This window comes from Periplaneta americana, chromosome 2, assembly GCF_040183065.1.
Source record: "Periplaneta americana isolate PAMFEO1 chromosome 2, P.americana_PAMFEO1_priV1, whole genome shotgun sequence".
NCBI classification, from domain to species: Eukaryota; Metazoa; Arthropoda; class Insecta; order Blattodea; family Blattidae; genus Periplaneta; species Periplaneta americana.
The window spans coordinates 146525897-146796101 of record NC_091118.1 but is presented as its reverse complement, the minus strand read 5'-3'; the positions used below and the strand labels follow the sequence as shown (position 1 = coordinate 146796101).

The following is a 270205-nucleotide window of genomic DNA, read 5'->3' as shown; positions in this document are numbered from 1 at the left end:
GTTGCCTAGCTGCACAGTGTGAAATTTTTAAAACAGCACCTCACATTGCAACTAAACTGTTAAAATTAAAGCCATATAAAATTAGGAATGTGACTTACATTTTTTTCAGATGAAGCTTGGTTCACATAAAGTGGTAGTATTAATTGTCAAAATAATTAAGATATTGGAGTCAAAGAAATCCACATGATTTTCATAAAATTGCTCTGCATGACTATAAAATCAGAGTGTGGTCATTCATTCATAGTTTTATACCCAAAGGCATGTCTTTCATGCAAACCCAGAATTCTCCAATTTTTCCTAGTTTCTGCCTTCCTTTTAGTTTCCACATACAATCCATATATCTTAATGTCGTCTATCATCTGATATCTTCTTCTGCCCCGAACTTTTCTCCCATTCACCATTCCTTCCAGTGCATCCTTCAGCAGGCAGTTTCTTCTCAGCCAGTGACCCAGCCAATTCCTTTCTCTCTTCCTGATCAGTCTCAGTATTATTCTTTCTTCACCCACTCTTTCTTGCATAGCTAAATTTTCCTCCATATCCACATTTCAAATACTTCTAGTCATTTCTCTTCACTAGTCTCTTCTTTAGTTCTTTTTTCCAGAGGTTCGCAGAAGATGCTCCTCCTTCTGTTAAAAGCTTCCTTTGCCATTGCTATCCTTCTTTTGACTCTCTGGCAGCAGCCCATGTTACTGATTATAGTACACTCCAAGTAGTTTGCAGTTTTTCCTGGAAAAGATAAATGCAGTAGCTTCCCATAGATCACTTTCTGTTTTGCATCTTAAAAGATCCCAAGGTGCCCAGCGTGGAGGTTAGAAGAGTGGATTTGACTAATTAGGCCATTTGGACTTCACAGAAATTCACCACAATGGTTAAATATCAGTTCTATCAGGGTTTCGACCCGATCAGAGACCAGGAAATTCCAATTAGCCTTAACTCCCCCCACATGTGTGGTCAGTGTGAACAGAATTGTAGTGCTGATCTTTTTCGAAGAAACAATTCATTCAAACTGGTATGTACGACTAAGCCTGGCTCTGTTCTTCCAGCAATTGACTGAAAGAGAAAAGTCTCATGGGCATTTCTGCAAGATAATGCCATGGCCCAACCACCAATAATTCTAAGGATGAAATTACTAGAATTTTTGGTGAACAGATAATTAGTAGAGGGTTATGGCCTGCTTATTCATCTGATTTAAATCCGTGTGATTTTTATTTATGGGAAATGCTGAAAACAAAGGTGTAACTCGAACAACCCTCACACTTTTGATGAAATGAAAGAGAAAATCCGTGAAGAAATTAATTCCATTACTAACGAGAAACTTCAGCAAATGTCCCAACAACTTTTCCTCCAGGTGTGATGCTTATATTTGCACCCGGGGACAATACTTCGAAAACTGAGGTAAGTGATAACATTGCATGAAACATACACCGGCAAGAGAACATACCCTACTGCATAGCACTCCAGCATAGTAAGCAATGGAGAGCTGTACACATCACTGCCAGTAGATCCAACAGAGTGCCTATAATTGCGTAGAACGTGGCTGCTCAAGTTATTTATCTTGAATGTAATACATATACTATGATATTCACACTTCATTTATTTTTCCAAAGATATATTTCAGGTTGCACAGGCGCACTCTCACTAAGGAGCAAGAAGAGTGTAGAGTATTACAGAAATGGTAACAAACATTTTCCTCCAAATAGGTACGCACTTGAACATTCCACGTTAATACAGAGAACTAAAATTATATCCAAAAATTTATTACAGTATCAAAAATAACGTTCCTTATTAGGTTACTTCAATAATGCAATATAAAATCAATACATATTTAATATTTTAATTATTTCATTTTGCTTAGTTATCAAATTAGTGTACTACATGCCCAATTAATAATAAGTATATTACCAATTCTATAAAAAAAATAAGCAATTTTAATGTAGGCCAATAATGCTACTTTCAGCTTTAACTAAATTATATTAAAAAAAACTTTAAAAGTGAATTTTTGCTTTTTTGGAGCTAAGTAATAATTTATCGAATGGTTATTCAAAAGAACTACAGTTTCTTTTTCTTTCTCTACAATTAGCACAAATGTTCCACCATGCAACCACATCTTGACGATACATAGAGGTGCCATCTGTACCTCTGTGTTCAACATGCAAAGTGACACTGTGCCTGAATGATGAAAAAACTGTTTTAAACTGTATCATCAAAAATAATGAATGAATGTGTATCTGAACTATAAAAAGAACAACATTAATAAATTATACATTTGTAAAATCATTGTAAATGTGACATTAGTGGCATAGTGGTCGCTCAAAGTGAACATTTTTTTTTAATTGTGTGCGAAGTTAAAATAAAAAAATAAAAAAAATATCGAAGCTTTGTTATAATCCATGATATGAAAAACATAAAAAATTACATTTCCTTTCCAATTTTTGGCTTACTCTCACAAAGATCATGGAAGCTTTTAAAATTTGGTGTGAAGTTAACAGGCTTATAATGAATGCTGACAATACAGTTAGATTATTTTTTCACAAAAGTTGTTTTCTAATGCCAGGTGTTTGACAAAATCATTTGACCTCTTGCACTCCAATATTTTTCAAAGATATTGTCATGGTCAGCCACTGAAGCACATATTTTGAGGTTAAATGGAAAGTTGTAGCCGATTTAAGTGAACACCATATTTTAACATTTTGGTGGCTACAGGAAAAAGAAACCGTGGTTTGATGAAGATTGTTGCATGGTAGTAGAAAGAAGGAAACAGGCAAAATTGAAATTCTTACAGGATCCAGTTGAGGAGAAGAGAGATAATTATTTCAATGAAAGACGGGAAGCAAGTCGTACACTTAGGAATAAAAAGAGAGGTTACTTGAAGGAAAAACTGAATGAGGTAGAAACAAATAGTAAGAATAAAAACATTCGAGATTTATATAAGGGTATAAAGGAATTTAAGAACGGATATCAGCCAAGGGTAAACGTGATCAAGGATGAGAATGGTGACTTGCTTGCAGACTCTCCATCAATCCTAAACAGATGGAAAAACTATTTTGCGCAACTACTAAATGTACATAGGCCAAATAGAAATGATCGGGACGAAATTGAAATACAAACTGCTGAGCCATTTATACCCGAACCCACACTTTGAGAAGTCGAAATTGCGATAGAAAATCTGAAAAAGTATAAGTCTCCAGGTATCGATCAAATTCCAGCAGAATTAATACAAGAGGGTGGAAGTGCATTATATAGCGAAATTTATAAACTTGTACTTGCTATTTGGGAAAAGGAAATTGTACCAGAACAATGGAAGGAGTCCATAATTGTGCCTATTTTTAAAAAGGGGGACAAAACTAACTGTGGTAACTTTCGAGGAATATCACTTTTGTTGACGTCGTACAAAATTTTGTCCAATATTCTTTTGAGAAGATTAACTCCGTATGTAGATGAAATTATTGGGGATCATCAGTGCGGTTTTCGGCGTAATAGATCGACTATTGATCAGATTTTTTGTATTCGACAGATAATGGAGAAAAAATGGGAGTATAAGGGTACAGTACATCAGTTATTCATAGATTTCAAAAAGGCATATGACTCGGTTAAGAGGGAAGTATTATATGATATTCTTATTGAATTTGGTATTCCCAAGAAACTAGTTCGATTAATTAAAATGTGTCTCAGTGAAACATACAGCAGAGTCCGTATAGGTCAGTTTCTATCTGATGCTTTTCCAATTCACTGCGGGCTAAAGCAGGGAGATGCACTATCACCTTTACTTTTTAACTTCGCGCTTGAATATGCTATTAGGAAAGTTCAGGATAACAGGCAGGGTTTGGAATTGAACGGGTTACATCAGCTTCTTGTCTATGCGGATGACGTGAATATGTTAGGAGAAAATACACAAACGATTAGGGAAAACACGGAAATTTTACTTGAAGCAAGTAGAGCGATCGGTTTGGAAGTAAATCCCGAAAAGACAAAGTATATGATTATGTCTCGTGACCAGAATATTGTACGAAATGGAAATATAAAAATTGGAGATTTATCCTTCGAAGAGGTGGAAAAATTCAAATATCTTGGAGCAACAGTAACAAATATAAATGACACTCGGGAGGAAATCAAACGCAGAATAAATATGGGAAATGCGTGTTATTATTCGGTTGAGAAGCTCTTATCATCCAGTCTGCTGTCCAAAAATCTGAAAGTTAGAATTTATAAAACAGTTATATTACCGGTTCTTCTGTATGGTTGTGAAACTTGGACTCTCACTCTGAGAGAGGAACATAGGTTCAGGGTGTTTGAGAATAAGGTGCTTAGGAAAATATTTGGGGCTAAGCGGGATGAAGTTACAGGAGAATGGAGAAAGTTACACAACACAGAACTGCACGCATTGTATTCTTCACCTGACATAATTAGGAACATTAAATCCAGACGTTTGAGATGGGCAGGGCATGTAGCACGTATGGGCGAATCCAGAAATGCATATAGAGTGTTAGTTGGGAGACCGGAGGGAAAAAGACCTTTAGGGAGGCCGAGACGTAGATGGGAGGATAATATTAAAATGGATTTGAGGGAGGTGGGATATGATGATAGAGACTGGATTAATCTTGCACAGGATAGGGACCGCTGGCGGGCTTATGTGAGGGCGGCAATGAACCTTCGGGTTCCTTAAAAGCCATTTGTAAGTAAGTAAGTAACAGGATGTCTGGAGGACCACACCTGCTGTTGGTCGATGGATCTATTAGACCTAGTTGGGAGATCTTGTTGATCACCAGCTTTCCCTCCTTAATCCATTGGAGGACGATTTTAGTGCCATAGCAGGTCACAAAAGTAATGTTTTTTTCTAATTCTCAGTTAACTACTTTACCTATCTGTAAGTCCTTGGGCATAATTCTCGATGATAATCTCTGTTGGAATCATACTATGTCTCTAACTAAACAAAATGTATTATGCTATGACATGTTTGAAACAAACAAACTTATTAAATACTGTACATACGCGAATAATTCGCACACCCTAATTTTAGAAGAGAAAATTAAAAAAGTGTTTGAGGCGAAGCAGTACTGCGCACACCTGTTTTTCTTTGTCAAATTTCGGAAAAAATATGAGCGGACTATTCACGTACATATGATATAATATAGTTTATATATGCTCAGTCTGTCTGTTTGAGGCGAAGCAGTACTCCGCACATCCGTTTTTCTTTGTCAAATTTCGGAAAAAAATATGAGCAGAGTATTCACTTATATATAATATAATATTATATATGCTCAGTCTATCTTATCTTATATAATTTGCTGGGACAATGCAACTAGTATTCAGAGGGTTTTTATTATCCAGAAACGAATCTTATGAATTATTTTTAACTTAAAACCAAGGGAACCTCTTATAGAGATTTTTAGAAATGTTAAAATTCTAACCATTATGTCTTTATTTATTTATAGATCAACTTTATCTATAATACTCCGGACATTCAATTCATTTCTTATTTCTATACTTGGTTTATGGTCAAGCAGTGAATATCCTGTTACATATCTGAGAAATTTCATTTCAGTCATTTCTATATGTCTTAGTTGTGTTGTCCTTAGTGTCCAGTTTTCACTTCCATTTTATATGTTATATTCACATTCACATTGGCTAAATTCGTCACAAAACAATATTACCATCCATTCAGCTATAAGAAAATCATATGAAAATATTTCAATGATCAAATTATTCCAAGAAAATCTTATGAAGCAGCTATGAAAATATTTAGACTTCCTTCTCCACATGTTAGTCTTCCTGAGCATTAAAAAAAACCAACAAATCACACTTTAAGATGGATACAACATGACATGTTTTTCCTCAAAGGAGTCAGGAAAAGGCTTGCTTAATAATTTAAGAATAATTCCTTTATAAAAAATCATTTACTTTATGATTATAATTACATTATAATTTTATGCAATTCTACTTAATGGTTAACAAGCACAATTGGAATACCATTTTCAGACAATCCAGACTGTACAATAACTCATCTTGCCTTGGAAATCGTGACATCACTATTTCATAGACGAAATAAATATTTAAACATATGTTTTGTAATAATATATGCAACATAACATAAAAAAACCACTTGCCTCTACATTTAATATATTCATAATTCTTAAATCTTGTTGCATTTTATAGAAAACAAAGTTCAACAGCACACTAACAAAATATAATTATGATGGACAGGTAAATATGTATGAATGTGCATGTTATGTTTCACTGTTAAGGTTACACAATTTCGGTCACTATTATACAAGAAAAAAAAAACTAAACTATTTTCAGTTACTAGTAACCATTATGTTAATCCTTTTCAAATATTGTTCTAGTTATCAAATAGAAATAGCACGCAACAAAATAAATTGGATTGCTACTATAAATAGGTATATCCCATAATATGAAATTCAGAAAAGACTGTAACATGTACTGTAAACTGAGCTGTTATTCTTTGATTTTGTTACTGTCAAATTTGACAACTGTTACACTATAAAGATTAAAGAAATTTAAACCATCTTCTAGTTCTTGTCTTCATTACAAATAAGCCATATATTTCATACCTTACGCTCTTTTTATAATTTAATGCTTGACCAGCCTCATGGTCTAGTGGTCAGAGCTTCTGGCTATAGTTCATGAGGTCCCGGGTTCGTCCATGGTCTGGAATTTAGGTTAAGTTTAGATTTAAGACCTCTCCTGGCACCACATTATCATAATCATCCTATCACATCATCGGGGTAATGTAACTCCGCCTTCCAGGCGCCCCAACCTCAGAAGTGGGTTACAATTAAGCCACGACCAGGAGAGAAAACCAGAAATGTCGAAAAGACAACCTGGTGGCATTGGATTAAAAATAATTTAATGCTACAAAAGATAATGCAGTGAACTATTTCCTTAAAACTATGGATTAACCAAAATATTTTTAACAATGTTTTTTTTTAACACAGCTGACCATTACAAATAAAATTGATGGCAGGAACATGAAATTAATTAACTAAAATATAAAACTGCTTCTTGTATCATTGGCAAAGGTCACTACTGTCATTATTTGTAACTTAAAGTATAATTCCACAAGAGTATAATGGACAACACGATTCATTCTATGCACAAAGAAGTTTTTTATCACCTTTGATAACAGTTTACTATTTAATATGAAATACAAGCTCACTGTGATGCAGAAAACATATGATATCCAGGTTTAAACTCTTCAGCTCAGCTGGTAATTGATTCCCACAAGATTCTTAATGTATTATGGCAAAAAACTGAAACACTTGTTAGATCACCCTTGATACAGATTGATCAAAAACTTGCTGTACTAAATTCTTCAGTATCTCCTGCTCTTATCAGTTTCAAACAGTTCCGAAAAACAAAATTCCTGAAAAGGTTGATTCAAGGAAATTTTACATGATGGCTCAAGCTATGTGAGATTGTGGCTGCAGTGTTTATGAGGTCTCCGGTTTGGCCACTGACAGCAGTAGCAAATACATTAGTATCATTGTGTTCAGACTATCATGGACAGCCAGAGGAGGTGGACTCCGAGAAAAAAAGAGTATGTATGTGTCTATACTGTTTAATGTATGTTAAGATAGTATAAACGTTGTTGGGGCATAAGAAACTATACCCAAAATTTTGGTACAATTTTGGATTTCACAAGATCTATAGAAGTCAAATCTTTTAGATATTGCAATTGTGAATTTAGAAGGTGTATTTGCATCTTAAGAAACCATTTTTTGGCAGTAATTATACATTTTAATATTTTTGTGCAAAGGAAAATCACACTCTTCAATTCCTGTTACTGTAGTCGATATTTTTTATATACCTTATTTGTTGTATTTTTATATTCGACCTTTATCATGTCATAAATATTTCAGTTGTCTTTATCACTTTGTCCATGTGGCAGCCCTCTAATCAGATGAGTTTTGTAAATAAATATATATAATCTTGTAAAGCTACTTTAATATAGTATATTACAATTAACACAATTTAATAAACATAACAAAGATTGAAATTTTTAAGGTGGGAGTAAACATTGCGATTAAGGATTTTGAATTTTACAACTGTATATGCAAATTTCAAGTACTTCATCAAAACCTAATCACTTTAAAATTTGGATATTTCACGCAAGAATAAACATATTTTCGAGTAAGATACTGAGATACTGGTTTGGTGGAGAGTGATATTAATGTAGCTTCAAAATAATAATTGCTTGCAAAAATACTAACTTCTCCAAACTCACAATTAAAATTTCGGTAGTCTCACTTCATATAAATATCTGGACTTTACATTGTTTCATTTTCAGATTTTCATTTTTATTTCAAATTCTTTTTATCAGAAAAAAAGATTAAAAAATACTATTTTAAGATTCTGGTATGGATTATACTTCCTTCTTCACATTTTCTTAACTTATACTTCTTGATATGCCTAAGCTAACTACATGAAATCTGTAGTGTTGAAACACATATAGGGCAGTGAAAACATGGTATCTTACTTACTTACAAATGGCTTTTAGAGAACCTGGAGGTTCATTGCTGCCCTCACATAAGCCCACTATTGGTCCCTATCATGGGCAAGATTAATCCAGTCTCTATCATCATATCCCACCTCCCTCAAATCCATCCACGTCTCAGCCTTCCTAAAGGTCTTTCTCCCTCAGGTCTCCCAACTAACACTCAATATGCATTTTTGGATTGACCCATAGGTGCTACATGCCCTGCCATTTGAAACGTCTGGATTTGATGTTCCTGATTATGTCAGGTGAAGAATACAATGCAGGCAGTTCTGCCTTTTGTAACTTTCTCCATTCTCCTATAACTTCATCCCTCTTAGCCTCAAATATTTTCCTAAGAACCTTAGTCTCGAACATCTTTAACTTCTGTTCCTCTCTCAAAGTGAGAATCCAAGTTTCACAACCATACAGAACTGGTGATATAATTGTTTTATAAATTCTGACGTTCAGATTTTTTGAAAGCAGAGAGGATGACAAAAGTTTCTCAACCGTCTTCCGAATAGTACATGGACAACTGAAAGGCTAGCATTGTAATTTTGCTAACATATTCGATTAATGTGTTAGGTCCTTTTACATGCTGCAAATTAAACAACATGCGACGCAGAGCTTTATTTGCCTCCAGGAGGAAGTAGTACTATAGATTTTCTCACCCGAAAAATCTATCACCCTTCACCAGATTTGAACCTGCAAACTTTAGATCCAAATGTTAGTATGATAACTGTTAGACCATGACTAGTAACATTTTCTTCAAATGTAAGAAAATATCACATTGAAATGTAACATCTCTAAACATCACAAATACTTGAGATGAGGGTCAAAATTCACTTATTCCCAACAATATCAACAATCACTTCTCTAGAATTGAAAGAAAATTTTAGTATCACAACAATGTATTTTTATTATGTTTGGAACTCGAAAATTTTTGCGTAGGGTGATAGTTCTGCAATCTTGCCCAGTTATAAAACTCAACCAATTAATTGTGGCATGACATAAGACAAAGTTTTTCTTGTACATATCAAATCACATTAAGTATGTAGCCATATGACAAAAATGTTGAAAAAAAAAAATTATAAAAGGTCTGACTACTTTTCTATAGTAAAACAATTTAGATTTGTATCCCCAATAACCAACCATTCAAAGATGAAAACTATGCATCACGTTCAGCAGAAACTATTTGTGAATTTACATTTCTTACAGAAAACCTGTGTTATCAACTCTGTTTGGTAAACGTTCCCAATTAAAATAAATGTAAAAAAAAAAAAGTTTCTATTTCTGCCAGTTTTTAGCATTTACATACATAATTTATCATAAATTTATAACTAAAGTACATGGAAGTGAATTTTACTTTATATCCTGTATATGAGAATATTAATACCATACATAATGATATACAATTTATGGCTTGAGATACTATGATATTCAAAGATATTTCCTAATTTCAATTTTTTTTCTAACGACCTAAGTACACTATTTTCTAATAATCACAATTGAAAATAACATATTCAAGTAGTCCATAAATAGAACTTCGTAAAGTAAATTTTTCATTATACTTGAAATGTAAATTAAGATTCTACGGTGTGAAAAAATGAAGTTACAAGACAAGTATAATTATGTATAACATTAGAATCTCAACATAAAATTTCTAAACAGATAAGATGCAATAAGACTCCTTAAGGTTGGAGCAAATTTGTGCTAAAACCAAAAATTTGTTAAATCTTATGAGTTACAAGATATGTTCGAAAAGTTTGTGGCCTGAGACATTGATGGGATTGAAAATGTGTCAACAATGCTGCCATTGTTAGCGGCCATTTTACATTAATTCAAGTACGAAATTTTCTGTTGAATACATTTTGTGTAGTTTAATTTTGTAGTGTGCCAAGCATATTGGCAAAAATGGAAAATATCAAGCTTAATTGGCAAAAACGAAAAATATCAGGCTTCATTGGCAAAAACAGAAAATATCAGGCTTGATGCTGTCATTACATATCCTGTATAAAAAGGAAATGAATCCAACAGAAATTGAAGCAGACATGGATGCTACACTGGTGGAATCCTCTTCAGCATTTTCGACTGTGAAAAAATGGGCAGCACTATTTAAACATGGTCAAGAGAACGTGGAAGATGACTCCAACAGTGGATGTCCAGTAACAGCAACAAGTGAAGAAATTGTAGAAAAAATCCATGCTATGGTGTTAGATGACCATTAACTGAAAGTGCGAGAAATTAGCGAGGTTATGCATTTGCATATCTTAATTGAACAGGTGTGCCACATCTTAGTCAATGTCTTGGATATGTCCAAGGTCTCCACAAGGTGGGTTCCACATTTGTTAACACGGAACAAAAGCACGTCCAGTGTCAAATTTCGAGGGATTATCTGGCATGAATACAGAAAAATACGCCCGATTTTTTTAGACAATTTGTGACCACTGATGAAAACTGGATCCAATACTACATACCAGAGAAAAACAGAAATCGAAACAATGGAAGCACAGGACTCTCCGCCTTCAAAGAAAGAAAAAGCTGTTCGATTGGCTGGTAAAGTCATGGCGTCCTTGTACTGGAATTCTATGGGTATAATCATGATTGACTATCTAGCAAAGGGGAGAGCAATAACCGGATTATTCAAATCTCCTGCAGGAACTGAAAGGGAAAATTCGCGAGAAGAAGCCGGGTATGGCCAAAAATAGTTATTTCATCACGACAATACATTTTCTGGGAAGAAATTTTCATCACATGAAGAGGTTATCGCAGCAGCATAAGGCTTTTTTGCAGACCTCGAGGAATCTGTGTACTAAAAGGGTATAGATATTAGATGCATTGCAGTACCAGTGGACCAATTGTGTGAATCTCAGGGGGAATTATTTGAGAAGTAAAGATTGTTTCAGAATAATCCCGGTTTAATTTCTTTGTCAGGCTATGAACTTTTCAAACAATCCTCGTAAGACATCTTAGGAAGAGATGATAGGAGGCTTTTCTATCACAGCTTAAAAGTTGTTAGTAAATGAACTTCTATGTTCTAAACATAAATGAGCACAATATGATGAGACAACAGGCAGCAGCTACCAGCCAGATTAGGGGCTGAGAATGACAGTGAGTGAGAAAGACAGAAAACAGCCCCTAACTCACTCTTGTTCTGGTGAGAGAAACAGGTTTCCTTGGTAGCAAGCATCTTCCATCTTACTTCAAGTATTTTGTTTCTGGTTCCAATTCTGTATGATTATAACTACTGTGGTGTGAGATTCATTTGCTCGAGTATTCAATTACATTTAGCACGTGTCAATATTTAATTATATTCAATTACATTTAGCACGTGTCAATATTTAATTATATTTAATTACATTTAGCATGTGTCAATATTTAATTAGTGCTAAGTATTGTGTTATGTGAGATAAATGTTTCAAGGTGGATTTCGTATTTTAGTTAATAAAGATGAAAGGAAAAAGAAATTTAGGGAGGCCGAGATGTAGATGGGAGGATAATATAAAAATGGATTTGAGGAAGGTTGGATATGATGATACAGACTGGATTAATCTTGCACAGGATGGTGGGCTTATGTGAGTGTGGCAATGAACCTGTGGGTTCCTTAAAAGCCATTTGTAAGTAAGTAAAGATGAATAATGTAAGTATGTTTATGAGAACAGTTGAAGAAAAATATGAGATTAAGCATCTTGCCAAATCAACTCTGTTCCTTGAAATTTCACAACGTATTAAAATGAGGACTAGGTTGTTTAATAGAAATTTAATCCAGACGTGTATGAAATGTTTCAGTGGTTGTGCAGATGAGGAAAAGAAAATGCTTGTTTTGTTTCCCATGTTGTTCACAAGGAACAAGGAGAGATACGCAAATTTTCTCCACAAGTATGAGTCATTGTGCTTTGTAAAATAGATTCTAATATTTTTCTGTTACATTCTTTTAAATATGTTCTCATTTTAGGAAAGGTTTGATTTAGCATGGGTTTTATTCTTATACATAAGTCACATGCAGTAGCATCATGTCTAGGACTCGCATTAAGGAATTCACACTGGTTCAGATCCTCATGTGGGAAGAAATTTTTCATAAAATTTCGGTCAGTGTATAGAACTGGTACCCACCCAGTATCATGATGAATTTGGGGAGCTACAATATGTAGCGAAATCTGGTTATGACAACCAGCTATAATGGCTGAGAGGATGATCAGGCTAACCACACAATATCTCCATTCTCGCTGGATGATCGTTCACCTCTGCAAAAGCACGTCGATGTGAGGCCAGCAGTCAGCTGGTCGCTCCTGGTTCTTAATGGGCTGTTGTATCGCAGATTTTTTTTTTTTTAATACTATTCTTATAAAATTACATTTTTACTACTGAACTTTGTATGTTGTGTTGTGCTTCTGACATATTCATGCAATAATAGTGTAATTCTGGCCCAATGGTACCTATAATATAATTTATGATTTTATGAATGTAAACAACCAACAATAATTTCACATCATTCCGAAATATAACTGTAACATGACATATAATTACTACTGAAAATTTATTGAACTAGTGTCCAGATAATTGTTTTAATTACTCCCCCCTCCCCCTTAAAAAGCACAGTAAATTTCTAATCTTCAGTATTTAGTGAAATAAAAATGGGTTTTAAATAGGTGGCATTAGTTTCACTATTATAATTTTCAACTTTCAAAGCAAATGGCAATTTTGTTCTGAAAACGAAAACAGCATTGTAAGGGCATAATGAAATGTTTCACATTTAAGTCCTGTTCCAAAAACTACAGAACGAGCATACATAAGTAAAGATAAAAACTTTATAAAAAGTAATACCACTGACAGTTAAAACATAACAGTGCACTATATTCTGAGCAACTACTTGTAATATTGTATTTACTCGAATATAACTCGCCCTCATGTATATCTCGCATTCGTAATTTTACTTTATTAACAGAGAAATTTAAAAGGTTTGCATATACCTCATACATAAAAAATTGTACAACTGTAACGAACAGATAATCACAGTTGTTAAAGCTGTTTCAGATATTTTGGAATTCGGATGAAATAAGCATTTCAATAACTGTTGACTTGCATTTGTTATTAAGTTACATGGTCTTTTGTAAATACCGTATCAATCATGTACATATATTTCAACAATTTTCGTATGTGAAAACTGATTCTGGTAGTCTTACACCTTGTTCTTGGATGTAGCAGTCAACAAACCATTCAAGAACTATGTACAAAAATTCTACATGGAGTGGACAGTGGCCAGCAACCATGATCTAACTTAAGGTAAGAGAGCATCATTAGAACTATTGTGTAACTGAATTTTAAAAGTTACAGACATGATTTCATCATTAATATTTGTCTAGAGAGCAAAGATAATACTTGATGGCCTTGATGATGCATATGAGGAAACAGCTTTCGATATCAGAAGTAGTGATGATAAGAGATTCTTGGTAAGTCACATTCAGTATTAATTATTTTGATGTGAATACATTTTTAAGTTCGGTCCAATACTGTGGCCATCCCAGAAAGTTAAGTGACATAAAATCATTTAAGATGTGTCGCAGCTATAATTCACAGACTACAGCAGCTAGCAAAACATAACTAGTAGCAATCAACAAATGAAGGCCAAATGCTAAGTTGACTTGGAGCGAGATGTGCAGGCACCGGGTTATGCCGAGAAGAGAGAGGGAAGTGAGGGCACGAATTGAGGGCCACATGGCATTCAAGCCAGTATAATTCTGGACAGCAATCAGCTAGGACAACGGTTCTGGTGTCAAATCGTTTGTAAAGAATCAGACTACAAGGACCATTGACAATTAGTGATCAAAAGTCACGACAAGTTAGTGAAAATCAGTAGTGAAGTTCAGTGATGGCGAAAAACAGGAAAATTTTAGGAAATGTATCTCAGGTAATAAATCTCATAGAGACGAATCCAATGAGGCCAAATTCACCTATGCTGGACAATGTAGAAGATACAGAAACCAAAAGAAAAAAAATACACTGTGCAAAGTGCTGAAGCTAGCATGAGCACAGTGAGTGTCCCCAATATCAATGAGGGATTAGGAATAATCATGAAGATAGCTGACTTGCTGTTATTGTCGACTGTTGATTCCAGCTCTAAGTAATTAAGCAGTTCATTAAATTTACATTTAAATTTACAAACTATTGTTGGAAAAAAGAAGAGAATTTAATTTAGAAACCCATATAGCTTTTATTGATTTTGTGAAAGCTTTTGATAAAGTCCGAAGAGACCTTTTATTCGACATATTACAAGAAAAAAATATTCCAAATTTGCTATTCCAAAATATAATAGAAATCTACACGGACAGCAAAATAAGTGTCAAAATAAATAACTGTATATCCGAAAGAAAATTAGTTAATAATGGAGTTCGACAAGGTTGTCCACTATCACCAACTTTATTTAATATTTATATAAATGAAATTATTTTAAAATGGAACCAAATCTACACATCAGGAATCAAAATAACCAGTGCTTTAACATTAAATACCTTACTCTATGCCGATGATCAAGTCATAATTTCCAATTCAGAGGATAATTTACAAAGAGGATTGTATACATTAAATGAAATATTAAAAGATTTTGGGATGGAAATTTCAGCACAAAAATCAAAAGTAATGGCATTTTTAGGACAAGACCCAGTGAGAAGTAAGATAATACACAATAACCAATGCCTCGAACAAGTGCAAAATTTCAATTATCTGGGTTGTGAAATATCTTATCAAAATGAAAAAGATGTGAACAAGAAAATTACCAAATTTACACAAATTCTAGGAATAATAAACAATACATTAAAAGCTAAATTAGTACAAAAATCTACAAGAATAAAAATATATAATACACTAGCATTACCCACCCTTCTATACGGAAGCGAGATTTGGACATTAAAGAAAAAAGACATGAACAGAATCAAAGCAACGGAAATGAAATTTTTCAGGAGAACAGCAGGATATACTCTTTTAGACCGAAAAAGGAATGAAGAAATTTTAGAAAAATTAGAAGTAGAGTCAGTAGAAGAAAAAATCAGCAGATACAAATTCAATTGGCTAGATCATGTAAGAAGAATGGAAAATTCAAGAATCCCAAAAATTATGATGCAATATAAACCTAGAGGACATCGTCGACCAGGAAGACCGTTAAGAAGACTGCTAGATGGGGCCGAAACAGGTCTACAGAGGCCTAATTCGTGAAGGATGATGATGATGATGATTAAATTTACATTTTACTTACTGTGCCTAGATTCTTAAATGATTATGTTAATTCCTACAAAAATGAGAAATTGTCTTTCAGTTTGGTTCAGTACTGTCACATTCAAGCTAGTGTAAAATATATTAATTTCTACAAAAATGTCCAGTACTGCGGCATTCAAACAGTGTAACTCGTAACAGCATTGCACTACTCAGAGTCCATCAAGAAGATGACACCAGACATGTAACCACGCACACACATTCCAATCATCACCACTGGAAACTTTAACATACACAACTAAGAGAATGCTTGTACACTTCATACAGCATTAATTCAATCTCACTCAGGTTCAGACATTAGCTATCACACTGGACAACACCATCACTGATCTCACATGTTGTGAAACACACTTAAGCAATGTAAGCATTTTCTCAGACCACAAGCCTATCATGAATAGAATTACATTGTAACAGTCAATAAAGCCAACTTGCAACCTTACACTAGCATTCTCATTTCATGCCTAATCCTCACCACCAAGCAAGATGTATTCAAGATATAAAGCTTGCAGCTGTGTCCTCCACACAGTCTATCCTCATTTTTTTTTTAAATCATGGTTGTGTTAAGATTCTAAAATGATAAAGGATGAGAAATAATGAAACTGTTTATTTTAATATTTAATTACATAAGCATTATTGCTAAAGATTCAAATATATCACATGTGAAGGTAAATGGCCAATCATGTAAATAAGTTTAATTAAAATTTAAATGCATTAATTTCATCATTAATGCAAGCAATTGCAAAGTATAATGAATACTAAGGACTTAATTATAAACAACAATTTAATTTGTTTCCTGAAAATCCTTACATAACTTACACCATGATTTAACTTGAATTTTGGAGAAAAATTGTTATATTCGAGTAAATATGGTACTTCACCTTTAATATTCAGCATTAATACGTACATTTTACAAAAAACAGATTAAAAATAAATCACAACAAGGACATTTTAACTATACACTTTCCTTTATGCTCAAAATAGACAATATTAAACATTTACACACAAATGAAGAATAGTAATTGCAAAAATCTCACAAAACTTAGCTCAGTTTCTTTTCTAATATCATAATATTCACTGGGGAAAGAAAATGTCAATTCATAGACACAGAAACAATGACCTTTAATAAATAAACGAAGGTAAAGGATGAAGCTATTTTCTAATAACTGCACTATTTCTGCACATGATATGCATTCAAAACTGCATCACTGGCACCTACAAACACCGTAATTACAAGGCAGAAAAGTTTTGCAAACACCATAACGAAGTATCCTGCTACCTGAATTGTGATTAAATATCACACATTTTGAAGTACACGTATATTTTTTAAAATATTTTAAGAACTTTAATGAATATAAAAATCTTCAACTAATAAAACCAGTTAAAACAACAGATTGAGTTTTTGCTACTTTTCTATCTTATTATTGCAGGTGAGCACACAAATGAGTGAACAGATTTTCGTCTACATATCCTTCAATTCTGAAAGTTATATTTGTACAACACCTGCTTCCTCATTAACATAAATATTTTGAATTCTTTACAATTTTCAAGAATAACAGAATACATTCTTCAGTGTGCTAACTTATTTATTCACCATAAAATAATACAGTGATGATAATGATGATGATTATAATAATAATAAAAAATAAAAGTGAGCCACAACCAACTACTTGTTCCCTAAATTCTTGCTTTGTGTAACATGTGGTCTCATAGGTTACACAACCCATCTTAAGAAAGAAAGCATAGAACCTCTCTGTGAAATAATATGTTAGTTCTTGATAATGGATTTAACTATATTTGTATATTCACTTCAGCTAACACTCAACTGATAAAATACATTTTCTGCCCTTTACACTTAAAGAGGCTCGAGATATCAGAAGTCAGTACCACAATCAGGGACGGAATTAACCACTGCTCTTGTTAGTGGTCTTATTATCTCTGGATTGATTCTTACCCATCTGCAGAAACTGTTCGTACGCAGCCTGGATTTCTTCATCCATTTCATCATCTTGCTCCCAAACATGTAAGCCATCCTCACTGAAAGATATATATGCTCTAAAACATGCATCGAAGTTCAATAATCATAGAATTATCTATTCTATGCTCTTTTTAATTTCGAAGGTAAAATACCATCATGCCATTGACTAACTACATTTTAAAATATGAAATTACAACTCACCTATATTCATCATACTCCTCAATGTCAGGAATTCTTTCAACATTTTCCTGTAGAAATTGACTTTCCTCTGGAGTCATTATCTGTCCATCAGGTCCATAGAAAACAGGTTCGTTTTGTGGCTTTAAAAACAAATTTTCCAACTTACAACACGTTTATAGTAATAATCAATTAACAAAATAATTTTAACACACAATAAATGACCTGTTCAATTTTTCTCCAATTTATTACTTAAATTGTTAAATTCATACTGACGATCATTATAGGGTAGGTTACTGTACCATTTGTTCTTATTGTCTTCTAATGCCCAACATTTGACAACAAATCCTTTTGTCCTCTTCCATTTCAATAATTTTCAAAGACGGTTGACTTTAGTGAGATGCTCTTGAACTATTTCATTCTACAGTGTTAAATTCAATATATCCTACAATCTTTCTGTCTTTGTCACAATATTCTTTTGTCTGATGTCTGTCTCTTCTCGAAAGTATTTGAAGCATTTATTACAAAATGCAGAAGAATTTCTACAAGGAGGGGAAGAATAATTACTTTTTAAGTAAATCTCATGATCAAACATGATAAAATAGATATCTGAAAGTTTTTCTCATTCTTTCATTCTTCTCTTCTCTTTTATCATATGCAAACATATACGACACACCATGGATATATAATATACACACAACATACAACCTCAACCCTCACATCCTACACCCAGAGCTTTTCTTTGGTGGTACACACTGGTATAGCATACCAGCACTTTTTCAGGCAGAAACAAAAAATTGAATATTATATGCAAAGAGATCGTAAGTTTCCAAGACAAATTGCTTTGTCCTTATATGATTATATATGTACACAGGGTGAACAATAAGTATGGAATATTGTTAATAACTTCTTAAATTTTAATTTTACAAAAAAAGTTTTATACAAAAACTGTTGGAGATAAGCCACATAATACTATGCTAGTGTTCGAAAACAGTTATTCAGACATACAGAGTGTGACAGAAAACTTTTTTAAATGGCACTCTATATTAAAATTTACATATTACGAATTTTATGTAGGCTATGAACGCGTAGAAACGTTACGCATTCTCCCGTTTCTTGTCTCTTAACAATTTATTAAACTTGTTTCGTAAACTTCAAATTTGAGACAAATAAGTATGTAAAATCATGTTGAGTAGGTCATAAAACTAAACGAAACACTATGACTAACCAAACTTTATCACAGTTGTTCAAAATGAGAACAATTCACAGCCAAACAGTCTCCCGGTCTATCACGAAAATGGTCCACTGTAGATATTCGATGGAACAGAACAGTCATATAACTATAATATGTTTTTTATTCAGCTTAAACATGTATCGCAGCGCCTACATAGATCTATAGTAGCTTCATTACTTAATAAACAAACTAGTTCCAGTTTGATTGTTAAAGTTAATCATGGTCATGCAGTTGAACATTAAGACAAGATTTTGGGTGTTACTTCTAAATCTAGTTATTCTACTTCTAAACAATGCATAAGATTTGTAGTTATTTTAATACTGTGTCGAAGAGGAAAAACTGTGATAGTTATGAAGACGTAAATTCCGAAACTTGCAAAAATCTAAAAAAGAAACTTCTGTGGTTAAAATAAATGATAGCAGCAAAGAAACACACTCGTGTTTTAATGCTAGCGGATACTGTAACATCTTGTTGCCTTCATATTCTTATGATAAGTAGGTTGACTGCTGTACATTCAAAACAAGCATAGGTTTTGAAACATGAGTCTCCATTTAAAATAAAGAAAAAATGGGAGTATATAGTATGGAAAAATACTGGACATCTACTATAAAAAGGTATCCCCGTAACATGCCATGAAGGCATTTGGGGGGCATGGAGGTAGAGCCCCATGCTTTCCATGACCTCGGCACTAGAATGAGGTGGTGTGGTCGGCACCACGCTCTGACCGCCTTTTACCCCCAGGAAAGACCCGGTACTCAATTTTATAGGAGGCTGAGTAAACCTCGGGGCCGTTCTGAAAGTTTGGCAACGAGAAAAAATCCTGTCACCACCTGGGATCGAAGGTGTGAAAAACATTTGGGAATGAAAATGTCGAAAAAATGAGCAATTATATAATTTCTTTGATGAAACTCAAAAGCTGATGTATGGGACATGTCCGCAAAGCAAGTTTCCCTGAAGCCGTTTGGAGAAAGAAAGCACTATTTCCTGGAAAGATTTATTGGAACAGATACAGGAATTGAGTTATTTTTCAACATATTCCCTATCAGAATTGAGTCATTTTTCATACAATGGGATCAACTTTTGTGTCCCTGTGTTATAGAAGTATGCCGCTTGGGATTGGAACCAGTGTGTGACAGCCGCCTGCACCTCTCTGTCACTGTGAAAATGCTGACTGGACAGGAATTTCTTGAGGTGTAAGAAAAGATGGTAACCGCTGGGAGCGAGATCCAGGCTGTAGGGTAGATGTTGAAACACCTCTCAGTGGAACTTCCACAGAAGATCTGTTGTGCGCCAAGTCGTATGCGGTCGAATGTTATTTTGCATCAAAATAACACTAGCACTAAGAACCCTGCACTGCTTGTCATAGTGGCATAGAGATGGAGACGGTTGTCACACACTGGGTCCAATTCCAGGTGACAGACTTCTACAACACAGGGATACAAAAATTGATCCCACAATATGACGAATGTCTCAATTTCAATGGGAAATATGTTGAAAAATAACTGAACAATTGCTGTATCTGTTCCAACAAATCTTTTCATGAAATTATATTTCTTTCTCTAAACAGCCCCAGGGAAACTTACTTTCTAGACGTGTATCGTACCTGCATGAAATCACTTTAAACGTTTTAAGGAGATGCGTGAAAAACCTGACCAATATTACCAACAATCAATTGTAGATACAAAGTTTTTCAAATTTTAAGACATTTAGATTTAAAAAGAATGAAAGATGTCATTTCAATTTGTTTCAACAGTTTATTTAAAAACTTAAAAGTGACAGTGGAAAAAAAGATTACTTGAAATGGTAGATGTTAATCATATTTTTAGAAACAGTTTATGAACTTAAAAAATTCTAACTTTGTAGATTCTATCCATTGTTCTAAGAGAAATGCCCAGCTTACAGGTCAAAATAAGTATACATGTTCAATTTCCTACTAATTTCTGTCAAGTTACAAGCTTTGCATACAATAATTATAATCCATACACAAGAAATACTAGTAATAATAGCAGGTTTGCAGAACGAGCTTAATATAGAATGACTAAATGTGGAATACAGTTCAGGCAAGAGTAATTATTAGTATTATAAGTGAATAATTATATAACATATAACACAACAATATGAAATGACGGAACACTGTATCAAATTCAATGTTTATACACTTATAAAAAGAGAAATGTGAGGAACGAAAACTGTCATTCTTAGCATTTGAGAAAACACAATGGTCCCTTACACCCTACATGAATAAAATTGGATTTATGAGAATAGTTAAAGAACTCAATAAAGTCTCATTTGGACTGTATGATTTTATCCGCTGTTCTGACAGGAATATCCAGCTTACAGGCCGAAATTCTCGCAAAAGGCGTTTTCTTGTCCTTAGCAATACTTCTTCTTCTTCCCTTTTGCAGTTTTGGGTAATGTGTCCATTCTGCGACTACACAAATTGGTCCATCTGCGGTCACTGACAAATAAGATACGCATTCTTAGACACCAGATCTGCTCTACTCTGTTATTTACCATTTTACAACACATTCACCAAAGAAATATATCTCTTCGCAAATGAAAATCTTGATGTTATAATGCACCAGATTCCAAGGATATTGCACATACAATAATCCTGAAAGGTCCTTCTAATACCAAAGTAAATAATTATTACCAAGTATGGATACAGATTAAAAAATTCAGCTCACATACACCCATGCATACAGATATACAGGATGATTCACGAGGATTTATCGTCACTTACAGAGCTTATTTCTGAAGGCATTTTGAGCAAAAAACGTCATATAAACATGGGTCCTATTCTCAGTATTTTCAGAGTTACATTAATTTGAAGTTGTTTGTAAAGTACTTTTTTCTTTAGTTTGAAGGGCAAAAGAATATTACAAATAGAGAATGAACCATTCAGAATATCATTTCTGTAATTGGCAAGTATTCTGAAGCTAAAACTGTACTGTGAACTCCTTAGTTGCTTCATCAGACATCACTTCCACCAACCTGATTCTTTGCAGTTTAATTTTGCATCCTAACTTACAGTCTTGGAGAGTTTACAACACATTTTCAAAAATTCCACCATCCGCTTCAATACATTGGCTGCACGCTTGTGAACTGCACTCATCGCTCTATGTAACTGCATACAGCTATCTTTGATTTCCGAAGCAGCATGCATGATGCATGCAAGTAGCTCCTCACATGTTTGTGACTTCGTTTGGTAGACAAGATCCTTCATTCATCCCCACATCCAATAGTCCAATGGTGACAGATCTGGAGATCTAGGAGGCCAGGAGTCAAACTGCCTCGTCCTGCCCATCTCTCAAAGAAATGTACATTTAAGTGTTCCACCACTGCTCGGTTGAAGTGAGGAGGTGCTCTGTCGTGCTGGAATATCATACAAGGTCTCACCGCCAAAGAAATATCAAGTAAATGCGACAGTTCTTCTTGTAAGAAATGCAGATAAACCACACCAGTCAGTTGTCCCAGAAAAATGAATGGCCCGATCAGCTGATCATGAAGAACACCACACCACACATTGATGCTGAAACAGTGTTGAAAATTTGTTTCCATTGTTGTTGTTGTTTTCTAATGCCAGGCGTTTGACAATAAAGTCATTTGACCTCTTCCACTCCAATATTTTTCAAAGATATTATCATGACCAGCCACTGAAGCACAGATTTTGAGGTGTTCCGAATCCATTTCTTGTTTCCATTGTAGGATGGGGATTAATTTCTACCCCCATACATGTGAATTGCCGATTTTCATTCAATCAATTGCAGAACTCCAATTGACAGGCAGATTTGTAGATGTTGTATTTGTAGGAGGTGGTAAGGATACAATCCGTTTGCATTAAGTGTCCTCCACACCAACGTTCGTGTAACTCTGAGTAGTCTGGCTAGATGGCGTGTACTTGCATGTGGATTGTGCTTGACAGCATCGAGAATATTTTCCTCTTCAACTACGTGATGTTCAACATTACACACGCTCTGGATTGTAACACTCGGAAGTGAACCTGTTTCCTATTAAAGTGCTGAAAGTCCTTACAATTGTTCTAGGATTAGGAATCCTGCGGTTAGAGTACCACCTCTGATATTCAGCTGAAGCAGCATTAGAATCATCATCAAACACTCCCAAAATAAACAGCACATCGGCGTATTGCTCTGTAGAAAATGTATTCAGCATTATAGCGCAACATTCGCAACCAAAGGTAACAATATGACTGATTGAGCATGAACTCCGTCAGTGAAACAGCTGCTGACATGACAATGTCACGTGCTCGTGCAGGCTGCATGCTGGCCAAGGTCATGCACTGCTCACAGCAATGCGTTCCAATAACGAAATGTAACTCTGTAAATATTGAAAATAGGACCCATGTTTATATGACATTTTTTGCTCAAAATGTCCTCAGAAATAAGCTCTGTAAGTGACGGTAAATCCTCATGAATCATTCTGTATACATTAGGTGTTTTTTCAACAGGGTTTTTACATTGCCATTCAAAATCTATGTAATAGGGTTTTCACACTGCCATTAAAAATATATGTAATAGCGTTTTTACAATGTCATTCAAAATCTATGTACTGGGTGAGTAGACTGTAGAGAAATTGCAATACAGCAACCAGCTCTCAGCTAAATTGTTCTATTCATAGGTTGTGGTTACGCATAGAGCTCTGGTTATGCTCCAAAAGGTCAGCTCAAGTGAGTCATGTTGAGTCTGTTGAACTTGACACAGTTGTACTTGTGAAATTGTTATCAAATTTTAAATAAAATTATAGCATTGTACAGCAAGTATTGAAGTACAATAGTGAAATAAATTCGGCCTGTGTAATTAGATGCCGATTTAAGAAAGATTCCCAGGTATTAACATTCCAAGTTTAAAAATCTCTATGGCTTTGTGAAATAAATTCAGCAAAGACACGAAGTGTTACAGAAATTAAATGCAGACGACAACATACTATGCTCACACAGAAAAATTTTAATAACATTGGACATTGCTTGCAAAATTCCCCTAAAAATTTCACTAACGTAAGAAATGAGTATACCCGATAATCCTGTGAGAATTGCTACAAAGATATTGAAGTTAAAACCATGAATGAATGAGTGCATAAATGAATGGAAGGGGAAATGGGAGAAACATTATAAATTTATAGTGGTGCAAGAACTATAACCCAGTGATCCTATAATCAGGCGTGAATTCTGTCACTGAATTTTAAATAGTGCACGATGGCAAACATTATTCTAATAACTTCCTGTTTTCAGGTAAGGCTTGATTTCATCTCCATAGAACAGCTAATAGAGCTCCTTTATGAAGAGCCTCTCCTCGTCCTCCTCCTTTTTCTTCTTCCATGCCATCATCATCCATTCCAATTATGCCATTAGGCATTGGGTTCACCTCGGTTCACCCAGACACTCAGGCAACTTCTATCTCTACACATTCTCTTCAATTCAATCACTGTTTTCCCTCTTAAAGAGTTCCTTCATGATGTTCAAATAAGAGTATAGTGCACTACAAGTGTGAGAGGATAATATGGCCTAGTTGATTTAACAAACTATTAAAACAGAGATATGTGCAAATTATTCTACATCCCTTTTTAGTGAGTTAATGGAGACAAAGTATTCGTTAGCTTTTTCCAAGGATTCTGTGACAGCACATACAACTGACTATTCTATGGATGAATTTTATACGGTATTTGACGAATTTCTGGTTTGCTCGATCCCCCCGACCTTATCCCTTATGACTTTATTTCTCGAGAACTCTAATAAAAGACAAAGTGTGTAAAAATAATCTATATACCCTGGAAAAAAATTTAAAACAGCATCTAGGGAAACATCGCTTACATTTCTCAATGAGAACTGCAGTAAGTAACGTGTCACTTCTTACACAGATGCAACAAATGTTTGGAAGAAGGCAAGACAGTTCCAGCATTTTTCTTAATTTGGGAGAATAAATTATGTCTTGACTACTTATATTTAGTAAGGCCAGAACCAATCTGCAGAATCAGCAAATCAAGTGTAACAACTGCAGTAAAATCATGGGCAAGAAAAGAACAAAGAAAACAGCCGCCGCCACAGCCACCGCCACCACCGTTACCACCACCACCATTATATTTTTATATTATATTTTACATTAATACCACAGTCTAGTATATACAGTCACGAAGCTTAGTACTTACTAAATATGCAAACATAAACAGTTGAAATATGCATCCATAGATAGTTGCTCACCACCAGGATCACTACTATCACCTCATCACAGACTCTTTCTCTAGCAGACCATAAAATGTATTGTACTTTCGATATCGTGTTCTTTTGAAAAAATTAACACCTTCCTTCCACTATTGAAATATGAAATACATAAGGTTTATATATTATTTTCATAAAATATATATTATATTCTATAAACTGACCTTCCTGGATCTTTCGCAAGAAGGATCACTCTAACCTATTTTTCTTACAATTTATAGTACTGCAAACATCTTCTTGTCCCATATTATTATTCAAATTATTGTATTTTAGCCATTTACATTTATTACAACCGATAACGAACACTTCACAGTTTACATAGCTTTTCACAAAAATGCTTTTTCGATCTAGACCAGCCGTAATGTTTGTTCGGGTTTTCTATTTCAGTGTATGGAGCTCAGTGAAATATTATATTATAACCTTGTTGCTTAACATTGCTAAGCTTTATTTAGTGTAATGTGTTATAAGTTCCGTTTACTTCTTTTGCATAATATGTTGCAGAAATAATTACAAAACTGTGTTATTTTAATGTGAAGAGAATTTTACATGTTAACATAATCTATTTGCGTCAACATTTCAAGTTTAGATTGGAAGCTATTTTGAGGTTTAATAAAAAAGAATATATATTGTGATTTCAATTTAGCACATCTACCTTCCTTTATTTTAGACAAAACATTTACCATACTACTCATGAAATTAGTGTACGTACAATTGTGTTACTTCATCTCTTAAGTAGTAGATAAATACAATAATTCAGTACGCAATTTTAGTATTAAAAAACAGACAAATTGAATATCCGGGGTATCATACATGACATTATGCTTAATTATAATGTATGATTGCGAATTTAGGAATATAAGTTAAATATAGTAAACATAACCTATAATTTTCATATGAATGGCAAGGCATTGGAGATCACTAAATTTAGACAGAAAGGGGCAACTGGTACAGTAAACATAGCTTATAATTTCAACATATCTAAATATCCGTGCGGTGCAATTGAAAATTATTGAATCATGCATAAATGAATGTACAAGAATTTAACAATATTTAATCGAAATAAAGGCAGGTATTACACATACGAACAACGTAATTTTCACACCATAAATAATATTACATCTTAACTCGCAAGTAAATTATGTCTGAAGTGTCTCATAATCATTGTTTTAAATTTTATTAATGGAATTACACTACATTTTAGAAAAACATATGTTACTGTTTATGCATTCCAACTAATTTATATGGTTGAAACGCCGCCCTTCGTGATCGGGTTAAGCGAGTTACATGGTCTGCCTTATGGCCTGTATTAGATCACGATGGCTGTGGCACAGTCTATTGTTCCTAATACTCACAGCAATCCAAGTGGCTAGCAACTATCGCGAGATTTGCAAAAAATCATCCCAAGATTCGTGACTGTATATAGTAGACTGTGTTAATACTATGGTATGTCAAATTCAGGTTGCTGAATTGCGGTTCCTCTACAATCTATTCACCCAGTACAAAAACTTAAAAGGCATGGCTTATATAATGGGTCATGTTATGTATTTAGCAGGGAAAGCAAAAAACAATAGAATAACTTCCTCATTATAACCATTCTTCGAACTGCCTAATGTTCGACAGTTTTTGTTACTTTCATGCTATGTACGGTATTTCTTAAATATACAGTTTAATGTTAAAGTCAATTTTATGTTCAATTTTTTTCATGATTACTTATGTTTTTTTTTTAATTGAAATCAATATCTAACAAATAATAAGTATGAAAGTTATTTCTAAGCTTACGTAGTAATTCATATAACAAATTACGAAACAGAAGTAACAAATTGCAGACAAATCAGATTACTTCAGAAGATGCTCAAACAAGTCTCTTGCCTCTCCCAGTAAATTTCCTGCAGTGTCTCTCTGCCTCTCAAATAAATTTCCCACAGTACAGTTTGATGAAAAAACATTTTCCTTCGTGGTATAATAATCAATTACTTCCTGTTGTCTACTCAACTCTCCAAAGACAGGTTGGAACCTCATAAGTGACTAGGGTTGCCACTTCTCCCTATTTTATACAGGTTCTTCCATATTTTACCCACATTTTGTCAGTCTCCTGTCTCACGTACTTGATAATATTTTCTCCCGTAATTTATGTATTTATTTAAATGGTAAATATGAATAGTACTATGATGCTATGAAAGTTGCTCTAATTACATATTTTTAAGTGCAATCTACAATGACAAATTCTCATTAATTTCAACCTGTTTTGTTTAGAGAAATTTCAATTGTAAAAATTTCTGAATGAATACAAAGCAAGTGGTAAGTATTAATAATAATATGAGATTCATTTTAAATTACTTTTGCCCCTAAACGTAAAACATGTCGATAATATCTTGATGGTACTATTTTGGCAATTATTTCCAAAATTTCCCGTATTTTCAGTCTGAAAACTTGGCAACCCTCTAAGTGACATCAATAAGGCATCACTCATAAGGCAACTAAGCCAGGAGATAAGGAATAGCGTAGTCAGTTCTTTTCCCTCTCCCTGCTTACATCACTTACTAGTAACATACATTATTTATTCTTTAAAATAATAAAAAAATATGAGGTTTTAAATTATGTTTTACTACAATGGTAACATATATTACTTCTTATTTTTTAAAATAATAAAAAGTACGACTTCTTAAATTATGTTTTACTACAATGAAAAGATGGCTAAAATGAGATGGTCTATCGTTTTCCTAGGCCTACTGAATTCACAAACATGACACACTATATACACCTTTAAATTTTTTATACATACATTTTTAAATAGTCCTATACTGGGACAAAAAAAAATTATGTATGTTTATATTTGTGTCGGAAAAAAAGTCAAAATAATGACATCAATAGAGAGCAAGAATGCAACATTCATTGGAGCTAGATCAAGAATGGAATACATATTACTACAATATAGAGAAAGTCAAACCAAAGTTACAGGAATTCTTACTAAGCCACGAGGTTGTTTTTTGATGGTTTCCCAATAGCTAGATGTTTGCTGTAAGCAGGGCCCAGGACGCAATGCTAGTTTTCCTAGTTTGCACTAAGCTCCTGACACAATTCTGCTGGCATTTTACATTGTCAATCTACTTCAATAAGGTGACTAAACTGTATTAAGAAAGACTTATTTGTAAGCTTAATGTATTCACAAAGTACAACACATTTTCCTCACGGAAATGTATCTACTAAAGAAGACATACAGTATATTATAAGTTATGTTTATTTCATAATATGTCGAATTTCATATGTTTATGTTCAAAAGAATGCAGAAAATGAAACTTTATGCTACTGTTAAGTACTTCCACCACTCAATTTCTACCAACATAACATATCTTTAGACACCTTTTGCATGCTCTGAAAACAGTTACTCAGATACATATCAGATGGTTACACTGTATTATGTGGAGAGCCTATTATATTATCTAATTGTGTTGAGGGTTGTTTTAGTGATCTGGCTATTGACATGGCCCAGCAATGGGCATAATGCAACTTCGATGTATATTTTATATACAAAATAATACACTTATTAATATGAAATAAACTAACTTCTCTCTAATTATAATGTAAATACGATTTGTAATAATTTTAATACATAACTGCAAATAGATATGTTTAACACTTACCAAATTCAATATATAGGCTAACATAACAGTTTCATTCACAGTTATTTACGTTGTTTATTATTTTTCAAGAACAAAACTGTTCATATTCCTTTTTACATCTTAATTCTGATTTAGTAGGGATCAATTTTTCAATTGCTTCTTTCAGGAATGATGTCAACAGCTTGAATGGTGGGCCCTGAACTGAGCATAATGTCTTCATCTTAATATTATTTAAATAAAAATAACGGGATTCAACATAATATGAAATAAATTATTGTATGTTAGAAAGGCAAAAGTTTTTCACGTATTATTCATTTTGAAATTTCTGCCTCGTCTGACAGCTTGGCCATAAACATCTCAACTCATATATAAAACTTTACTTTCAGCCTGTGTAATGTAAATGACAATTACGCAAGTTTTAGCAGTGTATTCCAGAGGCTACATAATCATCGAAACAGTGTGTTGTTACCCAAGAAATTAATATATCACAACACTCTGTGGTAACAACAACATTTAACACATACTATTATCCAAAGCAGGCAACTATGAAGTAGGAAAATAACCAATATTAATTTTTAGCTTGATTTTTTTTAATGTTGCCACCCCTGGGCCTGGGCCCAGGCATAAATATCTGCCTGCCCATAATACTCACCAGTGGAATACAGAAAATCAATGTTTCTTTTCTCTCATGAAGTCCAACTACATGATCAAAAAGTGGGAGTATGGTGTGTGGTCACTGCGTGAAGAATAGTTAGGCCTATAATGTTTATGAAACAATTAATTTGGAATGTTATGTAAACAAAATTTTGCAACTGTTTTCACAACTTGTTGCATAGCAAGAAAAACATTGTTTTTTCCAGCAATATGGCACAACAGTGCTCACATAAACGCATTCAATGGAAGCCCTACACAATCTTTTAGATAACAAAGTGAATTACAGAACACCCAGTCTCGAGATTTGTTGGTGTGACTTTTACCTATGGATTATCCTTAAACAAATATTGTACAAATACAAACAGCATAATCTAGACATTCTACAGAAAGAAGTAGCACAGGTAATGCACAATAGTTCTAGAATTTCATACATTGCTGCAACATGTATAGAGAATGTAAAGGACATTTTGAACAAATGCTCTGAAATTCAAGTAACATTCCCTTCACTTCCTACTTGTCAGACTGTAATGACATGAAACAACAAAAATGTTATTTGCGAATGCTTGTGATATCCTTGTCATACTGTATTGTTGAGAAATAGCAGGAGTCCCAGTCCCTTAGGTTTGACTCACTATGTAGAATTCTATCTGAACAAATTTCACAGACTTCACACTTCAACATCTTCTAAACTAAAAATGAAACTCTCAAACAAGTACAGTATTATTACAATGTTCAATACGAAACTTTCTCACAAAAGATATAAGCCACACAATCATTGTCAATGGTTCCTGTTGATTAGTTCTATTGAAAAAATTGGTTTCGTGAAAATCTTAACCAACCCAAAAATCTAGACAAAAGTAGCAGAATTATGTAAGGAACTTAGTGAAATTTCCATGTTTGGGAGTGAGAAAAATAGCAAAAATAGTATCAATCGTGTTTCACATTCCAGTATACAATACCAGTACATTATCACGAGTATTTGTTAAAAGTAAAATTCATTTTAAATCATTGCATTGTTATTTTTCATTAACATAGAAGAAATATGAATCGTTAAAAATGAATAATTCTATAAAAATTGGGTAATAAAGACATTCAAGAAAATAATAGATATTTAAGTAAACATAAAAAACATTCATATACTTACTGGACACGAATTGTACACCTGAGTAGTGCTGGCATGGGGCATAAAGTTGGATGCATCACCCCACCGAATAGTTCTTAATTCAATTACACTATGTATCAGATGGCGAATATTAGGTTCTACATTGGAATTACTGAATAACTCTGAAAGGGAGTGCATTATCTGATTCATTGCCAATGGTTCCTGTGCATCCAAAGGTTGACCTGTCAGCTACAAACAAAATTAAATTACATTAAAAATTAATCCAATATCCATGGGAATCCAACTACATACAAGATGACTTATAAAAGTGTATCCAATATAAATATACTGGAATATAACATGCCATCGAATATAATATGCACCCCAATTTCTTTTATCCCAAAATCCAGATAAAAATACTGGCGAATATAATACGCATCTGCACTAAAACCATTCAAGATTAAAATTATATTATTAAGACAGGTTATATGAACCCTACCTCTAGCTATACAGCACATTCATCTTCACGTGCAGTATCATAACTGGAACGTCCAGTTAACAGTCTGGGTTGATGTCAGAACATTGATTGACAATAACTACAGTCTATACAAAATTAGAAAGGTATTGACAGTTCTCTCTCTCTCACACGCAGGAAGGGAGCAATGTTGTGAAGTTGCGTGGTAGTAAGGTGTGCCTGATTGTGCTGTCTGCCTGCCATGTCAAAACTGAGCAGCTGAAGTGAACTCGTAAATTTGTATCACACAAACTCTTTTATTATTATTATTATTATTATTATTATTATTATTATTATTATTATTATTTACATTCACTCACTCTGTTATTACTTTTATAATAATAACTCTATTATTATTATTATCATTATTATTATTATTATTATTATTATTAGTATTATTATTATCATCATTATTATCTTTATTACTACAAAAGTAATAAAAGAGTGAGTGAATGTGAATATGGTACAGTGTGCAAATGATATGTAGGATAAACCTTAATCAAGATTGGTTTCATGTTATAAATTTGAAGTTATAAAGAAAAGATAGTTTTTAGCTCCATGGACTATCTTACATCAGCTAATAAGTAATAATGTTTGGTAAAGAAGTGTCAGCTTACATAAATATTAGTGTCATAATGTGGTGGACAGCACAGAAAATAGTGGGGCATGTGGTTCATATAAGCCAGGTCCAGGCATTTCAGATATTAGTATCAGTAACAAAGACGAGGAATCAATTAGGCCTATTTCATTTTATCCCAATGACTTAAATAGGGCAAAAAATGATAGTGATCCTATTTCTGATGATCCTACAATTAATCCCTTTGCAGTCATATTGTTAAATGAAGTCACGTTACTCAAAATATGGACAGTGATTTTAAAAATTAATACAGGTAATATATTGACTTTCCGAGGTATACTTAAAATAGAGTTATAGACATCTTATTTTTCCCAGACATGTTCTAGTTTTTTATGCGTCTGGGGATGTCCGGGGAATTGTCTAAATTGCTGAGGTACCTACTACAATTTGCATTTATAAAATGACTCCTTGAATAGTAAGGTTGAAATATGCACTACAATTATTGGAGAGAATGAGTCACCTGATGAAGACAGCAATAATGATAGAGCTTTTGCAGCAGTGACGGGATGTCAGGAATCCATGAAAGATTGTGCATACACAGTTACAAAGAATGCTATTGCTTCAGATTCTAATATTTTTATTAATGTGCCAGGAATTAATTTAATGCAATGTACCTCGTGTAGTATAACTATTAATATTAACAGCAAGCAATTTGTAATGTTTGAATAATTTCGTAAAATTTATTGTATTAAATTGTGTGATACAGCAAGTCTGCTATTATTAGTTGAAATTTATAAGATAGTGCTGCAAAGTTACTTTGCAGAACTAATCTTCAACTGTTTTATTCCAGTGCCGCTAGACTGTTACTTTCAGTTCTACAATTAGGTATGTATTAGTTACATTACGATATGGTTGTATAAAAATCTTATTTTTTATCTTTGAAAAAGCCTCCAGTTTTGCTAAAGAAATTTTTCGAGATGAGTGAGAGATACCTGCTTCTTTTGCATTCATTAATGTCTATTTTCCACTGTCAAATTGAAGCACTTGAAAGAAAGGAAAATTCACTAATTGAAGTTATTGATATCCTTGATAACATATTATGTTTACACTTAAACAAAGATCTGAGCACCGTTTGTTTCCAATAAAGATTTAATTAAAACATGAGGGATTAGAGGAAAAGTGTAATGAGGTTTATGTTCCTGTGCAAAATCTTTATGATTCATGTATAAAATATTTGGGAGCATCCATTTAAGGAGTTTGCATATTTCAAGTGAATGAGTTTAGAGAAGTACCCTCTTGGAAAAATGCATTAGCTTCCTTGAGTTTTGTACAAAATAAGGGTGTTAAGATTGATGATGTGAAGGCTTTTGATTAATTTTGCAATCCGAAAAAGTATGTTAAAAATGAAAAGAGTAAAGTATATTGAAAACAAAGTACATACTAAAAGTATGTTGAAAATGAAAAGAGTAAAGGTATATTGAACACAAAGTACATACTATCTCAACACGTTTGGTCAAAGTAGAAGTTTGTGCAGAACTATATATATATATATATATATATATATATATATATATATATATATATATATATATATATTTATACTTAAACTGGTTCAGTTCGTCTATGCAATTCAGCTCACAATGCAAATATTGAGAGATTCTCTTTAATACAGAGCCAGTGGACAAAAGAAAGAAACTGTCTCTCAGTTAACTCCATCAGGAATATCATGTTTGTGCAGTATAACTTCCAGACTATTGAATATAAAGATTTTCATAAATATCCTCAAGGAAATGCAAAATTAATTGAAATGACAGGCAAGTCAGAAAAGTACAGCAACAATTAAAATAATGTCAAATCTAGTCTAAATCGTTCTCAATGTTGCTACAGAATGTTTGTATTATAACCATTATTACACGTGAACAATATGTCAGTAATATTAAATAGTTTTATTATGCAATATGACAATTCTTATTATTTAATCTTGGTGTCCTAGTTTGTTCTACTTTTCAAACTCAGATGTCTTCGGTTCCAGATATTCCATCTGGTAACCCTACTTAAGAAAAAGTATGTTTTACAGAACCAGGAGGAATAGGCCTAATGAGAAACAACAAAAACTGCTATGAGCAGCGTTGGCAAGGTAATTTACTTGTTACGTCTTTTATGTAAATTACACATACTTTACTTAGCAAAGAAAACTAATTTCTTATGAAGACGTAAAAAAGTGATTTTCTTTTGTGCATTAATATTATAAAAATTACTTTAATTAGCCTACATTACTTATACTATGTTACATTTTAAATTTCAATTTTCTTACATATTTCAGCATGAAATCATTATTGTCTAAAGATTGTTTATACAGTCACCTATTAACAGATATTTATAACAATTTATTTGGATTGGATTTCAAGGTTTTATTAAAAGCTTGAAATTCCTATTAGCGTATTTTTGTAATAATTATAATATACGAAGCGTCAGAGAAATATTTTGACGAGTTATAGAAAAAATGAACATGAATTGAAAATTCTGTGCAACTTTTTCCTTATTCAAATAGTCTGTCTAGCAATTAACAGTAAATGTCTAGCATGTGTTACAAACGTGTACAATATTTCAATGCTTACAAGATTAGGCTATCTCCAAAAAAGGAAAAATACACTTTGTCTTCAATAAATAAGTTTTTTATCTGTTCGTTTACCTGAAAGGTCAACCTATAATACTGTTTATACTAAAGAACACTAGATTTTTTTGCAGTGCATAAAAAGCACTATTGGATATATATTATTTATTTAATGTACCGAAGTACATATGATATTTCCATGCAGATATTCTGCGTCATCATACGAAGTTCTCCGTTCCATTACTCTTTCATCGACTATTGGATATGCCAAGATGCATACGGGTTTTTCTTTGTTACTTCATGGTTCTCTGTTTCTCAAACAAATATTAGCACTTATTTCCCTCACATCCCATATGTAATTTACTGTCCATCTGAATGGTTATCACATCTCAGTTTCCCCCACCTGTTTTTGCTGTTTCCTCTGTAAAGAATAGTGGCTGGCCAATCTTAGCTATTTCCTGGAAACATCTGCTGTTCAGAATATTGGACTTCTACATAATATTATACAAATGTGGAAAATAATCTAAAGGAAAGGGCCCCATTAAGTAATTGTCACGTGATTTCCCCCATTTTGATGAACCTGTGACATAACCACTGGGACAAACTGTATATAAGACTAGAATCACACAAACAAACAAACAAATACGAAGTTTATTCAATTGTATTTTTTTACTGACCTTGAGAACTTGACAGACACATTTGATGTTTTCAGATGAGGGTTCAGTAAGCAATGAAGAAAGAGCTTCAAGTAATGCAGTACCAAGAATTGTTATCCTATCACCATAACCTTTTGCAAGCTCGAGTTGCATAAATAACTCTGCCACAAATAAAACATAACCATGTAATCTCCTTGGATCTGAATGAATGTAAGTTGGAACACGTATATGTTCTTCTTGACACCTGTAAAATTCAAATAACGTGAAAAGACTATATATTTTAGCATGTACAAAGACAGAAACTCGTTTAAATTTCTTCTTTGAATTTCATATTACAAAGAGGAAACAACTATACTTTCATGATACAAAGATGTTAAATTTTATTGTACTATTACATTAACATTGAAGAACAAATTCAATTACCTATATCAATGCAGGCATTATACCTTTTAAATTAATTACCTTCTAGCAAAGTTGATATGGTGAGAACATGCTATGCAAATTGTGGTAAAAATGTAGTACAGTTAAATTTCTTGATTTCTTAATTTTTTCATAAACATAAAATGTTTCTAAAATATTTCCCAGCATCTAATATTAATTCATTGTATTAATTACATAAACAATGTAACATATTGTATATACAAAATGCATACAAATTCACCTCTCCATAATGCAATTCTTCTAGACATTCCTGTTTTCCAGAGACAGTCACACTTTTGTCCCCAGCAAAAATCTGTCTCGGAAATGTCCCTGGTTTTAAATAAACTTCCTAAATTGTCTGTTTTTAAACGCGATTTTATTTTTATTATTGTCCTTAAAAATAGAGATGCTAATAGTTATATTATAAAACATTGTAATGAAGGATTGGTGCCACCAGATGACAGCGACTAAAGTGTTACTATTTGACACAGTTCTCTAATGGATGGTGAGAAAATCGTGCTTGTTTTTCTACACTTTTAATACACACCTGCATTGCTTCAAGCTTGATTTCGATTTAAATGAAGAGTTTTAAATTCGAAAACGGAATTATCTGTTAAGGCAGCAGCATGTTGGGTAGCATTAGTAGCTATTAAGTATGATGAACAGGATGTGTTTTGTATAGTGTAGTCTTTATGAACGTAAGTCGCATCAGAAAGTTAATGTATTGTAAATGATAATTTGTTAAAAAAAAAAAAATCTGTTTCTTTTTTTTTTAACGTGGAATTAATGGCTATACCACCTTCTGCTCATTGTGCCAAACTTCTTTCATCATTGTCAGTGGCAGAAGAACTTTTGTTACCTCAACATGTGGCAACAAAACATAAAAGTGCTGGGGTCACTCATAGTGATTGCTCTAAAGTGTTCACTTATTTGAAAAGTGTTGTCCACAAAAATAACATGGCAACTGCATTACAAGAAGTTACTTTGGCATTCCACATCATAACACTATCAGAGATTCAAGTCCATGGACTGCACATGTGGCCTAGTGAAGAAGTTCTGTGAACCAAAGTTCGCGTGTTCCTGGACAAAAGCCCTGGTTATATGTTTCGTTATATCAGCTATGAACATGATGTGGAACTTGTCAATGTTCATAATCATTTGTAAAAATAGTCTCATCTATATTGATTGTCATCACAAACTTTCCCACGGCATGTCAAAATTTTCAACAATGCTTGGTTCCAGATAAGGATCATCAGAAAAATATATATAACAGTCATATGTTACAATCTTGTAGTATCTTAATTTAATTTAGTATTAATATTATAATAATAGAGCATACACCTCTGGGGTGATGACTAATATGTGCATCTATTATCAGCCAGTACATCTCATTTGATATGTGTCAGAGGAAGAACAATATTAGAATTCACAGTGAAGGGTTATCAATAAAAGTTCATTTGATTCAAGTTCTACTAATTAAAATCAATTAAGCTACTAGTGTAACTCGGGTGGCAGCACATTTGCTTGTTGATCTGGAGTTGAACTTGGGCAGGAGTTCGATTCCTGCTTGGGCTGATTACCTGATTGGTTTTTTCGAGGTTTTCCGAACTGTAAGGCGAATGTCCGGTAATCTATGGCGAATCCTCAGCCTCATCTCGCTATCATCAATTCCTTCAATGCTAAATGACCCAGTAATTGATACAGTAATGTTAAATAACCAAGTAGAAAAAATTCAATTAGTCATAAAAATATAAAAAATAAATCCAAAATTTTAATCAAAGGTTAATTTTAATGCTAAATGTTCAACAGCAAAAGTACTGAACAATTTGAACAGTGGGAGCCAAGTTGTACAGACCCAGAAACAAAATTTGGGTTTTACTGAGCATGCACAGTATGTTATAACTGGATCTTGGATAATTCAGGTGGCCCAAATTTTGTTTCTGGGTCTGTGCAATGCAGCTGAATGAAAAGATAGACAAATAGACCGCACGAACGCGTGCGCACACACAGATATATGTGTGCATGTGTGTGTCTATATATATATATATATATATATATATACTGTATATTATTTGCGTGAACATGCCTAAAACAATGAAATTATGTAACTTTTTCTTTTACAGTGCACAAACTGAAACGAATTTAAAAATGGATACAATATATCTAACCTATGCACAGAACTAAATGATACCACTCAATCGTGAAATTATGTACTGTAAACTAAAATCCTTACACATACCTTGATAAAAGACAACTTCTAAATGTTGATTTATCCCCAGGCGGAAATTCATTATTGAGAAAATTGCAAAGTCTTGCCCCATTGTATCGGAAATTTGGTTCTGTAATTGACTGTAAGGAGAGAAAAGTTAATGTATCTAATAACAGACATAACCAGTACCATATCTACTAGAATACCTACACCCTCAAATAAGCCGCACACCCTAACTTTTTATGAGATAAAAGTCTCTTTAAAAAAAAAAAAACATAATCACAAACATATTAATGGTAACATCACAGCATTAACAATTATTTTCCGTGTCTGTTCCATTTACAATTTCAGAAATAGAGCAGAATAAAGATAGAATTATATGTCGGATGCATGCATTGGATGTGCAGTAGTATTAAAAAAAAAAGAAAGAGGTTCAGTTCGCATAAGCTATGCACCCCACTTTTGACAAGATTTTTCTGGAGAGGAGGGGGGGAGTGTGCTGGGTATTCGAATAAATATGGTAATTATTTCTGTACTCTACGTCATCCATACATAGTTATTTTCTATACTTGTAACTGTACTTATATGTAAAGATTGTTAGTTGTAGATCTTATAGTTTCAGAACATAAACTTGATGATAATGATGATGATGTCGATGATTGTGAAGTTAATATGATGGTGGTGGTGAAGTGATAGTCGTGAAGGTAAGATTATGATAGTAGCAGTAGGATGAGGTTTCATAGATGTGGTGACGGAATTGTTGACATGATAATTGTTATTTTTTATATTTATCTCCTTCTCCTGTATTAATGTAACTATTATAACTACAACATACCTGTTCAACTATTGCATTGACTATGGAGTACACTATATTCTTGTCTCCCAGCCAGAGACTGAAGGTATGCACTAAAGGTGTGATTAAAACATCAAATTTCCCTGGATTTAGTGTCAAATGTTGCATTACTTCTATCAGGTGATTTGTTGCAACTTGTTCTGGTGTAGTCTGAGATGTTGGACTGGCTAAGTTATACCGGAGACAATCACCGCCTTCAGGAGGAGTCTGTAGAGCAAAAATTAACTCTGAGTTCGAAAGAGGAGGAAACATACCATTCTCATTACATTACACTCATTAATAAATTTCAATGATAGCATGTTTACAAACAGCAACAGTGAGCATCCATGTGCATATAAAAACAATTGTAAATGCAAGCATATTAATAGTGAAACATATGTAGACAATTTTGACTATAGAATTTAAATAATAATTGAGCAATGAGTGCAATGAAAAGTGCAATTTAAATCACAAATACTTTCTTCATTATACACTATACTAGAATTAACGAATGCTTGTACTTCTGACAGTTGTATGTGGAGCCGCAGGGAGGAGTGCACTTTTGCCGCACTGCAGTGAGAGACAGACAGGACAGCAGATTTCAAATTCAAAACTACATCTTATCTCACGTTGCATTAAATTAGGCTCCAATTCTAATTTCTAATTTAGGTATCTTGAATCTAAGATTGTTATTAGAGCTGTGTGACTAAAAGACATTGTCGCAAAATTAATAGTAGTAGAAGTTCACAGAACTACATGTAACAAATTTTGATTGATCGATACTATCACACTACTAATATCACTACTGCCACTACCATACCACCACTTTTAATAATAATAATAATAATAATAATAATAATAATAATAATAATAACCTTCTGAGGGCTGGATAAGTTACATAAACGAATTATGTGCTGTTATTCTTTGAAATAAGTATTTTTGTTCCTTTTTAAAGTACATTTATTCACAAAGGCCTAAATAATTATATACCGAAATAAATGAATTCGTAAACAAGTAATATGGATTTAAATTTGTATTTGCAGGAACGAAACCACACTTCAAATTTTGACTGTTTACGAGCAAGACTGAGAGCCTCAACAATGAACGAATAAGGTTAAAATATGCGACATATTTAATATTTCAATAATATTGTTGTAAAACCGGTACATGAACATTGATAATCTACAACATATTTCCATACTAAAAATATAAAAATAAAAAAGTGGCGCAGAAGATCTCATGTACTAATTAATTATGTATTTTCTAAGAAAATATGAATATACATGGCGGCAAATGGCATCCTTTTTAAATGAATCAAGGTCCATGACTGCATTTGACTTTTCCGGGAGTTTCCAGCAGTGCATCTGAAGACCCAGCTGGTGTGTCATCTTTCTTTTCTTTTTCGTACTTTTCCTTGCCAATATTGATGACAATATTTCTGGCAATGTTTAGAACAGCAGCAGTTCTCTCCAACACTTTAAAATCAATTAGTGGACCCTCATTCTGTCTTTCTAATATTCAAAATAAGCCCTAAGAGAGCATACTATTTCACGGGCTTGGCCACAAATTGGTGTTTCTTTGTTCAACCTTGCAGTTTTTCTTTTCGGAGAATGAAGTTGTGGCTGCCCTCTTTTACCCTTAAGGCTTGACTGTGCCATTTTAAATTTAAACTTAAAAAAAAAAAAACGCGTGCACACATACACACAAATAACTTTCTACAACAATTACTATGAAACACTGAGTTAAAAAGGCAGAATATTAAATGATAAAACTAAGAACAACGAATAGTGAAATGCCGTCACAGAAAACCAACCGACTCATAAACCACGTGGGTATATTTTGTTGAACTGGCACTGCTTCGCATACTTGTTAAAGGTTGGTTGGTGGCAGCAGGGTGAGAGGGGAAAGGACTGTGAATCTGTGATCGGGCAACACTCGTTGCTATGGCAACATGCCCCCACCTCACTCATAATATTAACTGTCCGAAGTACAAACATTCGCTAATTCTAGTATAGGTCTAAATAATGACTCTTGGAGACACTCTACATTAAAAAATATAATTTAGTGAACAGTTATTTTCACGTATATTTCCATAAGCTGTACAAATTTTTCGAGAAATACTAAGTACCTCTGCTACATACATAACTAATGCATGCAGATGTTTGCTAGAAATCAAACTGAGTGTTTGTGCTTAATTTTAAACAGCAAACTCAACATAATTTATTATGAGTAGTGCCTATTTAACTTTTTGAATCCCAAATCTTGAATCTGAAATTTTCAATGTGAGGCATGTTTCTACAGTTACCGATTGTTACTGTGACCAAATATTTTAAGATACAATCTTCAGTATTATGTATTAATTAGAAAAAAAATTAAAAATATATTTACAGCACTTTCGAGTCAACTGTCATTTTGTGCAAATTTGGCCTAACTTCCTTAAATAACATACTTTTCGAGTAAAAAAAATCATATTTCAGTTAGAAAGTTCCTTGGAGAACATATTTGTTTTCATGATATATGAAGAAAATTCGTCGAAGAATTTAGCAGAGAAACTGCACATTAATAAATAATAGCATACCAAAAGCCATTTTTTTTATCACAATAGAGATAGTAGAAACGTTTACTTCCATGAATATTTGAAAATATAGAGCCACAATTCTTGCATTCAATTATTTTTAAATCACAAACCAAAAACAATGACGTCAATCAGTAGGCCTACAGTCACTGTTTTTATATAACAACACACATTTCCAAGATTAAAATACAATATTCTAGTATTTGTGACATAACATTACAATGAAATTCATACCTCAAGTAATTACATACTCAACTTAATTCAAATATGGCTACAAAACCATAAGATATATATTATTCATCATTAAGACTGATTACAGTGTAATGCCATTCGATTTCTTGCAAACAAAGAAAAAACTTACTAGGTAAACATACAGATCTTTTACCTTCCTGTTTACAGATGCAGTTACACAGTGAATCTTACACAGTTTTCAATAAAAAAAATTAATTTATTACATAAACATCAAAAGTATTGTTAACTTAATTAAGAATACTCCTCTTACATATAGATGTTTAACTCATGCTGAAATTCAAAATGTATAATTTAGTATATATGAAGGAAAGTATTTCAGAAGATCCTAGGCTACTGTGTGGGGTAACGGTGAAAATATTTAAGGATATGGTACTGTAAAAACATCACGACAACATTGTATTTGTATAAGTAATATTCTCTCTGAAAATCTTGGAGGATCTTGTGAATGAGATTTCAAAGTATTATTAGATGTCCTGATATCAGTCATCAGAACTCTGACAGGAACGATACTTCAGTGGTAAACACAGCTAAAATATAGATGTACTATTCTTTGTATTATATTTAATTATAACTTCATAAATTACATATATATATATATATATATATATATATATATATATATATGATGATTTTCTACATGTGCAGAGAAAATTATTATTTTACTGCATATTAAGCACAAAAGATCTGAAAAAGTTAACCAATGATTACAAACATCAAATTAACTAACACTTCAAACCATGCACTAACTAGTAAGCCTGACAAACCTTGATGACTGAACAAGGGGTTATTGGTGACCAATTAGAATAAAGTCTGCCTTGAAGGTTTCCCTGTCCTAGTGACCAGTTGGGGATGACTGGCATTTGGACAGGCAGCACATTTTGATGGGGCACCTATAAATATAATATAAATATAAAGGGAGGGTTCAAAATGGTGAATTTTTCTTTTTTATGCCTTTGCTATGATTACATCGTAAACAATAATCTATATAAATATTAAAGTCCTGCATCAACTGGACCATTCTCAAATTACTGCCTATACAAAAGCAGAAAAGGGACCACTTGGCAGTGCATGATTCACTTGTCTTATCTCCTTTTCACTGAACAATTTATGGATCTGCTGCATGCTAATGTTTAAGGATGTAGACAACATAAACACAAGATGATGTTACGAGGTTCTGTCTTCTATATTCGTAATTCTATGCTTTCCTGAATATCTAAGCCAGTTTTGTTGTATTCATTATTTTGTGCAGTAGTACTCGTAAGTTCAGGTAGAAGTAGGGGTCTGTATTATTGTATTACAATTATTGCTATTTATTTATACAACACATACAATTTTATTATTTTTCATCATGAGAGAGGACAGTTCCAGACCTGAATTAATTTTCAAACCACTACAACAATATTCACATTCAGATTTACCATCTGAAATAGCCGATGTCGTGACAGAATATTTCAGTGCTCCTTTGTTTGGTGAGAGTATTTACTGTGAATATGATAGCACAACAGATACATCTGTCATAATATGATTCTCAACAAGCAGGTCGAATCTTTTTTCTTACAGGGTATAAAGTGAGACTGTTTGGTGTTGCTTATGAGCCATTAAACACATTCGTACTACATGTGATACCTGAAAAGGTGCAAATACAATTGTATCCCTGTTACGTCACTTACTTCAAAATGTTTACTTGGTGAAGAAAATATTGAGTTCCATGCACACAACTGCATAGATAAAAATAAAAACAACACTTATGAGATACCTGATGTACTGAGTGACGACAAACAAAAATAAAAACTGCAGAATTTCCTTCCTTCCTGTATAACACACAATGTTCCAACCTGAGCTTTACTTTTGAAAGAATGTGTGTTCAACCATTGATGATGTTATGAATGTGGCAAAAAAAGCTGTGCATCTACCAATTCCATCATCCCTATAGCAGTTGGAACAGAGTCAGAAACTTAGAACTGGCAGAATAAACTACAGGCAGGAGTGAGAAATATTTGCCTAATCTGACACAAATGCACCATTTTGAATTCAGAGAAGATCGTTCTGGTATGGTGTATGCTAAAAAATTCCATAATTCAAAAGAAGTAACCTACAGCATTATTAATGGTGGCTTGCCCTCTGACTTCAGAGAACTTCATGAAATAATTAAGTCTGATTAGAAATGGCAGAATAAACTATAGGCAGGAGTGAGAAATATATGCCTAATTTGACACCAATGCACCATTTTGAATTCAGAGAAGATTGTTCTGTATGGAGTATGCTAAAAAATTCCATAATTCAAAAGAAGTAACCTATAGCATTATTAATGGTGGCTTGCCCTCCAACTTCAGAGAACCTCCTGATATTATTAAGCCTGAAGGACTTACATTAGTTTGGATCGACAAAATAATGTACTTCTTCAAAAAAGAAACTAGACCTTCCTTTCATCTGTTCTAAGACGTGAAAATGACTCCCACAGAGGCAACGAAGGGGAAGAAACGAAAACCATCAACACCAAGAAAATTTACTAGATTTCGCCTCACCTGTGGCTACTGTAAGGAGTTAGAACATCGAGATCAGATTAGTTAAAGGGTATACAAAGTATCCAAAATGCAGACTTGGGCAGAAACAAAATGTGACTAGACTACCGGTTGAGTTAGCTATAGTTAGTGCAATATACCAGTAATTTGGTAAAAAGAGGTCTCCAAATGGAAAAAAACTTACACTGTGCATTTATTATTTCAAATATTTACTATATATTTAGATATTTGTGAAGGAAAAATATTAGTAAATATGAAAAAAAAAAATTGTGAACACTGTAACTTCCCAGTAGATTAGTAGTATTTACATTCAAACTTAACAGACCTTTTAAGGGATGTACTGTAAAATTGACTTTTTTACATAATGAAAGATCTTGCCCAGATCAATATAGATTGCTCATTCCTATGTTAAAATCGTTTGCACTTTGAAGATAACAACTACCAGGATCGCCACACGCCCGCTGTGAACGAACGCAAGATGGCAGTATGGTCACAAATACAATTCAAATGGGAGTTATGACGTGACTCCTTATGTAACAACTAGATGGCAGCATAGTAAACCTGACAAAAGTTGTTACCGTCAAAGTTTATAACGCAGAGCAATCTGGGTTCTTGTTACTTTTAGATCTTTAAAATGCTTTGGAAACAGATTCTTTCATTCTTATTACTTCAAATACATATCAAGGAATATTAAAATACCATTAACTCAATACCTGCCAAGTGGTTCCTTTTCATGAGCATGTACACATACACTCACCGGCAAAAAAATCAGGCCACCTACTATTTCTTTAAAATTATAGCATTTTTTAAAGAATTATAGGTGTGCTGGGGCTCATTTAGTCATTCATTTATTTTGTGATACGTAACAATATAATACTGAATACGTAATAGCCAACAATGATCTGATAAGAAGATTTGTTCTTCTTGCAATATTGTGTCTAAACTTCTCGGACTCATTTCAAGTCAAACTGAAGAAGTCTACAGATTGGTAAGCTCTTCTGAAGCAGTATTGGAGTACTTCATTGTAGACAAATGTCTTGTAAGTCCTACCGATTCAGCAAAAGTAGTTGCATTGATAGAAGATGGGAATAGTCAGTGTTATGTGGCTGCAGTTCTTGGGATTCCTCGATCGACAGTACAACAGGTGTCCATCACTTTAGAGAGACAGGAGGTTATTCCAGGAAACTCGGTTAGGGAGAAAACGAGTAATTTCGGCTCATGACGACCATTTTGTCCTAAACACATTAAGAGATCACCATTCCACAGCTTTTGAGACCAGAAGAGCCCTCCAGAAAATAAGACAAGTTAACGTGAGTGAGAGAACTGTAAGAAGATGTTTGGATGAATCTGGGCTGAAATCCAGAAGACCAGCTAAAGGCCCAGAATTGCTCCAGCAACATCGTGTTGAACGATTACTTTTTGCTCACAATCATGCTAATTGGAATCTGGGAGAGTGGCGATGAGTGCTCTTCACAGATGAATCAAGATTTAGTTTATGGTCTCTAAATGGGGTGAAAGAGTGTGGAGAAGAGAAGGAGAACGTTTTTCTCCATGTACCTTCAGTTCACATGGTGAATCAGTAATGGTGTGGGTTGGCATTTCGTATGAAGCTCACACAGAACTTGTTTTCATTAATGGATGTGCTTTGACTTCTCCAAGATACATCGAAAAGATTCTAATTGAACATGTGGTACCATATTATGCCCCACTGATTGGTGAAGAGCTCCTGTTAATTCATGACAATGCCTGCCCTCATGCTGCAAGAATCGTGAATGAGTTCTATGAGAATATCAATATCCAGAAGAATCATCACCCTGCTTCAGTCATGATTTCGTCAAGCTCTATTTCTTAGGGGGCAGGGGATCAAAATATCTACTAGAGTATACCAGGAGATGGCAATGGGACCAGTAGAAAAAAATCTTTGGGCACACCTTGCTTACAGATAAGAAATAAGCTTCCACCATGACTCAGCATTGATCTATAACATAAAAGTCAATGCAGAAGTGACTTCAGATCTGTGTACCAAACTCCATTTCTTCTGCTGATTGAACATGTAGCAGCCCCCCTTGAACTACAAGCTACAGTCTGTACTTGAAGACATGGTGTGCACCCAAACGCTGAAAGCAGCGAGAGAGCAGTGGTGAATTTTCTCATTTCGAAAACTGATAGTGATGTATGTGTAAAAAGAGTTCAGTTATCACATATTGTTAGGCAAATTAAAAATATTTCAAGAAATGCTGTATTATACTGAGTCTTGTAACAATATTTAAGTCCATATTGTGTAGTTCTTGCAAAACTTTGTAGATGACAATTAACTTGAACCAAATATTTTTGGGATATATGTTCTATACTATTTCTGAAAAATTAATTTAAAAAATAGTCAAGAAGAAACTCCTTAGAATCGATTCTGAATAAAGCAGCATTTTATGCAGTTTTGATAGCTACATAGGTTTCCAACGATCTTCATGATGATTTTGGCATATAAACTATTACATTTTATATGCAAAGTTTCCAGCTGAATTGACCTGTAAATATAAATTTATAAACAAAGCCTGAGTAATAGTTTAGGACAAAAGACTGTACACATATGCATGAACATACATAAGACAGCATTCATGCCAAAAACCATTTTTATAGTATTAGAAATGTTCACAATACGAAATTCTGATTTTTTGCAACACCACAATACTTTCCCTGTACTTCTTACACTGGGAAAGTAACAACATCCACAATGTTACATGCTTGTACTACAGTTCTATACCTAAAAGGAAAACAAAAAAAAAAAAAAATGCAGCGGGTTAAATCTGAACCCATGGCAGCAGATATGGGGTTCATAGTTACACATTTTAAGCTTCACATTAAATATACAGATATCTAATCTATATTAGATTTATAAGTTCCGTGCAAACAAGATCATATTATATGTATGCATACATTTGACTCATTTCTAGACAAGTGTAACAGGTGTTTCATACAGTTTATATTTATGTACAATAATAAGAAAAAGTGTTCAAGTTTTAAAGTTCAATTAATTATTCTTTTATCATAACATAATTCATGAGTTATGATCATCTGCACCATCGATATCAAACATCAATAATTGCCAATGGACTTCAAATTTGAAGTCCTATCATGAATTTTGATGCAAAGTAGGCAGATACATTCAATTGAGAATGCAATAAAAAAAATTTAAATCTGAAGCAATCGGTACTGCATTGTAATTAAAAATCAATCAATTATAGTTTTATCCAAAAGCAATAGTTACAACACTGTATTGTAATTAAGAACCAATCAATTATAGTTTTACGGTCTTACTAATAAAAACTCTATATACAGACATTTAACTGTCTTATACTTATACAATGAATAGCTCGTTTATAAGTCGTGTGTAAATTCCTTACTAATAATCACTACATACGCCGTATATAGCAGTATAACTGTTACACAGTTACGTCATAGTTTCGTCATTACTTCGTTACGAAAGGTAATAGAACATCTGAGGTTCTCTATTGCATCCGGTAGAACGCTCTAGTGTGGCATGTCAAGTATCGATAGTACAACTGACTCTAATCGATTACCACATTACATTTTGGTCAAAGAGTACAAGCTACAGCAATAATATTCTAATTATTGTGTGCCCTTTGGTTTGTTCTTCTGTGGTTACAACGCAACCATCATCATAAAATGACAGTCGATACGAACAGCTGTTAGAGGGGTGGCCATTTTTTCTCTATATACAACGCTTAAACAAGGGGTTTTGTGTATATAACTACTGCAAAGGAATTCCCATTGTATAGTTACAGGCTGTTTAAACATCCATTGCTTATGTATGGTTTATTAGTAAAGTTTTCTGTCTCAAGTCTGCATAAGTCTCGTATAAAAACTATACACGGTTTATTAGTAAGACTGTTATTCAAAAGTAATGATTACAAAATCAGTACTTTTCTACATGTCCTTCTAAAAGCAGTAGTCCACACCTGTGGAGTAACGGTTAGCGTGTCTAGCTGCGAAACCAGGTGGCCCAGGTTCGATTCCCAGTCAGGGTAAGTTACCTGGTTGAGGTTTTTTCCGGGGTTTTCCCTCAACCCAATATGAGCAAATGCTGGGTAACTTTCGGTGTTGGACCCAGGACTCATTTCACCGGCATTATCATCTTCATCTCATTCAGACGCTAAATAACCTTACCTGTTGATAAAGCGTCGTAAAATAACTTACTAAAATAAAATAAATAAAAGCAGTAAGAAACTTGGCGTAATATGTTTAGTAGCTGTATTGGACAGATTTCAGTGCATAGTCGAAATCAATGAAATAAAACATTTCAGCAAAAGAGTATTAAATCAGAAACTGCAACTTCACTTTCTTTGAGTATGATATTCCTTAAAGAAATAAATTTTAACACATACATACTTCTTCAAACTGATAAGAAGAATTATAACCATCTTCTACTGGATGAGTCTGATAACCTTTCGGGTAAAACTCCTTGGCAGTAGCAGACAGAGTTGAATTTCTTGATACGTCTCCTCCAGCACCTGGGTCTGGTATAGAATTACTGTTATTGGCTGCAAAACCTGTAGAAAGGAATTAAAAAAAAATACTTTCATGAGCAAACATAACAATCGCCTATCATAAAAAGTAGAATTAATGTTACTTTAAACTTCTGACAGCTTGCTAGCCGCATGGCTTATGGATGGTTGTCATGGGCAAGCAAGGTTAACCTTGCAAGTACCCGAACATCGTTTGACACTTCTGCTCTCTTTGCTCAAGTTTGAGGTCAATGCTGTCACATTATCATACATATGCACGTGACTGATAGAATTCTACTATAATAATATACAAGCTGTTCCATTCAAACCTCCCTGATTTCAATTAACCATTGCTAACAACGTACGCTGATTTATGAAATTATACTGGTACTAAATGAAAGAGAAACTCAAAGAATTTGTATTTCATTTGTTTGAAGTTGATTGTTTTGTCACTACGTTGCACTACAATCGCAACATTCGCAAAAACAAAAATGACAACTCCACAGCAATGCAGGCAAACGGTGGTGTGATATGCAGAGACGAAATCTGTGATTTCAACGCAACGAAATTACAGAGTTGTCAGAGGCACATTGAATTGCCTTGATGCTTGGCGAATGGAATTTATTCAGGCAGTATCTTATTCCAACATCTTGTTAATGTCTGAGGTGACAAGTCATCCCATATTTGTGCTAGGCCTATATTAACTTATATTTATAGCATCTTTGATTGTGTATTGCTTCCAGAAGTGTGTAGCACATTGCAGATCATGCTGTTCAAGAAATTTTCGCAGCAAAGCTTTGTGATATTTCTGCTTTAAGCTTTCGAGAATTTCCTGGTCCATGGGTTGTATGAGAGTTGTGGTGTGTGCTGGTAGGAAAAGACATTTTATTTTATCAGCACTCACTAGACTGTCAGTTGTGTGCACAGGAGCATTGTCCAACAAAAGAATAGCTTCTTCTGGAAAATTATATCTGTTTAAATGTTAACACGAGGTACAAAAACACTTTGAAACCACTCATTAAATATTGTCTTGTTCATCCAGGCATTCTTTTGGGAGTAGTATAGAATTGGCAATGACTCCCTCTTTACGTTTTTCAACACTGTGGGATTTGTAGCTTTCTCAACAACAACAAGAGGCAATCTGTGAGTTCCACTTGCATTACAGCAGGCTAGAAGTATCAGTCTGTCCTTCTGCAGTTTGAACCTGGTGCTGAGACCTCAAATGAAGATGCTAGGGTCGTATTCGGAAGAACTTTCCAATTCAGACCCGTTTCGTCACAGTTGTATATTTGTTCTATTACAAGGTGACGAGATTGTATGGCACCTTTAAGGTCTTCGATGTATCCTGGCGTTGTAGAACTATTAGCACCTAATTTTTCACCTTGTATGCTAAGTTTTCGGACGCCATGCTGGGATTTAAAAGCCTTCCACCATCCACTGCTGGCTTTGAAATTTGTATCACCTCTCATTGTTCTAATTAAGTCTAAAGCTCTTTCACATAGTAGTGGTCCACACACAGAAATTTCCCCGGCCTTTTGTGCTTTAAACCATTGGAACATTGCATTGTTAAATTCGTGGAAAGCAGTACTACTACTTTTAATTAGCCTACTTTGCGTCTTCCCGCATCACAATCATTATTCTTGACTCCTTCTGCCATTTCTAGATTTTCTGTTCGATTTTGTTTCATTCTAAATATTGTCCTTATGCCTATACTAAACCTACTCGCTATATCAAACACAATGTCATCATTTTATAATGTCACACTTTTGTTGTATGGTAAGACTGCGTTTCCTGTTCCCCATGTTCTCTACTCAACATGGGCTAGTATATTGTATTGTCAAGTGGAATGGACAGCCCTGACAGACAGTGCTCTATTGAGCGCAGGTCATCCATTTGAGCTTTCGAATGGACTGCCTAAAAGAGACACTCTACTGAATAATTTCAAGGGAAAAATTGTTCTGGGGCCAGGCACTCTACTGTACTTCGTAAACCTTGGACTTGACTAGTGGAGTGAATTATTTAAGAATATAGTCGCTAATTTTACTACCAGCATTTCGATTATCTTTTGTTTCACAAGGCTCAGTACAACCGGGTGACTAGTGGCATAACAGTTGGCATTGCTCTACAATGCGTATTATCCAGTTGTTCTTTTTCATTATTTGGACAAAACACATGAGTGAAAATATAAGTAGGCCTAAGGTACAAAATGCTTCTAAAATAAACCCTAAGTTTATCTTTATACTAATTTAGTTTTTAGTAATTATTATAAATTAACATACATTTACAAAGAACACGATTTCGCGAAAAATAGCGGTTTCACGGAACAGAGTTTGACACTGTTGCCATATGACAATGACTACTGGCAACTCAACTAAGTGTTTATCCCTTGCACGTGCCTGCAGTTAAGTGGTGTATGGTGTGAGGGAAGGCTGTCATGTTCTGGTGTAAAGTGTATATAGTAGAGTAAAAAGGTTGACAATATGTTCATCCCTATGAAGTATTTTCGCTCCAAAATTCATAATTGGCTGGTATTTAACTCTTCCTACTCATTTAGTACTCGAAGTCGACTTAAAAGTCTATGCTATATAAAATTTATATTTCCTTAGATATTAGTTCTTACTTAAAATTACGTTCCTTTAGGTAATGTTCACTATGTTTCAACGAATTTTAGCTCTTATTTTAAGTGATGTTAGACAACCATAATGTTGTTGTATATTGATGTAACGTCAACCACTGCGCTGAATATATATATATTTGTTTGACAGCTGTTTCATTATGCAATAACTTCTCGTTAGTTTCCCGGTACTCGTTACATAGACCATTTTTATGTTTACACAGTGGCTCCTTTCTGAAAAGAATTTTAATAATGTGTTACTAGAAGTGATTCTAGTCAGTTTGTAATATTTTTTGGTCCAGGGGAAATATACATATTTTATGATTATACAACAATGCCTGACTTAACAGCTTATGCAACGAGTACCGGGTACTAGGAAACTTCCAATTTCTCTTTATTATAAGTGTAAGATTCATATTTACCGAAGCCAATTACATTTTTGTATACTATGAGGAATAAACTAAACTAAATTAAACATTCATTGGATAATTATTGGACTACGCCAAATATAATGCATACCAATTCTGTTATCTGACTGTGGACGTCGAAGCTCTCTGTGCTCCTGTCCTTGTCGCCATGGTCCACGACCTCTACCTCTCGGTACAAGATGTTCTCCTGCAGGGTGCATAATTGCCTGTAATTTGCACCAGATTTAGCATGAAATCATAAGGTTAAGTTTCATCTAGGTCTAAATATGAGCAAAGAAAAGAAGACTATTGAAAGTAGTAACTTACTTAAACTCACTATCACTACAAAATCATATACAGACTATTTTAAATAAGAGTAGTAATCTTAAATACTCACGATATACTTCTATTTATACTACAATCACGATTATGTCAATCTTGTCACTATCACCACCATTTTTTAAAAAGTGCTGCCATAAGTGATAATCGGAAATTCCCTCGGCTTTTGTATATACCGTCCAAACCTCATACACAAAGAGTTTGTAATAGTCACGAAGCTTGGGATAATTTTTTGCATTTCTCACGGTAGTTGCTAACCGCTTTGAGCGCCACTGCCATAGTAATCTAATACTGGCAGTAAGGCAGACCATATGAGCAGCGAATAGGGATTATAAAGAATGGACACTGAGCGAATTTTCCTGTGTTTTGTTTCTCTGTGCTCCAGCGGCTAGTTCCACTTTCAAGCGCTACAGGTAGTGTAATCGAGTATACGCTAAGATAATAATTGAGAATAGAATTAAGGCACAGGATCCAAACATCGCCTACCTTATTGCATAATCCAGTAAACGCTTTGCTTCAAATAAATTCAAGTTAACAGCTTTTCCTTATTTCTCAGTGACAAACTAGTTGTAATAATAATATTTTATATTTCAGATATCATAAATTATATTATAAAATAATGCAATACATTATAAAATTAAGTATCGAATTCGTTTACTATTTGTATATAATATAATATAGGTGTATGGTTTTACTTCTCGTAAGAGTTTTGTTTTTTCATTTTCAGCGCTATCAAATCATTACATATTTTAATTGTTGTAGGGGTGAACGTCTGAACTCTAGAGTCTAGACATTACAGTTAATGAAGGATTTATTATTTTATGGATCCAATTTATTTTATTTGAGTACATAATGTACCTAGATGTATTAATTATATGTATTATATTTCCGCTGTGTCGACTGCTAGCTGGTGTGATGTCAGCGCCAACACTAGGGAGAAAGCAGAATCTGACGCTCTAGCTGGCTTGAAGGTCATTGAAATAGATCTGGCTACATCAAAGGTACCGACGCGAAGTGTCCATTCTTTATAATCCCTATTCGCTGATATGACTCGCGTTTCAACCATATAAATTAGTTTGAATGCATAAAGAGGAACATATATTTCTCTAAAATGTAGTGCAATTGCATTATTAAAATTTAAAAAAATGATTATGATACACTTCAGACATATTTCACTTCTGAGTAATATTATTTTTGGTGTGAAAATTACGTTGTTCGTACGTTTAATGCCTGCCTTATTTCGACTAAATATTGCAAAATTCTTGTACATTCATTTATACACGATTCAATAATTTTCAGTTACACTGCACGGATATTTTAGATATGTTGAAATTATAGGTTATGTTTACTGTACCTACCAGTTGCCTCTTTCTAATTTTAGTGGTCTCCAATGTCCTGACATTACATATGTATATTATGTCATAATTATAGGTTATGTTTACTATAATAATAATGGTTAAACGAGCGTTGAGCGGATTCCGCCGATTTTGGAATAGACACCGACGCACTTATAATAATAATAATAATAATAATAATAATAATAATCCGTGGCGCTACAGCCCGTGAAGGGCCTAGACCGACCAGCCAGCTGCTGGCCTCACGCCCACATGCCTAAGCAGAGATGGATGATCATCCAACCAGAATGGAAGTATCGTGTGATTAGCACGGTGATCCCCACAGCCGTTATAGCTGGCTTTCGCAACCGGATTTCGCTACCTATCGTAGCCTCCCAAGTGCATCACGATGCTGTGTGGGCACCGGTCCCATACACCGGCCGAAATTACGTGAGAAAATTTCTTCCCCCATGAGGGTTCGAACCAGCGCGATCTCCGGCGCCGGAGCGAATTTTTCTCCTCAAATATTAATAAAGACAAATGATTAGAAAACATAGGAAATAATTTACAATAAAAGTTTCTTGGGTACAAATGATTACTAATTATAGCTAAGGATGATTTTAACACATGAGATCCTATGGCATCAATCGTTGCATCAGGAATTTTAAATTGTTTAAGATGATTTAAAGTTTCTCGTGGGATCGTACCACGGGCACCGAACATGAGCCCAAAAACTGTCCAATGTGTGATGTGGTATTGTGCTCCCAGATGCTGGCAACAACTTAAAATGTTGATTCGAACAGATTATGTTAACTTGTAAAATTCTCTTCACATTAAAATAACACAGTTTTGTAATTATTTCTGCAACATATTATGCAACAAGAAGTAAACGGAACTTATGGACACCTTACACTAAATACAATTTAGCAATGATACGCAATAAAGTTATAATACAATATTTCACTGAGGTCAATACACAAATAGAAAACCAGAACATACATTACGGCCTTGGTCTAGATCGAAAAGGCATTGACTGTGCCGTATTTCGTATTGTGAAAAGTTGTGTAAACTGTGAAATGTTCGTTATTGGTTGTAAGAACTAGAGAGATAAGATAATAACTGCCTCCCATTGGAGGTAGCTCAGAAGGACTCAGTATACTCTCCTACATGAATTTTACAATATTAAATGTTTACGTAAATTTTGTTGAAAGAAAATTAAAATAAACATATATGAATATAAAGTGAATAACAAAAATTAAACAGAGTGAATATGATGACTCAGAATTTGGCAAGAGCGTTTCAAAACTGAAGTTATGATGTCAGCAGTAAGTGTCTGTGGTAGTTCAAAAGTCTTCCTGAAGCTTTCAAAGAACTTGGGAATCACACCACGAGCTCCAATAAGAAGACCAATCACCTCAATGTCTTCAAGCTGGTATTTTGCCTTGAAGTAATCAACTGTTGGCAGATAAATGTCGATCTTTTCTTTATTGACACATCCGGCTGGCTACTCCCCGTTTCAATCCTTATGGTAGGATCAATTATATATCCTTTCTTGATAGTCTGGGAATACGCTATGATATCAATACGTCTAGAGGAGCCATTAGTAGCAAGGCAAAAAGAACTTTCTCTTCTGCTATCTAAGACTTTTTTTCTTAAAGCAGTTGCAATTAAGGATCGAACATGATGGTGTCTGGCATTTCGGAGGAGTAAACCTCTGTTACACTGACCTTGGACGTGGGCAAGGGTTTCAGTCTCCGGGGAGCCATGTCTGCACCGGGATCCGTCCAAAGAGCGACCAGGTACTCCTCTAACTTCTGCTAAATTGGCATTCATTTTGAGGCAGGTTACCCATTCAGATGTAGATAGTCCAGACTTATTAAAAATCCAGGCGTTGGCTTTAGGTACTTGGCTGTACAATTCTACACCTCTGCCTCTACCAGGCATTACTTTCCATGATTCGAATTCTGCATTTCTTAATTCCTCTCTTAATTTCCTAGTCACAGATTTACGAAGTTCAACTGGACAAGGGAGACTTAGATGTTGACAGGAAGAATTAAGTTCAGACATCAAAAGTCGCATGTTGCAGTGTTGCAAGAACGCTTTCCATGATGCTCTGACTAGTCCCAAACCTCTGTAGTTTTTGCTTGCATATAACATACTAGTAGGTGTATCAGATGGCAACATAAGCATTTGTTTAACACAACTACGGATTAACTTGTCAATATCTTCTAAGAATGTTCCTGGTAACTGATGGATAGGAGCCATTTGTAATGGGTAGATCAATTTAGGCCATACATACTGGTTAACAATTTTGAGCTTTTGATCTGGACGGAGCATGGAGGTGGATACTAAATTTTCCAAATCATTTTTCAGACTTAACATAAATGCCTCCCGATCAAATGTTATTTCCTCATTGAATGATACACCCAAATATCTTATAGTTTCATCTTGTTTGATCCCTCTTATGGAACATTCTTCATAAAGAATCAGATCCTCTTTCACGTATCTTTCCTTTTACAATATTAATGGAAGTTGATTTATTTGGATTGATGTGTAATCCGATGCCTTCTAAAAGCTCCTTCACCATTAATACTAGGTCCTGAGCAGCTGACATATCTTTCCTTATGACTACTAAATCATCAGCAAAGGCAGCCATTGTTAGATTGCCTAAATTCTCAGAAACCTCAAAACCAAATTTATCACTGACTTATTTCTCCGTAAGTTCTTTTAGAATAAAATCTATTGACATATTAAAAATTAATGGGGATAAAGGTGATCCTTGGAAAACTCCTTTCTGCAATACAATTGGATCAGATATCTGATTGGAACTGTGAATCCGAGTAAAGTTCCCCACTACTAAAGATTGAATTAATTCTCGTAAAGATACTGGAATAGGTAGGGATTTCAGACAATTAGTTACGTGTTCTAATACAATAGAATCAAAGGCCTGTCTCACATCCAACATAACTATTGAGACTTCCTTCTTCTCCTTCTTAGCTTTCTTGAGGCACCCATTAACTAATGAAGTATTAATAAATGTTCCTGGTTGCGACACAAATACCCTTTGGTTTTCATTTAAGTTAACAAATTGCCGCAGTGTAGAATCAAGAACTCTTTCAATCAATCTTCGAATTACTGAACAGATAGAGATTGGCCTCCAGTTATTGGAATCATTCTTCTTCCCCTTGCCCTTGTAAATTAATATAGTTTTTGCTTCACGCATTTTATCTGGAACAATTTTCCATTTTAGCATTATGTCCAATATAAGAGATATTATTGGAGAGCATTCAGTTAATTTCAAAGTCCGAATTAGAACCTTATCGGGTCCAGGAGCTGAATCAGTCCTCATCTTGTTCAGACACTTTTGAATAACTTCTATACAAAATTTTAAACTCCTGTTGTAACTCATCATTAGGTAGACTAGAATCAAATGTGACATAATTGTCAAGTGTACAATTATTTGGAATTCCCCATTTGTTCTCCATAGCATTTTTTAAATCTTGTATTGGTATCTGACAGCGTTCGTTATTATTGGTATTGTTATCTTCATCTTACGATGTTTGGTGACGTATACACGTCCGTTGATGTGACATATTAATGAATTTAAATACTATTATAGTCACAATCATGCCATGGTATGATTGTGACTATAATAGTATTTAAATTCATTGGTATTGTTATTATTCAATATTGATTGAACACACCGTTTGCGTTCATTAAAATATTGATATTGCAAAAGTTCATATTTATATTTTTCGTTTCTTTTTTTCCTATCTCTTTTTGACTGTTTTTGAGGATTACTGCTATCATGATAGCTGGTATTTTTCTTTGAAGTAATCAACTGTTGGCAGATAAATGTTGATCTTTTCTTGATTGACATCCTCCGGCTGGCTACTCCCCGTTTCAATCCTTATGGTAGGATCAATTATATATCCTTTCTTGGTAGTCTGGGAATACGCTATGATGTCAATACGTCTAGAGGAGCCATTAGTAGCAAGGCAGAAAACTAAAATATAATAATTTGAATAACAATATGGGACAAGGAGACGTTTGTAGCACTATAAATTGTAAGAAAAAGAGGTCAGAGTTATCCTTCTTCAGAAAGATCCAGGAAGGTGAATTTATAAAATATAATATACACTTTATGAAATAGTATCTAAACCTTATGTATTTCATATTTCAATAGTGGAAGGAAAGTGTTAATTTTTTCAAAAGAACACGATATCGAAAGTACAATACATTTTATCGTCTGCTAGGGAAAGAAAGGGTCTGTGATGAGGCGATAGTAGTGATCCTGGTGGTTAGCAATTATCTATGAATTCATACACTATTAAGTATTGAGCTTCGTGACTGTATATACTGGACTGTGTTCATACCGTTGCTTACGAGATTATACAAACTGGCGCACAGCATGATCAAGAGTAGGTCTCTGAGCGTCTTGACAATTTCTGCCGCTAGGTTCGCCTAGCAGTTCTATTAAATGATGAATAGTTCCATTATACTGGTGACAGACTACAGTCACAGTCTTTCTTTAATAGTAGATAATGAGTTTCGATATTTTACTTCAAAGCTTCTGTTTGTTAGGAAAGAGGTTATGAGGTGAACTAAACTGGGTTCAATTCCTGCTTGATAGAGTTTATAGATGAGACCAGGATGCCATACTGTATCATTAGCTTTTTCCACGTCCAAGAGAAGCATTGTAGTGTAGTATCTGTACGGAAATGCCTTCGTGATTTCCTCTGTAATGCGCAATAACTGTAGAGTAGTGTTTCTTTCAGGGATAAATTCAAATTGAGTGCCAGGAATAACATTTAGAATCATCTGCTTGATGCGACAGAGTATTAATTTCTCGAATAATTTGCTCCTTGTGTTCAATAAACTGATGGGTCGGCGGTTGTGGGGATATCTAGAGTCTTTCCTGGTTTGGCAAACGAAATGATATATCCTTTGGCCCAACATTTGGGGAAACATTCCAATTTTATAATAGAATTAAATAATTTAGTGATATATGTAATGACATTTCGGGGTACATTTCTTAGTGCGGCATAAGGGATTCCATCAGGTCCAGGAGCTCTATTGCATTGAGATTGTTTTAGGATTTTGTAAATTTCCATAGGAGCGACGAATGTAACTTCTTGTAGTGGTCTGTATTGAAGAATGTGCTGCATTTCTCGTTGTATGTTTTCATAGTACTGACTTAATTCTCTACCTTCTGGATTGAATGTAAATTGATCTTCATATACTTTTGCTATTGCCTCTACTTTTTCTTCGGGGTTGTAAACTGGACCAGTGGAAGTGATGATCGGAGTGTTTGGTGTTGTGTTTTTTGGAGCTAATTGCTTGGATATAGACCATATTTTATTTGCTTGTTTAGCTTGGGACACAGCTTCTTCAAAATGTTTCACGTTAATATCTTGAAGGCATTTGTGAATATAATTTAAAAAAAAAATTATATTGTTGTGTATCGACTTGTCTAATGGAATTTATTCTTCAATCTTTTTGCTTTTCTCTTTCTACGCAAAAGATCTTCTAATTCTGGAAAATCTTATGGAGTTTTAATTTGTTCCTGTCTAATTTGTGAAGAGATATAAGCTTGTTTTATTGTATTAGTAATAATGTGACACGAGGTTTCGATGTCTTGAGTTGAAGTAATGGTTATACGAGCTGGTACATTTTCTTTTAGAGAATTGCGAAAGAGTTGCCAGTTTGTGTGACAGACATATAAATGGTTATGGTGTAGCTCAGTTGTTTTGATGTCGAGGATTCCAATAACAGGATTATGGTCTCAACTTAAGTCATTTAAGGTTTCTATGTACATTAAGTTTTTAGCTGTTTTCAGTAGAAATATATCCAATACATCTGGTTGGTGATTTTGGACAGAGGGAAAATGTGTTGGCGACTGTGGTCCGAATACGCAGTAGCTGCTCGCCGTAAACAAAACAGGTGAAGTGCTATTCACATATACAAATGCATGAACAGTTTTACCAATATAATGAGTAGGCCTACTATTCGTAAACTACAAACAGCTGTCAAAAAAAAGTGGCCGCACTCGTGAACAGCGAATATTTTCAAAGTCCACTTCGGGTCACGGCGATGTTACACGATGCATGTGCTTGTACAAGCAGTTCCCGAACTATGAAAGTGTTCCATGTCTGCGCCTCGTAGGCCAGCGGTAGAGTGCTTGTTTAGTGATTCAAAGGTTGTGGGTTCGGGCCTTCTTCAAGTTTTCATTTTATTTTTTAATCGTTCTTTAGCGATGTAAATGCTATTCAAATTATCATTTATATTCAGTTATCGTTCTTTATGGATATCACGTTATTTATATTTTGTTATCGTTCTTTAGAGATATGAATAAAATTCAAGTCATCATTTGTATTCTGTTATCGTTTTATAACGATATGAATAATAATTATTGTATCTCCAATGGTGGTTAGCCCTATTTTACATATGTATGTTAGGGCTATAGTTTCATACACAAAAAAGATAAGCATAAAGAGAAATGGAAAAGAAAATTAAATTAGCTTACGCGATGTAAACAAAACATAAACAATCCGTAAATTAGGCATTGCGATTGCAAAACAAATATCAGGTATCAATTTGAAACATACAAAAACATTAACAACACACATACGTAACACTTCTATAACACAAATACGCAGCCTTCCGTACCATACATCATAAATTAATACACAATAGTCACACAAACACAATCAAACTATAATTACGACATTGCGACGACATCAAGCATCCCATAACTGACTCACATACATAACAAATCAAGCATCCGTTACAACACATACACTTCAACATAGTAACCACACTTTTAAAAGTTACAAATTTGGCTCCAAGAAGAATAAATAGGACACTATTACTAATTACTATTCTTCTACAATTTCTCAAATATATTTGTAATAAATCTGTGAAATTCCGATATGAATAATATTCACGTTTTTTATATTGTTATCGTTCTTTAGCGATATAGATAATATTCAAGTTATCATTTATATTCTGTTTTCCTTCATTAGCATTATAAAATAATATTCAAGTTATTTATATTGTTATTGTTCTTTCGCAATATAAATAATCTGTATTTTATGTAAGTAATTATTATAACACAAACAACCATCCTTCTTTGTAAAATAGGTTATTTTATTTAGATAATTAAATAAGTATTATATAATATCTTATATTAATTAAACAAACCGATATTTATCATTTATATTCTGTTATCGTTCTTTAGTGATACTGTATAAATAATATTCTAGTTATTTATATTGTAATCGTTCTTTAGCGATATAAATAACATAAATTTAATATTAGGTTTGGAAAAATCCAGTTGCATAATACTGGTATTAGTTTTTCTTTTTGTATTATTACATTATACTATCTTGAACCACAATAAAATGAAAAGGAGTAACGAGGAATTGAACCTGAGACGCTGACATCTAAATTTCGACGTTCGTCCGCTGAGCTACGAGGGCAAAAGTGTGGAAACATTTTCGGAAAAATTGGCCCAATCACACTCTAAGATTTTCTGATGATTTGTAGAAGCTAGTCCAGGATGCGGGGGGCAAAGGCTAATTGAGATTTCCCGGTCTCTGATCGGGTCAAACATCCTGATAGAATTAATATTTAACCCTTGCCGTGACTTTCGGTGAAGTCCGGAGGGCCCAATTAGTCAAATCCACTCTCCTCATCTTCATGCTTGGGTCCCCTGGAATTTAATAAGATGCGAAAGAGATAGTGGTGTGCGGAAAGCAACGGGATGTTACCGCATTTAGGCCTATCCTTCACAAGAAAAACTGCAAACATGAACAAAGGAAGCTTTAAATAGAAAAAGAAGAAGGATCTTCTGCGGACCTCTGGAAAAAGAACTAAGGAAGAGACTAGTGAAGTGCTTTGTGTGGAGTGTGGCACTGTATGGGGAAGGAGCATGGACATTACGACCAAATGAAGAGAAACGAATTGAAGCATTTGAAATGTGGATGTGGTGAAAAACGGTGCGTGTGAAGTGGACAGACAGAATAAGAAATAAAATTGTGTTTGAAAAAGTGAGTGAAGAAAGAATGATGCTGAAACTGATTAGAAAGAGAAAAAGGAATTGGTTGGGTCTCTGGTTGAAAAGAATAATAGAAGACATTAGGATATGTGGATCATATGCGGAGACTAAGAGGAAGGCAGAAAATAGGAAAGATTGGAGATTGCTGTGTTTGCAATGAAAGACCTGCCCATGGACAGGACACTTATGTATGTGGGTATGTTCAGAATGCCTGGAATATCGTGTCTAAGAACAGTCGCTATTTGCAAAGACTAGTCGATTCCATGCCCACTCGACTGCAATATGATCGAGATAAGAGGAAAATAGACTAAATCACAGTCTAATAGATACAGTCACGCAACTCATACGTATAAAATATGCCAACATTTGACAGCTGGCGCGACAGTAGCCCTCTAGCGGCAGGCAAGTTAAAAGTGTGCACACGACATATGATAACACATCAGAAAACGGGTTTTGCGTAATTTATTTTATATTCTTATGCTATACAATAAGTGTATATGGTTCTTACTAATTCTACCTTAGAATCCTGGAAGAATTTCACACGCGGTTAATCTACAAGTTTCAGAAGCTAGGAATAAACGTAATTCTTTCTGCTCCTTACAACTGAATCATGGCCCTGATCACGTATCATGGTTTGAAATAATATAATTGTTTGTACATGGACGGTTAATTCAATTCATTCCTAAATATATTTATAAACCATTGGAACTCGATATTTCCTGTGAGAAGAGTCAAAATTGTAGGGCATATCTCGTAGGGTACATCGCGTGGTGAACTCCTCTCCCTATTTCCTGAGAAATTAACTATTTTCCATACCGCAAATTGGGGTAAACTCGGCCGCTGAGGTAAACTTAAAATAAAAAAGGGGAAGATTTAAACCTTAACTGGACAGACATTGATTTATGAAGTTCATTATTTTTTCATGTTTTTATTATTATTTTGAGTCGCTATTAGTGCTGATATTATGGTTTAAAATTATTATGGAAAGTTTACCGCATTTTACATTACATTTCCAGTTTTGACAAATAAGCTTAATTTTAACTTACCCTACCTATATAACGGCGGCCGGGTAGCTCAGTTGGTAGAGCAGCTGGTTACGGATTGGAAGGTCCGGGGTTCGATCCCAGGTGCTGACGGGATTTTTTCTTGTTGCCAAACTTTCAGAACGGCCCAGAGGTTCACTCAGCCTCCTATAAAATTGAGTACCGGGCCTTTTCCGGGGGTAAAAGGCGGTCAGAGCGCGGTGCCGACCACACCACCTCATTCTAGTGCAGAGGTCATGGAAAGCATGGGGCTCTACCTCCATGCCCCCCCAAGTGCCTTCATGGCATGTTACGAGGTTATCTTTACCTTTTTTTACCTATATAATACGTAATTTACATGCACTTACTGTTATTATGACTAGGTGAGAACAAATGAATACACAACTTTGTTGAAAAAAAATTGTAACTTCAATTAACTCAGAAAATGTAAGCCTAATTTTATTTTCAGAGCAGAAGTGGTGTAAGTCAAAAATGGGTCATGAGGGTTAAAGTAAACATTCTGTAAAATACAGCGCAAAGTAGCAGTTAATATTGAATTTATTTAAACTATTAGTAGTCAGTGAATAGCACGAAGGATATATTAATTACTGCTTTGCGCTGTATTTTACAGAATTTTTACTTTAAACCTCATTACCTAATTCTGCTCTGAACGGCACAAATAATCACTGGTAATGTAAAATCAACACCAATAACAGTCATGCAAGTTATTACAGAAAGATTGCTTTTTATATTAAATTTAAAAAGGCTCTTTTATTTCTTGAGAACTTAATACGTCTGCCACACGTATCTACACCAACACATCAGAAATTTATCGAGACAGTCTGGATTTATTCAAGAAGTGAATATTTTGCATAAGGATTATAATACGCCATGAATTCTTGAAAAAATTAACACCATAATCCCTACTTGAATGCAATATAATATTCAACTTTTGAAAAATATAAAGAAAAAAACACGAATACAAAAAATATGGAATTACTTGCATTAAAAACTGTAGATACATTATCCAAAATCGGAATGGTTACACATTTACACATGATCTCTGCAAAACAATAATATACTGTAACAGGTATTTACTTTGTTTTTATTTAAACTCTCCTTCCTGGCAGAAAAATAGGTAACTGATAACTAATAAATGTTTTATAGAACACAATACGTAGGCTACCTACAGCGTGGATTATAGGTTATGACTGAGTTATGATTTTCTCTTGGCCTTTAGGGAATCTGAAGAACAACAAATTCGGAGATTTAAACTTGTTATTACTGCAATTTTCGTCATTGCACACATTGCCTTTATTCCGACGCATGATTAAAACGTTATTATAACATCTCGCATACCTTTAAAGCACGTGCTGGCTGCATCAACCCTATGACCAGTGCCTTGCCTGCCGCTTGGGCGCTAGTGTCGCGAATGTTGGCAAAAAAAAAGTGTTGAAGTTGCGCAACTGTAAGTATTAGACTGTGGACTAAATATTGAATTGTGGCTTTTTGTTTTGTTTTTTGAACGCTTAATTGTTTGACTGTTTTAAGGCCGACGCCAGTAAATTTGTTTTGTTTATGCCACGAAAGATATTTTTATTGAGAATAAAATCTTTTTTCTTTCCATTTGTAGCCACAATATCATAATGATAAAGTCATGGCATAATATATTAATGAACCTGATGTTAATTACTAAAATAATCGTAAAAGAGAAAGGAGCCATTATGTATAGTTTGTCTCTCTCAAAAACATAACAAAAAAAGAACATAAAAAGCACGAGGTTGTAGTCGAACGCAGGACCTCATGAATAAGAAGCCTGAACGCTACCATTACGCTATCGAATCACAGAGAGAATACTTCAATTATAACTGTAGATATCAGGCAACGTGGTCCAACAACATGTAACATCGCCTGTCTCCGAATTATAGCGAAGATACCCGAAGGGAACTTTGTTCCAGGAGAGCGGCCACTTTTTCTTTTGACAGCTGTACAATTTTAATAGTTCTAGAACACATACAAACAGGAAAATTAATTTATTTCAGGACTCACACAATTTCTTGCATACAAAGTCAATCCTCCTGCATTTTAAAGCAGCAAACCTGTCGATGATGTCTTCATAAATTGTCTGAGTTTAACTGAGGGTGGACAGTATATCTCTATGCAAAGCTATGGGCTAATAATGAAAGTCTCTCCTGTGCAGGGGCGTATTTTGCGGGCTACCGGGGCTACAGGTGGTAGCCCAAGGAAATTACAAAAGAAAAAGTTTATAATATAACATAATGTAATAATTTTGTATTTTTAGTTTTACCATAGTAATTAAAATTAAAGTAATTGTTAGACATATTTTGTGTAATAATAGGGTCAGCGGTAGCCCAAACCCTTTAACCAGTATACGCCACTGCTCCTGTGATGTAGCATTCCAAGTGAAATTTTCAATCTTTTCAAACAGAAAAGCTTCTTTTATCGGAAGAATTTTTTTAACTTATTTTATACAACTTCTGTATTTTCTTAGCACTTTTTTAAAACAAATAACAAATGGAACTGTAAGTCGTCCAGAATTTAAAACATCTCTTTTATCCTCATATTTAAGTCTACAAAACGACATTTCTAATAAATTATAAACCGTGTCATTTTCGGCATACATATTTCGCACTCTTTAATCAACATTTTCTATGTACTGGTACCTAAGTATTTGTATAATAGCACTATAGTGATTAAGCATATAGGGCCTAATATACACTATGATGTAGGATTAATACACTATGTACACTTATCACTAATATATTCCAAATACATTAAATAATAAGTTAATATATACGTACACAATATTAAACTACATGCGTACATTTACGCGCGCGTTAAACTTTCAAATACAAGCGTTGGAACAAAGCTGGCAAGACTATGAGCTCATGAGAAAAATAATACACGCGGCGGAAAACAACTTTTAAACTTTGCGAATGTATGTGGGGTGTATTCCTGATAAAATAACATAGAACCAGTTAATTTACCACTGCAGGGGTGGATGTTTGGAAACAAGAAATGAGGATACTATTCTCGACTCAGGTAGTACATACTGTAAAATTTCACAGCCCTTAAACAATACGCCCCGACCCTTGTTATTTGTCTATGTTGGAGACTGGCTTCACCCCTTCTCTGTTATCAGTACCGCTAGATCTGCAAACTGGTCACTCCACCTACAAGTCTGACAGTTCTCCATAACTGAAAGACTCAGAAACGCACTTCACTCGTACAATCTTTCTTTAGTGCGTGACGTCACGTTACCATGGAAACCAATTGCTGTATGAGAATGGGAACCCAAATAATTTCACCTTTACAGTATCGTAAGTTCCAATAGTCACCGCCCGGCGCTCGTAACAGTTGACATTATTCTATTCAGCGGACGATTACAGGTAGTATTTATACAACTGAACACTGTTTATAACGACTGAAAAGAAAACTTTTTTATTTTAGAAATACGGTATCGGTAATAACTGGAATTAATTTTTAATATGAGACAAAATTGTGTTTTACACGTAAATACGTGAAGTGACACTTCACCTGCGAATACGTTGTAATTAAATTTATCAGAGTATTCCATTAAAATTTTTCCCCTTAAGTTAGTAATCCAACAGTTCCAGTTTGTATGTTTGCTATTAAATTCTCCACCTAGTAAGAAATTAGGAGAAATTGTAGTTATTGTATTCAAGTCTTGATTTGTTAAAGGGCGACTGGGAGGAGCATAAACTGATCCTAATAATAGTTGTTCTTTGTTACTGGGATTTGAACTACCACTATTTGAAGATGTTGTGGTTGTTGACAGGGGATTTCGTTGTGCATAATATATGACTTAATTGCTATAGCAACACCGCCCTGTCTGCCATTTGGTCCAACTTGTCTGTAGATGGAATATTTCGGCATGGAAAGCCGATAGTTTTATTGTAGGTGTGTTTCGGTTATAAGAAATATGGCTACATCATATTATTCAAGGAAGTGTTGTAAGAGATATTCATCCCTTTGAATGTCATTAGCGTTCCAAATTACAATGCGAAGAGGATGTGATCTGGAATCTTGTGTTCTATTCGTTGCTTCTGAGGAAGAAAAGAAAGAGATAATAACTTCAAATACGGCCGTGAATTTATCAATGTTCGATTTAGAAGATTTTAAAATGTTTATGATTTGTTATATTCTTTGTAAAGTATTTCGTGTCCGGAAGATTTTGAAGAAATAGATGATATCTTTAAGAAGTCCTTCAGCTTACATATCAAATGTGTTCTCTTGTGAAGCTGCAGTTCTTCTTTTGGCCCAAGATATTGTGGATTTTGTTTTAAGTGTATCCTGAAAGTCAACCGATTTGATAGGACTCGCTCTGTATATTCATATAAATTTATAAGTGATTTATAAGTACGCTTCGGCTTACAGTCAAACCACATTAAGTCAAAAATATTACTTCTGACAAGAAGGCGTGTATTATTATATACATAATGTATGTGTATAAATGTAAATTGGAAAAATAAATACAAATAACTTACAAAAAAATATTTTGAGGGTTCAAGTTTTTCATCCACGGTTCACCTCATATTACCGTTTTCCTTATGCTATTGCTGCGATAGATGTATCTGTAATTCCGAAAATTGTGTGTTTGGGAGTTCCTATTGAATTTGTATTATGGTTTTTGTAGTACGGTATAGTATAATCAGAGAGGAGGTATTAGAATTTACTTCATTAACTGAACCAAACATTTCATTCTACATAGTTTGCAATCCATAACATTGCTAGGCTTGCAGAGCACACGTTGTACACCAAGTGCCTACAAATACATCCTCAATTATCGTGTATTCCCGATAGGAGACACGAACTTAGATTCTACATACTTTGTAATCGAACGTTCACGAACTATCTTCAAATATCCATGCGTTTTTTTTAAAGCGCTTCAGTAAAGCCATGGATAAATATATAATAGGATGCGAAACTGCGGTCACCACCATCTGGATTTGAGGGTTTGAAATAAGGTGATCAGCGTCCAACGTCGTAGGTGGTGAATATTAGAACTACGTGTTGGGTACATTACCGAGAGCTCTCTATTTATCCGTTCGAGATATTGCTGTACGGGAGAGTCGAAGATGAAAATGGCGGACTGAAACTTGCTAGTAAGTGAACATCAACGAGTTAGAAAGATATCTTTCTCTTTCTAACTCGTTGGTGAACATAAAGCAACGAGTTAGATACTATAGAGAGACTAAAGACCTCTGATTAGCGCTCCCTGCGGAGGCCAATAGTACTATGGATCGTTCCCTAAAAAACATGGCCGGCCTCCGCAAGGAGTGCTTATCAAAGGTACACTGCAACGGGTTGGTACATGTATTATATTTTTCAGATACATCAATATTTAATTTTAACATTTCGCTATAGGTTTTGTAAAAAGCTGATTTATAAATGAAAAAGTAATAATTAGTACTTTAAAATTTCCATAAATGTCCCATTCTCTCGGATTTAAATGAAATGTACCGTAAATCATATTCGTTGCTGGATAATTAAACCCTCTCAAAACAGGTACCATTGCCGCAGAGAATTATAAGATTAGACGGACTGAGCATAAGCGAAATATCTGTATTAATAAGTTTGTACCATCAAGAGTTTAGTATTTATTGTGTTTGTAGGGCCTACTCCAATTTTCTTTTATTAATGCGTAGGGTTCTTTTTGTTAACAAAGAGGAAAGTTTGTACTTGCATCACACACAATTTGTCATTATTGTTCAAAATAATGTAAGAACAGTTTTATTCTGCAAAAGCCTCTGCCTAGTTGCGAGACACGTGTGAGATCAATGTTTGTTTCAAATTATATTAGACTAGATGTCTCCATCACGCGACAATATTTGTTTCAAATTATATTAGACTACATGATGTCTCCATCACGCGAAAAGAAGTGTACCTAGCTGTGGCTCCTGTTGTTTCTGATAACAATGTTAATCGTAAGTATCTTATCGTTTCAATAAATGTGGTGAGTTATGATCATGAGTAACTTTCTATTATTGTCATTCTTTAATTATTATGTTGCATGCTAAGAGGTTATTTGTAGTTTTAATAATTGCAGTTTTCAAAAAGTTCTCTGTGTTAATTCCAATTTCAAATGAATTTTTCTCAATAACTTAATTACCGCACTGGATATTTTTTTTTTAATTTTCGCCACTAACCTTTCATGTATTTTCTATTAGTTACATACGTCGTCTCTCTTGAAATCACCTGGTGAGCACTGAATTACATAATTTCATATTAGGTTAGATTAGTTGTAAGGTAATTAAATTTGTGACGAAGTCAAAAAATTATTTATTTTTCTTCTGCCGATTAAATTCATCCGTCTTTAGGTGCTTTGCTTTGGTTGCATCGAATATAGCTTGTCATTTAATATCTGGGCTATATTTAGTGAAACTAATAAAACATAGGCCTACAGCTGTTATAAAACGTAAAGTTTTGTGTGTATTTTACTTTTTACTTATTAACATAATCTTAATATGTAGCTCAATTCACAATAATACTAACTTCATCACAGTCATTTCCTACAACATCCGAGCCACGCCCCTTTGTTTTGACTAACCGAAACATGGCGGACCAATGTTCAATTGTCTTCAACTTTCTGAGATCTTTGTCCTCTCTATAGTATCTAACTCGTTGACATAAAGTGATACGTGTGTGTATAAGCAGTGTATGTTAAACAGTGATGTTTATGGACGTTGTAAAAATAGTGTTGTTGAATGTATTGTAAAGTAATAGTAATATAATAAATTGAACTATCTAAGTAGTTCTTGCAGACTTTTCCATACCCAAAGAATACAATCTCAATTATCTAACCTTTTGCTTTATTTTTTGTCTCAGTGTGATTATATTTTAATCGGGTAGTGTAAAGCACATCGTCTCTTTTATCTTCCTGTTGACTCCAGTAAGAATTTTCAGTAGAATATGCTGTGAGGAATAAAACCGTAAATGTTTTATTTTAAATTGGGTTGGTTTCGAACAACGAGTTAGAAAGAGAAAGATATAGAGTGGTCATTGCGCCGCCATGTTTGAAGAAAATTGTACGACCGTCGGTAATGAACTTATGCGCCCAAAACAAAGTGGGCGTGTTGATGACTGACATTAGAATCGTCAGCTTTCTTAATTTCGTTTGCATAAATCAGTTAAACTGAAGTGGAAAAACCTAGTATTTCGTCAAATACGTGCTAGGAATTTAATCTAAACTTATGTACGCTAAATTTAAAACACTTGAGCTATTCCAAGAAGGAATGCTTAAAAGAATAACCTAAGCAAAATTGTCATGTAGTATGACAAGAAGTCCTAGCAAATATACTGAAGAAAATGTTAATATTCCTAGGTTCTTTTAAATGCGACCTGCAAGATTGCCTATAAAATGAACGAGTATGATTCGGATGATTTTATTAAATTGTTTTCCCAGTCTCTACACGTTGCAAAACTATTTACTATACCATAAGATATAGAATGAAAGTAGGCGCTATCTGTAGTAAACAACCTTTACCTCCAAGCTTGTAACGTGGGTGAAACATGACAAAACACGCTTTCAGTTGTTTTGTTACAGTAAAATATAATTATTATCGAAATGTGAAGGTGAGGCCAACAGCTGGCTGGTCTGTCTGAGCCTTTCAAGGGCTGTGGCACCACAGATAATTATCAGTGTATAATTGAGCACCCACGTACAATAATGGGGTAAATAGTTACGAAATATATTCATACTTACCCCATTATTGCACGTGGGTGCTCAATTATGTTCTTTCACGTCCTTCCAGTTAAAATACTAACAACAATACGACCTACCCCAGAGTTTTGCGTTATTTTGGATGCGAGTGTCGAAATACAATTTTAATATTTGATTGCTATTACTAGGTTTGAATCGGAATTGTAGCGGTTTTATCCGTATTTAGTTAACTTTATTACTAGTGAACCATTTATTTCATTAATCGTTTGTCTTCGGAATAGGCCTACTTCTTATAAGCTACAGCTCATCGTCTTCTTGCATAAGCAGTAAGGACAGAAGGAGCAGAAATAAAGGATGCCGGTGTCGAAATACAGTTTTAATATTGTATTGCTATTTGTTTTTCACTGGGTCTGAAACGGAATTGTATTGGTTTTATCCGTATTTAGTTTAAGTACATTACCAGTGAACCATTTATTTTGTGTATGCCTGGCGTTGTTACACATTTATGCATGAAAAAAAAGTGTTGATAATTAACAAAACTATGGACTTAACTTCATAAAATTTACATGGAATATGATATATCAGTTGTCTTTTTCCTTTTGACATTGCAGTTATATGCAGCACACACAATAGGCACGTTTTTTCTTCGTTTTTTTTTGTACTTCTTACCTCCGTTATACAACATTGTAAGCAGAGGAATTTTTTACAAAGGTGGGCGCTTAGCTCAGATCTGCTGTGTTTCGCGGTGGCACCGCAAAGAGCGCTGTACAGGACAACATGGCCACTCTATAGTCTTCTCTTTCTAACTCGTTGGTTTCGAATATCGATGAGGGTGGGAGGGAATACTTTCTGCACAGTTTAACATTTTCGTCAGCAGGTGCGCTGCTAAATGCATGGAGTAATTACTCTTTTCGTTACTTTGTGCGCTGCTAGATGTAATAATGCCCCTCCCAGAAATAGATGGCAGCAAGATCAATTTCTACAACAGCGCCTCTAGTGTGTGTTACGGGAAACTCATTAAGTTTCGCATCCTATTATATATTTATCCATGGTAAAGCGCTTCAAGCATTTGCTGCAGCAAAATGAGGATCGAAAAAAACGTAAGTAGGTCTAATGACTGCAAAATGGTGGACAATTAATATTGGCTTCTATTTATGCCGTAATAAATTTAACCCTAAAGGACAAAACATGTTAAATAATTTCGACTTCTATGATGACATGGAATTATTATTACTAGACGATTTTGAAAATAATAAACGTTGCAAAAGACCAAACCACATATTCCGCCATGATGGATCGTGCAGCAAACTCGTAAAGCGAAGTTTTGATTTGCTGGACGCTTGCTACAGCGCTGCTGCAGCGACGGTGAAGCAAATGTAATAAAAGAACGGTCGACCCTCATTTTGCTTCAGCAAAGGCATGAAGCGCTTAAAAAAAAACGCACGGTATATCTTTTCCTAGATCTTTACTCAATCTAAGTTCATTGTAATCGATACCATTTCTAGGCATGTAGAACTAAAGTTTAGGTCAAGCTTTCCAATTAATGTCTCCAAATACATCTTCACTGATTGAGTATTCCTTCCGTTTTCTAGATTCCATGTCAGAGCGGTAGATAGAGCATCGTCCTATATACCTATTACAAACATTTTAAAATAATTTACTCTATCCCTCTTACTTTAAATGCTTATATACATTGGCGTTTCATCTAATAAGATTATCCTTGCATTTTTTAAATCTATCTTCATTCTTTAGTTCCTATGTTTAGATTATTCCTATAATTACTTATTCTCTGTGATCCTCAAGTGAGCTTCGTTCCTTTACCTATATACGTAGAAATATCTAACAAGCTATTGGTGGCTTGCGGAGGGGAGTTTTCTTTTATAATAATAATAATAATAATAATAATAATAATAATAATAATAATAATAATAATAATAATAATTAGTGAAATGAGTAGGTTTATTGTGAAGTTCTCCTTTCTCGCGGTTGGGAATAGTAACGACGAGGCAGTGCATTTAGACCGTCTTTAAAGAGAACGAAGTATTTCCGTTTCTATTTATTTGTCTATGGCTTTTAGTATAGAGCGTATTCCGAATCTCACCGGTGAGCAATCCGATGGCATCACGGTGTTCCGAATTCCACCGATGACGTCATTGATGCTCCACCAGTGTCGCACCGGTGCCATCAACTTGCAGAGGTGGTGGCAGTCTCCATCAGCCGCCATCAGCGAATCTGATTGGTTCTCGTATAGGGCGGGAATTAGCAGACGAATAACATCGTGCACTGTTGTGTCATGGCAGTGTGTTCTGCTTAAGTTCTGCTGTATTGTTTGTAATGAGCACAACGTAAAAACAATATGTTAATGGCTTATGAGCGAACATGTCAACGGACCCGTTATTACTACCGGTTCAAGAAATAAATTGTTTATGCTATCTTTTCTTTGAACGAGATGGGAGTACGAAAATTTCGCAAAATTTTGCTAGCGTAGCACAGACAACAACTTGTACAGTCGCCATGACAGCCATCGATCCTTCCAGCAGTTTTGCTCCTTATTTCGCTGCAAAGTGACGTCATTGATGCCACCGGACCGGTGAGATTCGGAATACGCTGATAGAAACAATAGACTGTGACGATACTATTTTACATTGCCAGTAATGAGGCGATATTAGCGATCCTAGAGGTGAGGAACTATATAATGTTGCGTATTTACTATATATTGAGCTTCGCGACTGTATATAGTAGACTGTGCTAATACATACATCATAGTAATCATAGACTATATATATATATATATATATATATATATATACACACACATAAGTTTTTTAATCTAGGGTAATTTAGGGTAAAATTTTTATAAAGATAGGGTAATTCCATTCGTGCTGATTGGCGACCCTGCACAAGACAGACTTTCAGAAGAAAACAATAGTGTGCCGGCAGAGTGCGCTAATTTGTGATTAGCGGAAGGTGGAAATAGTGTAATGAGTAGAAGTTAAGAAATATATTTTGAGATAGTAGAGGTAATTAGAAAACGATGTATGTGATATAAAGATGATATTATTATTTTATAGTAATCCCTCTTGACTTAGTGTTTGTTACACTGATTTGGCTAAAGAATTGTAAATAGTACCATCTACTTGACATTCAATATAACCAAACTGGCAGACTAACACTACATTGATTTGTCATTTGGTTAGTTCCACTGGTTAGATTACGTCTTACTAATATTAACGATATTTAGTAACATAAAATAATATGTGTAGAATCCGATGGCTTTACATAATTCGCGGAAGTCACAGTTCTTTCGTGATGCGTCAGGTTACGAGAATAAAGTGAAGGTTACTTATGTTCCAGCCACTATAGGAACTTAATAAAATACCTTGAAAGTACCTTGGATTTATAGTATTGAGTAGTAGAAATTGATGTGATCACTGGGAGAGCTGTAAGCCCACCCAACCCGCCCTAATGATAAAAGTGTGCAATATTCGTTCACTGGTCGGTGGAATACTCTACCTTGACTTTTATATGCGAGGTTAAATATAATTTGGTTAATAGCAAACTAATGAATTCATTTCTGTTATATAATAATGAACTTATAGCTATATTTAATGTCTGTGGAAGTTATTAAAAATGAAGTAGTTTGTAGAATGAAGTAGGTAGAGGGTGAAAGAAAGAAAAGTGGGGGTAGTGGTGTGTCGGAGGCGTGAGCCCCCGATTTATGTATATTTTCAAGTATCGTGCGTGACGTCACATGTTGCGTCACCGATCTCCAATTCGTCTGGAAGATCAGAGACTGAATCTTGGATTTTATCAAAATATGTTACGACTTAAGTTATAGTCTAGTTCATAACGTAGTTATGTTGGTATTGTTTTATGTGTGTATAATTCTAAAATCTTCATTATGTGTCAGAATTAGGTGACGTCTAAAGAGATGGAAAGAGGAAAAACATCACAGGGACGTGGTGCCAAAACTAAAACTCAGCAGTATCCAGCAGATCTTTTTGCTTTGGGTTCCAAGCAATCAAGAATAGAAGGGAGTGAAGCAAAGCGCGCTGGAGTGGTGCATGGTAAAGCAGGGGGCTCTCACTCATTTTCAAGTAGGGGTCTTACTCTTACAGGATTGTTTTTGCATATATATTTTATGTTTATTGTTTGTATGGTGCCAGTTATAATTTTAGATTTATTGTCTTGATTAGCATGCTTTTAGTTAATGTAACTTGTTGTGTATGAAACCAGAAAATATCATTCAGTCTTTTAATTTCGCATCGTGTGTAATAATTATTACATGCTATGAGTTGTTCTATAATACCTTTCTTTGTAAAATATGTAAAAATTCGTTTCCCAAACTACTGGACGTACCTAATGGAAGATACTGGTACCAAAGGAAACTGCTTTTTGTTAAACAAGTCCGGAAATGCAAACTTCAAGTGTCGTAAGCTGTTCTAGTTGCGGTAGCTCAAATAAATAAGAAACATGCTAGAACGTCTAACCAGTTTGATAGCTGTGCAGTCATTTCCTTTTTGGTATCTGTGTTTTACCTTCTCAGCTCAGCATGCATGTGTACAGTCTTAAGAAAAAGCTTTGTTACACAGATACTTTAAGTCCCAGGAAGGAGGCAATGCGCATGATCAGAGGACAAGCAACTTGGTTCACAAGAGAACAGTATCTGTGCGACAGAACTTTTTTTTTAAGACTGTACAAGGTGGTTTTGGAGAAAAGTGTTGGAACGTCTGAAAGATTTGCTGAAACAGTTAAGAGAAAAACAAATTTAATTATGTCTGAGAACTAGCACACTTTGCACAACCAAGTTGCAAGCAAGTCATCATTACTTTGGTGACTCAGATGATAATGATGATGACCTACAATTTGAGCTGTCAGACCCTCGTGCCATTGAGTCTCTTTCTGTGAAATTACATTTAAATATCGGTAAATTTGCTTATAGTGCATCTCTCTGCCGGCCATCACTATCACAGCAACTTTTCACCCTAATTTACCGTGTGGAATTGGTGTTGGCACTCTTTTTTTTTCATATGCCATATGTATGACTCAACTAGAATCTAAGGATATAAATACATTTGTACCTTAACATGGTAACATAATAGTAAAGAAATACTATACCGCTAGTGAATTCTGAGATGGATCTTATCGTCTGCATAATTGAAGTAGTTTAGTCATAAACAGTCATAAAACAGAAATGAAATAAAATTTGTTTTTGTCTATGTATTTTCAGCTTATATGAAATCTCTCAACATTCTCTCACAGATTACCTGAGCAAGTGATAGCTTTTAGAGCTTCAGTTTGCATTTCCGAAAAGTTTCTTTTGATCTTTTGTGTACGTAACACAAAGAAATTTTGACAATGGACGTTTCTGCCATTTCTGTAGATATGTATTAGTTAGAGATGCTAAAGTGTATTAAATATTTGATTATATTTCTTCTCTGAATTACCGATCAAACAAGTAACGACTATTTCCACTACCACCTCCTTCAACCAACCACAATTGATATTAATTTAAGTATGATTTTAAAATTTTGCAATGCTTAATGTGGTGCGACATTCCTCCATCTCCTCTTGTGCCTAAATGATATTACAAACCCTCGCACTACAATGTTAATGTTCATTTGAACTGTACTTGTCAAGTCCTATACATAGTAAACCAGTTAAAGTGAACTTACTGTATTATTGATTGTTTAGGCAAGTTATTTGCAACTTATAGTTCTCACAATAAATTTGATTTTGTTTCTTAGATAAAGTATAGTACATTATAGTTCCTTATTCTTAAACTTACAAAAATTTTTTTTCTTCTCCTTTCCCTCCTCTCATTTCTAAAGTATTTGCCGAATTGTGAACTTTTTAATATCTAGTGCTATATATACAGAGATTTTGTTTAATTCCTCTGAGTCAGCAGGTCGTTCTGCAAAACAGAAAACATATTACCTAATTGGAAAATCATACGTATTTATTCTATTTTTCCTGTTTCCTAACCTGCACTGCAACTTCATCTATTCATAGACTTCTAGCTCATTCTTCTCCCACATTTCCTCATCAGTTCCTTTCCTTTAGTCCTTCATGGGTCTTTCTGGTTTTCTTCTATGTTGTGGTTTCTCCATTAAAATTTATTTTGGTAGTCATTCCTCATCAATTTTTAATCTAGACAATTTCAACTCTTTAATTTCGATGTTCTATACTGCAATATCAGATGTACCCATGATTTCTGAAAAGTTACCAGTTAGCATTCGTAATTTTTCCCACTTTCAATTCTTTATGGTTTATGTCTATAATCCATCTTTATAGCTGATATTTTCCTTAGTGTATCATACTTTACTACTATAGCTGTACCACGTAGACAGTAATGCAATATACTTACTACCACACTGCATGCAGGGTTTGATGCTCATTGGGGGGGGGGGACTGGCTCCTACAAGTCCTCCATCATTCCATTAGATCTACAGTATTCCTCTTCTATTTTACTGATATGTTCGCAGTACTTTTGCCACAACGTTTATAATGTTACCCAACATTTGAAAGATATGAAGAAAAAGGATGGACTATAATTACATAATATTACTGATTCAGCTGGCATGACTCTTGGTGTATCAAAGAGTTTGGTTACAAAAATAATAAAATAAGACAAACTGCTGTGCAAGCTAGGGGACATTTGAATTTTTCAACACCTAAAGGTGCATCAGATGAAAGAAAGAAAAGAATGGAGGGTCATAATTTTATGGAAGGCCAAATAAGACGTTTAATTAATGAATTTTACACTGTTATAAAACAGTTCCTATGATCTGTAACAGACAATGGAACAGGTTAGCTGCCATATAATCATAGACAAAGCCCAAGATAACATTAGAAACAACCTGGTATTCATTAACTAAAGTCATATGTTGTGTCACACTCACATGACTTGATTAGTGAACAAGATAACATAGGCCTACCATATTCATTACTAACAAGGAATCAGCATGTAAATAAATTTATGATGTACTGTGAATTAACGCAATCATAAAATATTAGTAAATGCGACATTTCTTTCCATATAAAGTATCAGGGCCGAAATAAAAAAAATTATTTCGGCAAAGAATTACATAATCTGTTTCTGATACACATCCACACATACAGGGTGGTACACGAAATGTTATACCATTTATTTTACACGTAACACGTATTGATTTGTATTAAAGCTTTATAAAATGATATAGAATTAATAATTAGGATTTGGAATTTTATCTCTAATGCAAAACATGTTCCATATGACCGCCGTTTTGCCTCACTACCTCTTGCAAACGAACCCTTACATTCGTCACCACTTTTCGACAGAAGTCTTCAAATAGCGCACGGCACACTCCACTAGAAGGGTTCTGAGCTTCACCACATTTTCTGGCCTCCTTTGGTAGACTTTCTCTTTTTTGGAATCCCCGTAAAAAGAAATTGCACGGATGAATGTCCAGGCTATGAGGCGGCTACATTTTGCCACACCCATGTCGTTCAGGAAACCAATGTGACATCACACGAAGATCAGACATCTCATGCCGATAATCCAGAACGGTGTTTGCAGTGTGTGGACGGGCTCCATCCTGCATGAACCACTGAGTTTGCATAGGGAGACCTTTTGCCATGAGATGGGGGATAAAACTGCTTTCCAGCATGGTTTTGTATCGAACTTCTTTGACAGTTTCATCGAAGAAAATTGGACCGATGATTCCGTGGCTCGAAATTGCGGCCCATACAGAAAGTTTTGCCCCAAACATTTCTTTTTCATGCAGTATGCAAGGAGGTTCCCTCTCCCAGAATCGAACGTTTTGTTTATTCATAACACAGAACAACTTTCACCTTGTGTTCAACAGTCAATCGCCTTTGTCTGCCATTTCACAAATTGATGTTTGTGCACGTAGCTATGGTTACATCAGAATTGTGATGCTACCTATCGGATTTTCCATGAATTTCGGCATCCACTAGCGCAGTTAGAAACATCGAAACTACAATATTAAAATTTTTATGTGATAATTAAATGGTATGACATTTCGTGTGCCACCCTGTATGTGACCTCCCAACTTTCCATGTCGGGAAATTATAGGTACTATGACATCATGGGGGTGGAATCTGCATTAGAAATGTTGCACAATGGCATATTACCATGTACATGGTACAGCTATACTGTTTAGTTACAATGTTATATTATTGTATTATGGATTTAGATGTAGAAGCTGTTTCATGTAAACCTGGTCTATCTCATATGGATGTGGATGTTCATTGTTTGCACATCTCCTGCCTGAAGTGTCTGTAGTTGGTGGCAGTTACCACATCATTTCAGTCCGTGTTGTATCACATTCAGTTAGCAGTTGGTGCTCCTGTGAGTAGTTAAAAAAGTAGTGAATGCCATACTTTGTGCAGAAAAATGTTTGTGTAGAGAAAGCCTATGTACTGTATAGACTAACTCCTTAAAACACATGAATTGTTTTCTAAGACATATCCTAATGTTGGTATCCCAGCTAAGAGTAATAATCAGGGATTACTTTCAAAATGGCTGAAAGCAAGTTCTATTGTGAATGCAAAGAAAAATCTTAACCATCTCTTAGGACTCCAGAGGTAGTGTTGAACATTCGACAGAGAATTTTAACTAGCCTCAGAAAATCTGTCAGGAAACAGATTGGATTCAGATCAACTTGTTATTCCTTTGTTTGTCATTCACTGAACCTTAAACTCTGTCTGTGTTGTGTGTCAAGAAGTTACTGTCAACTGATGCAGCGAAATGTGTTGAGTGGTTCTTTAACAAGATTGCAGAAGGTGAACTTAACTCACTACTTTATTTCACAAGTAATGAGGCATGGTTTCATCTTTCTGATCAAGTGAATTCTCAGGCTACCGGAAATTCTTATAGATTACACTTCAGACTGTGGTTCTTTTAACTTTGTATTTGATATGCAAATTGAAAAGAATTATACTGTGTTCTTTCTAGACTGTATACCCGTATATGTCATTTTAGGACATACTAACTTACATTCTAATAGCAGTTTTAAAAAATGTGCAAACTGAATGTGATTTTTATTATATAGCTACCTTTAGTTTCACCTTGAAATACAAATCTCGTATGAAGTAAAGTCATGAATTCTCACACTGTGGGATTGATATCTTATATTCGCGAAGGAAGTTTGAATTAGGCTGTGGAAACTTCTACAAATGTGTTTAGTAACATAGTAGCACATAAGCAAATATAATTTTTATCATACTCAGGTGCTGACAGAAAGAGAGAAGCTGTTGGTGGACCTTTGCCTCCCATTGTTCCACCAAAGAAAACAAAGCCAAGTGGAGCTTCAACATTAGGACGTGCTGGTGGAAGTGGCAGTAGTGGAGGTGCGGAAGCATGGGAAATGGTGGCAATAGAATGTGAACCAGCAGAACTTGTACCAGCAGTACTTGAAGCTTGTAACCTTGATGAAGGTGATAGGGAGGTAAGTAATGCATCATAACTTAACATTTCTTCTTTTATTGTGAAATTTTATGAATGCAATTCTCAACAATTGCGCGTCTTTAATTACACCAAAAGAATTTACCAATAATTACTGACGAAAGAGTAGCAATGTGTTAGTCATTGTCAATCAGTGTTCTGACACCAATCCAGACCTTTTGACCTAAGTTCTAGTACAGATACTGCAAATGAGGATGAATGTGATGTATAGCTAGAGATATGGGAGTGTCTTTATAACCTGTCTTAATATCATTTTAATCTAGAGTGTTTTTAGCACAGGTGCTTATTATATTCGCCAGTTTTTTTTTTTCTGGATTTCGGGATTAAAAATGGTGTTTGTATTATATTCAGTGGCATAAATATGGTATTTTTGCATTCTTACATTTTCATGGCAAGCCTAATTTCGAGCAAAATTTAATTAGAACGTATAAATGAAATTTTGTTCCTCTCGGAGTTTAAAATGCGATCGTATAAGTGTGAAAAAGTATAACTGAAATAAATTAACATGACGGTAAGTTATAGGAATTTTTTCGGGACTTCAGAAAAAAAATATTTAAGTGTGAAAAACATATAAATGAAATATGATAATTATGTAAGACAAAATTAGAATATTTGATCCAACTGTGTTGGCTTTCAGAAGATTTCGGGAAGCTTTGGGTAATATAAAGAAGCAGATTTCAAAGTTAAAATCTTTATTTTTTTTTTCAAATCTGAAGAAGACTTCACCACATCCAGTCATTCTTTTGTCTCAAAACGTTTATTTTTCGCTATGAGGTGTCTGTGCTAGGTAAGAAAACGCTATTTATGACATAATTGTTTTTATAACACATCTGTATATTAATGTTTTGACATATGTTCAGGTTTATGTGGCAACTGTGTGTCAAAATCTGAATATGATTGAAGCTCTTCATGCTTATGTTTTGTTGATAAAGATGTAAGCAATGCATGGTTAAAGAAGTCTATAATTAACCCCAGGTGTAACACTAGTGTACTTCTTGACAAATACATTTCACAATCCAGGAGGGAGAAAATTATTTATGCTTTTTAATATAAGGAAGGTTCCACTGCTGTTTTGAAGAAATACTCTCTTTCATCCAAAATTATTTCTGAATATGTGAACAAGGAAATTGAGCATTTTATGAACAAAGATTCTCCTAATATTATTTGAAAATGTTAAATCATGTTCTCCTCAACTTTGTTGAAATTTATTCTTTAATGTGGGAGAAGGATGAATGTGTCAAGTAAGTTTGCGAGAATTTTGGAAATTATGGATAACATTTTTGTTTCAGATTGGCCTCTTGTGTGGTGCAATCAGAACTTTGAGAAGTCAGAGGTGGAAACCAGATTCTGTTCTCTATCTTGGTTTAATGTATCTTGCAAAACTTCGTCCATCTCTGTTTGCGGGGGACTGTGTAATGCATGCTTTATGCAGTTTACTTCGACGAGATACATCACATAACTTCAAAAGTAAAGGAAATCCTCTGGTTCCTGTTCTGGCAGCAAACTTGCTCCTTCGGGGTTTCCATGAAAGAAAAACTTGGCCTGATGTTTTCGTGAAGGTAAAGATACTTGAATTTAATTATTTTTCTTCTTCCATGTGTTTTCATGTAACATAAAGGAAATTCAGACAGCAAACAAACATATGGAAATTAATGCTTGCATTTTTGTTGTTTGTTTAATCTGTGTACATAAATGTACATAGCGTCACTTTAATAGATTTAAGTATTTACACTTCGCAAGTCATCAATTAATAGCAAATAAAGACAGTCGTGTTTAACTGAGCTTGGTAGAGTCCAGACGCTGACACAGCAGTGTAAAGTTATAGCTCCGAATATGAGTACATTCACCTGCAGTGAACATTATAAGTTAATTTTGAATATGACGAAAGTTAATTGTGAAAACAAGTTGGGGTTTTGAGTTGTGTGTAGGGTGGGTTTGGGGCAGGGGCGGCTTTTGGGGTAATGCCAGTGTGCCATGGCACCGCCAATGAAAGAAACAAAAAATAATATCCTAAAAAGCAGTTGTAATAGTTTATTTCTACACATTTTATTTGTATTTCATCTGAACGAGCGCACGCACAGATTGGGATGCACTCTTGCAGCGTTTCTCCGAACGTTGGAGCCACTTCAGTGTGGCACTGCTTACGTCCATATAACACTGTATAAAAGGCTACTGATTCTAGTTTATATACGTTTCTTATGGCAGACACTGAGCCGAATTCGATTTGACTCAGTAGTTAATATTCCGCCCCTCTAGAGCACAGTAATCCAGAATTTTCGCTAGATGGCAGGGTTGTTGGAGACGTTAGGCAGGAACTATCAACCGCACACTTGCACGAAAACACAAGTTCCATGCCAAATGTTAATGTAATGTTTTCATTTCAAAACTAAAGCACATAACTTGGATTTGAATGTGTAAAGTATTATCCATTTAACTATATTAAATGCAGAGATAGTCATGGTTCTTTTTAGAAAGATAAATATTTTTTAATATTATTTAAAACTGTTTGTTAATGTTGTGTAATATTTGTTTTATTTTGCAGTAACTAAATATCGCTACACTGTTGCTATAATATTGAGGCTTCTGTTAACAATACATGAGATCTGTGCAGGACATGAACATGTGTTATTCAGGCTGCTGTCTTGGATTCATCGGCCTGTTAAATAAAGTGCAAACGTGTTTGTTTATTATCTATATCACTGTTTCTCTCGTGTGTTTTTGCCAGTAATTTTACTAGTTATAGAAGTTATTTGTATTTGACTAACAATACTGTGAAAGTTTTGCATTATCTGTATCTGTAAATTTGGTTATTAGTTTCGGAAATGTTATTGTAACTGTTACTAAATGCATTAACTGTACACCTGGTAAAATAGCTGGTTTAATTAATGTTTTATTTAACATAATATAAACGTGAACTGCGATTATCAATTTCACTAGGGTAATTTGCGTACAATCTTTTTTCATTTTTGGCACCACCACCAGAATGTCTCACCGGCCGCCACTGGTTTGGGGTAATTTGGGTATAAAAATAGCCATTTTTAAGTTTAGAGACTCACAGCCAGTTACCATGATAAAATTTTCCAGTCAATTTTTTTATATGTTGGCACTATGACCTTCTAGAATGATTCTTTTGCATTTTCAGTTATTTTGGCCTCTTATCATAACTATAACTATACTCAGTTTACCCCATGGATGGGAAAATTTGGATATGTTTATTATTGAAGTTAAACATATTTTAAAGTCATTATAAAATCAAATTATCCCAACCATATGTTAGTGTGTGTATCTTAGAACAGAATGCAGAGGTTAGGTAGGCATTTAAAAATTTTAATTAGACGTAACAAGATGAAATAATTTCAGCCAATATTTAAGTTCTTGATAGGACTTATTCTGTGAACTCAAAATATCTCCCATTAAAATCAGGGACAGAAAACACTTAAGATAAATTTATTTGTTTTTCACCAATCCATAATTTATGTACGTGGCATGATCTGGAACGAAAACTAGATTAGTTATCAATTAACCTATAATTATATCCAAATTACCTCACGTTTGTAAACTGTAATTTACTAACAAACCAGTAATGATATATTAATACATTTATTAAAAACACGTTCTAAACATGTGTACACTTACATGAATTTGGTTAGTACTGCATCGCAGCTGGTTCCCCAACAATATTACTTTGAATGTGAATACACCGGTAAATAAAAAACTTTTTTTTTACCAGGGAGTATCAGTGTGATCAACACAAATTTTGGTAATCATCCATATCGTTGCCACATGTAATGGTAGATGGAAGCACACTGTGGGGGACTAAGTAGTACATAATGCGTTTTGGACCATAGTTATTGGAAATGACGGTATTAGTTTTAAATCAGTCTGGATTTAGAAAACGAAAGTCAATAGAAAATGCAGTTTTTAGGTTGATGGATGAAGTATTGAATTCTTTAAATTCGAAATTGTATGTCTGGAGGAATATTTTTTGATTAGACTAAAGGATTTGACTGTGTTGATCACAGTTTTCTAATATTAAAAATGAGACCTGAGAGTGATTCACATCTTGCTTATCAAACAAAACGTAGAAATAATGTATGAAATAGTCAGTTTGTTACTCATAACTAGGAATATTTAAACATGGAGTTCCTTAGAGATGGATTTTAAGTTCATTATTGTTTCTGGTTTCTCTCAGTTATTTAACGTTGACCATAAATAAGAACTTATGAATACTTTACTTACAAATGGCTTTTAAGGAACCCACAGGTTCATTGCCGCCCTCACATAAGCTCACCATCAGTCCCTATCCTATGCAAGATTAATCCAGTCTATCATCACATCCCACCTCCCTCAAATCCATTTTAATATTATCCTCCCATCTACGTCTCAGCCTTTTCAAAGGTCTTTTTCCCTCCGGTCTCCCAACTAACACTCTATATGCATTTCTGAATTCGCCCGTACGTGCTACATGCCCTGCCCATCTCAAACGTCTGGATTTAATGTTTCTAATTATGTCAGGTGAAGAATACAATGCGTGAGTTCTGCATTGTGTAACTTTCTCCATTCTTCTTTAACTTTATCCCTCTTATCCCCAAATATTTTCCTGAGAACCTTATTGTCAAACAACCGGTAATATAACTGTTTTATAAATTCTAACTTTCAGATTTTTTGACAGCAGACTAGATGACAAAAGCTTCTCAACCAAATAATAACTTATGAATACAGGAAATGAAATTGCAAATGTATTTATTGTAGAATAACCTTTCCTATCACAACAATAACGTGTTTTTTACTAAAATGGTGTTTTAATCAGTGTATTTCCATTATTTCTGGGGGGAAAAAAACCACTGAAATTTAATGTCAGATATTACATTCATTTTCTGTGTATCAGTAAGTCAGTTAAGTTTTTAAGTTAACTTTGCTATAAAAGTTCATCTTTTGGTAATCCAGCATATACCCAGTCGTGAGAAAGTGTTGTAATTGAAAATTATAATTTCGATGTCTTGATGGATATCTTTTCAGCATCTTTGATACGGAGGCCATCTATTTGTCTTATCTTAAGTTCTCCTGCCTTTTTTTTTTTTTTTACTTCACTAAACTATTGGCAGGTTTTTTTACATAAATTTTTGAAGTATACAAGCTTAATATGCTAAAGTTAGTAATCATTATGTGACTTTGAATGTCTTATATTGCATGTTTTCAGTTATATGTTGAAGACTCTCTTGGAGACCGAGTATGGGTGGATCATGAAGATTGTGCTGGATTTGTTAACAATATTCTCACAGCTCTCAACAGCCGAATTCCACCTCGTTCTTTGCTGCAACCAGACTTGGGTGGACTTCCTGGATCCAGGGGAGAATCATGCCCTTCTCCATCAACTGTAGGAGTTGATGAAGAGGGAGGTGAAGGATCTGTTGGAAGTGCAGAACCTGGAGGCTCTGCTGATATCAAAGAAAAGATGGACATACCTGTTTTGCCAAGGTTAATAATGAAGTGCATGACATACATCTATACTTTATTATTGTACAATATCTGTACATGCATATTAAAAGGAACCACTTCATGGCTTCTAGTTTCCGATATAATCTTGAAAAACAAAGGGAGGATTAAAACTGGCGAATTTTTCATTTCTTTAATGGCTTTGGTATGATCACATCCTATACAATATTGAAGTCCTGTGTCAACTGAATCACGCTCAAATCATTGTTTATACAAAGGCAGGAAAGGGAGCACTTGGCGGTGTGTAATGATTCACGTGTCTTATCTGTTTCTCACTGAGAAATGTATGCATGTAGACAACATAAACATAAGATGTTGTTATGAGATTCTGCCTTCTAATTCGTAATTATATGCTTACCTGGAAATCTAAGCCAGTTTGGTGTATCCATTAGTCTGTGCAGTAGAATATTGTTGAGTTCGGAAGTTAAAGTAGAAGTAGAGGCCTATATTATTGTTATAATAATTGTGATTTATTTATGCAACATGTACGATTATTTTCCATCATGACAGAGAAAATTTCACATCTGAATTTATTTTCAAATCACTAACGCAATACTCACATTCAGATTTACTGTCTGAAATGGCCGATATCATGACAGAATATTTCAGTGCTCCTTTGCTGGATGAGAGCGTTTCATGTGAATATGATAGCACAACAGATACGTCTACCACATGATTCCCAAAAAGTAGGTCCAGTCTTTTTTCTTACAGGGTACAAAATGAGTCTGTTCAGTGTTGCTTGAGAGCCATTGTACACAATATGTGATAACCGAAAAGGTGAAAATATAGTTGTATTTCTGTCACATCACTTAACAATTTTTTACTGGGTGAAATAAAGGTTGAGTTCCATGCAGACAGCTGCATGGGTCGAAATAAAAAAAAAAACACTTTAATGAGATACTTCACGTTGTGAGTGATAACAAACAAGAATAAGAGTTGCAGAATTTCCTTCCTGCCTGTACGACACAAAAAGATCAGCCTGATCTTTATTTTGACTGTTTAAAAGAAGATTTAGCAAGAATGTATGTTCAGTCTATGATGTTATGGATGTGGTAAGATAAAGCTGTCCATCTATCAATGCCATTGTTCCTACAGAAGCTCGAACAGAATCAGAAACACTTGTTGTTTCCACTTACAATTTTGGCAGAATAAACTACAGGCATGAGAGAGAAATATGCCTAATTTGACACAGATGCACCGTTTTGAATTCAGAGAGCCTTGTCCTGGTATGGTGTAGGCTGGAAGATATCCAGGATCTTTCAAAGAAGTTGCTCCAGTTTTCATTCAATATTATTTCTAAACTCTATAACAAGGTTGTTTTTGTGTGTGTGTGTGTGTGTGTGTGTGTGCGTGTGCATGTGCATGTGCGTGTTTTTTTTTTTTTATTGAGAACATCAACTGCATGCCCCATTACATAGTAATATTACATGCATTATACTAAATAATTTACATGTGTAGGCCTAATTACAATATTATGCTACAATTTGCTTTTTCATAATATGAGAGTTGAATTTACACATCACCTTAACTAAATTTAATCATATACTTATAAGATTTAAATTTCTATATACATGCCCGGGTTAATTTACATTTAAAATTACAATATTGTGTTGCTTATAATAACTATTCCTAATGATTATCTTACATGTTTCCATAATATGAAAATAAATTACATCTTATCTTAGTTAATTTTTACCATATAGCCTACCTAAAAACTTGAAATATTTATTTTATACCTAAAGTGAGCCATATGTACATTTTTATTATTTTTTCACCATTAGATTGTATTTGTTTGTAAGACCGACTACCTGAATTTTATATCTACTTAACCATTTCTTTTCTTATATTCTATATTTACAGTTTGTTTATCATATTATTTCATAATTTATTCCATTATTGTGTATCTACAAGTTAATTGAGTATATATATTTACAAAATGATCTCAAATGAAAAGTTATGAGCTGTCAGTTGGTAACTGGCCAAGTTCCTTCATTTTTTTGTATCTCCGATATTAAAACTGATCTCTGCTGTCGTATGTCTGGGCATTTATAGATTAGATGATTTACAGTTTGCCGGGTGTTATTACATGTACATGTTGGATCCTCTATGATGTGAAATCTATGTAGGTGTGTGCGTGTGTGCGTGCGTGCGTGTGCGCGCGCGCGCTTGATCTTAATCCCTGTAATTACTTTATGGGGTTTACTAAAGGGTGCCATGTATAAGGATAATCCATACACTATTGAAGAATTGTCTCTGATTCTAAAGGCATAAGGATAAAAGATAAATAAATAAAGATAGAAGAAGAAGTATTGAACAGTTGAATAGGCCTGTAGCAATTTCGACAGCATTGATCCACATCACAAGAAAAATTCTTGTTGAAGCTGTGGAGAACTTCAGAAGTCGGCTGCAGATGATCTTGCATGCTATTGGAGTGCATTATTAAAAATATATTTACATTAGTACCATTTCCCAAGTTTACTGATCATATACATACAGACTTATTGTGTCATTTTGAAATAAAATTAAATGAAACTTGGGTCATCATTTTGGAATACTCTGTACACCAAAAGTGACATTAAAACTGTTTCTCATGTATTATGTTTGTATTCACCTCGTGCCCAGTTAGCAGAGGTATTTCTAGTTAAAGTAATTTACAATATCTCTATACTAAATAGAGTTACTTTTAAATTATGTTATTAGGGTTACTGCTAAATGTGTAATGACAAACATGTGAATTTTGCATTGCAGTATTATGACATAGCAATAATTTGATAAAATGCAACAAATAATACTAGCATATGCTTCTGACAGTATGTATTTATTATGTTTTCGCAGAAAAATCTCTTTATTATCGTATTGCATTCTATTATACTAGGTATGTTGGTTCACAAGATTCTGTAGAACAGATAGTGATGGATGCAGTAAGAGAGCAACTGAACAGGAGACAACCTCCAGAGAACATAACTCGCAATTTTTTACGACTCCTGTCTGCTGCATGTGGCTTAGTTGAGGTATGTCCAGTAATGTTAAAATAACTAACAAGTTAAAAAAACATGAGGTACAGTGTAACTTAAAAAGGATAAAAACAAATACAGTACATACCTATGTATTTGCGCTTGTTATGCATGCAATATTAATATAAAATGGGAGAACCAGTGGCGAAGCTGTGAAGAGGCTTTTGAGGCTTAGCCTACCCAAAAAAATTTGAGTTATTATATCTAATAACAATATAAGTTCGTAATAATCGTAACACTTTGTTCCACTCTGATCCTTCCATATATTAAATTTACTATTGAAAGTCATTCCACTGCGAGAGGCTTGTGGCAGAAGCCTCATTGTCATCTTACTGATGCAGTGATAAATGAAAATAGAAAGAAGCTACTCTGTATCAGTTCTGTTAGTTTTAGAACCAATATCTTTACAATATTTTAATGAAATTTTGTATAAGTGACAGAGACAATAGCATTATAAATTTTGTAAAAAGAAAACCTTAGATTCCTGAATAACTTGTACAATAAATGCATTTGCACTTTGGAAGCAAAGAGTGTTTACTATGCTTGTTATTAGATCCGAAGCTTGCTAGTCCATAGCTCTGGCTAAGGATGACTAAGGACATTAAAATCTTCTGCATGAGAAGAAAATTGAAATTAAGGGTCCCTTGTCATAAATGTATGATTTATCCAAGAACTCTTTCTTTGAATGAGACAAATCCCGACAAAATTTAATTTTTTTGAATGAGAGAAATCCTGATAAAATTTTGCAATCATCTCTCTCCTCTATCAAAATTCAACAATGTTAAAAATTAATTCCACATTACATGTGTTTTTACAACAGAAGTGAAATTCATTACAATACAAGATTAGCATAATTCGGGAATGTTGTGATTTTAATGGACCATATTAGGTTGTCTTAATACTAATAAACTCTTGTATATTATTTATTGTAAAGTGGAAAGCCTTCTCTTCTTTTAATCTTTAAAGATCAAACATACATTTTATAAATGTAAGAAATTTCTGATAGTAAAGATTTTATCTGTATCAGGGCTGTTTGAAAAATTCATAGCCTGTCAGAGAAATTAGGATTATCCTGAAATAATCTTTATTGCTCAACATAATCCCCTTCGAGATTCACACACTTGGTCCACCAGTGCTGCATTGCTGCTATACCCCACTTCTATCCAAATTCCTCGAGGTCTGCAAAAAAAAAAAAACCTTTTTCTGCTGTGATAACCTCTTCATTTGGCGAAAGTTTCTTCCCAGCCAAGTGAATTTTGAGTTTTAGGAAAGAAGACCGAAGATGTGAGATCTGGTGAGTAGGAGAAGTGCAGCAACAATTCGAACCGTAGTTCATTAGTTTAGCAACCGCAATTGCAGATGTGTGAACAGGTGCAATGTTGTGATGAATCAGTGCTTTTTTCTTGGGCCTACTCTGCTTCTTCTCGCGAATTTCCCCTTCAGTTGCTGCAGTTGAATAGTATTCTCCAGTTATTGTTCTCCCCATTGCTAGATAGTCAATCATGATTGTTCCTTTAGAGTCACAGAACACTGACACCATGACTTTTCCACTGATTGAACAGCTTTTGCTTTCTTTTGAAGACGGAGAATCATTGTGCTTCCATTGTTTCGACTTTTTTTTTTGTCTCTGGTATGTAGTAGTGGATCTAGATTTCATCAGTGATTACAAACTGCCTAAAAAAATCGGGCTTATTTTTCTCAAATGGAGCCGTACAGTCCTTCGAAATTTGACATCGAAAGTGTTTTTGTTCTGTTGTTCCATTGTAAACAAACACTGAATCCATCTTGCAGAGACCTTGAACATGCCCAAGATTGAACTGACAGTTCAACTACAGCCTCTAAAATGAAAAAAAATTAAAGAAATCCATTACATGGTAAAGCAAATTCAAAATTTAAATAAGAATATAGTTTTACATTGGATCCCAGCCCACTATGAGCTGAATAGCATTGAAAAAGATATGTTAGGCAAGAAAGGAACTAATATCAATAGAAAACTACGCAAAATCTTTTTCACTTTTTGTAGCATACCTAATAGCAAATTTTTTTCTCCCTCAATTTTGCACTTTTTTTTTTTAAACTATGTAATCGATTTTCTTTTCCAGGGTGTTCACCAAAGATGAAACCATTTACTGATTAGAAGGACTGGATTGTGAATTAATTTGTCCACAGTCATCCTATAACCATGACAGACGGAAATTAAACATATTGTGTATCCACAGACTGAAGTACTGTAATATGGTCCCACACTATTTATTAGTACTGGTCTCTATTGCATTGCATTTTGAACGGATAAAATTGTTATCTCTGGGATTTTGGTTGGTCCTTTTTCTGTGTTTAAGTTACAAATCAAAAACGGTAATGGAAGAATTTTCTTGATTCTACGAACAGAAAGAAGTTAAGCATTTCAGGATCTGTGTGTATTTCATTGCTTATTATTTGCCCTTTTAAAAAGCTTATTGATTAAGAAAGTAGCATTTTGTTCTACAGTTACTAAAAGAAAGATTGTAATTATTTTAGTACATTATACATTCAAAACCTTGGTAACAGTACTTTTTCCCATTTCTATTGTGAGTACTATTCACATTTTGTGATAGTGATAAAAATTACAGTATATACCAAACTAACACGAGTGACTTCCCTCCCCACCAAGAATTTTTAGGACTTTTTTTTTTTTTTTTTTTTCAGAATTTTAATTCCTTCTCTTTAATTTCTCCCCTTACTTTAAACAAAATTGGACACTTCTTTTCCCTCCAAGAGCATTTTTCATGAAGATTCCAAGTATCGAAAAAATGAGTGTGGGAAAATCGAGGTCTTTATTCACCCTTCTATAGTGAAAAACGTCTCTATTTCTTTGACGCCAAGGAAGATAATTTGGATTTATTGTCTCTTGAAGTAGTGCAGTGTTCATTCATTCATTTATTATATTCCATAGATCTTACATGAGCAATGAAGCTTTAAGATGTGGAACAAGTCAAAATTTTACAATATTACAATTACAATTTTTACAATTTTCTGCGATTTTTTTACAAAATTTTGGCGAGATCTAGTGAGATGAGGTGAGGTCCGAGGATTCGCCAAAAGATTACCTGGCATTTGCCTAAAGTACCTGTATGTGTATCTTCTTTATGTAATCAAATTAATTTTGATGTGAATATTTTATGTGCGAAGTTTAACACTATGATATGAGATTATTCAGTCAGGCTATAGGCATTAGAACTGACATACAACAGTATAAAGAAAAGTCATAAAATTATCTATAAATTACTCACATTTGTATAATATATTTGTAGCTGTATAATATTAAACATTGATTTCATTAGTACAACAAATTTTTTGATGTTGTGACCAGATTATTCTCGATGTTTTGTAGTTCTCGCTTAATTTTCCCCTCCTCAATTTTTTGCCTGCGAATTTGAGAAACAGGGGGAAATTACGCGAGTAAATGTGGTATTCGTTGTCTAAAACATTCTCCAGGTACAAATGTAGAAGTTTCAGTGATGGAAATCTCAGAAGGTCTTTGATTGTATAGTCTGACAAAATGAAATAAGGTATATTCATTGGAATATTGTTTTTTTCTATTTTAATTGCACAATTATAGTGCTTATTTTAATAATTTTTCATTATTTGTTTTTTAGAAATATGTCCTTCTCAATGCTTGATGAATGTGCATACATCTTCTTACAGGTTCGTTTGACATCTGCTCCACGACTAGAGATGTGGTTGCAGAATCCCAAACTTATGCGTCCTGCTCAGGAACTTCTGATGTCTGTTTGTCTCAACTGCAGCACCCACACTCAGAGGGATGTAGAAGTCATCTCTCACCTTGTGAAAATTAGACTCAAAACGAAAGCCCTCATCAACCTTTATCTTTCCTGCATCAGGTAATGAAATATAAAATTTGTTGAATGTTACAAATTACAGTGTGATCTTTTAGTCCCTCCATAGTACCGCAGATAGAATAGTGATCAAGTACTCGAAAAGCAGTTGGTAATGCTCTAAGACTCGGTCAAGGTCAAGGAAGCTTATACCGTCTCAACCTCCCCATTGTGACAAGGGTTGCAGATAATGGTCAGTGTGGACTGTCTCTTATAGAGTGTAAGACGTGTGTTGTGACAGAGTTGAAATGTTCACAATAGAACATCATGTTTTTTCTAGTCGAGAATGTGTTTAGAGAAGGCGGCCAATACATGGCGAAAGTTAAATAACTTTTAGAGCAGTTTCCAAACTCCAAATTACCACATCGGGATACTATCTACGATTTGATAAATAAATTTTCTGAGACCAGTTCTGTACAAGATGCTGCGAGGAGTGGCAGGGCCCCTGTGTTAACAGAAGATAAGCTTTTAGGTATCTCTGATAGGATACTTAAAAGTCCAACAAAATTATTGAGGAAACTCACTCAACAGACAAACTTTTGTATACTGCGGCACATAAAGCAGTGAAACAAGAACTTAATTTGTATCCTTACAAAGTGGCGGTGGTGCATGAATTAAAACCTGCCGTCCACGGGAAACGTATGGTTCCAGAGGATGATTCGGCACCATGGTGTTGAAGTGTTGGCTAGGACATTTTTACAGATGAAGCCTGGTTTCATCTGTCGGGTTGCGTTAATTCCGAAAATACCAGAATTTGGTTATCTGAAAATCCGCATGCTGTGAAAGAAACCGAACTGCATCCAGAGAAAATAGGCATGTGATGTGCTATATCCCGATCAAGAATTATTGGTCCAATTTTTTTTTATGAGACTGTCAATTTTGAAGTTTGCTGTTCCGCTATTCTGTTTCCTTCTATTGGAAAATTAAACTAAGAAGCGCTGGATAACAGGATAATGCTATGGCTCACATATCCCATGTGTCGATGAATTTGTTAAGAGACATTTCCGGAGAGAGGATAATTTCGCAAGGACTGTGGCCTCCGAGGTCCCCTGATCTGACTCCTTCCTGAAACAATTGATGACTGAAATTGGCAATAAGGAATTACACAAATTCAGTAACAAAAGAAACTTTAATGGAAGTGTTTGATTATAAAATAAAACATGTGAATCTATGTCTTCAATAGAATGGAGGACATTTTCAGCATCTTATTTAAATGGGTACATCATTTATTTGTTGTTGTTGTTGTTGTTGTTATTATTGTTATTATTATTATTATTATTATTATTATTATTATTATTATTATTATTATTATTATTATTTGGTTGCTTCTCATTATTTATTAATACTGTATTTGGTTTTCTCTCTGTTTACGGTTTTCTCTACATTCATTCCCACCAGTTTGCCACTGTCCCAATACCAAGAGAGTTTTGTACTCATTTGTGAATGATTCATTCCGCTGAATGCTAACACATCTACATATAACCAGGATTACCACTACATTCCTCGTACCTAGCAAGTTCTTACTTATTCCATAAAGGTCAGACTGTAGTATACTGCATATAAGGTGTGACAAATTCTCGAAATTCACTCTTAGAAATACAAAATACCGTATATTTGATTTCTTGTAGGTAGACTAATGGCTGCCAACACTCACTTTCTAAATAAATATCCCTGTGCAGCACTACACTCTGACAGTGCTGGTATCGTTAAATATATTTCTGAACTCTCCTTGAAGGCTTTTCATTATTGTTACCATGTGACATTGGCTGGTCAGAAGATCTGCCTGCGTCTTTACTAGAAGTAGGCTTGATGGTTTCAGTATGATTCAAAAGCAGTACTGCAATAATATCTCTATATGCACAGTTAGGTCTATATGTTTAGTTCTGCTTCCTCCTTTTCCCAAACAATAGAACATACTTCTCCTCCCGTTCATCCAGTTTTCTTTCAATTTAATCTTAGTCTTCCTTGGTAGAACATTGGAATGTTACATAACAGCAACAATGTGCAAAATTTCACAAAAATTACTTATATTTAATCACAAAAGTGAAAATTTTGTGGGATATTTTTTATTTCCTTTCATGTTTTTCTGTCTTGAAATTATGGCATTTTTTGTAAGGAGACCATGATTTTTATGGCTTAATTTTTATAAGTGTGTGTGTGTCTAATGCCTACCCACTTCACTTGCGTTCCACATACTGTGGATAAATGGCAGCACTGTGACCCATTTCCATAATTTTTGCAAGTATACCATGACTTCTTCAATGAAGCAATTAAAAAAATATTACTCTCTCATCATAGTAATTACTAATATGTGATAATTTTATGAGATAATTTGTAGTATTTATGTATTTTCTTGATACCTCAAAATTATAACTTATTTATTATAAGAATAAGAAATCATATTGGCGAGGATTGTTCTTTCATAACTGTGTTATTTTAATATACTCCCTTATATTAGTATGCTTCAAGAATGAAGATTAATATGTTCTATATTCTTTTTATTGATTTCCATGGACATTATTCTATAAAATAAATGTTATAAAACCAAACCATGAAAGAAGTTTGAAACTTCCGGCACTTGAGATGTGATATATTCCTTACAATCAAATTATACTTCCTTTTTCTTGGTGCTTGTGTACAATTAATATTAACTGAGTATACATTATCCACAGAGGGATCTAAGGCTCACAGCATCTGCTGTAATTTTCTCTCGTTTCTACTGTAGATTCCAGAAAGCACTGTTATAGATTCTTTGACAATGTTACTTGAAATTGAAAGTGGGTATTGTAGGTAATAATTGGGTTCATTATTCTGCCTAGTATAAAAATCAGTCAGTTATTTAAGGTTAATTTTAAGCCTCAAAAAGTTATCGCATTTTAGATTTTTCAGTTGAAAAATTCATTGCCTTCTACCACGTTTGAACCAGGGACTTGACTCCAGAGGCAAGCATAGAAACCATTAGATCAACGACAGTTAAAAATAAAGATATTGAAAGTAAATTGAACAAATTTCAGTCAGTATGCAAAACTATCCATAGAACATGAAGAGAAAATGTATACTATAGAGATACAGAATCTATGAATTTATGGTAGCACCACTTTGCATGGTTCTGAAATTTGGATATTGAAACAATGACAAGCATCTAATGTAGCAAAGTGAAATTTTTTGATTAGGAAAGGTATGTTCAAAATAAAATTAAATTGGGAATGCATATACAGAGTGTCCTAGGAGGAAAGATCAATATTCTGGGAGATCATAGTATCGATCATTTTGAACAAAAACTTGCAAATGAATATGTGATCTATACTAAATGGTTGTTTAGATAGAACTGTCTGAATGTAAAACTTTATCTGTACAGTATTTTGAATTTGGTGCTGCCACTATAGGTACATTCTAGATGGCTGTGTATTGTATGAAAACTTGCTTATATACACAGCTGATTTGTTATTGTGGATTGTACCTTGAGTTCTGCAGTTGACTGTTGGTTGTGTTATTAGTGCTATTTATTGTGACTGTGATAGTGACATAGTAGATGTGGTTTTCAAGATGCCATACTTCTTCACAAGTATGGAATATGCTGATTTTTATTACTTCTGCAATTGTATTTCCACTGCTGCTGTGGAAGAGTACTGCTGACGCTTTCCTAGGTGCAGAATCATGCAGTTTTCACGTGGCAATCTCTGTCTTTCTTTCCCTCATTCTTCTCTGTCTTGGCACAAAAAAAGATGCTGCTTGAAGGATAACATAAACTCTGTTCAGGAGCGATGAAATAAAGCTAAGCATTAGGGGATTTACCAGTCATACAGATAAGTGGAAATGAACTCGTGAGAGAATAATAGTCGAATCAACATCTCTAGTGGTTAGTCATAAAATAGGGATGTCCAATTTTGAAAACTTACGTACGGAAAAAGAAATTGTATGGCAGAACAAGGGAAAACTTTAGACATAAATTTCTTAGTCGTCTAGTTCTGTGTATAAAAACAATAAGGCTACTAAACTTAGTGCATAGGTTTAATGAAACATTCTGTAAATAATGTGATGTGAATTATATATGACACAAGATAGTTTACTGTGAGGAGAGTGAATACGGAACATTATTAATATAACATAAGTAGTAAGTTTGTGGTTGCAAGCAGCAGTGGTAGAGGAGGAGACCTGCCATGATCGGCCTACAGAAACACCAGGAACGTTTACTGGGACTCACTATACATATAATAGGAGGTATTTAACATAAAGGATGTATGCCGAGATCATATCATATTGTTACATTACCTGAATTTATCATTATATCAGTTTTAGTTGTATGGAGATTTGATTGTAGATTTTGATTGTAAAATTATCAGTTGAAATTGTTTCTTATACCAGGTAGCAGGGCCACCCATAGGAATTGTGGGGCCCTCCACAAACATGTCAGGGCCCTCCCACTTCACCAATATTTCAAAGAATGTTGAAATTCTGTAATTTAGACACAGTACTAAGACAACATGCTAAGGAAATGTTGTTATAATGTCCCCACAAAAAACGCAATATCCTTTCAGTAGTTGCCCTTGGTAGCATAGTTGGTATAGCACTGGCTTTCTATGCTCGGAAGTTGAGGGTTCTATCCTGGCCGAGATCGATGACATTTAAGTGTATTTAAATGCGACAGACTCATGTCAGTAGATTTACTGGCATGTAAAAGAACTCGTGCGGGACAAAATTCCGGCACACCGGCGATGCTGATATAACCTCTGCAGTTGCGAGCATCATTAAATAAACCATAATTTTTTTCCCCCCCTTCAGTATAGCCCATTTCTTAAAACTTGTTGACAACGTAATTATTATTTCGATAATATCTGGTTTAACAGAATTCTTATTTCATGTGAAAAAAAAAAAAATCGTGAATATTTGTGTCTTTCTCTCCCTAAAAAATATCTAAAAATCAGGCCGGGCCCCTTGTGTCTGTCGAGCCCTACAGGGAGCCTAGTTTTGATTAGAGTGTATCTCCCATGTAACAATATATCTGTAAAGGAACACATTGTACGTATTCTGTAAGGGTGTGAGGGAACGCTTTTTTCATATTCTATTGTTACAAATTTCAAAACATGTATTGCCTTGAAATTTAATTTAATTTGTTGTTGCGCTGATGTGAAGTAAATAGAAAGAGAATCAGCTTTTCTAGGAGAAACGGGAAATTGTGTCATGGAAATGTGATATTACAGACTTGCTCCTTCCTTTCTTTCCAACATTAGGTATATAATGGTTATAATATCATTGTCCTTCTAACATCTGAATATAAGGCTGTCAAGTTATTATACAGTAGAACTTGATGAACTTGATGTGTTATATTATGCAGCTTTTTCCTTGGGAGATTATTTATTTGTCTTTGTGCATTGTCAGCAATATGACTATGTCAGTACTGTGTTAAGCTTAGATTGTTAAAAGACGACTTCTCTTACAAGCATTTCATAACTCAGCATTAGATGATAGTCTATTTTCTGACATTCTTGTCATCAGAGAAGTTATAAATGAACATAAAAACAAAGCTAAGAAAAAAAAATGGAGAGATTTTTCATGAAAGCGTTAGTGGAGGGTTTAACGTAATTGAAGTTAGATAAAGGCAGTGCTTTTTTTCTGGCAGAATGTGCAGGAACAGTATTCTGGCACCTTTTGTTGTATTTTTCATTATAGAACCGAAAGATGTGTTAATAAATTATGTTTTTTTTTTCTGAACTCTGCTTGGACGAAAAGGAGCTAAAAATGACAAACTTTCCGTCCACTGGACAGTAATCATTTCCCTGTCCACTATAATATATTCTGCATAGAGTTCCACCACCTTTCTCTCCAGAAAAAAGACACTGGGTAAAGGTACAAATAACTGACAAATATTTCCATTTTTCCAGTTGTTTATGTTATTGTTTAATTATTTTCATGAAATGTAGCATAATACAATTAGGTGATTCTTAATGTGATATGCAGAGAACATTGTTGCATTATGGAAAGAACTTCAAAAAACTGCATTGCTTAATTTATATGAAGATCTAGTATGGTATTGATTGTTTGTGTGTGTATATATATATATATATATATATATATATATATATATTTTCCCAGTTAAGTTTTCATCCCAACCTCTTCATTATAATGAGTATAATAACAGCTTGGGTTATGATTGTGATTTGAGGTTGTGAAATTTCATGTGTGTTAGTCTTTTGACTTCTTGTATACCACTGAATGCCTAACATTATTATCTCAGTTTTGTTCTTTGAACAAGTTATAAAATCCTTGTATCAGTGTTGAAATCTTTCACTTCTCCAGGAGAGTGTCTTCCTGAAGATTACCTATATTTTCTCTCAAGAGTATCATACTCCAGAAGAATATGTTCCCAAGCTCTTTACTTCTGCATGCAAATTCAGCAGGTCGAATTATCAGTAGACGACGATTTGCTTGAATAAAATAAAGGAGAAGGGTTAAGAGGAATGTGTATGTATGTTTTTCTCCCTGTTATCCTTTCCAATCCAAATACCTGTTCAGAAAATAAAATTACTTCATTTTCTATATATATATATATATATATATATATATATATATATATATATATATATATATGCTTTATTCAAAATAATTTACAAGAACATTACATACATTAGCAGTTTACAATTCTCTTAAGACATATTTTACGTTTCTGTTTTCTTTAATTGAGAGAAAATGTATTAACAGTTACAATAAATATACTGTAACATAGTTGTACATATTGTGATATCATCCAAGTCTAGGTGTAAATTGTTCGTATTTTTTTTCTGTGTTTTGTCTTCTTGGCAATGATCTAATAATCTTAGTTAGTGTAACTATTTCATCATCATATAAATCACGACCTAGTCTAGGAGTGAAGTCATATTTAGATGGTTTATCGTCTCCATTTGCGAAAAGATTCCATATATGTGTCCCATGTAGTTCATTGTCAATTTTATTTAAGAACTTTCTTTGTCTCTGGTGTGGATCTAGTTCAAGCAATGTACCACTGCTAGTTACATTCTCCTCTATAATTTTTTCCTTCTCAGCTAATTCTGAGATGAAATTTTGAGAATCAAGTCTTGTGGTGTCAGCTACTTTTGGGGCACTTTTGTTTGAAGTGTCGGGGCCTAGTCTTTGTGCATAGTTCAATGGCAGTTCATAGTATTCAGTCTCCAGAAATGTCAAAAATGGAAACTTGCCTAAGAAAGATTTTTCATTATCTCCCAGTCGGGTTTCAAACCACTTACCATTTCTTGTTGGTTGTCCATTATCATTGTTTGATTTCTTCTCTCTACGTCCTAATCGGGGTCCAAACCACATATCACTACTTGATTTCTTCTCTCTTCGTCCCAGCCGAGGTCCAAACCACATACCACTACTCTCTGGTGTTAGACTACTTGATTTCTTCTCTCTTCGTCCTAGCCGAGGCCCGAACCACATACCACTGCTCTCTGATGCTAGACTTGATTTCTTCTCTCTTCGTCCCAGCTGAGGCCCGAACCACATACCACTACTCTCTGGTGCTAAATCACTTGATTTCTTATCTCTTCTTCCTAGGCGAGGCCCGAACCACATGCCACTGCTCTCTGGTGCTAAACTACTTGATTTTTCCTCCCTTTTTCCCAGCCGAGGCCCAAACCACATACCACTACCTTCTGGTGCTAGATCACTTGATTTCTTCTCTTTTCGTCCTAGCCGAGGACCGAACCACATACCACTACTCTCTGATGCTAGATCACTTGATTTCTTCTCTCTTCGTCCTAACCGAGGTCCAAACCACATACCACTACTTTCTGGTGCTAGATGACTTGATTTCTTCTCTCTTCGTCCTAACCGAGGTCCAAACCACATACCACTACTTTCTGGTGCTAGATGACTTGATTTCTTCTCTCTTCGTCCTAACCGAGGTCCAAACCACATACCACTACTTTCTGGTGCTAGATGACTTGATTTCTTCTCTCTTCGTCCTAACCGAGGTCCAAACCACATACCACTACTTTCTGGTGCTAGATGACTTGATTTCTTCTCTCTTCGTCCTAACCGAGGTCCAAACCACATACCACTACTTTCTGGTGCTAGATGACTTGATTTCTTCTCTCTTCGTCCTAACCGAGGTCCAAACCACATACCACTACTTTCTGGTGCTAGATGACTTGATTTCTTCTCTCTTCGTCCTAACCGAGGTCCAAACCACATACCACTACTTTCTGGTGCTAGATCATTTGATTTCTTCTCTCTCCGTCCCAGTCGTGGCCCAAACCACATACCACTGCTCTCAGTTGCTGACTGCATAACTTCACTATCACTTGATTTTTTGTCTCTTTGTGCATTTGCACTTCCAAAATTGTTATTGCTGGAATTATGTTCCTTCTCTTCTGCATAATTATTTGCATTCTTTATAATGAAATTATCAATTGCTTCTTTGTCATCAAGCTCACCTCGGAATGCAGGCAGTATTTTATTGATTAATTTGTCTTCCAAATCAGTTTGGATTTCTGTTTGCTGATTAATTTGTTCTTCAGTAATAGGTTTCTTATTCTCGCAGCCTAAACATTGTTCGAGCCATGTACTGAAGTCACTGTTGATAGTATCCATTGCTGTTTTATCTGGATATAAATCTTCAGTGTCATGAACATCTTGACTTGATGCATGTACAAAAAGCCAAAGTAGAATTATATTAATGCACAACAAATGTTTGGTAGTAATCTTCATAGTTCTGCAGCACGTAGTACCATATGTAAGGAAACCAACTATTATTTAACTAACTGTAAGAGTTTGTAGTTGGTTCGGTTCTGAGCTTCTTGCGTTTCTGCTTCTAACTTTTATACTAAACATCTCGATTGAGAGGTCTCTTCATCACTGTCAGTCGAAAGTGGGCCAGTGGAAATTGATTAAAATACTGTACTGTGTGAAAACATGTTACTTGGTCTTAGAACAGAGTTCATTTTTTTAAATTAAGAAATACTGGTATACATAATAAAATGATCTTTTGATAGTTACTTTTAGAAGTATTTAAACATTTACTAGTCGCATTGTTATACATGTGATATTATTTTGTTTATAAATTAAATGAAGGTCAAATTAGAGCAACTTACTGATAATAATTGATTAATGAACAAACGGATTTTGGAATTAAACTTAGTTTGTAATAACAAGTTGGTGTGATCTAGAATGTTTTACTTATCATATTTCTGAATTCATGTGTTGGGGTAATTTTTCCGAATGTTTCTCTGTAAGATAGTACACTAATAACCGTAGGTGTAGTGAAAGATTGGATGGATTTAGTTGCACCCTACTGAGTGACTGATTGCTCTCTCGTAGAAGAAGCAGTTTCAATTTAATGAAGGATTAGACGTGAAGAAGATAAATCTAGGTTTTCAGGATCGTAACTTAATGGGATTACTTGACTGAATCAGTGGTACAGTGAGGTTATTTAAAGACTGTACAGTTAAATGAGCTTCATTTTGTGTGTGAATATAAAAAGTCATTGTCATATATTAATAACTTTGCATTGCTAATGTTTCAAAACCATGTTCCCAAATTAGTAGTTGATTTCACGAATTAATTACAAATTACTTCAGAACTTGAACACTAAATTAATCATTTTGAACTTATAATTCGCTTATGGACTGTTGTTAAACATTAACTTAAAATAACTTATTTCTTTGTAAAAATAATATTACTAATTGAAAAATAATTAAGCTTATATATGGGTTCCCATGTTTTCTTGAATCGTATAATTCATTTAATTCATAGTTTTCTGCCCAAGAGCAGATCTTTCACTGCAAATCCATTATTCTCCAACCTTCTCTATTTTTGACCTTTCTCTTAGTCTCTGCATATGATCCATATAAAATCATCTCTCTTTAAAATATTTAATTAATCATGTCCCATTTTAGAAGAGCAAATAACGTCAACTTCAGCAATGAGTTTATTTATTTTTATAAGTTATTATGTGTATGTTGTTTAATATACTAAATTCAAATAAATTGAATTATATACATCTCATTAATTTGAAGTAGTGGATAGGATGTAGTTTGTTTGATTAAAAATAATCACATCCAAATTTAAATGTGAAATGACTGCCCCACTTGGTGTCTAGGTTTGCTGCGAAATAGTACTTTGTTGTGATTACTGGTACTGTTGAAAATTTAGTAATGCACATACAGTAGTGAAGAAGGATCATTCAGGGTTACTTCTACTGTGGATTGGTATTGGAGTGTTAATTTTGAGAATTTATGTACATTTAAGTTATTAAAATGAATTGTAGAATACCGAAAGACAAACATTAGCAGTTAGTCTATTTTTTTTTTATTGGGCTATTTTACGACGCTGTATCAACAATTCAGGTTATTTAGCATCTGAATGATATGAAGGTGATAATGCCGGTGAAATGAGCCCGAGGTCCAGCACCGAAAGTTACCCAGCATTTGCTTATATTGGGTTGAGGGAAAACCCGGAAAAAACCTCAACCAGGTAACTTGTCCCGATCGGTATTCGAACCCAGGCCATCTGGTTTCGCGGCCAGATGTGCTGACCATTACTCCACAGGTGTGGACAATTAGTCTATAATAGGATAGGACAAGAGTTACATAATAACAACAATGATAAAATTTAACAATAATTTTGATATATAATTATGCAAATGTAATTCTATAAATCAAATTAGATAGAATTTACTCGTATAAATTGACACTATTAATGGATCTAGAGACAGAGGAAAGAGATTTAAAATTTCTGTTGTAGAAAGTTTTAGGAGTTTTTGTACCATTCATAGGAATGCGAAAGCTACCTTTGTTTGTAAAAGAATCACAGGTTATATCGCTTTTGAAAGCCTTGAAAAAAATAGGGAATCAAATTCTTGGCATCTGGAATATAAAGTGTGACATTTAAAATGATCACAATTTTTCTCGTAACTGTTTCGAAATCTATATGAACATAGTGACACAAATTTTCATTGAGTACTTACGAATTAGCCACCGGCGTAGCTCAGTCGACTGAGGTGCTTGCCTTCCGATCTGGAACTGCGCGTGGACGTGGGTTCGATTCCCGTTTGGATTGATTACCTGGTTTGGTTTTTTCCGACGTTTTCCCAACTGTAAGACGAATGCCAGGTAATCTATGGCGAATCCTCGGCTTCATCTCGCCAAATACCATCTTGCTATCTGCAATCCCACTGATGCTAAATAACTGAGTAATTAATACAGTGTCATTAAATAACTGACTAAAAAAGCTTACTAATTTCGCAGAGTTATTTGTTGTAACAGAATTTCAGACTATAGATGCACATTCAAGTTTCGACACAATAATGTAAAGTATTAAAAATTATTTAGGCCTAGAGAAAGAATAAGTTACTGACAAGCCTCTTGGTTATTAAATGACGAAGTTTAATTGTGTTACACTTCAGTTATCCATATTTCTGAAGTTGAAAGCAAGAAGAATTCCGAAGTTTTGGAGGCTTAGTGAGCACAAGATATCTGAAGCTCTAGATTATATTACAGATTGAGTTAGTGGACCGAAAAATAAGAAAAAAAAAATAGCTGCTTCTAGTCGACATTTATAAGGGGGAAAGGGATCATTTAACATTTAATGAAAAGGAATATTAATAATACATCTAAGAAGAAAATGTATATTTATTTATAAAAACAAAATACTAGGGCATTAGAAAAGTAATGGCAACATAGTTACTGTTTCATACTAAATTTGTTTAGGTTATTTTTGGCATTGCATACTTCAAGTATAGTCCCCTGCCATGTCAACAATACATTGCCAAATCCTTGGAAGACGGTGGACCCTATCTGCAGCATCATTTCTGTATATTTCTCTCACTGATCAATCTAAAGCTCTTTGGATGTCAGCTCTGGATTAAAAGTGACTGCCTTGCTTCCAACCATTGTGCAATAGTTCGGTATGGTAGGACTTCTTTCCCGCAAACTTCTTATAATGCCCTAAAGCAATGAGTTGCATTTTTCTCTTGCAACTTGGATTTTTATGAAGCACCTACTGAACATTTTTTTTAGGACTGTATTACTTACTACAAATCGGAAACAGAACAGTCGCTGTATTTACAAAATATGGTTACTTCGAGATTTTCAATGTTGCATATTTATTACACAACTGCTGCTCTATTATGTACTACAATATTCCAATGGTCACCACTAGGAACACTGATTTACAGCATTGTTGCTATTACTTATCGAATGCCCTAGTATATAAAATAAATGAAGTATTTTTCTCACACTGCAAGTGGAATCAATGTACAGGTGACGGATTACTATGAAAATTTTACTGTGCACACCCATAGTATTATTGCCTCTTTCTTACATTCCTTTTCTCTCTAGTAATGTATGGTCCTTGGAAATTTGAATATCTTGTGAAAAATCTACCTCATGGTTCAAATACCATTGTGAAAGTTCAGAATCACATTTTATTTTAAGTAAGTTGAAATGTACTCATTTCTATAAAAGAATAAACTTTTTATAGAGAAAGATTGTTATAATGCTATTACCGAACTGAAAAAGAAAATACAGGCTTTGTTATATATTGTTAATTGCTGAATGACAATGAGTCCTAACTAAAGTATTAAAATTTCGTTACATTATAATAGAGATCTAATTAAGTAAGTTTTCAAAAGAAACAGTACAATATTAATTGATTTCATGCTTGTGCTCTTGTGTCTGTCTTTGTGTGTATGTGCATGATGTATGCACAAGCTTTGCATGGTACAAAGGTGATACCTCATTTTTATAAACAGTAAGGGGTGCAGTTAAACTTGTTATTTATAGAACTGTTTCTGAAAAAAATATAAAAGTAATCCATTCTGTCTTTCTATAAGAAGCATTGAGAATACAATCCTAAGCCATAAAGACAAAATTTCACAGGAGAGCATATTAATAAAAGTGTGGCTTTGGACTGTCTCATTCTCAACACTTGATATACTGTTGTTGAAAACTGGCAATATAATATTTTTGGAGTTCATTACCCATAATTCGTCAAATCTTTTGCATGTGTCATATTTCATCCGAGGTGTGATATGCGAGAATTTTTTTTTTTTCAATAACTTAAGAGGACCGGAAATCTCCTATCTTAACACATATTAAATCAGTGATATTTATTGTACCTTTTCTCTAAAACTGTAAGGAATAGATCAATGAAACTTTTACAGCATATTTCTAACATTGTTATAAGTAATCTGATGGAAGGATTTTAAAAAATAACAATATTTTATAAATTTATGAATTTTTTTCTGAATATGTAAATTTTTACCTAATTTTTTGCTATATCTTTAAAGAAATCTGCTTTAAAAACCATTTTTTTAACTCCTGTGTCATTTTATGCCACAATATCAACTAAATTAAAACAGAAAATTTGAAGTAAATCTAACCACTAGAAGCTGAGATATAACACATTTTATAGAGAAAAATACAAACTTACGGAAAATGGCTGCCAAAGTTATCAGAACATCCCAGCTACATATTCTTCGTCGTAGATAATTTTTTTTTAATACATTTTCATAAAATAATAATGTGCATAAATGGTATACCCTTGGAAAGAGGATTTTTCAGAGAATATAAATAATAAAAAATAAAATTTAAATTTGAGCATATTATAGGATCCTGCCAAAGTCATCAGAACACCCCAGCTGCATATTCCTCATCACAGATACAAATTTTTTAAATATATTTTCATAAAATAATAATATGCATAAATTATATATCGTTGGAAAGAGGATTTTTCAGAGAATGTAAATAAAAAAAAAAACAACAAAAAATGGAAATTTTGAGCATATTACAGGATCCTGTTCCTCTTAAAAATATGTTCTTGGTTTTGAAATGTTATTTGTAGTGATGGTGCAACTGTTAATTACAATTAAATTTGTAACTGCGTTGAAGTTGTTTCCTTACTGGTTAATTAGTTGTTGTTTAGTCAACTGTCCGAAGACAGGTCTGAACCTCACAAGTGATACCAACAATGTACCATTTATGAGGCAACTAGACCAGGAGGTAATGGGATAGAGTTGCCAGTTCCTTTCCCCGTCCATTGCATATATCACCAATTAGCTACATATTACACTAATCAGACTTTGATGCATACAAACAGTTGTTCTTTCTGTGACACATATCGTCAAGTGAGATGTACTGCCTGATAATAGATATAACATATCAGCTAGAACCTCAATCAGAGGATGGTTAATTAGTTAATAACTAATAGTTCACTGCATTTTGAAATAACACTTCAGGCAGTCATACCTTCAGGTATTCACTTTAGAGCAATGTTTTCAAAGGTGATGGCTACATATGACAATAGATTCATTTCGTATCCACTGTCAAATCGGGCGCAACTGCACAAAAGAAAGGTGTTCATGTATTAAATTATTCAGGAGGAGTGTTATGTTAAGTAGCCAGTTTGAACAAAATAAGCAATGATTTTTCAAGTGAGTGAAGAATTATCTATTGAAGGACTTCCACCTCTTATTCACACTTGCCTTTCAACATATGTTATTATTTATGGCATTGTTCTTTAATTTAATATGTGCAGTAACTGAAGATTAAGAAATGGTTTTTCTTATTTTGTAGATTCGCAACATCCTTCCTTTACAGTATAGTCCACAGCTTCATTTAATGCTCCGTTACAGTGATATGTAATACTGTTCTTTATCAGTAATTTGAAACAGGGATATCAATTTTAATTGTTTGGTGTTTACATATATTTATGAGTACTTGTACATTTAATTGTATGTAATTTTCTTTTATTTCTTAGTTTTTTGAGACTCCTATTACTTAACCAAACCAGTGAACAGAATACTGAAATTTATGGAATGTTTTCTCAATTTTAATATCAAATTGAGTGCTCATGCTGTAATTATTATGTAAGTTGAAATTAATTTGGTGACTAATTTGTATCACAACATAGACTACATGTTGTAAATTCATTTTTCATTGTTTTGATTTTAGGGAATTAATAACAGCACATCCAGACAACTTGGCAACTGTTCTAAAGCATACTATCTACAATGAATTATCAACAGCTCGTAATCCAAACAATATGGCTATGATATCTGTAATGTTCCAATCAGCACCTGATTCTGCTGCAACACTCCTTGCTGAAATATTCCAGGTAGTATTTGAAAACAATTTTTAGTGTATTTTGTTTTTTGTGTGTTAATTATAATAATATTTGGAGTATGTACTTCTTAACCTGAAAATATGCATATTTGATTGTCAACTCCCTAAAGATATCACACTACCACTATTGTCACTACCATTATTGTTACCATTCTCATCATTTGTGGATAACAAAATTTAATCATACTCCAAGGTTGTACTCATAGCATGGGTTGGAATCCTGCTTGGACTGATTACTTTAGTGGAGGTTTTTCGAGTTTTCTCCAATTGTAAGGCGAATGTCAAGTTATCCCCTAGCAAATGCTGCACTAACCTCTCCAAAATACCATCTTGCTATCACCAATTTCTTTGACAATAGTCGACCATGAAGCTGACAGAGCATTGTTAAATATCCATTTAAAGACCACTCCATCGTCGTCATGATCATCATCAATTTTGCATTATTGACTTCCATGTTTTGAGGCTTACGGCATAAGTCAGTGTTCAGCTGTGCAAAGAATTTAGTGGTTATTTATATTCCAAAGCAGTTATTCTATCAATAGTTTCTAGACACACACCTTCATCTCAAACAGCAGAAATAACTAAAATGCTCTCTCAATTAATAACACTCAATAAAAGAATTATATTCCATTCCATTGTGGAATTTTGGGAAACGAGTATGTGGATGCTTTAGCAAAGAAGGTCAGGACTGCTACTTGCAGACCTGTTACTAAATCTACGTATTACTCTGTGAAAAGATTTATTAAATCTACATACTTAGACTTCAACAAACAAAATTTGATAACACAATCTCAAGGGAAAAAAATGAAACTCTCTGCATCATAATCCACAGTTCATTCCCGATTTACCACGCAAATCATCTGTAGCTGCATTTAGATTGGCAACAGGCCATGACTGTTTGGCTAAGCACCTGCATAGAATTGGAATATATCAGTCCCCTAACTGTCCATTGTGCAATTCAAATCAAGAAATGGATTCGGAACACTTCAAAATCTGTGCTTGAGTGGCTGACCATGACAATATCTTTGAAAAATATTGGAGTGCAAGAGGTCAAATGACTTTATTGTCAAATGCTTGGCATTAGAAAACAACAAACTACAACATACTCTTGAATTATGCTCTGATTTTCATATGGACGATTGATTTTGTTTCTATTTCTAAGGTCAGATGTTTTTTTCACACCCTTAAAATCTACAAAATCAGCCCCAATTGAAGCCAAAATATTTATGCAAATTTAAATATTGAAGTATGCACAAAAATTTATTATAAAATATATTATACAATATGTAATAGCAATAAACATAATTGTAATAGAATTGACATCACGCAAATAAATTCATATTCTGTGTTGTTTCTATATGTAAAATGAAATCATTTTGAGGTTTTCATAGTTGAATCTTTGTCTGTTTCTAAGATTGTTTCATTAATTGAAAATATTAGATACATATCACAATCCACATACCACTTTTTTAAAAATGAGGTATAACATTACATGTAAAGAAATGCTGTTGACGTAAATATATACAAGGTGGAAGTGAAATAGCCTTGCTGGTTTTCAGAGCAAATAGCTCATGTTGTATGTAACAAAATACTATAATATAATAGTTTTTTTTTTCATAAAAAATGTTTTTTCTCAAATCTTTAATAACTTCTTATTCGATAACTATTGCGAGTAGGATCGTGAGTTTTGTCCATATCGATAGGAAAACTAATAAAGAATAATTTATCCCTCTGGCATATTTCAATATTGTTGACGGTTTTCGTGTAAATTTAATTTTAAAAATCTCTAAATCTAAGCTGCTACTCACTGCGAGATGGTTCCAACACAGCACCTGAGAACTTCTCATCCAGCGAGACACACCGAGTTACCAAGTTCATTGACTTCTTACATCTGTATCAAGAGAAGTGTGTGTTAGTGGCAGCGATGTTATTGGATGCTGAAACTTCAAACTTAATTTTCTAATTACTCGTGCATTTAATCACAAAACATAATATAGGTATTCTATTCATTTCAGTGTCCCCTAGCTTACCTTTCAATCTGCAAGGATATTTCACTTACACTCTGTATATCTGTCGTCGATTTGCAAAAGGGGACTTGTCCAAAATGACAAAAGTGTTGGGAAATTGCAAAAAAGCCATAATAGACTTAAAAAAATTAAAGTGTTCATTGATCCTGAATGTATGTACCCATAGTGATCTATTTAGAAAAAAAATATATGAACATTTTAATTTGTTAACTTAGTTATAGTTTTTGCGATTTTTCAACATTTTGTTATTTTGGACATGTCCTCTTTTGCAAATCGACGACAGATATATATCATATGTAATAAACATGGTCTCTTAAAAACGAAGTGATTCATGCGAAATATACTTTCCATTGAAATATGAATTTTATGCTGCGAAATCCTTAATCCTGGCATAATTGTCAAAGTATCATTTCTATATATATTCCAGAATGTTATGTGCAGCATACATTTTGTACATAAATTTAGAATAGCAGCAAGTTCTTTTTTTACACCAAGAAGTCATGCCTGCTTTCAATTGCTGTAGAGTTTTATATTTGTATATTGCTATAAAACTGTTTTGTTGTTACTCTTTGAAATGATTAAACTAGAAACAATATGTTGTTGCATACAGAGTAATTCTTAATTTATAACTTTACATTATGTGAAATGTTTATTTTTTCATAGGATCTACTGATGAATCGTGAAGATTATCTGCGCCCTATTCGTGCTCTATTGAGAGAGATTGTTCGTGTACTGAGGCATGACATTAATATTTCAGCCCTCTGTCGAGGATTGATGCTCGATAGAAAAGACTCTGCTCCTCAGTTTCGTGACTTCGAATTCAAGGTAAGTACATTAATCATGTACATTATACATTTGCCCACAAGTAAACTGACTTGTATTTTATGTAGGTGTAATCATATCTTTCAAACTGATATTCTTTCTCTTTCTCCTCTCTCTTCCCTTCTCCCTCTCTTCTCCCCTTCTCTTTCTCCATCTCTCCTTCACCTTTCTCTCCTCTCCCTTTTGCCTCTCTTTCCTCATATACACATACATCACACAAGCAGCACGGAAGGGAACATTACTTTCTTTCATACCAATTATAGACCACGTAATTATTCGATGGTGCTAAGTAACTTTTTTCCTACAGTCAACCATTAATAATGCATTTTCATTTTTTTCCTAATCACAAAGTGCACGTGATAGTAATACTTCAGAGTAATGACTTCTCTTAAGCACTTCAGTACAGTCTTTCACATTTTGTAGCAGACAAACTGAATCCTTCTTCTGGTTTGTGTTTTGATCCAAGACAATGATTTCTTACATTTACTGTGAATTTTTATCAATAAGTTATTGCAGGAATGGATTTAATTGTAAGTGCTAATATAATTCATGCCACTTAATCTGAGGAAACAAACTCGACGAAAATTTTTCAGATGTATCAATAATATACAAACTTTGGTACATGGATATCCCTGCGGTGGCTGAGTGATCAGACCTTCAGCTTCTCACACAAGCGGTCCTGGTTTGACTCCTGGTCAGACCTGAAGTTTTTCATTGAAAACGTCGCAGTTGGGTGTTTTCTCAGGGTTCTCCCGTTTTTTCTTATTAGGCATCTACATCATTCCATCAACATCTCTTCATTTTCTAAATGCTGAATGGTGACGCATGGAGGGGGCTGGTCTGGAGACGAGTGGGATTGCCTGCTCGAAAACTGGGTACAGCAAACCTTAGTGTAGTCAGCCAGTGTGAGTTTATGAATGCACCTTGCTTGAGGGTCAGTGCAGTGCTTGCTTGTAGATTCCACCTCGTTCAAATTCATTCAATTCAACATTCGGTACTTGGAAGTTTACATTCAGTTTTGCCAACCATTGAACTACAGATCTTTGGCACTGAATATTTTGTAGTGTAAATAACGAGTTTATACTTTGTAAAGCATTGTATACCGAGTAGTAATAAACACACATAGACTCGTGACTGACCTGTAATTTAAAAATAATACAATAGTCAGTTTACTTAAGTGAGAAACAATTTTATTAACTAGATACTTTTGGCATGAAACGTCTATGTTTGAGGTACAAGAGAGAAAAATTGTAATGCTTTGCCATGAAAGGTTTACTTTGATATCATTTCAAGGTACAGTGGAAACCGAAATATGAGCTGAAATTCGTGTTTCATGGTTTTTCACGCAGTCCATCTCATTCCATTCTCTATTTACTGTTCCTCGAGGTATCCCATGTAATAGTCATGGAAATATTGCGTATGTGGCTTCTGTATACATGTGAATATCAAATAAATCGCACTACAGTGTTAAAGAAAGTACATAATGTATTTTATTACTTTAATTTAAACATAAACGTTAAATGCAATCATTGTGATTTCCTGAAATCATTTGTCAATTTTTTTAAGTCAATGAAATGATACCTAACTTACAAAACTTGATGCCTTTTGCAATGTGAAACTTTAGAAAATTTTTAAAACAGTCATAAGTGTAACATGACACATTTAAAAATTAAAACTACTGTAAAGGTAAACTACGGTTATAATCATCATATAGATAGCAGTCACTTCTTGTGATTGTACATAATGTTAGGTATTATGCTACTTTGATTGAATGTGATGGTGTCAGTTCTTTCCTCTCAAGTTACTATGACAGGGAGTTCATTTCAGAATTCTTTTGGATGCAGTTACTCTGACTTTGTACATTTTATTAAAAATTACTATTATTATGTTTTAAATTAAATAATTCTATAATATTCTAGACGAAACATTGTAAAAACTGAATTGGTGTTCCTGAAAATGCAATAAAATAATCTAAGAAAATGTACAACTTGATAAAGAAAATCGTCCATTAAGAGACAAAATAAAATGTTGTTAGACTTTTATGTTTCTCTAACCTCAGTAATTCATATCTGAAAAGGAAAATAATAAGTAGATTAGGCCTATAATATAGTGGAAAGAAACACGTGTATGTGTGTGTGCACATGCATTGTATCTTCCTCTCTCTCTCCCTCTCCATCCCTCCCTCTTCCTCCTTCCCTCCCTCTCTTTCTCCCTCCCTCTCTCTTTCTCTGTCTGTCCTAGTAAAATGATCAAGGAACTATTCTGGACTTTCATCCTGATTTATGTTATAGGGCTAGCTAGACCTAGGTACATAAATTGTTATTCTAGTAAAAATATAATTTCCACAAATACGGTTCTTAGATTAGAGTACAAAATGACAGCTTGTAGCCGTTTCAAGTGGACACCATACTTTGGTGTCTTGGTGGCTACGTCATCCACACACAACTTCCAAGATGTCAGGAGGATTGTACTTACTGTTGGTCAACGGGTCCATTGGACCTAACTTGGAAATCGTGATATTCACCAGTCGTACCCTCCTTTAGTTATAGGAGGACAGTTTGGAGTGCCATAGCAGGCTAGCACTAAGAATAAGAGAAAAATGCAGGGAAATAGAAGAAAAGGAAGTGAACCCGTAGAGGCCTTGAGTGCTCTAATATCGTCAGGGTTGAAGACAATAAGAGTTCAGTTGGAGGACTGGATAGAAATGTATAAAGAGGGAATTTGTTATTGGATAGAGGAGAAGGATACGAAATTCGATCATTAAACTCATCAAGCTGACCAGTGTTGACTGATGAGTAGCCCCTATCTTTCATTCAACATCCATAGGTATGTTTACTAACAGCTGCACCAAGAGAAGGTAAGGGATGGGACATCAGGCAGTTGTCCAGGTTGGTTCCTTTAAGTCTTTATAAGACTCCCCCCTGTATAAGACAAATGTTCCTTCGTCTATTTTTTTTCCATAACTTAGCATCTGCTCTAAAGCATCATGCCTAGGATTTGGTACCTATTCAGTATCGTGATGAATTTGGGGAGCTACAATAGGTAGCGAAAACCAGTTATGGAAATCAGCTATAATAACTTGGGGGGTTCACACCTGTGGAGTAACTGTTAGTGTGTCTCACCACGAAACCAGGTGGCCCGTGTTCGAATCCTGGTTGGAGCAAGTTATCTGGTTGAGGTTTTTTCGTTTTCCCTCAACCCAATATGAGCAAATGCTGGGTAACTATCAGTGCTGGACTCCAGACTCATTTCACTGCCATTATCATCTTCATTTCATTCACACTCTAAATAACCTGAGATGTTGATACAGCATCAGAAAATAACCCCCCCAAAAAAAAAAAGATACCTGGTGATCACAGCTAAGCACATGATATATATCAATGGTTATCTCGTATCTACAAAAATGGTCATTTAGTTTAACTACACTATTATTTAGATTAACTACATTATTATGTTAACATAGTTGGACAATTAACTAATATTTTGTCCTCGAGTAGAAGATCTTACAAAGTAGAAACATATTATATAAAAAATTAATTTTTAGAACAGTTGTTTGATTTACCTGCAGATTTACAGATACGACATATTATACTTGCCTCGAAAACATGACGGCCTCTCTTCTTGGAATTGGTAATCCGTCATAAACCCCCATCCTCTACTCAACCCCTAGCCGCGTGGCAGAAATACAATAGATCCCAGCATTGCCAAATTTACTCGTAAGTCATTGCCTCTACCTGTTTGGTTTCACCTGTTGTCAGTGTCTTTTTAGACATATGTCGACGTGTTGTTTTATACTGTTGTGCACTTCAATATGTCTAATTTATTCCGGCCATGATTAATGAGTGTAGGAGCCGATGATCCGCAGTCAGGCCTCCTGATTCACCTGAAGATCCAGGACCATCATGACAAGAACAAATAACACCGTCGAAGAAAACAGAATATGTTATTTGCAGAGGAGTGTGTTAAAATTGTATCCAACGTTAGAAATTCTATCCGTAGAGTAATCGAAAGTTGAGGCAGTTTGATAAGTACAAATCTTAATCACTTAACGTCGGACGCAACCGGCGGAGTTTGTAAAAAAATATATATGGGGCATAGAAATGAAGAATTACGGTTCACCAACTGAAGAGAAAATAAACTACTGTAAAACAGAATTCGGTAAGATAGACGATTTTATGCGTGATTTACTTCGTCGAACAGTACTTGGAAGAGATATTGCCAACAGCAAATAAACTTCCGAAAATATTCTGGCCTGATTGTACATTATGTTTAAGAATGCAGAAAAAATTTCATTCGATTCTATCCAGTATTTTCGGAATTACCAGGAAAAGGGTTTTTAAGGAATATAGGCCTAGTTTGCGAAGAAGAAAAAAGAGCTCATGCCGTTTTCCACTTAACAGCTATTATAGCCAATGCCGCACTTTACATTACAAATCATAACTTCAGAACTAATACAGAGCCACTGGCATAGCTTAGTTGGCTTAGTTGATTGCCGATCCGAAGTTGCACTCGGGCGTGGGTTCAATTCCCGCTTTGGCTAATTTATCTGATTGGGGGTTTTCCGAGGTTTTTCTCAACAGTAAGGCGAATGTCGGGTAATCTATAGCGAATCCTCGGCCTCATCTCGCCAAATACCATTTTGCTATCACCAGTCCCATCGACACTAAATAACCTAGTAATTTATACAGTGTCGTTAAATAACTAAAAAAAACTAATACAGGTTGTTTTATCTGAATGAACTTCAATAGTTGGTGTATAAATTTAAATTTTATATTAGGCCTGTATTTCACATAACATAATTTTAAGGTATAAGAAGTGTACATGCCCCCTTAATTAATTCAATCATATTTCGTATCTTATAACGTTCCTTAGGCCTACAGAAAATTTGCATCGAATCAGCAAGTAAACTGGCAGAGAAACAAATATATTCTTTTGTGCTTTAATATGATTTTCATGTTATGAAAAAATGATGTAAAAGGAATACATTTATCCATGAGCGGTATCTAAACTGGTCTTTATTTCACCGTCCTTAGCAACCTAAATAATGACATTATTCCCAACAGTGCTTAAAAGTTTTCTAACTTACAGCAGTGAATTAAATGTTTTTAAATCACTCTCTACATGACAACCAACATATTAGCATTAATTAAAATGAATATATATGAACTTCTTCGCCAACAACACATTATAAAGAAAAGACCTACACTTTAAAATTAAATTTACATATCAGTAATGATTAAAATATTGTATAGCACACTAGAGTAAACGGATTTTATGTGCTCGTGGAAATTATCACCCAAGGCGAAGCAGATAAAATCTAATTTTACTCTCTTGTACTATAAATTGCTATTCAATGATTACAGTTCCGAAAATTTTACCAGCGCAACATCCTTAATTAAGTATAAAATTCTGGAACTTCTTCAATAACATGAGAATTTAACACTAACTCTGCATTTCTTTGTTAATTTAGGCAAAACATGTTACTGAAAATATAAATATAATGTGTTTTTAAAATAAGCTTGTTCATTTTTATACCAATTTTGTTTTAGTAATTATAAATTAAGGTATATTTACAAAGATAATATAGTCTCGCTGAAAATCGCGGTTTCACGGAACACTGTTTGAAAAACGTTCGCAAATCACAATGACTTGAAGAATTGGCAACTCGGCTAAGGGTTTATCCCTTGCGCGTGCCTGCAGTTAACTGGTGAAGGGTATGAGGGAAGGTCGTCATGTTTTCGTGCGAAGTATACCACAGTCTACTATATACATTCACGAAGCTTGAGTTGTGAGGTTGCTAGGAACAATAGACTGTGCCGGTACTATTTTGCATTGTCTGTAATGAGGCGATATTAGCGATCCTAGTGGTTAGCAACTATCTATGGATGCATATTTACTACGTATTGAGCTTCGTGACTGTATATACTAGACTGTGGTATTACTTCTTAGCCATCAATATTTCCTTGGGGGATTTTGTGACGAACAATCTCAAAAGCATTAATTAAATTTGTATGTGTTTGTACCTACATAAATGTATTTATTTTTATGATGCTGATTGTGACTGATACTATTGTATTATGAAGTTTGTGAACAGTGTTTCACTTTAAAAGAAGTACTGTCCTCTTTCCAGAAATTTTGTGAAATATGGTAGATTCTCTGACATTTGCATAATAATGAGATTAAGTTTTACATAATTTTTATACATCTTGATTACACAACTTTTAACACTGTATCACTTCGGAATATGTATGATAAGACTTTCTTGTGTTAAATTTTAACGTACCTTGTTTACATGTTTCGACCTATTTATGGGTCATCTTAACAACGACCAGTTCTGAAGATGACCAATAAATAGGTCGAAACATGTAAACAAGGTACGTTAAAATTTAACACAAGAAAGTCTTATCATACATATTCCGAAATAATTTTTATGTTGCGTCTGTTTAGTAGACAATACGTCTGTTCAGGTTTAATTACCCAAACTATCCTACTTCGATTAACTGTTAAGGAAGAACAAGTATGCATATTTACAATTATACTCTGCTATACTACTTTACAATATGGTGGCATGTATAACATTTCATTTTGAATTTTTATGTATTTTTTAGTAAAACTTGATGTTAAGGTAATGTGTTTTGTGTATTTTTTCACTAAAGAAAGTCTTATATTTCTTGTATTTTTCGTTTTCATTTTCACTATATTAACTCTGAAATACTATGTTTCATTGAAATTTGTAAAAATAAATAAAATTTCTACTAGTATGAAATTTAACAAGTAAATTATTTTTATGTTTTCTAGGAACGTATGTTCGTGTCTATAACAGACCTGATCACTTTGTGTATACTGCTCGCCATTTCTCCTGCAGTGAAGGAAGCATCATCTCTTTTGGCACGTGGTGATAAAAGGGAAATTGCTGTTTTACATGTAAGAATTGTTCTTATCCTCATGTTAATATAAAGTAGACATGTAATTCATGTTTAATGGATTAGTATAATATATAAATGGTATATTGGTCTGCATACCGATTTTCCAATAGTTATTGTCAGTGCAGATGCATGTTTATTTGAAAGATAGCTAGAGTAGGAAAATTGGAAGAAGGAAATATTTCGCCTTCCATATCTGTACTTTTTCTATCTTTGTATTCACATATTGCCAATTAAACGATGTTTTTCTTGTGACAACTACTTGGACAGGATCATTCACAAAAATTTCTATAGGCAGGAGTGCATCCTATAGTCTATGCCATTCTGGCAGTATTTAAGCAAATGCCATCCGAAACTTGATATGCGTATGGCTTTGTGCACCATTCTCGATTATTTAGCCTGTTTGTCAGCAATCACTGAAACATGATTAATTCTTGATTGTAAGATATAGTCCTCCTACGTTTTCTCTTGATAAATTCAGTACTGTCAGCTGACTGTACGCTCACTTGAGAAACATCAACTGAATGCTGGGTTTCTGCTTATAAACAGTACCCTGTCTCTTATCACTTTGTTTTTGTTTGTACAAGTATTTGTTTCACAAAATAATTACAGTAATGATGGAAGACAAAAAAAAAAAAGGTACCTTCTTGCATTTCGAAGTGAAAATTCTTTTAGAATTTTAGTCAATAATTCAGTATTGATATTAGAAAATAAAAGTACTGACGGAAATTCACCAAGAGAAGAGCAGGCTACGATTGGGTTTTTTCGAGGTTTATCTCCAACTGTAAGGTAATCTGTGGTGAATCCTCGTCCTCATCTCTCCAAATATGATCTTGCTATCACCAATTCCAGCTATGTTAAATAGCCCACTGGTTGATAGAGCACGTTAAATAACCAAATTAAAAAACAGGCTACTTGGTTGGATTTATCCTCACAATTCAACACTGTTCCAGGTGAATTAAAATATATTAAATTAGGTTGATTTATGCGATGATTATTTTAAATATTTTGTTTCTGTTAATTACTCATACTTCAAGTGAAAATAATTATGTTCCAGAAAGTCATCTAATACTTTAGAACGACCCAATATATTATTTTGCTTCCCTGTGAAAATTGTTGGGTAGTGTAAGAAGTGATTTTTTTCAGTAAAATGCACTGACCTTCTGTGCTCGAGGTTGCGGGTTTGATTCTGGCCCAGGCTGATGGCATTTAAGTGTGCTTAAATGCGACAGGCTCATGTCAGTATATTTACTGGCCTGTAAAGAAAAAAGAAGTTGCAAATTATTGCAAAATGCTCCCTGTGACTATACAGACGAACCCCATCCTAATCCAGAGCCTGCGCCGTTTCAAGGTACCAGTTCCATCTCGACCGTAGTCTGCTCCAGGTGTAGCTAGTCATGCTGATTAGAAGCTAACTCTTCAAGAGTGAACTACAGCCACCACAGGCTCGTCTAATATAGCCACTAGTAGACTACCGAGGTCTGGCCATACCTCTGCTTTGCCCTAGCTTCCATTACACACAGATTGTACTTTTTGGTGGAAATATGTTTATTATAATAATTTTTACGCTTGAAATTAATGAAAGACTTATTAGGTACCAAACAGTACATTAAAAAAAATACTTAAAGGAGGAAGAACATTAATTTATATAATGAATTGTTACTTAGTAAAGTTGCTAATCTACTTCATGTGAATCTGTAATATTTTTCGTTGTTTATAATCAAGGCACACTGATAAAAATACGTAACAAAATTATATGCAATGATTCAAGCTAATTTTATTATACATTACAATGCATGCATAACTGTACTATAGTGTGTCATGATTATCAACAACCAGACCACTGGTATCCCATTTTCGCAAAAAGTAGATTTGCAACTTCATTTGGAATTATAGTATTAACATTTCCCAAATAGCTGTAATAATATTATTACTCAACTGTTATAGAATGTCACTCTATCCATCACTTTACTACCTACTAGACACCAGCATAGCTCAGGCGATAGCACTTGTGCCTGCTGATCCATGATTCGTTTGAGCATGGATTTGATTCCTTCTTGGACTGATTAACTCGTTTGATTTTCCCCTACTGTAAGGCAAATTTCAGGTAATCTATGGTGAATCTGCACCTCATCTCGCTATCACCAATTTCATCAACACTAAATAACCAAATAAAGAAAGTATTCTCTATGTCGAAATTGGCGAGATGAATACCATAAGTGTCAGGCCATCACGATGATTCAAACTGGTGATGATTTACAGCTAGAAGTACTATTTAGATGCAAGTTGGCAAATGAAGGAGATTCAAAGTCAAGAACATTAGTGAACAACTGCAACAACAACAATCATATTATTATGGAATATGACGTCACTTCAATTTTTCCTACCATTTAATTGCACTATTGCTTTTTAAAGCAATACATTATCATCTCATTATATTATAATGATTAAATACAGAGTGATACTGTTTGGTGCCAGATAGCACCATGAATTAGTAGGTAAAGTGTATATATTACTGACAGAGATTTAAGTTCAAAATACGGAATTGTCCTAAAGGTGTTCTTGTCCATATGTCACTTTAATGAACTCTTTCCCTTCTCCCACTGATTGTGAGTTGTATCTAAATCATGAATTCACAAAGCTACTTAGGTTTTCTTAAAATGAGTAACCAGTTTCTTTATGTTGTTACAGAATTTTCAAATTCTAGTTGCTAAAATTGAGCGTGATGCTGTTTGGTGGCTACATGAAACTGTTCCCAGGATGTATCGTCCAAGTGGTAGTGAATTTGTCCATGCTCTCCACAAAGTAAGATATACATACATACTGTAATATGAATTCAGTGTAACATAATGGTAATCCACATAGGAGCACAATTTAAAGATTTCATACAGTGCCATGAATCATAAATTCGAAAAATGGCCCAAATGTAACTATGATCTGTGAAATAGGAAGTTGGGACACGTATCTTATTTTCAGTATATTCACCAACAAATTCTCAAGCAAATTATTATGGTATTGACATGACAAATTACAGTGAAATCTCAGTTTTGGAAAATGTGTGGCTTACTGTTATCTTGGAATGTGCTTTTCATATATAGTGCTATGTGAATCATCTTGTTTCTGAACTCCTACAAATTGTGTATCAACTAATGCTACTCTTCTCAGCTGTCTCTTCTTAGCTGTCTTAGCTGTATTAGTGGTGTCAGATAAAGTTTTGTTACAATTCAAATTAAAGTAGTGAATTTTCTCTGCTAATATATGAGTTATGAATATGAATAAAATCAATTCTATAGTTGGAAGAAAAAGGTGAATAATCTTTATGACATGGGAGTATTCATTTTGATTTTTAAAATATTACAGTATGATTGCCAGCACAAAAGTAACCAATAAATGCTTGCAGGTGAGATTTATTTATTGTTATTAACGAAAATGTATATATGTAGTTCTAATGATAATTTTCTTTATAAATAGGTATTATTCATGGAACATCCTGAACAGTATTATAATCGTGACCTCTGGCCACCTGAGAATGATAGACCTTTGATGTTTCGACTGGCATCAGATGTGCCTGTATTACAAAATACACTGATTAGAATTTTTGTCATCGGTTTATCAAAGGTAATTGTTTAATATTTTGTTTTTTAAAATATTGATATTTTGCTTTCATAGAATAATTATTTTCCTTTTACGTTTGCTTTGATACTTGCACAATTTGGATTATTTATTGATTGTTATTGTTGATTCCATTTCAAAAATGGGTTTAGCCATAATGTGAGAGGATAATGACTAGTAAGGGGATTTTCACATCATTCCTACTTTTAGATAATGAGAGGGAACCAGCAAGGGATACCTGGCAGATTCATCTGCATTTGAAAACTGAAACTATATATTAGTTTATGTTTTGGTCAAAATTTGCGTTTTTCAGTTTATGATTTGATCAAAATTAATATCATTTTTAACACCTTTTTTTTTCTCCAGATTTTTAGCTTTTCGGTGATACTTTGATACAGTACATTTCAAGGATTTAGTGACTTATTACAGTTTTTTAAACAAAGAGGAAGAAGAAGTGAAATATTGTTTTTATATTTAGTTAATATGATGATTGTTTTTCTTTGAAATTGAGATTTTCTAATTCAATTTCCATTTCAAAGAAAACAGTCGTGTTAACTTGAGTGTGTATCACAAAAATAATATTGCATTTCTACTTCTTTTTCTTCTTCTGTTTTGCTTCAGATTATTATATCTGCAACATATACAATATAAATGTTTTGAAATATAGTTTGTGGTTGTTTTCTGAAATTTTATTTGTAGTTTCATTCATTATCACATTGTAATATGAAGGTGACAAGACAATTCCATGCTGTACACCTTGTGACTTAAAAACCAGCCTGTTAATGCAGGCTGGTGTTTTAGTAGATCATTCACATGTGTCATATGCCTATTTTAATTGTCCCTATTAAATAATGTAAAATTTTCCAAAATGTTTCCTTCTTTACACTTTCGTAATTCACTCTTAATCATCATTAAATGAATGATTTATAACTCTTGACCTGCTCTGGGTTCACAGTATGCTTCGTTCTCAAACCTTTTCTTTCCAGTGTTTTCTTGATCTGCCAAGTTACAGCCAGTGGCCAAATAAATACTTTTATGTATTAATATAGTATTTCTAAAAATCTTCCCAAATTACCTTTTGCCATTTCTGTCTTTTGGGTTTTATAAATATACCTGCTTCAGCAACTGTATCAAAAAGCATTGTAGTTGTCAAATATAGTTTTTGTATTCACAAAAGATGATTTTTGAATATGTGTGTATTGTTTTCAGGAACATCCACTGGCTCCTCCTGATACTTTGGAATTAGCAGATCAGTTATTGAAGAGAGCAGCTTCTCAATCATCAGAAGGTGTTCCAATGTTACAAGCAGATAAACTTGATATTATTGATCTCATATTTAATTTGAGTGCATATCATCATCCAGACAACATAAATCTGCCTGCAGGGTAAAATTTATTTCTTATTAAGTGTTAACATAATTCATTTAAAAGTTCTTGTGGTTTTATTATTATTATTACTATTATTATTATTATTATTATTATTATTATTATTTGAACAAATATTTGTTGTATAATTTAGTTGCTTTTAAAACTGTTACGTTCAATTAAATTATACGAATAAAATTATTAAAGAATATCAGTATTGGTACATTGCATTTAATTTGGGTCATCCTTGGTGGTTCAGCAATTGCTTGGCTGGCTTTTCGAGGGCTGGAGCACTTGAGGCTGATATTGGCCCAATGTGCACTCTATATGATGATTGTTCCAGTCTGATAGATGGCCTGGGTGGTATTTGTGATTCATCTCCAGACGAGTAACTGATAAACTCCAGAACTCGAAGTCCAAAGACTTTAAATCCTATATCAGCATCAGAGGACTGTACCAACTCTCCACAAGATGTCACCCCAACTTATTTTTAACTGTTGCATATGGTGGAAGAAATGAGGAGGAGGTGGTGGAATGGAAAAAGGAAATGGGAGCATCCTGAAATAAATCTTTGCATTGTCTGATTTGAGGTTTCGTAACAAGCTGTTTTTACGGTGATGGGTTGTTAGCTCTTCTCCCAACCCCCAAGCTGGAGGACCACCCCTCATCCGAGACTGCTTATTCAATATATTTGCAGCTACCCTCCATATGTGGAGGCCATCTCCTCTATCCACAACCTGAGGATGCGCCATGCCACGTAGAATAAATATGGGAAATACCTATTATTATTCAGTTGAGAAGCCTTTGTCATCCAATCTGCTCTCAAAAAAGCTGAAAGTTAGAATTTATAAAACAGTTATATTACCGGTTGTTCTGTATGGTTTTAAAGCTTGAACTCTCACTTTGAGAAACAGAGGTTAAGGGTGTTTGAGAATAAGGTGCTTAGGAAAATATTTGGGGCTAAGAGGGATGAAGTTACAGGAGCATGGAGAAAGTTACACAGTGCAGAACTACACACATTGTATTCTTCACCTGACATAATTAGGAACATTAAAGCCAGACATTTGAGATAGGCAGAGCATGTAGCACGTATGGGCAAATCCAGAAATGCATATAGGGTGTTAGTTGAGAGGCTGGAGGGAAAAGACCTTTAGGGAAGCCGAGACATAGATGGAGGATAATATTAAAATTGATTTGAGGGAGGTGGGATATGATAGTAGAGACTGGATTAATCTTGCTCAGGATAGGGACCGATGGCGGGCTTATGTAAGGACTACAATGAACCTGCGGGTTCCTTAAAAGCCATATGTAAGTATTGTCTGATTTGTCCACCACAAATTCCATCACGACCAGGTTGCTGATCGAATTTGGTCCATCTGGATGAAAGAAAGCATGCTAACAGCCATAGACGTGGCTGATTGAGTGGTTATCATGTTAGCCATTAGTTATGAGATTAACGTGTTTTTAAAGATAATAAAAGACCTCAGCACGACCTCAGAAGGAAGATAGCTGGAAGGCCTATTACATAGATTCACAACACACAAAAAATCCTACTTGTGATTGAGAATCCTCCAGGAAAAATTTACCAGCAATTCCTTCCCTATGTAAAAATTTATCACTGTTAGTCATCATCCTACAACCATTGCCTCACTATTAAAGTTAAATTTTTCACACTGCTGGAGTAGTGGAGTTTGTGTAGTCATTATTGAATATATCAAGATGTTAGCAAACAACCAGTATTTAATGTGGGTGCATGATTTCTTCCATAGGTATTGTCCACCTCTGTTAGCTATAGCTAACCTCTATTGGAAAGCTTGGATTATGTTATTAATTCTGTCAGCACACAATCCAACTACATTTGGCAGTGTAGCTTGGGAAAAATATCCTACTCTACGCACATTGATGGAAATGTGTATTACAAAGTAAGTACAGGAAATTATTAAATTATAATTTAATGCGTCATATAGCATGAATTCGAATGAGAAAATTATTTCCATATTGAATGGTCTCTTAGCATTGAGAATTAATATGTAGTATTATTATAGACTCCTATTTCGAATCATTCACACTTTTCTGTGTAACTCAAACAAGTAATTTGCCTGTGTTACTATTTTTGTAAGGCAGAACTATGATTTTTATTCAAACAATGACATTTCTGAAACATCTCTCCCTTCCTTTCCTCCCCCCCACCCTCCCGAAATTGCGAAATTGTATGCAAAACTTCTGAATGTTTGTTATTTTTCACAGTCACTTCACATATCCTCCTCCAACAATGGCAATGGGAGAACAAGTAGAAGAGACAAAAGCAAAAGAACTGCAGATAGCAGCACTTGAAAAGCAACAAATTCTAGAATTTGAGTCACATCTCGCTGCAGCATCTACCAAGCAAACCATCACTGAGCAAACTAGTCTTCTGCTTACACAGGTGAAAATACAATAAATTTTCAATAAAGTTCTTTCACAAGACAGACTCTTTTAATACTACTTGGTTAAAAGAAAATTAATAGTTCCAATAGTGTGATTTGTATTAGTAAATATGTTTTATATTTTGAGTATTGCTCTAATTTTAATATTTTTCATCTACCTGTTAACCTTGTTTCGAGAGCAAATAATATAAACAAAAATGTTCTTTTGTAGTTGTAACGTTATTGACTTAGCTTCCATAAAGATAACTTCTCTTAAGTCATCATTAATATATTTAGATCTTTCAAATATCAGTATGTTAAAAAAATAATTATATGGATTTGTATTTCTTTCCCTTGTCCTGCCATATCGCAGCAACTTCAAGTTTTATCCAGACGAAGTTGTTTTGATTAGATAATGCAGAGTTATTCTACAACATATCTTACCTTTAATTTACTACAGCTGTGTTTACAATTTATGTAAGATTTAACAAACTCATGAAACTCACTATGCCTCTACAAAAGTGCAAGTAATATACATATCATTTAATTTTAAAATTATAACCAAATTATTTAAGTTAAAAAAAATGTTACTATCTACAACAAATGTGCACATGGTTTACAGTAGAATCTACAAAATTTGAAGAAGTTCTTAATTTTAGTTTGGTTAATTTTCTCAGTAATTTATCTTTTACAAACTGTTGAAGAAATTCACTCATTGACTTGAGAATTAATTATTCTTGCTAGAAACAACGTCAAATCTCCGTACAACGAAGATCAATATAATGATAAACTCACATTAAATGATATTTTTCTATGATCCTGGAAAATTTCCTATATAAATAATGTTAAATATCCCTTACTATAGCGATGAAGCAATTTTAGAAAATCGTGTTACAACGATATATATTTTTAACTTCAAAGTTTTTCGTAAATCAGCAGCTTGGTCTTGCGGACTATGGCAGATAAATGGTTTTTGACCCTAGAGTGGAAATTTCTACGAAGGGATGATGTGTAACCAGTCTTCTAATTATTTTTTAGTATACAGGTGACGAAGTGGGAGTAAGTAGGCATGGCGATGGCTTTTGCTAAACGAAAATCAAAAAGTTTGGAAACTAAATTGGGTGCATTTAAAAATTTGGATGAAGGAATGAAACAGACAGCAGTTCCACAAAAATATGAATTTTCACAATCAATACAATAAGCAGTCAGAACTTTTATATTGAAGTGAAAATGTAAAATAGACTTACAAGAAAGTAACAGCACAGTCTAGTATATACAGTCATGAAGCTTGAGTTGTGAGGGTGCTAGGAACAATAGACTGTGCCGGTACTATTTGGCATTGTCTGTAATGAGGTAATATTAGTGATCCTAATTGTTGGCAACTATCCATGGATGCATATTTACTACGTATTGAGCTTCGTGACTGTATATACTAGACTGTGGTAACAGTTTAAAATCGTATAGCTTATAGGCTAGTACGAAGGTGCTTCAGAAAATAAGGTAAGGAGAGCTCTCATGGACAAACTTTATTTCACAGACATATACTGATACACAGTAGTAGGGCACTGATACACATTACTTTTCAACATAGTCACCCTGCTTACCCAAACACTTGCTCCAATGGTAGACCAAGGCATCATGCCGGCATAAAAGAAATCAGCATCAAATCCCTGAAGCCACATCATGATGGCTTGCTGAACGGCCATTTCAGTGTTGAAGCGCTTACCACCCAGGTCCTTCTTCAACGATCCAAAGAGATGGAAATCACTGGATGCCATTCGGGGCTGTGAAAGGGATGGTCTAGTACCTCCCACTGGAAGCACTGTAACAATTCACACGTGCTGTTGGCTGTGTGTGGTCTGGCATTGTCATGCAGCAACACAATGCCTGTTGAGAGAAGTCCAGATCGTGAATTGCCTCCAGCAAATGCCCCAGATGTGTGACAATAACTGGCAGAATTCACTGTCGCACCCCTGGCGGCAAAATGAACTATTAGCATGTCCTTGTGGTCCCAAAAGATTGTCGCCATAACTTTCTTTGCGGATGGAGCTGTTTGGAATATCTTGCAAGGTGGAGACGACGCGTGTTTCCATGATATGGATGCTTACTTTGTCTCTGGTGTTGCATGATGCACCCATGTTTCATCCCCTGTAAGGATATGGTTTCTCATGAAACCGCATCCAGTCCCATCCGAGTGGCTTTGTGATCTTCTGTGAGTTGCCTTGGCACCCACCATGCCACACCTTTCAGTATCCCAGCTGCTCATGATCGATAGTGTGCAAACTGCCCACTGAGATGTTGAGTTCCTTAGCTGTGGTGGATGTACTTGACCGGCTGCATCGTTAGTCATCTTGCACGTCTGTCCTGCTGTTATTGAACTCAATGCACCAAACTCATACCTGTTTCCGTGATGTGACATTCACGTCGTACACCTCAACAACTTGATGATGAATTTCTGCTGGTGAGGTGTCCTTCAGATGCAAAAATCAGATCACATTATTATGCACTTCCATGTTTGACTATGTTTCTATGCATGCAGCCATCTTACAACTGATATTGCAAGGATCTGACGCAACATATGCGCCATCTAATGACTGCGTGATATAGTGTGGTCTGCTTCTGCGGCCCTGGCGAAAAATTCGAACAAAAAGGAATATGTCACCCTGAGAGCTCTTGTTATCTTACTTTTGAATCACCCTTACTTCATTCACACTTTAATTATCATATGAATATTCACATTTTTCTTTGTTGTTTAGTTACATAAAGTTCATTATATGAAGCCTTTTACAGCATCTTGAAGAACCATAGATTGTTTTATGAGGGCCAGATAACTTTTGTAATTCCATAACAAACTATAAAGTGCTTAAATCTAATCTCAATTAGAGGCTCACATTTTCTGCAAATATAATCCACATTTTCCTCTTTCAGGAGGCATTTATTGGACAGTTTAATGAAAATACGTAAAAGTATGGTTAGGTGGAAAAAGTTTAGTTATAAAGTCTTGCATCCCATTGCAGCTGATATCTATCTACAAATAACAGTACTTTCGTTCTGCTTAGCACACTTATCACAGAACTCACAAGTACGTTTGAATTCCTTCATTACTGCGAACACGGTACTTTTTTTTATCATTAAAGCTTAGATTGTGTGTTTACAAGTAGTGTCTGAATGGTATTTGACAAAAATGATTCATGTCCTTTCAGTGAGCATTGTGCTTCTCATTTTTTCAGTAAGTCTGTTTCATTTCCTTTCTACTATGACATTCATAAGTTGAACTCTGTTATATTCTCCATTCCATAAAAATTACAAGCAGTTGCATACTAATAGTAATTTAATTAACTTGGACCCAGTACCTCGAGAACAGTGTGGTGAACAGAAAAAATATATTTTTACTCCTACACTTTTTCTTTTTTTTAGAATAAACATCACAATTGCATGTGTATTTCTATAGAAAACCGTAATATGTTGCCCAAAAATGAATCTAAATTCTCTTCTGGCAGAGTAGTCAACAATGCTTATTCTCTCTCTTGCTATTCTGTGTTGTTTACAAGTTAATTACTTATTACAGTTGATAACAATGGATCCTACTGGACCCCCACGTAAGCCTCCTCAGGCAGTTTTAGAACAACTGCAGACTCTCAATTCTACACATCGAATGGGCCATTACCTGTGTCGTAGTCGTCACCCAGATTTTCTGCTGGACATTATTCAACGTCAAGGAGCATCTCAATCTATGCCATGGTTGGCCGATCTTGTAGAGAGTTCAGAAGGTGCATTGAGGTGAGATGACAATCATATGTAATGTTTATGTATCATCTGCATGAGTAAGGGTAATGTTTGCAGTTTTTGGTTAATTAATTGAGAACAAAAAATATAATCGATTTTCAGTGTTATTGTGAAACGTACTTTTTTTTTTTTGGAGAGGATAGTGAGAATGATAACGTATTTTCTACGATTTATATTGAATTACGAGATCTTACACAAGACAGTGTTTTTGAAGGTTGTAAATGCATCAAGACACACTCAGTATATAATCTCTTGACCTTCATTTCTGATCAAAAAACTCTCAAGATATCCGATTTCACCAGGACTTAAGATTGTGTGTGCCTTAAGAACATCTAATTTTCAATTATATTTTTAAGATCATGTGATAGTAAAACACATGAGTGAAGCATATTCTTATAATATAATTTTGCAGTTCTTTCCATTGAGGTAATAGCATACAAGGATGGCTAGATATGCCTGTTTTTTATTCCTTCAGTTTTAGGTGGAAGTAACATCTTATAAAACAAGATTATACAGTATATCAGTAATATGAGAGATTTAAATGCTAAAGAAAGTTCAACATTTGTTTGTCAATTTTTTGGCTGTGCATGCTACAGTAAATTCATGATGTGGAATTACTAATAGTATATAAATCAGACCTTGTGAAAAAAAAAGTCTTCTTACTTCTCATACAGAGTCTGCTTTAATATACAAATCATATAAACTTTTGTTTTCATAAATCAATGGATAAATTCATCAGACTGTAAATTTGATTGTAAACACAAAGAATGTTTCTGAAAATAAAACTGCAGTAATGTTTTTCGAATTGTAAGACAAAATTTTAATATACTAGGCAAAGGGATTGAAGCTAGTCACTAGCTAACGATGAAAAAATTGTTATCTTATTTTCGATTTTGTGTCTGCTGTATATTTTGCTAAACTTTTGTAAAACTGTTATATGCTAAGTATAATCACAGCATTTCATTATTTTATATGCTTACACATTTATAGAAATATTCATAATGCATTTGCATTTCATTCTTAAATAATGTTTTCTGTCACAGTCACCTTCCCGTGCAGTGCCTGTGCGAGTTTCTTTTGAGTTCAGGCACATTGCTTCAGCCTGAAAAGCAGCATAAGCACCAGCAGCTATTGCAACACTTACAAATGGTCTTAACAGATGCGAAACAGGACCCCCAGGCACCATGTGAAGTGCTGGAATATTTCCTGAGAAGGCTGAGTTCATCACAAGCAGCTAGCAGATCACAAGCAATAAAAGCAAGTTTGTGTATATATAACATTTATGAGGTTGTTAAAATTTTTTAAGCATAATGTTTTGTTTTATTAACAAGAATATTGAAAAGCATATAAGTTTTATTTTATTTATTTTTTTTTGTTACGTGTATATTGCCTGGATGTGTATGCAAAAACAAATATTGCTTATGTTCAAGGACATTATCTACAGATTTCTTGCATGTAAATCTGGGCTCTATTTATGGTATACACCTACAAACTACACTCAGTTTAATTGTTTATAACAATTTGTCCTTGTGCCAACCCTTTAGTAAGATAAGATTGTAGCAATAAACTACTATAATAAGTATGTACATCTGAATATTTTTTCATGAGCTTAATAACTTGGCAGTCCTAGCCATTTTGTGTAACAACTAATCTTGTATCATGATTTCTTTTAGGGTTTAAAATTGGTGCTGTCTTCAGTTACAATGGAAGAGGAAGCAATGGAGACAGACAACCAACAAGATCCTAATGGTGATAAGTAAGATATTTCTTAATAACGGTTTTCTGAAATACATACCTTATGAAACAGAGTAGTTCATAGGTCAAACATCCATCGAGAAGTTTTCTAATACACAAGAACTTAAAAATGTTAAAATTTGATATCTACGTGTGATAGCTAAGTCACTTTGAATTGAACATAATTACCAGACTTTCCATATGGCTGGAGAACAAGAGACACTTGTATTTGAGGGTACAAGTGTGTAATAGTGGATATTTCTAACATTGGCCATTTTTTTAGTTGGTTATTTAACGACGCTGTATCAACTACTAGGTTATTTAGCGTCAATGAGATTGGTGATAGTGAGATGAGGCCGAGGATTCGCCATAGATTACCTGGCATTCACCTTACGGTTGGGGAAAACCTCGGAAAAAATCCAATCAGGTAATCCCAAGCGGGGATTGACCTCGTGCCCGAGCGCAACTTCAGACTGGCAGGCAAGCACCGTAACCAACTGAGCCACGCTGGTGGTTTTGGCCTTCTTCTTGTATGCTTATTGCACAGCACTTATCACCACTTCAGTAATATCACTGTCATTTTTTGTTATTATTTTGTATGGAGTACTCGTCTGTAATGATACAGCATAGTGGTTTACCAACATTTTAGTTCCACAAATCCCTTGACCTCTACTTAAATTCCTATCTTGTATCAAGCATTTTACAGTGCAATGCAGTGTTTCACATTTGCATGTGTAATGTGCTTCTTAGCAATAATTAGCACAACATTTGTAAAAATTCCATAGCTGTCTTGATATGTACATTTGTAAAGACATGAAATCTGTTGTGGAAAAAAGGTAATAAAATGATATTATGAAGACATAAGTTAGAGATCTCTAACTATTATCAGCAGCAAATCTCCTGCTTATGACGAGAACCAATAGGAGATCGCTGCGGCATTGTAATATCGCTGACTTGTGCGAGAGAGAGAGAGATAGTGATACTGGAGTGAGAGGGAGGGAGATATCAGTCTTTCACTCCATTAAATATTTATCATGTCATGACTCCTATGATAGTCAATCAATCGCGCTGTAATTTTTATGATTGACAGGTCAATGTCTAAGGAAAGCATAGAAAAAAAATTAGTGATCAAAATATTTTTTGAAAAATGAGAGAAGAAAATAGTAACTTCAAAGTGATATGTTCAAAATAGATATTCACATCTTCAAAAGTTAGTAAGCAACAAACGTTTTTATTTTTCACTTTAGATGAGGGAGTCAAAACAAGAGAAATGTTGAGAAAGAATAGAAATTACTTTTAAAAGCTGACACTGCTGAAAATCTGTACTGATTTCTGAGTTACGGTGAGTTAAACTGATATTTTTGCTTGGAAAGACTCAAGACTCAATCTTTTGTCTGTTAAAAGAGAAAGAAAGCTGGAGTATAAAAAAAATCGTAAACTTTAAATATCAATATTATTGTACATGGCTCCATAAAACACAACCTTTTGTCTCTTGTTTATTACTACTACTCTTGTGTACTCAATGACATGGTACAACAAAAATATTCCTTTACATGAATGAGAAATGACCTGGTTCTTGTGCAGCATATAAGTGCGGAGGAAGTGTGTCAGCTCAGCTGTGTATGTTTTCTGCTTTCACGTAATTATCGTGTCTTGAATGATGCAGTCATTTCTAAGATTAGTGCTCTTATTGCGGAATGCGGTAAGTTTGAACACTGCGCTATAACCTGTATCTTTAAAATAATTATATAGAGGGAACAGTGTGTCTTAAAATTACGGTTTTCTTTCGGGCTTACTTAGAAATTCATTATCTTTTTACTTGGCAAGCTACTGAATTTCAGAATTGCAATCTGCACTCCTCTGATTCATGAAGCCATTGAAGGATATAAGCAGAAAATTTTCCATGGAGAATAGCACAGAGTTCATTATCGTGGCACATGATTGTAATGCTGCTGAAAACATTTATGATGCCAAGGCTGGAATATTGTAGGAAGCCTCCCCACAGTTCAAAAACTACTGGTATAGTGCATTCTTAGCAAAATTCCTACTTTTATAATAGAACTTTTTTGTATTTTTTTATTTTATTTTGCTTTTTCATATTTGTTTACATACGATTGTTATAGTGACCTTGCACTAGTAATATTATGTATACATACAGAATGATTCACTTGCTCCTTGCTATTAAGGTTTATGCGGCCCTGAATTTTATGGAATGCCCACGAAAATGCAGCACCTTTTTCTAGGAGATTTGAACACAAGATTAGATGTTAAATTTCTATACCTCCAGAGTGGGTAATTTCTTAAAGGAAAATAGGCAACTCTCAGAAATTAAGTTTAAAATCAGAAATAATTCATAATTTCTTTAGATACAGTACATATAGTATTTGATTCAGTGTAATATTATATTTCAGCTCATGGTTACTTCGTCAGCTGCCCTTACTACCACATTTTCATGCTGTGAGGCCACAGGTAGTACAGGCATTACGTCAAGCTTGCCAAGTTGAAAATGATCCGGCATTGGTCAGTAGTTACATCTATTTCTTGGCACTTCACACTACACATGATAGTCTGCCAGACCTGGCAGATCTTGTCTTGGTGAGTAAAGTAGCTACCTCGTAATTAAAATATTCATATAATTCGTCTTTACTTTCTCATTATACGAAATGAAAATTGATGTTTTATGTAACAACCATCTCTAATTTATTTTTTCTGTCCAGGATATGGCTCAGCTAATTGTGGAAAGAAGCTCTATTGTTGCTGCTATATTGCCTGCACCTGATCACGATGTTCCTGGAGCTGTCAGCACACAAAATGCTCTTATGGTCATGTTCTGCTCCTATCTTCAGAAGGTGAATATATTATTGAATTTGTGTTACACATAGAGCGTGTAAGTTTTGATTACTAATAGGAAGAATGCAAGATTCAGTTTTTGATTACTTTGGTAGTACAGCAGTGAAAAGGATTGGGGCGATAATATTCTAAATATCATTATTACCTAATTATTATTCAACACTAGTATGGTTACTTTTTTGTGTGAGACATTATTGTATTACTGAATAATATTAAGCATTTTAATAATTTGCTTTCCACTCTTCCTCATTCTTTCTTCTCAAATTCCTGAATTGGGTTCATATATTATTAGTATTTATAGTTTTCGCTGTTTTTCTATCATTATATTTATACATGTATGTAAGGCAATGAAAAGGCAGATTCTTTTGACCAAAAAGGGCACAATCATCCAACAAAAATGTATTAGAAATTTAATTGCTTGTCGTGATGTAGCTTTTATTATGATTCATTTCAATCAGTCGAGGATTATGGAGCATGTTCACTCTTGACCAGTCCCAATCTATTCTAGCTATTGATAAGTCCTCCAGTTACCAACACCTCCTTTCAGACTTTCTTTTGTGATCTCACAAGCAAATATTCTCACGGAGGCAGATAAAAAAAGCTTTTTTTTTTCCACCATGTTAATAATGTCAAAACAAGTGCTTATAAAAAATTTGGCCACTCAAGCGCAATTACGAGGGTCGTCCGGAAAGTAAGTAACCCTGGGGCCGTTTACAGAAAGAAAACACAATTTCATGGAAAAATTTATTGGAAGATTTACAGCAATTGTGTTACACACTGGTTCCAATCCCAGATGGCAGACTTCTACGACACAGTGATACAAAAGTATATCCCATAGTATGACATATGTCTCAATTCTGGTGGGGAATATGTTGAAAAATAGCTCAACAATTGCTGTATCTGTTCCAATAAATCTTTCCATGAAATTACGTTTTCTTTCTGTAAACGACTCCAGGGTTACTTCTTTCTGAATGGTCTTCGTAATTGAGCTTGAGTGGCCAAAATTTGTATAAACATTTATTTTGATATTATTAACATAGTGAAAAAAAATTAACTTTTTTTTTTTTTATCTGCCCCCATGAGAATATTTGCTTGTAAATTATTATTCATTTAGATGAATGAAAGTGTAATATTAATTATTGTTACGAGATATGTAAGGCAAAAATAAAAAAATGAAAATGCACGAAACCAATAAAAAAAACCTCCAGTAGTCCAAAAATATAGATGGGCTCTAAATGGAAGGCAAGGCACAAAATGGATGACATGTTAGAAAATGTGAACCATTGAAAACCAATCAGGCGCTTCTAGTGAAAGTAAAAACAAGTAGGCCTAATATAACTATTTACTGGGAAATAAAATTATTTCTGACATTCCAAGAATGAACTGATGCCTTCTACTGACTAAATACAGGCCATGACATACATAGGATGTCTACACTTCTGCAAATTGTGCATTCTATAAAAGAACCGAACTGTGTAATTTTTCAGTTAGTTATTTAATGATGTTATATCAACTGTGAAGCTAACTAGCATTGATAGAATTGGTGATAAAAACAAGGTGAATCCAGAATTCACAATGGGATTACCACATACTCGCCTCTCAGCTGGGGTTTCCTAGGAAGAAAACCCAGCTTGGAAATCAGGGAAAGCAGGTTTTAAGTCTTGCCCAAAGACAGTCTCAGAGCACAAGTCCTACTTGCTAACCCCAAGATCTCACTTGTGACCCAACTTAAGTGTATAAATGATAGAAATTACACAGGGTCAGGAACTTAAAACTACTGCCTTAAATATCTTCTATACTATTACTGATATCTGTAAGCTGTTATCGCTTGATGGAATAAAATTTAGACAGTATGATGTTGATGCCTAACATGGGGAAATGAGATAAACCCGAATAAAAACCTAACTGCAACCTTTTCTGCCACAAGTGTCACTGTGGACTTTTCAACAGAAGTCCCAAGTGTAATTGGGTACAACCCAGAAACAAAATTAGGGCCACCTAAATTTTAGTGAGCAAATGCAGTATATTATAACTGGAACTTGGAAAATTCAGGTGGGCCAAATTTTGTTTCTGGGTTTGTACACTTAGCTGCGTGGCTAGTGTGTATGCTTTCACAACATTAGAAATCCAAGTTGAAATTCTTGTGATTTCAAATGGAATTTTGGATGGGCAGTGACAGCGTTTGGGACAGGTTATTGTGGTGTTCTCCAATTTTTCGTGCCAAACTATCACCATTTTTTCATTAAATATCATCACCTTTCATGTAATGTATGCCACAGATTATGTCTAAGAAGGAAAAGTGATCCATAGCTTTGATGCATGTCTCCTGGAGGGAAAATCATACAAGATAATCAGTTAGATACTCACCTTTGAAATGAAAACATTCTGAAAAGATTTACTCCTCTTTGCTTTACTTGAGATATCTTACTGGTTGCTGTTCTAGTCTGATAAATACTGTAATTATAAATGTGTTAATAATGACATGACTTGTAAGGCATTTTTTTTTAATTGTGAAGTCTTTTGCCATAAATGTTGTTCTATAGTAGTCAGGTTGTAGTTCATCTCTACTTATCCTAATTAACTCTTACTCTTTTGTTAAAGCTACATTTATTAAAGAGAAATGCGAAATAAGAATATCTGGGACCCAAATAAACAGAATTTATTTGTCTCATTCTCCCTCTTTCTGATCCACAGCTCTTGCATGTTTGAAAAAAAGTCGAAGCATAGTGAAAATTTGTGTCTTGTATAACAAAGAAGATTTGTGAAATTACTTCATTATATACCCAGAAATATATCTCATATTTTGGGGAAATAAACTTAAGATTTTTTTTTAATTCCACTAGATGATTTTTGTCTCTAGTTGCTGAAGATTTGATACTCGCGAAAAATAATGAGAAAAACAGAATCGATTTTTCGGAAGACTGTAAGAGATAGTCATACTTTAGTAAAGATATTTGAGATAGTTCACAGTTGATAAAATTATATTTGCAGGCAAGAGAACCTAGACGGGAGGCATATACATGGTCTGAAAGCCAGGATCAAATTCTGGTGACTTGGAGCACAGGAGAAGAATCCACAATGCACATTTTAGTTGTGCACGCCATGATCATCTTGTTAAATTATGGCCCAGGACAAGGTATGTGATGGATTCTTTTTTAAATGCTGGAGAAGCACGTCTATTTTAACAAAGAAATAATGTTGGTTTCTTACTTATTCTTGTTAAACATGTTAGCATTCTACATGGTGAAGCTTTTGTTGTTCTGTTAATCGTTCATTGTTATACAAGAATGAAATTAAAGAGACAAAGAAGAATATTTATTACTGTCACAAAAAATAACATTCATAACTGCACTCTAGAACAGGCTTGCACAAACAGTGACACCGCTCGCCGAAACGGAGAGGAAGATACGTCAGAATGACATAGACTTGCTATAGGTAGAAGAGAGGGAAACGACCACTCAGTTATCTAGTGGAGTGCAGTGTGTAGGCCTATTCTCAGTAATTGTTTCACGTTGCTTACCTACTGCTACAGTACAGTATGGAGGAATCTAAAAGACGGAACGTAACATTTAACATTTAACGATTTACAGCTAGAACTTAATGATCTTCAATGTGATCTAAGGGCTAAAGATCGTTTGAATAATACAACTAGCCTGGTTGAGTTTTACAAGACTAAACATTAGCAATAATATTCACGACTACATAGGCTGGCTGTGAAAATGATTGCTATGTTTGGCTCAACATTTATATTTGTTTTCTATAATCAACTTTAATAAAGGCAGACATCGAACATCTGTAACTGATGTTTCAGTACGATCAGTAGGCTACTGTTCCTTTCAGCTGCCAACACCATAAAACATATAACATATAAACATATAAAAAATATAACAAAATGATATTGTACATTTAAGTAGCTATAGAATTTCTATTATTTCTGTAAAATAAATATTTCTTTATTAATTAATAATAGTCCAAGATAGTTTTGCAAACACTGAACAGGAATTCGTTTCATAAGCACTCGTAACAGCACTTCCTTTTGTGTTTATTTTGTACGAGATCACCCCTTCTTCCAGTCCACCCTTATACAGAGCGCAGCTAATATCTGCATTCTGCTCATGAGCTGTGAGCCGGCTCGGAGAGCGCAAACCTTGTGCAGGCCTGCTCTAGAACATTTTCTTATCTTTTATCCGTTGTGTATTTTGACTGAGTAAAAGTAGACAAATATAGAGTGTGTGTGTGTGTGTGTGTGTGTGTGTGTGTGTGTGTGTGTGTGTGTGTGTGTGTGTGGGCGCGTGCGTGCGTGCGTGCGTGTGTGCGCGTGCGCGCGTGCGGATTTAACAACGAAATATTTCCCTTCTTGCTTCCCAAAATTTGGACGTAAAGTCCGCAAAAGTCTCAAGATAATATGAAATTTATTCTTAAAAGATTTTTTGTAAAAGTAGTTCTAAATAGAATACAAGTTAGAAATGTACATTACAACAGAAAGAATGTTGAAATGCATTTTCCAGAGTTGTAAACAAATTTGTCTAATTTCAGATGAGTCAACAGAATGCTGTTCATTGCCTTCAATACTTTAGTGCTTTATAAATAGATGAACTTAATTATATGCTGTTTTACACTTTGCAGATGTGAATCTCTTCGAGAACCTACTTGAAACTTGGTTTCCTCTTGGAAAAGAGCCTCCAAAAGCTTATTTAGTGGATACGTCAGAAGAAGCATTACTGATTCCTGATTGGTTGAAACTCCGAATGATAAGGTCCAATGTGGATCGTTTGGTTGATGCAGCCTTGACTGACTTGGAACCCCCACAATTGGTTCTCTTCATACAATCTTTCGGAATACCTGTAAAGTCTATGAGGTAATTCTGTTATAATATGTTTTCTAATGTGTTTTAAGAATTTTATTATCAAGCAGTTTATATGTCATTAATTCATGTCCATCTTTCATATTTACTAATCTAAAATATGTTGTATACGCATTATTGTAGCAAATTATTACATACATTGGATGAAGCTGTGACAACAGATCCATTATCAGTTGGTGAAGCTGTGCTAGATAAAAGCTATATGGCACAGTTGGTTGAAGTGCAGCATCATCGTGGTGCTACAGGAGGACAGATGTTAGTTCAAGTTGTTCAATTGGAACAACCTAGATTACCAGGTTTGTACAAAGAGAATATAGATTAAACAAGAATAGTGATAAAATACATATGTGTCGTAAATGAATATGCATATAAGGCATGGCACACTTAGATTTAGGTTGCATTTAAGATGAGAAGTAGAGCTCTATATACGTCTGTCCATTGGTTTTTTATGCCCCTGAATGTCTTCGGAACAATGCTTGGATTAAATTTGTGTTTCTCAAAATAAAAACATTAAAGACTGTCTGCAAAGCAGGGAACTTGAAGAAAATAAATGTCCATCAGTAATCATACCTGGTTCCTTTGTTAGTCAGAATTCTCGGACATGTTCCAAATCTATACTGTGTCTCTTGAAGCTTTTCTGTTCTGGAGAAAGCTATGCTAAGGATATTTATTTCCCTCAAAACTGCATAACTTTGATCTCTTGAGCTTATGGAATTAATGGCAGAGAAGTTTTTCATGCTATGGTTTTTCCTGACAGACAAGTACAAATAATCATATTTGAAGTAGGAAGTAAAGAAGTGAAGTATGTTCTATGAAAGGAAGATGTTGGAAAGATGAACTTGATTTTTGGAATCATTATTCGAATCCACCTCAATTGCAACTTTGGTTAAACCACAGATTTAGAATCCTGATATAATGATTGCTTGATCTTCTCTCTCTCTCTCTCTCTCTCTCTCTCTCTATATATATATATTTTACAGTTAACAAAATAACCAGTTGTTGAATGCCTTCAATGTACATGTGCAAGAATGAGGATTCAGGTTCCAAAGATGGCTTACCTTAAAGAATTTTAGCGTATAAAACACTGAAGTGTTCTCAAACTATATTACGTTTTTTCGTTTCGTTCTCGCCCAAAATTTTAGCACTGTCTCTAAAGTAGTTTATTACATTTCACTATAGTTATAATTACTTTTACTTTATGAATGAAATTGTCTGTTAGTGAAATACTGCAAACAGTTTACAGAATTGTTGAGATAGAAAATGATTCAGACAATTATGAAGTACTTTCGAACACACAAAACTGTTTGATCTAGAAGAGAGAGAAAGCAATGCTGAATTGTTTAGAAGAGGTATAAATTGGACTTTTTCTTTGCTGTTAATGAGTAAAGAATTCATAACGTTTCGAAGATTGACTCTATCTTCGTCTTCAGGTGAAAAAATATGGTGGGAAGGATATCTTTGGTGTCATTACAATTTGCATTCCTTATTTAACAGCAAAGGAAAAAGTCCATACCTCTTCTAAACGTAAATTATTTCTTTTCAAAATGCTGGATTTCTTATTAATCGGGAAACTGTTTTATCCTCTGCCTAGATTATTCTCGATTGTGTTCTACAACCCCTCGTCAAACTCTCCCGGTAGCTGCACTGTTAAATAAAGATGGAATGAAAATGAAAGATCAGACTGATGTAAAGCAGGTTGCTACTGTATTACTACAATTGTTTGGAAGTGGAACCTTGGAACCTGAGTGGAGCAAGGCAGAGAAACAAGCAGCTTTCAGGACTCTACAGAAGGTAACTTATTTTAACGTTATTTGAAATTTCATATACACACTTACACATAGACGTTGAGTAATATGAAGGATTCACACTATCAAAGATGTGTATACCAGGAAACGTAGGGCTTAATTTTTTAAAATTATTATTGCTTATGTGATAAAATTGGTAAATTTGTCACTATGGAAATGTAGGGTGTGAGGATGTTGAAATGTTCTTATTGTCATTTTGATCCAAGCTTCGTATACTGGTATTTTATCATTTACATAACTAATGTATTGAAAAATTGTAACTAGGTAATGTACAGTAATTGAAAAACTGTGACTAGGAAAACGTAGGGTTTGATAATCTTGAATTATTATGGTTAACATAACTGAAAATTTTGTAACTACAAAAACGTAGGGTTTGATAAACTTGAATTATTATGGCTAATGTAATACAAATTTTTTTTTAACTAAGAAAACATAGAGTTTGATAATCTTGAATTATTATTACTTATGTAATTGATAAATTTGTAAGTAGGAAAGTGTAGAGCTTCATAACATAATTTGCAATGTTATGTAACTATGATTTTGATCTCGTACATTTTATCTCATAGATATTTATTGATTATGCAATTGGGAAACTTGTAAGTTTGAAAATGTAATTATTCAGAAATGACAAAACATGTAATATTACAACCTATGTAATGGGGCACGTTGAAATTTACATAAAAAAAACGCGTGCACACACACACACACACACATGCACGCACGTGCACACATGCACATGCCCACATGAGAAAATTTGTGAGGTATGACATGGGGCCAGAAGTTGACCAATGTATCAAAGGATATTTTAATTAATCCTGGAACATGATCTGAGAAACATATAATATTGATTGTCACATTTGTTTTCATTTTGCTGTTTAAAATTTATTATAAACATTGTAAACATCAGATGTCCCTTCCTCTTCTATGTATGATTAATTACCAAACAAGGCCTGCCCAATATTCACGTTACCCTTAGGCCTCACCACCACTTTTTTATGGCCCACAATCTAAGAATGAAGTTGATATTTTCAAAATCTTTAAAATTTCAAAATGTGTGCTATACTATCGAGTTGAACTGTGAGAAAGACCGTATGTGGCACTCCTATAGCTTCGCATTCACACTTTCCTGGTGGCTTCTGTTGTGAGGTCAGCACATGTGCACTACCATCTCCCCTTCTCCTTCCTATGTTTCTCACGCATAGAGATTTCAGTGCCATATGTATTACTGTTCTGCAACATTTTGTTCTGTTATAACCAGTATATATCCATCATGTATTTATTAAAACTAGAAAAGAAGAGAAAAGTTGACTTCAAATGCCATGCTTTTAAAGCAGAGTGGAGTATGAATGAATGAATAAATGAATGGCTAGTCTGAGAAATTCTGTAATATTAGTATCCTTGAAAATGCTATTATCTTGCAGGTAAAAATTTGGTAATGGGGCTGCAATCTTCAGTACTAATTTCTTGAGTTCTGCCTCTTCTGTTAGTGTTGACAATGTTAGATCTTCACCTATTATCCTTGGCTTGGATCTCCACATTTATAAATCCTGGAGGAAGAATAATCCAGATATAAAACTCCGATATACTATGTTCTCTGCAAATCTGTAGTTCCTTATTGCCATAGCTAGCCGAACCATCTTATCATATTTTATAAGATCTTTATCTGCCATTCAAAGGACATACCTAATGGGAGTTACAAGGTCCCCTATGAGTTCATTTTTTTTTTCTAATTTTATATTTTTATGTTTTTCTGATGAATTATGTAATTTTTCAGACATTGGCAGTGGAACTCCAGCAGCCAGCAGGAGAGAAGAAAGTACTTGAATCAACAATTGCATTTTTTAACGAGCTATTAATGACACCAAGAGCATCTCAATTCGTCAACTCTCTGTTTAGCTTGCCACAGCAAGCTTGTCCCTTGTTACGCCTTATGACAACAACATCTGTAAGTAAAGACCAAGTCGTATGTAACTTTAAAAAACTATAAAATTATTTAAATTAAGATACATTACCCCAAATATTTAAATGATGATACAACTTGATTTAGGTAACTTCGTTTCAAATGATGTTTTCACTTTTTCGTGCTAGTACTGTATATTTTAATTTTACAATTATTTTGTGTGATGCTGTTTGTGAGCGATGTTAGAAGCTACTGTGTGACCAAAGCATTCAGTCTTATTGGCGAAATATTAAAGTCTTACATAATTCTTGACAATTGCAGAGTACATGTAACATCAGACCTGCCAACCTGCAAGAGATGAAATGCAGGAGATGGGAATTTAGTAGAGGTTGTTGTTGTTTAGTCAACTGTCCGAAAACAGGTTTGAATCTCATAAGTGACACTCATGAAGCAACTAAGCCTGGAGTTAATGGGGTACGGTGGCCAGTTCCTTTCTCCCTCCATTGCATACATCGTTGACTAGTTACATATTACACTCTTCAGACTTCAGATGCATATAAACAATTGTTCTTTCTCTGACACATATCGAGTGAGATGTACTGCCTGATAATAGATGTACATATCAGCCAGAACCTCAATCGGAGCTAGTAGTAGAGAATAGCCCTAATGATGATGATGATGATGATGATGATAGCAGTGGGACGAAAACATAATATTAAACACTAAAGTTATGGAATCGTGTCAGTATGGGTGAGAGCTACTTGTGGTGACTTCGCCTTTGGTAGGTCTGTAATTTAACCACAAATTGATGACAACAAGCCTATAGCAGCAACCTTCTTCTGATAACAGCTCATTTCTTGACTACATTATATTTATTAATGGTCATCTGTATAGCGTCACTGCTCCTTCAGAATCCACTGTGTTTTTAAAAAGATTTTACAGGACAAAGGAAAAGGTATTGCCACTTTTAATTCCCTTGATTTTCAAAGCTTTTAAAATTTAGGAGGCGCAGCGACGATATAAAAGTTATTATGAAAATTTTTTGTTTATTTATTTGTAAAATAATTTTGACAGGTGCATATAAAGTAACCAGTATGAAATATAGAAAGTAGTGGTGTGATGTGATTTGAAGATCTGTGATTTTGTCACTGTAATAGGTTTATTGCTGACACTGAATATAGTTCGAAAATCACAGCTCCGAAAAATCGCCATCTTTGGCTCTCTTTCCATTATGCGACTTACAGCACAGCCATCCCTATAGTGATGATGACGACTGAAGACTGTGATTATAATATGTGACTGTGAATGAGAATTTCATGCAACTTCGAGTCAGAAGATTCTTATTAATTTGAATGACAAGTTAAATAGGATCTACATATGTTATTCACTTCCATTCATTGGGTCTTAACTATCAGTACAATAGGGATTGATTTTATCCAGGATAAAGGGCCATGGTCTGTCGGAGCTGTTGCTATCATACATTTCGTCTGTTACTCTGGCAGACATCGTCAGTGGTGTGACACACGGGAGCACAAAGATCTCTTAGCGTGCTGGAAACGACTGGGACTGTGACTGGTTGCCTTACAGTATTTAAGGTCGGGATGGATCGTGACTCGCTGTTGTCGCCGCAGTCCACACTGGTGATCGACCTTCTCATAGGTTCCTGTCAACGGCCGCGAAAGTTGTATGCTGCGGAATATGTCTTTGGGGAAACTTTTCTGCATACATATGTTCAACAGTGCTTCCATTACAGTTCATCTTATCATATGCAAGCACCATGTCGGTCATTTCAATCTTTGTATACTGATACATGTTGTCTTTGTCATGTTAACATAGTTAGAAAATCACAACGCAAATGGCAAAGCAAGATTGGAAGTCTGACCACTGCTATGAGTATGCAAAAGAAAGTTATCAGAAGCAGTCCACCCAACTTACATTGACGATTGATAGGTTGCATAACCATTAGGCATGTGAAAACAATTTGGATGCTTCAGTGCCCAAACAATGCTTTCCCTGAATTGGTTGCCTCTTGAAAAATGATCAGTTTGATGTCCTGAACAACATACTAAACATTGTCGATGTTATTTGTTAATTACAGAGAAATATTCGCTCCAGCGCCAGGGATCGAATCCAGGATCCCAGTTCTAAGCACTGTGCTCTACTAAAAAGGGGAAAACCAAAGAAGAAAGATTCGATCCAGTGTTGTGGATTGAGCCTTGTGTAGCTCAGTGGTAGAGCAATTAGTGCATAGAACTGGGGGTCTTGGGTTCGATCCCCAGCGCCGGAGCGAATTTTTCTCCGTCATTAACAAATAATAAGTATAACAGAGAGCTCTGTAGAACCAAGAAATTAATCATCTTTACATAGATTGTTGGTGTTATTTTTAAACAGCTAGTATTTGGATTATGTATGCGTGCATACATGCATGTGTAAAGGGATTTTCAGATTTAACATTACAACTCACATTTATAATTATTTATTTCTGACAAAGTTAATTTTTTGCTTTCAGGTAAAAGTAAATAACTCTGAGGAAATGGTGCAGTCTTTGGTAAATATTTGCCACGAGATTTTGAAACTAGGAACAGACAATAAAACTCCAGTAATAACAGTTGTTAAACATTTCTTAAGAAAACATGCATTGAGGCAGGAACCAAAATCTCAGGAAGTACAGTTGTCATCCACAGATGATCCATTACTAGGTAATTATTTAACATTTCCATCTCGAGTCTTTAATTTTTTCATGTGTAAATTAAATCAAACCAGTTACTTTATAGTTTGAACATTGAATTAATATTGAAAATCAAAGAAGCTAATTTTAGTATAAAATGTTATATTGTCATGGTATTAGAACTCTACATTGTCTTTGTATGTTTTGTGTTTCTGTGGTAGGAGCCAGAGCAGATAGGTCTAGTGGCGAATGTTATGATTTTGCAACAGAAAAATGGACCTGTAATCAGTCGTGGCTAATTTGGCAAATGTTCACTTAATGTAGTTAGTATTTTAAAACTACATAACGTTTATAATAAGAAAGTATCATTTACTATTTTTCAACCACATGATTGGATAATAGCTGTATAAATTATTATTCCCATAATTCACACTTTCGTTACATGTTGCATAAACTCTGCCATGTTAGTTTGTTGTTTCAAATATCTGTGTCAGAAAGTATAAAGTATAGAAATGATAATAAATCGATTTATAAATCTATTTATGGCCGATTATGAATTGTATGAAATTGAAATAAACGTCTATTTTATCGCGATAGTTAGCTAGTTTTTGTTCAATTTTGGGTTTCCTTGTATTTAGGAGATGATCAGTTATGATTCAAGTGAACGCAGTAACAAGCAGTATTGGAAAATAGACGGTCGGCTTCTTCTTCTTCTTCAGATGATATGGTAATAAACTACAGCAGTGGCGTATACTGGTTAAAGGGTTTGGGCTACCACTGACCCTATTATTACACAAAATATATCTAACAATTACTTTAATTTTAATTACTATGGTAAAACTAATAGTACAAAATTATTACATTATGTTATATTATAAACTTTTTCTTTTGTAATTTCCTTGGGCTACCGCCGGTAGCCCCGGTAGCCCGCAAAATACGCCCCTGAACTACAGTAAATTTATATTTACGACTTAATGAAAATACACAATTGTCTGTATTTGTTAGCTCTTCAGCAGTGTCCTATATCGAAATTGGAACGAACAGGACAGTTGTTGTTGGATGAAGGGTTGAAATTGCATCATACTGAGAAATTGGTGGAAGCAATGGGTAAGCTGTTGCTTCAAGACACAACTGGATCTCCAGTGCAGACAGACAACACTTCTGATGTTCAGTCAAATTTAGCTAGACCAGAACGGACAGGCTTGTTAATAGATTGGCTTGCATCTGTTGAACCAGAACTCATTGGCTCATGTACATCATTGCAGGTTAGTAAACAGTAGTGTTCCCTTGCCTTATGATGTCAGTTTGTCCGTAAACATTTAAAATTATAAAATATTTCTTACCTAAATATTGAAGTTTTAAAATAGACTGAAATACACAATCATATATACTTGTCATATTTGAATTGTTAAAGAGAGTTGCAGAATATATTAACAGATGGAATTAAAATACTGAAGCAGGATATAGAATGTAATTTAAACAATAAATGAAGGTAAAGTGAAATGGAAGATAACACTCATGTCTTAAGTCAGATGTGTGATATAAAGTCTAAGTAATTATACATCAAAACAAAAACAGTTTTTAAAAATATAAAAAAAGTATCTACAATCAGTTCTAAGTAGAGAGAAATATTTTAAAATTAACTTTTTATATTGATTTTATGGAAAGTGTTTCTTTGTAAAGAACAAAGAGAAACAGACAGTGGTTATTATTAAGAATAGGTTTTTCTTGAATTGTTACTATTGCAGAAATTAATCAAAATGATTATATATTTTTCCATATTCGGACATTGCCTTTTGGTTATTGAATTACAAATTCAGTGAATGCATACTTCACTATCTAAAATATTTACTACAGTCGTGTTGCTGTTATTTCCGGTGTGACTCCTCCCCTTTGCTTACGTCTTAGGAAGTGAAGGCTCTATAAAGTCTAGGTAGGTAGTATTGTTCGCCATTTTTGTTCTTTCACTGCCGAGCTACTAGATGAGGAATCTATTTGCTTCACCGTTAAACATTATCATGTCATACTCCTATGATAATAAATTAAACGCACTGTAATTGAGCAAATAATTGAGTGGCAAATAACGTCCTTGTGTGATTTCTGTGAACGCCAACGAAAGAGCCAAAATGGCGGGCGATTATATTAAGTATTTATCGAGCCTTAGGAAATTCATTACATCATCAATAGCGAATGACTAGACGCACACGTTTAAATGTAGCTGACCTCCAACGTGATTGGCTGCCGGAAATAAGAGCGACAGGACTATAAAAGGATTAATGACATAAAGCTTTAAATGTCATGTTTAGCTGTTACAGTAAAAGATTCCTATATGCGAAGATAAATCCAGTTTTGAAAGTCTGATGTATGTATTTTAGACAAGAGAAGTAGTTGTAATGTTAATTAACATAACAGATTATGATCATTTAAAAAGAATTCATAATTACATAAGAAAGAAGGCCGATTATTAAGGACCTAGTTCGATAGTTTGGTTGATCGACCTAAACAATGCAAATAGATAACACTAATTTTAATGCATGTGTTATTTGTATATATGTTGCAGTAGCATTGAAAATAAATTGTGAACAAAAGTATGTTCGTAAATTGTTAATGAAAATGTGTACTGGTACTTACTTAATTTGTAGATTGTAAATTCATTTCAGAATTACAACAGACCAGTGATTCTATTTCTTGAAAATTAGGGAGGAGATGGTGATGGTGGAGGAAGTTGATTATGATGACTACCGCAAATAACCCTGGTAATTATTTTGACAATGGTAATGAATTTGTTTCAGATGCAACTTCTTTTTTCGAAATCTCCTCATTATCAAACAGTAGTTTCAAAATTAGGAGGTTCTGCCACACAGTCATGTCGCCCTTATATGCTGACATTATTGACTCATCGAGCAAGTTGGGGGACACTGCATCATTGTTTGCAAAATCTTCTTGAGGAATGTGACCAGAAATATGATCCAACAGCAGTACTTGATTTCCTTTGGGCACTCACTTGTAATCCAAAATTATGGCAAGGTCGTGAAAAGTTTACTCCAAAACACCATTCTCCAGAGGATATGTTGGGACTCACATCAGCTCAGGTATTGCTGTGTATGATTACATTTGTATCTGAACATATTATATTCATATTTAATGTGCAATAAACTTTAAGACTAGTAATTTAAGCGTACTGAATTTCGATTTATTGCGTGAAATTAATTATCCAGAATTGTCTATCACTTAAAATTGAATTGTTATAATTGAGGACGTAGCTGCAATAAGGGCCCATAACCCCATAGGCCCTTTTTCTGGAGAATGCATAAATCTTTCTCTGTAGTTTCTTTGTTATACCCACAAAGTTTCGTTGAGAAATGTTGAACAGTAATGCTGATAAACCTGTTTATTTTAATATATTTTATATGCCCTGCACTGTTTTAAAAAATTTCAACTCTGTATATCTCAGAACAGCATTTTGGAGTATGGGCCCTTATTGCAGCTACGTCCTCAATTATCACTGATCAACAAAATTAAACTTACTTTTTGTTAAAAGATAACGAATGGGTGATTCTTATAGCATTTTTCGTGCTGATTTCAGATCTGTTTTCAAAATTTTTGTATCGCCCAGGGTTTTTGAATAATTATATGAAATGTACTTCAGACTTTTCTAGTATTGATACCTTGTGACATTTTACCTAACATCATATTTATTTACCTAAAATGTGCGTGAAATAGATTTTAGGCTATACTTCGTTTGAGAAACATCTCTTTTGAGTGTCCAGCAGTAGTCTGACAGAATATTTCGGCTCCATTTTTCCTGGTAGCGCCTTTCCATTTCAGAAAAATCCTGATGAAAATCCTCCCCATGATCGTCGCTCACTACCCGAAGATTTTGAGGAAAGAAACAATATATGAGAATCCAAGAAGTTTTTTGAGAGATATATGACACTCCATCACATTATAGTTCTGAATCAGCTCGCTGACAAATTCTCTGTAATCTTCTAATCTGTGGTTCCTAGAAAGTAACAATCTGTGAATGATTCTTAGGTTTCCGGCATGTCATTGGAACTGGAAAAGGCATATGACGGGATTCTTTTATAGATAAATACAATATAATATTTGTTACTCAGTCAAATGACAAATCAATGTAAAATAATGACTTATATTATATGACCATTAAGTTTTATACACATAAATTACATATTGCTAACGTTTTCGCCCATTCAGGCATGTTCAGGCACAATTATACAATATCTCAATATCAAACTGTATAGTCATTACATTGGTGGTAGATATTGAGATATTGTATAATTGTGCCTTAAGATACCTGAATGGGCGAAAACGTTTGCAATATGTAATTTATGTGTATAAAACTTAATGACCATATAATATGTCATTATTTTACATTGATTTGTCATTTGACTGAGTAACAAATATTATATTGTATTTATCTATATTAATTGACAATCTGAACAATTTTCATCATGCCCTCTAAGGGATTCTTTTAGCCAATCAGTTAATATAATTACATGGAGCACAAAAGATTTCAGGGGCCCAGTTCCTGTCCTCATCTATTTAGCAATCAAAAGAACACTCGTAAGCTCTTTTAACAAGTATAGTAAAATTCATCTATGTGCTTTCAAAGTTAATTAACCACAAACGTAAAAACACTGTTTGTGATTTACACAGTATTTCGAGATATGTTTCACTTTATAAGATACCTTCATAACATTTAAAATTAGGACAAAGAAAACATGGGTTATGAAACTTGTTTCATGAATGTCAGTTCCAACTAAACTGAGAATTAATACTAACTCTCGCAGTCTTGTGAGGAATAAAATTCATTTTTATGAATTTTGACTTCACAGGCAACAGTGATCTAAAGGTATAGGTCAATTGTTAAAGCAATAAAATGAAATATTTCGAACATTTTCCTTCCACTAGCAAGTTAAGGACTATATATAGGTATACAAATAAATCAATTTTTCTAAAATTACAAAAAAAAATGGTGGGTGGTAGAAAAATCCTGACTTCATTTTTGGAATCTTTGTTCTACAGTGAATTCTAAATAGACTCAGCTGCTTATTTACACAGAAGTTAGGTGGTTACCTCGTGATCGTGTACTGCCAAGATTTTATCAGCTGAAAGGAGAATTTTTACTTTTTTTTTTGTTCTTTTTTGTCTGAAGAATCTGTATATGTCGATTTTCTCAGTGATCATAGATGATAGATTTATGGTCCTCATTTCCTTCTAAAACCTTCAAATATCCCCCTAGGTGGGAATTCACTCCTGGTTTGCAACCACTGTTTAGATTATATGAGTGTGCTGCTGGATTTTAAATTACACCTTTAGTGTGCCACATGTTGAAAAACGCTGTACTACATCATTAAGAATTGTAACGTGTGTGTATGTGTGTCAAATATCTACCCACTTCACTTGTGTGGTTCGGGTTCCGCATATTGCGGATAGATGGCAGGACTGTGACCCATTTTCAAGTTGCACACCTCTTTGGCAGGCCATGCTATGCATAATGTGTATCTGTGAAGAGTTATGTCATGTACTAGTGTAATATAGCATACTGTGTGCTGTATCTGGATGAAAAATTTTGAATCGTTAAAAATCTTTGAATATTGATTTCAGACACTGGCACTGGTTGGTTATATCATTGAAGAAGCTATTCATCTTACGAGTGATAGCAGAGATGCACAACCCCGCCAGATTGCATTGGATAAGATGGAATCCCGTATTCCTCTCTTACTGCAGTGCACAAGTAGTGGGCAAGAAATGGCATCTGTTGCTAGATATCTTGTTGAGATAATGTCTGCTAAATCAGGGTTTGTCAGATTACTTGTTTCTTTACTTAAAATTTAACCATATAGCTTATTCTGTACCGAAATTAATTGTGGCTGTGTAGCCAGTGATAGGTGATCCCTGTTATTTCTCTTTCTGAAATTGTCTCAGATATGATGCTAATTCTTATTGTATAGAAATTATAGGATCAAACAACCTGACTACGTTTTATGTTAAATATTTATACATAATATGTTTCATAGATCTGTCTACTCAATCTGAGATTTCCCTTCCAAACTTATTTTCAAAATTCATTTCAGTTTGCCTAATATTTTATTTCTCTAGTAATGAATAAGTCCGGCAATTTAAGCTATAAAATTCGTAATATGAAACAATAAGTAAATGAACAATTTATTTTTAGAATTGAGCTCGGATATAAGGTTTTTGTAGTTAAAGATTGGAAGTTGGTGTATTCATATTGATGTTTATATAATGGTGTACACAGGTATAACGTCAGTGAAATGGTGTACAGTAGTCATTATTACGATTATAATCATTAATTCGTACCACGAAACTGGATGGCTATTAAAAAAATGATAATCAAATCATTTAAACCTGTGTTATAATGACAATTCATTCTGTAAATGAAACTGAGTCACATATAAACATCTTTCAGGTTATAACTTACTTACAGCTGAGGAAGTCAGGTTGTTTCTGATTTGTATTAGTACAGTACGTCTGTTTTATATATAATGCAATAGTGATCAAATTAAATGTGTGACACTTAAACATTTTTTTTTTGTTTTAGCTTGAAGTCGAACATTGCACACCAGCTACTTCTCAAACTGTACCTGCGAATTCCTGGAATGATACAGCACCTTGTGGATGTAGAATTAGACAAATTCCTTGCAGAGGCTTGTGTTACTGGTAAAGTGAACATGACAAATGATTGTGAACACATGCTATGTAAGATTACTGTAAATCTGCTAGCTAGCAACAGTATTAGTTAATGATCAGTTGTAAACAAGGTACGTAAGGTTTGTCAGGTCATTCAAAGGGGACATAGACTGAAAAAGGATGAGAACACTACCGTATATGTATGTGACTTACACATGAGGAAATGAAGTATGTGATTGCCTCTTGCCATTACTGTTAGTATTACTGCAGTTGCTACTGCTGCTGGCAAAAGTCTAACATCTGGCAGAAAATCAGAAAATAGCCAGTAATTGTAATTTTACATGAACTGCTGAGTTTCATTTCTCTTCCAACAAAAACCGTTCTAAAGATCCTTACTTTGCTTTCTTTTAATGAACTGCCGAGTTTTATTTATCTTCTGACGAAAACTGTGCTAAAGATTTTCATCATGCTTAAAGCTCCATCATTGTTGTTAACTGCATTTGAACTCTTGAATCTCAAATCAAATGACAAGCATGATAACATTCCATTGAGGTCGATCATATGAAAAAGTTTGTTAGTGAGATTTTTAATACATTTCGTTCTAAAAAATATGTTTTTTTTTACATGTTTTCATAGAATGGAGCAGTAGTACACTGGATGGTATGTCACATACGCTCTTCACTGCTCTTACTGCTACATCACAGAGTAAAGATTGGACCAGACGTTCACAAGAATACGAACTTTTAGCTCGTAAGATGGCATCTGTTCATCCAGTATTAGTGCTCAGGTATATGCAAGTGTATATTATCCGATTTCAGAAAACAGTAATAACTATAAAAAAAAACAGTGATATATAAGTAATTTACCAAGAAATACACTTCAGAGAAGAGTGCAATGCATAACACAGCATGTCTTGATCTGTAATTTTATACATATATAACTGTCATACAAAAACAGCTTTAATGTAAATACAGTATACATTTAAACTCTACTTTTATATCCCCACAATTTACGTTTACCCACCATTAGTTTGTATTTTGTTTAACAATAATTGTTATTGGGAGAAAAAAAAAAGTAATTATTTTATCAGTTGAAACTTAGGTAAATTTGGTTACCCTGTACTTTTTTTTTTTTTTTTTTTTTTTTTGGCTTCTTCGATTTTCTTATATATTAATATGTACCCATGAATACAGGGTGTCTCAAAAATAGACCGACAAATTAATTGTGGTAGTAACCACAGAGTAAAAAAATATTTTTCAAATTATCATTCTGTGAATTTATTAAAGCTCAGACCCAATAATGAAAGTTAGACAATATGTGAAAGGCACAAAGAAGGGAAAGGATATGTGTTATTTGTATGAAAGACATTCCCGATGTTTTGTTTCTTTTCAAACTATTTCCAATTTTTTAGTACGTAAAATTATGCAGACTCAACCTAACTCGGAGTGATTAGGAAGTGTATGGAGAGTTATTTTCTGATTCCACAGCAAGTTAAGTTGAACAGTTCGATGTCAGGTAGTAAAGAAATGTCCAATACGTATTATGTACACCAACACATTTTAATTAATTCCATTAATTTATAGATTAGATCATCAAGCTTCACATGTGAATTTGTGTATGTTTTTATGTTGAAAAAGTGAGTGGGGGACTAAAAAATTGTGATTATGATTACTCACCTTCTCCTTCCTCTCCCAATAACTAGTATGCCATACATAAACACCATATTTTAATCATTACTGCATTGTAAGATAAATTTATATACTTGGGTTGGATAAAAAGTAATGGCAACAGTTCCATATTTCTGACATGGCTTTATTCACATGGGTACAACATTTACGTACCTTTTATATAGTCGCCCCCCTTATTTATTACCTTTTGCCAAATGTCTGGAAGGCGTCGTACACCATCAGCGCGTCCATCTTTGTTGATGTTCCGTATTGACCGCCCTAAAGCACGGATAAGTTCATCTCTAGTATTGTACTGGGTCCCTCGCAGTGGCTCTTTCACTTTGGTGAAAAGATCGTAATCACATGGATCATATCGGGTGAGTAAGGTGGATGTTCCAGTAGTCCGCGTTTTCCGTCTGCCTTGGAGGTACAGTGTGGTGCAGTATTACCCCATCAATGTCATACGCCACAATGAACAACTCCTTCACAGCACTTTGTGTAGGGCGCACTTTCTTTGGACGAGGAGAACTGGGATGCTTCCATTCATTTGATTGGCGTTTCAAGTTTGGTTCATATGAGCGAGTCCAGGTTTCGTCCATAGCGACGATTCGTCCAAGAAAGTCGTCACCTTCTCTTTGGTACCGGTGCAACAAGGCCTTCCCGGAACGCTTTAACCCATCGTGCAACTGTGCGATATGGCAACGCTGCATCGCCACATGCTTCACGCAGTCCCTGAAAACATTCTTGTGCACTATGACCTCGTGCCATTTCAATTTTGATCCAGGAACATTGCTCTAGTTTTGTAAGGATGGTCTTAGGGCGCTCGCACTATCTCTGTGAAAGTGAACGTTCTACACACTGCAGTAGATTGATGGAGTACTGTCGCCACTGGCTGCACTAACTCATCTAACAGTCCTTGTTCATGTCCACACAGCTGGCAGCTCTCGAACGCACCATCGTCACGTGACAGCAGTGTTGCCATTACTTTTTATCCAACCTATGTATCAAGTTAAAGAAACTGAGTTTTATTAAATTAAAACAATTTGTTTACATACCCTTTGTACAAATGACAGTTGGTCAAAATTAATAGGGTAGAAAGAGAATAGAAGTTTTGCATCAAATGTTACACATACATATTATATTGTTCGCTTTAATATTAATTCAATATTGAAATGTTCACAGGCAGTTACCGATGTTGGCAGCAGCGTTAAGGGGAAGAGTACATTTGGACTTTGTTGTATTTCGGTCACGGAATCATTTAAACTTATTTCAGCAAGTTATTGGCATTCTCGAATTGCTCCAGCCACATATCTTCTCCCAGGAATATATACAGGGCTTCGAAGATACCTTACATTCCTATTTTGCTTTATTTAAGGTGTGTAATTTTTTTAACATATTTTAGCGAAATTATTAAGAATGCCACATTATTTTCTTTCATTTTGTATATAAGACATAGAAAGGTAGTTTTCTTCAGGGATTTTTTATTGTGAATATAAACAAATGTTGTTTTATTCGAGTTAAAATACGTATAGCTACAGAATATTTAATTAAGACATGTTTGTTTGTTTTAGTACCATGGCCACATGAAGGATCTTCTCTCCCTTCTTAATCGGTTTATTGCACTCTTACAAGGCTTCATCTCATATGATGCTCAGAGAGCATTGAAATATCTACAGAAACACGCACATGTTCTAAAGTAAGTCATACATATAAATTATTGGTTTCTTATATTGCAAAGCATAACTACAGTAAAACTTATTTTATACGTTTCAGAGTTAAGTTTTTCACGCTTACATATTTTTTTGTGAAGTCCTAGTAAAATTCATGTACTTTCCATGTTAACTCATTTCGATTATATATTTTTTTTACACTTATATTATTGTATTTTAAACTCCAAGCGATGTGAAACGTCATTTATATGTTCTAAATCAATTTTGCCCAAAATTAGGTTTGCTATGAAAATGTAAGAATGCGAAAATACAGTACGTGTTCATTGTTAAGATGCATCCCACTTTGAAATTTGTGGAAATTCGAAGCTGCCCATGCTTTCCTCCACCAATATTGGGTCCTTTAATGGTGCTGTTACTACTTTAAAAATGGTGAAACATTTTGTAACACACCATGATGTAACTAAACAAATTATGGAACAACTATCACAATTTGAGGGCATGGTTTATTCCTTAGAAGCATGCATCCTGAAATAACTGACTTTTTGTAAAATAGTCATGTGTTATTAAATGAAGATCACCCTGGAAGAACACGGTAAGTCAGTATCATAAAATTTTCTGGATTGGAGTTTGAAATATATCAGCCAGCTTTGGCTCAAAGCAGCTAAGATTTCCTATAAATTTAATAATTTTACATTCTTCAAGAAAATAATTTTATTATAAATTTGGGTGCTGTTTTATAGACTCAAAGATGGCTTAACTGTGAAGTTCTGCATTTCTCCTGTAAAAATTTTACTAAATTGACTTAACTTGTTCTCCTCATTTAATCTTCATATGATATTTGAGATGTTATTAAATGTCATTTCAGTTATGTTTTTCTCACTTACATGGTTTTTTCTTCAGATTCCCGTAGAAACATATAAATTAAGTTTTACTGTTATAACTAGAGTTGCCCTGGGTGGCACAGGCGATATAACATTGGCCTTCTATGCCCGAGATTGCAGGTTCGATCCCCAGCCTAGTCGATGGCATTTAAGTGTGCTTAAATGTGACAGGCTCTTGTCACTAGATTTAGTGGCATGTAAAAGAACTCCTGCGGGACCGAATTCCTGCACATCGGCGATGCTGATATAACCTTGGCAGTTGCGAGCATCGTTAAATAAAACATGATTTTAAAAAACTTATAACTAGAACCAAGTAAATAATTAAATATAAATGACGTTATATTAATGATTTTTGTAATTTGTTAATGAAATGTTAATGAATTTTGTGATTCCTTCAGCGATCTGCAGATGTATCATCCAAACTTGCCAAGCCTCCGTACTCTTCTTTCGGGTATTACTCTACCAAAGACTGATGAGGAAGGTGGAGAAATTATTGTTGCAATGGCAGCACCTCCCCCTTCAACTGAACCTCCACCACTTTGGACTTCTAGATTGGCCTCTATGAACAAGATGCAAGGAGATGGTAAGATAGTGATTATTATTTTAAGTGCAGTGTTGTAAGACTTAAAAATAACTGCATGTAACCTTGATCTTTTTGCAGAATGCATGAAATGAATGCAAAAACAATATTTTTTAAATATTGTGACATGCCAATTCGACGATTTTGCATGCATATTTTTCTGTTGTACAAGAAAAGGTACATGTTTTTACTGCAAGCAGCCTTTTACTAAAAGTTATTAATTTTTAAGAAACCAGTATTTTGTTCAACTATAATGGCCATTGGGAGAAAACTTCTAATAATTTTAGCATTTGATGCTTAACTACTTAGTTAAATTTTGATGTTTATAATGTATTGGGGAAGATTACATTTTTTCAAGCCATTGATGTACCACTCATTAGCATGACTTTCAAGTGGGCGCACATGCGGGGGGGGGGGGTGTGCGTGCGTGCGTGTTTTTACACCACTCCATGTAGCCACTATTTACAGTATAAGTATTCCTATTATAAGAATTTTTTTTTATTTAGTTTTGTTTTTTATTGTTTACAGATGTGTTTGCAGCTTTGCAAGAGCTGGACCATCTCTCTACTCGCAAGCCTTCAGTTTTAGATGCATTCTGTGAGCCTATTTCAGAATTATTACTCTCACCTACTGGTAACATTCGTTCTCTGGCACACATACTGTTAGCAAGACATCTTCGGCATAATCCAGCAGCTGCAACAACCAGTACAGGATTATCAGCTTTCTTGCGATGCTTAGAAAGTGACCAAGCTGATATACTTAACACAGCACTGGAAAGACTTCCAGAAATTGTACTCTGTGCCCAAGGTATGTCGTGTTTAATTTTTAGCAAAGATTATGTGGTAATTCTAGGCATAATCATGCAACTGCAACAACCATTACAGGATTATCATTTTCTTGCGTTGCTTAGAGAGTGGCCAAGCTGATATATTTAACACAGCTCTGGAAAGACTTCTATAAATCGTACTCTATGCCCAGGGTATGCCTTTGGGTTTTTGGTAGAAGTTAAGTGGTAATTCTTGGCCTGTAAATTGCTTTTATTAGTCAGATCTTGAATTGATTTTAGGAAGAATTCTGTTTTTGAATGAATACAATAAGCAAGAATGATGATTATTATAGACAAATTTTGATTCAACTCAATAGAAGTAAATTTTACATATCTTTTTAATCAGGAATGATTTTTCATTTAGATACTATAAATCTATGCTACAGGATCTCTTGACTCTATATGATGCGATATTTATTGTCATTACGTATTATTTCGTATACAAGTCACCCTTACCTCTATTACATTCACTTTAAACTTTTATCTGCAGTGTGTGTTTTTTATATTACTTTTACTACTTTAGTCTGATCCTCACAGATTATTCCCTTACCACATACGTCCCTTTCGCCTTTCCTAATCTTTAATCCTCTTTTTATAACTCTTAGCTATGACTCTATCCTACTTCCTAAGCTGTCCACCACTGTGAAGTAACGGTTAACATGTCTGTGAAACGAGCGAGCTCAGATTTAAATCCCAGTTGGAACAAGTTATCTGGTTGAAATTTCTTTCCAGGGTTTTCCCTCAACCCAATAACAGCAAATGCTGGTAAATTTCAGTGTTGGATCCCGGACTAATTTCACTGGCATTATCACCTTCATCTCATTCAGACACTATATAAGCATAGCAGTTGAAAAAGAGTTGTAAAATAACCAATTAAAAAAAATACTTCCTAAGCTTACTAGTTTACTGTCATCGTCATATCTATTTTTTATCTATTAAGGGTTCTATTCATAGACATTTCGCTAGCCCTGGCTTTCGACTGGTTACTTGTACAGGATTCATATCATATCATATCGTTAACGCTGGTTTATGAATACGAAAAATGTTAGTTCGCTGATCATTCACTGGAAGCCCATGCTAAGAATGTCTTTGAATACAGCTCTAAGTATCTATTACTATACAATTGTAACTGATTAATTAATTAATTAATATCTCATTCAGTTACTACTACTCCTTTCAACTTTATACATTCCTTTGAATTACCTGTTTGTTACATTCGTCTTTATTACCCTCTTTCACTTAACGTCACAATTTCATATTATAAATCAGTTCTGCATGATCCTCATAAGTACCTACTTGCTTTTTCCTTATGTATTTACTATCCCAAGTCGATATCATCTACTTGGTTCACACTTCCTTCACCTGCCTCACTTTCCCCACTTAGCCACTTTGAGCTTCCCTTAAATGGTTTTCAAGTGCACTTTGTAATCTGTTCTCAAAATCTCACATTCATTCATACATAGTGTTCTGTCAATGGCAGGTCTTTCACTGCAAACCTACCATTCTCCAATCTTTCCTATTTTCTGCCTTCCTCTTAGTTTCCACATATGATCCATATATCTTAATGTTGTCTATCATCTGATATATTCTTCTGACCTGAACTCTTCTCTCGTTCACCATTCCTTCCAGTGCATCCTTCAATAGGCAGTTTCTTCTCAGCCAGTGACCCAACCAATTCCTTTTCCTCTTTATGAACAATTTCCATTGTTGCTTTATCTAATGCTTCTGTACTGTTCCTCACTGCTGAGTCTCCATCCTTCTTTATAATCACTTCTCCCTTCCCTTCACTCCCCCTCCTGCTTTATAATTGCCACCTGTGACCTTTATGCTGTTCTGCTTTTCAGTCTGCCTCTTGTGCATCGCACTCCATACATTCCTTACTAAGCTTTTCTTATTCAGCAGATTCTGCTTCCCTCTTCCTGGTTTGCTGCATTTTGAATGAACTGTCTCCCATTCTATTCTGATCATCATTATGCGCTGCTCTCCTTATGTCATATCCGAGGTTTAGCTTTGAAACTACTTGCTGTTTTGAACCTGAAGATTGTTTAATACTTGACAAATCTTCATTTTTCCCTAAATTTACGCTACTGTGTTCTAATTAAATCTGGATTTCTTTCTGCATAATTGTCTTCTCTACATTTGCCTTCGCTGCCTTCTGTTCGTTGTTCCCTGTCATTCTCCTCATTCTCGCTGCTGACTTCTCGTATACTCATCTATCCCAAATTCTGGGTGTTTTTCCTTTGTCATACAGAACTCTAAATAGTAAAATTTTCCATTTACTTTCAGCGTATCATTGTACAATTATGCGAAATGACCTTTATTCCTAGCTATCTTCATAAACAGGAGCTTCCTTGTCTTTCTTACTTCATAGGTAAGGTCCCTTTTTATTCTGATCTTGGATCCCGTAAGTACGTTGTACACTGTCTTGAAAGTTTCCAAACTGTGCTTGCGTTATTTTTCTTCCATACCGAAGATTATCAGATTCCTTTTTCTTACTTTATTGTCGAAAGATAATTTTTTCCTTCATTTTTGTATTTTTCACGTAGTAACTCTTCGATCTTCTCACTGTTGTTTTCCACTTTTAGTCTCAAGTTTTCTAGTGTCTGGTTATTCTCTCTTTGTTCCTTCTGATTTGATACTACAGTACTGACTCTCGATCCTTCTCCAAAATTTTCATTAACTTTCTCACTCTGTGCCATCACGGAATATGCACATCTTTCTATTTTACACCTCTGTTAACATAATACTTTATTTTTTTTATTTTGTTACTTGTAGGGCATTATCCTCTATACTCAATTCGCTAGAGCTCTTTTCGCACACAACTACAACTCTCCGACTTTTTGCTGTAGACTATGCTTAACTGTACATACTTTTGGTCCTTAAAAATTTTCCTCAGCTGAGTTCGAATCTTGAACTTAGAATCCCATGACATGTATGATAATAATTTGTCCATGTAGGATGTAATTTTTTTTGTCAGTGCCAATGCCTTACTAATAATTTCTGCTAAGAGACTATAAAAAGCACAAGGAAATTAAGATAAAATAAACTAAATTTTTCAGGTACTCTGAAGTTCACATAAAAAATTTAAAATATCCCATTAGATGAATAGTGTAAATTTGCTAGTGTTTATGTGAATCAGTGCCTGGAGTCTATTATTATAAAACACATTGTGATGATTGGGGAAAATATATTCATAAAAAAAAAGAATTAGTATCTAGTATATTCACGTATATGCATGTACACACTTCAGTTTCTGATGTGTATGCCAATGAACTAGTTTATAAAAGCATATGATTCCTTACTTTTTAAATGTCTTTTACTAAAGAGAAAAGTGTCTTTATTTTCTGTACTCTGAGTATATAAATCTGTGAAGTTGCAAATTTTTTAAATACAGACTTTGTATAACTGTTTATAACTTTATTTACAAATCTCGGGATCATCCCTATTGAAACTGATAGTTTGAACTTGTTGCCTCGGTATTCTAGTGGCTAGAGTGCTGGACTTATAATCCTGTGGGCCCGATTTCGATTCCCAGCTTACCCCAGATTTATAACCTGTGTTGGGCAAGCCTGTGATCCAGGTAACACAAGAATTTACTCCAGGAGGTCCGGTTTCCCTGTAGCATTCCAATAATCTCCATCATCTCATCTCATCGTAGGTGTAGTGTAGACCAACCTCCTATGGCATACCTGGGAAAGGACTCTGTCGGTAAATTGGTCCACATAACTGGTTCCATATGGGTGAATGATAAATAGTCAAGTACCCACCATTAATTAAACAAAATAATATATTTTTAACTTTTTTTTATTATTATTTACGTTTTAAATGTGTAGTGTGTTTAATAAAATTTCCATTTTTTCTTTGTTTTCAGAACATGCTTTACCACTATTGCAGAAGGTTTTTAATCTGGGAATGTGTTCAAATGTTAACACTGTTCCACACATCAGCAAAACCATAGCACTGCTGAATGTTCAGACTGGCTGTTAGAACATTAATGTACATAGCAAATTTGTTTTTGTAATGTATTATGAATCTTATTTAAATAATTTATCTCACATATTACAGTTTATACATTAAAAAATAAATATATTTAAAGTAACATACTATAATATGATTTATTTGAATTTTATAGTTTACTTGTACAGTTTTATTACACTGTGATTCATCAATCCTGTTGCCCTAGTTCATAATTTTGAATGAAAAATGTGATGAGTAACCTATTATTTAAACATTCTTGTTAAGCAGTGAGGATTAACATTGTTTAATTACAGTTTGTCTACCATTTTCTTTGTCTTCCTTCGAATAGGTAATATAGAGTACCATGCTTTAAGTAGTATTAATTTGCTGTTAATGTTCATATTAAGTATAGGCTACCTATTGCCGCATCTGTGGCTCGGTACTAGTGTGTTGATCTTATATCTTCTATCTAGGCAGCCCAGTTTTGATCCCTAGTCAGGTCATAACAATTTGGTGTGGATAAAGCAGACATTTCAGAGGGTTTTTTTCCTTGGGGCAATCCATTTTCCTCTTCCATTTCACCAACACACTCCACCTACCCCCCATTTCATCAGTCATCTGCAGTAATTAAAAATAGGGTGGGGTGAGGTCTTGGGAGTAGTATGAGTTTCCGATGCTGATATAGGAAGGATTTGGAGCTGGAGCTCAAAATAATTTCAGTCGACCCCAGCACTTTTATGTTTTTTTGTTCAGTTAACAAAAGTTCTTCTGCCACTGATAAAATGGTGAAGAAAGTTTGGCACTATGAACAGATGGCAGTATGGTCATTAATTTGATGCTTCAAAAAAAAAATTATTTCAACATATCACTTACAATACATTTACAGTAAAACCCCATTTCCCGTTTTAAGGAATAATCTGTTAAGCCCCAGCCAAATTACAGTAAGAATAATGTAATTAATTTCCACTTTTAAAGGAAACCTTGTTCAAGGAAAGCCCACTTATAAGAAATGTTTTTCGAGTGGATTTTGTGATAATGAAGCCCGAAATATTGATTTGACTTTCAATAATTGATAGTACCTGCATATTCGATAGTGCATCTCAATTGGTAGTAATGCAGCAGCATTGTTCTTTATGGTCTTGCTTTGCGTTGCTTTCACAGAGTAGTTGTTTTGCTTGCTTTGTTCTCTCGAGTTGTGTGAATCCTGGTTCCAAGTTTTTTTTTTTTTTGTTAATTTATGCTGCTTATGCATCATTATAAGGTGACTAAATGGAAGAAATTAACTATTGGACAGAATGTAGAAATAATAAGAAATGTCGAGGCTAATCCTCAAATAACACTATTGGATATGGCAAAAAAGCACAGTTTTCCAACTACTTCATTATGGGGAATAATGAAGACGAAAGAAGAAATTTTCAGTGCCGAGTTTGTGTGGCCTGGATTCAATCAAATGGGAAATACATTCGTGCGTCACCATTTGAAGAGTTAGAAGATGATATAGTGAAATTTATTGTAAATAATAATTGACCTAATTAAATGATTATAATGTTTGGTATGTAACACACAGTTAGTAGTTATTTTAGCCTCTTCTTCCCATTTTATGTAAACCCTCTTTTAAGGAAAACTCCTATTTAAGGTGGAGGAAGAATGAAAATCCTCAGAGATTCGTTAAAAACTGGTTATACTGTACGTATTTTACTGTTCTGATCCCACATTTTTTACATTACATATACAAAATACAAGGCTCGTCTAATTTGGTGTGTGTAAAAGCTACCATTGGCCACCTACACAAGATGCTATTGCCACTACAGTACAAACAATTCTATTTCCGAATTTAAAACTCTTTGGTTATTAATGGAGAAAAATTCGCCCTGGCACCAGGATTGAACCCGAATCCTCAGTTCTACGTACTGAGCACTCTAACCACTGAACTACGCCAAGGCTCAATCCACAGCACCGGATCGAATCTCTCTCCTTTGGTATTTTCCGTCTATGGCCTTACTCCATGTCCGACATATATGTTGATACATATACATGATGTATTAAGTCAACTATCATCAAACAAGGAGCGCACTCATTTGAGTGACTTGGTGGCCAGGATTCCACATTATATGCACTGTAAAATTAATTTTTTGGTTCTACAGAATTATCTGTTATGGTTGCCATTGTGGATTGAGTCTTGGCGTAACTCAGTGGTTAGAGTGCTCTGTGCATAGAACCAAGGATCCAGGTTTGATCCCTGGTGCCGGAGTGAATTTTTCTCCATTAATAACCAATGGTAACCATAACAGATAATTCTGTAGGACCAAAAAATTAATCTTTACGTAAATTAAAACTTTTTGCTTAAATCAGAAGTACGAAGGAATACAGTGTATGCATTAAAGTTGCAGAAAAACTACAAAGATGATCTTTTCTGCCTCTTGTGGAGACTAAAATTTATGAAACATTAACAGTTTTGTCTATCACCAACCCTTCATTACAATGCCTTAACGATGTAACCTATGATATAAATAACTGTCAACGTCTCTGATATTGACCTAACAAAGAAGGTAAACATTTGATTCAATTAAACAAATTTTAAAAAGTTGCCTTAAGATACAGCTGACATGGTCAATCATTTACAGTAGGCCTAATACAGTACGTACAGTAAATATAATAAATACCTATTCGTTTAGTGTTTAGGCCTACATTATATGACATGCTGTTTTTTTAATTGAAATGTATATATATACAGGGTGATTAATAAGTCACTGTACAAACTTCGTGGGTGTAATGTAAAGGTAAAAACAACAGTAAAATGTTATATAGCACTTTTTCTGAACTTGCTTTATTTCAGAATTATGACGAATAATGTATTAAAAACATGAGTCAGTGTGGTGGACAATCAGTAAATCGGACCGCATGTTCTACCACCACACCTGGCTGGTCGAGTGTACCGACAGTTTGGAACATGAGTTGGGTGGTCTGCTTCATGAAGATGTCCCACTTGCTACATGAACCACCTTATGGTTTATGCATGATGTTGCCCCTGCTTATTTCGGTCGTGAGACAAGGGTGTATCTCAATATTGCATATCCCAATAAGTGAATAGGTCGTGCATGACCAGTTGCTTGGCCAGCCAGATCACCAGACCTTAACCCCCTAGACTTCTACCTTCAGAGCTGTCTCAAAGGATTTGTTTATGGTACTGAAATTCCGAATGTAGTAGAAGTACAGCAGCGAATTGAAGATGGCTTTGAAATTGTGCAGAATGAGTTGAACGGGGTCTGCAATATTCCAAGGACAGTATGACAATGATCACGTCACTGTCTTCACCTTCATGGACGTCACTTTGAACATGTTTTGGGGTAAATGTATTTACATTGTGTTGAATTTGTGATCCCTTTGTTTAGTTGAACTCTGGGAGGAATTTTGTTTTGTGTTGCACTTGTGATCCCTACTCTGCTGCATGACTCTGAAATAAACCAACTTCAGAAAAAGTTAGATATAACATTTTACTCTTATTTTTACCTCTACATTACACTCACAAAGTTTGTCCAGTGACCTATGAATCACCTTGTATATAAAATTCCAATGAAATCAGCAATAATGTTCTCAGCAAATGAAGGTATTATTTGTGGAGGCCAAAATTATTAAATACATTTATGGTATTATGATCCCCTCGCACCAAAAAGTAAACCTTGTACAATGAATTTGCAATTAGGGAACTTCTCTCTCTCCTTTTCATGAAACAAGAGAATTCAAGGGTCATAAATATTTTTCTTTTGTTGGTCCACATCTTGTGCTTAGTCTTGTACATTCTTCTCATATCTAATAGTCGGATCAACTATATAAGCTCTTTTTGCTTTATCAAAAGCCACGATGTCCACAAAACGATCCATGTCATTGGTATCAACTGCGTGAACTTTTTCATAACATTAGAGTCTTCTTTTTTTGCAACAAGTTGGTGAGTGCATGTTTAATCTTATGGTGTATTTGGTTAATTAGGAGAGAAATAGACAAGAACCAAGCATGTGACTCGTGTTTGAAAACAGGAATAATTTTGGAAGTTTTTTAAAAAACCGGGGACAAAAGTATGAATTCGGGGACTGCTCCTGGGAAATGGGAATGTCTGGTAACTTTTTTTTATATTTATTTTATTGCTTCCTCAAATTTTGAGGTTGCCCGTAGACAAAGCATACCAGTTAATAATAAATTTACATAATGCATTAAATACAATGTTCAGTTAAAGAAAATGCAACTGTGCAACAGTGAAAAATCCAGAAAAGTTCAATAATTAAGGTAGATACTAGCAGTGGTTTTTTAAAGTTTGTAGGGAACCCCTGATAGTGGCAATAGTTATTTCTTTTAAAATAGATGTTGGCAAGGAAAGAGATTTGTACTGCTCTTATCTCTGATATGTAAATACACTTTTCAGGTTATAAAAGAAACCACAGTTACTTCTGTTCATGAAATTAACTATAATTATAGAGCTGCACAAAGAAAATGAAAAACACACGATGTCACTGTATAAAATATTTTACTTCCTATATACAGTACAGTTCTTGTAACAAATCATATGGTAAATTTATATTTAACAAGAAATGTCATGACTTTGAGAGAGACATTTTGGTGCAACCTAATCTTTGCACAAGTTCCATAAAAAATGTTAAAGTTTATAACAGTTAATTGCACATATAAACTAAATTACAAGTGACAATATAAAAATGACTCGGCATGCAAGAAAATGATATACGCAACAACTTTTATCATAATATTTACCCTATTGAAAAATTCTGAATCGTTTGCAAATTGCTTACAATACTAGCATACTGTATATTTTATAACAATACTTAACTTAGAAATTAGTTATCAGTGATTTGTGAAGTACGTGGACTATGCTGATTGATAATTTCATTACTAAGATGCAAATTAGGATGTTATGTATAACTTAAGTAGAATATTTGCACTAATAAACAGCTGAAGCCTCAGTATAAATAATGGCACAAATTCATATCACAGTATTCTGGCAGTAATGAAATACATTAAGGAGATTTTTCTCTTTTCTTATGTTGCTACACTCCCTTAAAATTTTACGAACTTCATAACATTCAAGTGTACAAGCTTTCTTTTCCATTCCAAAATGAATAAATTAATTGCATACATTTTTAGAAGGAAAGGAATACCACTGAGAATACCACTTTACAGTATCAATTTAATTTTTTAGAGGAAAAAAGTTAATTTATATCCTTATAATTAATTAGAAACATTACAATTATTACCATAAAGCAGGCATGTCAAAACCCTGCACATTGTGCACTGGTCTCTGTGCATCGTGCAGTTCCTATTCCCCTACCTGGAGGGAGCGAATCGGCTTGGAGGGGAACGAGACAGGGCTGTACAGTACCTATAATAGAAGATCAGCTTTTGTTTCAGTAACACAGATCAGTACGGATCCTCATTGAGCTGTGATTGTGAATGCGTTATGGAAAATAAAGTGAGGAGTCCACAGATATAACGAAGAAGAGAAATCACGAATCATATAACATAACTGTTATAATGTTTTCCTCAGCCAATAGTAATTATTTTAAAATGAAAGGCTTTCATCATATCATGAGGACCTAATAGTGATGTGAGAATTTAAATCATATTAGTAAAGTTCTCAAAATATGATATTCGCCTGCTCTTATATTTAATTAGTACTGTCACGGCAAGACAAACATGACAATGATGTTATTTTGGAGTCTGTACTAACACAGCCATCAATGGTTAGACCACTTACAACTTTTATTTGATGAGCTGATAAGTGATGAGAATATAGTGAGGAATACATGTGAAGATCTTGAGGTTGTAAGGGAAGGAAGAAAGCAACTATTTGTAAGGCGGAAAAATTTTCTGGAAAAATAATACATAATGGCGAATTTTCCATCTCACATTACTATATTATCTTAATATACTTACATTAATAAATATTTAAACCTGACATAAAGAAAATGTCCTCGCTTCACAGCTTGTGAACTACTCTTTTAACTCGCTCCCAACTTGCTGATACTTGCTCTCAACATTTTCCAAATAAACTATATATAAATTTAAATTCAAGCTTAATTTATCCAATTTATTAATAATAATGTGAATTTATATTAATATACAGTAAGGAAATGATTCCAGTGTAAAAGTCTCACAATGTCCTACTGCATGTAATTATTAGGAGTAAAATATTTTCTTTCTTAGCATTTGTGCACCAATGGACCCAATAATGCTTGAGGAACAATGAAAGAGTATTACTTTGAAATAATCAGTACCTACTACGTAAAATGAAATACTGTGTTCGTTTTTTGTTGTTCCGAAATTACTGCAATATTTATATTTTCTTCAAATAATGTATACAAATCGTGTAAATAAATGATTCTTTACAAACAACCGCTTTGTGAATTGTAACTGAGTAAGTCTATTGTTTCTTGTGTTACAATTATTGTCAAATATAGACACTGACAATAATTGTGTTTTTTCCTTCTGCTAAGTATGTTTATAATGGCCAAATGTCAATTTAATTGAGCACTAGAAGCGCAGAATAGATTCTTGTACATCCCTCCTGCTAAGAACTGGTAAGAGCAACACGTGAATGACGCAATCTGCACAGACCGGCGTTCCGCGCACATACACTGCACTTTCAGTGTCTGATTTCTGACATGCCTGCCATAAAGTTTCCAAAAAATAACACGACCAAGCTGTCACAAAAAAGAAAAAAAAATGCATATAGAGTACTCAGTGTTGCATCTTTCATGTAAAACCATTCAATAGAAAATGATGTAACACCCAAAATACACGGTTTTCTAAATTCCTTATTTAAAAAGAAAATATGTCACAAACTCTTCCAATGAGTTTCAACTGTTGCAAAAGCCTGAAGTTTACACGTCACTTGTGTACGTTTTTTGTAATGTGTTTATCAGTTTGCTGTTACATAAGTTAGAATATCCATGTACTTTGATACTTCAGTTATTTGGACTAATGCAATGTTTAAAATATCCTCATGTATATACATAAGTATGGATTGTGAAATTTTCATATATCGAAGCAAACTGGGGCATGCAAAAACATTTGCTTATTAAACTCAGTATAAGGTCTTTTGTCTGCATCTATATCGAAGAGGTCTGAAACCAACCTATGGAATTAACAATATTATGCTAAACATAAACGTTTATTTTATAGCTAGGTTGCAAAACCTTTCTCACCTCATATCAATTTAATTGTAAAATTAAAAGTGAATGATTTCAATCAATATATGTATAAAATACTCCTTACTGCACCACTGATGGAGAAATTAAAGTACCTTGCTTTACTACATGAAAATGTCGTACTAAGTTAAAGTTCAGTGTCATTAACATTTTCCATACTGTATGAATTGATTTCAGTTTCAATTTATGAAATGTAATACTGTTGTTAAGGAGGCCAAAACCCACCCCGGGTTGTAGCGCTAACTGATGATGATGATACTTCCAATAACATTTTTTTTTTCAGTGTAATTAGAATTAAGTAAAATATACAAGTATTGAAGTATAAAATATTATAACTTCACTAAGATGAAAAGAAATTTTGAAATGTGTTATTAGCCACATAAAATATAGCAATAGATCGAGTAATGGAAGTAATAAAATTGTTTTTAATAAATGCCCTTTGAAAAACCTTACTTATATATTAGACTGAGAAAATAATATTTGGAGAAGCCAAAGTGGAAAGGAATTAAAGATGTACACTGATTTTCATTACGGAAACAGTAATTTTAATAGTAAATCTGCACATTAAATCATAATGAAATCTCTCTTAAGAATTTGTTTTTCGTATCAAAATAATTTTCTTTTTCATTGTGCAGATACATTAATCTGATCTCAAAGGCAGAGGAAGCAGTGTTCACTTAATCAGTTGTGTTTAGATTGAAATTCTGCCATTTCCAGGTGAAAAAGTTGAGAAGGAAACCTAATTGATGACAGACTTGTCCCCCCCCCCCCCCCCAGATATTTCTGCAACACTCACTTTGTCACTAGACTTTGAAGTTCACAATTACCAATAATGTATGAAATAAGGTACGAAGTTTTCATAAATGAACTCTTGTTTGCAAGTAAATTGTAATTCTGTACTACGGCATTTAACTATTCTTGTCATTCTCTGTCCTTCCAAGAATTTTTGACGGAAAAGAACTATTTTCTCCATATCTTTCCAAAAATTACTTCATAGAAGCAAAGGATTAATAATTAGTGGCCAATATTTTTTTACTGTAATATTATTTCATAAAAATTAGGTACATGTGGTGACAGTAATATCGACATGTAATTAACGTTGAACAAAAACAAATTCATTCCATGCAATAATCTCAACATATCCATTGCAAATCAGACCAACAGTTTTATAAATAAATCAAAATCCATAAAAGAAGAAACAAAAATATACTGTTTTCTTATTTTTCGTTTCTTCCTATTCTTTAAGCTCGCAATACTTCATTTCAGGATGTTGTATGTCAGTAATTGAAGTAACAATGAGATCCTAAAAATTTTCTTTGTCACATATTTTCGTAGGGGTTGAAGATACAATATGTCGTGAGCCTGGAAGCCATAAGCTGTTATCCTCTGATATGACATAACCTTTGGTAACATGATTGTATTTATCACTAGGAAAACATCCAGCATGCTTGTCTCCAATTGATTTAAATTGTATACTGGTCCAGTTTTTGGACAGAGAGAACTGTGATGAAAAACCAGACATAGTTCCACCATTTATACTACTGACATTGGCAGTCTGATAACCTGTATCATGGCTGTTCATGTTACTGCCACAAGAAAGAGAATTTCCTGTATGAGAATGTAAAGAAAAACTATTAAGGCTTGTGGAATCTCCCTCTATTGTAAAATTCTGAGTTCCCTCATATTTTTTACAATTATTTTCAGTTTGTTTGAAATGAATACTTTGCATTGAAACATCTTCAGAATAACACGGATATTTTCCTTTAACAGGAGTAGATGTGGCTGATGTAATCATAGCCAATGAGGTTTCATTTCCTCCTTCGCCTGGTGTAGGTGTTTGAGATCTTAATATAGCTGAAGATGAAACTGACATATGAAAATTGGCAGATTTTTGCTCCATATCATGTTCATCGTCATGTTTGATTGGCGCCATACCTGTTAGAAAAACAAATAATTAAATTATATCAGCAAAAGTTTTCGTCATATAATATGAAAACAAACTATAGATCTTAATTTGGAAGTTATTTTAGATAAATAAAAAGTGTAAATTGACACTGATAAATCCAAAATAATGGTTTTATATGAAACATTCTTTATACAGAACAAAATTTCTTTGAAAAATAAATTAAAATTCGCATTATCTTGACTATATGTTATCCTTTTACGAAAAATTTACCCGAAAAAAGGTGGGAAGGGCTTAATCATGACTCAATGAAACCACCTCCAAGTCAAAACCATACGAGAATATGGTTTATATGTATAAATCCTTTGCATGATCTCTGCAAGGTGAAGGTACGGATGATTAGGACAAGAGATTGAAATAGATTAACAGTTTGTGAAATGAAGTTTGTGAGGAAAAAATCATATACAAAGTGAGATTCAAAATGGAATGAAGATTTCATGGAAGAACTCAACACTCCCTATTTTGAACTGAAAAAACATTTTTTCTCGAAAATGAACCCCAGGATGATTCCTAAAACCATGCTGAACTAACATCCAAAAGGAATATTTCTTTGGGTCACTGATGAGGGGATGGAAAGAAAATTATTCATTGACATCCTAATAAACTCTAGGGGGGGACTGAATATTTGAAGAGAAGTTGAATATGAACTACTTTTCTAATTCTTTAATATTCATCAAGCTTTACCTAAAGGTGAGAGACATGGACTGGATGATGCTGAGTTGTCAACTGACATCATTCTGCTGCTGAAATTGAGCCGAGTAACAGATTTATTTCTATGGTGCATTGATGTAATACTGCCAATTGGCGAAATTTCTGGAGATGAGACATTTTTGGAACCAGGGAGTGGAGTTCCATAAGTACGATGATTGATTACTGGTGTAGATGGGCAGAGAATCTGGAAGAAAAAAAAATATATATTACAAATTTAGTTTACCTTCGAGTACAAAGCTATTTAATTTCCTAAATATAAAACAGTATTAAAAACAATGGTAGTGTACTGATATATTCTCTCTATTCTTAAATGAATTAGATAGTGGAACTGTAAATTAAAAACAAATAGTCTGCAGTGATGAGACTTAAGCCTTCCATAATTAATGGGCAGTTTTAGATTATTGTAAAAGGAAAATGTCTGTCTTCACCTTTCCAGAACTGTGGTTCTTAGTATGGTTATTATGCTTACTGCTGGTAGTCCACATTCCACTAAGGATGATGAATACTTTTAGATGAAAAAATCAAAGTATAGCTTACTATATGGGGAAAATACAACTAGGGTCACATATTACTCAGTATCTGTGGCATTGTAAAGACCCCTACGACATTGAATCAATATCATAATCAGAATTTTTAACTGTCTTTGTATCATCCACCTACAGGTACAGTTGGCTCTCATGGTTAACAATATTCTCTGGTATATGAAAGTATCCATGTATTGTGGGTCCCTATCACCACGGCATGGCGCGTCCTCAGGTTGCGGATAGAGGAGACGGCCTCCAGATATGGAGGGTAGCTGCGAATATATTGAATAAGCAGTCGTGGACAGCCGATAAGGGGTGGTCCTCCAGCTTGGGGGTTGGGCGAAGGGCTAACAACCCATCACCATAAAAAACAGCTTGTTACGTATCCCTATAATAAGCCTCGGAATAGGACTGATTCTCTGGCACGACCACAGCAAAGGAATAAGGATTTGAGATTTGGCACTTGGAACGTAACTAGTCTTTATAGAACAGGAGGGGTAACATTAGTAGCAAAAGAACTAGCTAGATATAGAATAGACTTCGTAGGAGTACAAGAGGTTAGGTTAGATGGGAATGGCATATCACAAGTAGGCGATTACTTGTTGTATTATGGGGAAGGAAACAATAATCACCAATTAGGAACAGGATTCTTTGTACATGAAAGAATAAAATCAGCCGTAAAAAAGGTCGAATTTATCAGTGACAGGTTATCGTATTTAGTACTTAAGGGTAGATGGTGCGATATCATAGTTATAAATGCTCACGCCCCTACAGAAGAGAAAGACGACCATATAAAGAATAGCTTCTATGAGGAATTGGAACATACTTTTGATCAGTTCCCTAGATATCACATGAAAATTTTATTGGGGGATTTCAATGCTAAAGTAGGACGGGAGGATATTTTTAGACCAACTATTGGAAAAGAGAGCCTACACGCAATTAGTAGTGACAATGGAGTTAGATTAGTCAACTTTGCCACATCGAAAAATTTAATTGTCAAAAGTACAACATTCCCCCCTTAAGGATATACATAAATATACTTGGACTTCTCCAGATGGATTGACACACAACCAAATAGATCACATCTAATTCGGAGACATACTAGTATAGTAGATATTCGAACTTTCAGGGGTGCAGACTGTAATTCTGACCATCATTTGGTGATTGGAGAATTAAGAGAAAGATTATCAGTAGCCAAGCAAGTAGAGCAACAAGTTAATATTACTAAATTCAATATTTTGAAATTAAAGGACGAGGAAGCTAAGCAAAATTATCAGGTCGAAATTTCGAATAGGTTTGCCACTTTAGAAAGTTCCGACGAAGTTGAGAAAGAATTAGATGTTAATAGCGTGTGGGAAAATATCAGAGATAGTATCAAAATTGCAGCTGAGCAGAGCATAGGTTATTATGAAACTAAGAAAAAGAAACCGTGGTTTGATGAAGATTGTTGGATGGTAGTAGAAAGAAGGAAACAGGCAAAATTGAAATTCTTACAGGATCCAGTTGAGGAGAAGAGGGATAATTATTTCAATGAAAGACGGGAAGCAAGTCGTACCGTTAGGAATAAAAAGAGAGGTTACTTGAAGGAAAAACTGAATGAGGTAGAAACAAATAGTAAGAATAAAAACATTCGAGATTTATATAAGGGTATAAAGGAATTTAAGAACGGATATCAGCCAAGGGTAAACGTGATCAAGGATGAGAATGGTGACTTGCTTGCAGACTCTCCATCAATCCTAAACAGATGGAAAAACTATTTTGCGCAACTACTAAATGTACATAGGCCAAATAGAAATGATCGGGACGAAATTGAAATACAAACTGCTGAGCCATTTATACCCGAACCCACGCTTTCAGAAGTCGAAATTGCGATAGAAAATCTGAAAAAGTACAAGTCTCCAGGTATCGATCAAATTCCAGCAGAATTAATACAAGAGGGTGGGAGTGCATTATATAGCGAAATTTATAAACTTGTACTTGCTATTTGGGAAAAGGAAATTGTACCAGAACAATGGAAGGAGTCCATAATTGTACCTATTTTTAAAAAGGGGGACAAAACCAACTGTGGTAACTTTCGAGGAATATCACTTTTGTTGACGTCGTACAAAATTTTGTCGAATATTCTTTTGAGAAGATTAACTCCGTACGTAGATGAAATTATTGGGGATCATCAGTGCGGTTTTCGGCGTAATAGATCGACTATTGATCAGATTTTTTGTATTCGACAGATAATGGAGAAAAAATGGGAGTATAAGGGTACAGTACATCAGTTATTCATAGATTTCAAAAAGGCTTATGACTCGGTTAAGAGGGAAGTATTATATGATATTCTTATTGAATTTGGTATTCCCAAGAAACTAGTTCGATTAATTAAAATGTGTCTCAGTGAAACATACAGCAGAGTCCGTATAGGTCAGTTTCTATCTGATGCTTTTCCAATTCACTGCGGGCTAAAGCAGGGAGATGCACTATCACCTTTACTTTTTAACTTCGCTCTAGATATGCCATTAGGAAAGTTCAGGATAACAGGCAGGGTTTGGAATTGAATGGGTTACATCAGCTTCTTGTCTATGCGGATGACGTGAATATGTTAGGAGAAAATACACAAACAATTAGGGAAAACACGGAAATTTTACTTGCAGCAAGTAGAGCGATCGGTTTGGAAGTAAATCCCGAAAAGACAAAGTATATGATTATGTCTCGTGACCAGAATATTGTACGAAATGGAAATATAAAAATTGGAGATTTATCCTTCGAAGACGTGGAAAAATTCAAATATCTTGGAGCAACAGTAACAAATATAAATGACACTCGGGAGGAAATTAAACGCAGAATAAATATGGGAAATGCGTGTTATTATTCGGTTGAGAAGCTCTTATCATCCAGTCTGCTGTCCAAAAATCTGAAAGTTAGAATTTATAAAACAGTTATATTACCGGTTCTTCTGTATGGTTGTGAAACTTGGACTCTCACTCTGAGAGAGAAACATAGGTTCAGGGTGTTTGAGAATAAGGTGCTAAGGAAAATATTTGGGGCTAAGCGGGATGAAGTTACAGGAGAATGGAGAAAGTTACACAACACAGAACTATACGCATTGTATTCTTCACCTGACATAATTAGGAACATTAAATCCAGACGTTTGAGATGGGCAGGGCATGTAGCACGTATGGGCGAATCCAGAAATGCATATAGAGTGTTAGTTGGGAGCCGGAGGGAAAAAGACCTTTAGGGAGGCCGAGACGTAGATGGAAGGATAATATTAAAATGGATTTGAGGGAGGTGGGGTATGATGATAGAGACTGGATTAATCTTGCACAGGATAGGGACCGCTGGCGGGCTTATGTGAGGGCGGCAATGAACCTTCGGGTTCCTTAAAAGCCATTTGTAAGTAAGTAAGTAAGTAAGTAAGTATATGAAAGTATAGAAAGTATATGAAAGAACTAGCTAGATATAGAATAGACTTCGTGGGAGTACAAGATGTTAGGTTAGATGGGAATGGCATATCACAAGTAGGCGATTACTTGTTGTATTATGGGGAAGGAAACAATAATCACCAATTAGGAACAGGATTCTTTGTACATGAAAGAATAAAATCAGCCGTAAAAAAGGTCGAATTTATCAGTGACAGGTTATCGTATTTAGTACTTAAGGGTAGATGGTGCGATATCGTAGTTATAAATGCTCACGCACCTACAGAAGAAAAAGAGACCATATAAAGGATAGCTTCTATGAGGAATTGGAACACACTTTTGATCATTTGCCTAGATATCACATGAAAGTTTTATTGGGGGATTTCAATGCTAAAGTAGGACGGGAGGATATTTTTAAACCAACAATTGGAAAAGAGAGCCTACACATAAGTAGTAATGACAATGGAGTTAGGTTAGTCAACTTTGCCACATCAAAAAATTTAATTGTCAAGAGTACAACATTCCCCCATAAGGATATACATAAATATACGTGGACTTCTCCAGACGGAATGGCACATAACCAGATAGATCACATATTGATAGATAAAAGAAGGCACACTAGTATAGTAGACATTCGAACTTTCAGGGGGGCAGACTGTAATTCTGACCATTATTTGGTAATTGGAGAATTAAGGGAAAGACTATCAGTAGCCAAGCGAGTAGAGCAACAAGCTAATATTAGTAGATTCAATATTCTGAAATTAAAGGACGACGAAACTAAGCAACGTTATCAGGTTGAAATTTTAAATAAGTTTGCTGCTTTAGCAACTTCCGACGAAGCTAAGGAAGAGTTAGACGTTAATAGCATGTGGGACAATATCCGAGATAATATCAAAATTGCAGCTGAGCAGAGCATAGGCTATCATGAAACTAAGAAAAAGAAACCATGGTTTGATGAAAATTGTTCCATTGTAGTAGATAGAAGGAAACAGGCAAAATTGAAATTCTTACAGGATCCAATTGAGGAGAATAGAGATAATTATTTCAATGAAAGACGGGAAGCAAGTCGTACCGTTAGGAATAAAAAGAGAGGTTACTTGAAGGAAAAACTGAATGAGGTAGAAACAAATAGTAAGAATAAAAACATTCGAGATTTATATAAGGGTATAAAGGAATTTAAAAACGGATATCAGGCAAGGGTAAACGTGATTAAGGATGAGAATGGTGACTTGCTTGCAGACTCTCATTCAATCTTGAACAGATGGAAAAACTATTTTGGGCAACTACTAAATATACATAGGCCAAATAGAAATGATCGGGACGAAATTCAAATACAAACTGCTGAGCCATTTATACCGCAACCCACACTTTCTGAAGTCGAAATTGCAATAGAAAATCTGAAAAAGTACAAGTCTCCAGGTATTGATCAAATTCCAGCGGAATTAATATAAGAGGGTGGAAGCGCATTATCTAGCGAAATTTATAAACTTGTACTTGCAATTTGGGAAAAGGAAATTGTACCACATCAATGGAAGGAGTCCATAATCGTACCTATTTTTAAGAAGGGGGACAAGACTAACTGTAGTAACTTTCGAGAAATATCACTTTTGTTGACGTCGTATAAAATTTTGTCGAATATCCTTTTGAGAAGATTAACTCCATATGTAGATGAAATTATTGGGGATCATCAGTGTGGTTTTAGGCGTAATAGATCGACTATTGATCAGATTTTTTGTATTCGACAGATATTGGAGAAAAAATGGGAGTATAAGAGTACAGTACATCAGTTATTCATAGATTTCAAAAAGGCATATGACGCGGTTAAGAGAGAAGTTTTATATGATATTCTTATTGAATTTGGTATTCCCAAGAAACTAGTTCGATTAATTAAAATGTCTTAGTGAAACTTACAGCAGAATCCGTTTAGGCCAGTTTCTATCTGATGATTTTCCAATTCACTGCGGGCTAAAGCAGGGAGATGCATTGTCACCTCTACTTTTTAACTTCGCTCTAGAATATGCCATTAGGAAAGTTCAGGATAACAGGCAGGGTTTGGAATTGAATGGGTTACATCAGCTTCTTGTCTATACGGATGACGTGAATATGTTAGGAGAAAATCCACACACAATTAGGGAAAACACGGAAATTCTACTTGAAGCAAGTAAAGCGATAGGGTTGGAAGTAAATCCCGAAAAGACTAAGTATATGATTATGTCTCGTGACCAGAATATTGTACGAAATGGAAATATAAAAATTGGAGATTCATCCTTCGAAGAGGTGGAAAAATTCAAATATCTTGGAGCAACAGTAACAAATATAAATGACTCTCAGGAGGAAATTAAACGCAGAATAAATATGGGAAATGCCTGTTATTATTCGGTTGAGAAGCTTTTGTCATCTAGTCTGCTGTCAAAAAATCTAAAAGTTAGAATTTATAAAACAGTTATATTACCAGTTGTTATGTATGGTTGTGAAACTTGGACTCTCACTTTGAGAGAGGAACATAGGTTAAGGGTGTTTGAGAATAAGGTTCTTAGGAAAATATTTGGGGCTAAGAGGGATGAAGTTACAGGAGAATGGAGAAAGTTACACAACGCAGAGCTGCACGCATTGTATTCTTCACCTGACATAATTAGGAACATTAAATCCAGACGTTTGAGATGGGCAGGGCATGTAGCACGTGTGGGCGAATCCAGAAATGCATATAGAGTGTTAGTTGGGAGCCGGAGGGAAAAAGACCTTTGGGGAGGCCGAGACGTAGATGGGAAGATAATATAAAATGGATTTGAGGGAGGTGGGATATGATGATAGAGGCTGGATTAATCTTGCTCAGGATAGGGATCAATGGCGGGCTTATGCGAGGGCGGCAATGAACCTCCGGGTTCCTTAAAAGCCAATAAGTAAGTAAGTATATGAAAGTATGTATACAGAGAGGAAGAGAACCTGTTACATTAATTCACAGTGGTAATAGATGAAATCAATACGAACACGTTTTGTCAAATAAGTTTTTTTGCTACAATTTTGCTCGTTTTCGCTTCCTTTTCGAGATAAAAATTTTTTTATATGAATCATTTCATAGTGTGTTTTGGAAAAGTCATTCATTTAATTCCCAATATGCTCAGTCAATTTAAGAGAGCAGTATGATAATAAATTATTGGAAAAATTTCAATTTTGTCCTTTAAAATGTGCAGGAATTTGATCCAAACAAACGTAATACTGAAAAATTCCTTTGGAGGACAAAAAGTTATATTTGTTCGGATCAAATTTCTGCACATTTAAAGGACAAAACTACATTTTTTTCAATCATTTATTATTATAATACACTGCTATCTTATTGGGAATTAAGTTTCATATAAAACAATTTTTTTATCTCGAAAAGGAAGCAAAAACGAGCAAAATTATACTGAACATTTTTGTTTGAATTATCTCAAAGAACAACCCTCTGAAATTATTGACATTATTTATGGTCCATCCTGTGCCCAATAGCGCATTTCTCAGACAGAGTATGTTTTACTATCAGTACTCTACACTTCAAATAGAAATTCAACTATGTCACATGTAATAAATTCATTTTCATATGATATCAGTAATAAGTTAAACTGTCATCTTGCTTTTAACACTTAATACTCACGTTTGAAGCTGTTACTAAGAGACCACTATGTGCTGGACTATCAAATTTGCACTTTACTTGCATTGAAAAACATGATTTGAGAGGAGATGACATTTGTTGGCATCCCTCTTCATGATCAAACAATTTCCTTCTCAGTGTAGATGTACTAAGATTGCCTTCTTCTGTGCATTCACTCTGTTCCTACAACAAAATGACTTATTTCAATGTCAAGCAGTAAAGTATGAAAATAAAGATTCAAAGTACTTAATAGGAGCAACACTGAACAATAAATAATTCCCCTGTATATTCTGATACTATTTTCCAGTTTTCTTTATTGGTTAAGATTTCGGTGAAGCTATTTTATTCACTGAAATTAATTTTTTTAGTATATTTTTAAGGGATTTTGTATAGAGAATTCTAACAATAAGTATTCCGAGTTTTACTTTGAATTTAAAAAGTGACGGAGGATTCATTGAATCCCTATACTGCACGAAACATTTATGCTGTTCTTGATTGTTATTGTAAGCACGGTTATTTAGTTTTAAGGATGTTTGGCATTTGAAATAAAATTTAATGTTGATATTTCTTTTCATTTCTGTGGTTTCAAGGCAAAAGGAGATATGTAAATTTTGGCAAAAATGGGATTTTGTGATATGTTGTGCATCCTGATATTATCTTCATTGTGGCAAAAGATGGCATAATTCACATACTATTTTTCTCTCTAACCTGTTATTACGAAACATGATTCCTATAATTTTATCGGTCATCCAAACTTTAAATGCTCACTCCTGAAAAACTGCAATAAATGAGATCACATTTTGCCTTGGAATGCTCCACGATTTACAGAAAGAGGTAAAGTATAATGCATATGTTACTAAGACTTATGGTGCAGAATCTCTCCCCCGTCCAACCCATCACAAAAAAATACTATGGATATAAACGAATCTTACCTCATAATACACAAAATATGGCTTTAAAGCTGCTTCCAGGGCTGGTGGCAATTCTGGTGGCAGTGTTAAAGTAGTTTGGGTTGAAACTGAAAATCAGTAAAATGACTGTATTAAGCAATATTTAAAATTTTTACAAGACTGTAACATTTTGAAATGGAAACAAACTCGACTTTACTTTCATTGTAACTATGTTATTATTAGTTAAGTAATAATGAATACACAAACTTAAAGCTTCTGCAGGCAAGGAAGAAACTTGACAGGTCTGTAACGTTGTCCCTCAGTCAATGGGAACTGGATACATCACTTGCGAAGTGACCGTACTATCACTACTGGACTTCTCTCGAGCATTTGAGACTGTTAACATCAGTTTTCTTATGCAAAGCTGAAACTGTCGCATTTGTCAGATATGGGAATCATGTAAATGGAATCTTACCTTCGCAATTCTCATCAATGCATGTGTCACAACAATCGGTTTTCTTCATGGGGAGACGTGTAGACAGGAATCCCTAGGATCTGTACTAGGGTCTCTACTTTTCGCTATTTCCATTATCGACATCTATACAGCCCTTAAACATTGTCAGCACCACTCTAAGCAGATAATCTTCAGATATATGTACATTCACGACATAACTCAATGATAGTCTATCAAAATTAAATGATGATCTCATGTCAATCAGTAGTTGGGTTAGAAAATGCGGAATAAACTTTAATCCAGGTAAAACGTAAATCATTTTACTAGGACATCGAAGATTACTATCCTCCATCAGCATGAATACACTTTCGCCAGTAATTCTAAACAATACTATCATACCATTCAGTACAACAGTTATAAACTTAGGTTTCCATTTCGACGCAAATCGTTGCTGGAATGTATATGTAAAATATATCTGTAGGAAAATTTCCTCAGTCTTGCATTCACTGATAAGACTGAATTCAAATACATCTTGGTACAGACACTGTGATGCCTTACTTTGACTATTGTGACGTTTTGTATAGTGATCTTAGTGTTGAATTGTCATTGAAACTTCAGCATGTTCATTATGCTTGTGTCCACTTCATTTTTAACAGCGTCACTGTGATCATGTCTCCGAGTAATTCTCATAAATATCTTGGCTTCGTTTACGAGAGAGACACTCAGTTCATTCACTCTGTTTGCTGTATCAGATTCTAAATAATTCAACACCTATTTACCTGGTTTCTCACTTCACACTTTTAGCATTCCACCACAACTGTAATACATGTTTGCAACATAATCTTGTACTATCAATACCATGCCATCAAACTTACTTCTACTCTTATTCCTTCTCAATATATATAGCCCATTCCTGGAATTCCTTGTCAAAGGAAATCAGGAGTAGTCGAAGTCTAAAAGCCTTTAAGTCAACTCTACTTAGAAATATCTTTATTGAATAGAACTAGACTCTTGCAGAAATTTGTAAATCTGTTTTACATGATCAAGTTTTTTATTATTATTTTAGTATGTATGTTATATGGTACATTTTCGCTATGCAATCTCTTATGCCTTGCAACTAGCTTATATTCTTGTATTCGTATATATAACTGTACATTTACATTCTATTTCAAGTGATTTCGTTATCATCCAAATTGTTTATATTCTCGTTATGTATTCTATGCGTCCATTATTGGTACATGTAGACATCGAGTTTATCTCAAGCAATTTCCATGTCTTATAAGTTGCCTGTAACCCCCTTGTATCAAATCATGTAACTGATCTTGATTATATAGAATTGTTTACTTTATTTTATGTAATCTCTTAGGTTTATACTTTCGTGTTGCCTTGTTCTGTTTACATATTTCATGTATATGATTCAAACCTGGTTGAGTGCTAGGCAAAAGCAGATAGACAATTAACCATAATAACTGTGCCTGTTATAATGATGATGATGATGATGATGATGATGATGATGATGATGATGATGATAATAATAATAATATCATCATCATCATTCATGGTGCTAGAGCCCTGACTGGCTAGCTGCTGGCTTCACATCCAAATGCCAAAGCAGAGGTGAACTATCATCCAGCTAGAATGGAGGTTTGTATGGATAACACGATGATTCCCACAGCCATTATAGCTGGTTTCCGTAATCGGATTTTGCTAACTATCGTGGCACCCCAAGTGCATCATGATGCTGGGTACACATTAGTCCCATATACTGGTCGAAATTTCGTAAGAAAATTTCTTTCCCCATGAGGACTCGAAACAGCATGCATTCTGTAACACAAGTCCTAGGCAGGATGCCTTAGATCACGATGCCATGGTGGGGGGGGGGGGGGGGACCAACAAATTAACTGCCCTTACAAATTTCAAGGTTACGAAATTAAAGCTTGAATGAAAGATTATCGGAAAATTGAGTAGCTCCCAAAGTAAGTAGAGTGTGCTCACTCAGCTGATGAAGTGCACGAAGTCATTTGATCTCGACATGACAGTATGGGCATTCATGAAGGATGGCAAATCAACTATTCTCTCCAAGTGTTTCTTAATACAACATTTAAAATAAATTTCAGATAGTACAGGCAGATTTTTTTTTAAATTGTCTATCTATTGTGGAGAACTGAGTGCACAGTCTGAGGAGGTTTCAACATGATCGCATTAACAGTTTCGATGTCAGTAACGTTCTCATGTATTTGATACAATTATGAAATTAAATGCCTAAATAATTACTGTGAGTCTGTTTTCTTACGAAAGTGAAATAATTTAGTTTGTGATTTTAATTTCTGAATCAAAAAGGGCCTATATTTCTATGGTTACTTTGTTGCTGGTGGCATTGGAAATCAAGTTAATATTCAAAATTTTGATTTACTCAACTCAAACAAAATTGGTAACAGTAATACTTGTTAATTAATATAGTTTTAGAAAAAAGTGTGCAGTACTGCTAACACAATTCAGAATATCAATGACACAGCATATATAAACGATACGTACCCTCTTTCTGTGAAGACATCATTAAATCCAAACCTGAAGGGGATTCCTGACTGTCACCGTCACTCTCACTGTTGCTTGATGTTGTTTGCATATCAGCAATATTGTTTGTATCCACAAATGAAGTTGGCTCTTTATTTTGTAACTGTGGACCCCAAGGACTACATACAACATGAGTGTTACAGAAATAACTGAAAGAAATAATACCAGTTTATGTAAATTGTACTATTCTTTTATTTTCTGGTTCTGTAAAGTATAAATTATTATAAACAAAGGATTGGAATAATATGTCAACTGTAAGAAAACGCTGAAAATCTAATTAAAATGTCTGCATATATTTGGTAATGTACGTGCCCAGGACTTGTTGCAAGAAGATGGCCTGGCCAATGTTTACTACTGTTTTTTCGAAAGATGGGACATGATAGTTAAGCCGTTGTGCTTGAAACTACAGCACTATGTTGCCAATTTTGGGATGACACTACCAGTTGACGTTAAAACATTGACAATAACAAATTATGCGAAGATAGCCTATAAAACAATACAAAAATCAACAGAGAATGAAACACGAAATGTATTACTGACACTGTCTACAACAAATGGCGCCAAGAGAACTATTAAGCATCACCACGTGGGAACTGTATGTAACATTGGCAACTCTGTCATTGTTACCATAGCAACAGCCCTTCCACGCTATATGATATTCAGTTATTTTTCCTATCGCATTGTTGATGTCATGTTCCATCTTTAGAAAAAACGGGTATATGTAATTACCGGAGTGATAATTTTTCTGTAGGCTGTAATGTTTTACTGAAAATATGGTCTACATTGAAATTTTCTTTCTCGTCACATTTAACGCAAGTTTTCGATTGTAACTAAAATAAACCACTCACTGATCAATTGCTTCTTGTGCTCTCATTTCCATCTCAGGATCAAAGTTGTGTTCATATTCTTGTGACTGACATTCTTCAATTGGCGCTGGCTGAATTTTTGCTACATCATCAATAGTCCAACCGAACTGATTCATATCCTACAATAAAAACATTTAAATATAAATAATATAATGACTACGCACGAGTGTGTAATAAAGAGATTACACTGTAATTAGTCTTTGCTGTAGGTCTGAGTTATTCACCGATTAATTTGGGGATAAACTTCTGAATACTGTTACCTTCCTTCTTCTCTTCCCCCAAATTCCAACCTTGTACACACAAAATAAATTGTTGGCACTGAAAAGTGCCTTTTGGTAAGCATAACGATGAGTATTCGACAAACACAGATAAATCTGTTCTTTTAAGATAAAACGTTGGCAGTGAGGAAACAGATACAGTAAGCTTAGGCTACTGATCTTCAGAAGTTTTCCCTCATTTGGTTCTGTTTTTGCACGTTTAAAATTGAATAAAAAAACACGTGTTCACTAATTTGACAAAGTGAAAAGTTTATTATTAAATAAGCGTTTACGCTTTAAATAGGTCTACAAATTCAATTACGCCTATTAACAGCAATAATGAACTCAGTGTTATATATAACCTTACCTGTGTTGGACTTACAACTCTCTTGAAAACGGATGGACTAAAAATTGGAAGATGCAACCTCTTCAGTAATGCTGCATCAAAAGGATTTCGAATCTTATTTTGTCTTGACGGAGGAGTAGTATGAGAAGGAAGAATGGAGAAAGTTGCGCAAGGAGGTGGATTGTGTTTTGATTGCACAGATTCTTCTTCATTATCTTCCTCACGGATGTCTTCAAGGCCCGTATTTTGTGAACCAAAAAGATTATGGGACAGTCTGTTTAATGGGGACTTTTCGTTGTGGTTCTCTATCACTGGACTACGTAACATTTTAATAGTATCCGAGCAAAACATTTCACTTTTCTCACTTCTTTCTGAAACTTCTCTGATATAATCTTGCTTGTAGTCCCCATGGTTTAGCGTTTCCATATCCTCTAACTCTGGCACAAAACCTAAGTTGAAGATTTAATTCAAATTTTTATCAGCAATTTCTTGAGGAGGCTTTACTAGTACTGTTGTATCCAGCTTTACTCCATTTACTAAACTTTTAAAATAATCCTATAAAATATACACACTTTCGTCAACTGCAACACGCCATCATATTTCTGATCGTTTAAATTCAAACGATCGCGGACTTTAAACTTCGAGTTTTTAATCCATGGGACATCACATAGATCGATAAAGGTCGAGCCACTGCCATCGTGAGGTCTAGATCGAGAGGGCATTGGTCGAGTTAGAGAAGCTATCGAAATCAAAACTATCGAAGAGTCTGATGTTGACATTATTGAATGGAAGTTGTACTTATAGAAGGGCGATTTACTATTAAATATTGGTATTAATTATTGTCAACATTAATTCGATCTGTTATATGTTTGTATTTCCTATAAATTTACTAGGGTAAATTTCAGTAATATAAAAATCTTGCACTAAGAAACTGTACATTGAAATCCAATCATGGAAAAGACGCCAAAAAGGAAGAAGAGTGAGAGTGGTGAGATGTTCGATGGTTTTCAACAAAAACGTGTAAAGCAGGAAGGTGAGTGACTTATAAAGAGTTATAATCAGTTGGAATATACTTTTCATATGTAATTCATTTATAACCATAAGTTCTTCAAAGTTTCGATATATCGAATTTGCGAATAGTTCCAGTTCATGATTGTCATTTAGCTTTATTGATATCTTTTAAAGAACAATATAAAAACCAATAGGCCTACGTATGATGAGAAAAATGCATAATATGACAAACGTGCAGTTGGTTTAAAGTAGAATTCCTTTTCGTCTTTGTAGTTCCATAGCCCTTCAAGATATCAACATAACAAGGTTACCAGTAGAGTCGAGTCAACACTGACAACAGAGGTACTGTCAAAGCACCTATACAAAAAAAAAAAAAAAAGAAAGTTATTTATTTTATCATAAGTGTGATGTAATTCAATTTTTGACGGAGCTATATCAGATAATACGTATTTTCGTTTTTACATTTGTTGAAATTCTATTCAATATCACATCATATATAGACCTAACAGTATAAGACAATTTGGCCAAAATAAGTGTACTGCACATACAAGAGGGCAATAATAATAAGATAAAAGTGCGCCTGAAAGGGCATTATTCCGGGGTTAGTTTATTCCTTGCTATATTCGTTGATTGACTTAATTCTGTTTTTACAGACTGGTAGGTGGTAGCGCTCACAGTGTTGATTACACAAACTGCAGATAGGCCTACATTTTGTAGTAGACTGATGAAATCGATTTGTGGTGCATATTTTGTGGTGGAAACCGTGAATGGTGAATCTGGTGACTGGAATTCGTCTATCATTGCACTGGTACTGTAGAATTCAGGTTCCACTTCCTCTCGTTTTCTGCTGTGTATTTCCATTAGCGTGTTGTAAGGTTCGGTGGATGGTAGCAGCATCTTCATTCTTATGTCTTCGATGAAGAAGGTTTCCCTGGCCAACAGCAATCTAGAAGGTGCTGATTTTCCTGTTCTCAAAGCTTTCTTTAGGAATCTTGCTTTAATCTTGTCTAATCTATCCAGATCGTTTGTTGTAAGTTTGTTCCAGATTATTTTTATTCCATATGTTGCAATTGGTGTTATGGTGGAGTTGAAAAGAGTCATTGTTGTGGAGAGATTGAGCATAATGTATGTTTTTTATATTCATGGCTTTGATGGTGGCGGTTGTTCTTTCTTGGATATGGAAGCTGTGTGAGTTTAAGGTTGACTGTAGTGTGACGCCCAGATATTTGAATTTCTTAACTATTTCCAGGGGTGTGTCTTTTAAGAATAAGGAGTCGCTTGCAGAAATCCTCTCACCCTTTCTGAAAACCATTGCTACTGTTTTGTCTTCATTTATGACGAACTGGTTTTCCCCTGCCCATTTTTCTAGCTCGTTTAGTGCTTTCTGCAGTTCTTCCTTATTAGGAGATCCAAGAGCCATATCATCGGCATACAGGATTAGGCTAGTCATAGGGGTATCCTTAGTGATAGTCGTTATGTCCGACATTGAAAAGTAGCGGGCTTATGGGATCTCCTTGGAGCACACTGTTGGTCTGTGTTACCTCTCTTGGTGTAGTGACTTCATCATCTATTATCACCGTGTTGTATTTCAAGATATTCTGTATGATTCTAGTAGTTGGGTTGTTGCTTCTGATAAGATTTGTTCGTTTTTTAATGAGGATTTCCCTGTTTATCCTGTCAAAAGCTTTGCAATAGTCAATGACAACCGCATAGTACTTCTCCTTCATGTGTCTCAGTGTCTCCTGTATGTTTTCTTGGAGAAGCATTACTGCTTGTAGCATGCGTCTTCCTTTCCGAAAACCGAATTGGGATTCTGGGATGAAAGTATTCACTTTCTTAATGAATCTGTTGGTCAGTATTCTTGTGAAAATTTTGAACAGATTATGCTCAAGGCCAATTCCTTGGTATGATTTGGGGTTGTCAGTACTTTTCCTTTGTATAACACTTTTACTACTGATGTTCTCCAAGTCAAAGGAATCTTGGCTGTGCTGATTGGATGTGTTCTATGTAAATTCCATCTGATCCTGCTGCTTTTCCTGTTTTGTCCTTGTTGATTGTTAGTTGAATTTCTTCCTGTTGTATCTGGACGGAGGTATTGATATGTCGATCGATTCCCTGTGTATGGTACTTCCTTATTGAATTGGTTGAGGATGGTTGTGAAGTGGTTTTCCCATGTCAGCATTGGGTTTTCTCTGGCTTTCACTGTATGCTTTCTCTTGAGTGCGATGAAGGGGTTTCTTTGGTTTTCTCAACTAGCTTCATGGCTTCTGTCTCTAGATGTGTGGATTTCTTTGTTTTGAAGAGACGTTTGTATTGCCATCTCATTTCTGCGTATGTTTCTAGTTGTTCTGGGATTGCGTTGTTCTCGCTTGTTGTAACACAGACAGTGTGCGCTTCCGCATGGCACAGCACTCGCTGTCAAACCATTGTTGTGTGTAGGTGTGGCGGCCTTTCTCATTAGGTTTGTTGTGCTACTGATGGTGTCATCGAGTTGCCTTTCGCTATGAGATTTCTCATTTCCTTTATATTCCAGAGTTCTGGATTTTTGATCCCGCAATTCTTCTTGAGAATCTCAGAATGCCACTTGAAGTGTTTACAGGTTGTGAAGGGCTTAGTTCTAATTCTGTTATTATTGGAATATGCTTCCTAATGGGAGCTGCACCTGATTTCCAGAAATCTTGTTTTTTGGTTGTGATGTCTTTACCCCTATAGGAGACAAGGTCTATCGCATTAGAGTTATTATATGTGAAGTAGGTTTTGAGGTATTTGCTATTGACTAGAGCGAATCCTTCTTCTTCCATAGTCTATAAAATGGTCGAATTTTGTGCTCGGTTTGTCAAGTCTACAATTCAGGTCCCCAGATAAAATTGCATTTTCTTCATTCAGTACTCGTGAAGTTGGTTGAAGAACTGTATCTATTATGTCTTCCGTGGGAGTGTCTGGTGCTATATACAGTAGCGTGCAAATTAATCCAAACAACGTAATTACTTATGGAAAAACACTCAAACAGGATAAAAAAAGGATCTAAGACTACCTCAGTAATCTATGTGGCCTCTCTTGTTCCTAATAACAGCTCTGAGACGATTTGGCATGGATTCCACTAATTTCCCACAAATATTCTTCATTTCTTCATCGCGAAACCATACACCAATGAGGGCAGAAATCATCTTCTCCTTTGTAGAACAATCCATTTTTTGCATTCTCCTTTTGCAAATTGACCACAAGTTCTCAATGGGGTTGATGTCGGGTGAGTTGCCTGGCCAGGGGAGTACCTGAATATTCTTCTTGTTGAAGAATTCTGTAGTTTTTCGAGACGTATGGCATGGTGCCAGGTCTTGTTGGAACACACCTCTGCCATCCAGAAATGATTTTTGCAGCTGGGGTACGATTCTGGTTTCCAATAAGTGAATATATTTGCCAGAATTCATCATTCCCTTTATAGGTATTAATGCTCCAGGCCCTTCATGTGTAAAACAACCCCAAAACATTACTTGGGGGGGGGGGGTATTTGGGTGCTTGTTGGAGATGAGCTGCTGTTACTTTTTCGGATCCTTTCCGTACGTAAGAAACACGGTGGACCTCGAAATGAGACTCATCGGAAAAAAGTACATTCTTCCAGTCATTCACTGTCCAGTGTTGATGAATTTTGCCCACATTAAGCGTTTTTTGCACATAACAGGGGTTAGCAGTTGCTTCTTAATAGGCTTACGAGCCCTTCATCCAGCTTCCAAAAGCCTACGCCGCACTGTTGTGACGTGAATATTCGCCCCAGTGATAGCCGTTAATTCGCGGGTTAAGTCGACAGCAGTTAGTCTAGAATTTAATTGACTTTTCCTGACAATTAAATGATCATCTGCAGGTGAAGTGTTCCTTTTCCGGCCACAGTTTCCTTTTTTCTGGGGTGTGATGGATCCAGTCTCTCTGTATCGTTTTATGATCGAATTAACAGTAGCCAAACCGATGTGACATTCTGCAGCAATTTGCCTCTGTGTCATAGAAGAATGCTCTGCTAATGTATAATTTTAGACCGTTTTCGTGGAGTTGTGTCCATTTGTGAAGACGACAGAATGTACACAGGATTGCAGTATTAAGTCTTCAACACAACTGAAATGCTTATAAGTACAAAACGACAGGCAAAATGTCACATATTATAAAAAAAATAATGACAGACCTTCAACAATGGAATTACACGTACTACAGATGTCAATTAAAGCGGTATGAGCAGCTGTGAGGCCAACAATGACAGAAAATGTAAAAATATGTCGTGTTTGGATTAATTTGCATGCTACTGTACATACAAGATGAGATCATCAAAGAGAAAATGGCTATCGTCCTAGCTAAGAATAATGGATTAAAGAAGATGAGAGAAATTAGCAAAGTGCTTCAAGGGTACGATAGTAATGTGGACGTTGACCCTACCTTATTGCCGGATTATAAGTTTTGTCCCTTCACATCATGTGATGTGGAAAGAACTTTATCTATGTACAAGTTCATATTCACTGACAGGAGAAACAAATTGTATCCTGATAATATGGAAAGAGTTATTGTATCACAAAGTTTTACACAATCATGTCCTATAAAAGAAAATAAATTGACTGTGTAAAATTGGTTTCAATTAAATTAGCAATAATCATTAAGGCTGTAACTCAGAAATTAGTGACTGTGTTTTTCTTTAAGCTCAATAATTTGAATATTTCCTGTTATATGACTAGTGTTTTGTTTTTCATTGGATTCTATACTATGGTAAGTTTGCCAGTTTTTCAGTTTTTAGTGCATATTTCGGCATTTTTCAGTGCTTATTTGCATGCATATTTTAGATTTTTTAGTGCATATATTTCTCAACACTATTGATGAAGTACTTGGGAAATCGTCAGTTTCCCTAGTATTGTGTCCTGGACCTCTCGAGTGTTACGAATGTTTGTGAGGGAAGGCTACAATAGTAAGCCACAGCAACCCGTGCGTTTTTTAAAGCGAAACGTGAAGTGCTGCAGCAAGACCATTCTTTTATTACATTTGCCTGTGAGGTTTTTTTTAAGCGAAACGTGAAGTGCTGCAGCAAGACCATTCTTTTATTACATTTGCCTGTGCAGTTTTTTTTAAGCGAAACGTGAAGTGCTGCAGCAAGACCATTCTTTTATTACATTTGCCTGTGCGGTTTTTTTTAAGCGAAACGTGAAGTGCTGCAGCAAGACCCATTCTTTTATTACATTTGCCTGTGCAGTTTTTTTTAAGCGAAACGTGAAGTGCTGCAGCAAGACCATTCTTTTATTACATTTGCCTGTGCAGTTTTTTTTAAGCGAAACGTGAAGTGCTGCAGCAAGACCATTCTTTTATTACATTTGCCTGTGCAGTTTTTTTTAAGCGAAACGTGAAGTGCTGCAGCAAGACCATTCTTTTATTACATTTGCCTGTGCGGTTTTTTTTAAGCGAAACGTGAAGTGCTGCAGCAAGACCATTCTTTTATTACATTTGCCTGTGCAGTTTTTTTTAAGCGAAACGTGAAGTGCTGCAGCAAGACCATTCTTTTATTACATTTGCCTGTGCAGTTTTTTTTAAGCGAAACGTGAAGTGCTGCAGCAAGACCATTCTTTTATTACATTTGCCTGTGCAGTTTTTTTTAAGCGAAACGTGAAGTGCTGCAGCAAGACCATTCTTTTATTACATTTGCCTGTGCAGTTTTTTTTAAGCGAAACGTGAAGTGCTGCAGCAAGACCATTCTTTTATTACATTTGCCTGTGCGGTTTTTTTTAAGCGAAACGTGAAGTGCTGCAGCAAGAACATTCTTTTATTACATTTGCCTGTGCAGTTTTTTTTAAGCGAAACGTGAAGTGCTGCAGCAAGACCATTCTTTTATTACATTTGCCTGTGCAGTTTTTTTTAAGCGAAACGTGAAGTGCTGCAGCAAGACCATTCTTTTATTACATTTGCCTGTGCAGTTTTTTTTAAGCGAAACGGTAAGTGCTGCAGCAAGACCATTCTTTTATTACATTTGCCTGTGCAGTTTTTTTTAAGCGAAACGTGAAGTGCTGCAGCAAGACCATTCTTTTATTACATTTGCCTGTGCGGTTTTTTTTAAGCGAAACGTGAAGTGCTGCAGCAAGACCCATTCTTTTATTACATTTGCCTGTGCAGTTTTTTTTAAGCGAAACGTGAAGTGCTGCAGCAAGACCATTCTTTTATTACATTTGCCTGTGCAGTTTTTTTAAGCGAAACGTGAAGTGCTGCAGCAAGACCATTCTTTTATTACATTTGCCTGTGCAGTTTTTTTTAAGCGAAACGTGAAGTGCTGCAGCAAGACCATTCTTTTATTACATTTGCCTGTGCGGTTTTTTTTAAGCGAAACGTGAAGTGCTGCAGCAAGACCATTCTTTTATTACATTTGCCTGTGCAGTTTTTTTTAAGCGAAACGTGAAGTGCTGCAGCAAGACCATTCTTTTATTACATTTGCCTGTGCGGTTTTTTTTAAGCGAAACGTGAAGTGCTGCAGCAAGACCATTCTTTTATTACATTTGCCTGTGCAGTTTTTTTTAAGCGAAACGTGAAGTGCTGCAGCAAGACTGTTCTTTTATTACATTTGCTTTACCTTTGCTGCAGCAACCGTGCAGCAAATCCAAAAACTGCTTTACGAGTTTGCTGCACGATCTATCATGGCGGAATGCGTGTTTTGATCTTTTGCAAAGTTTATTATTGTTAAAATCGTCTAGTAATAGTAATTTCATGTCACTATCATGGAAGTCCAAACTATTTAACATGATCGTTTCTTTTAAGGTTATTTTTTCGACCCTCTTTTTGCTGCAGGAAAGTCATGAAGCTCTTTAAAAAACGCACGGACCGTACCACTGATGGTAAACTTATATGAAGTACCACCTAAGAACCATTGATTCAGTTTTATCTCGGGGTGTATCTAGCTCAGAATTTCATTGTTCAATTGTCACATTGTGTGCGTTTATTATTATTATTATTATTATTATTATTATTATTATTATTATTATTATTATTATTATAATCTCTACAGCATCATCATCATCCAAACAACTATGGACAGCCTAATCTATACTATACAGAAAGGGGTCCAATTTAAGAATTTGTGCCTTCCGCAGCCAAGTCTGAAATGTCAAGTTTCGAAATTGTTTAATGGAACGTTTCAATTTCGCGCTTTGGTTTGTATTTGCATTTACCAGCCCTGACTCCAGATCATGTCTGCAGTGAAAATAGTGGAATTAATTACCCGTGCGGTTTTTTTAAGCAAAACTTGAAGCAGACTGCCTCCGTGGTCTGTTGGTCAGCATGCTGGCTTACAAGTCTGGAGGTTCCGGGTTCGATTCCCGGGCTGAGCTCTCGGTGAATTTTTGTTGAAGAATAAAAATTACCTGGGTGTCTAGAGGCTGGAAATTTGTATGAATGTGAGTGTGCCGGGTTAATATTAATTAACCAATCATCAAAATATAAAATACATCAGGACTGTCACGGGGCAGTAACTAGAACCCTATCTGATAAACAACAGCATATGCACGTAATGTATGTTGGCAACCCTTCTGTTTGAAACCATACTGGGGAAAATTTAAAAAAAAAATTAGTCATATAGTCAGCAAATATACTCTGTGTTGTACATTTATTAGTAACTGTTACAAACCATTTATTTTCATAACATCTAACATTAAATTATATCCAAACAATGAAAGTATCAGAGGCACATTTGGGTGGCAACACTGGTCGCAACCGCAGCAAAAGTTTAAACAAAACCGATACCAAAAATGCTGCAGCTGCAACCCCGAGAACCCTGTTCACACATCGCTACTTATAAGCTGCGCGCAGCATGAAATAGTAGCTGGCAGCAGGTTCGGCAGCCGCTACTTTTCGGGCTGCACCTTTGTTCACACGTTGCAGTACGAAAGTTGCGTAGTTTTTTGTACTGCAGCGCTGCAAAAGTAGCGATGTGTGACCGTACCTTCGCTGCAGAATTTCCGTGCGTTTTTTTAAAGCGCTTCATGACTTCGTTGCAGTAAAAAGAGGGTAAAAAACGCAATTCGGCAGCTGACTGCAAAATGGTGGACAATTAATATTGGCTTCTATGAATTTACCCTTAAAAGAAACAAATATATTAAATAGTTTGTATTTCCATCATAATGACATGAAATTATTATTACTAGACAATTTTAACAACAATAAACGAAAATCCATACACCGCTTTACGAGTTTTCTGCACGATCAGAGCCTTTGGCACGATCCATCATGGCGGAATGCATGTTTTCGTCTTGCAACGTATAGAGTTTTTTCAACCCTGTTTTTATTTGCTGCAAGAAGCTCTTTACTGGAGCGTTTAAAAACGCACGGCTAAGCCCTTAAATAAAAGCTTTTACGTGTGTAGTGGAACGTAGCGAAATTTGTTTGAACCACCGCCCGCTGGATCGCATCGAATCCAGCGGGCGGTGGTTGAACCGTAGCAAGATTCCCAAGGTTCCTAATTTTTTGGTTGGCAGTACTGAGTACATAATGGTGGTGTAGACCAGTTTCGTTTACAGCATGTTTTGCATGGAGTTTCATATGGTGTAAGCTTTACAATATACTGCATCTTTGAAATATAAGTGGTTATTTTATTAGAAAAAAATGTTACGCCGTCAGGCACGACTGAGAAGAGAGTATTTATATAGGAAAGCGATAGAAGGAAAGAAACGCAAGATTCAAGAGAAGAAAGATAGGTTAAAACGGTGCCTCGACGAAAATTTGCCAATCCATACAGATTTAAGAAGAAGTGCTTTGGCATTTCAGAAGAAATTAGAATGGGAAGACAAAGGACCAGAACTGTCTGTGGCTATAGGAACAGAGGTTGGCGGAGGCGGCGGAACACACGAAGACGACGAATATAGATGGGCAGGTGTTGAAGATCCCAAAATCATGATCACAACTTCGCGAGATCCTTCATCACGTCTTAAAATGTTTGTCAAAGAACTTCGGCTCATCTTTCCCAATTCCCAGCGTATGAACCGCGGCAACTATGAAATGAAGCAGCTTCTCCATGCCTGCCGTGCCAATGATGTGACTGATTTCATTGTTGTTCATGAACATCGAGGTGTACCCGATAGTTTAGTTATTTGTCATCTTCCATATGGACCAACTGCATACTTTACTATGACTGATGTCGTAATGCGACATGACATACCAGATATTGGAACAATGTCGGAACAATATCCTCATTTGATCTTCCACAATTTCAAGACTTCTCTTGGAAATCGTGTTTCAAGTATATTGAAATATTTGTTTCCTGTACCAAAAGAGGATAGTAAGAGAGTGATTACTTTCGCTAACCATGATGATTACATTGCATTTCGACACCATACATACAAGAAGGTGAATGGCAAGGATATTGAATTAAGTGAAGTTGGGCCTCGATTTCAGCTTAAGTTGTATGAGATAAAATTAGGAACATTGGATCATGCAGACGCGGCCGACACCGAATGGGCTCTACGGCCATACATGAACACTACATCAAAACGGAGATTTTTGTCAGATGAAGATGGCTGGAATCAAGAGGATGATGTGTAGTGAGAGAACTGTTGTTGCTGATGTGATTGATGTGAAGCTTCAAAGACCTACAAAACATAACTCATTAAGTCGTGCGATTTTTTTCCAGCATGGATCTTTTCTGGTTGCTGGATGTGCTCTGTTGTTCCCTGCTTGTGAAAGTTTTAATGAATATGATTTTTATTATTGAAACATGCGTGTCTATAAGCAAAGCATATTCATGTGTTAAATACACATTTTGTTAGTCATTATTACTTTCCTGGTTTATGTATACAAACAACTGAAGTGAGAGTTATTTTTAACCTGGAATATCTAGGCCTATGTAACTTAGTTGTAAAGAACACAATTTAAACTGATTGATCACCTATTACAGGTCTATCTGAAATACAGAGAGTTCCTACGCATATTGGTTCCACTCCACCTCTTACCACTTAGCTATCTCTGGATGGTTGCTCTGCACTATCATTGTTAAGCTGACAGAACACTACTATGGTACCTGGGACTGGTATGCATAGGAAGTCTCTATATTTATGATATTGTTAATGAAGAGATAACTGTCTAAATATGGAATAAAATCAATTACACAGTAGGCCTATTGTTTAATTCTTTAGCAAACGTGTTATCTCGATAGTACACAAATCAACTATCCAGCGAATAAGGCCAGGTGCACACAGAATCAGGCCCGATGCGACGTTTTCCTTTATATAGTGCCTCACAACGCCTCGCGACAACTGATCTGCTGACTGTGTGGGATTGGAAAACTGGCCTAGGCTAGAAAATGGCGTCAATAAGACTGTCTTTATCAGAAATTCTATTGTATTTGGTTATTTCCTAAGGACGTTTAATATGCCTAAAAATCAATACAATTGAAAGCGTCTTATAATTAAATACTACTAATGTAGTGCACAAATATCATTTTGTATGTTTATGACTACCAAACGAGCCACTATAATGAAAAATATATTAACTCAATATATTATTCATCTGGTGTATTCATCTCATTTTTAATTTTTTCCCATATTTTTGTGATATTGTTTCAAAGTGGGATCGTACAGAACGTGTCTTCCCTGTACTAAAACAACTAATTTATCCATATTGATCTCCATTCTGAATAATGTGCAGTATACAACATTAGTATCTGTAGATAGAGGAAGCATGTAATCGTGGACGTGTCTACTCACGCATACGCAGTACGTTGCAGTTATCAGACCGTCTGCTCACGACCAAGTTCAACCAGTCATCCAATGTTGTCTTTTCGTGTCTGCTTGTGACTGTCTTGTCGCATCTGATTCTGTTTGCATCACATGATAAGAAATGTTGTGTAAGACAAATACCAACAGACAAAATGTTGCATTGCACTACGTCTGATTCTGTGTGCACCTGGCCTAAGAGTTCCATTTTAGGTTACTCTCATAGGTCTATCTCTGTATAAAGGTATAAAGTCAGCAATGGTAAACTTTACCGATCCTGGCAGATTACCATTATCCAGAAATTTTTTTGTTCAAAGCAATTTATTTGACTAATGGAAATAAGATAGTTATTGATTTGTCTCCTAGATCAAAGAACTATAATCAACAGAATTTTCTGTATTAAAGCAAAACCGAACTTTCTAGTTAAATGGTACTCTCTTGTATCATTTATTCATTCAGTGTTCTTCCCAATGGTAGGTCTTTCAATGCAAACCAGCTTTTTTCCAGTTTTTCCTATTTTCTGCCTTCCTCTTTGTCTCATATGATCCATATATGAAGAGTCCACTGCAAGAATGATGGATGTCATTTGGAATACATTTTGCAGGAGAAGCAATTGAAAGTTTGAAATGCTTAGTGCTCAAAGCTTAACTGTGATTTTCCGATCATTACTGGACAATGACTATCAGTGTTAATGCCATATAACTCTGTATGTCTTAAGCTATGCATTGACAGTCTTGGTTCATTTTCGACAAGAAAGTGACATCCATCATTCTTGCAGTGGACTCTTCATATCTTAATGTCTATCATCTGATATCCTCTATTGTATATTCCTCTATTTACGTTTCAGCATATTTTATCTTGTTAAATAACTTTTACTTTCACTTCATCAAATTAACTGAAATGTTACGATGTTACAAACGTCAGTATCACTTACAAAGCAGTGCTCAAGCCCACAGTCCCAATTCAACAATGGTTAGTGTGGTAATTTAAATATGACATGTACCCAGATAAAATATTGTAACCTCGAAGAAGATGAATGTTTGTAGAAACAGATATCATTTCCTGCACATGCTGATGAAACTCCCACATTTTTTGGCTTCCTTAATACTCCTTATAGGCTAGGGTGACCAGACGTCCTGTTTTTTAATTGGATTGTCCTTCCTTTTTTTCAGCCTCTTGTCCCCTCTCCTGAGAAAAGTTGCTCGGGATGCCAAATGTCCCGTTTTTTTTTTAATTGCGTCCTGTTTCCCTAAATTATTGTTAAAATTGTTCTTTTATTTTATTTAATAATGACGTAAAACATTGATTAATTCTATACTGTTTCCATCAGATGTCTTGCATGGAATTCTGTTATAACTAATACAGCACATAGAAAAAATTAATGATACAGGTGGCATTGCTTGTTTTCAAGACCTTTGATATCTGGTTTCAAATTTGTCGGAACACATCTCAGACCAGTTTTTTTTTTTTCTTTTGTATTTTAAGGATGCTAAAGTTGAAAATCCAGGTGCACATAGGTAAGTGCAGGAGAATTAAACAATTTCCAGAACTTCTGAATCACTTTTGGCTAGTTGTGGAGATAATTTGCCTTAATTTCCCACAACTATGGTCCATGATACAGTCATTCAAATTTTGCACTCTATAACATAGTACTTCGTTTATCCACATTTTTGCTGTACTGAAGTTTCAAGTCAAGTCACTGCAGTGATCTATAAATGATCTATGATACTTCTACAATGTTCTTTGAATGGTTGTATTGTGGACCATAGTTGTGAGAAATTATGGTACTTAAAAGTCATTCTGACCTAATGTTTGAAATTTATTTTTAGCTTCAGTATCGCACTTCAGTTCCTTTTGAAAGAACTTTGATAGTAGAAAGATGTGGGTATTGGACGGATTTTTGCTCAGTTTACATGATGTCCACGTCCCCCCACTCAAAGAAAACATTGATAGTATCATAGGAAATCAGAAGAATGGACATTTTGCCTTTTAGTTATAGGTTTTGTTAATTCAGGACTTAAAATTTGTTGTTTCGTTTATGAAGGATTTGTCTTTAATCCTTGATTCAGGAGAAATAGTTGAGCACATACAACCTATTCAACATGTTTCCATTTAATAACATTGGAAAAAAAATGGGAGGTGTTATGATCAGCACCGAGGTCACTGCAGAGAATTTCAAACTTACAGGTATATAAACTATTTGATGTTAGTGTTTATAACTTAAAATGCTACATTAAATGCATTATTGAACTCTTTGGTAAAGTTTTTGAGGCTGAAGCTCGACTATGAATGATGCAATGATTTGATATTACAGCTAGATTTGTTTTGTTAAGACTGAACCCAGAATGTGAACCAGTCACAACTGGTGCTCCTCTGTACACATCCCTACCACCTTCTCCAAGAAATTAATTTTCAGTGAAAAATCACAGGAGTAAATTCGTCACGAACCTTCAATGTTGTTTCCAAAAATTTTGGAAAAAGCATCAATTTCTTCTAGAAATTGTTTATCTATACAATACACACAAACAAGCAAATGACATGACTGAGAACATACATTAAGTCTTCACACTGCAGTAAAATAAATGGGAAAGCTGATTTTCTATAATTTGCTGCTTTACAGTATTGCCTCGTAGTGTGATTTTTACCAGCTTTAAATGTCATTTCCAAAAACTAAACGCACTGCAATCAGTAGTGCAGAGTTTGATAAGAAATTTAGTAATCATATATTATTTGTTATATTTTTTCTATTAAAAGGGACAGTTGGTAGAAAGTTTATACCATCTTTTTACTGTCTTAAGGAATTTCCCAGTAGAATTTAGCTCCACGCATTTCAGAAAATTATGTATTCTAACAAAAAACTTTTTAGACTTGTCTTTCAAATATCCAGGCTAACAGGATGCATTGCATGATTACTTTAAAGAAGCATGCATGGAATACAATACACTGAGGAAGCTAACTGTAGCTTTACACAATAAAATTTAAGCCATACCTGATGTAATCTTCTGAATAGAGCCTCTTTTTCGGAATAGGCATTTTTTTCACACACATACTGCTGTGTAATGCACCAAATAATTAGCCTACTGAAGTAAGGAAGTGTGCCACATTCGTCCTGACTTTTTTTTTTCTCTTCTACAGAGGAGAAACACGAAGGCTAACACTGCAGCCTGAGGCTTATTGTGCTTACCATTCCTATTCTTGTGAATGATTGAGTAGCCGTTAGCCGCGCTCTTGTACAAGGACAGCACACAGCACCGTGAACTTAACCCGGGCTATTGTATGGATGATATGTGAATTAATGATGACGAAATGAGTCCAATGTCTAACGTTACACAGCAATTCTGCTTCAATTGGTTGAAGGAAAATCCTAGAAAAAACCCCAACTAGGATTTGAACCCGGGCCCGCTCGTTTCATAGCCAGATGTGCTGACCATTACTCCACAGCGGTGGACTTCGTCTTGACATGCTCCCTTCTGAAAATGTTCTGTGCCCTACCAGGGGGTCGTGCCACTCAATTTGGGAACCACTGCTCTAGAGAATATTGGGGTTTTTACAAAGTTCCAGCTTGTGACAGACTGCAGAAAAAAAAAATAGTAATTCGACAATATCCTGTGTCTCCGCATCAGCTCTAAAGTTTCGCGAGCCTAATGCTCTGTGTGTTTCCAGTTTTTTTTTTTTTTTTTTTTTTTTTTTTGTAGTGCAGCTCTTCAGTTATATCTTTAAATTTACTCTCAGAAATAACCCAGGGCTCATTATTTTTGTCTGAGAGCATGTACTATTTAATTTACCATAACTAACAGCAACTAAGTCTTAATATTGCAATTCGGCAATTTTGCTTAAGCACAAATGGCTTATGTTGTTCTGGGCAGCTAAAAATCCACGATCTCCATCAACTAAGTCACATGAAAAGGGTTATAGTAGTTTCTTTATAAACCACAAACTTAGTATGACATGGAACAGCCAACTTTACTTCATTTATGAGGAAACTGTGCTTTGAGTTTCTTTTCGCGTGAAAAATGCATCATATCAGGCATGTGTGAACCTGTGATCCATATGGAAGAACAGTAACAGGGGACAACTGAGGTCATTTTCTTCATTGTTGTATCTATTGTCTTGTTTCTTGTCTAGCAATATTTATTTTCTGTTATCTGTCACACATTTGGTACATAATTCCATATGAAGACAGAGAAATAGAGATTTTTCTTTTTGCATAATTTGAAGTGGAAGCTAATCATCGTCAATCTTGTTATCACAGCTGATAGTTGAATACTATTTCAAGTTCTATCTATAGGGATCAGTGAGGTAGGGGGCCCCACTTGTACTTAGCCAATTACTCTGTAATGACCCTCTTGACACGTGAACAGGTGTTGTAATAGTGAGTGACAATATTCCTTTATGTAATATATCATATAATGTAGCATAAATTTTCTAGCGTAGTTTTGTAGGAAATTATAGTAACATTGAGTTGTGGTAGCATTGTTAAAAGATGCTTATTATGTTATTCTTACTAAATTGTTTTCAGACCTGGAAGTGACTGGGGTGTCACGTTCAGGCCGTGTGCGAAAGAAGTCGTCAAAGCTGATGGACTTCGAGTCTCCTGATGAGATTGATAACCGTTATAAACGACGAAATGAAAGAAATGATTCTACTCCAGTTTCCTCAGGTATATAAAATTTTATTGAGAATAATAAATTAATCGTTTTCTTAAGCATAATAAAATTAATAGTACACTCAATGTTCTAGAGTGAATATGATAATTTCTAAAAGAAAAAGTCATAGTGTGCTTGTAAAATGCACTTTAATTTATTATGGGTGGCATTGCTGGGAACATTATAAATAATTCTTTCATTAGTGATAAAATTGTAGAATTTTTATATGAGCGAGAAATATTTAACTTAAAATTATTTGTAAATTAACATTATTTTATAAATACAGCTTCTATTACAAAGGAAAGAAAATCCCATTTCTTACTGTTCGTAAATAGTAAATTTTATAATGGCTGTTCTTATGTCTAAGCACCTACACTTTCAAGTCACCATGCTGTGGCTGGTAGTCGTGGCCGCAAATCTCATCATTCAGGCACAGGTGGAGTTGGAGCATCTCAATTAGACAAACCACATCAAGTTATGATGAAGATGGAGTCACATTCAGAAATGTCGGAAGTAAGTATTTGTTCATCTCTTCATCTAATAAACAACCTTTAGAGAAAAATCATTTGGATAAATTTCAAGTTATTGGGCATTTTGTGTTTTTGATTTCAAATAAAGACCTATTAATCTTTTACTGAAATTATTTTATATCATTCATGTGCATCTTTCGAGATAAATTTACTCATACTTAATGAACGAAGTCTATCCAGGAGTTCAAGGGAAATTGCTGCACACATTCAGACAGATGGACAGCATGCTCAGAACATTTTCTGCATCAATGTTACTGAAAACATGTGTATTTGCAAGAAGTCCCGTCTCTTTTTTCCAGCATTACAGTGTTTTCCATTATACTTCGTGTATAGATAGTTTAGAATAAAAAAAGAACGTTTTCAGTACCCTTCAGAGTAAACATTATATTTGACTTTCCTCCCTGAATGCAGCCTTTGTTTCTAAATATTTCTGTACTTTGTTGATATATAAATTATAAAAATTAATATTCAGAGACAGAAAAAAGATCTTTAATTAAGGAACTCAATTGTCTTTTTATTGATTAATCAGTAGGCTGAACCTTTTAATGGTTACCCTTGAAAAAAAGGGCAGCTACCCTACTTTTTGAGGTCTCTCTCCTTTAATTCTAAAATATTTTTAGAAATTAGTTTTGATTTTATCTATGCACTTTGATCGAAATTGAATAGTTACTGCTTAAAACCCAACATTATAATGACTGTTTTAACCAACAGTATTTCTTTTTAGGAGGAAGCAATTGATGAATATCAAAATAAACAAGAACAAGCATCTTCTGAGTCAGATTTGGAACTTGGAATGTATCCACCACCCGATGGGGTAGATGAAGATTCCAGCATGGACTCATTGGGTGAATATGCAGATTTACATTTTTACTAAATAGTTTATGTTAGTACTAAATTACTAAGCATTGAAATTTTTTGAACGGATGAAAATAGATGAATTGTTAAACAGAACATATACTTACTGTTTACCATCTATATAAAATCGTAAAAGATATATATGGGAGTATAATTTTTCATGATACTCTAAACATCACTTGAAGAATGTTCATATATTTCTATTCTTATGACCAGATGTTCACTTGCAGAACTGTCTGCACTTCCAGTCGTGACTATTGGTGAAAAATATGATTAAGGTTGCATTGATCTCCAGCTTTACTTTTCTTGTAATGAAAACTACGCTTTGTATTTTTTCATTCAAAGAATCTGTTTCCCTTGGTAGGGTTTGAACCCATAGTAGTTGGATACATAGACAAACACAATAATCTCTAAACTACTGAAACTGAAGATAAATGTTAAACACTGTTTACAATTTTGATTTACAACTAACTTCTAGGAAGCATACTCTTGATACTGTCTTCTGGCATCATTTAGCAGTGTCACTCAATGTCTGTTTGTGGATGCAGCAGCCCGTAAATTGTTGATGAATTTCATTGCCATCTTTAACCAAATCGTCCTTGCAGGTATTAGGCCTAGTGGCCTGTTATGGTTTCCTCCATCTTTTCAGGGGGCATCCCAAAGATCGTCTTCCATGTGGTATATAGTGGAGAATTTGTCTTGGGAGTCTGGAATGGTCCATTCTATTGACATTGTTAAGCTGTTTTTGTCTATAGTGGTTGAGATGTTCATAAATAGGCATAATTTTCAATTCTTTTGTAATTAGTTCATTCCTTTTGTGGTCAAGCAAGCTGTAGCCGGCAGTCCTCCTTAGAAATCTCATTTCCGCAGTTAGGTGTTGAACATCTGAGTATCGGACAGTCCAGGCCTCACTACCATACATGAGGACAGGTCTTGCTAGAACTTTATATGCTTTTAACCTGGTATGTTTTTGGGTTTTCGTGGTTGTGAAAACCTGGTTGATGGTTCTTAAGGCTCCATTAAAATGTTGAATATTTTAAGATATATCCTGTCCATATTAATTACAAATACCTACTTGCAAGAAGCACTTCTATAAAGCAGGCATTAAATTAAGTCTTTGTACAATTATTTTTATTATATTAAAGCATCTTTCATCTAATGTACAGTGGAACCTCGGTTTTGGGTTTCTCGATTAACATTTATCCGCATTTTGCATTCTTATTATGCGGTCCTGGCAGAAGTCCCATATACACAATGTTTTTTTTTTACCTCAATTTAACGTTTCTCGATTTAGTGTTTCACCCGCATTTAAGAAACAAATTTGTTGTCCTAATAAGGCAAACTAGCTTCGATTGTGTGTTTTTCCAGCCCTAAATGCTTATATCCTTGTTTAAGATCGTTTCAGTAACAGTTCCCATCCATCTCCTTATCTGCCACATGTACTCACGCAAGATACCTGATGCCACACGCTAGTCAGAAACCATGCATTAATCATGTGCCACAGCATGTGAGAATCAGTTCACAACAAAACATCGCATTAAGATTAAAAGTGGACAATTTTAAGGCTTCTTTGAAAGTGGACAATTTTAAGGCTTCTAATGGATGGCTATTTCGCTTTAAGTAGCAACATGACATCACATACAATGTGTGTGTGGTGAAAGTGCAATTGTTCCAGATGAGTTGGTGGATCATTGGAAAGATGACGTGCTTCCATGTCTCATTGAAGGCTATGATGCCAAAGATATCTTTAATGCCGATGAGACAGGGCTCTTCTACTCCCTGATGCCAGATAAGAGCCTCCACATGAAAGGAGAGATCTGCCATGGTGGGAAGAAAAGTAAGGAGAGGCTTACTGTTCTTCTCTGTACAAATGCAGATGGTTCTGAGAAGTTGAAACCCTTGGTAATTGGCAAATATGAAAACCAAGGTGTTTTAAAAATGTTCACACACTGCCATACAGTTACAAGAACAAGATTGCCTGGACTGCAAAGCAGACATCCATTCTTGATTTCTTCAAGAAGTGACAGGTAAATTTAATGCAACCAACCAGTGACCTTAATGTCGTGAAGCTCTTTAAAGTATTTTTGTTCTTTTAGTTGAGGTTAGACCATAAAAATTAGTTTTTAAATATGTTCATGTGTTTCTTTTTCAATTTTGAGAAAACCCCCATTTTGGGTTTTTCTCGATTCTGAGTATAATTTGTCTGGTCCCCTGAAAAACCCAGAATCGAAGTTTCACTGTAATATGTTCATTGTTTAATAATAATGTTGTTTTTAAGCTATTGAATATCGGTGTAAGCCATTAATCCTCTTGCTTTCCAGTGTAATTCTGCAAGTTCTTGTCTTTCTTTTTTTCTCGTATCAAGTTTTGTGCATTGGAGGAAGTTGTCCTTATTCATGACTGCATGGCTGTTACAGATTGTACATGTATTTGTGGGCTTTATTCCTATTTTGTTGAGATGTTCATTCTGGCAGTCATGACCAGTGAAGAGTTGGAAGAGGGCAGTTTTTTTCTTGGTAGATGATCAGTTGTTCTTGTGTATATTTTCGTATCGTTTTCCATATAGTAGTTCTTGGTTTTGTTTTTGTTTATTTTTTTGAGGTCGTTTAGTCTTTTCTCTATTGTCATGGGCTGTGGTATTAGTTTTTGGATTATTGTAATGCCTTCCTTGGCTAGGAAGTCATCTTGATCAGTTTCCATTAATCCAGTGTTTGATTGAATCCACTGCACGATAATATATTGATTTTCCCGTGAATAAAGCAGTCTTCTACCTCGCGATGTTCGACTAGATCAAATAACTCATACATATACCAATAACTTTTATTAAAGCTACCCAAATTAGATCTAGACAAAATGAACTGCAAAAGAGAAAGAAAACTTTCCAAAGAGAAATAAACCAACTCTACAATCTAATGTAATATTGAATGTTACAATCCATTTTGTAAATTTACTTGTCATAACACATTGATGTCTAAATGTTTTAATATTTTTAGGAGTAAGTGATGAAGAAGATGACGATGATCTGGATGATGATAATCTTATAATGGATGAACGGTCAGATAATCATCAAGGACAACGAAGAGAAACTCTACCTTCACAGGTACTTCATGGTTTGTTAAACTGTAACAAATATGATAATAGTTCACTATCGTTAAGATATTTGGGATGAAATTTAGTGTGCATTTTCTAATGTTTTTCCTCTCCCCTCTTCCTTCACTGCTCAAAGAGTTTTACAGCGTTATTATTAAGCTTTCCTGTTAGAGTCCTGTAATAAATGTAATAAAATTACATATATTTTTATATTCAATTATGTTATTTGTAGTACATAATTTTATTTAAAGTTATAATCTAAGAGGAAGATGTTTGTATATAGCTAAGTTTTATTTTCAAAACTAATTCTCGCTATAACATAGGTTTAAATGATTAGGCTATCTTCATTTCAATAACTACACAGTTTTGTGGAGCAAAATAACGGTGAATACAAAACTCTATTCGACATGGTTTGTGTTTGAGCACTGAGAATGTCAAGCTTCTTACACTATGCTTTAACGAGAAAAGAAGTGTTTGTGTTACATTTAGTTACCTCTTGCTACATCCTCTCTTTATCTTATTTTGTCTGATCATAGAAATGTCAGTTTAATTTACTGAATCATATTTTTATCATTCTGCATTTCATTATCATCTTTGGTGAATATTTACTAAAACAAATACCTAAACATGTTACATTCTGCACTTTTAAACCATGATAGTGTTTTAAAAATTACTGAAATATGAAATGTAATAAAATTTAAGTGTGGTAGAAGTATTACTTGCATAGAATATTTTTGGAAGATAGCACACCTATATATCTAAATATTGCAAGTTTCACGTGATACACCTCTGATATTCAGTTGATATTTGTGTTATAGAGTTAATGTATAATATTCACTTTCTTCATAGGCAATATGGAAAGAGAGAGTATTCTAAGACTCGAATCATCTCTGGTGAGAGAAGGTGATGAAATTCTGTTAGAATTAGCTTTACTGTAGATCATCAAAGTATTACTTAATAATAACAATTTTATTTTTTTGTCGTGATATATTTTTCACTGTTTACAGGCTCAGTCACTCTATATGCTTGAAAAATCATCAAAGAAGAAATTGATAATTCGAGATGGAAAAATAGTTGGTCGCATGAAGGCTCAGAGGAAAGATAAAGGAGTAAAGTATTTAAAATATTTTTTTTATTTTACAGAAAGGTTAGCAGGTGTCCTTTAAACGAATGTTCCCTTCTGTTAATTTGCTATGTACATAATATTCATTATACAAAATGTGAAATAGTGTTTAGTATCAAATTTGATACAAATCATACTACACTTCATATATTGGAGCTGTTATGAGACTGTCAGGTTTCATTTAAAACATATTGCAATTTCAGCATAGCAAGATAGCGTTATTTTTCGTTTTGTTATGCATTCCTCCGCATTCTTTTTACTATAGAAATTATTTCTGCCATGACCAAACAATCACTATGAATAGTTAGTTGTATCTTAAATCTGTTCCATTACAAGACAGTGTTCTAACTTTTGTTTTTGAAGGAATGAAATCCATTTTAAATTTCATATTCAGACTTGGTGGCTGCTTGTGAGCTTGTATCTACCATTTTATTTTCGTCAAAATGTTGCGGATATTCCCATACATGACTGAATTTAGCTAAAGTACATAAAGTAATCTATATTTTCCACTATCCAGTCCGTTTCATATCTAGGATAAATACAAACCATAAGCCCCACTATTTCTTTGTATTTTATGTATAATTATATTGTGTGTTGGTTGTCATATGAAATAATCAGACACGAAATATTAACCTTTGTCAACGAGTTGCAGCATATTTCAGTAGTTCAGAAGATCCGATGAAGTTGCATATCTGATTTAATTTCCTTACAGTAAACATTTAAGCTTTACTATATTCCATCACTTGGATATCATTTATTGCTATTACCTTTAATCGTACTTTCAAATATCGGATTTCTTCGAACTAAGTTCATGATCATTATGATTCTTATCCTTCTCCATCTCTCAGTTCAAGTTAAATATTAATAATCAGTCATGGGATGAAATTTAAAAATTCGTACTATGTTGGATTAATTTTGTTACAGAAAACCCGTTTCACTGCTTATATGTTGTGGGCAAAAGAGATTCGTCAGGAAATTCTACGTATGAATCCAGAAATGGGTATGTGTATTTAGTTAATTTGCACAAAATAAATGAGCAGCTTCATGATGTAAACCCAAAGCTGGTGAATATATATATATATATATATATATATATATATATATATTTATAGTTGCAAGTTATTGTTTTTTATTTATGTAAAAGACAATTAATGACATTGGTTTTCCATTCTTCCTACATGGTTGATTGTATTTTGTTCTAGTAGTATAACTTATTGGCGAGTCTCAGTTTTGCAAGTCGGTTTTGTGCCATAACTGTCCATAACCTTATGGAAGTCAGTAGACATTCATAATGAACTGATTGATTCAAGTTGTTTTGTGTCCCCTGTTATATTGCTTTATTGTACAACTGTCAAGATGTCATCTTCATCTTTATTAAGCGAGATATTTACCTTGGTTGGAGTCTTCGATTTTGAAGCTGTTCATTGTCCTATACATATTATTTTACAAACGAGGAGTACAATATTGAATTAAGGTTATAGTCAGATGAGTTGTAAAAGTAGCTTGAATTAAGTGATGGTTGAAGCTGAAAGATTGCATATGATGAATTCAAATATAACATCTTTCTTCGACCAGTAGGCCTATATGCTGGAGATTTGGGTACTTCAGATATGCTACATTCCATTTTGTTATTTTATTTTTTTATTTACTCTCATGGAGTTAAGACTATCAGGCCTTCTCTTCCACACCACCAGAAATGTGATACCACTAAAAGACGAAATGTACATCATCATCATGACAAAATGAAAATAATATAAACAAACTGCAATACAAGTATAAATTCAAAATAATACGAATTATTCTAACATAACAATGAAAATAAAACAGATATAAAGTAACAGTGACATTCAGCTTCATTATAATTAATCAAAGAAAGATAGGCTGTTCTAGTATACTGACACAAAGACAAGAAAAGGGTTAACCTAACACAAGGAAATTATTACTGAAATAATAATGATAAAAACATTATCAGTGTAAATTTAACAACTTCTCACTAACGGACTATGTGGGATAAAACATAAATTTTAAACTGTGATACTATCTGGCAGTCCCCTACATCATTAGGTAACGAATTCTGAAAGGTGAGGCAATGAGTGAAGAAGTTCTGTGACGAGAAATAAAAAGAAGAGAGAGATGCTGATATTATAGATACTGCAGAATTAATATCAAAGTTCAGTTATACTGAATAATGCTATTACAGTGTTCGTTTTAGTTTTTCTATTAATACATGAACAATAAAATTCTCCCCCCCTCCCAACTTCTAGATAGTTGACTGATCATTTTGACCCAACCACCACTCTCTACGAAAGTTAAGGGCAATTTGCCATCTTAGACAATGCCTGCAATATGTCACATGCAGTTGAACCTATGTTGCACCAGGTTGATGATGATTATTATGATTATAGTGTTGTGGTTGTGGTAGTGGTGGTAGGATGCTGGTAGTTGGGGTGGTAGCAAGGAAAGTGGAAGTATCCAACAAAAACCTGCTGCATCACAAATTCCACTTGGACCCTCCTCTCCAGGATTTAAATTAGTCTACAGTATAAAAAGTTGATGCTGTAGTCTTTTACCCAACAGTGTTACCCACTGATAACATTTTGACTAGTGTCATACATTGCTATGTGTGTGATGTGTGTTGGAATAACTGAAATAATAATTATAATTAATCTTACCTGTAACTCTTAATTTAGATCTTATTAGATTTTGGCAAGTCATCACCATCATTGTTATAATCATAATCATCAAATTTTCAAGAATATGGGTTGCCATTGACCTGTTCCAGCCTTAGCATTCATCTGCCAGTTTCTTCATTGGTTGACCCTTTTCTCTTCTTCCATTTGGAGTATATTTCTTTATTGATTTTGATAATCTTGAGCTGGACATTCGGCAATCTAATTAGTTTTGTATGTTGCTATTTTTTCGAAAATTAGAGGTTACTTTCTGTTCTTGCAAAATTTCATCATTTGGTTTGAAGTCTAACCAATAAGTATCCTGCCATTATTTGCATAAATTTAAAGATTTTGTTGAAGCTAATACAATTTAAGGGAAATTCAATGAAGGCGTTACTGGAAGTGAGTGCAGTAATCTTTTTCTTATGTACCTGAACCCATCAATTCAGTATTTGAGAATAAAGTAACATTATGGAGCCCTTTTTGCAATTTAGTTAAATAGCTCAGCTTAAGAGCTGTTTACTTAACCAAATGACCTGACGTTTATGAACATGATTGTATCAGAAGACTTACACATCATAAATCTTAAGAAGTTGAAAAGTACACAGTACGTGCTGATTAGTGTGTTCAAAACATCAATCAAATCCAAGGATTTTTTTACTAATGCTGTGATGCCCTTTCCGTCTGAGGGCATAACAGGATACAAAACAAGATAGCGTAATAACTCAGCTCTGCATTGGCTTGGGATTTAACAATATAAAGTGAAACCCTAACACATTCGTACTAATTATGGCCACTTTAATGATGTAACAAAAATTTAACAAACAAAGAAGGAAGTTCTCAAAATAGTCTAAAGTCAGACAAAATACATTTTTAAAGTCAGACAAAATACATTTTTGCACTATCGTGTTTTTTTTTTTTTTTTTTTTTTTTTTTTTTATTTTATTACAGTTTATTGTTGTTAGGCCTTGAAAGTTAGAATTCCCACACAGTAACTTGTTGCTAGGGAAATCATTCTTCATAACATAAAACTATACTGAAATGGACGCATTACAGTGCACTTATTGTTACTTAGTTACTATTACAGTGCAGTTTTACAAAGGCTTTGGAATAGTATTGGTCTAAATTTTCAATGCAAAATCTATATATATAATTTGAACTGGTAATGGAAATTACGGGAAAACTGCTGATCGGATTTTAATTAATGCCCCTCATTTTGAAGCTTGGCATACAAGGATATGCGAAAAAATAGTAGTTTTCAGTGAAATGTCAATTTACTACATAATTTTCCAAAATCCATCTGTCGTCAGTTTTGAGAACTAATGGCGTTTTGTACTACTCCTTTATGGCTTCTTCCATCTGTCTTGCATAAATCTGATGCTCTTTTTCGAACCAGTTTGGAAATGATCCTAAATATATGTTTTACCGATACTAGTTGGACTCAATTCTCTCTCTATTAATTTGATGGTGTGAGTATTCAGAGACTTTCTGACGTTTGTATACTTGCTTTTCTTTCTTCTGCCTTTGGGGTTTTTCGTTGCATGAAATTGCTCTTGCCTTTATACAGTGATGCAGCTGCAATCTGCCATGTGCTTGATGCTCTGACTAGTTGGTATACTTCCTCACAAACCACTGATCCTCCTGTCCATCCTGAATTTGAAAATCAGTGGGAACCCAGAGTGAAGCTTCATAAAATTATTAAAAGTACTATTGGATTAACGTTTGGGGTGGAAGGAGTACAGTGTTGTCATTAAGCAATATGTGACCCACAAGTTTTTATGTGAATCACTGATCAAATTGGGGATGTAAGTTATCAGCATGTTATGAAATATTCTGCACTCAAATACAAAACTGAATCTTGAAATTATAACACTAGGAAAAGCTGAACCATTATTACGTTGAATTATGTTTGGCCATTAGATAACTGTTGTGGCAATGGTGTGTCCCTAACTATGATCACAGCAAGATTGTGATAGGCCATACAGTATGGTTGCCTTGACAACAGAGGTGTGTTCCCTTCCTCCATCGATCCTAATGTACTTTAATAATGCAGTAGGAATCTGCAGAAGTTTAATTGCTGAACATTTTGTTTAATTTACAGTGATGAATGAAAATAAAATGTGTAGACTGTATATTAGATACACCGACAGTGAAAAATATACATTTTTAAGGTATAAACAATTTTCTTTTTCTAAGCAACACAACCTACAAAAGTAAGCGTAAAAAATTTAACATTAAACATAACTAAATTTTATTTGGGAAACAAATGGGGATGAAACATTTTAAGTTCTAAAGAAATAATTTGATTTAAAACATAAGTTCTAACATCTTCCTATCTACAAATCACTACTAGATTTTCACATATGTCTATTAATAATTATTAGAAATTATTTAGTTGAAGTTTAAAGTTTTTGATGAATATCAAGAAATTTTCCAGTTTTCTGTTCATTGATGGAATAAATCTACCATTTTGTTACCCAACAACTTCTATTGGAGATGCATTGTTGAATCATTTCAATGATTTCTGGTCGTGCTCTTAATGGTGGTATTATGTGAAGTCCTGATCTAATTTATCACAAATAAAGTAACATTTGTCACTTTCTTAGATGTATGACAACATTACCGCAACAGTTTTATCATTTGTTTCAAGCTACATTTACTCCACCTTCAGTCTCTACCATAACAGCTTTGTAACTTTGAAAATGATAATATTTTAAATTGTATTTTTGTCATAGATTTTGCGACAATGAGCAAACGTCTTGGTGAACTTTGGGCAACAGTACCAACAAACGAAAAATATGTAAGTACAGTTATGACAGCTGTTTCACTGCAATGTATTATATGTGATTATTATATGAAGTTAATTTCTTCTTTGTGGAGAATAAAAGAATATATAAATATTGTATTTCCGAAATTTAATCTCTTTCTTGATCTTCGAAATATACAGAATTTTTATATTAGATAGGTGGTTCTTTTAGGTAGTGTAATTCAGAACTATGGATTGTGATATGAGAAGTGAAAGTAAAAGTTTTCATTTCAACCAACATCACTTTTTTCTGTCTGTACTTTGTATGGCTATTGCCAAGTGTGTCATTTATCATTGCATTTGAGTGTACATGGTAATAGTGTTGTCTCTCTTGCCCTCGTGGTTGCTGCCTAGCCTAGTGTAAGTGGAGAGATGCTATTCAAAAGCTCCTGAAATTTTAACATGGCATGGGGACTGGTTCTAGTATGTCACTTGGTCACACACACTATGTTTCCTTTGTGAATCTGAATGTCAAGTGTTTTTCCACAGAGTGAGTGCATTCTGTAGCTTCATGCACTTTTATAATAAACATATTTGTCTCATTCTACTGTTTATTTTTCATTGAAGTGGTAGATATGGAGAAGTGGAATGTTAGCATCAAGTTTTGTTGGAAACTTGGAAAGTGTTCAGCAGAAACTATGAAATACTTAAATAAACACATTGATAATGATGATGCTTTGCATCACATGCAATCTGACGACTGGTTTAGCTGATTTAAATCTGATAGTTATATATAATGTTACAGAATTTTGAGTTTCTCATAATTAAGAATAATAGAACAGAATTTCATGACCTTCATGTAATTAATGTTATAAGATTCCTGCTAATAACCTTATTGTGGTGTGCTCTTTTGAAATGTATGTAAGTCACTGATGCATTGATCATCAATTAGATTCGGTAGTAAGGAATATATAATATATAATAATTAAATTCTGTTTTCTTTGTTTGCAGAATTGGAAACGGCGTGCTAAACGCCTGGCAATTAAGTGTCCTCCAGGAACTAGTCTAGCAAGTCTTTTAAGTATGGAAGCAGGGAAGTATAAGACTCCTCTTTCCAAGTCCAAGTTCATCAACAAATTGGGAGGAAAGTTTCAGCAGCAGGGGGGCGGAGTTCCTAACACACGACCAGGTGCAAATAGTGGACAACAACAATCAGTTTTACAATTGGGCACACCATCAGTTGTAGGAAATGTCACTGTCTCTCCACCAACTCCAACAGATTCTAAGTAAATATAATCTCTTCAGTCTTATTACTTTCTTCTCTAACATAGCTCTTTTATATATAAGTGAAAGCAATAAGTTACAATCACATACCAATAATGATTGAGAGGTACAAGTTTTTGCAAAGCACAAATTCACGAAGTACGGTTCTTCAGCTGATAAAAGCAAAATTTTATGTTTCAAGCCGTACTAAGTCAAAATATCGTAAGTTTGAATTCGCGAAATTTTGTGTTTAAACAAAAGTTATGTTGTATTTTTAGCACGAATTTATTGAAAATTAGTGTTTTTCATGAGAAATTTGAACTTTTACGAAATTTTAATTGAAAGTGCCAAAAATACTAGGGTTGTTCCGAAAGTAATGCCTCCTATATATTTTCTTGGAAACTACAACAGATACACAGGCCATAATAACACAGTTAAATAGAGCAAGGTTTCAGCTACAAAGTTATTTTTTCACATAGTCACCACCATTCGTTATGCATTTTTGTCAGCGATGAACAAGAGCCTGCAGGTTGCGCTCATAAAAGTCTGAACCAACAGAGACAGGCCACTTTGTTACAACTATGATGACAGCATCGTTTTCGTCTTTGAAAAGGACTTTTTCTTCACAAAATCGTTTTTAGAACCTTTTGCAGAAGTTTAAGATACCCATACATGGTATTATGCCACATATATTTCAATATTTATTATGATCCGCCAAGTTAGCTCTCTGGTAGCATGTCTGCCTCCAGCCTAGCTGGCCCGACTATGATTCCCGGTGGAGTCAGAAATTTTCATGTGAAATTTCTACATTGGGACTAGTAGAGATGGCGGTGCACAACTTCTAATCACAAAATTGTGCACTAATATGCCTAGGTTAAGTTCCAAATCTTTCCGCAGTGCATATGAAGAGAAGACATATGTCACTGTTGATAGTGATTTGTCCGTCAGATGGGGGACGTTAAGCCTGGCAGCCCCCTTGGTGCTATTCAACAGGAGTAGACTATGTGCCAGCACTGGGTTTCCCCTTCGCTCTTCCTCAGCTTCATCATCATCATCATCATCCTCCTCATCCTCCTCATCCTCATCCTCACCCTCACCCTCACCCATTCCCCATATTACACTTAACGAACACTTAACACATACACTCACCGTAGTACACGACATAACTCTTCAGAGATACACATCATGCATAACGTGGCCCATCAAAGTGGTGTGCAACTTGAAAATGGGTCACAGTCCTGCTATCTATCCGCAGTATGCGGAACCCGAATCACGCAAGTGAAGTGGGTAAGCATTAGACACACACACATATTTCAGTTATATCATGCATGAATATTCCTTGTAGTTGTTGCATCATCCATTCTTGAACCCATGCTACATCTGTTATACTCTGGGACTGAATAAGATAAATCTACAAATTTATAATTTCTCTGGGAAATTTAAATGTATATTGGAGTGATTTTAGTGGAACAATTCATACTCTCTTAACACAAATAATAGTTCATTGCTGTGGAGTAATTATTAGCATATCTGACCATGAAACGAGTAGGCCTGGGTTCAAATCCTGATTGGGACAAGTTACCTGGTTAAGATTTTTTCTGGGGTTTTCTCTCAACCCATTAAGAACAAATTTGAGTAACTTTTGGTGCCGAATCCTGGACTCATCTTGCTAGATTTCACTCAGATATTAGATAGCCATCGCAGTTGATAAAGCAGCGTAAAATATACCAATAAAAACCATGACTAATAATAATAAGAAGAATTATAATAATAAATTACTTCAAATTGACAGGAATCACACAAGAAGACATCTTAACAGAGAGGCCATTAGAATCAAAGTTCATAAATGGCAAGTTGACAAAGAGGAAAAACTGAAGAAGAAGACTGAAGCAACGTGGACTGAAGAGAGAAAAGAAGCCCACAGTCAAAGAATGAAAGAACTATGGGAAAAAAGAAAGGCAAAGAAACGCCTCTAAGTACTTTGCATAGTGCAAAATGTGCTTATTCACAACGAAAAATAATAATAACAACATTAAGCCTAGGTCCCTCATGTCATAATACACCATGGTTACAAATTATTGGACAATTTCAGAAGGCCATATTTTCACCAGTATTGAACATAAATACATGATCTTCTCACTATTTGAAAGAGGGAAGTTTGAAGTTTTGTATTGACCTTAGATGCACTCCATGTGAGCCCCACGTGTAATACAGCAGACATCCAGACGGTGATCCTATTCTTGTCAAACCCTCTCAAGCATGTTTTGTGTGACGTTCCTGATTGCTGTGTTAATGCGCCTTCTCAATTCGGCCAATGTCGCTGGAAGTGAAGGTATGTAAACATTGTCCTTGACGAAACCCCACAGAAAGAAATCACACACTGAAATCCGGTGAACGGGGTGGCCATGTGCGGAAGATGCTGACTGTATTCGTTGCGCGACCAATCCATCGATCTGATTGGTGTTGATTTAGTAAAATTGGCTAATGCCACAACTCACGGACGAGGAGGAACAAGGATTAATTTTCCAACAAGATGGAGCCCTTCCATATTGACATACCGAGGTCCGGAGGTACATAAATCAACACCTACCAGGTTGATGGATTGGTCGTACAATGGATGCAGACAGCACCTTCTGTGTATGGGCACATGAATTTCATAACATTTTCTAACTCCTCAAATGGTGAGGCCTGAATGTTTCCCGTTTGGTTAAACCCGAACCACACTGAAACTTGGCATTGAAAATTTCTTTTTTCTTCTTCATTATTCCCATGTTTTCTTGTCATATGTGATAGTGTTACTTGAAGATTAGCCTCGACATCCCTTATTATTTTCATTTTCTGTTTGATAGTTAATTTTTCTCATTTAATCACCCTTGGAAACAGGTTTCACACAAATGGCGAGAACCAAGCAAAGCAATCATTCTGTGAAAGCAACACAAAGCAAAACCATATAGAATGATAAAGAATAACACTGCTGCATTACTGTTAAGATGTACTATTGAATATGATGGTACTATTGATTATTGAAAGTCGAATTGATATTTCGGGCTCTATTATCACAAAATCCACTTCAAAAGTATTTCTTAAAAGAGGGATTTTCCTTAAACCATGTTTCCTTAAAAGCGAGAGTTAACTGCATTATTCTTATGGTAATTTGTTTAGGACTTAACAGATTATTTCTTAAAAACAGGAAGATTAAAATGGGGTGTTGCTATATATATTCTATGTTTAAGATCACTTAATAGGCCTATGTAATTTTTCAGTAATTTTTAGATCATCAGTTTCCGAGCCTTATTTGTTATACTTCATATTTCAGAGAGAAATATTGTGTTCTAACAAATTCAGTGTTATTTTGGAAGTCCACATGCTGCCGCCCTAAGCAATCCACTGACAGACAAGATGAGCATTTTCTTGTATTCATAATTGGTCTTGCAAGCTTGACTGCTTATAAACCTCGTAACTATTATTTGAAGACAAACACACAATGAACAAATATAATTATTTATCACATATCCACGTAGTTTTGAAGATCATTTTGTGTTAACCAGGGAGCACCGCGTGGACACCGCCCATCTCCTAACATGCAAAGAACTAGGCAGAAAAAAAAAAAACTCGACCACATAAGGCTCTTCTGGGAACCAAACCAAGAAGGAAGATGACATTAAGTCAAGATCCAGTCATTGGAAACTAACATTGTTTATCAGACTGAAACTCTAGTGTTAGAATACTTAATACAAATTCTCGCAGAAGAAATTAACATATAATATATGATTGATAATTTTATATGACAAATATAAAGGAGACATCGCAAAATTGTTTCCAGGCTTGAAAATAAAATTGTGTAGCAAGAAAAAAGGATGTGATATGTTCTTTGTATCCATTTGTTCCATTATCAGTAATTTGATTAAAATCGTATACCTTCTCAAACAGTCTCGTTTCAGTCTATACATTTTCTATCAAAAATTTTATTATTTGTAGTGTTAGTTGACCATCACTGAATTGTTTTTCCTACCAGAGTTAATGTTTTTTTGTACCAATTAGATTTGTACCTTTGAATGGGAAAAACGGAACATGAATTAATATCACTAAACAACTAATGTCTAGAGAAAAAGTTATAAATAAACATATGCAACTATTTGGAATTAGGTATGTTGAAAGAGATATTAACTTCAATATAAAACATTGTTTAATCGTATTTTGTGCATGCATCAAGCATTAAACTGTAAGAAAAATTATTGCAATACTATCTTTCCTTAAATTTCACTTGTGCTCTGGGCTTTGCAGGATTATAATATAATATTCAAGGAAATAAAATACTGAATTAAGTTAAGTTTGATGCATAATTTTTTTCAGGACTGGGAAGGCAGGTCTAGTTACAGAGCCTGTTGTTGGTCCAGGATTGTATAAAGTTGTTGGAACGCAGCCAGTGGATGTTGCAGCACACCTTAAGCTGCTTGGAGAGTCTCTAACCATTATTGGTGAAAGACTGAAGGAACATGAGGTGAGATTAACATTAATGTTGTGGTTCTTCACTTAACTCTTTCTGGATATTGTAGGAAGCAATAAAAATTGTTACAAAGGCCTTTTTTTTTATTATTTATTTATTTATTTTGATAATGGCGAGCACTTTACTTTTCGTCATTCACCCATATGACGCCAGGTGTGTAGGCCAATTTACTGGCAGAGTTGTAGCCCAATGTGCGCCATAGGAGGCTGGTCTACGCTACACCTGCAATGAAATGAGATGATGGAGATCTGTTAGGATGCCATAGGATAACTGGAGCTCTCAGAGAAAACTCCTGTTTTAGCCTGGACCACGAGCTTGCGCAATACTAGTTATAATTTGGGATATGGCGGGATTCGAAGCCAAGTTCACAGGATTATAAGCCCAGTGCTCTAGCTGCTAGACCACTATGGTGACACCATATCCATATAAAGAACTCTATGTCTAAGTGCCTTTGAACATCTACTTGAAGAGGAATTCATTTCTTTTCCAATCTTGTCAGCATGACGTTTTACTTCACAGTGCCCCGTTACTATGCCAGCTACTAATTTCAAGTGTTTCTTTATTAATTAGAGCCTGCTGCTTCTCTGTATTGTAAATTCTTGAATTTGTATAATGTAATACCACAAGTTCTCTTATATCTTCAGTATGAAAATTGCATACAGCAAAATATGTAAAATGTTCATCTATGCTCAGTGGCGGTGGCGGCGGTGGCTTAACGTCTCCATCTGATGGATGACTGTCAACAGGGACATATGTCTTCTCTTTATATGCACTGTAGAGAGATTTGAGATTTAACCCAGGCATATTTGTGCATAATTTAGTGATCAGAAGTTCTGCTTTGCCACCTCTTCTAGTCCCGAGGTAGAAATTTTACACGAAAATCTCTGACCCGACCAGAACCTGGACTGGCTAGTCTGGAGGCAGACATGCTACTACAGGGCTAACTCAGCAGACTACTTGATAAAATGGAAAATGATGGTGATGACGAAGAGCACAGTGACAGTGACTCTGCAGTGCTTTTGCACCAAGTGTAGAGTGAATAGGAGGAATTTCAGTCTACACAACACACAACTGGAGTTAGTCACAATAATGAAAAAGTTATATAAACAGAAGATACAAAATAACTACAATTATCACGCAAGTGACAGGACGATGTTACATAGTTAAAGGCTTACTGCAAGACTAACCCTGCACATGCATAAGAGTGTAGGCTCAATGACTCACTACCAGATGGTTGTACATCGAAGCTTCACTGGCACAGAACAACTGTCTCTGTTGTTAAGTCTGGTTTGTCTTAAGTTTAATCTTGAGGTTATGAATAGTTGACTTCTGGACACTTACAGTACTGGTATTAATTGGCATTATAGCAACTCTAATTTTATTTATGCTTAGAAATAAAACAACTATGTGAAGAATATATTTAATAGATAAATCTTTTTCCTTCTAGGGTCAGATTGCAGTGTCAGGCAGTTTGTCTGTCCTCCTGGATTCACTATTGTGTGCTCTCGGCCCTTTGATGTGCCTCACTCAGCAAGTACCTGAAACCAATGGCTGTCCACAAGAATTACTCAATAAAATTCTTGATAACATAGCTTACTTCATGCCAGGGCTTTGAAACAATAAAGAAATACCATGTTAGACGTTATAAATACAAAGAAGAGGTTTTGTATATTTAAGAAAATGTGATTAACAATTACAATTGTTTTTATTTTTAATTATTTATTACATTTGTATTAGTGTTAATTCAGCAAATATATTCATTTATCACAATCAGAGATCTTTCTTCATGATTCTAAATCTTACAACAAGAGAATACGTGAAACATCTTTCAGTGCTTATTCTTAAGAGTCCTTTATAAATATAGCTTTCAAATACATCAAATTCAGTTCCTTTCCCCTCCCTACCTTTTGTAACTTGATTGTCATTATAGGATTTCTCACTTGAATATCAGCAACTAAATTTCGTACATGTACAACATAAAAATATTGATACATAAAACTTGTGAGAATGAATGTTACTGCATTTAGATCTGGATTGCATAAGTTAGTTTGGATTGAAGTACTTACCACACCTCCAAGTCAAATCTGCGTCCAGAAATAATATGAATCACCGTTCCCTCTCCCTCTCGCCTTTGCAACCTATGAGTGAATGCTAAGCTGATACAGAGATGTTTACTGTTCATGCCAGCAAGTTGTATGAGGTAATAGTGAATACACATGTATAGGTGCTGGAAGTGTTGTACCCGTATAAAGTGCAGTAATCGTTAATTTTGATAGGCTATTTTATCCAATTCCAGATTGTCTTCATGTCAGTAGATACTCAATATTGTATAGTTAATTATTGCAATGAGGTATGCCTCAACTAATATTATACCTTATTTTATTTCAAGGAGTGCAGTTCGGTGGCTCCTTTGAACACCGAACTGCACTCCTTGAAATAAAATAAGGTATACTAATATTAATATTATGCACCATATTTCTTACACACATTATATACATTACCTCATTCATTGCATTATCTCTTGTAACATGACTTCACTCACAAACGAAACTGTAGATTGTATACTAACAACGAGCTACTAGTGCTCATCTCTTGCATTCATGAGATGCAAATTTAACTTGGGGCGAAGTACAGTCCTATTTTTCGTGACTTAAATAAGTAAAGTGATCAGTATGTAAAACACATAGCCCCCTGATAAATCAGTTTGTAGAGCACTGGTTCTTCTTTTTATTCTCCACGATTTTTTATTCTAAAATAATTTGTTACCAGTAATGGTTTTATGACATCTTTGTACCTAAATTGAATGATTGCCAAAGCTTAGTCTCACTTAAGCTGCAGTTTGTTTATGACAATCTTCGCCGGACTCACATCGCTGGCGATTATAAACGCTGGCAATGATTGTCAGGAAGTGGCTTCTTTGTGTATTAATTTAAGTAAAGTTAATAGAAGATTTTAACTTCTTTCTTATGCTTTCAAAACATATACTTTTCTTTAAAGCTTTTTAACTTTAGTCATTTAAGTTATCTCCGTACATCGCTGTCAATTCTCATTTGTTTTGCTGCCATAACTCAATTCAATATTTCTACATGGTCTTCTCCAAATATCGATTATTGAACATGTATGCGGCGATGTGCGTCCTGAATTTGCTTCAAAAGCAACCTCCAGCAATCTGCGTCGCGTCCAACGATCTACGTTGGCAATCTTCGCTCCAAAGAAATTGTGCACATTCATTTTAACTAATAGCAACTCCAGGCGACAATCACCAGCGATGTGCGTCCGGCGATGATTGCCGTAAACAAACCGCAGCTTTACTGGACACAGCCATTTGACATTCCGTAAAAGAATGTAATTTTCATGAAGTCATCCTCACCTTTTAACACTGGCAATAAAAACGTGTGTGTGTGTGTGTGTGTGTGTGCGTGCGTGCGTGCGTGCGTGCGTGCGTGCGTGCGTGCGTGCGTTTTTTCTGAGGTGTCAGAAAAGAGCTGTGACTTCAAGAACCCCTTTTACAATCTCATTCAAAACGAGATTCTTTAGCTGGAGAATCTGTGCTTGTAGTCCATTGTGAGCACCTGCTATGACACATCTTCTTATGTTTATTCCGTAAACTTGTTTAGGTGTAATTGTGGTGTTAAAAAATGAGGCTGAATCAGCGAATAGGGATTATAAAGAATGGACATTTCGCGTCGGTACCTTTGATGTAGCCAGACCGATTTCAATGACCTTCAAGCCAACTAGAGCGTCAGATTCTGCTTTCTCCTTAGAGTTGGCGCTGACATCACACCAGCTAGCAGTCGACACAGCAGAAATATAACACATATAATTAATACATCTAGGTACATTATGTACTCAAATAAAATAAATTGTATCCATAAAATAATAAATCCTTCATTAACTGTAATGTCAAGACTCTAGAGTTCCTTTATAATGAGAGTTCAGACGTTGACCCCAACAACAATTAAAATATGTAATGATTTGATAGCGCTGAAAATGGAAAAACAAAACTCTTACGAGAAGTAAAACCATATACCTATATTATATTATTATACAAATATTAAACGAATTCGATACTTAATTTTATAATGTATTATATTATATAATAATATAATTTATGATATCTGAAATATAAAATATTATTATTACAACTAGTTTGTCACTGAGAAATAAGGAAAAGCTGTTAACTTGAATTTATTTGAAGCAAAGCATTACTGGATTATGCAATAAGGTAGGCGATGTTTGGATCCTGTGTCTTAATTCTATTCTCAATTGTTATCTTAGCGTATGCTCGATTACACTACCTCTAGCGCTTGAAAGTGGAACTAGCCGCTGGCGCACAGAGAAACAAAACACAGGAAAATTCGCTCAGTGTCCATTCTTTATAATCCCTATTCTCTGGCTGAATGATCTAGCACAAGAAAAAATCTCAAACGATTTTTTACTTTCAGGTTAACTGCATTTCTGTTCTGTTCAACCGTAACTTTAAGCTACCAGAAAACAAACTTGTCAATTCGGTGATATCTGGAGTGGTGTCAACTACTGTTAAAAACTAAGGACTTCTGAGCTCACCCAACATTGGTTTTCTATTTCTGATAGCTCGTTCTGCACATTGTGACTCAAATATTTGATTTCTCCTACAAGCCTTCTATAAACTCTTTCAGTATTGGGCCATTTGTTGCTGAAAGTTCAATAAAAGACAAGTTACTTCCTTCCACTTTTCCATCTCTACTGTGTACCAAGTTACTTTAAAATGCCAAATTTCGTTAAGCATGGTAAAGGGGAACTTTTATTAAATGGTGAAGAATTTTCCTTCAAAAGTTTTCCTTTTTTCTTATTTGGAACTCTATTGCATCATTAACTATGTTCCTCTTTTCCAAGAATTATAGACAGCAAATGACTATAGCTAGGTGAAATGTTGACAATTTATTCATTCATAATTGGCACTACAGCCCATTGATGGCCCAGGCCTCCAGTATTTGTAGCTATTCTATCCTGTCCTGTCCTGTCCTGTGCCAGTCTCATCTACCTCCTAACTCCAGTCTTCCTTCAGTAATCCTCCACATCATGCAACCACCTAAGCCTGGGTCTTTCTCTTAGTCTTGCTCCACCTCTGTGCTTGCCTGGTAACCTAGAGTCTGGCATCCGTTCAACATGACCCAACCATCCAAGTCTTTCTATTTTAATAAAGGATATAACAAATTTCTTTTTAAATATTTCCGTCTTTATTTATCAATGGGTGAACACATTAATATTGCACGTTATTATAGTGACAAGTATAAGTAAAGACAGAAATATTTAAAAAGAAATTTGTTACACAAATACTTATATGAATAGCAAAATGACTGTGGAATAGGATATTATGTTTGATTCTCCTCGCATCTCCCTCCCTGTTTGTTCTATTCACAAACTGTTCACAAACAGAAAAAAGTAATAAAAATATGCCTTAATAAATCACTTGATTATCCTTCAGAACTGTTGTGTTCAGAATTTAAAGTATTTGACTTCCATCAAATTTATAACAATGTATTATTGAATTTCGTACATAAAAATCGAAATATATTTAATTTATATTCACATAAATATAAAATAAAAAGATCAGACAACATATTGTGACAGAGCTGGGATACGATCTCACGACCGGCAGAAGGATTACAAGGTCGGCCGTGGTTCGGGCAAGTTGCGTGCGCATCTGCTTCCTGGGGCATGTGCTGTGGCATAGAGAGGAGAGAAATCCAGATTATTCGAGAATGCTATCTCTGGACACCCGTGGAAATTTCTAGCATTGTAGTTTAGTTATAAATACGACACGCGAGTGAACTTGAGCAGCAGTTTAGTTAGTTGCAGTGTTGTTGTAATCATTGGACAGCAAGCCAGCCAGTCTTGTGTAGTGTAACAGTGAAGCCAGCTTCGAGACTGAAGTTCGACTTGAGTTGTGTCCGTAATTGTGGAGCCGGAAGTCCTGAGTTTGAGTGCAGTGGGCTGCAGTTGGGGGACCTGAGTTCGAAGTTCAGCGGATTGTCTCTGAAGGTCTGGGGTTCGAGATACTGTGAACTCGAGTGACTGAGCTAGAAGAACTAGCCAAGGCAAACGAGCTGTGAACTGAGAACTGACAGTTCTGATTTGTAAATAGTGCTCTGTGAACATTAGTTAAGATTAACAGTTCATTGTTGTTCTCAATAGTCCAAGTAAATTGTCATTGTCGTCTGTGGAGTGCAATAACGAATACTGTGTTACTGTGTGGCGTGGAGATCCCATTGTTGACGGGAGTATTTAAACTAAATTGTTGAAAGTAATTATTGTTGCTTTGAATAAAAGTTACATTATTGATTGTAATAAAAGTTACAATATGCTTGACAGTACCCAAATGTACCACAAGTGTATATTCGATTCCCTAACCATTTCAAATGTATATCATTTTACCTTTTAGGTGTGTTTCCAAATTATATGTAATACGCTTTATCAAATCTGGCAACCTTTTCATAAGGGAAGCTAAATTTATATTATATATATATCACAGTAGCAACTTCGATCCAAGACTTTATAACATGATAATAGTTAAATTCCCAAACATACAATTTGCTAATGCTCCTTATTTAAAAAAATCAATTAAAAAATTGTTGATTAGAGAGGAAATTTAAAGTTCAATTATTGTGATATCTGTGTTTTTTCTTCTTTTTACTTTTTACTTTCTTATTTAATAAAATGGTAAACATTATATGGAATGTCTCCTGAGCACGAGTATGTAACTAAATTTATTCAGAATGTTATAATTTCTTTGGCCCAAATATGAGTGGTCATGTATCACAGAATCAACATCCGATAGTAGTAGTTAATTACAGACTCAGGAGACCTGAGAAAGTTACATGCAAAAGACTCAAATTTTCCAGTGGAATGCAATTTTCATTGAAGCATAAGCAACTTCTTGAAAATTGTTTTGAACTACAGTATCTACATGTCGGATTCCAAATATATCTTCATAGCCTACAATGAAAAATAAAATTTTCTTTGTAATATAGCTAATCTGTATTATATTTTACATAATAAACTTATAGTCTACTGACATACAGTGTAAAATGATAATTTTGGTTTTTCTATTTCTTTTGTGCTTTTTCTTTATGTCCTATTGCTGCAGCCAAAAACCCAAAGGTCCTTTCTCCTCCAGCCTCCCAAAGCAATGAAAGTGCATTAAAAATATTTCGTCAGAATGTTCAGAGTATAAGAAATAAGAAAGCAGACGTATAAATATTGATTAATGATAAATTAGGTGATATTGACGTACTTACATTTAGTGAACACTGGTTAGATGAAATGGATATTGATTTTTTTTTTTTAATATAAAGGGTTTAAATGGAAGGGCATAATTATATTGTAGACAAAGAAAAAACAAGTGGAGAAGTGGAGATACTTGCATTTTCATTAAAGAAGGCATAAAATCCAAAAAAGTCTCTAGCTTTGACAGTTTGATGGTGAACATTTTGAAGGAAGCATAGCTGAAATAGAAAATAATGTAACTGTAATCTGTTTGTATAGGAACACTCAAAGTAAACTAGAAATTTTAGTTAAAAATGCAAGGAATATCCTTAATTATTTTTAGAATCGTAAGAGTAATGTAATTATTTTAAGCGATTTAAATATAAATCTCCTAGATGATAACTGTAAAAAAACAATTTATTGATTTACTACTTCCATATGGCCTAGAAACTGTGATAAACTCACTCATTAGCGTTACTGATAGATCTAAGAGTGCAATGGATCAGTTAATTATAAATGCTAATATATTCCAGTATGAAATTGATAATTTTGAGAGGCCACCGGTATAGCTCAATCGGCTAAAGCGCTTTTCTGCCGATCCGGAGTTGTGTTCGGGTGTGAGTTCGATGTCCGCTTGGGCTGATTACCTGCATGGGCTTTTTCGAGGTTTTTCCCAACCGTAAGGCTAATGTCAGATAATCTATGACGAATCCTCTGCCTCATCTCGCCAAATACCATCTCACCATCATCAATCCCATTGACGCTAAATAACCTCGTAGTTGATACAGCATCGTTAAATTACCAATTAAAATAAAAATAAAAAATAATTTTGAATCAGGTGTTTCTGACCCCTATGGACAGAAAATTAATCTTGAACAACTTGAAAATAATTCATAGTAACTATAAATATAATATAACTAAGTAGAATATATACAGTCAAGAGAACATAACTTATTTAAATAACCTACTAGCCAAAGAAAATTGGGTCGATGTACTTACACAAGATGATGTTGATTTAACCTATAATGCGTCTGTTGAGACATAAAAGTATTATATGAATATTCCAATGCCAGTAAAGAAAATAAAAATCATTAAGAAAAATATGTCAAAATGGATAACAAAAGGTATCCATATTTCTAGTGAAAAATTACGTTGCCTAAGTAAAGTAATGAAGGAAAAATATGTCACTGACAACTTTAAGTTATAGTTTAGAAATTACAAGAAGACATATAACAAAGTGATTAGGATGGCTAAAAAACTACATAATGGAAATGTAATTAAGAATTCCATTAATGAATGAAATACTATTTGGAATATAATAAAACACGAAATTCAGGGTTCTCTAAGAGAAAACAGTAATTACAGTAATGGTGTGGTTACATCAGATCCAGATATTGTAGCTGAAATATTAAATGATTACTTTGTAAACATTGCTAGTAACTTGATGAATAACAGTAAGTCAGTAATAACTAACACTTCTCAAAAATTGTAAACAAAAACGTGATCTACCCCTCAATTTACTTCAAACCGACAATTGAGAATGAATTACTTTCTATAATTAATAACATAAAAAACAAAAGGTCCTTGGGTCTAGATGAGTGGTCAAACCTTTTACTTAAAAAGTGTTCTTCATATCTTGTTAAACCATTTTGTCACATTATAAATCTCTCACTGAATGAAGGTTATTTCCCCACAAAGTTTAAAAATTGAAAAAATAATACGAGTATAGGCTACATCCAAAAAGAACCTAAAACAGAGAAAAAATTGTAGGCAAATTGCATTATTGTCAGTATTTTCATTAGGTATGGAGAAGGTTGTACACATTAGAATGAAAACCTTTATTAATAAATTCAAGATTCTATCCAGTGCTCAGAATGGGTTTAAAAAAGAAAAATCAACAGCAATGCAATTCAGAATGTCACTGAAGAAATATAGAACAATTATTAGACAATGGTGAACAACAATGCGTGGGAATTTTTCTTGATTTATCCAAAGCTTTTGATCTAGTTGATCATTCTATTCCAATTAATATGTTATCAGAATATAGAATAAGAGGAACTTCACTCAAATGGTTTGAATCCTATTTACAAAATAGAAAACAACTAGTAGAAATTGAATACCTGAATAACATATCAAAAGTAAACAAAATTAGCCACTCAAATCTTCAAAATATTAATTATGGAGTCCCGCAAGGCTCAATGTTAGGTCCCTGCTATTTTTGTTATGTAAATTAATGATTTAGTAGATTGTTGTGATAAAGTGAATGCTAAATTCTCTCTTTTTGCTGATAATATTAATGTGTTAATCTCAGCCAAGAATAAGCAGCAGCTCCAAGCAAACATGAAATTTATTACAGAACAAGTAGTGACATGGTTTGAGCAAAGTAGATTACTAATCAATAAAAGTAAAAGCATTACTATTGGATTTCATAAAAAAATAAATAGAAACGTAGACTTTCCAGATTACATTTAGGAAGTGATCTAATAACATATGCAACGAATATTAAATTTCTTGGGATGTTTATAAATAATAATCTTGATTGGGGATCACATGTTGACTTTTTATAGAAAAAAAACTCGGTATGATATGCTTTGCAATTTACACCCTCCGATCATCTGTGAATATTGATATACTTAGAATTTCTTATTTTGCTTCTTTTAATTCTTTATTGTCGTATGGTATAATTTTTGGGGAAAATCTAGCCAGTGTTCTAGAATATTTAAAATTCAAAAGAAAGCCATAAAAATTATGTTAAATCTTCCCAGCAACACAAGCTGTAGATCTTATTTAAAAATTCTGAACATTCTCACGGTGCCATGCATTTACATATATGAAATTTTGATTCGTGTCCACAAACAACTCCACAATTTTACCAAAAATGAACACATTCACCATCATGATACAATAAAAAAACTCTAATTTGCATCTGTTTCGACACAAAAGTTATCGTTTTGAAAAAGTTTTTTTATAATGACAGACTTCTCTTTAATAAATTACCCGGAACTATTAAAACTTTAATGCAGATGTTCAGTTCAAAAAAGAATTAAAGAAAATTCTTATGGAAGGTTGTTTTTATTCAGTACAAGAATATCTTCTTATTTTTTACAATAAGTAAATATTGTTAAGTCTGTATGCATATATTTATTAATAGTAGGTAATAAAGGTTTCATGGAGAATCTAAATGTGAGTAGACTATATACTAACTATAAGTTTTAGAAATAATTGATTAAATGGCGATCTTACTCGTGTTAATTATGTAAGCATACGAGTAAGATCACCATTTAATCAATTATTTATATTCAAGTGTTGAAAGTAGTGTATGAAAGATTCAAAATGGATTATAAGTTTTAGGTTTATTGTGTGAAGTTTTGATCATTTGTTTTGCATTAATTTATGCATGTAACGTTTCCTTTGCTTAAATTTAGTTGTTTATTTATTAGCATTGTATTAGTTAGTGTCCGATCACATATCTATTTTATGCACCATGTTATATATGTTTATAATTGATTTGCTAATGTGTATTTTTTACTACTAATTCTAATTTTAATTTCTTTTGACGTTTCCATCATCATCCTTTATGGTTATTACGACGAAATAAAATACATATATGCATTTCTGGATTCCCCCATACGTGCTACATATCCTGCCTATCTCAAATGTCTGGATTTAATGTTCCTAATTATGTCAGGTGAAGAATACAATGCGTGCACTTTAAAGTTGTGTAACTTTCTCCATTCTCCTGTAACCTCATCCCTCTTAGTCCCAAATATTTTCCTAAGCACCTTATTCTCAAACACCCTTAACCCATATTCCTCTCTCAAAGTGAAAGTCCAAGTTTCACAACCATAAAGAACAACCGGTAATATAACTGTTTTATAAATTCTAACTTCCAGATTTTTTGACAGCAGACTGGATGATAAAAGCTTCTCAACCGAATAATAACAGGCATTTCCCATATTTATTCTGTGTTTAATTTCCTCCCGAATATAATTTATACTTGTTACTGTTGATCCCAGGTATTTTAATTTTTCCACCTCTTCAAAGGATAAGTTTCCAATTTTTATATTTCTATTTCGTACAATATTCTCGTCACAAGACATAATCATATACTTTGTTTTTTCGGGATTTACTTCCACACCTATCTCTTTACTTGCTTCAAGTAAAATTCCCTTATTTTCCCTAATCGTTTGTGGATTTTCTCCTAACATATTCATGTCATCCGCATAGACAAGCAACTGATGTAACCCGTTCAATTTCAAACCCTCTCTATTATCCTGGACTTTCCTATTGGCATACTCTAGAGCAAAGTTAAAAAGTGAAGGTGATAGTGCATCTCCTTGCTTTAGCCCACAGTAAATTGGAAATGCATCTGACAGAAACTGACCTATACGAACTGGTAATATAACTGTTTTATAAATTCTAACTTCCAGCTTTTTAGAGAGCAGACTGGATGACATATTTATTTATTTATACACTATATTAATTATTGATAATTTAGAAATAAATACAGATTTCTCTCTAGTTTCTTCTAGTAGCATTTGGTTAGTATGTTGTGACCTGATTGATCGATTTACGAAGGATGAGGATTGTCGATGAATTTGTTGTACAAGTTTGTAATAGTAATGATAATGAGATACGTAATAGATCCTTATTCTTTTAAATACATAAAATAATACGAATTACCTTGTACGTCAGGTTGATTTATGGTAAAGTGAAAGAGAAGACCTGATGGCCTTAACTTCACCCTAATAAATCATTCTAAATCTAAAATTATAACCTCTCACCAGTCACGTCTTGGCCTCCTCAACTTTGAAACCCACCGTCCGTCACTGGTGTGGTAACAAAGGATCTTCTTTGTTTCCGAACGTTTTATAATTTATATGCGCTTCTAAGCTTTCACGGTGACTGTGATCAGAATTAGGCTTTTGGGTAATGTGTCCTGGAACTTTATATTTCCAACATATCGAAACTACATAGAGGTTCCATCATCAGGAAAGATGTAGGTAAGACTAGAAGAGTCGTCCACTCTGTTATGCTTGTTATGTGAGGCTAATCCCGGATGGTGGTGTTGGCTTAGCCTGGCAGCTCAGTAGGCATGCAACTCATTTCATCATGATTGCAATGCATAGGGATCCTCCATGTTCTGGCCACGACCTACCGAATGCGAATCTAGTGTTTTATCAGAGCAGTCCTAACTCGGTAAAACATAATTATTCTAAATATGAAAAAATAAATGTAGGCTATATGATTAATATATATATTGAAAACTATAATACTGATATGTCTTCTTTTAAAAAACTTCTGCAGTCCACCACTATGAAATAACTGTTAGCATATCTGACAATGAAACGAGTGGGCTCGGATTCAATCCTGATTGGAATAAGTTGTTTAGTTGAGGTTCTTTCCGAGGTTTTCTCTCAGTCCAGTAAGAGTAAATGCTATGTAATTTTCGGCATTGGATCCTGGACTCATTTCGCTGGCATTGTCACCTTCATTCACTCAGATGCTAGATAACCATTGCAGTTGATAAAGTGTTGTAAAATAAACCTAATAATAATAATAATAATAATAATAATAATAATAATAATAATAATAATATAGCTGCAAGATATTTGTACTGTATAACATATATATACTTACTTACTTAGTTAAAAATGACTTTTAAGGAACTCGCAGGTTCATTACCGCCCTCACATAAGCCTGCTATCGGTCCCTATCTTATGCAAGATTAATCCAGTCTCTATCATCATATCCTACCTCACTCAAATCCATTTTAATATTATCCCCCCATTTACGTCTCGGCCTCTCCAAGAGTTTTTTTTCCTCCTCTCTCCCAACTAACACTCTATATGCAATTCTGGATTCGCCCATATATGCTTCATGCCCTATGCATAGATTAAAATAACATGCAGACTCTTAATTTTACAATATCCTGTTTAAGGCAGATGGGGATATTTAGTCAATAATTGCCATAAAGCTTGGAATACAATTACTTAAAATTCTAACAACTAACTCTGTCTTATATCTTTCTCAATGGTTTACTAGTGGCTATCATATTTTCATACCGGTATTATGATACATTTTGAGTTCGCTATTTAAAACCTAGTCTAAAGCAATGAATTTTTATTAATCAATAACAATTTATTCTTAGCATTGATTTGTATTGGAAAGAAGTGAATACTAAGTTCGTGCCGTAGATTTACGGCACGTAAAATAATTTTGTCCTTGATTTGGTGGATCTGAGACAAAATTTATCGGCTAGATCTTCCTAATCGTTAACAATTTTTTTTATTTTGTGGATATACATATATCTCTGAGGTCGTTTTTAACCCCGCCATTTCACTTCGTCATTCTGTACTAATAATGAAGGATTTTGGGCTCTTTTGTAATTTGTTGAAATATTTTATCCTTATACATTGTTGTTCACTTTTATCTGAACTTAAAGTTTTTGTAATAGAAAATTTAGAATTTAAACATACGGGGAACTATTAAATTATTACCAGAAACAACGCGCAACAAAATAATTTAATATTACTTTGCCGCTTAAGTTTCTTCTGAATATTCGTAAATTTAAAATTAAATAAAGCAAACTACTAAAATAAATGGATAGAATATGACTGTAATTAATTTTATTTTTTGACCTTAGTACGTCTACCTGCGGGATACATTGTAGATTTCTGTGTAACACCGGTATGATAAAGCGAAAGTGTAAGAGTTATTGAAAGCTAGATGGATAAAACCTCTAAGTAAAATGTACAGAAAACAATTAACTTTAAGGATATTTCAGTTGCTTTATCGTAAATGCATTGCGGTAACATTTATTACAAGTTTGAATAATGAATGTGGAAATTTTACTTGAATGACAGCTCTTAAGGCCTCTTCTCTCCTAAGTAACGAGATGGATCCAGACACGTTGGATACGAAATAAATAGAATTTTACGGGCTTTCGAGATCTGTTTTCAAATTGTCTGTAGCTGAGATACGTGTTGCGTTAAGCTAATAAACATGTTTATAAACTCGTAAGACCGGATCTGAATATGCTTAGTTATTATCTAATGAATGTAACGTCAGTACCACTATGTCTGATTGAAAAGCTATAGGCTATTAACAAAGCAAGCAGCTTACTGGTACAGGGGACAATGCTACTACTTCAATTTCCTTATTTAAACCTAAAAGAATAAAATAATTAACATAATTATACACGAGGCTATATGAAGAATACAAAAAAAAAAAAACGCAAAAGAGAAGAGATAAATGGAAATAATAAAATTCTTAAATAAGGTTATTTACCTTTTCAAATATATTTTTCCATGAACCTAGATACAAAAAAATTGTGGTACTACAAATCTGAATAATTTTCAACTACCGGTACTCCAAACGGTTAGGCTTTGGTCAAGCCCATAACGTAAATTAAAAAAAAGAATATTCTTAGATACATTAAGCTACACTAGTTATGGGACACAGTGTATAGGCCAATACCAATACCCTTCAGTACCGTAAGGAAGTGTTACAAATATGAAATAGTCTTATATACGACCTGAGATGAGTTGTATTCTTGCGAAAACCTTCCAGATTTACTACGCACCGATATTCTCTTTCGCGGGAATGTGTTAGTTTGGAGTTAGAAGCTTAACTGTTAAAACGTTTATCATTATTGCGTTTTCGAGGAAAGTGAAAATTTTTGCGGTAAGTTCTTTTCTTGAATATACACCGTGTACATAAAATAATGTTACAAAATAATATCAAAATATATAATAACATGATCAGAATAATTTAATTATGATTATTGTAAGATGCTAACAAAAGTTGGGAGATTTTATTCATTGCCAATAGTCATTGTTGCTTGAGCCTTATGCCACTTTTTTCCGTATTACACATTTTTTCTGAAAATGGCGAATTTAGAACAGAAAGCTCGTTATGTAGAATGGCTAATTCAACTAATTCAACAACAAAGGTTCAGAGAAATTATAGGAGAGTCTACAATATTCGTCATGCACCTTCTAAACGTGATATTCGGCTGTGGTATGAGTAACTTATGCAAACTGGTAGCGTAGAAAAGGCAAAATCTACAGGAAGACCGAGTGTACCTAAAGCTCAAGTTGCAACAATTCACGAAGCTTTCCAACACAGTCCAACAAAGTCTATTCGTAATGCATCACGAGAATTACAAATTCCACAATCAACTATCCACAAAGTCCTTCGAAAGTGTCTTAAGCTCTTTTCTTACAAACTTCAAATTGTGCAGACTATTACAGAAGACGATAAGGTAAGAAGAATGAATTTTGTCGTGGATGTGTTGCATAGAATAGATGAAGATAATATCTTGCAAAGAGTACTGTTTTCTGACCAAGCGGCATTCCATTTGTCGGGACGCGTAAATCGTAAGAATGTTCAGATACGTATGAGGATCTGAGCCTCCTCGTAGAGTGAGGGAACATGAGTGAGATAATCCTAAAATGAATGTGTGGTACGGACTTATGTGTGATCGAATAATCGGACCATTCTTTTTCGCAGAGAAAACTATGACATCTATCGTGTACCTAGATATGTTACAAGAATTTTTACTATCTAAAATTGAGCAACTACCATATATCTTGTTTCAACAAGATGGTGCGCTTCCGCACTGGTCTCTCTAGATGACTCTTTTCTGGACGATTGGTCGGCAGAGATGGTTCAATCCCTTGGCCTACGAGGTCGCCAGATTTAACACCACTAGATTTGTTAATGTGGGGCAACGTCTATACTCTATAGAATACCCGTTGCGAATCTCCAGGTCTTACGTGTAAGAATAAGAGGTGTCATTTCTACGATCACACCAGTTATGCTTAAAAAAACTTGGAACGAAATTGACTTTCGATTAGACATTGCACGGGCAATCAGAGGCGCACATGTAGAAACTGTGTAACAAAACTTCCGACATCTGTTAAACTCATAAAGCAAACAGAATAAAAATATATTCCTTGGTTTCAAAGTTATTGCTGTGTATTCTTGTTAGATTATTTTATGTTCACGGTGTACATTATTATTTCTCAATGTTAGAAAAAATGTTGATATATTCTTAAATTGAAATAATCTGCGTTTATAGCAATGCATATCTAATTGATTTCGTTTTTAAAGTATGGTATGTTTTGATATTATGACTTACAGCTTCAGTGTGTCATTAATATGAAATACAATATTAGTATTATTAGTATTCCATCTTTATATCCTAGTTTCCTGTTTCGTTACTAGAGTTGACACCTGTAGGAGGATGGAAAACCGCATATTCCAAAAAACTTCGAAAAAATGGAATTTTTCTATTTGTTTTTTCTGAACCTTTTATGATTACCTGAGATGCCAGGCAGACAATTTTAATTAATAAAGGATTTCCATCAGTAAAAATACTACCGGCAGTTTTCTTGTAGTAAGTATAAAAATACAGCTGCAGAATATTTCTGATCGAAATATGCATTATATGCAAAATGAAGGACCATAAAATTGTCGAAAAACATATAATTGTTGAGATATATCATTCATCATCATCATCATCATCATCATCATCATCATCTACAGAGTGTCTAATTTAAGCCGTTCATTTTTGTGTAGGCAGCCCAAATATCAGTCCAGACATGTGGGAGGTATTTAATGGTTCCGCAGGCGGAATCAGGTATGTGTATTAGTATCCATGTGAATGGTTTCGTATGATGATTTTGTCAAACATGTGCAGTCACTCTATTAATTATTTATTTTTTCGGCTTTTCAGCGTTGCTTATAGTCGTGTTTATCATTGAATAGTGTTTTATTGAGTAATTTCCTCTTCTCATAGTCCTGATATATATATATATATATGTATATATATACGGTATGATGTAAGTTATCTCCAGTCCCTCAGATTAATTTGTTTTGTTTCATTCGGAAAAACTAACGGACTTAATAAAAAAAGTACCGTACCGTATCTTTAAAAACAGACAGCGTAGAGTTTTAACACAGTCCATTAATTCAATTAAAGATATTTAGAGTATATCGCAACTAGCGAGACTACCACCTGGATAGACCAAGAAAAACGTTGGATTCATGAGAGACCACATGGTCTATGACGTACCAGATCGACGACAACCCGCATGAAGTTGGATCATACTGACGAATTGTGCTTGCTGGTACATGTTATTGGGTTGGTGCATAATTTCGTAGCGTTTTTGTTTCGTGTGTTGTTACTCTGGTTGCTAAGGATTTATTTATCTACTTTCATTTTTATTTGAAGTTCAATTGTTTTGCTTGAGTTTACATATTGAAGTTTTTATTTTTTCAGATAGTGAGTGGAGCCGTGTACGCTAGAAAATGGAGTGTTAAGTGGAGAAAGTGGAACATTTCCGACATATTCTACTTTTTGAGTTTAATAGAGGGGTAAAAGCAGCGGAGGCCCAGAAACATTTGCATCGTGTATGGGGACAATCCTATCAGAGAGAGCACGGCAAGAAAATGGTTTTATCGTTTTAAGGAGGGGCGTTTTGACATTAGTGACACTCCACGTTCAGGAAGACTTTCGGGATTTGATGAAGACCGTTTAAACACATTAATCCACAATGATTCACGTCAGTGTACCCGAGAACAAGCAAATGTGATAAACTGTGACCATTTCACCATCGTGCGACATTTGCATTCAATTGGCAATGTTGATGTTTAACTTCTCTCTTATGTGTACCTGATGTGTTTAATAAACTTATGAAAAATCTCTACGGAATTATGCACCAACCTAATACATTCAATTCTTCTCTCGCTATCATTCACTTTTGGTGTCACGAGTTTCAGAGATTTGAAACGTGAATGATTAGGCCTACGGAAATGCAGTATTCGAGCTTTTATAGGACATCTGTGGAACATTCTGGTTCTGATTAAATATTTCCTTTTTAAAGTAGTTTTAACTAAAACGTTCTAAAATCACCTGGAATCGGAGTTCGAAATTGAAGAGTACAAAAAGAAGAACCGGGGATCGAACTCTCACAGGCAGTCGAAATATTCATAGAACCCATTACTTTAGCTGAGAGCCATTTATCACCTTGAGAGATCCGCGTATTAGAAATTAATGTTCATTTACCCAAAAGCATCGTATGAATCAATATATTTATCAGTCCAATCCGTCTATATTTATGTATTATTTTAACTGTTTTCAATCATTATTATTAAAGCTAAAATACAAGCGCTGCGAATTAGAAATTTCAACGACGAAAAGTGTCCACCCCTAGTCGTATTGTGCGCTATACCTAAAACAATTCGTGAACGGTTTGAGTCAAACTTCCTGTACAAAATGGATTAGGCCATCTGACCTGCTCCCTTTCTTTTGCTACAGTGAAGGCAACCCATCTGAGGGAAGTAATCCTCAAAGAAAACTTTGGTCTTCCTGGTAGGAGTTGTGCATTGGGACGGTAGCCGATCCAAATGAAAATTATACTGCATACTCACATTTTCCGTAAATAATATTCATGCATATACATGGTGGAAGTGAAATAACCTTGCAGATTGAAAGGGACGATAGGATACGCTCAAATGAATTGAAAACCTATGTTACGTTTTGTGGTTAAATGCACGGTTAATTAGAAAATTAAGTTCGAAGTGCCAGCAGTCTGGCAACCTCACCGCTAAAAGTATCCTTTCGTATCGCAATACAGATGTTAAAAGGGTCAACGAACTCATCGTACACGTACTGCCTCTCGCTCTCTTCTCTAGCTACAGCGTTCCGATGTGGATTGCATCGTTCAGTGGTTTGAAATTAGTGGTTTTTAAATTTAATTTACATGAAAACCGCCCATGTTATTTAAATACGACAGAGGGATAAATGATTCTTTATTAGATTTTCTATCGATATGGACAAAGCTCACGATCCAATTCGCAATAGTTACCGAATAAGAGGAGAGGATGTTAAACATTTCGGAATTTTTTTTTCTGAAAAAAAAAAAAAACTATTAACTTTACACCAATATGGTATTACAGTTTTTTGTTACATACAACATGAGCTATTCGCTCTAAAAATCTGCAAGATTATTTCACTTCCATTCTGTATTGTCCTATGTTTTAAGGGAAACTATGAAAATTAACTTCCTTATTTGTAATAGTATGCCATACGTGTTGTAGTCTATGGTTTTCTAGTGCATAATGAAATACATCCTGTAGCGATATATCGAGCCCTCTTCTCATTTAAACATATTACTACGTAGCTACCAAACGTGGAATTCCCATCTATTGCGTAATGCAATTATTAATTATATATCAGTAGAGATAATTTAAAGGTAAACAATGTACTATGAATATGAATTATTTACTTACGTGAAATTCCGCATATTGTGGGTTTCCATATCCTCTTCCTCATTGTGTAACACAATTTATCATTTCACTAAGGTAAAAAGCGTAAAAAGTATACCTGTAGGTGTGTTAAATTCATGAAGGTGACATGTATAGCACGTTGCTTATCGTAAAGGCGGGCTATATCTTATAATTATTATGTTATTCATGGACATTCGTATTCTTCTGTAGTTGAAAGTGTCGTCAGAAGTTCACAGAACTCCATGCGACCAAAGACAATGTTTGTACAGGGAAAAAATCCATTACTCTGTCGGTAATCGAACTCAAGTGTGAAGTTGTGTATTCAGTTGTTTTTATTTTTACTTTGTTTGCATATAATAAAAACTTCAGTAAGTTACTATTAAATCCAAATAATATAGGTATTTATTCAAAACCTTACATAACTTATTTTAAGTCGTATGTTTACTGTTTAATGTAATGGCTAGTGCTGCTATTTCTTTTTCGTTTGCCTGAAACATCTCATTTCCACATGAATAGCAAAGAGTTTGATTAGACTAATACGTGAAGTACGAGTAGGTTAATCCTAAACTCTTCATATTCCATTTCTTTGCCTGAAACATCTCATTTACATATGAATAGCAAAGAGATTGATTAGAACAAAACACGAAGTGCGAGTAGGTTAATCCTAAACTCTTCATATTCCATTTCTTTGCCTGAAACATCTCATTTCCATATGAATAGCAAAGAGATCGATTAGATCAAAACATGAAGTACGAGTAGGTTAATCCTAAACTCTTCATATTCCATTTCTTTGCCTGAAACATCCCATTTCCATATGAATAGCAAAGAGATTGATTAGACCAAAACACGAAGTGCGAGTAGGTTAATCCTAAACTCTTCATATTTCATTTCTTTGGCTGAAACATCCTATTTCCATATGAATAGTAAAGAGATTCATTAGACTAAAAGACGAAATACGAGTAGGTTAATCCTAAACATTTCATATTCCATTTCTTTGCCTGAAACATCTCATTTCCATGTGAATAGCAAAGAGATTGATTAGACTAAACCACAAAGTACGAGTAGGTTAATCCTAAACGCTTCATATTTCATTTCTTTGCCTGAAACATCTCATTTGCATATGAATAGCAAAGAGATTCATTAGACTAAAAGACGAAATACGAGTAGGTTAATCCTAAACACTTCATATTCCATTTCTTTGCCTGAAACATCCCATTTACATATGAATAGCAAAGAGATTGATTAGACTAAACCACAAAGTACGAGTAGGTTAATCCTAAACGCTTCATATTTCATTTCTTTGCCTGAAACATTTCATTTCCATATGAATAGCAAAGAGATTCATTAGACTAAAGCATGAAGTACGACTCTTCATATTCCAATTCTTTGCCTGAAACATCCCATTTCCATATGAATAGCAAAGAGATTAATTAGACCAAAACACGAAGTGCGAGTAGGTTAATCCTAAACTCTTCATATTCCATTTCTTTGCCTGAAACATCTCATTTCCATATGAATAGCAAAGAGATTGATTAGACCAAAACATGAAGTACGAATAGGTTAATCCTAAACTCTTCATATTCTATTTCTTTGCCTGAAACATCCCATTTCCATATGAATAGCAAAGAGATTGATTAGACCAAAACACGAAGTGCGAGTAGGTTAATCCTAAACTCTTCATATTTCATTTCTTTGGCTGAAACATCCCATTTCCATAGGAATAGTAGAGAGATTTATTAGACTAAAGGACGAAATACGAAATACGAGAGGTTAATCCTAAACATTTCATATTCCATTTCTTTGCCTGAAACATCCCATTTCCATGTGAATAGCAAAGAGATTGATTATACTAAACCACAAAGTACGAGTAGGTTAATCCTAAACGCTTCATATTTCATTTCTTTGCCTGAAACATCTCATTTGCATATGAATAACAAAGAGATTCATTAGACTAAAAGACGAAATACGAGTAGGTTAATCCTAAACACTTCATATTCCATTTCTTTGCCTGAAACATCCCATTTCCAAATGAATAGCAAAGAGATTGATTAGAGTAAAACATGAAGTACGAGTAGGTTAATCCTAAACTCTTCATATTCCATTTCTTTGCCTGAAACATCTCATTTACATATGAATAGCAAAGAGACTGATTAGAACAAAACACGAAGTGCGAGTAGGTTAATCCTAAACTCTTCATATTCCATTTCTTTGCCTAAAACATCTCATTTCCATATGAATAGCAAAGAGATTCATTAGACTAAAACATGAAGTACGAGTAGGATAATCCTAAACTCTTCATATTCCATTTCTTTGCCTGAAACATCTCATTTCCATGTGAATAGCAAAGAGATTGATTAGACTAAACCACAAAGTACGAGTAGGTTAATCCTAAACGCTTCATATTTCATTTCTTTGCCTGTAACATCTCATTTGCATATGAATAGCAAAGAGATTCATTAGACTAAAAGACGAAATACGCGTAGGTTAATCCTAAACACTTCATATTCCATTTCTTTGCCTGAAACATCTCATTTCCATATGAATAGCAAAGAGATTGATTATACTAAACCACAAAGTACGAGTAGGTTAATCCTAAACGCTTCATATTTCATTTCTTTGCCTGAAACATTTCATTTCCATATGAATAGCAAAGAGATTCATTAGACTAAAGCATGAAGTACGAGTAGGTTAATCCTAAACTCTTCATATTCCATTTCTTTGCCTGAAACATCCCCTTTCCATATGAATAGCAAAGAGATTAATGAGACCAAAACACGAAGTGCGAGTAGGTTAATCCTAAACTCTTCATATTCCATTTCTTTGCCTGAAACATCTCATTTCCATATGAATAGCGAAGAGATTGATTAGACCAAAACACGAAGTGCGAGTAGGTTAATCCTAAACTCTTCATATTTCTTTTCTTTGGCTGAAACATCCTATTTCCATATGAATAGTAAAGAGATTCATTAGACTGAAAGACGAAATACGAGTAGGTTAATCCTAAACATTTCATATTCCATTTCTTTGCCTGAAACATCCCATTTCCATGTGAATAGCAAAGAGATTGATTATACTAAACCACAAAGTACGAGTAGGTTAGTCCTAAACGCTTCATATTTCATTTCTTTGCCTGAAAAATCTCATTTCCATATGAATAGCAAAGAGATTCATTAGACTAAAAGACGAAATACGAGTAGGTTAATCCTAAACACTTCATATTCCATTTCTTTGCCTGAAACATCCCATTTCCATATGAATAGCAAAAAGATAGATTAGACTAAACCACAAAGTACGAGTAGGTTAATCCTAAACGCTTCATATTCCATTTCTTTGCCTGAAACATCTCATTTCCATAGGCTATGAATGGGAAAGAGATTATTAGACTAAACCACGAAGTACGAGTAGGTTATTCCTAAATGCTTCATATTCCATTTTTTTGTCTGAAATATCTCATTTGCATATGAATAGCAAAGAGATTGATTAGACTAAAACACGAAGTATGAGTAGATTAATCATAAACACTTCTTATTCCATTTTTTTGTCTGAAATATCTAATTTCCATATGAATAGCAAAGAGATTGATTAGACTAAAACACGAAGTATGAGTAGATTAATCATAAACGCTTCATATTCCATTTTTTTGTCTGAAATATCTAATTTCCATATGAATAGCAAAGAGATTGATTAGACTAAAACATGAAGTACGAGTAGGTTAATCCTAAACGCTTCATATTCCATTTCTTTTCTTTTAACTTTTTTTATTTTTATTTTTAAGACCAAATGCCTAACCGTGTTAACTCAGTTCTGTTCATCTCTTTATGGCATGAGAAACTAATTTATCTATTTATTGATTTTATATTAACAAACAGCCGAATGATAATAATGTTAGGTGGACCGTTCAGAAAAAAAAATCAGTAGCTCCTGTTCAGAATTTCCATATTTGTAAGATTTTACATAATTCAAAACTGAAAATTCGGAAAGATAATAATAATAATAATAATAATAATAATAATAATAATAATAATAATAATAATAGTAATAATAAACTGGAGACAAAGGCTGATTGGGATTTTCAAATTTTTGATCGAGTCAAAAACCCTGATAGAACTGATATTTAACCATTGTGATGAATCTCGATGAAGTCCGGAGGGCCTAATTAGTTAAATCCATTCTTCTCACCTCCAAGTTGGGGCATCCTGAGACCTTGTAAGATGCAAAAGAGGTAGTGGTGTGCGGAAAGCAATGGGAAGCTACTCCATTTATATTTCCCAAGAAAAACTGCAAATATGGCATGATGAACCTTTCAACGGTAAAAGATGAATGGGAAATAAATCTAATAGTAGTAGTAATTATTATTATTATTATTATTATTATTATTAGCCTATTATTTTACATAAAGTATCGGTTTATTTTTATTTCATATTCAATATCATACATTTTTAACAGAGGAGAGACCCGGAGGTTTGCAATGTAGCCTGAGGCTTATTGTGCTTGCCATTTCTGTTATTTAAACGATATTGTCGCCAAACGGTCGCACTCTTGTACGAATAAAGCACGCTGTACCGCGAACTTAATCCGGGCTACGGTAATAATGACAATGAATCACATTTTTAATTAATGGTGGCGAAATGAGTCCGAGGTCCAACGCCAAAAGTTTCCCAGAAATTCTGCTTCAATTGGTTGAGGGAAAACCTCGGGAAAACTTCAACCAGATAAGTTGACCCAGTTGTAAGGATTTGAACCCGGGTCCGCTAGTTTCACGGTCAGACATGATAACCATTACTCCATAGCGGTGGACCATATTGTCCATATACTGTAGGCCTACATGAATAATTTGCCACTGGAATTGAAATATAGATTTCGCTGACATACACCATGGTTTGCTCTTGTTTGTAACTGCTTGAGCACCCACTACTTTCTTTCACCTGGATTGCATAAAAAGATCTGCTTTTTATCGCATGTTGCTGCGAGCTTCTTAAAACATCGACCATTTGAAGGATTTTGGAGCAGCTGATGGATCACAGATCTCAATTCATCTTTCGACTTAAACTACATTCGTAAATAAATTTATTTTGTATTTTGTCGTGATGGTTAGTCGTAAACTAACATTTTCGTGACTGAAGATAATTCACTGCGAAATGCCACATACATATTACTTAGAGTTCTCGGCTGCTTGATAGTGATTCTTTTTCCTATGCAGTCGCTGAGCTCCATCATTAACTTCAGATGGCCGCCTCGGCAATGATTTGTCTACGAAACTGATAGCAATTTCGTTTAAAGTTTTGAACCAACTCGATGTGATAGTTGTACGCACTATTCTATCATCTTCAGTTTTACAGATTATACAATATTTATACTTCTGCATTGTTCGAAAACCTTTTCACAAATAATGGCGAAAAATCAAAGGAATTTCTATTTCTTTGCCGCATATTGCGAATTTAACGCCACTGAAGAATAGATTGTTTTAATATGCCTAAAACAAAATAAACATCTATTGCGTTTGCGATAGTTGGTCTTATTTAAATTCTAATAAATATATATAAAATTATTAGGAATCTTTAAAAAATCCAAGTTTATGGCTTTTATGTACTGGTGCTTAATGTTGCTAAAATATTCAGAAATCATTATAGTTTTTTTTTTAATTCTTCTGTTATCGGTGAGTAAGTGTGAAATAAACCCCCGTCTTGAAAGTGGCTTTGTTTGAATAATTGTAATACTTTTCAGAGTCCATTATCTGGCACATATGCTTCTAGAAACACCTGAACATAAATCGAAATGCCGTATGCTGGGAAAGTTTAGTTGCAAATGGCGTAATAACTTAGATGTCGGTGTCACAAACGTACACTATCCATAAATTTTATGACTAATTTTTTACACGAAAGATAAAAAGTAATAAATATGACTACAAACTGCATAGAACTACGTATGTAATATGTTCTTTATATAGCATTAATCTAACATCTTCGTAGGGATATTTCGGTGTTCTTATGTTTCTTCAACCAAAAGGTACACTCTTCTTCCTGCAGTGGTTGTGATCTATACTCTGTTCATCTTCCATGTTTCTTTTCTGTATGCATTCCTTTATGTCTTCTTTCCACCAAGGTCGTGACCTTCCTCTTTTGCTTTTTTCAGACGGTATCAAATGTGAGACTTTTTTACTATCTCAATCGTAGTTCTTTTGTTTCCTGGAGTATGTGTTCCTTTCCACCCATTTTCCCCTATACTTTGACTCTATCAATTCGAATAAAAATAATTGATTAAATGGCGATCTTACTCGTGTTAATTGTGTAAGTATGTGCGGCTTACAGTTGTTTCAGTGCTTCTTCACACCATCCTCAGAGCCTACTAATCTCGGCGTCATCTCGAACTTCGCTGCCTGTTGTGTGAGTGCGTTCGATTGTTGAAAAGTGTTGAAATGTGGTGTCAAATAGGGTGTGTTCTGAAATTGATCTGTGTCTTGAGAATTTGATCAGGGTGTGTTTTAGTGTGTCTGTATATTACATATTGTTCTAGTATGTTGAGTTTTTGGTTTTTGGGTTGTATGTGTAGGATTTCCATGTCTGTATTTATGTTATTGTATGTGTGGTTAGCAGAACAGAAAACACACTACAAAGACATCTCAACACACAAACAACACAAACAAATAAATACAACCACGCAGGCGTATACAAACTCACATGCAACACATGCGACAGTTTCTACATTGGACAGACAGGCAGATCATTCCAAACTCGATACAAAGAACACATTAAAGCAATAACCAGAGGACACAATACATCTACATATGCCAAACACATAACTAATGCTAACCACACATACAATAACATAAATACAGACATGGAAATCCTACACATACAACCCAAAAACCAAAAACTCAACACACTAAACAATATGAAATATACAGACACACTAAAACACACCCTTATCAAATTCTCAACACACAGATCAATTTCAGAACACACACACTATTTGACACCACATTTCAACACTTTTCAACAATCGAATGCACCCACACAACAGGCAGCGAAGTTCGAGATGACGCTGAGATCTAGTAGGCTCTGAGGATGGTGTGAAGAAGCACCGAAACAGCTGTAAGCCGCACATACTTACACAATTAACACGACTAAGATCGCCATTTAATCAATTATTTATATTCAAGTGTTAAAAGTATTGTACGAAAGATTCAACATGGATTATCTATCAACTCGGAGACGTTATGTGCATATAATCTTTCTACGAACATATGACTATTATTTTTATCGTTTAATTTCTTGTACCGAACCTTCACATTTCACCTGCTCTTTAAATATTGTAATAAAATAAAATTAATTAGCTCAGGTTTCGTGTTATGTCCTTCCATGGGTGTGATACATGGAAGGTGACAGCCGGAATCATTAGACGTTTATAAACCTTCATAAAATTTTAAAAATAATAACTGAGCATCCATTTTGTTCCATAACACCTATACTTCTTCGAATTCTATGTTGTCAATATTCTCTCTTCATTCATTACGCACTTTCAGGGCCTCTTTTTCTTTTTACCAAATCCTCATGTAAAACTTGCCACTTCTGCGCAGTATTATGTTTCTTTTTGTGTATCCCATACATTTAGGCCTACTTCCTTGATAGCCTGACCAAATCATTTCACTTGCTTCATCTATGTTCATTAATGACGACTATAGTTATTTTCATTTTCCCCTTAATTCCTTCATGACTAGGATTAGGAAATATAGAATAATTGATATAATCCTTCAATAACTCTCTTAGTTTATTAGCCCAATGAATTATACAAATAAAAAGCATTAGGTCATATTTACAATTAGGCCTATAATGTGACTAGCGCTTTCGCTGTGTGTGGCATCATCAGGTCTAAAAGAGTGACATATATCAATTATGAACATAAAAACATGAACAGTGTGCAAATATAGTATGATCTTGCAAAATACATGACAAAGATAATAAAATCATTGGTTCAAAACAAAGTCATATAGTTGACTGCACAAACACAGAATTGCGAGCAAAAATTAATTATTGGATGGGCAATTATATAAAAGTAGGTTTCAATATTTTGAATGTAAGTAATGAACATTCTTACAAAGTCAATGTATTAAAATTGCCAGATAGCATACGTTAAAGTGGAAGTCTTCATAAAATTACAATGTTTAATGTAGATGGATAAAACAACACGTTGTCTTTTCATATGTCGACGTATCAGTCAATATCACGCAATCGTCTATATATCTCTATCTGATCACTTTCTGTAAGTTATATTTATTTATTAGATAATATTTCTATTCTTTTCTAAAAAAAATTTCAATTTTTTCATTCACTTATATTATTTTATTGATCTTTTCATATTTTTCAATACGTACTCATAATTTTGCGTCAAGATGACTGCCGTAAAGCAATAAGGCTGGTTCACAATAAACCGGAAACGGCAACGAGAACGAGAACGGAAATATTGTTAAAATAAATGTATTTAAATGTGAGCGTTCATAATAGGTAATTGTGAATCCTCACATTTAAATACATTTATTTTAAGAATATTTCCATTCTCGTTCTCGTTGCCGTTTCCGTTCCCGGTTTATTGTGAACCAGCCTTTACCCTTTTCAACTGTGTTATTTTATGCATCTACATTAAACATTGTAATTTTTTTAAGACTTCCATTATGAAAATGAAATTATGGCTTATTTTAACGACGCTCGCAACTGCCGAGGTTATAATATCAGCGTCGCCGGTGTGCCGGAATTTTATCCGACAGGAGTTCTTTTACATGCCAATAAATTACTAACATGAGCCTGTCGCATTTAAACACACTTAAATGCCATCGACCTGGGCCGGGATCGAACCCGCAATCTCGAGCACAGAAGACCAGCGCTACACCGACTGCGCTACCCAGACCGACACACACAATATTATGTAAATGCATGACATTTCTAATCCTGTTCATGACAGGCACGATAATTTTTTGATATTCTGACAGAACATCTTCAAAACTCCAACTCCAGTCATTTTTTTAAAATAATTTTTCCGTTAGTTGTCAAACTTCAAATCCATACGTAAGCGTATTTTTAACAAAGAACTGTGTGTAAGCATTTTGGTAATCCCTTTAATATTTCAAATTCTGTTTTCAGAGTCAAATTTGCGCCGTTTAGACTGTTTCCAATGTTGAAAACAGAATGAAAATTTGAAGGTTACTTTAGACCAAGATCTAAATGTTGCCTTTTGCGATTAATACGGCTTTCAAGAAATTACACTTTACGTCAGATATCGGATATTCAACAGGAAATTGCAGAATTAAAATATGGCAATTTCCTGTATGTTTTTGACGTCAGTTGTTTATGCGTTTAGCTTACATGATTACACAGTCCGGTAGAAAGTTTTTCATTCTTATCGTACATGTTACTGATACTTCAAGGACATTACATACCAAATTAATCATATTGGTACCGGTTTTCAAAAACATCTGATAACAATGGGACAGTGCAGGTATTTAAAGCTCACCAACATTCGAGGTGTAGAGTAGCTCTCTCGCTTCAGGACCAAACAGACCAAACTGAGCTTCCTTTGTCACACTCTAGCTAGTTACGTATTTTGGTTTGACCATGACAAGTATCCTGCAAGCTGCTCTCCAGTTATTGGCGACGTTTGTAGTACTGCAGTCATGGTAAGTACTTTTAGAGGATATAAAATATCAAGTCAAAAGAACGGAGTGTCTGTGGCTCAGCTGCTAGCGCATTGGCCTTCCATCAAGGCAACCTGGATTCGATCTCTGACAGATCATGATGGAATTTGTAGTGGATAGAGCAGATTTTTAGATGGTTTCATTAGGGTACTCCCGTTTTCCTCTATACTAACACTCTCAACTTCATCTGCATTTTTTTAATTTGCAAAAATTAAAAAAAATCGCAAAAATTTGAAAAACTTTCAGTTTTCAAAATTTTAAAAAATTTTCAGAAATTATAAAAATCTTCAAAAATTTTAAAAATTTTCAACTTATCAATTTTTGATATGTCAATGCTTATTTTGAACGGGTGACTTCGAAGTTAGTTTTTTTTTTCTCACCTGAAACGAATGATTTTCTGATTTGTAAGTCATACACTAACAAACTTAGGTTTCTTTGCATGGGACCATGAAATTTTTGTTAGATATGTGTGCAGATACATGAATGCAACTTTTTTTAAAAGGAATTAGAAGAATCTGTTGGAATTTGTAATTTTTATTTCCATCTTTTATCAACATCTCCGTTTCGGGCTTGCGACCCCGTTGTAAGTCGTCATTAATTGCTGGTGGTAGTGCTATGTACCGTTGGCTTTCCCGTGAGCTCATGGTACATTGTAGAACCGAGGTTGAGAAACCGCAGTGGAAAGGCAAAGGGATTCTGTAGTCTATAAGGGAGTTCGAGGGCGGCCCATAGGGGGATCTGTAGAGTGGGAGGGCCTTAGGACATGCACAATATTCCATCTCGCGTAGCACAATGGACCCATCTACATGTGAGGGCAGTCCAAGCCTCGAAAGGGAACTGGTATAGTAGGTCTATAAATCAAAACAAAAATGTATTTACGAATTACTGTATTAAGATGTAAGGCCGTCGATCTCAGTGATTCCATGTTTTCATTGAATCTGAGGTTCGCGGGTTGAAACACAATACACGGGAATTGATTTTCAAGAGTAAAGAAATGTCCAATAAGAAGTATATCTTTTAAAATAAATTTCTAGGTGTACCATGGAACGCGTCCAATTTGGCAGCGAGAATGGAGATGGGGATTGATAGTAGCCTAGGAATAATCCTGGAGAGGAAAATAAAATATTTATGTAACAATATGCTGAAGGCTATACATCGATTTAAAACAAATTCATTGTATTTGTAGATAAAACTGCTCTAAAATCGAACTAATTAAAAAAATTACAATCAGAAGTAAACATATTACGTAGATCTAAATTGGTTATAGAAAGAAATAGGGACTCTAAATATATATCAAGATTGTTTGAAGATAGAAATCTCAAGACAGGATTCTTTTAATACTCTAACAGACTTGGACTCTTGAAACTTCCGTCACAGAATTTTGTTTCGCAGAAGTCGACTCGTACCCTGCATACAGATGTTTCACTTCAACAGTCTTTTAAAATTCCGTCTCCTCCTTGCCTGTCAGCTTTGCACACAAAGTTACTGGTCACTACTTCACTTCCTGCACGACTAGGAACAACGGGCGAAAGACTACATTGTAGGGTCTTTTTTTTTTAGTAGGTTATTTTACGACGCTTTATCAACATCTAAGGTTATTTGTAGGGTCTTCTGTTCAAATATTACAATATCAGCGTTGGCTGCATGGTGCATTCAGCTTGAGAAATTTCTATTTTTAATTGATTATTTCACGACGCTTTATCAACTCTTGTGGTTATTTAGCGTCTGAATGAGATGAAGGTGATAATGCCAGCTAAATGAGTCCAGCGCCTAAAGTTACCTAGCATTTGCTCCTTATGGGTTGAGGGAAAACCCCGGATAAACCTTAACCAGGTAATTTGTCCCAACCAGAATTTGAACCCGGGCCCACTCGTTTTACGGTCAGGCATTCTAAATGTTACTCTACAGCTGTAAACTTAAAACTCTTTATGTCGTAATTTTTGCATGAGAAATGATATCATACCATCATAGCCCGCAGTAAAGTAAAAATTGTCTCTGGAAAAATGTGCTTTATCGTTTATTAACGAAGAGAAGGAATGACCAGTACGTACAGAAATAACTATTTCCTTGCATCCAATCACCAATTCCTTTTAAAAATAGGATACAATGATTATACTGCTTTCCTGCGCACCCATTCATTCATAGTTTCCTACCCAAGGGCAGGTGTTTCACTGCAAACTCGTGTTCTTCAAGTTTTTCCTATTTTCTGCCGTTCTCTTTGTCTCCACATATGATTCATATATGTCGATATCATCTGATACCTTTTTTTGCCCCGAACTCTTCTCTCATCTCTATCTAATTAAAATATAAGGAGATGATGTCTAGAATTTTTAAATTAGAAAATTTCTCATTTTGAATTTATAAATTTAATATTTTTAAGATTCCATGAATTTCATATTTATCATTTTGTTGCTACATAAGAGAAACATGCTCTCAGTTCAAAACAAATAAGTAGATCACATTTAACATAAATATTTCATTCTTATGAGAAGTGGGATCTTTAATTCACTCATCCTAAATAAAGAAGAGAAGACAGAATATATAAAGAATATTTTGTGTGTGTTTATTAGAATTAAAGAAACTAAACCTATATAGACCTATGAGAATATGAGCTTCGTATATATACGTTACAGACCAGACATCGTCTAATGGGAACTTGCAACGAATTTGTACGCTGTTTTCCGGAGTTATTCCTTTATTCTGTCAGAATCAAATTATATGTACTGAATAGTAGTGATAAAAGTCTCATCACATTTCATATATGTCCGAGAAAATTTTATAAAATTAATTTGTATTGATAGCAAACTTTGCAAACAATCCAAGTGTTTATTTTTCTAATGAATTTTGTGAATAACGTTGTCATGGAAAATGCCATATTCGTCAACGAAATTCCCAGGCGTTCATAACAGGAAAATGATTGCTTGCCAAAAATACAACATTAACAAAAATTTAATTTCGCGTTTAACATCAAAGATAATGTTTTTATAGTATTTACTCGCACTTTGCAGAAATGCACACTTTTCAGAGTTGAAGCAGATTCGAACCAACAAAACATCAGATACTTAGGCCTACTGATGAAAAATGAAAATTCATAAATACATCCCAATGTCTTTTGTAAAAATCCAGCACCTGTGCCTAATACAAATTGTTTTGTTGCTTTGTACAGCGCTGCGCATCACAAGCGAAAGTGTTCTGAAGGAGAGCCAATAATTACGCAAGCGACGCAACCCGTGCTGCACGCCGAGGGCCCACACTGGGATGTGGAGACCCAGAGTCTGTTCTTCGTGGACATCGAGGCTGAGAAGGTGAACAGATACGATCCCGCCACCAACCAAGTGACGCAAGCAACTCTCGGTAAGTGCATGTTCACGAAAAGAAATTAAATCCTCATTAAATCTCGAGTACGACTTTCGAAGCCTGTGAGAGATGGAGCATAGTATAGGGGCATATAACCATGTCAACGCAGTGGCGGCTGATTGACTGAGGCGAGTGAGGCCGGGCCTCAGTCACTTGGCTTAACTGAAATCGAATTTTGTGTTTTTATATAATGTATTAGTTATTTGAATGAAGCATATATCGGTGTAGAAGCATTTGAAAACTTTGTGATGTATATAGACCTGTTTTGCAGTAAAATTTGTTCCTGAGGCCAGAATCGCTCGTGACGGGTCTAGCTTTTGAATTTCCTGTATTTTCGCGGGCTTTGAGCTTGCGCTTAAAACGTTGTAGCTGAGGCACAATTCGTCTGGCCTCGTGGTCTGGTCAGGTTTCACTCCTCCTATCCATGGGCCGCCTCAAGGGTAGTGTGGGGTGGGAATAGCAATGGTGACTTGTCTTCCTAAATAGGCCATAAATAACAAAAATTCCAGCTCTTTGGCAGGCAGAGACCCATATTATTCCCTCCCCTTATGTCTTAGTTTATGACTTAAGCTAGGGTGTTGTAATACTATTGTACTTCGTAGTATTTTATACAGTAGTGAATCGGGCCAATGTTGTTATGTATTTCGAGAAAATATAAACAGATACAAATGCGAGAAATAATGCTGGTGTAGTTAATTCATTGTTAGAGTGTCCTTTTTCGAGAAGAAATAATATTGAAAGAAATGAAGTTTTAAATAAAGAGAGAATCTACCGAGATACCTACGACATCGCTGACAATTTTTCTGACAGATAATATTAAAACGAGAGTTTCTATTGCATCCTGGTATGGGCAACATAAATGATTAAGTGGTATTGTGGTGCAAAATAAACTTCTCTGTTGGCCTTGCTGTCAAGGGAAAAAAATGAAAACAAAAGAAAGAAAGAAAGAAAGAAAGAAAGAAAAGAAAAAAAGAAAGAAAGAAAGAAAGAAAGAAAGAAAGGGAATTTTCAACACATAATATGGGTTGCTTGATCACACTGAAACAATCACTAGGAAACTCACAGCATAACAGCTTATTTGGTGAGTGAAATTATTATTTTTCGTTAATAGTAGGCTAATAATAATAATAATAATAATAATAATAAAAATACAATAATAATGATATTAATAATATAATAACAATAATAATTAATATCATAAATAAACATTTCCTATCGGAGGCACTTAAACTAGTTGCATCTGGCCTCACCGAGGGTTTCGATCACCGGCCGCTACTGTGCCAACGTGAGTGTAAGACTTCTGCACGTGCCTGTCATCCTCTTGTTGATACATACTAATAGCTGATGTCGATTTGTTTTAATAAAGATAGGCTAGATTTGTTGGATGTAAGCGACTGTTTTTCATTCCAGGAATAGGGAATATAGGTTACTATTGAGATGTGGATCAAATGTGGGGATATATTAATTAACTTTTCAAAGTATTTATGCATATACCGTGAAATTTAGACAAGATATAAATTAATCTTGGGGATTCTCGTACGTGTAAGAATAAATATTTATAGCTCGTCTATGACATATGTTATCTTCATGCCAGACTTTTGTACAATAAACGTCATACACTCCATAAAGTTCACTTTGCTCTTACGCAGTAACGTGAATGATAAGAACAAAATATTACAGCAATATATTATAATTAAAACTAAGAACATATTTTAGAAGCTTCTTCAGAGGCACGAAATGTGTATGAGATATATTCAAAACTTTGTTTCGTGATTTATTGCACATCTAAGCTCAAGAAAATTTAAATAATTATTTTTAAAAAATTTAAATAGAATTTATATAGCCTAAATGTATATAATTGCGGTAACTGAATTTTATTGTATTTAAAGATTTTTTATTTTTCCACCGTGTTTGAAATTTGAAACTCATCGAAATTTCTGAAATACTTCCTAATACACGGTTACAGTACTTGAGAATGGAAACTGTAAGTCGTTCCGAAGCGTTGTAATTTTAAGTTTATTTTTTGCTTTCTGAGGAAGTATCCTACAGCTAGGTTAGTTGTAGAATGTTTGACCAATTTAAAGTTTAAAAATGGTTTCAAACTCTGAAATTGACATCACATTGTAAAGGATTATATTATGTCTTGGAACTTTGTTCATATGTTGAAAATTTTAAACCTGGGCTAAGTCAATTTCTAATCATTATTATGAATAAAAAATGAATTCTTTATCTATTCATGGTCAGCATGGTAGCTATAAGGCCACGCATATACACCAACTGTCCTATCAGAAACTAAAATGTTCCATTTCCTGCTGTAAATTGAATACGACTTTTCTGTATTTGTACCTAAAAAATACTATTCCATTCACTGAGGAGGATTTTACAAGACATACTTACATTAAATTTCTCCAATGCTCACCTTTTCTTCCTTTAGCACTTAAAGTCTCCGAAGAGTCTTGACCTAAGATCATATCTAAACTTTTCCTATGTCTGCTGGTATGCTAAAATTATAGTCATAAAAAATATACAGTAGTACGAGAAAAAAGTAATGGACCGAGTCTTGATGGCAGTCCTCCTGTATGTAGGCAACAAGTTTCGCAAGACTGTCCACAGATAGCATATATACAGGAGCTTTTGTTTACTGCACATGCGAAATGCATTGTATCTGGAATGTTGTAAAATTAAGCGGCCCATTTCTTTTTTATTTAACTGTACATACATCGCTGCTATTACCGGAGTAAAATATATCTATGGCGTGACAAATACGTACGCTTCTGTCCTGTTATTCAAAATGGTTTAGAACTTCATTATCATGACTACTTTTTTTGTAGACTAGTATACTGCGTTACATGATTTACAATAATTTATTTATTTTAGAGACTTATAAACTTGTGGACCATGGTTCGTTCCCCAGAATACCCGGATTTGAAACTTGTGTTGGGCAAGCCCGTGGTCCAGGTGACACAGAGATTTTCTCCGATTCCCTGTAGCATCCCAAAAAATCTCCATCATCTCATCTCATTGTGGCTGTAGTGTAGACGAGCCTAATATAGCGCACCCTCTGTCGGTAAATTGGTTTACACAACTGCTTTATATGGATGAATGACGAATGGTCAAAGTATCCGCCGTTAGTAAAAAAAATATATATATGATTCTCATGTCTGTTCTTTCTCGAGATAAATAATAACATTACTGTTAGGTACGCTGCTGGTTCTATTTCTGGATTTGCTTTGTTTTCAGAGGGTGGTGGTGTGAGCATCGTAATACCAGTGGAAGGAACAAAAGCTAGAAAACTCGTAGCAACACGCGGCCACGACGTTGTGGTGCTCTCGTGGAACTATGAGAACGCGACATTCTCAAACACGACACGCAGTGAAAACATCACTGTAATCGCATCTGTGGAAACGAGCTCTAGGCTGAGTGGAAACCGCTGGAACGACGGCAAGGCCGACGCCAAGGGACGTCTCTGGGCAGGTGCGTTAAGCTTATTCTTACTCCTGATTTATAAAGAAAATAAATGTATTCTGACAGCATATAAAACACATATTCTTTGACGGTTACTATTGTTGCCCAACGATTTAAATGTATTTTATTGTTCACATAAATAGGCTACACATTTGCATTGTAAAATAGTGGATGTACAGTCTTAAAAAAGTTTTGTCGCACAAAGTCCCAAAAAGGAAGCAATGCGCATGATCAGACATACAACGAAACAAAACTAATTTTATTACCTCAACTAGTCCTTCTCTTGTGACCCAAGTCGCTCGTCCTCTGATCATGCGCACTGCCTCCTTTCTGGAACTTGTAAAGCATCTGTGCGACAAAACTTTTTTTAAGATCGTAGCTACGCCTGGAATGAGGTTTTGCTTAATACGGCACCGCTATAGGAGCGTGTCAGCTTTCGGCGATAAAATCTCGAGATTTGTACATTACATTACAGATCTAATTTATAGGCCTACCTTTACAATAAGTACTGGAACTATCGACTGCTGTAAATATAGAACATCACTTTTTGTACGATTTCTTCGCAATATATTGTAGGAATCACAAAAAAAAATGAAGATTAGGTCATCTAAGGTGTATTGCAATCCCACGAATTAAACTGAACTGCACTTAAAGTCAGCTGTAAGTTTATAATAGGCTACTAATGATCTAACCTTGACGTCCCATTAGCCTGTGTTATCTGTCCATACTACGAAACATGAAGACAATCGATCTGGGAGAAATGTACCCACAATATCCTTGGCAGTCGTGTTTGATCTTTAACAGTAAAAGGCCGAAGGCATTTTACCTGAGCGAAATCTGCCTCCTGGAGAACGCTCTGTATGTTTTATACATGTTTATTTAGTTGTAAAAGAAAATACATAATTTTATTAATCTCTTTTCTGGTTTGTATAAATCACTAAACTTTTAGTATAATAACTGCTGAAAGAAAAATCATAATCACTGGTGTAGCTCAAACGGTAGACGCGTTTACCAGCTGATTCGGAGTTGCTCTCGGGCATGGGTTTCAGTTCTACATTGATTGGTTGTGTTTTATGCGAGGTTTTTCCCAACGGTATAGCAAATGTCAGGTAATTACATGTTGAATTCTCATCTCGCTATCACCAATTCTATTCACACTAAATAGCCTAGCAGTTGATACAGCGTCGTTAGGCTATGTAAAAAAATCCCTGGCGCTACAGCCCATGAAGGGCCAAGACCGACCAGCCGGCTGTTGGCCTCACGTCCACATGCCGAAGCAGAAGTGGACGATCATCCAACCAGAATAGAGGTATCGTGTGATTAGCATGATGATCCCCCCAACCGTTATAGCTGGTTTGAGAAACCGGCTTTTCGCTACCTATCGTAGTTCCCCAAGTGCATCACGATGCTGGGTGAGCACCGGTCCCATACACTTGCCGAAATTTTATGAGAAAATTTCTTCCCCCGTGAGGAATCGAACCAGCGCGCATTCAGTAACGTGAGTCCTATGGCAGGATGCCTTAGACCACGACGCCACGGCGCGGGACCATTAAGCTGGCTATATAGCCGACTAAAAAACCTAAATACTTATTTTACTTAATTTTACGTGGCTTTGACAACCCATCTCGTTTCTGTAACACGTGAATACCGGTAACATTCTGTGACTTAAGAAACATGTTTAATGTATAAGTATACTTCAACTCCAGACGTAGAAATTTCTTTGAGAAGGACTTCACTATCCAATGTAACAGCAGAGAATAAGGTAAATTTATTCGAAAGACGTTTCGTCGTAATACAAGTATCGTTATATTAACTGCAATTTTATTGTAAAGTCTTAGTGAATACTTCAACAGCCTTCGTGCATATTCGTGTACAAATTACAATATGTTTTTGCTTTATATAGCATATCGGGACTCTTGTTATTATTGTGCCAACCAACAGGAGCTCCCAGCAGGTGTGTAAAGTATTATCATAATAACCAAGGCATGTTGATAACAAAAACAGGGGACATATTTAGCTAACATTTACAACATTTAAATGATAAGATAAGGACATAATGACCAGTTAGTTTTAAAGGGTCATAATTAGGGTACTATTTTAGAGTAGGAACTCCAGAAATCCCATACATTACTCAAAATTTTCTTACAGCTCTGGAATATATTCTACCCGATACTAAGAGAAAGTCTCTAATATAGTTTTTCTATCCCTTCAACTGACTTGTCTCTTGGATCTTTTAAAACAGAAGCTTATATAATCATTATCGTCATCGCCATCATCATCATTATCATCATTATCTATTGCAAGAATTGGGATTTTTAGGCCCATTCCGTTACACACTAATACGGGGCACTCGCGAGTAACGCAACGCTTTCGTCATGTTACCAGCATCGTGTAAAGTTATAGATTCATACACACCGAATAAACACAAGGCAAGGGCACATTTAGCTTCGATCGGATGAAAATAAATGTACACTGTCCTGCCTGAAAAATAATTTGGATCGGCTGGATTTTTTAGTTGGATATGCTAGCTTTGAGTCACAGTTAACCATTAAGATGAGACATACACTACACTACCATTCAAAAGATTCCGGGATAAATGAATTTATTAAATTTAAACTTCATAACTTGCTTTGGTTCAAAATTATCTCACTAAAAGAGTTGGCGCGCACGAACACGTGTCAGCAGTATTATTGACTTTTAAGAGCAATGCAACGATATTAATATCAGAGTTGGTGACAACTTATTATACACTAGCCGTACCCGTGCGCACCGCTGCACCCGTTAGAAATGAATATAAAGTAATTATATAATTAAAATAGGACATTTGATCCAGGGAACATTCGTGTTTGATAGAAGGATAAATCGTTTAATATGTTACTTAATTTAAATTGCATCCAAATAATTAAAATGCGATCATTTTGGTCCAGAGCACTCATTTGGTGCAATGACAATTCCTTTAACATGTTTCTTAATTTTTATTACATGCAACCATAGTTTAATGAAGATTGACATCATTTAGATTTAATGTGTATATTTTATTTTACTTGTTATAGGTTTCCATTGAATTATGGTAATAACTTAATTTTAACCCTTGTTTTATACGTATTCAGTAAATGGCGCTTGGCCCACTATGGTACTGAACCCTTCAAATAACTTAGATTATATTATATTACATTACATATATTATATTATATTACATTATATTATATCAGAAGTTACTGTAATAACATTATAGCATTATGTCCATCTAGAGAAACTACACTTTCCAGTGGTGAAATAATAATTAATTATACAAATCGGTTAATTTAGCTTCCGATATTACTTCATACAAACACAGAAACATTCTCTGTAGGCTATCTTTCATAGCTTTCCATTGCTGCTGTCCAAGGCCCCTTATAGACGAAGTCATTTGTTTTTTAATTCATTATACAGCCTTAGATGGCAGTTATTTTAATTTTAAAACTCATTTATCTCATTAAATATCAGTCCTATAAAACTTTTTCAAGGAATAAAACTTATCGGAAATTATTTTTAAAGAAACTTTTGTTATGTAACATTTTTCACAAAAATCAATAATAAGCGAGATATTTCGATTTATTTAATTCAGGCCCCCTTATAACCCCCCTTTTAAATAATGTATTTTGAATGCCATATAGCCTAAAATCTAAGTTACAACGAACTTAATTTATATTCAAATTTTCATCGAAATCCGTTCAGCCATTATCGCGTGAAAAGGTAACAAACATACAGACAGACACAAACAAAAATTTCAAAAAAGCGATTTTCGGTTTCAGGGTGGTTAATTATATATGTTAGGACCAATTATTTTTGGAAAATAGAAAATTACCAGAAAAATTTCGACTACAGATTTATTATTAGTATAGATTAGTGTCAGTTGGGAAACGAGAATGCGGATGCTTTAGCAAAGAAGGGCAGCACTGCTACTTACAGACCTGTTACTAAATCTACGTATTACTCTGTGAAAATATTTATTAAATCTACATACTTAGACTTCAACAAACAAAATTTGATAACACAACCCCAAGGGAAAAAATGGAACTCTCTGCATCAAAATCCATAGTTAATTCCCGATTTACCACGAAAATCGTCTGTAGCTGCATTTAGATTGGCAACAGGCCATGATTGTTTGGCCAAGCACCTGCATAGAATTGGAATATATCAGTCCCCTAACTGTCCATTGTGCAACTCAAACCAAGAAATGGATTCGGAACACCTCAAAATCTGTGCTTCAGTGGCTGACCATGATAATATCATTGAAAAATATTTTAGTGCAAGAGGTCAAATGACTTTATTGTCAAACGCCTGGCATTAGACAACAACAACAACAACAACAACACATTAGTGTCAGTTGCGTTGATGGATGAACACAATCACTTCCTGCAAATTTTGATGTGTGACAACTTGTGAGAAAGAAAAAAACACACGTGTTTCGATAGATCGTCTTAAAAGTGATGAATATGAAAAATAGCATTCTAAGACTTTCGTTTACAATAATACAGGGTTCTTCATAATTAGATAACGCTTCCCACACATCGCAAGCTCAGCGGCATTTTCTGTTAGGCCCATATTCTTCGCACAGTTACCGCGAAATCGGCCGCTGTTTCTACGGTAGCAACTTCAGTTTCTAAAACCTGTTCAGCGGGGAAAATGTTTATAAACAACGTAAGAATGAATACAAGCGCATCGTCTCTGTGTCATAAGAGATGTTCAAAGTGTCCATCTTCTGCTTCATTACAATTTTTACATTTCTGAAGATTGTGCTGGAATATATATCGACTAATCCCTTCTTGCGAAATGTTCGAAATGACTTCTCAGATATTTTCTTATCATTTTTGCATAACTTAAAACTACAAAAACTCGTTGCAATATGCTATACACTATTCTTAAATAATTTTGTTAGAATTATCCTGCATTACACTATGAGAACGCAACATTCTCAATCACGACACGCAGTGAAAACATCACTGTGATCGCATCTGTGGAAACGAGCTCTAGGCTGAGTGGAAACCGCTGGAACGACGGCAAGGCCGACGCCAAGGGAGTAATCCCTTCAGTTTCCTCGAAGAATTAAAAAAAAAAAAAAAAACAACAATAGCTTGCGTTACACTACGCTCGAATGAGTAATCTCTTCAGTTTCTCACAATAACTGAGGTCAACAACACGCATACAACACTCGACAAACGACCTTGAAGAAGCACTGTGCGAAGCAATGTTTCTATAATGAACAAAAGTAACTGCCGTTCTCGCTCGCTGTGTTCGCTGCATTTGTCTTTCCAGTCTCGACTCGTCACTCTCGTGCTCTTCGAGTCTCGCTCGCCATTCACGAAATAGCGTTTGGTCGGCGTGGAAAGATTTCGTAACTGTGAATAGCATACGTACATCTTTGAAATAAATAACATAAATGTTTAAATGAGACAAAAATACAAAACAGAACAGTATCTTAGTTATCAAAATGTTCTGGTTCTATTATATGATATTACCTATGGTTATATAAGTAGAAAAAAAATTCTCAAATAAATTTGCATTTCTAAGAAACATAAAACATGACATTAATATCTTTTTACTTGAGATTGCACAGTCGATCTTAAACATATGAAAAGAAAATTCCTAGCTTTTTAATAAGGGCGTAGTAATTAAATAAAGACTGGGGAAAGGATTATTATACACTGAAAGAAAGAGATGTTTCAAATAGGCTACTTGATTGTTTATACATACAGTATATAACAGTTGCCAAACTAGATAAAAGTTCAGTCAAGTATAAACAACTGCTGACTTCGGGAGATGATCAATATCGAGTCTCGGAAGACTCTGAAGTCTTTACGTCAAGGACGCGACGTAATACAACATTGTCTTGCGGGTTTTCGGCTTTGCGGGCGCTGTTAGTCTCGCTTTTTCGATCGTTGTTCATCTCTATTCTGTACTTCCTGTAGCATCATAGGCTATACGGAGGACTCTGCAGATTGAATATCTTTTCCATCTTCTACAAACTGGTGTGATGTGTCTCCAGCTTTGCTTTCTTTTCAGTGGAAATTTTACTTTGAATTTTTTATCCGACCTGTCTGTTGGCCTTGAGCGGTTTGAATTCTCGTTATTTGGATTGTGAAGCAAAATTTGTAAGCCTTTGTACAACTGGAGGCGATTATAGATTCGTGGCAGATTCGGTTATTATCTCCGCTGTTCCTTACTCTACACCATGATTCATTCATACTTTATCAGAAAGTGGATGTGAACTTTACTTCGTAAATAGTTTAATTCAAGGAAGTTAAATGGCTATGGAATGATTTTTAGTATAGTATTACTTTAATAAACAAGACGTAAATATTTGGAAGAAGCGTCAAGTTGTAAAAATATACCAACAACAATTTATATGAATATTATAATATTAATTTCAGGAACAATTGGACCCGAACCTGTGGTAGGACATGTGGTGCCAGACCAAGCCGCTTTCTACCTTTTGGACCCAAACAGCACGGAAACTATAACTGAAGTGCAAAATGTTACCAATTCCAATGGTTTGGTGTGGAACAAGGACAACACTCTACTCTACTATATTGATACTGGCACTCTCCAGATAGACGTTTTTGACTTCGATCTTGAACATGGACTGATATGTAAGTTCCTCTAGTGAAGTATAGCATAAGTTACAAACGAATGCACTTTATGACATAATTATTGGAGTTTATTTTTGTTTCTCCTTTTATCTATCATTCCCATTTTACTATTACTTTATTATCACTTATCACCATGCTTCATCGACACTGAATAGGTTTATCTTTGCAGTTTACAAGTTTCGTTAAATAAAGAATAACCATATACATGCACATTCCACAGTTTACTACGAAGTCAATAGGCCTACATTTCTCTATGTAGAATTAAATAATTATTTTAACCTAAGTTTAACAACGTAATACTTAATTCGGCATCACGGTGGTCTAGTGGCTAGAGCGCTGGATATAATCTTGTGGACCCGGGCTCGATCCTCGGCGTACCCCCGATTAATAACTTTTGTTGCGCAAGTCCGTGGTCCAGGTAACACAGGGGTTTTTTTTTCCGGGAGCTCCGGTTCCCCTGTGGCACCCTAACAAATCTCAATCATCATTTCATCGCGGGTGTAGCGTAGACCAACTTCCTATGACGCATCCTGGGTAACGATTTTGACGGCAAGTTGGTTTACACAACTGACTTCATACGAGCAAATAACGAACAATCAAGTACCCGCTATTAGTAAAACAAAATCTTTATTCTGCATGTAATTTTGGTATGTAATTGATGTAGACCCTTATGTATAAAATTCTGTACTTTCTTACATTTAATACACAATAACATTTATTTAAATAAATTTTTATTTACAGCTAATCGCAGGAAGGTATTTAATTTGCCAGAAAACAACGTTCCCGGGTTTCCAGATGGAATGACTATAGACAACAAAGGAAACTTGTGGATAGCGTGCTTCAATGGCGGAAGGGTAAGTATAATACGAATAATTGTCCAGCAGTATCGGAGAAATAATGAATTAATCGCCCCTTTGGAGTAGTGGTCAGCGTGCTTGAAACCGAAACTAGTGGGCCCGGAATCGAATCCTAGTTGCGACAAGTTGCCTGGTGGGTTTGAGGTTTTTCCGAGGTTTTCCTTCAACTCAGTAAGAGCAAATGCTGGATAAGCTTCAACTTCATTATCATCTTCATCTTCATCCATCCTTCCTACTTCAATAAATGTCATCCTATCATACTGGGCAAAGAGAATCCGACGTAATGGGGACCTTTGAACAGGATGCTGTATCATAATCGCCAAAAAAAAAAAGTAGACAGAGGCGTTAATGACAAAAATTTCAAAATGCACGGCATTAAAAAAAGTCTTAACAATTACAGCGCATGCAACATCAGACTTGCCAACCTACGAAGTACCCATGTAGGAGACATCCGGCCCATACCATCTTTCCACGACTGTTCCAAAGGTTAAGGGAAGGAGGGCATGTGGTGCCAAATTACAATTCCATTTCCACACAACTATTTTTGCTTATAACTTTCGACTCAGTCATTTCCGGACCATGGTTCCTTATCTCAAATTGATACATGTGCCCTTCACCATCATCCCTGAAAGTTTGTAACACCACCTCGGAAACACCCTGTACATTACAGGCGTACTTTCAGACAGAAAACTATTTAACGTCGCTTTCTAGGCGTCATAAAGAGTTTCTTTGTCCTGCAACCAATAGGAAGGGCTTCAGATACGTGCATTTGTTTACGTGAGAATTCTTCTTATATGGAATGAAGATTAGTACAAATCTGATTTAGAATCTCTAAAATAAAATGTAAAGATTAATATAATAGGACTATGTTACACAGAAGTTCTGTCTCGATATGTTGCAGGTTATAAATGTGGATCCCAGGACAGGCACTCTGCTCAGAAGTGTTCTGATGCCGGCCACTCGAGTCTGTTCACTCATGTTCGGCGGCCCCTGGCTTGATACTCTGTATGTGGCGACTTCCAGGCTCGGATTAACTGACGAGGAACATGCGCAACAACCCCTGGCGGGCTCTGTGTTCGCCGTCGATTGCTTGGGCGTCTCTGCCCTGGCGCCTGCCCACAATGTTATTCGTAACGATATTGCAAATGAATAGGTATCGGACACGAGTACACATGTTGTCTTCTGTTACTATCTGTTACTATATTGTGTAAACGGGATGTCTACAATAGTTTGCGACTACCTCTCGACTTTATCAGTGATTTTGTACCGGAAAGCAGTGTAGGATTTTTAATTTACATTTTCTTTGAAACCTATTTCACGCTATATGCTACACGAAGTGTCATAACTATACAAAACTCTTCGTTCTACGCTACACATCTCTAAGTCATCTCAACGAAATCACAACTACGACACGCAGAAAACCGGCGCTGGCGTCAAGCAATGTGCAATGAACCACTCCCAACTGCGTAGAGTACATACATGCGTAGCTAAGCCGAAACAACGAATGAATGAAATGAAGGAGAGAGAAGGAATTATCAATTAAAAGGCAATGGCTCTTGGGCTTCATCTTAACCTTTATGTGAGCTCATAGCCTAAAGGTCACTCATCTTCACATTGTCCCACTTAAGAGACCTAAGTAAATTTTGCAGGGAGAAGAGAGGAAAGGACCGTCAATTAGTAAGAACGTTAAGTGGCTAAAAAAAATAAACCAGCGGGAACGAGTACACGCAACAGCATAGATAGCCGCCGCATCCCACAATCCCCCTCCCAGTCGAGAGAGAAAAGCAGCACCGCCAAAGCCAAGTCTCCGACGCCAGTCGATGTTATAAAGCTAAGCTAACGCCAAGGTCCCATTGCCAGACGAAGATAAGTGAAGGATAGATCGTAGTCCCGGTCTAAGAAAGGCACTACGCCTACTCCTAATGTGTAAGTGGTGGTGGTTGGGATTAAGAATGATACCACAGAATTGAGGAAAAGAGTTTGTACCAACGAAGATACAAAAATGTCTTATCTGGGCACATTTTCTACAAAAGGAAGAAGGGTGATTACCAAAATAGCTAAGCAAGATATCGTGCGAAAAATATTGGAATGCTCATAATAATATTTTAAGCATCTTATCCAGTGTACTACATTAAATGTGATTTTTAATTTTATTCTTTGATAGCTGTAACTTCATCTCACAATAATTTCACTGCAAGAATTTATTTTTATTTCGTATAGTATTGCTCTGAATTTGTCTTACATTGCTTTTTACGTATTTTCTCTTATTCTCGTTTTGTAGACAGATAATATATTTTCTAGTTTCACTCTATATTTGTGCCTAGCAATGCTGTATTTAAAAAGTTTGTATATGCCAAGACCTAATTGTTTTAGGCGCTATCTGTACAATTTAGTAGACAGAAAGGTACCGGTTAGAAGCACTGTATTAAAAATCTAATGAAATCAGTGCTTCAGTACAGGATAAGTGCAATAATAGTCCAATAATTTTCAATTTTTTTAAACATATAATTGCATCAGTTCAAAATCTAATGCAATAACTAAACTAAATTTTAGTAACAGAAGACAACAGAACGTTAAGGAAATCTAATATCGTGTATGACTGTGATATACTCGTATGTGCGATAGGTAATAGGTATAAGGTTTTAATTGTATAAATAAGGGTGTTATTTTACTATTTAACTTGTTTTAGAAGTAGAAATAATTTAACATACCTTAAATTAATTTATTTAAATTATTTTAGTCAGTATTATTTTAAAAAAATGTTACATAATTATTATATACAGAAAAATAAACATTTAAAGCTACATATAATACCTGTGTATCTTCCATGAATCGCTGCAAGATATTTACAATGTGTAAAAGTTTTACACTTTTAAACCAACAAGCCAGACCTTGAATTTACATATCCTCTTCCGTACGATAGGCTAATCTTTTAGCCATTATTTTTCAGTGGTTGTAAAACTTCTCAATACAACGATAAAAAATACGAAGGTTATTCAAAGAGCTCTCACCTCACCATGATCTAGATGTGATAGGGGTCTAAAATTTAGTCCTCTCATTTTTCCTTCTCTACATAACCACCTCCTATGGTTACATACTTCTCACATCTGTGCAACAATCCTTTAATACCATCTGCGTAGAGGTCTGTAGATTTGGAGGCAAACCAGGTCTCAACTTCATCAATTACTGCCTCATCATTGGGGAATCTTCTTCCCCGTAAATATTTCTTCATGTTTGGAAACAGGAAGAAGTCCGAAGGTTCCAGGTCAGGTGAATAGGGCCTACGGTGGATGGAGGAGAGATTTATAGCCACAAATGCGAACAAAAGTAACAGTTTCTGCAGCTCGATGTGCGGGTGCATTTTCAGCTAGTAGCAACACACCTTTTGATAACAAAACTCTACCTTTATCTTTGATAGCATCCCGCAGCTTTTGTAGTAAGTTGCGTAATTATAGGCCCTTTTTTAAGTAATCTGTCAATATTATACTCTTGTAATCCCAAAACACTGACAACATGACTTTGTTGGACGACTTGCACTTTAGTCTTTTTGGGGGCGAGTGATGATCAGCTTCATATAGATATAGGCCTACCAAGCTGTCATCCGTTATCACTAATCTGTTTAAAAAGTCCTCCTCATCTTTATACAGGGACATCATTTTATTTTTACTAACATTTCTAATATTAACCTGGCTATACCTCTGAATTAACGGAAACACTGGAGTTCAATGGTACTGGCGTAAAATACAAACACATCACTTTGCTAGGTATAGGAGGGAAGAAAAGTACTTCATCCATTTACGTAAAGTTGGAAATATCGCGATTTTGAGTTTGGTAATTATCATTAATTATCATTAGGTTTCTCTTTAATCAAAATACAGTAATGTATTAACAATAAGTGTTTGTTCTCACGAACTGAGCTATCAATTCGGACGTATTCATTATGCAGCGTACATTACACTGTCTACAGCACATTAGCGTACAATATAGAGAATGAAGTTAAATTGAAAAATAATCATAATGTGGATATTTAAACACATTTTTAAAAATGGTGGCCGTCCATTTCGATTTCAGTTCTTTTGTGCATATTATCGCACTATAGACTATTGTACGTAATTCCACTTACCTGTTTCGTCCTTCGTACTAGTAACTCATATTGAAATAATTCTGTATCTACTCTATAATAGAGTACCTTACGTACTGTAAATTCAATATTCACTTTTACCCGATCCGAAAAGATAAAATTACTCAGACATGCTATCTACTGTCCGTACAAGTGGTTTTTTCGCAGGGTCATAGAAAGGAGGGAAATCACGTGACAGTTGATTAATTAACGAGGCCCTTTTATTTAAGTTATTTTAAACAGTTGTATAATATTATGTAGACGTCCAATTCGTAACAGAAATTAATGTTTTCCTAAAAGAGCCAAGACAGCCCAGCTTAGCTCTTAGAGGGGCGAGCGGAAGCGGGTGGAAGAAACCAGGATGTGACATAGGCAATCGAACGACAATACCTGTGCGAGAATATGATTCAATATTGAAAGCTCCTTCGTCACTGGAAAACGCAAACATATTTCTGCAACGTACTATACTCACTAACTCAGTACTGTTTGTGTTTACTATGACCGTAAGGCGACTTTGATTGTATGTGTTGAGAACGGTTTGAAGTTTTTGCTAGTAGACGGGGTGGGAGTGAAGTACATTCAAAAACTCAGGTACAATACAGATTGAAGTAAAAATAAAATGATGACCCAGTACTTCTCTTGAAGATAGAAGAACCTAATCACTGCTCGGTACTCAACTTTGTCTAGCATGACGCCTCATCCAATTATCTTGGCTCTAACTATAGTTCACCTCGACTTACAATAATAGAATTTGGCACGCATATTACTAAGATATCCACCTATAAACCTGCAAAATTTCAGATCCCTAGCACATCTAGATCATGGTGAGAGTAAGAACTTTTTGAATACCCCTCGTATTCTAACAACTAGGCCCTAAGTCCCTCCTGAATCATATTAAATTATATATTATAAGCTATCATACTTCATTTAACTCGAAGTTCGTGAGTGTAAACAAAGACCATGCGTTCTTAAGGAAGAGTGAAAATTATTACAATGTACTCATTCGTAAGCGAAATAAAGCCGAAATTCCATGTCGTACATTTACGGCACGTAGAAGTACGCTATCTCTGATTCTGAGGACTTTAGGAAAAACTAATAGGCCAAACCTTCCTTACATTATTAAGTTATTTGCTTTGCGAACAGATATATCTGTTTTATGCGAGACACCGCAAAGATATCTATCAGAGAAAGCAGAAAACAAGAAACAGATCGCGGCAAAGAAGGCTTGACTCTAATAACATACTTGCTTGCCGCTCGACACTGTTCTCTGGCGGGCGGCACACTGACACTTTGTAGTACGGGTAAAACTTATGCATTTTGAATCTTCGTAAAACACATCGTTGCGACATAATTCCTGCGCTGTCTTGAAGATTCAACTTCGGACTTCGCATCAATCTTGTTCGCATATAGGCTACCTAGTCACGATTTTCTGTGAGAGGTCTCTTTGCGTATTGTCTTTTTTGTTGTTTAAAAAGAGGACCTTTCTCAAGGAGGTACTGCATAGACATAGACGATGGTGTAGCTTGCGGAAAAGTTACCGAAATTTGTGCAAACATTTCACGTACAGTATGATTTTCGCTAAGAGATTTCAACAATGAATAGGCCTATTCGTTGCTCAGTAGTGTAACTAACCATGTTTTTTTACGACTACGACCTTGTTGTCTAGTAATCTCAATCCAGTTGTGTCTATCCGCAGGATCTTTGCTTATCAATTCCCTTCCGTGGGCGAGAGAGCTAAGTCAAGTCTTGTTTCCCGCGCTTTATATAGGCCTACAGGGTAAAAGTGAAATAACCTTGGAGATTGAAAGAGACGATAGGGTACTCGTAAATGAATAGAAAACCTATATTACTTTTTGTGGTTAAATGCATGGTAAATTAGAAAATTAAGTTTGAAATTTCAGCAGTCCGGCAACATCATCGCTAAAACACTCTACTCATATACAAATGTAAGAGGTCAACGTACTCGGTGAGTCTCCGTACGTAAGCTTCCAAGCTGCCAAAACGTTGCCACACGTTCGCTTTGTGCAATGGTTTGAATTTAGGATTGTTTTAATTAAATTTACACGAAAACCGTGCATGCTATTGAAATACGCCAGAGGGATAAATTATTCTTTATTAGATTTCTTATTGATATGGACAAAAATCACGATCCTACTCGCAATAATTACCGAATAACAGATTGTTAAACATTTGGGAAAAAGTTTTTTTTTCCAGAAAAAACTATAAACTTTCCACCAATATGATATTATAGTTTTTTGTTACATTCAACATGAGCTATTCGCTTTGGAAATCTTCAAGGCTATTTCACTTTCATCCTGTATAGTATGAGGACGGGAACAATAAGCTGAAGGCTGCAGTATATCCAGATTAATAGCCAATGAATCCTCAAATTAATATTACGTAAGAGATTTCCCCTGTAACTTAGCTTATTTTACTCTTCACACAAGAATTTCGAAATTAAGATATGATTACAAAGGACGCCTTTCAATGCTATTGTGAAAATTATTGTGTCACGTTTGAAGGCCAGGTACGCATTTTTCTTAATGACAACTTTCCGAGACAATAGATTGGCAGAGGATCCGAAACCATAGCTTGGCCGCCAAGGTCACCAGATCTAACACTCTTGAACTTTTTCTTATGGGGATTCGTGAAGATCAAGTGTATAGAACACCAGCGGCTGACCTCGATGATCTGAAGCTCAGAATCCGCCTTGCGATTCAAAATGTCACTATTGATTGATATGCTGAGGGATACCTGGATAGAGGTTGACAACAGGCTTTACATCTCCCGTGGCACAAATTATAGTCATGTTGAAATCCATTGAAGATTAAAATTGCAACTCCTAATGTCTCAGAAAATGTTAAGTTTCAATTAAATAAGTTTTCCATTAGAGAAGCAACCTTTCATTTTACACATTGTTATTATTTATTCATTTCTCAATCTCTGTAACAACCATTGTTACATAAATTGTAAGATGTGCTCTATCTAATCTAGGTACATTTATTTTATTTCTATTTGGCGTATATATTTTAAGTTATAGTCATCTTTTATTGGGACACGGTGTATTTGTATCTGATCTTTTATTACAATGTTGTGACTTGATCTCTGAGGGTATGGCCTTCAAAATCTCACTTCCGCCCTTTCAATTCTTCGTCTGTTCCTTCTTCGTTGTCTTCATTAAAGTTAAATACTATAGTTTAATTAGCTATTAAATCTCTGAGGTGGGGTAGATTTCCTCTGATTTACTCTTCTAGATACACCACTACTCGGAATCAAATCAATTCCGTGCATAAGCTTACACCACGAGCAGAGATACACCGCATGTTTGTTTCTTGTAGAAAGAGAGTGAGAACACTGCGAATATTCACAGTTCAGTGGCTGTGTTGGTGCTAGGCTTCTTCACGTGTTTTCAATTGCGTGACAGATTTCGCATCTGGCAAGGAAACAGTGAAAAGGGGAACAAAGAACGGTTTCAATCAACAAGATGATTGCTGAAACTGATCTGAGTCCCCGAAAAGTGCAACAAATTGCTCTCGAAAATCTGCGATTACCCAAGATTTGTACGCATTATATGTCACGTGCTTTGATTCAACAACAAAAGGGTATGAGAGTTTAGAAATGTCGTGAGCTGCTGGCATTACACGATGCAGACCCAGAGGCCTCTTTTGCGTAGTTGGTAAACGAGAACTAATCGTGGTTCCATTACCACACTCTAAAACCTGCCACAGGGATTGACCGTCAACAGTGATCGCTACTGTGCTTTTACGAACACTGAGACACAAAATCCAATTATGTCGCTAGGGAAAGTGGTCTCGGAATGTGTTGTTGCATGACAATGTACATTGTACAGCCACATACCAGCCAAGCTGAGCTGCGTTCACTGTAGAGCTCTATATAGAGCTCTACTGGGTGTTCATTTCAAAGTGTGTCATGACGTCACTGTTGTTAAGTCACCGATTTGAAGCGAGTTTCAGCTTATATGTCAGAGAAGTTGCCTATTATTCAAGGCGTTCTTCAATCTGAACTTGAGAACGTGTACGGTATAACTCGAACGTCGTAGCAACAGATGGCGGTCTGTACGGTCTGTGTGCTACCATAACCTCTTTCAAACTGTATTTTGCGCCGGCAAGTCGTACGCAGGGTATTTGTTATATCGGTTGCGTACGGTAACATTCCACAACACAAATCAAATACTCCGTGTCCATGTTGACCGTCGAAGTTAATGTCAACAAATACGTAAGTAATCGTCTTTTTTTTTTTTACTATTTTTGTTTTCTGTTTGTTTACCTTTGTTTTTGTTTCCTTTGTTTTACTTATACTACTACAATCAAAACACCCATGCCCGAGGCGGGACTCGAACCCACAACCCTTCGGACCAAGCGATAGGGACAGACCGTGCCCCTACCGCTTGCGCCATCCGGGCCGGCATATCGTCTTAACCCTCTCCCCATATCCCGACAGTACGTATTTCCAAACAGTTCACATTCCTGCCACTATCGGCGTTATCGTACGCATCGGTACGTACTCTTCAGAATGAACGCCGTACTTGCTAGGCAACTTTTCTGTCTCCTAGGTAATACACCTTTGCGGAAGTGTAGGAAGATTGAATTCTCTAGGCTCATCGGCTAGCCACATGACGGCATACAGCGAGCCATTACACACTTTGAACTGAACACCCAGTAGTTCACTGGTGTTCTCCGTGCTCCTACTCCCTCCCTATTCCTCCGACCTCGCACCAAGTGACCTTTCCCTCTTCTGGGAGATAAAAAATATCCAGAGTGGTCAACAATTTCCAGATAGTATAGCCTTATGTGATGCTAAACAATGGTTTCGTGAGGCAATACGGAATTTTCCAGAGAGATGGCAACGGTGCATCGACTTCCAGGGAGAATAAATATGGAACAGGCCTAAAATGTAACCAGAAAGCCACCACAACCACGGGGCAATAATTAAGGCTAATCTAAGTCCTTTTCTACAATCTTCAGATCCTGAATTCGTTCATGAAGACTAGCCAGATGTTAAGAAACACTAGAATATATACTACATAAAATATTTAATTTGATTCTCCCAAAGAATCACATAGGGAAATTAAAATATAACATTTATTTTGAAACAATTTATTGTCAAAATTACCATAATATAAATTTAATAAGTTAACAATAAAATCATTATTGTATAATCTTTATAATTACGTATATAAATACATAGAAAAGCGTATATTATATTCAGTTTATAGCATTTTCTAAAAGTGTCAACATATAAATAAATAATATAAATATAATGTAACCAATATTTGTACGAGATGTACAGACAAATAAATAACATACATAATTTACGAGTGTTCGATAAGATGGTAATTATTCGATGCAGCTACAAATTCTTGCTGAAGACTGAGCTGAGATCTCTCAGGTAATACGTGATATTTCTGAAATAGATGAATCCAAATTATTCAATACGCACAACATTGTAAGCAGGCTTAAGGGCACGAACACCCAGTCCTCTGACAGCGAAGACAGAACCCGCAAGCGGTTGCTCTGCTAGCTCTTCCTCTGTGAGCTGATATCGAGAGGTGGTTACATACAGAACGTCCAAGTTCGGTCCTCCAAACATGACAGATGTGACTCTCGAAGCTGGTATGGCTACTTTTCTAATGAAAGAGCCTGAAACTGGGTCTATATTGATAACCTGTAACAAAATAGATAAACACACAGTTAGGACTTCATTATTCAATTATTTGATTATGCATTTATTTAATAATTCATTTATTTATTTTGAAGGAACGTCTAATATTCATCTAAAGCCAGATCTCGCACCTCGCAGTTATAGAAACCACTCACTATCTTTCGTGTAGTCCGGATTTTGCGAAGCGGGCCTCACACCTCGCAACTCGCATGCGTCGGTTCAGAAAATCCAGGGCTTTAGGATACACTGCTGCCCACTGAGTGACCGCCCTCAATTTCTATTTAGTGTCTTTCCTTGTCTATCAGAGGCCTCTGCGGTTTTACGGAATGTCTTTCTACAGAAAAATCTGTCCCTGTAGATGTGTCAATGAACTCTTGTCCGGCAATTTTTCTGGACCCTTTCAATCAGGAACAGAGCTTTTCTTTTGTGTCATAAATACATGTTATATGCAAGAGACTTGTGTAGACAGATAGGGTGTTCACGGCAAGGATCTCCAGCTAATGACAGGACATTACGTTGAAAATAGATACATTAAGTGTTACGAATAGTATTAGAGTCTTTACTTCAATTTCTTGAATCCCTCGTACACACAGACTGGAATGTTATGCAGAATGAAGTATTATCAAACGATGATTCGATTACTGCGGCCATTATTCTAGAGTTTGTGTGATGTTTTAATTTATTTCAAACGCTCGTCTGCTTATCATGTCCGAATATCCTTCAAACATTATTACGTGTGGCCTCATTGCCTACTTCGTTGTCTGCTTCGTTCGTCAGAAATATATAGGTCTACTGTTTAGTGAGATTTTGTCGCAGAGACGTCTGTCTGTAAAGCAAGGAACTTTCCCTGATCACATTTAACAGATTGATCAGCCTATTGCATTTTCAAGACAACTTTTATCAATTTCACTGTGCTGTCAATATCAACTGCAAAAGAAGTCATGTTATAACCCTGATGG

The 270205-nt window shown here is 34.7% G+C and overlaps 8 protein-coding genes across 11 annotated transcripts in view; 4 read left to right on the top strand and 4 right to left on the bottom strand.

The window, feature by feature from the left end:
• Positions 1-5875: 5875 nt before the first annotated feature.
• Positions 5876-52009, bottom strand: Paip1 (Poly(A) binding protein interacting protein 1). 3 transcript variants are annotated; one of them, XM_069818627.1, is made up of 10 exons: positions 51864-52008; positions 51579-51693; positions 48330-48490; positions 42165-42290; positions 38577-38801; positions 37772-37881; positions 35134-35356; positions 30794-31000; positions 17934-18052; positions 5876-17791 (listed from the first exon to the last, which is right to left on the bottom strand). In XM_069818627.1, the coding sequence occupies exons 2-10, from the start codon at positions 51685-51687 to the stop codon at positions 17659-17661; spliced, it is 1413 nt and encodes a 470-aa protein (XP_069674728.1). In that variant the 5' UTR covers positions 51688-51693; positions 51864-52008; the 3' UTR covers positions 5876-17658. The 3 variants fall into 3 exon arrangements, with proteins under 3 accessions (XP_069674728.1, XP_069674729.1, XP_069674731.1); XM_069818628.1 differs by lacking the exon at positions 42165-42290; XM_069818630.1 differs by lacking the exons at positions 5876-17791; positions 17934-18052 and adding an exon at positions 19272-21601 and having other exon boundaries at positions 51864-52009.
• A 20825-nt stretch (positions 52010-72834) lies between these two features.
• Positions 72835-160060, top strand: IntS1 (integrator complex subunit 1). Of its 2 annotated transcripts, none has more exons than XM_069818622.1 (36): positions 72835-72945; positions 73836-73992; positions 79160-79377; positions 80684-80953; positions 84595-84872; positions 87766-87901; positions 91589-91785; positions 106728-106890; positions 109589-109750; positions 116546-116671; positions 119362-119475; positions 120142-120288; positions 121492-121667; positions 123416-123568; positions 123894-124071; positions 127620-127831; positions 128881-129094; positions 129511-129593; positions 131983-132166; positions 132289-132420; positions 135413-135557; positions 137048-137279; positions 137409-137581; positions 138877-139076; positions 140865-141035; positions 143500-143689; positions 144664-144923; positions 146451-146750; positions 149287-149480; positions 150245-150363; positions 150970-151120; positions 153183-153375; positions 153572-153696; positions 154950-155134; positions 155660-155938; positions 159829-160060. In XM_069818622.1, the coding sequence occupies exons 2-36, from the start codon at positions 73857-73859 to the stop codon at positions 159942-159944; spliced, it is 6312 nt and encodes a 2103-aa protein (XP_069674723.1). In that variant the 5' UTR covers positions 72835-72945; positions 73836-73856; the 3' UTR covers positions 159945-160060. The 2 variants fall into 2 exon arrangements, with proteins under 2 accessions (XP_069674723.1, XP_069674722.1); XM_069818621.1 differs by having other exon boundaries at positions 73836-74022.
• On the bottom strand, positions 98373-100573 carry LOC138694665 (uncharacterized). Its single transcript, XM_069818623.1, has one exon. The coding sequence runs from the start codon at positions 100483-100485 to the stop codon at positions 98521-98523; it is 1965 nt and encodes a 654-aa protein (XP_069674724.1). The 5' UTR covers positions 100486-100573; the 3' UTR covers positions 98373-98520.
• Positions 160061-164416: 4356 nt separating the features above from the next.
• bora (aurora kinase A activator-like protein bora) lies at positions 164417-183383 on the bottom strand. Its single transcript, XM_069818625.1, has 7 exons — positions 182773-183383; positions 182131-182267; positions 181244-181431; positions 178297-178382; positions 177368-177547; positions 169776-169986; positions 164417-169063 (listed from the first exon to the last, which is right to left on the bottom strand). The coding sequence occupies exons 1-7, from the start codon at positions 183175-183177 to the stop codon at positions 168432-168434; spliced, it is 1839 nt and encodes a 612-aa protein (XP_069674726.1). The 5' UTR covers positions 183178-183383; the 3' UTR covers positions 164417-168431.
• Positions 183384-183519: 136 nt separating this feature from the next.
• Positions 183520-217678, top strand: LOC138694667 (HMG box-containing protein 4). The gene is made up of 11 exons (XM_069818626.1): positions 183520-183784; positions 198994-199134; positions 199488-199633; positions 200375-200495; positions 203499-203605; positions 204603-204704; positions 205643-205718; positions 210123-210187; positions 211145-211419; positions 215750-215897; positions 217351-217678. The coding sequence occupies exons 1-11, from the start codon at positions 183703-183705 to the stop codon at positions 217516-217518; spliced, it is 1431 nt and encodes a 476-aa protein (XP_069674727.1). The 5' UTR covers positions 183520-183702; the 3' UTR covers positions 217519-217678.
• Positions 192233-193873, top strand: LOC138694663 (U3 small nucleolar ribonucleoprotein protein IMP4). Its single transcript, XM_069818619.1, has one exon. It carries the CDS (start codon positions 192370-192372, stop codon positions 193303-193305), a length of 936 nt encoding a protein of 311 aa, XP_069674720.1. The 5' UTR covers positions 192233-192369; the 3' UTR covers positions 193306-193873.
• A 27279-nt stretch (positions 217679-244957) lies between the features above and the next one.
• On the top strand, positions 244958-260747 carry LOC138694662 (regucalcin-like). Its single transcript, XM_069818618.1, has 6 exons — positions 244958-245115; positions 248300-248487; positions 251731-251964; positions 258369-258587; positions 259329-259441; positions 260346-260747. Exons 1-6 carry the CDS (start codon positions 245054-245056, stop codon positions 260595-260597), a joined length of 1068 nt encoding a protein of 355 aa, XP_069674719.1. The 5' UTR covers positions 244958-245053; the 3' UTR covers positions 260598-260747.
• Positions 260748-268776: 8029 nt separating this feature from the next.
• Positions 268777-270205, bottom strand: part of LOC138694661 (regucalcin-like) — a 14262-nt gene continuing 12833 nt past the window's right edge. The window contains exon 6 of the mRNA XM_069818617.1: positions 268777-269249. Within this exon, the coding sequence (XP_069674718.1) occupies positions 269010-269249 (240 nt within the window). The 3' untranslated portion in view covers positions 268777-269009. The remainder of the gene's footprint in view (positions 269250-270205) is intronic.

Coding starts and splice junctions, on each gene's coding strand:
- Paip1 (XM_069818627.1), bottom strand. CDS start 51,687: ATGCACCCTGCAGGAGAACATCTTGTACCGAGAGGTAGAGGTCGTGGA. Junction 37,882..38,576: donor TCAATGCAATAGTTGAACAG/GTATGTTGTAGT, acceptor CTCTCCTTACAG/TCAATTACAGAACCAAATTT. Junction 31,001..35,133: donor GTGTCTGTCAAGTTCTCAAG/GTCAGTAAAAAA, acceptor TTTTGTTTGTAG/CTGACAGGTCAACCTTTGGA.
- IntS1 (XM_069818621.1), top strand. CDS start 73,857: ATGGAAAGAGGAAAAACATCACAGGGACGTGGTGCCAAAACTAAAACT. Junction 84,873..87,765: donor GACATACCTGTTTTGCCAAG/GTTAATAATGAA, acceptor CTATTATACTAG/GTATGTTGGTTCACAAGATT. Junction 143,690..144,663: donor CACAGATGATCCATTACTAG/GTAATTATTTAA, acceptor TGTATTTGTTAG/CTCTTCAGCAGTGTCCTATA.
- LOC138694665 (XM_069818623.1), bottom strand. CDS start 100,485: ATGAAGATTACTACCAAACATTTGTTGTGCATTAATATAATTCTACTT.
- bora (XM_069818625.1), bottom strand. CDS start 183,177: ATGGAAACGCTAAACCATGGGGACTACAAGCAAGATTATATCAGAGAA. Junction 182,268..182,772: donor GAGTTGTAAGTCCAACACAG/GTAAGGTTATAT, acceptor TTTTTATTGTAG/GATATGAATCAGTTCGGTTG. Junction 178,383..181,243: donor GATGTCTTCACAGAAAGAGG/GTACGTATCGTT, acceptor ACTGATTTTCAG/TTTCAACCCAAACTACTTTA.
- LOC138694667 (XM_069818626.1), top strand. CDS start 183,703: ATGGAAAAGACGCCAAAAAGGAAGAAGAGTGAGAGTGGTGAGATGTTC. Junction 183,785..198,993: donor AAAACGTGTAAAGCAGGAAG/GTGAGTGACTTA, acceptor AATTGTTTTCAG/ACCTGGAAGTGACTGGGGTG. Junction 215,898..217,350: donor AAAGACTGAAGGAACATGAG/GTGAGATTAACA, acceptor TTTTCCTTCTAG/GGTCAGATTGCAGTGTCAGG.
- LOC138694663 (XM_069818619.1), top strand. CDS start 192,370: ATGTTACGCCGTCAGGCACGACTGAGAAGAGAGTATTTATATAGGAAA.
- LOC138694662 (XM_069818618.1), top strand. CDS start 245,054: ATGACAAGTATCCTGCAAGCTGCTCTCCAGTTATTGGCGACGTTTGTA. Junction 258,588..259,328: donor TCTTGAACATGGACTGATAT/GTAAGTTCCTCT, acceptor TTTTATTTACAG/CTAATCGCAGGAAGGTATTT. Junction 259,442..260,345: donor CGTGCTTCAATGGCGGAAGG/GTAAGTATAATA, acceptor GATATGTTGCAG/GTTATAAATGTGGATCCCAG.